The sequence below is a fragment of the Psittacula echo genome (genome assembly GCF_963264785.1).
Source record: "Psittacula echo genome assembly, chromosome: 4".
NCBI classification, from domain to species: Eukaryota; Metazoa; Chordata; class Aves; order Psittaciformes; family Psittacidae; genus Psittacula; species Psittacula echo.
Genome location: NC_137738.1, coordinates 53345539 through 53633896, shown reverse-complemented (window position 1 = coordinate 53633896; position 288358 = coordinate 53345539). Strand labels below are relative to the sequence as shown.

Below are 288358 nucleotides of genomic sequence, written 5' to 3'. Positions count from 1 at the left end.
TAGTGCTTAACAGAGGAGAAAAGAGGACAGAAAGGATCTTAGGAGAAGACAGGGTAGTTATGAAAGAATAGGGCAGAGTGTAGGGCAGAGTGGAGACCTAAAAGCTGCTCTTGAGGTTAGGTTTTGATGTGTTTGAAAGTAGATAATTCAATTTCCTATTTTATGGCTGTTTCCAATATCATTGATTAAAATGACATATCTAAGCCAAAATTTTAAAAGCTATACTGTCATACCATTACAAAATAAAGATTAGCATTTTTTAAGTCATAGCTGACACACACCTGCAATAATCAGCCTATATTATAATGCCAGATATTATCAGACCCCTCTAATTTTATTTGGGAAGCACACCACCATGGTGACTTTCACAGGTACCAAATGTGCCTTGGCACTGTGTTCCTCCTCAAATCTTTACTGCACTTTCCAAAAGAAATATGGGTTAGCTGCATAACTCTAGCAATATATTTTCATTGTGAGGGGATCCAGTTAAATAGTTATGATTGATGAGGGATTATGTGCCAGTAAGGAACTGGCTGAACCCCTTAACTACTTATTTTCCTGTCCTTTATCTTTCAGGGTTTTAGAGATGAAGAATTGCAAGCAAGGTTTGACGTATGTTTTGAGCATTAGCTGAGCTCCATAGGGTCATGCTTTTCAAGGCTTTTTGTTAGGAATATTGAGCAATTGATTTTCTCTGGAAAACCTGAAGGCATCTTCATACTATTGCTAGCAGTATGATCCAATTCTGTTCTCCAAGGAAATTCAGCAGGGGTGCAATTTAATGAGACCAGTGAAAGGAGTCTGACCACTATATTTATAGCACACTAATTGATCAGAGTAGCCACAATAGGAGGAAACTTCAGAGAAAATCAATGTAGTATCAAATGAAAGTAGCACTCAAGCTTTTAAAGAGAGCTGCATGGAAAGCCAATTAAGAATGAATCCGTTTGACAATCCATGGGAACAGCTTGGACCATGTGTGTTCTTGCTTTAAGTTGTAGGAATGAAATCAAACTATGCAGCATCTCACTTGCAAGGTGAGCCTTACAATATGTTTTCTTCTTCACCTTGTTGATATTCTGTCCCATTGAATCTTCTTGATGAATTGTTTTACTTTCATATGGTGACTGTAAATGTCTTTTTCTAAGAGCTCCCCTTTGACAACCTTATGCTTTTTTTGTGATGACCTCTGATGTCCCTCCCTGAGGATGGCAGCCACACTGCGTAGCTGTGTGTCCAGGACTCAGGCAGAATCCAAGGTCTCAGGGCTTTCATTTAAATGCACGGGGAAGGTGGTCTGTTTACCTCCATTCTCATTTCTGTCATCCAAATACTTGTAATCATAGTATATACACAAACCATAACTATTTGTACTCATTGCTAGTGTTTCTTAAAGCTGTGTAATGGATCTTTGCTTCCTCCTAATTTCATTTTTATCTCATGATATCTACTAAAGTCCTGAACAGCCCCTCCATGCTCCATCCCCAAGAATTTTGGTTTTCTAGCGGATATTCTACTTTACTGGGTGTATCTCCATGCCATGGGGCTGGGTGCCTTTTGGGTTGCTGTATGAAGATTCAGCAAGCAATAAATTACTGTAAAGGCATTTTAGCAGTAACTTGCATCAGAAAGAGCTGAAAGAGAAATACATGTACACTTTGGTGACTTTAAATGTGCTTTTTGTTCTTGTGTGTTTACATACACAAAATTTTTGCCTCTTCTAAAAAAGATGGCAAACGCAGTGAGGGGGAGAATCACTACTTGTGCCTTTTATACGAATCTGTCCAAGCTAGTAACGTGTGTTTCCTTTCTTTCAATGCTTAAATATGCTTGCAGATAAATAGATAAAAACCTTGCTGATTTTATGGCATGTGGGATACAATGCTTAAGTTAATTTTCTGAGGCAGAATGTGCATTTTTTTCTTTTTCAGTAGGATAATCAAAGGAATGGCATCATGAAGTCATTGCATGAATAATCCTGTTTTTCTGCAGCTGAATGGGAAAGGAGTAAATAATTTGTGCCTTCCCTGAACAGTTATTTTCTGTGGGCTAAATTTATATAACACCAATAGCTAAGCATATTCATAGTGCTACCTTTTCTTTCATTAAGTCTTAAGCTTATGTGGTGATGTGGAGTTGTGGCTTAATTAGCTAGATGAATAATATCAGAAATATTGTCAATTATCAATATGATCTTCATTTTTCTTTAAACCCCAACTGGGAATCCAGTTCCCAATGACATCAGCAGTTGCCGTGGTGAACTTTCATAAGCTAGTCTTTAATCTTTCATTAAATCACAGGCTAGGAAAGCAGACATGAGGACCAACATAAAAAGACCCCATGCATTTGCAGCACTGATGTCTTCTCTGGAAAAAAAATAAAAGCAGGCATGTCTCTGTTTTTGGAAAAAAGATAATTTGCTGAACCAGTGAGCACACTCTTTCAGCCATGTATATTGTTTAAGCTTCACCATGAAAGAAGAATCTGCAGGATGTAAACAGAGGTGAGACGTGTGGGACTTGAAAGAGGCCAAAATCAAATATGACGCTAGGGCCTGAATATGATGAATGGCTTGGCTCTGTTATGTTGCAGTGTTTGAGAATGGAAGCAAGGGTAGCAAGTTTAGTAAATCTTCTTCTAGCTACATTGGGCTTTAGCTGGACATTTTTCAGAGCAAAGGCTGAGATTTTAAAAATCTGGAAAAGAGAAGTCTCCATGTGAACTATCAGCACAGAGGCAATGTTTGAACTGCCACTGAGGATAACACATGGGGAGAAGGGAAAGGGACCAATGGCAGAATACTTTGGGGCTGATGTGAAGCAGTGTGGAATAGGAGGCTCTTTTGAGAAACACCACTGAGTTGAGAGGTCAAATGGAAACCTGGTTGTGACTGCTGAGCTCTCAGGCATTTGGTGCACTGAGCTGAGATTGCTGTCACTATTAAGGGACATACAGGTGCCATTTAAAGCTTTCGTTGTGGAACAACACCCCTGAATAGTAGTTTGGGTCCATATGTAACTCTCATTTGGTGCTATTTTATCTAATAAGAGAAAATTCTTCTTCCCTACAAAACATACTTATGTCATTACAGCACTGTGGTTCTAAGAATACTGTCACTGTAGCTGTTACTGGCACAGGTCTTCTCAGCGGTTCATTTCTGCTCAGGTCCACCGATGCAAAAGCCCTGTCCCTTGTTTTTGTCCTAAATTAATCCTGGCCCCGACTGGAACCAGATGTTGAGCCAGTGCTTCCCTGTGTTTGTTCACTCTGTGGTGTCGATACTTTCTGGGAAAAGGAGTACAATTGTAATTTCATATTTGCTTTCCTAGACTAGAAATGGGAGAGCCATAATTTTACACTTTGGAAATTGAAAAGCTATTAAAGAGGCAATAGGGAACAGAGCTACAGCTGCTTTGTTTTATTTTGCAAATATATTAATTGAAAAACTGAAAAACAGAAAAGCAGAATCTGGACGGTCTAGGGGTTTTTTTACAGATTTTATGTTGGAATTGATTTCTTCTAAAGTTATGAAGTCTTGCTCACAAAGCTTTTATGCTTTCCCTGAGGCTTCTCCTTCCTGGAAAGGTCTTTGACAATTTTAACTTAGTCAAAAATAGTGCACTAAGCTGTAATTTATGTTGCCCAGCTTTATTTCCCAAGGCTGTGCCTCCTCACATGTAAAAGCTGGTGAAACTGCAGAATAGAATTATCTTTGCCCAGTTTGCAGAAAGAGAAGCTGTCCCTTAGAGCACGCTGTCCTGTTTTCCTACCAGCCCTGAGTTTACACTTACGTCCTAGAAAAATGCCGTTTGCACGGATGACAGACTGTCACAGGGCTGCGACATAGGCCATTGCTGTGAGATGGGAGCCTTTTGGCATTCTTCTGAGTCACTGGCACCATCTGTCCCTCTTCCTGAGGTAAGGCCGGATGGACTGAGTGGAGCCCTGGCATGCCATTCGGCTTTTTATTTGGCATTCCTGAGCTTGCATCAGTCACGGGCTGATGGGGAGACTGGTTTATGATAACTTGTTTTGTTCCATGTTCTGTTCTGCAGTGAACTCCAGGCATAATCTGCTTTGATTCACATATTATATTGCAGGAGACATGTTTTGCCGCAAAGCAGACAGTTTCGAAGTTACTGGTTTTGCTATTAGTGCATCACATTGTGCTAAGTGGTGCTTGCTTCTCACGCCTTGTTCAGAAGCTTGAATTTCTTTTGAACATATGTTAAAAACTAAAAAGGGGATTCAGTCAGGATTCACATAGACCACAGTGCTGGTCACCCAAATAGTGTCAGCTCGGTTTCCTTCTCTGCTTTTACTGAGAAGGCAGAAGATGTGTTCCTGTCCTTTCTCTTTTGGGTTTGATCCTGTCAACATGGAGTGAAATTCAGAGCCCTGGATTCATTAAGCTCAAACTAATCAAAAAAGCCCAACCCTTAAGTTGAATCATTTTTAGGCAACAAAAAGCATGGCAGTAGACTAGTAAAGATAAAGGGGTGATGTTCCTCACAGCACTGTGTGTGGGATGACATGGTGAGTGTTGGTCTTGCAGTGGAGCCATGGTGTTAGAGAACAGGACTCTCCCAAGAATGAAAGTTTACTAGATGAGTGCTCTGCGAGGATCGCTGCAACACCATATAAAATAAAACCTGTGAGAATTTGAAGTTATTGCTGTTAGTGAGCTTTCAGCCAAGTAGTATAAGTGAAGCATGGCTGAGGAAGACAGAACAAATGGAGAAACATGCATTTCGGCATAGGCATAACAGTGAAATGCAGACAGGGAAAGGGAGATCTCCAGGGATGATGTTCAGTGAAAAGAGAGCAGAGAATAATGGCTGAAGTCTTTGGGATGGTCAGAGGTGACCTATAGCATTGAAACCTCGGGGGGACAGTTTTCACAGAATAGAAAGTGTGGAGGAGACAGAGGAAATGTGTAATGCAGCAACTGAGGGCATCCTGTTTCTTAAGCATTAACACTAAAATAAGAGATGGGGTGAACAGTGAGTTATATTACAGTGAAAGGTGCTGTAATGTGCTTGTATGCTGAAGAAAAGGAGAAGGAGGTTTGAAAATAGGAGCTGCCATAAAATGTCTTTGGGAGTACAATTAGGGAAGTTGGTGCTGAAAAGTCAAAACTCTGTGTTGTTTCCCAGGTAACAGGTGAGTGTGTTGGGGGCAGGTGAGATCCAGGCTGTGGAGTAGGACTCGGGGAAGAGGTTCATGTTTGTGTGCCATCTTTTTTGCCCTCGTTTTCAAAGTCCTGAAATAGGTTTCATTTACCTTAGGATTACATAACAGTGAGTCAAACTCAGCTTTTCAACATCTTTAATTAGTACTAACAATCACATTTCTAGTTAACACACGAGGTAATGGAAAAGGCATTGCAGAAAAAGCTCAAAGGTTACCTGCAGTGAGCATGCAGGTGCCTTTCACCAAAACTGATCCAAATCTCTTTTCCATCCTTATGGGCTAGATAAGATGCTGCAGTGCAGGAGGTCCAAACTTTCCCATCTGAAATGCTGGTGTCTTTCTATGTCTTTATGGTTTCACAGGCTTCCTTGAGCTCTGGCGCAGCCTGCTGCACTCCTGAAACTCTGCAGCTTTGGAGAGCTGGTGGGGGTTGCCTGTCCGCAGACATCAGGGTGTGTCAATTTGATGCAGATTTAAACAAAGCTAGGCCTGCCAAGTTGGACAGGGAGTTACTTGCTTCAATTTCAAAATTCTGGCTTCTGGTTTGATTCTTGCTTCAGGCATTATTTCAGATCCCACATCTGAAGAAAAAAATATCTTCTCTGCCTGGCTGGGAGCCATGTCCAGGGCAATGCAGTATGATCTTTGCTGGGAGTACATTTCATCTGCAGCAGTGAGAGATGATGGACTCACTTGTGCACATGCTCTGATAGTAAATAGCATTTGTAATTTTTACTGCTTTGTGTAGTACTGTAAAATACTTCAGTATCATTGATATGGATCAGGGAGGAATAATATTTATGTGGACTACATAAAACTATACATCCTGCTAATCATGCCACAATGTTTTTATTTTATAAACTTTGTGCTCTAGTGGAATTCATATTGCAAGCTTTTTGCATTGATGCTGGGTTATATTAATCTGTCATCACTTGTTTAACAATAGCACTTCAGAAAAGATAATTTAGGGGTTTTGTGAGCACATGTACATCTCTATTTAAAAAAAGCACAATGAGGGAGACAGTTGTTCCAAAAAATAAAATCCTTGTAAACTGATTTTTTATTTTTCTGTGAACTACAAAACCATGAAGAGGTCTTGATCATATTATTTATTTACTATGAATTCAGCTTCTCTGTTAGCCCAGCTCCTATTCCCATCAGGGCCATGCTGTTCACCTACTGATGATAGGGAATAAACAATTTTTATTATTATGCTTATGAAGCCTCTTTTATAGAAAAAGCATTCAGTACATACTCAGTAGTGGAGGACTGTTTCTAGACAGGTAAATTTTTTCCGAAAAGGAGAATCTCACAGCCCAGATAATTTATTCTTTAAGACTTATCACAAGTAGCTGTTGGTGACAATATTTACAGCCCTACATGGAGATTTATTAACTGTGTAATCAGACTGGGCCTGATTCTCATCAGATGCAGAGTCCAGCTCCTCAGAAGCAGTTAGTTATGTTGCTGTGGCTGAGGTTCTCCAAAACCCCTGAATGCTCTCACCAAGTCTGCTGGTCAGTAAGCAATAGTGTCCCTCACTTGCGGCTGATGTTCAAAGCTGGACTCTTTCTGCTCTCTCACTTTCCCCAAGTACCAATTTTGTTATTGATCCATCTTTTAAGGTTGAAACCCTGGAGTTACCTGCTGAGTTAATGGGAATAGAGGCAGAACTGACTTACTTAACACTTACCTTAAATATAAATTGCTCAGTCCTGTAGGAAAGGAACTGGAATGCTGAATGGGTAAGAATGGAACTGGAATGTTGGATACGAAGGTATTTTTCTTTGAGAATTGTTTATATCTTACAGCCATTTCTAGTCTCCATTTCAGACTATGCAGAATGTGAACAAGAAATTTCAACAACAGACAATATGAACAGAAGCATTTGTGTGATACTAATTTCCATTAAAAAGTGCTGTTCAGTAGAGGTCACTACAGTGGGTGGAAACAGCTCCCAGTACTCCTTAATATGTATTTGCACAATAGACCTCATAATGCTTGAGTAGCCAGTCTGTTTAATTAGTGGTATTTGAAAGGTTTAATCTGTATAATCAATATAATTTAAAAGGTTTATATCTTATATTTGAAAGTGAATATGTTTGCTTTGTATGAGGCATAGTAATTTAAAATTATTTCTTTTTTTTTGTGGGTTCTTGCTGTTTCATAATGGGCAGCTGTCAATGGAAAATGTCTCTAAAAGTGTGACTATGTCTCTACTTAAAAACTGACCATGACCAGGGCTGGTCCCTGCTGCTGGAGCGGCTATGTAATGTTTTTGTTAACCTAAAAATATAGCTACATCCAAAGAGCCTTCTGGAAATGGTGCCTTATTTCTGCTTACTTTCCAAATTGGTTGGGAGAGCACTAGGTGGCTCTGACTTTCTCTAACAGTTTCACAGTGTAGATAAATTAGTTTCTCCTCCACGAGTACTTCTGTGTGCTATTAAATGCACAGTATAGATGCTGCTTGGGTTTTTAAAATGTTGGTTTGTGTTTCTTGGTATTTGCTATGGTTCATTTTAGTAGGACAAGGACAATCTCTATAGTCTGAGATTGTGGAGTACACCTGATGCAGTCGAACTAGTGCAAGTCCACAGTGAGTTCAGGTGAGTGAGCTGTATGTGAAAAACATTGCTTTGGAGATTGTTGCACTCACCCTTGCAGGCTCATGGTGCAGGATTGGAATGTCACAGAGTTGAGTTCAGCAGATCTACTCACTATTAACTTTTATGGATCTTCTCAGTGTTAAATGTTTGTAGTGATGGCATGATCACATCTCGCATTGAATAAATTGTCATGTCTGGTGTTTTTCAATGCTTGGCGGCACTTTGAGGCAGCTGAATGCTGCAGTAAAAATGCTGGAGTCAGCTGAAAGTATGGAGGGAATTTAGATAGGCAAAATGAGATCACTCGAGTTGTTATTTGACCAAGACATTAGGGTTAATGCTTCCACTTCTTCAGTGGCACCATGGGACTCCATACAACCCAAAGTGGTTGAGACCTCAGCTGTTTCTTTTTCTGCTGAAAGCCGGCAGCTACAGCAAGCACACCAGTCCTATTTGATTGTGCTGGAGCTTTGGGTCAGAGTGGAGTCCAAAGGAGAGGAACCAGTTACTGAGATGCCAACAACGATTGTGCAGCACCATGGCTTCCACCTGGAGATTAACCTGCATGGCCTCACTTCACATCTGAGGTTTGTCACAGTCACAGATCTGGGAAAAGTTTCCAGCAGTGTAACAGCTCAAAATAACAAAGCAATCTGTTTGAATACTGAGGGTGATTGGGGACACACTGGTAGTGCTTGTCTGTGATTTATTTTATCACATAATTCTGCACATCAGATCTGCATGAAATTCCATTTCTGATCCTGGAATAAACTTGCATTTTGTATGATCACAGCCAGTAACTGTGGAATCTGTTAGTATAGCTCCAAGGTGCTGCATTCATATGCACAAAACCAAGGGCACTGTAGTTGTTTTAAAAATGTAAGAAGAAAAATTATAACCTTTTACAGTACAGCCTAAGAAGAGTTGCAAATTTTCCATCAAAACTAAATGAAAATGTTTATGTAAAGTGTCTCCCTTCAAGAGTTTTTTTCTTTCTGTATATAAGCATCAACTGAGTCAAAACTGAAATGTTTCAGTGTGGGCAAGCTGCCAGTATTGAGTGAAGCATTCAGACAGCTCACGTCCCCATTTACCTCTAGGCACTATCTGTTCCTGTCTCCAGGAGAGACAGGAGAGACTACTGTGCACTGCAGGAAAAATATTTCGACCAAATAATGTTGTCTTTGTAAGGAAATGAAAGCTTAGAGCACTCAAACTACAGCTCCCAGGGCAGTAGTAATAGCTAGCAAGCATTTTGAGATAATTTTCCCCCTTCTTCTACCTTCTTCCCTTCCATCCTGTATTTCAGTGAATTCAAATTCTAAGGTTGCCTTTGCCTTTTGTATACTTGCAGATTTAGCTGCTGCATTCTTATCACAAAACACTTAAATATTCATGCTGCTTTTAATTTTAGTGCTGAGAAGCTGTGGTGGATATGGCAATGCAGGAATTTGGGTTCAGAAAATGGAAGACTTCTTAATGCTTCAGCTATGTGTGAAGATTTATCAGACAGGCTCCAAAAGGAGCAAAGCTGACTGGAGTACTACTTTAAATGATCTATTTCAGTAAATATACAGTCAGGATCTTTAAAGGGCTAAGCATACATCTTATGTGTCTAATGTCTAGAATAGGGCTCGAAATACTGTTCATTCAGGATGAGAACAGGTATTACAGATCTGTAGTACTACAATGTACGCATATATACACATCAGCAGAGTTCTTTGCTTGAATTGCCAAAAAGAAGGGTAACAATGTAACATATTAAAAATGGTCTTGAGGTTATTCCAAGTGGGATTTATTGCATTTAAAGGAATTTAAGTGAATTATCTGTGCATTTTTTATTTCCCTGTGTGCTGGCAGTAGGCAGCCTGTCTTTCCATTACAAGCATTCGGTTGATTAATTGGCCCCTTGCTTGATCTGGTTTTTTTTTTTTTTCTGTATGGCTTATTCTAGTACTTTCCCTTTTTAATATTGTAACATCAAATTTGCTCAAGGTCTATGAACTAATGTGCGTTAAAACTCAAGCAGCAGCAGCCCTAATGCATAATTGATCTACCAGTAGGACACAAAGAACTGATTCTGGTTCCTAGATAGGAAATGCCTTCCTTTTTTTGTTCTGCGCTGATAGTCTGAGCTCTTAAATCTATTTTAAATTAAGGTGAACCGGCTACTGGAAACTGACAAATTATCCATGGTAATAAATTATTTAAGAGATTAATTTGATGTCTGAGGCATAATGATTTTTATACACAAACACACGCACACTATTCTATGCATTCTTTTTAGATTTTGATGCAGTTCTGTTCATTGGCATGTGAAAATACCTTATATCTAGCAAATGTTGCACGCTTCAGGTTTGCATTTGTCTCTTGCTGTGACCCCACACCTGTTAGTACATGACAGAAGACTTTGCTTACTTAATCTGTTTTTTGTAGAAGTGCAAGAGCTTTGTCACATGCTCTCCAGATACCCTCAACAACTGAATCCCTTTGCGAATGGACAGGTTGGGAAAGGCCATGTCTACTTACATTAACATTGCCTCTGATTTTGCTTCAGTTTGTCAACATTGCTTTTCTTGGTTGTTGAGGAATGACTCTTCACTGTTCAGTAAAGGAGGGTAGAAGCTTGGTTAAGGTTTAATGTTTAATGATATTCTCACTGAAGTGAGGAATTCTGTATTTTCAGGCTCCTTTTGAGGTACACATGGCAGTCACAACAGGGGTGCTTGCAGCTGTAGCATGAATGATAAGTGGATGATGGTTGCAGGGTTGTGTGACTAATAGCATGTATGTGCCGAATGGCATGGCATGATGCAGCGAAGGCTGCTGATGGATGGGAAGCAAGTGGAAGCCAACACGGTGTCTCTCCCTTCCATTAAGTCCATTCAGGCATACCATATGTCATCATCCCTGTACTGGGGTTTTAATTCTGTTAGTATCAACCACTAACAGTGGAGTGACAGTAATATAACAAAGCAGAAAATTTAAGCCATGCTGTAGATGAGGGCTGCAAATCAGAAGGTGGCCAAATAAGAAAAGTAGTAAGGAAGAACGCGGAAGTAGGATCTTTATGTTCCCATTCTTAAACTGTCTGTAAAATTATGCTACACTCTTTTAGTATACTGTATTGGACTTAAAAAGCTACAATTTGAATAATGTTTTAACAGTAGAGCAATAACCATTTTACAAACTACAGTTATAAACATTTGAAGATGTTATATATGCAACAGCAATATCTTTTGTTAAACAATGCTATATTTGGAAAAAGATATACTTTAAGATGCAACTGCCTGCTATTAGGTTGGTAGAGCTAAGAGTGTAGCAGTAAATGGTCAGTCTTAAAATGAAAATTGAACTTCTATCCTAGAGGTTTTGCTAATAAATGGAGTTAATCTGAGTGTTGCAGGCCTGCACCGGTCTGTGAGCTGCCTGTGTTGCCCTCTGACATTTCCGAAAAGCTGGGCTCACAGATGGATATTGAGCCAGGATGGGGAGCAGCTTGTTCCCAGCCTTTGGAAACTGAGCCTGGTCACTGTTGTGCAGACAGCTTGGCAATTGCTACATTTTGTAAATCCTGGTTCAGAGAGTATGGTGCATGAAGTTTCAGGGTTTTCAAGTAAAGTAAGTCTTTGTCTAGGTGGAGTAAGCCATGAATGTTTCCGGCAGTCACTTGTGTTGGGAAGATGAGTGATCTCAAGCAAGCAAAGCACTTTGAGTATGTTGCACAGGGTAAATATTAACATCTACCTGAAAATCGGGGGGGGGTTTATTTAGTTTGAGAAGTCTGTCATCACATTGGTCGCTTTGGCTGATGATGAACTTCAAAAATAGCACGGCTTTGGGAAGTGAAGTGTTTTTGGAAAATACCAGCTAAAAAGACCGTATGTAACCTCAGTGATTTTATATTTTTCATCCCTGCCTGACTGATTTGGAGCTGTGCATTCTTATGTGTTTTTCTTATATTTAGAAGGACCCTCCTGTGTTTTGATTTGCACCCATTGTCCCTGGTGCAGTCACTGGGCACCACCAGAAAGTGCCTGGCTCTGGCTTCTGTCCTCCCTTCAGGTATTTATATATATATATATTGATACGATCCCCCTGAGTTTTCTCTCCTCCGTGCTGGACATTCCCAGCTCTCTCAGCCTCTGTTTGTATGAAGGATGCTCCAATCCCTTAGTCATCTTCATGGCCCTTTGCTGGACTTACTCCAGTATGTCCCTGTCTGGTTTATACTGGGGAGCCCAGCACTGGACCCAAAGTTCTGGATGGTTTCAGAACTCAGTTCTTTTCTGTGTGGGTATCTATGTAACCTGGACTGAAGCTACTGTTATTTTCTTTTGCTAAGAAGGGATTTACATGGATTCCACTTTTATCTTAGCAAGAAGAGATTTGAATTTCTGTTTTTGATCTTCCAACTCCTTGGATATGATTTTTCAAGAGTTCTGAAAGTGTGATTTTAGGATAGACTATAGTATCACACTTCTTCATTACTGACACATCCTCTTAGCACAATAAACAAATTAGTTTTGTCCTAGATATGTATGATAAAGCAAATAATTATTTATTTGCCCAGTCACTGTGAATCTTTGTTTTTTATTGGCAAGGTTTCCTCAGTAGCAGCTAACACAGAGACAGCCATGCTCATATGGCTTTAAAAAGACAGGAGATTGATGTCTGAAGTTAGAATTCAACAACAGTGATTGATGATCCTCTAGAGTAATAATCAGAATGACAATTCTTCCTTAAACAATATTGAAATTTCCTGGGCTCCCAGGAGCATTTTATGTGTGTGTACCACCAGCAGGCATTCAGAAGCTGAACTTGAGTTACCTCATAAGAAACCGTATCTTTTCAAGACACCAAGGGCTGTTTGAGATAAAGCGTAGCTGAGCAGTTCAGGCTAAGACTTTCTTGAAGCTGAAATAAATCTCCATTCTGTACTATGACAAAGACATTTGAACACTTTTTGGAGCTGGAAATAGTTCTGTACTTTTGGGAACTGACTTCTTGAAAATTTGTATGCTGCATAGTTCATGATACCTCTACTTTTAATAAAACATAATACTTATTACTGGATCTCAAGGCAGTTATTCAATTTCCCCAGTAATTTAAAGCTTAATTATTCTACATTCTAGATCTCAGTGGCTATCCTCAGCTGATTTTTCTTAAATCAGTATCCCTCCAATTTTACAGTTCAGTTAAATTCTCAGGACACTCATTTGCATGGAGTGACAGATTAAAATTGGATAGCTAAAATGATTACTGCTCTTAGTGTCCAACTGTAGTGATGGAGATTGATTCTTCATGGTATAAGGAAACACATGGCTTGTGAAATAACTCTTGAATCACTGCAGTTTTCAGTCTATTGTATTATTGTAAACTGAAACTGATAAAGTGTTAATCCAATTTTAAGGCATTCTGTCTGAAACGGAGAGTCGTATTTTTCGAGGAGCTTTGGATGATCAGTTGTAGGAAATGGTTTACAAGTTCTCAATTTACAGGAAAAAAAAGTGAATATTCTGGTTGGGGAATTGGTTATCTTTTAACTCATTAATCTGTGGGCATTGTAAAGCTATGCAGTGTTGTTCGAAAGCTGCCACAACAAGGAAACTTGCATTTTTGCCTCTGTACAGAATCTCTGTTCACCCTATCCAGACCTGCACCCCATTGCCAGAACCGGTATACTGATGTGCCACTAAGGACAGTCAGTTCAAATGCAGCTTCTTGCAAATTCTGGCTGAAGCCAGCCCAGAACTAAAAATCCGTAGGTTGGCTCTGGTTCTTCAGGGAAATTGTTAGTTGGTATGATAGGCAAAAATTATATGGGAGGCATAAGATCTGGTATTTACTTACCCTGTTTAAGTTTAGGTCTGCAAAATCAGTCATGACGTATGACTATAAAACATGGGTCCTCCATGTAGGAATATTTTACATTTCTCTTTCTCTGCCTTTGTGTGCAAGTTTTGAAGAGGGGAAAGAAAAGGAACATGATGAATATGTTTTTCTCTTGTACACCATAGTAATATCTTGATATCCGTCACTGAATTACTTTCAATATAATCTCTCCTCTTCTGCTCCTCACTTTTGCCTTTTTCTATGGTTTCTGCCTTGTCATTGTTTCTTTAAGTCATTGTCTTAACATTATCCCCAGGTTTCCATTCCTTCCTTCTGCTGTGAAGGAAATGTGAGACAGCACAAGAAATCATATTTTGGTTGAATAAAATAGAACAAATAAGTGTAGCTCCTTTAAGGCAATTCTAGATATGGTGCTATATAGCCTACTTACATCATGGCAGTAATCCTGTGGTCAGTGGTCTTGGCAGACACCAAGGACTGTTTGGGCATCGGAGTAGTCTCACTGACTAAGAGAGGGTGACTTCAGGATGCGGGTGGTACAAGCTGAGATGCTGGTGTGACATTTCATCTCCTTCTGTACAGTCCCTGGCCAAACGCCTCTGCCTTTAGGAATTTGAATATGGAGTTTTTATGAACAGTGATTTTCTACATTATTTTTATTCCACCAGTATTATGAAGGCATTGTTAATATACTTATGCACAGGAGTTTGCACTACAGTGTTATTTCCATTTGTCTGTAATCTTAATCTAATAAGACATTCACAAGCTGTCTGGAAATGGATATTTTTTTCCCCCAATGAGAATTTCTGTAGAAGAAATTACCATCTGATAATTGCATATTGTAAAGAATTATTTTCATCACAGGAAAATAAAACAGGGTAGAAGAACCTGCTTCTACCATCTTTCTTACTGTTGTTCTGGCTTTGCTAATCTGGAAAACAGCATCACACTTTGAAAACGTTATGGTGTTTTTCACCCTTTTTAATATCTCAAGTTCCAAATGAAGTGTTACTTAGAATTAAAAAAGAGACAGTGTTGGTAGTTTAAAAAAGAATTGTCCTTGGAAATCAGCATTTTTCATTTCTTTTTTAAAATTAAAGCCTTTATTTTTCCAGGTTGAAATTAAATGAATGAGCCAAAGGAAAAAGAAAATACCCAAAAGCCCAAGCCCCTGTCAAAACAAGCAAAAATTGCTAAATGAATTTCACACAATTTCTAATTAAAACTCTAAAAAATATAAAGCCAAAACCTCTTGAGGTTAATTTGCAAAAATAAAGTAATTTCTAATGAAAATGAGAGGGTTTGTACAAAATATTTTCTTTATGAAGCCAATCTAATAAAAAAAAAAAAAAAGAAAAAATAGCATGATCTAAGCCTTTTCTCCAAATAATGGAAGTACAAAATCTATGTAGATTTTTTAATTATATTTATATATAAACATGCAGACATATGTGGTCAGATGGCTTTTACAGCCCTATCCACATAATTAATTTAACCAATACATATTTTTTTTTTTAATGAGTAGCATATTGAAATGAAAGATGGAAGATTATTTGAAATTAAAACAGATACTTCAATAAAAAGAGCAATATTCTGACTGGATGGATACCATCTCCTCATCTCATTCAATTTAGCATATTTCTGTATGAGCTGCAAGATAAAATGACTAATAGAAATGAAAAGGAAGATTGCCAAAAGTCAAATTGCTTCACTGGAAGCTTCTTAGCAAAATGACAACATCCAGTTCTAGATAATTAAATCTTATTTTGTAGGAATATCATTGAATGATGTTAATTTGCCTTTAGGTAGTGCTCTTTTGGTTGAACACAGTAACAAATTTATTTGGGCACACTCTGTTTGTCTTAGAAATGGTTCAACATTGTTTAACAAAAATGAAAAGCTCAAGCTAGGAGAGAACAACGTCATAGTCTTGCCAAGGGAAATCACTAACACAGTTATTCCAGGGATCAAGCAAAATTTCAGCAACATTGAAATCTGAAATTTTTCTTGGATCTGAACCTTAAAGAGCTTTAACACAGAGGGAGAAAGGTGAAGTCTCCTGTTGTTACAGATAATATGATGTTTAACTTCCTCATGATTTAGTAATCTTTGTCTCAAATGCGTTTAGGTTGTTTATTCCCACCACTAGAATTATTGGATGTTTGATGATTCAAAGCTGTCTACCACCTTCCAGTCTAGCTGTGTTCATGGTGAGCTTTTTCTCATTTGTTTAGATGTCAGTGTTTTCATTTGTTTTGAAAGGGTCTTTCCTCACCTGTTGTTTATTCTCCATAGTGTGTTTGTAGGTAGCGTCTGCCTTCCAGTATTTGTTTTCATAAACGAACCAATCCAAAGTTTTTTAGACTCCACAGGTTCACTTTTCAGTTTCTTTGTCATCTTAACATACCACTGGATAGTATCTCAGTCTAAAGTCTGCCTTGAGCACAGGTGATCAGTCTTGCCATGCAAGTTGTTTTATTTTGAGACATTGCAATTAGCTTTGTCAAGGATGGATGCCTGCAGGAAGTTTGGTATTAGGAATGCCTTGTTGTTTCATACCTGCAGAGAAAGTTATAGTTTAGGAGCAAGACTTGATGTGGATGGCAGTGGCTCTTGGTTCCTCTGGTAATTCAAATCCTGGAGTACTAAGGAAGTGGAATATTCCTTCTAATCAGAGCCTTTTCTTTCTGTGATTTTCCACAGTTTCCTGTTTAACATGCTAAAAATTAAGTTTAGTCATGCTGCATCTTGCATCAGATGGAATATTTCAGTGTCCTTCTAGTGGAACTTTCCATTATGAAGATACTATTTTGGTTAATCATAAATGATTTTTTTCCTTTTTTTTTTTTTCCCTGAAATATTTGACTTTTTGGAATAGCTGGAGGAGACCTGAATTTATTATCTTCAGGAATAACAAGTGACATTTAAGATATTAATAGTTTAATATGCTATCTTTGAACTTGTAATTTTTGTTATGAAGATACAGTTTGCACAGTTTTGACTCTGTAGCTTCTTCCTGCCTTCAGATGCTATGGCCTGAATTCATCACTGCACTCAAGTGCAGTCTTAAGTAAAGCATATGAGTGTGCCTAGACACTCTTTTGAAGGGTGCCTCTAGACTGTCTGCAAAAACAGTTTCACTGCTCATAGGGACAGCAAACCCTCAAACATGATCCCAGAGCATATGTGCCCAAGCACTCTTGAAGTGTTAGCATGCAGCAAGATGTTCATACACGGGCTGTTTGCGAGTGATGCGCATGCTTGTGAGGCCCTGATGTGGATGGGCTGCCAGTGCACCTCTGGGCACACAGCCATCCTAGCAGTTTCTAGGACTTCTAAGAGCTGTGCAAACAAGTTTGACTCCATTATTGACTTCAGCTGGCAGGGCTAATTCTTTAAAAACAAACTTCAGAGGTGAAAATGTAGACATGATACCCAAGGATTGGAGAACGCTGTGGCCTTTAAGAAGTTCTTTAGTTTTTTGCATTTGGTAATGATGAAAAAGTTGGGTCATTTTATTTTCTCTGTGATAACAGTTCTGACACCACTAAGAAGACTCACACTGATTTCAGTAGAAACTTGACACTTTCCTCTCTTAGGTACTGTTGACAATGTCATATACTGATTTTGCTGTCATTACATGTGCTGTTAGAGTTTCTGCTGGCCACAGCAGAGAGTGGGATCCTCTGTGAAACCCTGAGAGCTGGGTCAAGTGACAGCTAAGCCCAGCACAAGGTGGCATGTGGTTCCCAGAAAGCAGAAACCTGGCTTCTTAGCAAGGGTGATAGCAGACAACAGCAGCTGGGTCCTTGGAGAGGAATCCTGTAGAGACAGGTTGTATAAAATATGTCATGCTGCATAAATTATGTCATGTGGCAGGGACGTAAAACTGCTGTGCTGTGAGTAAGCAGAGCCATGTTATCAGAGATGGAAAGTTAGTGAGGCGGTTTGCTTGGGATCCTTCTCCAACACTGGCTTTAGACGTTTGAGGAGAGGTCAGTTACTGCCGTGTAGTGGTAGTCACCCAGTCCTGCAAACAGTAGTGTAGGGGTCTGCCTGTTCCTTGGCAGCCCAGTATTAATTGTCACTTGTAAGCCTTGTATCACAAAGACTGTGGTCCCTACAGTAACTACCTGCTTCTCTGTGTCCATGGCGTGGCAATGACCCAAACTGTGTTCATCAGAGGCAGGTTGTGCTCTGCTGCATAAACAGAGATTATTGTGAACACTAATAAACTCCGCACAGTGTATATATAATTTGTTCTTTATAGTGGTTTAGTAATACCCCACCAGATTTATTACTTTTCTAGTCAAGCGCATAGCTCACTTCATGGCTGATCTCCATTTCTTACTGTTTTTTTGGCATGGGATTCCTTTTACTTAGAATACATATGATTCATGGGTTACAGGCTTTTCTGTTGAAGTGCAATGTGTCTACAGTGGCAGTTGTGACTGCCACCACACTTGTGACTTAATCTACATAAAAACTCACAAGGATCAGTGATATACAAGAAATTCCTACCTGCTGTTTGTGTAGGATGGCCATCTGTCTGGCAAGTCCCCATGTGGAAGTCAGATATGACTGAGAAGACCCAAGCAGCCTTCTGATGCATTTCCCCAGCCACTGTAGTTGCTTATTCTACTTTTTCATTTTCTCACCAGGTGCTGTTGAGATTGGATTTATAGGTCTGCATTCAGCAGCTTTTGAGTTCTAGTCCCAACACTGTGTTCAATGCAGAATCATTCTTACCAAGTCACCCTTTTTCTTTCCAGGCTCAAATTTTGGGGGTTCCAAATTACACCTTAGGAAGTGATCCTGAATTTGGGCACCTCAGTTCAGTCACAGAAATTGATAAACCCTGATTAGTCAGTTCTGGAAAATGCCTTTAGTATTGCTGAAAAACATTGAGACAAATTGGCTTTTAACATCAAGCGGCATCTTCTATTTGAGGATCATTCTACATATGTTCATGATCCTCCATGTAAGTGGTTTCCAAGATTCAGGAAAAGATCGTGAAAGTGTCAAAGTGGTGCTTTCTAAAGATACTCCCTTTTATCTGCTAGAAGTTCAATATCTTTTAAAGATACTGAGTACTGACAAGTCATCCATTCTGAGCCCGTGGTAGAATACAAATACCTTTGGCTCTCTGCTCTGAGTCTGTGTGTGTGCATGGTTGTTGAGATCTTGCATTCACAGATTGTCCTCAGTTTCTGTGTGAGACATTTTTTGAGCAATAAAGAGCAAACATTTCATAACTTGGTATGTGTAACTTTTTGGGCACTTGTATTAATTTAAAAGGTTATAAAATCATGCAAGAAGGCATGCAGCCAGGAATTGCTGGTTTGCTTTGCTGTCATCCCTAATATCTACATTATAAAAGTGACCCCCATAAACCTTAACACAGTTACCATTCCAGAGTTAACTTCAAAGATACAGAATCATAGAATAGTTTGAGTTGGAAGGGGCTTTTAAATGTCACCTAGCCCAACCCCCCTGCAATGAGCAGAGACGTCTTCCACTAGAAAAGGTTGCTCAGAGCTCTGTGCAACCTGACCTTGAAAATTATCTTTATAGACATCTAGATAAAGCTAGCACAAGATGTCTTCTGCAGCTCTAGTGTATGGTATGCATGCTTTCCTGCATGGTACACAACATGCTGCACAGGACTTCTTTTCTGGAACAGCAGCCACAATAAACGAAATAAACACAACCTTCTGTAGATGAATGGTATTTCCTGCAGCTAAAGGTTAAGGTGTCATCCAGCGATTTATCCTTCCTAATGGATTTGCTAGATTGCTGTGAGAAGGGCGTAAGTTACTACCTTTTGTACATTAGAAGTTGTGTTCTCAAAATGGTGTTTGGAGATTTCCAGTATTGAACAAGGGTGAATTACATGTCAAATTATCAACCATTGTGTTTGACGTTTACTCAGCTCTGACAGGAACTTGGGTCAAGATGACACCTCTGTTTTATTTCAAACTCTTGTTAATAACATATTTTTGGAGAAAATCGGTAATATAGGCTGTTAATGGCATTGACTGTTGTGCTGTAGCCAGCTAGATGTTAGTGATGTGTGTTGTAGCTTTCAGCCTTCCTGTAGATTATTAAGGTACTGCCTCCTTGATTTCATCTGATAATCCACCAAGTAGTTGCAATTTGGAGACAGGTGATGCTCTGATGTAGAGACCTCTGGGTTAGGAATGCCTGCTGGCATTTGTGTGGTACTTTTGGGAGGAGGAAGTGAAGTCTTCAGGCTTCATTATTCCCACAGGTCTGTACGCATCCACAGAACTAAGGGGCTTTCTTGGAGCATGCGCTTTTTCAAAGTAGATTCCTATCTGGAAACATTTCATGAAAGATTTCCTTCCTACAGTTTTTGCTTTCCTTATCTGACAGTTCTTGATTAGTTGATACAGTTTATGCTTTTTTCCTGGTCATTTTTTTGCTGTGTGCTGTATGACCTTAAATCAGTATGCTTTGACTGAGATAACCTGAAAACAAATGGGGACATGTGTCAATTTACAAATGTGTTTACACCTCTTGCTTCATTGTTCAGTGCTGTAACTCTAGGCAACAAAGGAGGCGGCAGCAGCTTGTTGCATTGTTTGTGAATGCGATAAATGACACAAAGACAAAATGAGGACATGCAATGAATTTTGCAGTAGTATCCAGGACAGAGTGGTTGCCCTCTTCACACTACCAAACTCTCTGGTGTATTCTCTTGAGTTAGAAATTGAAAATGCAGATAAGAATCTTCTGTAGTGAGTTGTATGCGCCTTGTGTTTTTCAGCAAGGAGAGACCTGCTTGCTTCAATACATATATGCTATCCTTACATTTAAGCTACCAGAAGGCCCCTGACTGTGTGACAAGAATTACTGTAATGGATATTACATAGCAGTTTACGCGTAATGTGTAATGCATTCTCAGTTGTATGAAATATGGATGATATTAGAGACATTTTGAATAGTATTTTAGATTTACACTTTTTTTTTTTTTTGAGGTGGAAACAAGAGGGACATTTCTAGTGCTCTTCAATGGCAGTGGAAGAGTTGAGATGGTTACAGTTAAAAATTAATGAAGCCCATAGAAGAGGAAAAGAGAAAAATATATTTCATAGATGGATTATGGCCAAATCATGAACATTTATATCATTTCTGGAAGTTAGAAATGCCATGCTGTTATTTGAATATCATAGCTGCCTCAGCATGCTTCCTCACTGCTCTGTCCAGGGTGTGTTGCTGCTTGGCATGGAAGGTTGGAACTCAACAATTTTGAAGAACATTTCTTCTTTTTTAAAGTTTATTATTAAAACTAAAGCATTAAGGAAAAAAATAATTATTTGATGTGTGGGCAACTTCTCTTAAAAGCCAACTCACATTTTATGTGTTTGTTTTTTGACATACAGGACAGCTTTCCAGCTCGGTTTGGAGGAATACATTTCGTCAATCAGCCGTGGTATATCCATGCCCTCTACACAGTTATACGTCCCTTTCTAAAGGAGAAGACACGAAAAAGGGTATTCTATTTAATTGTCCATTACCTGGCAATTGTTCAAGCAGGTGTATCATACTCTATTAGAGTAGATATACACAATATACCAGCTTGCTATTGGTGGAAAGCATTTAAATATATTGGCACTGTAAAGAGTATCTTTAACTGTTTTGGAAACTTATAGAGCACATTCCTTTAAGGACACAGTCAAGCAGTGCATTTAAACATATTTTAATGTAAGCATATGCTTTCTCCTGGGGGTTATATAAAAAATATTGCCAACATTACCCTTTCTATTAAGATTATATTCAATTTCCATTACAATTATTTGTGTCTTTCTTTTTAAGAAAAGATGTAGTGAGTGTGAAGTCCTTTCCTCATGTGATTTCCTTGACATTAGCATGAACTAAAATACACAGCTGGTATATAGTAGTTTGCAGATACTGATTTGAATAAAGCCAGTGAAAAGGAATTTGGGTAGATGCATCTGTGCATAAGCACAAACAGTCTCAGATGTTGCTGAATTTGCAGCATTTGCATCAATGCAATTAAGTTAGAGCTTGGTGGTGATAGCACAGAGAATGATATTATTTCTGTAACAGGAAATTTGTCACCCAGGAAAACACAATCAGCGTCACGTACAAAGCCACTACAAAGAATGTGATGATCCTTTTTTTTTTTTTCAATGGGCTCAGCTCTCTAAGCGACTCTGCATTTTTACTCCTCAAACAGTCTACAAGGCCACAATGGTCCTTGGCACGTAGCTGATTTTTACTGACAGATTCTGCTTGAGAGGCCTCCGTTATTCACAGGTTGTGAACTATAGATCACAAAGCCTTTTATGTAATATCTGTTATAAATATGCAAATGGAAACCCATTTTGCAGGGTTCAGTTGCACTCGGTAGACTACAGCTTCAACAAAGAACATTATAGTGCCGGATATGTTTGAGCCCTTTTTAAGTCAAGTGCTGTATATGCATAACCAGGGAGTAAAGTACAGCTCGCTGGCACGTTATAGCATTAAAAATAAGTGACAAGGCAGTTGAACATGGATGCTTATCAGTTAACATCTAAATTTTTATTTAGACATCTGAATCAGTGGCATGTATTTTCAGAAACACTGACTTTTTCCAACTGTTTTTGTCTATACTGAATACCTATAAGAAGTATTTAGGTGGTTAAATATTGATTTAGAGTCCAAAACTTAATGTCAAAATGTGAAAGTTATGCCTGGCACATAAGATTTAAAATCGGCTTTAAAGCTACCATAAGAGGCAGAAAAAATCATTGTGAAAAAAGCCCCAAAACCAAACCAAACAGAATTTTCTTCAGAATTTTATCAGGCTCATTATTTATCTGTTTTGTTTATCCTGAATTATTGTGTATTTTTTAATATGTCTGGTGGCTATATTCCGATAAATGTTAGTGCTAGGCATGTATAAAAACAATTGCTAAGAACTGAAACATTCCGTTGGAAAGGCACCATAAAACAAATTACTTTCACCATTAATATTTGCTCTTTCACACAAGGATAAATTCCTTTCTGTCATGGAAGAACATTATTGGGTTTGCATGGTCATATTAAGCTTCTTGTCTCCCCAGCTGACTGGAAGATGGGCTGAAATAGTGCAAGACAAGCATGTATTTGGTCCTTTCATCTTTCATCCTTTTGAATTTAACTTTTTATAAATAGGGGTTATACCGCTGTCAAGGGGTCCCTCCAAGGTGAAGTGGAATGTAAACTGATAGTGCTCAATTGTCTGTGCTCATGCCTCTGCTGTCCTGTGAGGAACAAGAGGCAGTGTACAGCTCCTAGGAGGCAACATCCTACCTTGGCTGCTTCTGTGCTAGTCATTTAAAAAGGGTTGGGCACTGCCATTCCTACTGTTTATAATTCTATGGACACTTTCTGTCAGTGCACTGGGCAGAGCCAGATGGTACTTTCTTAGACATTGCCCAGGAGCAAATTGGGGATGGCATGGACCAGTGAGAAGTATGGATGAGGTGAGCTTGTTCTCAAGATGAAAGGAGTTTAACCATATGGATGTGAACTCTTAATCCCAAAGGGTGAATCCTGGGCCATATTACTTGCTAGTCTAAAACCAGCTGCTGTGAGCATTCTATGCATCCATACCCAAGAGTAGACATTTTCTCCCAGTGGAAAGCCTGCAGGTCTCTAGTACCTGTCAGAGAAGGCTGTCCAAATCCAGAGGTGCTCTGTTTCTAGTGCTTATTGATCACACATTCCAGATATCTGAGGAGAAACAATAAAGTTAAATACAAGTATTTATATACATATATGTCATATTCACAGAATCATAGTATCATAGAATAGTTAGGGTTGGAAAGGACCTTAAGATCATCTAGTTCCAGCCCCCCTGCCATGGGCAAGGACATCTCACACTAGACCAGGTCACTCAAGGCCCTGTCGAATCTGGCCTTGAACACTACCGGGGGTGTGTAAAGCATATGTGAAAATCAGTCTATGAGAACATTGATGGAAAATATCAAATAGTCCATTAACTATTCCCTCATTGTTGTCACAGGAATTATTTTATTGTTATTACTTATTTCATATATTGTCAAGTATGGATGGTAGTTCCTCATACCACTATATTAAGGAAGAAAATCTTTCCAGTGGAGTTTTCATTACCGTGTACTATTTATCTTACTTGTAGAGCTCATGGCTGAATGCTGAAAATGAATATATACTCCTTAATATATATGGTGAATATTAATTTTATTTATTATGTTCTTAATTTATTAACTTAATTCACAGAATTAGGGAGAGCAAATAACAGACAGGCAGTCTATCTAATCTTCCATCCGTCTAGTTCTCAGACATCAATTCTTAAGCCCCTTGCCCTGCAAACATTTTAAGTCATTTATGCTTTAATCACTTTGTATGTTTATGAACATAGTATGACCATGCTTATGACAGGGGTGATGTGTGCCTTGATGGCCATATCTGTTAGCCCAACACAGCAAGAATATTGTAACTGTACAATATCCTCTACTAATGATGATATAATTTGGGCTTTGATGATTAAACAGGCTGCCCAGGGGGGTTGTGGAGTCTCCTTCACTGGAGACATTCAAAACCCGCCTGGACACATTCCTGTGTAACCTTATCTAGGTGTTCCTGCTCTGGCAGGGGGATTGGACTAGATGATCTTTTGAGGTCCCTTCCAATCTCTAACATACTGTGATACTGTGATACTGTGATTTTTATGAGACTGCTTTGTTTTTACCTGCATGTGTACATACAGATATTCCTGCATGGTAATAACCTCAACAGCCTGCATCAGCTAATACACCCTGAGATCCTGCCTTCAGAGTTTGGAGGAATGTTGCCACCCTATGACATGGGGACATGGGCAAGAACACTGCTTGACCATGAATACGATGATGACAGTGAATGCAATGTGGACTCCTACAACACTCCTGCAAAGGATGTAGAAAAGGACCTCTCTCCCAAATCTATGAAAAGGTGAGTTAAAGGTACTGTGGTCTTCTAGGGTTGCTGTAAAGTTAACATTTGCTTTTCTTTTCTTTTATGAAGCTGCAGATAGTTCCCTCAGTTTATTGTTATACGAGGACTGCTTTTTTCCTTTTTTAAGAAAATCACTGTTGATTATAGGCCATAGAATTGATTATTATCCATGTGAGTTGTGAGCTCAGTGAAACTGATTTTTTCCTTGATGCCATATAGGTAGTGTATGAAATAGTGTGTTTGGAATAAGCTGATATCCCACCCCAACGTGCAGTACATGTAAGAGAGGCTAGCTGGAGTGAGCCTTGGCACAGAGGGTAAATTGCATCCAATTATCCAGCTGGGTGGTGATGATAACTCTTAACTTTCATCATAGCCCAGTGCCTGGTATCCACCAACTTGTAGGTGCCAGGGCATTTACAGCATGTGAACATGCTGTAAACATGTTAGTCACAGTGACTGCACACAACATGAAAAAATATAATGAGGAGAACCAGGACAAAAATCAGTAACTTTGTTATACTCAAGTCTGGTAAACATCCTGGCATTATTAGATTCTATTTGAGAAGATACAGTATAATCGCTGGCTGTATTTTACCATTCAAAATAAAAGAAAGCATAGGTAGAGGTTAGTTACCTCTCCAGTAACTATGGAAGCAGTGAGGTGATTCACTTAGGACAGGTAAACCTGGTCCAACCTTGCCAGGGCAGTAGAAGAGAAAGGGGAAAAATTACAGCAATGTGATAAAAAAGGTGGAGCAGAGCAGCAAAAGTCAGAGTGCAGCTCACAGAGAGTAGGCCTAGCAGTGAGTCAGAAGAGAACAAACAGGGCACAAACCAATATATAAAGTCATTAAAATAAGGTATGAATCCTGAGAATTCAGTTTTAGGAGATGGCATTTGATATAAAAGGGAGAGAGACTCTGGGAGCAGATAAAACAAGACAAAATATTTTCAGACTCCTCAGCCAGGAAGATGATTTTGGCTGGAAAATGTTGCACAGATTGGGGAGGACAGTGCAGTTTTAAAGGGAGATATTTTTGGGAAAATAGGGAAGAGACAACAGGAGATTGCCATAGGAATAAAAAAGGAAAGAAACAGTGAAGTTTAAGGATTTTGTGTTGCAAAAAACCCTACAGTGCATCAAAAGTGGGAAATAGCAAAACACTGGGTGGGTATGAACTAGAATAAGAAGTTAAAAATTGTCCTGAAACCATATGGCACAGATGTATTTAATACAAGTAATAGAGAAAATGGGACAGTGAAGAGCCAGAGGAAGGGGAAAAGTAAGCGATGCATTTATATATGATTTGCACGTACTAGATGAAATATGAGATAATAGAGAAGCTGTCTTGGAGAAAAGGGTGAAATTTCAGAGCTGAGATGCAGAAGTTTTACTGTTACAAAATGAAGTCATCAGAGTGAATAGCTCCATCCAAGGATGCAACAAAAAACATGAGAATGCCTGAGAAGACCCTTTAGAGCAGACTTTTTCAGATTATGAGCAGATAAAGTATATTTTATTAAAAATTAAACTGAAAAAAACCCAACCCCCACTTGAATTCAGCACCTGATGTGTTGTTTTTCTCAGTTTAAAACCAGTTAGTGTTAGATGTTAGTACAGAAGGTTGTTAACGTGTAAAAACCTATGACGCTGAAAACCTATGACGCTGAAAACCTATGACGTTGACTATGTCAATGAAAAGTGCTTAACTTGGAACAAATTTCACAAGCATCTAGCAGATCTTCAACAATTATTCAATTTTACTTGCCTTTTTAAAAATATTTATATGAAAGCATACCTTTCTTAAACCAAAATAGTTCTGAGAATTCATTTCTTTGTTACTCATTTTTGCTCCATATGCTATATATGCTGACATTCCTCCAGATCTTCTTGAGATTTTGGTGGATTGGATGACCTCTACTTGAGAGGCAGTTTGATAATGGGGAGGGTGGTGGAGATAAGAAATTAATCCCATCTGTAGCACAGACCTCTGGGGAGAAAACGTTTACATCAGGTGGCACCAGGTAGCTGTCTCAGCAGTCAAGTTTAGCCTGTGGCTGTGTCCACCAGTGGCTCTCATGGCTGAAGAATCCAGCTGGAGACCTGCCATCCTTTTCTCATCTAACCCTGTTGGACAGATGTCTGTGTTGATCAGCTTTGCAGAGTATCTGTGTGTGACTTTGATCCCTCACCTCTGCTATCGGACTTTGTAGTACAATCCTGTCCTACTTTGTTTTGTGAGAATTTATTCAGTAATGTCTGTGAAATTATTTGGGAGATGCAGACAAAAGGTTCTGTAGACTTACACAAATGTTTTTTCTTTTTACATACCTTCTTTCATAAATTGCTGCTGAATGGAATGAAACAGCAGTAAATGCTGATTTAAAACTGAATCAAAATTATTTCTCCTTCTTCTTCAAGGCACTAAGGCTCCTGAGCTTGCAAGCCATAGATCAGGATTTGTTCAGTTCCATTTTCACTTTTGCCTTGGCATCAGGGAGTTTGGAGGCCCTGGGAATTTATGGACAGAACTGCCTCATTCAGAATTTGAGGCCAGTTTTCCAGCCTTTCTGGCTCCCCTTCAGTTCCCCGGATGAGAACTGGAAACCTTTGCTGCTCAGACATTGGCAGCTGAGGAAGAAGCTCAGCCTTCTATTAGTACTTACATTCAGTTCAGAATCTTTGAAATTAGTATGCTTTCATAGCATTTTTGATCTTGATGAACTGGATTTTCCAGGAGTACAGCTTCCCACCAGCGAATTGTCAATCAGCTTTGCATTGTCATGGTACCATGTGAAGATTTAAAAGAAAGGCATTTTAAATTCAGTGATCTGAAGAGTGTTCTAGATGAGGGTTATGGTACAACTTTAATTAAAAATAAATTTTAACTATGTTTATCACAAGACAGACCATCAGATTTTAAAAGCTAATTTTCTTCATTTAGTATTAGTAAAAGAATTGTAGTATTATCAGAAAATGTCCTTGTGTTTAAAGTTTTCACCTAGGCTGTAATTCAGATGGGTCTTTGTGGTTTTGAAGTTGTCTTAAGATTTTTTTGTGAAAGATCAAATTGTCTCCTGCTATCAGCATCATTCATTGTTTTTTCGTAGATGATAATAGTTTAGAAGAGTGAGCGACTGACTCTTTATGGATATCTTAGGAGACGTCAGTTTTCTCATTGCTGTAGCCCTCCAAATGGACAAGTCTGTAGCAATAGTGCAATCGCAGTGTGCTTCCACTGATCAAAAATAGATGCTTATGTTGTAGAGACATACATGTACTCTAGCCATCCCAATCTTCTTTACAGAAGAGAAATAGGCATGAGATTCTAGCATGAGATTCATCTCACTGAAGGAAATGTCTAAAAGGGGTTGCTTTTACTGTACCCAAGAAGTGTCTGCTTTTTGACAAGCTGAGGCATAGGTGATGTAAGACCTCATATTAACACTATAGACTTTGTTTTGACTGGAGCATTTTAATTTTGCTAGAGGTTGGGCTTTCCTCTTTTTCCCTCACACGTTGTGCTGAATCAGAGAACCTGGGAAAATTTTACAGTCATCATTGAATTTGCCCTTACCAGCCTTTCTTGTTCTATTTAGTTGAGCTGGTAAGTGGGCTTGACAGATAGGTGCACTGCTCCATAAATCCTACTGGCCATGGCAGGATTCCCTAGGGCTGGCTTAGGATGTTGCACTGTTGCATTGAAGTGCTATTCAGAAAAGGAGCAACCTGTGCTTCCAGCTAACACATGCCACTAATTGCAGTGTGCCATTAGGCAGCTGAGTGGCTGAATTGTACCTTCTTTACCAGCCTGGTGCCATATAACCTTCTGGTAGAGAGGGTCAGTGCTTAAGTCAGTACAAAAGACAGCCTACTTTGTCCTCTGTTGTGTGCTGAAGAAAAGAGGATCCATTTTATTCTACCATTTGCTCCTATATCCACAAATGGAGCTTTTGAAGCCATGTAATCACTCCATGAGGGTATTTTCTAACCATTTGCAATGATTAGATGATTGGGTAATGCTGTACCATTATTTTTAAGCCCTGGCAGAAATTAAAATAGACAAAAGAAAGATGAAGTTTACCCTCATTTGTCTTGATCTAGAAATGTCAAATAAACTTGTTATCCCTCTGCAGATCTCAGTCAGTTGTGGATCCCGGAGTGCTGAAACGCATGGATAAGAATGAGGAAGAAAACATGCAGCCTTTGCTTTCACTTGACTAACAGTTTCTGAACATAGGACATGAACTGAGGTGGAAGGCACTGCCTCTCAGCAACAAGCAAACCACTGGGAAAGAGTACCAGCTGGAATCCTATTTATTTACGTTAATGTAGCATGATGGCAGCAGGCAGCAGGTTTTACTATTCTGCCTGAATTCTGGATGCCCTTGGGTGTAAAAGAAGAGGAGAAAAGAAGGAAAATTAAAAAAAAAAAATAAAGAGGAATCAATAATCTATTCTGTAAGTGCCAACTTGTTTGTAAATACAATATTATCCTCCAATTTGACTTTGTAAGTTATGGTAAACAAATGCTATGGAAATGAATGACTATTAAATATGCCAGTGAAGTGCACCATAAAAAAGAGAAGAAAATGTGTGTGCGCTCACACATGCACACACATACATGCAGAGAAACACATACCGGACAAAGAAAAATATCAAAGCCAGTTAAATGTCCTTCTTATAGGAAGCCATATTGCAGCTAGTGTATTGACTGCTGTTTTGTTCTCTTGCAATGCTCATATAGCATATAAGGATATAGAGGGAATATAAGAACTTAGAGATGCTGTAATCAGTCGAATATGTCCTAACTGTAGGAATTTATTTCCCAAGTAACGTTATGGTTTAGGATTGTGATTTAGCATCAACCATGTAGCATTGTGAAAAAGGTAACAGATGAGCTGGAAACAACTCTTTGACAGCTTTGGTTTTGGCTGTATGGATCTGTGAGGTTTCTTTCTTAACTTTTCATTTACAGTTTGCAAATAACCTGGCTTGTTACCCTAATCTGGGTGTTGTCATGTGGGACACATTGGAGTTGCTTCTCTTGCATTTTGGGTGCACGTCAAGAATTTTTCCAGAACTCTGTTCTCCGTTGGAATGAGAAAGTAGTCTTCTAAATACAGCGTAATAACTGGTATTTGAAGTAAAGCGTGACAGCAGAGGTTAAAAGTTAATAACTGAATCCTGTGCACTGGGAGAATGGATACATATATATATTTTTCCCAATCTCTGACAAGCATACAAGGTGACACCGTTAGACAAGTATATTTAATTGAAGGTTTATACAAGAAATCATACCTATTCAATGTACTTAGATATATTATAGATTGTATATTGAGACAATGTCATTATTAATAGAGTAAGACTTTCCATGGAACAACAGCATCCCAATCCGAGCAAGGATTAATATGAATAAGTTGTAGTCAAACATCTCAGCCTATGTGTTTAGAACACTTTTGTTTTGGTTGTATTGTAACTGTATATATTGAACATGTGCCATACTAGAGAAATACATTTTACCTCAAAAGAGCATCAGTTTTCGCTAGGGATTGGATAAATCACCTGAACCACAGGGACTATGTCCTGTGTGCTGGTACATGTGCAGCCTGTTGTATGCTGAGGCAAGAATGCCATTTTATATTAGGACTTAATTCTGCAGTCAGAGTGAGAAGACACAGGGTGCCCACCAAGACATCTGAATAGTCAGGTATTGTAAAACCATGTCTTACAATAATGCAAGGATTAGTTAAGAATGCACTAACCACAGTGGAGGAGACAGCTCAAAGCAACCCTGCCTCCCAAGCACCAGATTTTAAAGAATTTCTTCCATCACATCAGTGATCGCTGAAGTTTCAGTCACTGATTGTAAGTCACTTCTCCTCACCCAGGATGATTGCAGCTGTAAGATTTAGTAGGTTGGGATGAATTAAGAGAGAGAGGAGAGTGAAATCTTGGAAGTGTGTCGTCTCAAAGGTTTAGCTGTAACTTCTGTGGTGGCAGTTTGGCATTTCTCAGGGCTGAGAGAACCCTGTCTCTTACAGCATCACTCTAGTCTAGCCCAGGCAGCACACTGATAAAGCTTTCCTACTTCGCAATTCATTAGCAACACTGATAAATAGCGTATGCCTCAACACACCACTGCATTAAAGGAACTTTAATTAAGGAACTGAACAGGTCATCACCTTTCTGAACAGGTCATCACCTTTCTGCTCTTCTAATTTCATGATACATGTTATGAAATGCAAAGAGAAAGATAGGGAGCCTGAACACCTTTTCAGTCTGTCTTACAAATTTTCAGTAGTAGAAATAGTTTTAATACGATTTCTATGGTTTGAGAGACTTGAAAGATTGATGAATTATTATATACTATTTTATTCAGTCCTATTTTTCACATACCTTGTAACATCATGCTGGATATGTGGGATTTATCTCTAAGGTTTGCATAAGTGCTGTATTTGAATGTATGTTATATATGCCCACACTTATGGTTAGTAGAATAATATATTGTCATCGATCTGATTTTTAAATCCTTATCAGATAAAACTCTAACATTGGTAGAAATTTTCTCCTTGTAAGGGCTTCAGGATTTAGTCAGTATCCCATACTTATGCAAACTGTGACACAGTGGTGATCAAAATCTTCATGGATGCTTTTAGATACATGGGCCAAATCTTGGTGCAAACCAGCACAACGCTGACTTCAGAGTACATGAGCTGTCTGGTCAGAAAATGCAAATGCCTCTTACGTCCCCACAGAGCATCTTTGTAGGAAAGTGTATCTATCTGCTCAGCTGTATGAAGCTTAAAATTTGTTTTGAAGATTATAAATTTGTTTTGTTTGTGAATCCTTTATTTATGCACTTAGATGTAATTTATGTAATGTTTTCTGATGCCTGATTTCAACTTCAAGTTAATGAGTATTAATATATTCTTTCCAGAAAGTGAAAGTAGGGTACATTATAATTTTGTGTAACTGGGACCTCATCTTTCACCAAGAACAAAACCTACTCTTTCAACAAGATCCTCACTCCTGAAGAGTTGGGCTACAGATCTTCTTGGCTGCAGCTTTTTTATTTCACTGAAGCAAATTCTGTCAGTGGTAACTGCAGTTGTGAATTTGAATAAGAATATGAAAATTGGTAAGAAAAATAATTATCCTTTATATGATTTCAGTGTTCTTTGAAGGCATTTCTCTTTTCACATCAGGGTACATAAAGGATTTTCTTCACCTTTCCCTTGCTTCTTGTAGAAAATCTTTATAGATAGGTCAATTTTTAACAGATTAAATTTGGACTGATTTTTTTCTAGTCTTTATTGTCATAGGAATCAATGTCTAATTTTTATAGCAGAATTGAAATTCTAAAAATAGAATTCAAATGCTTGGGAAGGATTCTTCTTAATTTCTTACCTTTGTTGTGTACTGGGTAAATAAACCTTGTTGTAATTATGCATGCCAATATGCACAGAAAAAAAAATATCCTGCAATGTGAGTAACTTAGTGGAAAAACTGGATAGACCTCTCCAAGTAACAAAGTGAAAAAAAAAAAGAAGAGGGAGGAGAGTGAGGGGAAGAGGAAAAAGAAAGTGTAAAATCGATAGTTTCAGGCCTTTGGCAAGATGTAAAAATAACTCCTTACATGGTGTCTCTTCCATGAAGCAAATGTATAAAATACACTTAAGAATTATGGAAACTTCCATGTGCAAAGCTTTCCTCCTGTAATCAGTGATGTCAATAGTCTCTTGGCTCTATAAAGCCAGGTAATCAGTCCTACTATGCTCCAATATATACACAGGGTCCCAATAGTTATTAGTTGTAAAATAGTTTTAAGATGTCTTTACAGAAATGTAAATTTACTGTATAGCATATTTAAAAAATGTTTTGCACTCTATAAACATGCTATGCCTAAACACGAAAGATATTTGTAAAGACATACATAAACTAAATATGGAATTGAAGAAAATAGAAGGGACCTCAAGAGGTCATTCATATGTGGAGGAGCAGGTTTGCTTCAAAGTCTCTCTTAAAGAATTGTTTTAGCTCAGTACCTTGTTGGAATGCTCTTTGTATTATTTAATGTTTGTATTATTTAATTAGAAAAGCCTAAGCACATCTGACAAAATTGTAACCTGACAGTATTTTGTTCACGCCTTTTATTTACCTGTGTTTTTGGGAAATTCGAAAGTTCGCCAATTACCTGGGAAAAAACTTTGCAATCAGCTTTGGTCATGTCCTTGTTATAATATTGTTTCTGTTATTATCAGTCTATGTATTCATCAAGATTTTTGAAAAAGTCATGTTTGAAAGAGCGCAGAAGAGAGAAAAGTTCAAAATCAGGCTTCAGGATTTTCTGAACAATATTAAAATAGTTTTGGGAGGATGTGCTGAATTTGGTTTTAATAAGCTTTGCTTGCCTATGGGGAATGTCCTGCTGAGCTATCAACAGCATTGGGTGCCAGGACAAATTTGGAAGACAAATGTCAATGTGAAAGGCAAGAGAAATGTCTCAAAGGATTGTATTGAAAAATTAATCACGTGGCTAGCTGTATCACGTCCTTCTGAAGAAAGGAATTTTACAAGTAGCTTATGAAACTGTATTTGTGGTGCTGAGAGTAGTACTTTTGTTTCCTATTTCTCAGGTAGCAAACCAGAAATACAGCCAGTTAAAGACATTAAAATCTCGATGGAAGATATTTACATTGTGTTTATATATGCCAAAAAAAAAAAATGACAGACACCTTGATCACTCAGTCTGGTTTGAACTGCAGGACAAAATAATGTGTCCCTATTTTGTGTGAGAAGAATGTCTGGTTCTTCAGTGATGCCTAGTTTCTTTAGAAACCTACCTAAACATTTTACTATGAGAATTTTACAAACCAGGGGTGACCTGCTTTCCTGTGGAGTTAAATCTGAATGTATATTTTACCACTTCTGCTAAGGAAATAGTAAACAGAGCATTTTTCCTTTAAATGAAATACTTTCCTTCCTTATATAATTGAAGAAAAAAAGGTAGTTTACTCTGAAGACCCCCGAAAAGAAATCTCAGATGCGTTCTGAACTTGGTCAGGAAGGATCTCCTTTTGAGGGCCTTGAAAGATATTTATTGTGTATTAACCATACAAAGAACACCTTCATTTTACTTAGAGGCATGCTTAAGTGACCACAAACGAAAGTGCAAGCCAGGTAGATAGAACCCCACATCCTGTGTTGCCTTGTAACCTTAAATGATCATGTCTCACAGGTCAGTCTGCATTTCAGCTTTCAGTTGTGTGGGAATTTTTTTCCTATCAGCTTTTGAGATCTTAATTTTTCCCCACATGTGGGTCTGTTGTCACAAAATGGCATTGACCCCTGTAAGATTGCACAATTTCCAGTGATTTTGTTGTTTGAAAATAACAACCTGTGATATGCTGGGCAGTACTGAAGTTCAAAGGTAAGTCACAAACTCCCTATACTTTGTCATACATTCCCCAGAGGTTTTTGTGTGTAAACTGCTTTGATTTATAACAGATATGTCAGACTCACATGATAGGAGCTTAAAAAGAGAAAAAAGAGGTTTCTGCAGTGAGTTCAAAGTAAGAGTTGATGGTATCACTGTGGAATCCAAATGGATTTGTTAAAACATGGCCAAAGTATTTTATCTATGAGGGCTATGGTCAGCCAGCTCTATTGTTTCTGAATCAGTCACTTACAACATGTCCTCTCTAATAAAGGTGTGACAAGGCTTCCTTTTGCTGTTAGCAGAGAATTCACTTCCAGAGAATTGGCATATCTGTCAGTTTGCAGCAGTCAAATGGTGGGGGTTAATTAGGATTTGTATTTGAGATGGAAATGCTGCTGTGATCCCTTAAAGAAGCTGTTGCATCATCAGCAACATACAGCAGTGCCTAAAGGCAAGCATCTCAGATCAAGTTCCTTGGTTAATAAAAATTTCAGGGGAGAAAAAAGCAATGGAAAAGATAATAGAAGATGACAAAACACAATAATTAAAATAAAAAACAGAAGCCAGCCTGCAGTGGAAAGCCTTATGAATGGCAAAAAATATGTGAGTGAACTCATATGAACACTTCCAAGAAGTGAATCAGTAGCCTGTACTGTGCTCCCCATCTACATTATGAGCAGAGTTTCCATTTTTCACATGGTCTACCTTGTCTGGCCATGGTGGAATTTCCTAAATCTTTCCAAAAAGCTTGAGTTATCATGTGAAATTGTAGGTGCAGTAGCTGAGCTTGTGAACATGGTTTAATGGATCAGTTCATGCAAACAGAACCTCACCCCCAGCCTGACTGAGTCCTCATACCTGAAGGAACATGTGAAATGCCATGTCCTGCCTGACTGAAGTCATGCAGGGAGAGAAGAAAAAGGAGTCACACACCCATAAGGTGGGAGTTCTATGGAGAAAACAACAGGGAGTTGGAGTGAATTGATCAATCATTTTAATGTAATTGTGGGGAGGCTTTCACTTGCTCTGTGATATGAAAGAGGACTTATAAACCCCACCATACTTCTGTCATCAGAAAGGAGAGACACCATCTTTCTCTCTTTCCAACACAAGCTTGATTTCGATATACTTAAATCTGTTGTACATGCCAAGCTTGAACTGCCTCTGATGCTGCTGTTTCCATGGTGGATCTTGGGATGTTGGTATCATGTAGCATGCAGGAGCTGAAAGCTAACGTTCACCAACCTGTCCATAGGAAGAGAAGGGAGGGGTGTATTCTGCAAGTCCTTGCTGCAGAAATAATTTTGGGGCAGAATTCAGTGCTTGCTTGGAATAAAGCCTGTCTTGCCCTGACATCAGTATCGGTGCCCATTCTGTGTAGGAGGCAGTGAGTGTAAGCAGTGTGAGAACCTCCCCTGCACACCTCAGTATCTTTTGCTAATTATGCCGCCTTCAAGCTTTAACTGGTGATCTGTGTCCTGTGTCTTTAAACAGTTCTGCTGATGATGTTAATTGTAGCCATTAGTCACTCAGAGTAGAGATGATTTAAAGGAAACTGACAACTTTAAGCATTACACTTAATGTCTAAAAATATGAAATTGATGATTGTTACAAGTAACTCCTCAGATTATGCTAACTTAAAGTTTCAGGGTTTGGCTGCATTGCACCCTTGAAGGGACTTAGTGTACAGTTGCTTTCCCTTAAATATGGTTTTCTCTGAGGTCCATGTGCATTTTTCACACATCAGTGGCAGAAGGAATTAATTAATAGAAAATGTGATTCTAAAATTATGAATATATTCAGAAGGACACAAACAGAACACCTGACACTATTAAAAAAATAAATAAATGTTTTGCAGTTAATTAGAACTTGACAAGAATGTCACTTTAAAACCATTTGGTTTTCTAGCTCTTTTACTTTATGGAGTGCTGTGTGGAAAGTATCCTACAAATGTTTCTCAGCTCTGCATCCTTTCTTCTACCCCTTTGCATTTAACAACATCCTGCCTTCTGTACATACTTCATACTTTATTCTATGAATAACTTGAGAAAACTGTAAAAAAAACCCAACACCCTGAAAATCTGCAGACTAGAGCTTGACAACCAGTATTTTAAATATTTCCTTATCCAAATTTCTGGTAATAAACAGGGTGAAATGGAAAATCAGGGCAACAGCTGACATCATCATAGAGGAACACAAGAAAGACTCTGGCTAGGAATCCACACAGGTGTAGATAAACGATCATCTGAGACAGCTCTTGAGATTTAATATTGCCTTCCACTGACTATTAATTATCACTCTTCAGGTAGGGACTGCTGTCCCAGCATTTGAGCAACAGCAGATTATGGAAGTACTTCTGTCCCAGCGTAGGTTGTGCACAACTCATGCTAACTCTGTTGATTCTGCAGTCATGCTAATGTACAAGCACTCACATAATCTATTAAAACAACTTTGTTAAGAGAATAATGATAAACACCTAGTTGTGGTGGCATTTAAAATTGCTAGATTGGCTACCTGTGCCTTAAGGCTCATGTGATCTGTAGTACTTGCATAGCAGTAACCACTGAATACAGGTCATTTTGCATACAGCAATCTACTTTGGAGCCTTATGGAAAAAGCTATAGCATCATATAAAAAAAAAAATTAAATTACAGGAGTAATTTGAAAACAGTGCTTGTATCCTCAGGATAAAATTTGTTTGTTTGTTTCTCAATTTAGTATTGTTAGGACTCAGGGGGTCTGAGATTTGTAAAGCCTGGACAAGTCTATCAATGATGTTCTCTCTATGTATAGTTTCAATAACAATTTGATTTTCACAACTTGTTGTCAGTTTGAATTTTATTCTTGGACCTAATCAGATGCTTACTTTTGGTCTGTTGTGTTGCAACCTGCAATTTGAAGATTAAGCGACTTTGTGAAATATGTCACTCTTTATATTGTATATTTAAATATCACCATTTCTCTGTGATCAATGGGCTGCTTTGGAGAGTACTACTACTATAAATCATTGTTGGTAACTGAGGAAGAATGACATTCTGTTAAATAAAATATGACCAAATGAAAATTAAAATACATATATATTTTTGTGTTTGTACATGGAAGTGTTTGTCTGGCTTGCTTGTGCTAAAATATATATGGAGGACATTTTAACTGGATTAACTGGACTTCATTTTTATCAAGGTTTTGAAAGAAACATGAGAAATATCAGAATGTAAGTTATTTTCTGGTCACACTGAATGTCTCTTTCCGCACAACAGTAAGTTTTAGAAAGCCAACATATTCCACGTTTACAATACTGTTCTGAGTTGTCACTTCTTGGAAGTCTGCAGGTCTTGAATGTCCTCACAGATGAAGATAATGCAGAGATGTAGCACAAGAAAAGCTCATTTCCCCCTCAAAGATATTTCCTACTCTTCTGCCACTTAACTTCTTCTGTACTGTGTTCCGTAGGACCATCTCAAGTTCATTGACTCTTCTAATGCCACATCAGGGGGAAGGGATATTAGCCCCCACACAGAGATGTCATTTTCTTCCGGGAAAAAAGCAATAGCTTTCTATTTCACACATAAGCTCAGTGGTATATTCAGATGCATTCCTTGTGCCTGTTCTGCAGGGTATAACTTCCCAAGAACTACAGATTTCCCAATTACCATGTTGAAAAAATATTGATGTTTTCTCATCTACATGAGAATGTAGGCCTTCGGCTCCCAGGCACTGCATTCTGTTATACATTATATAAACCACTGCTGCACAAGGCTGCATTTCATCATTACAACTGTAACAAGATAGATGTCAGTACAGCTTTCTGCTCCCTTTGAAATCCCTCACTCACGTCCCTCTTATTGAGCAGAACTGAAGCTCCTGTGAGCCATTGTGGTTTGCTACGATACTTCACTACAGCGCCTTGAGTTACAACTACTATTCATTTGTATGTTGCTGGGCTGCTTTCCCCTGAAAACAGAGTGACCCCAGCGTGTAAGTATGTGTGTGTGGGTGTGAGTGTGTACATGTCTGCTTGTCTCACCTCATCTCCCATTTTGGAGCCCTTCTACCAATGTCACATCTTTGGGAAAAAGACTCCTCAAAGCTCGCATCTGTGTTGGCATGTGATGGCATGGTGTGACATGCCCAGGTTGACTTTGGCCTTTTAGATATGCACAGATGGTTGGCTGGTCAAAAGCCCTTCCAGTACTGGAACACTGACTGTGTCCCTTCCCCTCTGGATATATTACCAGGCAGTCATGCAATCTTCTCTTTATCCATCAACTGAACTGTTGAAAACTCTGGACTTTAGCAGCTGAGAAAGTGTACATGCAGCAAAAATATGTTGCATTGGTCAAAATGGAGATTTTGGGTTTTTTTAATGCTATCATTCTTTTCAGAGCAACAACTATTTAAGGTTTGTCTGTTGTGAAAAGTTTAACAATTTGCCTCTTCTCAAAGCTACAGAAAAAAATTCTTAATGAAGAAAATATTAATGGAATATCATTGTTTCAATTTTATTCCAGCAGTGGTAATGCTGGGGGAAATGGTTAATTGTATTATTTGATAGCAATATTTTTCATTTCAATCTCTGGAAAGAAATAATTTTTGGTGTTTTTTTTTTTTTTTTTTTATTAACAGACCTGTAAATTCTTCCTCATGAAGCAACAAACTGAGAATCAGATTGATCTTACCATATCCATTTCCTAGAATTACTGCATAAAGGATAACTCCAATAGAGAAGTTGTCAAAATGCTGATCTTAATGAAAAAAAAAAAAACCAGTTCTTTTACCTCAATGTATAAACTGGAAGTTTAGAAAATTTAAATATATTAAACTTTTAATTAGTTTATAAATTAACACAATGCTGGAAAATAGAATTATTTTAATATTTATAATTCTTTATCTTTTTTAATGCATATAAACTTTTACAGATCATATCAAGCTACCAAAAATCAACAAGAAAATACCCTGAAATCTTAAATTGCTCAGAATAAAATACGGGGTACAACTGTGCATCATACTATCAGCTGGATTTTTTTTTTGTTGTCAAAAAGTTACATTATTATTATTAGATCCTTTTAACGCTCATATAGCAAAAACCTCAAGGAGAAACAAATAATCTTGCTTGCAGAAAAAAACCAAAACCAAACCAGAAAAGAAACATGGAACTGGCATACCGCAGCTTATACTGGTCTTTCTTGATTGAATTCCTCATAAACTGACTTTTTCTTCTTAAAAAAACCCTGTAGCCATGCATTTCAGCCCACGTGTTTGGAAAAACCCTTGCAAGGATACCTGTCAGGTATATAGTCCCTTCGAGGTATAGTTTGCAGTTGCTTTTGGGTATGATGGTCTTCAAGTTCCAGAATTAAGGAAAGGGAAAAAGGAATATATTGCCTAGTAATTCATGTAAATCAGCTGATTTAATGAAAGAGCACGCTTTGGAAAAGTGGATTTAGCCTAGTGTTAATGTCTCACTATGAGAAAACTGCCTCATTATGAGGCTTAGTAAAAGTCAGAGGCAACTGCAGTGCAGTGTGGATTAGTTAAAATTCAAGCACTAACTGAGACTGACCTCAAGCCATAATTCCTGTGAGTTCCGCTTGCTGTTATTGTTGAGGATCTGACAGAGGTTTTCAGAGAAAGTGGGAATGTGACCTACTACCATTTCTTCTTCCCTTCTTTGAGTTCTTTCGAGATCATTGCCTTGAAGTTTCTCTGCTAACTAATGTCCCTGCATTGTGAAGGGAAGCAGATAGATCTACTATATAAGAATTTCTTTAGTCTTCATTTACTGGTAGTTCCCGTCTTCTAATTTTTTCAATGCTGAGGTGTTTTCTGTGTTAGAGGTTTTTTGTGGGTGGGAAAGAGGGTAGATGATTCCTTTTTTCCGTTTCAAGGCAATTCATCAAATAATGTTTCCATAACCCCACAGCTGCAGACATTTAGTTTTGACTGTTTAACACTCCCCCTCCCAATTTATTATTCAAAGATACACTGTTTGTAATGATTAAATATAAGCACCTCAGAAATGCGTAATGATGCCAATTTTCTGCCTAGTTTCCCTTTCCTAGAAGCACCTTATCAGTGCAATATAAAGCCCACGATGACAGCAATTTACACCTCTGCAGAGACAATAAAACGCAAATAGCTTGGTTTATGTGCAGTATTTTCGCCAGGAAATAATTAGTTTTACCTTCTCATTATTTTCCCTCATGCAAAAAAAATACACTAGTGACTGCTGATTTGTTTTGTTTATATTTATTTATCTATTTATAAAGCTTAGATAAGAATTTATCTATTACAAATGCCTATCAAGGAAAGTTGCGTATTTGTTGGATGCTACTGAAGAGGCACCTGCCTGCTGCTTTTTATCACTGCTTGTTTACAGAATGACATTGGTGGGTTTCAGATTGCAGAAATGAGTTTGTGTTGTGGGCTGGACTCACTAAACAATGCGGGGCCATAGAGGCCAGATACAGCACAGCCCCTTCATCTGGATTGGAGATACACAGACCTCTACTTTATAAATGGTACTTTATATGAGTTTTAGCTTCCATGGGATTTTTGTAACATAGCCTCACTGAACAAAACTACTGCACCATAAGGAAAAAAGTATTGGTGCCGTCAGAGAAGTAATATTAGAAAGGCAGAGAATAAAACTGTCAGCTTTTCCAAGCTGAAAGAGTTTCCCAAAGGGGCTTTTTATTTTGTGAGGAAAACTACCAGAGGCTTGTACCATTACTGGTATTGATTTTAATGTTCCAGTTTGCAGTGTTTTATTTGCCAGAGCATTTTGATTAAAATGATTTATCTTTGATCTTCCTTCTCAAAATGACTTTGATTTAAAATTGATTTTATGACAGTTTATAACATACAACTAAAATGGTTAAAGTATTTTTTTTAATCAATTATTAATATGAAAGTGATATTATGAGTCTGAATGATTAACAATATTGTTTTTAAGGAAATCTCAGATCATGTTTTGTTCTCAGGTCATGTTTGGCTCTATGTCAGAATAAACTCATACGGCAAACTGCCACACTTTCTCATGGAAGAGAAACTCTTAGATTGAAGCTGCTTTGTCCGAATAAGTTTTCTGTCAGAGTGAGTCATAGCAAATATATATTGGTTCCTTTCACTGATTCATTCAAATAAGATTAAAGAGAAGAGGATGCTATAAGTCACTTACTTGTTGATCTACTGAACTAGAAAAATAACCACATCATTAACTCCCATCTTAAAAGGTAGGAATAATCTTCTTTAAAGTTTAGTTTGTGCTTGCACCTGCTCTATAAATTTAAGCAACTCATCCCTCAGATTTATTACCTCCATGACATCCATGGAGGTCCATAATTCCAGAGCACAGATGATTAATGTCCTATTTGGATTCCTTACTGTAGCCCAGCGTTAAGAATCATCAGAAACTGCCTACATTTGCATGAGGAGGCAGGCACGATGGTAGGGGACTGTTTTAAGCCTTTGATTTTTTTCCATCATGAAGCTTTTCTTTCCCTGTTCTCAGTGAGACTGGTCAGAATTTGTCAAAGCAGTTCTTTCCTACTTATGCTTTTGGGATTGTGTTTACTGTTTACTGTAGTTTGTTTGGCTAGTATCAATAACATAGACCTCTGCTCTGAGCAATGACTTTGTGAGCTTGAGCACTGGCTGAACACTGGCACACGTGTGGACAGGGAACGGAGACAGCTCTGATTCTTGGCCCACCAGACTGCACAGGAGGACTTACGATTTGCTGCTTGCACTGGTCAGCAGACAATTATTTTGGTACTCACTAGTTCTGTAATTGAAAATGACATCTACCCTTGTATGCACAGACTTTAAAGGAGGCAAAAGAGCAAAATGAAAGTGAGAAAAAAGATGGCAGCAAAGCATTTAAAGAATTAGGATATCAAATTCGGTGTGTGAGTTGGAGCTTTAATGCTATGATTCTATGATGGCTAGCTGTGCAGTCAGTCACAGATATCTGGAGATAGACCAAGATGTGTATGGCTGTCCTTCAGAAGGGACAGGATGCATATCTAGAGCCAAAGCCTGCATATTGTTGATGTATCTGAATTTGCACTTTTTCAGAATGACCAAGAGTATCATCAGAAGATCTGGGAGCCTGAAAAACAAGTGTGGCCAGACAGTATCTATTTCAAAAGGAATCAGGACTTAGAGGTCTGAGTTTATTTCAGAATGGGAGTTTGCTTCTCTTACCAGTTTTAATAGACCTCCTTTCTGTCTTTTTATAACTGCCTGAGCTTACAACACATCAAATAGCTCTTACCCTTCTGCACATTGCTATGCTACCTTCCTCTGGCTCCAGCCATGCAATTGTCTATACTTCTGAGTGCATGTTGTGTCATCATCCTGTCACATTTCCACGGAGGGGTGGATGGTAACAATGATTACCCTGCAGATTTGACCAATATTTTCTTGGTTTGTTAGGAGGATTCTGTGGTAGGGCCACCTAAGGCTAATGAACGAAAAAGAAATGGTGTCAGTAGTGGATAAAAGGTAATTCTTTAGACTTAACACCAGGAAAAGAAAATGCTGTACACAAACTAGTTTATAAATTTCAAACCTTCTTAAACAGAAGCAGCTGGTAGCTTCCCTATTGTGAATACCAAGCATTTTTATTGAAAATCAATCATTCCTTCTGTGTGAATCCATTAGAAAGTGTTAATTGTAGCAATCTATTGCACCTCACTGATATTTTTTGCAGCAGTATGATCTCCTGGACTTGTATTTATCAATGATTTAGGATGGCTGACATCTTTAAAAGACATTAATTATCTGTACTCCTACTGTGTTTAAATTCTTGCATAAAGACATTGTATATTAATCATAGTTTTCCTCTGGGATTACAGTAAACAAACTTGGTATGTTTAGGAGCTGGCTTTGTTTCATGCTAGATGCCTGAGCATATTATCCATAAATAAATAAAAAATGCAATGGTAAATAAAAGGGGAGGAAGAATTTACAATAACAGCGCAGCTCCAGATGATTTTGTGGCTCCTTTGACAGGGTCTTCATGATGTTCCCTATCCCCGTGACATAAGCCCATGGCCTCTCATTTTGTCTCTCCAAAAAAGATTCAGCAGAAGAGCAGGCTATAGCTTCAGTTTCAAGCTTGGATTGGCATGGAGCTCCTTGAAGAACTGGAAGGCTATAGAGGAGAACTCAAAACATTTGTTTTGACGAACAATAGACATTTCATGTCCTGACATATCTTTAGCTTTTACTGTGATCATAACCTCCAGGTACTTCTCTTTCTCCTTGAATGTGAAGGCAGGGCCCCCTTCCAGCTGGGCAGAGAAGGTCATTCTCATCTCCTGCCTGCTCTAGGAGAACAAGAGTGTGTGCTTAGCACAAAGGCATGTCTGCCTGCTCTCACACATGGGCTGGTTAGGGTTAGGGTTTTAGGTCAGATTTTTTCTGATATGGGGACAACCTGTAGTAGCCTTCCTCTCAGATCCGAGCATGTAAGGGGGGATATTAGTACTGACCATTTTATTATATTTGTCAGAATTGATATTTTAGTATTTGTGAAGATATTTAATATGGCTCTTTTAAATACCATATATGCAATCAGAAAGCAGGTGTACTTTTGGGTGAATACCTAAAAGTTTTCAAGACAGTATTTGGACCTTGGGCATTAGTACGTATTTTAATTTCGTGGGAGAAAGAGTTCCTGTTAGTAAAGTAACAAGATTAATTTATCTTGTGGTGTATTTATGCATGAGTCTGAAATGTTTGTCTGAGCAGTCTAAACTAGTTAACTGAGAAGCTTTAACATTAAAAAAACATATTAGACATCTCTGTGTTTTCTAAGAAGCTTGAAAGTTTAATGTTCATCAGTGCTCTGGCTCCAAGGATATTAAATAGTAGACGTATATTTAATAACTTGTTATATTCTTAATAATAGTTTATGTATGCGATTTCAGCTATGTAATCTGAAGAAAATAGCTTGTTGAGGAAGGGGACTCTTCACAGCACAAATCGGTAATGTGTCATTTATCTTGTTTTATCTTGATAAATGTGTCATTTATCTTTGTTATCTTGTTTGTAGTAATCAAAGAGATACCTTGTGGGTCTTTCTCACTGTTAGAAAGCTTATTTGAAGACTTATAATGAACCTGTAACTTATTACTTTACTACGCAGACATAAATATTTCTTTAAGAATGTCAATAGTCAGGTGTGTTTGGAAAGATATCTCTTCCTGAAAAACTGGACATTTAACTGATTTATGTCTGTCCAAAAGTCCAGAAACACACAGCTGTACATCAGGCTCTGTTGGTGAGGCAAGTGCTTGCACGTATTTTGATTAGAATAAAGAATGCTTTTCCAGTTGTCATGTAATAGGCAAGTCAAGTTCTGTTGAATAAATGCAGTATATTTTTGGCCTCACTGTACAGTTGTGAAAGGGTTAGGAGACTAAGCGCATCCTCTAGGGCTATTAAATCATGTTTTTCACTCAGGATCCGCAGCCTGTCTGCTGATGGGAATGAATTTATTAATGCTCTGTTTCTTTCAAAAAAACAAGAAGTCTTACACCTTAAACCCACAGCTGGTTTCCCTGCCCACTCTTCATGTGACAGGGTATTTGCAATAAATGCTCCTAACAATGAGAAGACTAAGGTTTGCCTTGAGGAGGTAACACATTTCCCATCTCTGTTTTGTATGCTAGATCAGGCTGTGGAGTAGCTAAACCTGCTAATGCTGTGCTGCCCAGTGGTTATGGCACTCTCCTGCTCCTGAAACACTTCATATACTTTATGCAACGGATGTTACACAAAGGAACAATACAATATGACGTTAAACAGGCAGTGAGCAAGATTGCTGCTTGTGTATGAAGCTAGTGAAAATTCTTGGAGATTTCTTCACTAGTATTCAGGTGCTGGCCTCACCAGCATCACATACAGAAGTACACCCTCATCCCCAACCTGTGCTACACTATTTACACCCTCATAGTGAATTCATTAGCTCCCCCTTTCACCTCATCCTGTGTGGTTCTCACTGAATCCCTATGCATATTCCATATGCAGTATTTAATTTCATAGGCATGGTTCTGGTTCATGCTTTGGTCAAGAGAATCTTGGTATTTATAAAGATCATTTGAGTGGGTCTAGACTGACAAGTTGGATGTCTTCATTATTATCTTCTATTCTGGCAATCTATGTGTCATCCACATATTTTACCAGCAATAATATTGTGTATTATCTGAGCACATTAATAAAACATTATTAAATCAATCCGTGCAAAAGGATCATCCTGTTAGAATATTCCTCACTTCAATATGACTTTCCATTGACAGCTGCATTTGGGCATCTGCCAATTAGTGAGCTCTTAATACATTTATTGTGTTCTCTACTGGTTTATAAGACACTAATTTTGTAATAAGACTCAGACATGGTACTAAATCAAACACCTTATGAAAGGCAAAATTTACTAATTACTTTTGCCAAATAAGTTAGAAATCTCATCAAAGAAAACCATAGATACAGTCATCTTCACAGCTGAGTTACAGAATCTGAATCAAAACATTTGAACAAAAAGTACTTATATATTTCTTTAGGGTTAATTTCATTGAGGAAATTTAAAACTGGAAGCCAGAACTGTAACCCATGTGCAGCCTACTTCCAGGTAAATTTATGAAAAGTGAATTAGTATCAGGTGTAGCATCTTTAGTGGAAGGGAATGAAGGTACCTCTTCTTGCTGGCAGTTTCTTCCTTGAATACCTTACTCAAATTGTTTATGATAGGTTGTGAGAGAGGTCTTAGTGCACTGCTATTGGCCAAAAGGAATGGGGGAGCCTGGGTGGCAGTGCAAGCCTGCTGCTCCAGACACAGATTTTTTTAGAAGCACTGGTTCTTCCTTATCCTCTGAAAGAAAGATAACAGCTTCAGAAGACAAATAAATTTCCTAATGGAAATACGTGCAATAGAGTATAAAAAGTGTCCAAATTCTTCTCTTCTCTCCTTCCATCTCTGTTTTTGAATGGTTGGTTTAGATTTCTCCCATTCTGACCTTTATGCAAACCCATTTTTGGGTACTTGAAAGGGTACCTGGACAGACTGTTGCCTCCAGATATGCATGTGCTCTGCCTCAGTCTAAGCCTTGTAAATGTAGATCTCCATAGGTTAAGCTGCCATTTTAGCATGGCACTCTGCTAGAGTCAATACAGTTTTTCTCTTCAGAGGAAGCAACATTATACTGTACTTAGCAGTCATTTTCATTCCCAGCTCTACTGCCAGAAGTGAAAATAATAAACTCTGCGATCCTCAGCTGAAGCCATGCTTTCAGGACAGCAGTGCTTTTGTGGCTCTAAGTATCAGAATTTGGGAAGGAAATATCCGCCTTGAAATAGAAGGAAAATCCACCTTGAAAGTTGTCCTGGTTTCAGCTGGGACAGAGTTAATTTTCCCTCTCATAGCTGGTGCAGTGCTGTGTTTTGGCTTTAGTCTGAGAACAGTGACAAGACACTGATGTTTCAGTTGTTGCTCAGTTGCGCTTATCCTGATAAGGGAGTTTTCAGCCTCTCATGCTCTGCCAGTGAGGACAGGCAAAAGAAGCCAGTAGGGAGCAGAGACAGGACACCTGACCCAAACTAGCCAAATGGGTATTCCATACCACAGCATGTCATGCCCAGTATATAAACTGGGGGATGTCACCCGGAAGGGACCGATCACTGCTCAGCGATGGGCTGGGTATTGGTCAGTGGATGGTGAGCAATTGCATTGTGCATCACTGGGTTTATTGGTTTTTATATTTTTCCTTTCCCCTTTTAGTTTTATGTTCTCTCCCCTTGTTCTTTCCCTTAACATTATTATTGTTATTATTATGAGTAGTATTATATTATACTTTAGTTATTAAACTGTTCTTATCTCAACCCATGGGGTTCACATTCTTTCAGTTCTCCTCCCCCATTCCACAGGGAAGGGAAAAGGTGTGGGGGGTGAGCAAGCGGCTGCATGGTACTGAGTTACCGGCTGGGTTTAAATCAGGAGAAAAATGTAAGATGAGATCATTTAAACTAATATCACATTAAACATCTTTTTTTTCTTTTCTAATCTGTCTTACTTCAACAGGTGCCTACAAACTGAGAACAGTAGCTGCACCAATCTTATAAATATTAACAGGTCAAAAAAACCTCTAAGGATGTTCTATACCAATAGTGATATTATGCAAAATAACAGCATGCAAGGAAAATAATGTAAACTTTTGGGAATGATAACATTCTGTTGTTGCAGATCTACCCAGACATCTATATCACAATTTTAAAATACCATAATTCTCTTATATATGGCATCAGGCACTTTTATGAGCTTTAGGGTAATTTAATGGTGCAGGTGTTGAAAGATTTAGAGTTACTGTCATCAGCCATTCCTTCAAGTAATCATTTTTACTAGAGGAAATGGGAGAAAATGGATTTAAAAATCATGATCTTGACAAACTGGAGAAATGGTCTGAAAAAACTAGGTTGTAGTTCAATAAAAATAAGAACAAAAACTATACTTAGATGAAAATAAGATCAGCACACAAGACAGGAAAATGCAACTAGGTAGAAGTTCCAAAGGAAAGGATCAAGAGTTGTATTATAAATATATATAATAAACATAAACATAAATATATTTGTGCAAAGCGTTTAACATTGTCCCACATTAAATCCTTGTCTCTAAATTGGAGAGACATCAGTTTGATAGATGGACCACTTGGTGGATAAAGAACTGGCTGGATGGCCGCATGCAAAGAGTTGTGGTCAATGGCTCAATGTCCAGCTGGAGACCGGTAACGAGTGGTGTCCCTCAGGGATCGGTGTTGGGACCAGTCTTGTTCAACATCTTTGTCGGTGACATGGAGAGTGGGATTGAGTGCACCCTCAGCAATTTTGCCGATGACACCAAGCTATGTGGTTCAGCTGATATGCTGGAGGGAAGGAATGCCATCCAGAGAGACCTCAACACAGTTGTGTGTTCATTAGGGACTGTAGTGATAGAACAAGGGGTAATGGGTTTAAACTTAAACAGGGGAAGTTTAGATTAGATATAAGGAGGAAGTTCTTTACTGTGGGGGTGGTGAGGCACTGGAATGGGTTGCCCAGGGAAGTTGTGAAGGCTCCATCCCTGGCGGTGTTCAAGGCCAGGCTGGACAGAGCCTTTGGTGACATGGTTTAGTGTGAGGTGTCTCTGCCCATGGCAGGGGGTTTGGAACTAGATGATCTTAAGGTCCTTTCCAACCCTAACTATTCTGTGATTCTATAATTCTATGATTCTATAATTCTATAATTCTATAATTCAATACAAATATAAATATAAACATTGCCATATGGGGTAAGGTGAGAGGTCCACCTAGACTGGTATCTATTTCTGACAGTGAAAAACATTTCATGCTCAGGAAAGGACTACAAGCAACAGGAAAGGCAGAGTGCCACCTCTTCTGATGAACTCTTTGCCCTTATGGCAACTCTGATTAAGAGCTTACTGAAGCAGAGTCACAGATCCATATACCATTTCAGAATACCTTAGTCCATCTTCCACAATTAATTAAAAAAAATTCTGCACCTATTCACATTTGTACAATCCAAATTATCCTGTGGCAAGAAGTTCCACAATTTAATCCTGTATGGTGTAAACTTTGTTTCCTTTTGCTTGTGTTAAACCTGCTGTCTACAATTTCAATACTGTCCTGGGTTCAGCAGTAGCAGTCAGTTTTTCTCCTTCTTAGTAGCTGTTGCAGCACTGTGTTTTTGACTTTCAGCCTCGGAACAGAGCTGATAACACCGATGTTGAGACTGACCAAGGACTTTGTGAGTCTCATGCTCTGCCAGGGAGGAGGAGGGGCCGGGAGGAAGCAGGGACAGGACGCCTGACCCAAACTAGCCAAAGAGGTATTCCATACCACAGCACGTCATGCCCAGGAGGTAGAACTGAGAGTCCCCGGAAGGGCTGGATCATGGCAGGGTGGGGGTGAGGTACCGGTTGGTGAGCGGTTGTATTCTCTTCCCTTGTTATTTCCTTTATCATTATTATTATCGGTGGTAGCAGTAGTGGTTTGTGTTATACCTTAGTTATTAAACTGTTCTTATCTCAACCTGTGGGAGCTGCATTCTTTTGATTCTCCTCCCTGTCCCTCCAGGAGCGGGGGGAAGAAAGGTGGGGGGGAAGTGGACTGCATGGTTCTGATTTACGGCCTGGGCTTAAACCACGACAAATATATACCCGTTATATATTATGAAAAATAATATATGTTTCTTATTTATGTTTTCCATAACTTTTTTTAATTTAAAAATAATTTTATAAATGTTGGTTATATTTTTCTAAATTGTAAGAAGGCCTCTACTCTAGGAAATTTGTCCTCAGAGGCCATCACATACTTATAATAATCCTTGATAATCCTTGTCAAATTTCTCAGACCCTCTTCTGATTCTACTTTACCAGTTTCTGATATCTGCTCTATAATTTCTGATATGTGGTGACCAGAATTACACATAGCATTTGAGACATAAATGCAGAAGGATTTTATTCACTGATCTTTCCCTTTTGAGACAAGAAGGCACAAAATGAAATACAAACCTTTGTAAATAAGTAGAATCAGTTTTACATAATGTTAAGTTTGATGGCTTTGTAACAGTAGCAATGGAAAATTACTGAGTTGCATGATTCACAGAGAAAAAAAATACAGTGCGACTAGAGAACATACTGAGTATTCTTGTATAAGATAAACCGTTGTAGTTGACATAGTTTTAGGTCCTTATGACTTTAGTACAAAATAAGTGTGAGTCAAACAGGATAGAAAAACAGGACGTAGGGATAAGTGGTATCTGGGAATAGCAGGTGTCCAGGATGGGCTGCAGTTAAACTAAATAATAAGTAGAAGGACAGGATGATTGCTATGTCTGTAGTTTTAACGAACCAATTAAGCTGGTTCGTTATAATAAACATCTACTGCGTGCTTCAAAGGCTGCCAGAAGTGATGAAGATTGTTGGAAGAAGTAAAGGACCCCAAAAGACCACCACCACATTTTTGTACGCATGTGTGGAAACCTTCTAGAAGAATGATGTAATTCATAAGTAGCCTCATGAATATGAATGTATGTACGTAATGAATATGTATGCTTAGTGACTATATAAAGACGGCTTGTATAGCAATTCGGATATACACGTTAGGAGGAGCTATCCCCCGTGTCTCCCGACACCGCAACAAAGAATACCTGCTTGTCAACTTGAAAACTTTGTTGGCAAGTTCGTTCCTGGAGTTTTCTCCGAATCACTTTCTTAAAAAGTTCCATATATCCTAATTGGTTTTGTGACTTCGGTTGAGTATTGGGCTAACAGTTTCAAAGAATTGTTTGTAGTAGCTATGAAGTCCCATTTCTGAATAATAAAATCTTATTGAAATCCTGTTATTGTACATACAGAATTAAAATTACATATTAAAATTAATGTTCTCTTCATGGAATTTATTTTGCATTTATTGATTCAGACTTTCTCCTGAAATCTTTCCATGTTTTATCATTAGATCCTTCTTCAGCCATTTTCAGTCACTTTAGCTGTGACTAACCTGAATATGGCAGCTAATATTGCACTCCAAGTGTTAGCACATCTCTGACTTAGAAGTAGAACTGCATATTTACATCAGGCTGTCTATGTGCACAGCCACTCAGAATATAAGCATGTATGTGTAGGAATATCTGATTTGTGATTGATGGCTTGGCTTCGTGAACAAAGGTTTGGGAAGGGCGATACCCACACTCACTACAAGCACGATGACTAAGGGCAAGTGGAATAGGCAAATCTGTTGGAGAAAAGCTGCATAGGCAGTCAGGAAGATTCTGTGCAAGACTGTCATCTCCTGGATGAAGCTCGAGCGACCAAAGGCCTGAACTGCCCGTAGGCATGGTTGGACCTGCAGCTTCCAGTGCACCTTGTCACCTGCCGTTTCGACCCTCACCTGTCCCTACAGGGCTTTGCAAGTGTGAGAAAACCCTTCCAGCCTGCACAATGGACTTTTTAGGTGAGGCGCAGCATGCGCAGAACTGGCCTCACCCTTTACACCTGAGGTTTATCTGCCATGGCCTAGATAGCTAGGACAGTGACAGCAAAGTCCTCAGGTCTTAGGTTTTGTAAGAGTGTCCTTCTCTTAGATGGAAGACCTTACAAGGCTAGATGGGCTCCATCAGACCCGGTTTGAAGTTAGGAGTTTTCCTTCTCCTATGAGGAAGGCATGTCTTTGCTAACGAAGATTTGGAAAGGGTTTTACCCATGCATTCTGAACAAGACTGACAACTCCTGGGTCAATCCCGAGTGATCAATGATGCAACAGCACAACATCAAGCGTCTAGGCAGGATTCTGACTTAGAGGCGTTCAGTCATAAGCCCGCAGATGGTAGCCTCGCACCAGTGGCTCCTCAGCCAAGCGCACGCACCAGGGGTCTGAACCTGCTGTTCCTCTCTTACTGAGCAGGATTACTATTGCAACAACACATCATCAGTAGGGTAAAACTAACCTGTCTCACGATGGTCTAAACCCAGCTCACGTTCCCTATTAGTGAGTGAACAATACAATTCTTGGTGAATTCTGATTTGTGATTACCCAACTGATATTTATGCACATAAATCAGGCATTCATGAAGATCTGTGTTTGCCCATTGCTGAAAATTTGGTCCTCAGTGAATTAAATGCCATTCTAGTTGAAAACCATAGCTTCATGCTGCACAACCATCGTGTGTATATAATGCAATCTATTAGTCCCAGAGCTGAAAAAAAGCCAGTCCTAATGTCTGCATGTTGGTGCCACTGGTGCTGAATTCTTCTCAAAAGTTTAATAGATCGCCATGGACGGAGTCTACAAACTGATTAATGGCAACAACAGTATTTTGGACTTTGTAAAGCTTTCAGCGAAGGCTGAACTGATTAAAAAACCCAAAATGAACCAAAATCTTACAGGCAGTGTTGCTGGGCATATTCTTTGTGAACAACTGTGATTTTCCTTTTTTCGATTTTGTAACTATGAAAAATTTACTTTAGAGTGATTTTTTATTACCCCAAATGTTAAACGTAAGCAGAAAACTAGGAAAATAATTTTCAAAATGAGGTGTGCCCAATTAGGTGTGAATTAGCTGAATGCCTGATTGCACACCCAATTGGCACATTAAATTTGTCATGGTTTCTTACTCAGTTTGGGTAATTGTGCATGCAAATGAACAGGTAGTCACGTAACCTATAATTTCCATAAGTAATTGGTATATTTGCATTTGTAATTACTTTATTCGTAACTGAAACTCAAATTTTGACTACCTTAAGGTTCATCAAGAGCATGAACAAAGTGGAGTTCACCTCAAAAATAGGGAATTATCTGTCCAACCTAGATTATCCTAAAATGTTCTCTTGCTGACCTAGGAAGGTGGGATTCTAGCCTGGATCGGTACTGATAGGTGACAAGATAGCAGCTAAATGTAAGCAACAAGGATCTAGATATAAAAAGATTATTCTTAGTAGCCACTAAATTACTAGGATTTTTTTTAGAAATGGGAATAGCTGGCCAGCCCATCAAAGGTTTCTATACTACATACCATAAACTTTTGCATAGTCATCTATATATTCACAAGAAACTTAATCTCATCACTATCATGAAGTAACGGGCATAACAGAGATGAGATAAATCATATGACTGGAAAATGAACAGGGTATGCTCAAGAAGAACAAAGAAGACGAGAAAAAGTATTACATCGTATACGCAAAATAACACGCTTGGTGGTTGGAATCATGGTGTATGCCACAAGGTTAACAGTTAAAGAGATTAGGGAATAAAGTCTACAAGTCTGTTGACAGAGCTTGATAGTTTGGTCTGAAAAATGAATCTTAATGGCAACACAGATAGGAATAATTGGCAAAATAGAAATAAGATTAAATACCAGATCTTTGAGACAGAATGTGGGATTTATGGTGGACCACAAGCTGAACATAAGTTAATAAGGTTGTATAGCTGTGAAGATCATGTTTGGGATGTATACTCAGAAACACAGCCCACAGGATTTCTATTCCTCTCAGACCTGTATTGCTAAGCTAGGTTGCTCTGGTCATTACACTTTGAAAAAGATGTGAAGTGACCAGACAGAGTCCAGGAGAATCTCTACAAAAGCTGACCTTTGGGGAAATATTAAAAAAACTAGACCTGGGTAAGATACAGAATAGGAAATGGTTGGAATACCTGAAGTCTGTTACAAAGAATAAGCAGATAAACTATTTTCCAAATCTTTGGTAGATAAAGAAACAGTAATAGGCTTTGTTTTCAGCAAGAAAAGGTCAAGTTAGATATTGGGAAACACATTCTACTTGTAAGGGAATGTGACAGTGCTAGTCAAAAATATAGCTTTGTGCTGTATGAGAAGACATCTGCAGAGGTTGTAAAATCTTAATTGCTGGAGATATTAAAAACAGTTTAGCCATATGTGTTTCATGAACAACACAGCGATAATTGATCCTGCCACAGTTGAGCTAACTGATATTTTCAGAATTGCTCCCAGCTGTTTTTTATATAATCCTATTATTTTATGGTTGTAGTTAAAACGATGTATTTTTAGTAATTGTTTAGGCTTTTACAAAAACAGCATTGAAAAACATAGGATTGCTATATCAGATCAAACCACTGGCTCATCATATCTTATAGTTTGTGTCTTGCCCTAGTTAATATCTCAGGTTTTAAAAAACAAGTTAAAAATCCTGCCATGCACCTGGACTATTGGGCACAACTCTGTATCCTTTTTGGGTATCAACAAGATTTCTCTCTGACCTCTTTTAATGGATATGTTTCTATATCTAAGATTTTATTACCTGTACTTCAGATATATCATTGCTATAATAATATAATTCACTCTTTTCTTAAAATAAGTCCATAATATTTCATTTAAGGGGCTTAAAAAAAAAATCAGTCTACAAATCAATGTGAATCTGCAAGAGTTTTAATTAGGTACTAATGGGGCAGACCAGGAGTCATGATGCTTTTGCATACAAAGACAGAAATAGAAAATACTTTGATCGTTATATTGCTCCTTTCTTTCAAGAATAACCCACCATTTCTATCTTTGGTTCTTTGTTACTTGGTGACGGTCCTTTGTCTACAGCTAAAATCATAGCGGTTTGCTGAATCAAATCAATCTGCTGAATGGGATATAAATGCATCATAGTTATGCTGCTGACCTTTTTGTCAAGAACATAAATACGTACTCGAAGACATAGAAGAACTGGGTGTAACATCAGGGTTTCTTTTGTAAATTTTTCAATTTACTGAATATCTACATTTTAAAATGAATATTGGTCCATGTAAAAAAAAATTGATGCACAGATGGAAGGAATCACTTCAACAGGCCTATTTCTGTAGAAGCTGCATCTACCATACTGTGAATGGATAGCTGATTAATCGGTGAGCTGGCTGGAAACCTGTGTTTAGTTCAGTTTCCAGATCTCTCATAGACTTGCATGACCTTGGGTAAATCACGCTTGCTAGATCCTTGAAGATCCTTGAAAAACTGCCATTTTATGCACTCACAACCCCTGTGAAATGAGTAGAAAGCCATTTAGCCCAGCTTTGTATGACTTTGCTGATTTACTACAGTCAGAACTGACCCTGAATTACTTAAAGCTACCCAAAGCAGGACCAGAGCTTGCATTTAAGTTAGGGGAATCACAGGGCAGTTCTGGCTAGAAGGAAGCTCTGCAGGTGATCTGGTCCTACCTCCTGCACAGAACTGAACTGCTGTTACAGTGTTTGCTTAGGAAGTGACTGGGCAAGTGAAATTTTGAAAATCTCTGAGGATGGAGCTTGCACAGCCTCTCTGGGCACCTCTTCAGGTGCTTGACACTCTGATGGTGAATTTTTTTCTCTTGCTGGAACTTGTGACCATCGCACCCCCAGAAGAACCTGGTTTGGCCTTTTCTGTAACCACATTTTAGGTTGTTGAAAATTGCAGTAAGTCTTCAATCTTAACCTTCTCTTCTACAGGCTCAAAACCAACTGATCCCTCAGCCTTTCTCTATGTACTGTAAACCACTAATCATGCTACTGGCCCTCATCTGGCCTATCTGCAGGTCACGTCACTTGCACTGGAGTGGCAAAACTGGAGGCAGGGCACCACATAATTGTCACAAGTGCCAAGTAGAGGGGAATAATAATTTTCCCAACCTGCTTACTTTACTCCTGTTAATGCAGCACAACATGCTGTTAGCCTTCATTACTGGAAGGATGCACTGCTGATTCAAGTTTCATAGAATCACAGACTGCTTTGGGTTGGAAGGGACCTTAAAGATCACCTAGTTTCAACCTCCCTGCCAGGGGCAGAGGAACCCTCCACTACACCAGGTTGCTCAAAGCCCCATCCAACCCAGTCTTGAACACTTGCAGAGATGGAGCAAGGTTAACTAGTTTCCCACCATAATCCCCATGTTTTTTCTGCAGAAGCATTACCCAGCCAGCCAGTCACTAGCCTGTAGTGTTGTACGGTTTTTTTCTACCCTGAGGCACTAAAAATGCTATTTGTTGAAGTCTGAATCATTGAACACAACTTTGAGCTAGTTTCTCATCCAGAAAGTGGTTCACCTACCTCATAGTTTAGTCATCCAGTCCATCTCCCCAGATCTTACAGAGATTTTTTGTGTTAAAAAATTTGTTTTCTGTATTCCTAGTCCCATTGTTAAAACTTTTATCTCTGACCGAATGATAATAAAAACACACAGGGGAAACAAGCTTTCTCTTTTCATTCAGCAATAAAGAGGATTGATTTTAGTGTTTGAATATGCTATCAAGCAGAAGATGTTCTGGAAAATGTCTATAGCACAAATACTGCAATTTTATTGAAATGAGAGAGGAATACTGGGACAGGCTGACTGCGGAGTAGAAATGCCCACCTCAATTAGTGCCAGGAGGCACTACCAAGGATGGACTATGGCAGCAGTGGCTGAAAGGATGACAGAGGAGTGCTTAGCATCTGCACAGGAAGTCTAATTCTGGGGACTCTAGCTACAAACATTTTGCCATGTACTAAATGCAGCAGAATAATTATTCCACAAGCTACAAGTGGATGCCAAAGATTAACTGTCCCAGCCATCTCATCTATTTCTTGCTTGCTGCCCTCCCTTCTTGTAGATCAGTTATCATTTTGTGCAGCTTACTGGCTCTGCATTAAACTCCCAGAGACATGATGCTAGCAGGAGTTAGCACATTCAATTTCTTTAAAGAAGAAATGCTGAAAACATATACATGCAGCTCATTAAATTTTGCTCTTCTCATTAGAGTTTTATTAAGCATATTTATTTGACTCCTACTGCTATTTATCCTGTTTTCTCTGGATCATGTATTTACTGGAGTCAAGCATTAATGTTATTGATCAAATCAATTAATGTCATTGATCAAATTTTCAGTGCCATTGCTACTGTATATTTAATTCAGTAAGAGTTCTGACCTCAAGAATAAATCAAATTTAAGAGCAGTGGCCCATTCACTCTAAATAAAAATTAAATATTTGCTGTAAATGAGTAATTTCAACACAGCTTGTACAATTTTTTGAGCATATTTCTATCCCTCTATAATGGAGAAAGATTTTATTTAGAGAGCACAATGAGGCATTTTTCCTTTATGAAGGACAGAACTCTTAAGAATCATGTCAGGAGAGGGAAGCAGAACATGTAAAAGCACAGCTGCCTGAAGCAAAAGGCAAAAGGAGACAACCATTAAGTAATTGGATTAACCTCTATTTGGCCTTTTTCAGCTGAGACAGATTTATTTTGATAACATCCTGTTTGTTTTCTTCTAGGTTTGCACACAATGTAGAAGCCTTCTCAAAGACTGAAAAAGAAATTGAAGCCTGCATCTCAGTAGAAGTCCCTAACTGAGTAATACAATAACACATCTTTCAGTAACATGGAATCTGGAACAAGGTTGTCCCAGAAGCCATAACCTGAATAATAGACAAATGGAGATATTGTCTTATACACAACTTCTTTCTGAATTGCAGCTGCAAGAACAACCTGGGGAGGAAATAAGGAAGAAAGCTTCTCTCATTTTACTTGAAAATAGATTTACTGAAGAAAAAATATCTCTTTTAAAGTAGAATAAAACATCAAAATCAATGGCTTTCCAAAATAGAAAAAATAAAAAAAAAAAAATCTTTTATTAAAATATATATTCCATTTTTTAAAATTTTCACTGAGATCTAAAAAATTTGATCGTGCTTAAATTGACTATATTTAGCCTAATTTAAAAAAGCCCCAAAGTTATTTTAAAGCAGATTCTTCCCAGATATTTTGTTCTAATATGTTAGGCTATTGTGCAAATATGTAATTGAAAAATTCTCTGACAAACATATCCATTTGCTAGCAGTTGTATGAAGTTCTTTTTTCTAAGAGCCTCTATCTTAATTTATCTAGACTCTGCATTTTTTGCTTGAGGAGAACTTCAGCAAGGACATAGAGCATTTTCCATTTTTGTGGACAAGGTGTATCAGGGTTTCTTTAGTCTGCTCTGAACATGGGTCTAATGCAAGAATGATCCAGCCTTCAGCTGTATGCATGCAAAACACCCAACCCAGCCATAGCAACTGCATATATTGTTGAGATGAGGCTGAGGTTGGGGTCCAAGGGCTGGCTACCTGATGTTTGATTTGAAAGGGACCAAAGCGCTGGCTATGTGAAACAGCAGGAACAGATGGCAAAGATAATATTGTTATTTTGACTCAGAAGAGGCAAGTAGGAATTAAGCTGGTTCACTGCTAATATTAAAAAATACTTGTATTTCACTCTCATTTACTTACGTAGTTGGGCTTATTTCTTTACGTCATGCATTTAGCAGCTATTATTTTCAGCTCAGACTTTGCAATGAATTTTAGTAAGGGCTATATTTTACAACCATCTGGAGCTTGAAAGTGTAACAGAATGTGAGCCTCTGCTCATTTAGAGCATCTTTCTAGAGCACACACCCTAATGTTTTTGTATCTGTACTATCTACACAGTAGGAACTAAATAGAATTTTATTTAATTTGTTGGCTTGGGACCAGCTTTGCTAAAGCATCTTCTTTCTCCTCAGGCCAATCTCTTACTGCTGTGATCGGAAAGAGACATTTTCCACCCTTTGCCTCTGAACAGCCCAATTGCCCACAGAGGACTCTGCAGTCAGCAGCCTGCCTGGCAGGATCCTACCTTCTGGAGATGAGTGGGGTGATGGACATGGTAAATGAAGCACAACCTTTCTTCCATGCTGAATCGCTACCCAGTGCACTTTCACATATCTCTCCAAACTCCTGGTGGTTAGTTACAGCCTCAGCAGCTTTGAAACAGTGTCAGGAAAAACAGCTTGCTCAAATACCTTTCAAAGCATTGAGGGAGTCGGAATTTATATGAAAATAGGACAGAAAGTGTAATTACTGTCCCAATATCATGAGAATAACTGCAGACTAAAATCCTTTTCATAAACATATGAAACTCAATATTAGCTAGGAATTTTTCCCCCCTTTCATGGCATGACCCCTGGAAAGGCAGTTTCAGATCCTTATTCTAATGCTGTTTAAGGTTGCTGATAGTGCCTTCTTTCAATTTCAGTTACCTACGGACAGTTGCTAAGCAAATGTCCTCGAGATTTCAGTGCTGTCAGAAGTTTAAGTGTTTAACACTGAAAGAAATTTTGTATGTCTGCTTCTTTATCTCTTTCACAGTCCCATCCTCTTCATTGAGAAAATGATCATTTCAACACATAAAATAGTTTCATCAAACTAGTGTATTTTGCTTAGCTAAAATTCCTGCTTCATTTGGCTTGGATGGGATTTCTATGAGAAGTTATGATTTTGGATCCAAAAGATTATAAAATATCTAGATTGATAGAAAATATCAGAGATTTAGGTATAACACTGAGAAATTTGATGAAATCTGCTAGCATTTTTTCCACTCTGCATCATTTCTAATGACACTTGATCACCAGAAAATGTCTCACTCTGGTTTTGCACTGAAGATCCAGTGCTGGACTAACTGCAGAGTCATCAAAGAACACAGAATGTAAGTAGCTCCTAGAATAAAACCACCATTAGAAGCTAAGTTTAAGATTTACAATTCCTTTCCCTCAAATTTTGTGTGGAACTTCAGATCAGAAAAAACAATAGAGGAACAATGTAATTAAAATATCAGAAATATTACAAATAGCACAGCTTCAGACAATACAGTGTCCTATTGCCAAATCACTGATAAGCCTGAAGAAAATTGTATAGACTTGTATGACTCTTTCTTCTGGTAGAACATGAGGCAAAATTTGAGCTTAAATTATAAAAAATATTTCTTTAGCTTTGAGGTTAGTTATGAAATAAAATCAAATGTAACCACCAATGAATACAGCCACACTAAACAAGTGTCCTTATGCCCTGCCTGGAAGTGTTTTGATGTAGGGACAATAGAGAGATCTCTGTCTCTCTGGTGGTTTCTTACCTGATGCATTAGGGAGTGAAAATGTGGAGTTTTAGATAAATGTGGGCAAGCAGGATTTTCTGTAGTTTTGGGATTTTATTAGATCCTTTGCCCAAAAGTACCTTAGTAATACGACCTCCATATCATTTTCAACCAGGAGAACCAAGAACAGCAGGTTCTCATTTAGAGCCTTGTATCACATATAGTCCAGATGCCAGTGCTAACATTTCACTCTCCATCCTCTTTCATGTTTTGGGCTGCAGAAGGAATCACTGATGCATGAAGAGAGTGAATTGGTCACTTGGCAGGAATCAAACATAATTCTTTTTGCCTACCCTGTGCCTTCATTTTTCTTCCAGAATACCACTACTGACATAATTTTTGCTTCTCTAGAGCTGAAGATATCTCATTCCCCACCTAAATACTAAGCAACTAGAAGGTACAGAATAATCTGTTATCCTGAGCCTTGACACTAAAGGCAATGGGCCATTTCACCTGTTTTTGCTGTTGCTGTAAGTAGGGTTGTAAAAAAAGGCTCCACAGGAAGTTAAGGAGCTGGAGGTTAACAGTTGATGCCAGAAAGCAGCACTGAATTGCTTGACTGTTGAATGATTTATAGAGTTGCAAGCCTGAAGAGTTTTTTTTCAGGTAATGTCACATGTATAACATTTTGGGATAGAATAAACCAGAGGAAGATCCTTACTAAAATCCTGAGAGGGTCTCACTGGATTAAATTTGCTTGGGTTTTATATTTTTTTTTTCTTCTCTCATCAGAAAAGAAAAAAGACTCTGTTCCCAGCTGGTGACTCCCTATTTTTCCACTGTTTGAATGGATGTTTTTTACAATATACCCAGGACATTACTTGTTGAATTATTTATTTTTCAACAGAGGACATGAAGACACAGTGACCCGTTTTCACTCATGAAAGGCTCTTCACAAATAGCTAGTTTGAAAGCCAGGGCAGCACATAGGTGAGATTCACCAGGCACGTTTAATTAGTTAAGTTAACTTCCATCCTATTTTCCCAACAGACTTAGCAATTTTAATGGAGACTTTTTATGGGACACTATGGCAAATGTAGTGTCTCTTTTTTCTCTGAATAAGGTGCTGTTTTCTCTCATTTTGAAAATATTTTATCTAGTTTCATGAAATGAAAAAAGATAGGTTCATATTTTGAGAACTCATCTTGGATTTGGATTTTATTATAGCTAATAACTGAATATTACATGTTAGGAAAGATATCCTGAAAATCCACTAAGAGGAAATTGATCTGAATGATGTGACAAGGATGAAAGAAATGCTTTTCCAGCAAATTATTTCAATGATAAATTTCCCTGTCCCCAGGAGTTGAAATCTTAAGTGCACAAACAAATTTGGGTGACTTTCCAGCAAACAATAGCTAGGTTTTAATAGAGTAAGTAATGTATTCTGAGACAAGTGATATTTACTGCCATAAAGCTAAATCTGAAGCAAAGATGTTGATGTTAGGAGAAAGAACGGTGTCACAGAATCAGAATAGCTAGGGTTGGGAAGGACCTTAAGATCGTCTAGTTCCAACCCGCCTTGCCATGTGCGGGGACACAACACACTAAATCATGTCACCCACCCAAGAGTCCGTCCAACTTGGCCAGAAGCTGAACCTTTTGAGTCACACAAAAAAAAAAAAAAAAAAAAAAAAAAAGTATATTTGCATTATAACTTGCTCTTTCATCTATAGGAAGCTGCATCAGTACTTTTGTCTAGATGCATTTTTTTTGTGTATGTCCTCATAGCTGAATCATACAGATCATCAGTCCCTCAAATATTAATCTTTATTCTCATGCTTTTTCATTTCCAAATTATTAACTATCAGGTCGTAGTGCCTCTGTGAACAACTTTCTATTCTTTAGTCCTCAGTTTCATCCCTCCCTGCTATTCCAGTCTCAAAGATCATCTAGTTCTTTCCTATCCTCCCTGAACTGATAACGTTATTCTTTATTAGGTCTTATAAAAGTTTCATTATTACAGTCCTAGTTATTTTGTCCTTGATGATGTTCTTTGGCAAGTAAATCTATGTTGCTGAAGAACTTTCTCCCAAACCATCATTTCTCTAAATGTACTCCCCAACCTGGCACACTGATTTTTGTTGGGTTACGAAAGGAATCTTTTTCCTTCACAAAAGGCAACTACAGTTTCTTTCTAGGTTCCATCGGAGTTCTTTCTACTAGTGCAGGGAAATTTGTAAGAAAAAGATTCAAGTCTCCTTAACACTGAAGAGATCAGCCATAAAATCAAATTGGTGTCTTTTCCATTTGGATAAACTGACTACTGATTTAAATAAATACAAGATGTGTTGAAACAGGTGCATGATCCTAGGAAAAGGTTAGCATTCACTTACTCATATCTAGAACTTGAAACTGAAATTCACAGTGTGATTTACTTTAACATTTCATAAGCAGAGATATCAGTAAAGAAGTCAATCTGATACAGTTACAGGTACCACAGTATTTGAGAAAACTTAGAAAGTAGCATGTTGCATAAACATTTCTCTTACATATGAAATATTGTATACTATATAGGACCTTTCTAAAAAGTAGCAATGATATGGCACAGCTGGGAGTCATTTCACTACATAAACATGTAAGAAAGGTAACCTTTTGAGTGCCCAGATTTTGTGCTTTAGCCCTGCTTTTTGAGATTTATCCTGGGGGCAGATACACAATGTTATTGGATCCCTTTAAGACTGCAAAAAAAGTTTGTTTGGGTCCAGGAATTATAGATAGTGGGGACTACTATCATTCCAAATGAAATAGCCGAAACATTAATTAAAGAAGAAGTTGTGAATATTTGACTGGTAGGGACAAACCAACCAAGATACAAAAATGGAGAATTGCACTTTTCTAATATGTTAGAAGAATCTACCTATAACGATTATCTATTATTTTAATGTTAGTTACAATAGTTGTTTTTTAAATGAATAATTTGTTTTCCTATATTTCATGAGGGTTATTGAATTTGACACAGCTCTTGATGAGAAAAGTTTTTTTTTAATCCAAGGGAGGCTATCCTGTTATTTCCAGCGGGTGCAGAAAAAAGGAAGGCAGAAAGAGGCAGAGGAAGAAGCTGGAAAGAAGAGCAAGCAAAGAGAACTATTACCCTCACAAATGCTGACATTTTCGACTGGAGGAAAAATCATTGTGGGATAAATCTATTTTGTGAACATATTCAAACGTTTTCATTCTAAATGGAATTAAAATTATCTTTTAAACAACAGATGATGGCTGATAAGCCAGCTTTGCTGCTTTTCACCAATTATCTACCACAAAGTGTAATATCATATTAATTCTTCTGATATCAATTTATTTATGCTTAAGAAAAGAACAAGCTTCTCTTCTAGTGATATAAAACTGCACCTTGCAAATAATGCCATTTCGGTTGGAACTGTTTCTCTGATACTCCATAGACAGAAAATAATTCTTGTTAGGGCAAATACCATGCTTCTGATAATGATTACACAGTGCCAATACCTTTCAATATTTGTAGATGCTGGATCTCATTTCTTTAAATCGAGTGGTAATAGTAATAAGTAACCTGAGTAGGGTCAGTGGAGTTTTTCTAAAATTACTAAAAATGTTTTTAGTTTGAAAACTTTCAGTCCTTGAATTATAAGATATAGAAACTTTGTTTCTCCAGTTAATTCAGTGAGGTTATGCCACCTTTATGCTAGCAAAACTCCATAGATCTAGCTTGCTGGAGTCATATATAAAATTTCTTTTGTTAGAATAATAGATGATTTTGGTACAGATTTTGTGTTTGTACACAACAAAAGACTTACCTTCTTATCTATGGTATCTAAATCTACTAATCTAATAGTATTATTTTTATGTACTGTTTATTCATTGATCTTTAACATGATCATGACATCTGAGCTCAGAGTGATAACGTTAGATGTTTCTTTGGGCCCAGAGATTCCTGTGCTGTAATGTGACTTTTTGTTATTTCATAATAATTTTGTAAACTTGATAGTTCCTCAATTGATTTTTTTTTTTTTTTACAGACTCCATAAACCTTTTTTTAAACTGAATTCAGTTTTGACCTTGGAGTATTTTCAAAATCAAATTTTAGTGAAGAAAAAGTGAGTCTTCTACATAGAAGCAGTCATGCCAGCACTCAGAACATCAAGGTAAATCAAGAAAGATCATTCACAGTTGTTACTTAGTAAGCCTGGGACGTATCTGCCTTTAGTATTCTAACCAAGAAGGAACTGCTGTGTTTATCAGTGAAGCACATATTTTGGACTTCCATTGTCTCTATATCTACATTATGTTTTTCTCCATCACTGGTTTTGTCTGTTCTAGTCTCCGACTGGCAGACTTTTCAAAAATCTAACAGTTCATTAAAGAAAAATCCCTGCTAGGTTCCATGCTCTATTTGAGAGGACATTCTATATGGACACAAAGACTGTCTCATATACAAACAGGATGTGAGCTTGTTATTCAGCTCTTTCAGCATAATTCATGAAGCTTCTGAAAACGAATTAAGAATTTTCAGAAAGCTTGATCTACTTTTTCAGGTCAGATCAAGGGCTATAGCAATATACCTAATGGCTTTATGTCTCTACAAATGGTCAGTTTACCACTCTGTGATAAATAAGGTGCAGAATTGTGGGAGGAAAGAAGGGAAAGCTTCCTTTGACAAATAGCAGAGTTTGCTTTATTGTCCTAAATTAGAGGAGGGTTGTAGTTTATTTGGCATTAATTGACTAAAGGAAGAGAATGTAAAGGTGATATGAAATAATGCAATTGGGAATTGGAAACTTACCAAATGCCTCAAATAAATGTCAGCATGTCAAAGGATAAAGCATTTCTACTTCAACGATGTACAGGAAAGTAGAGCTCACTCTCCTTAAAGAATTAAAACTTTAAACCATTCTGATGGGAAACATGGGCCATATCATTGCTCAAGCCAAGTCATATCTGTACTTTACCTTGTCCTACATCACAGGTTTTTACAAAGTATTCTAATTGAAAGAGAGCTATGCACAGAAGAAAGACAGTGTGAAAGCAATGAGGTAACAGTAATACATATGTCAGCAAAAGTTTCCAGTTTGCTGCAGAATCATTACTGAACCACAGGTCTGCAATTTTGATAGATAGAACTTAGCTACTAGAAAGCCTTCCATGAGAGAGTTGTTTAAGCACTCTTTTGAGACCCATTTCTTAAAGTAATGAGCTGATCAGACATTTTGTCTGTCATGTCTGTTTTCTTTATGTAGTTGTGAATTGCTAGGCAAATTTCAACCAAGTCTGGCAGAGAAGTTATTTTTTAAACTGATTTTCTTCCAGCAAATGTCACATGAAGTGCTGCCTAGGTGTCACCCCTAGAGGAGAGGTGCCCATGTTGGTGCTTCTTTTGGTGGAAAAGCATATGGAAATGGTAACAGCAGTGAGACATCCAGGTTGTTAAAAATTTTAATAATGTGGAAATAAAGACTCACTACATCATAGATGTTGTGTTGGAAGGAGAATTTGTAGTGGTTGAAATGATACTGTTGGCTAGACAGGCCTTTTTTCTTCCATCACAGAAAAAGAATTATTGAAAATTTAATTTTCATTAAATTGCCTCCTCTTTCTCTGTTGTCCTTAGAGCAATTATGTATTTGGACCTGTCCTTTGAGTTACTGAATAGCTCTTTATTAAAACACATACAAGGAAAAGAAACAAGACAAAGAAAAATTTTAGAGACAGGATGATGAGAAATTTAAGCCTTAATCTTCACAAAGTGATAGAAGAACTTGTGTGTGAAGTCAGCCCTTTCAGAGATGCTATAATTAAGTGAACTAACCCTTCACATACATGCTTCTCTGAATATACTCCATAAGTAAAGCATGTATGGAAAGCCTTATCATGACTATATGTTATAAAAAAAATTACTAAGCATTATTCATGTCTACACATTAAAAATGTATATAATAAAAATATTTATCATATGCTAAATGAAGCACACAGGATTCAGAAATTATGTGTCACTTGCCTGCTTTTTACTAATCAGTTGGTGTTTCTTTGGAACTGTTCCTTATCTGCGGCACAAAAATGACAAATAATGTCTTTGGATATATTAAAGAAGTCTTAGTCATCGATTTCAATTATAATATCTTACTTAAGTGAACATTTCATTAATTTAATCAACAAGTTCAAGCACAAAAATAATTAGTAATAGATATCTTTTAACAGTAACTATCTTTATTATACCTTAATCACTTGGAAAGGGTACCTGCAAGGCAAACTTTAAAACTACAAATGCACTTATCATGAATAACTAAAATTACATAGTTTTTACTCTTCATGACTTTTTCCTATGACAGAAATTGCCAACACATGGGATCTTAGTACAAATTCAAGTTTATCTACAAAGTGTGAAGGAAAAAACTATTGAAAAGTAAGAGGAAAAAGCTGCGAATGAAGAGAAATAAAATTTTTCAATTTTATTTTCCTATTTTCTCTTTATCAATTGGCTTTCAATCTTACAGCTTTATCTTCTGAAAGGCTGTAATTCATATCAAAATAATATTTCTAATATCAAAATCTTTTAGAATCGAAAGATGATTTAATCTGATAAAGTAACATATTTAGACTTGTAAATACAAGATTCAGTAACATATTCAGTATCAGTGACATATTTAGTATTCTACAGGCAAAGTGTCTAGATAATGTCTCCATGAATTCACTCTAGCATGGTGCAATATTTAGGGGTGGGATGATTAGCAGACCCATTTAGAGTACCTCACATTTAAACCGGTTTCTTTGAGGAAGCCAATTCCTTCAGACCTCCTTCAAACATGCTTAGGAAACGTTGACAATAATGTCAATGATAGACAGCACTGAGGGTTGTAATAGCTTATTCAGTACAATAAAATTCAGGAGAGTTGTTTTTTTTTTTTTTGTTTGATTTATTAGATGTTAACCATGTTCTGAGTATGTATGCTGGGTTAGGTCCTGTCAGGACCGTCAGTATTACTCTGTCTTCTGGAGCTTGATTTGGCTGTGGTGACCATGAGACAACTCACACAGGTTCAGACAGTTTTACGCTTCTCAGAAATTGATTTGTAGGTTTGTGAAGATATCAGATCAGAGAAGAAGGTATCTATCTAATGAGTTTTTCATTTATGGACCTATACTTTTTTTAAACCCTTTTTCATGTATCCAGGTCCTTCTTTCAGGTTCAAGAGCTGGAATAATCATCTTTACCACATGTTGTATACAGAATTATATTATTTCTCCATTCTGTATGCATTCAGTATCAACTGGCTATTGTTACATCAGGATATTGAAGGACAGTCAAACAGCTGTCTCTCTTTATAACAAAAAAAGGATGTGGGATACTGGGGTCCAGGCTTCAGACTCCCTTTGTCTTACAACTTTCCATGCTCTTGATCCCTCTTTGCCTATCTATCTCAGACTGACATATCTACGAAAGCAGGTATACTTTTTTTTTTTTTTTTAAGTTAAGGAGAAGAATTGGGGCTCACTTCTCCAGTGGTCATGGTACAGGTGAAACATGAAATTAAGCAAAACATATTTAAAAATATAGTGTTGGCACTGATACCAATAAAGACCAGAGAAGATGATATTTTTAAATCACTCTAGATGTTATGATGTGCTAAGGTAGGAGTAAAATATGTTCACTGTCATTAAAGATGTAGGAAGCATGACAGAACCATGCAATCAGAGCTCTAAATTTATCATGTTTGGTACATAGTTGAAACAGAACAAACATCTTGCACTATGAACAACTGAGTAAGTATAGCTCAGCATAGGCTTCTTCTCCCCAGCACTGTCATTGAGGAGCTCACCATTGAAGGAGAAAAGATTGAGGGATGAATGCTCTGTATCCACATGGTGGGAGGCACATTGCCTTTCATATTGCACCTGACTGGCAGCTGTACTTTAAGGACTTGACCTTCCAGTTGTTTGAAGAATGGAAATGTTCCGCTTGACTTTTGCAGTGTAAATTCAAGCTTTCAAGCTGAGAGGAAAGCCTTTGCCAAAGTTTTAATCCTTAACAGGAATATTGTTCGCTGCCATAGTTTCATCGATGTCTCTTCAGAGAAATGAATCACTGATTAGGAAATGGGTGTTTAACACCTCTGTAAATTTGAAGCAATTGTAGTAAGTCAAAGGAAGAATAGGCCCTGGACAAGCAGTATCAATAGAAATTTCTTTTTAGGTTTTTATAATGTCCTGAACAATTCAAATAATCCTTACAGTCTACATAGTTTTGCAGTGGTGCGGACAGTCAACAGATACTGTAAGAATATTGTTCAGGGTTTGAGCTGATTTATGCTCATGTTTGAATCCCACCTGGCTGTTGGATATGCTTTTTCTTCTAGACTGTTTATACATTAATTTCTTTCATTCTGGAAGAGAAAAGAGGATGGAAATAGAAGGCATCCCATTGCTTATAAGATCAGGGACTTAGCAGCCAGCGTTGGTACTCAGGGATGGCTTTTCCTTGTTTGGGTCTGCATTAACTCTGTTATGAAAGTACATATGTTCAACATCAGTAAGCCCTTGTATTGTAATTCCCCCACCTCATATACCACAAAAAGATAAACTCCACAAATCCGAGTTATGCTTGTTCCATTTTCATTCACTAAATACAGTTATGTAGGTAGTGGTAGTCTCTGAGAAATGTTACCTATTTGTAAGAAAAAAAATCCAATTAGATAGCCTAGTGGAAACTTCTGTGACATGTAGGTGACATGGAATTAAAAGAGGACAGGGAGCGAGAAGAGAGAAATGACACTCATGCACCAAATCTAACATGAATATGTTTACTTTTGGCATCTAAGACCTAACATAAGTTCTTCATTGCACTTTTTCCATACATCAGAATTATGGTACTATACTGAAAACATTTCCATTTCCAAGCTTTGATATTAGGCACATAGTGTAATAGTATCATAGATGAACTTTATACAGCTTTTGCCTTAGCCTTATCAAAGCAATAGAGGTCTTCTCTTAGATAGTTCAGAATATAGCAAATGAAGAAAGATGTGTTCCTCTCATGGCTGATTCATCCTACCTCTTGGATACTTATTGCAGAATAGGTGAACTGTCATAAGGAGCTACCAGTCTCTCTTCATTAACTACAGACTTAACATCGACTTAGCAATTACATTACATTGGACACCTGACAAACCAGAGATAAAGTGAAACAAATCACATCAAAGTCTCCTTTGAGTGATACAGTTCTGTATTCACTCCGAGCTTTAGCTGTTATCCTTTTGTATAGCAGCTCCCCTTTACTGTGACCTGCTGGGAAATCAGAAATATAGCCTCAGAGTTTGTTCACAGTTCATTTTATAGATTTATACTCATAAAGTCTAAAGCAATAGAAATATATAATACAGATGGGTTTTTTTTTTTTCCTCATTCCTCTATGGCTCTACAAATTAGGGCAACTGCAGATGCAGAACTTAGTCCAGATGTAGGAATCTTAAATAAGAGGATTTAATTTCAAGATATTGCTGCTAGTCTATGTTCCTGGAAGTTATGTCACTGGGATTCACAGAGGTTTTACTACTGACGTGACATCTGAATTACCAGAAATAAGTTTAATGTAGCCCAAAATTTTCAAATATATTTGAAAATATGCCATAGTATTGAATTTCAGAATAAAACTGTTTTGACAAAAGCACCTAGGTGCTGTTTCGGAAGCTCTGGAAGAGCGTATACTTTCTTGGCATTTCAGAATTTATTGCTACATCAAGAAAAATGTTAAGGATATACACCAACTCAACCATAGCACATATAGCTAGAATGGACATTGTGAGGCGATCATTCTTGCCTATAGGCAGAATCAGCTATAATGGTGTGAGTCCTGATACGTGTTTATCTAGCCTTTCCTTCAAAAGTTCTGAAAATTCTGTGGAGTCTACCAATTTTACAGTAACTATCTTTACAACCAGATTTCTAATGTTTTAGTATTTAACCAAAATGTTTAATTATTTCTATTTTTTTCTGATATTTGGAGTGTGTGAGAGGAGTATGCACACTTTCTCCTTTTTATCCTCACACACTGGATTTTTAGTTCAGCAATCAGAATCATATTTGTCAAATATAGGCAAATATAATATAGATTAGAAGAGATGGTGTCTACTCAGCAGGAAAAAAGATTTATTATATATGAATATTTGTTTCATGTAGAGAATTTTTAGTATTGTTATATGGGGCTCTAATTTGGACAGCACAAAGGCAGAAACGCTAAGCCCAGGGCTGTGGTTTGCAAGAACATGTAATGGTTATAAAGACTGAACTGTTTTCTATTCTGTCATGAGTGACTGGTAGAAGCAGGCAGTGGAAAAAATGTTGTGTAGAATCTTGTGGAAGGCTAAGGCAGGAAAAAAATGGTGGGAAAAAAAAATGGTTTTACTGATGTGGTATCAGGTTTGGTATGTCTCTTTCTGGAGCTTAGATTTAAGCTACTTCATGGTCTCATGGGATATTACTGATTATTTTTTTTTAACAAAAAAGAACAGAAGCATATCTTACACTTGTTTCAATGGAAAAAAATGAAACACCTGAAGATGTCTTTGGACATATTAAAGAAAAGCGCAAAATTAATTAACTCTGGTATGAGCAATTGGTTTTCTGTCAGGCACAGTGATGAGATCTGGGGACTTCTGTTTTCCTTTCTTGTATCTGTGAGGGTATAATAGAAATTACTGCCCACTGAAATTGAACAAGGGGATAGAACTCATTACATTTTTACGGGTAATCCCAAATATTTTTCCATTTTTAAATTAGATGAGCTTAATAGTGACTGTTGCTTTTGTCAATTTTCAGGTTAAGGCAAGTATTAACATAGTAATATGCACTGGAGTCGTGATGGTTAAAAAGTGACTTTTTGGTTAAATTGTCATTATCTTAGTGTACAATTATTTATATATATTATTATGATGCTAGTGTTCATGTTGTATGCCAAGCCCTGTGCAAATATACAGGAAACCATGGTTACTAATAACGACAATAAACAGCGCATCCAGTCTAAAGGAGTTCAGGACCACTATGTCTGGATGGCTGGTTTGGTACCAGCTGGGGATAGCTACCCTGGTTCTGACAAACTCATGAAGCAAATAACTCTGTTCACACTGATGAGCCCCATCTCCATAAATGCTTTTAAGACCGTATCTGGTGGGTGAATTAATTCATTGCCTGTGAGGTGACAGTGGTTCAATCCCCAGGAAAAGTCTAGGTTTCCAACACATCACAGAAGCAAGTCTTTGTTGTCTAGTAATTATCCAGCACGTGATCATCAGTTTTCCAAATGGCAGTGGGATCATGCTGTAAAGAGGCAATTCTCATTTCCTCAGAGGAACTAACAGTCAAAGTGGTTTGGGGTGATATTTGTCCATCAGTAGAAGATGGTAGAGACAGCTTGGTATATTTGGGTGCTTGCCAGACAAAGGAAGGAAGAGAGAATGCTAATTTTTTAGAGGGCCAGCAGCTTCAGCTGCATAGCTGCAGATTTATGCTGGTTACACCAACTGATTTGCTCAGGGACTGAGATCCATCAAAGCTATTATAAAAAAAAATTATTAAACAAAAGCAGACACAGCCTGTCTGTGGTTTGCAAGGCAAATGGATGAATTCTCTGTTCATAAAGCTGAACATGAGCACTGTACAGCCAAAGACAGCTTCTCAGAAATACTTGCAAAATTGAATGCTACTGTGTGAGGGAAGAATAGAAAATGCATCAGGGTAATAAGATTTAACTTTGTAGCAGTGAGCTTATGGTGTCTTGAGTTCCATATCCACCAAATAGCCCATTGCCTCATGTCTCTGGAGCCTTCATTTTGCTTTCATCTGCTTTCACTGTCCTCTTGCTTCTCATGTCTTCCTGGGGTAGCTAACTCCTTGCATATCTGGTATATCCTCTCAGCTGGAGAGAGAAAGAATGGAAGAAAGTCTTCCTCAGTAAGGAAAGATCTCATTAGCTCATTTGCACTCATTTGCACTCATGTTTGTGCCCTCAGTTTTTCAGTCATCTCAAACATGTGATTTTTCACTAATTAGTTTGCTCCCAGGCCTCTTTCTCACAAGTCTAAAATTAATTTCATAGAACAGTCACTAGTTTGGATACTTTGGAAGGTTGCCATTAAAAGAAAGTACATTTTTAAATGGTAAAACAATTTAATTCAGTTAATTATAATACACAAACATTAAATGTTAATGTTCAGATGTGTGCACGTTTCATACAATCTAAGCTGTTGCCCTAGGTAGATATGTCAGTGCTCCAAAATGAAAAGCTTTACAGCTTTTCTACTTTTTCCTCTGGTGGAGAATACCAGTGATGAGATTTGCTCAAATCTGTGCCTCCTACATGTCTTCGCAGTAAGAAAAATCTGATTTTCGAGGTAAAACACAGTAATTGGAATAGCTTCATCAATGAACCACGGTGAAGTGATTTGTTCATATCTCTGCATCCTGTGGGTCTTCACAGTAGGCAAAATCCAATTTTGAGAGTCACATATAACAATAAATTGACATAGCTTCATCAATGTCAATGGCAGAACACTAACATAAACCATTACTAAAATGACAGTAGTTGTGTTTGTGAAAAGATGAGAAAGAACAGTATTGGAGACTAAGACCTCTTATAAATGCAGACAGCTTGAGGAAAAGAGAGTGCTTAATATACAACCTTTTGTTAGCTTATCCAAAATGGACTTCAAACATTTGTGCTTTAGTCTAGCTTGAGATATCGGACTTTATATAAAAGGCCACAGGACGAAATATAAGGGCTTATTTCAGGTTTAAACCCTGTGAATTTACAAATGTGTGCGGATGGAGAGTGCTCTCTTCATGCGCATGTCCTTAAAAGTAAAGGTGCCTTGCTGCATCCACACACACAGAGACACTTACTCTCATCCATCTTTGCATATTAGTTTTGCAGTAATTTGAAAGCTATTTCCTAAAATTGCTGATAGGGTTGGCATAGCCCACTAAATGTACTTTTCAAGTGGTTGGTATTTGAGCCATCAACAGGCAATAAGTCATCCACAGTGTGAAAAGCATTTCTTGCTGACGTATCAGAAGACATCTATGTAATGTGATTCTGGATTTAATTATCATTTTGTTATTTGTTTTACTTTCTTTTTTTAAACAATCTTTAAAGTTTATGAAAATACTGAAAATATTGGAGAAGGTCTTCCATACTATTACTCAGTGATCTCAACAAGTATCAAACAGCCTCTCAATTTAATTTCACAGAATCATAGAAAACTTAGGGTTGGTAAGAATCTTTAAGATCATCTAGTTTCAACTCCCTGCCATGGGCAGGGACACCACACACTAACCATGTCACCCAAGACTATGTCCAGCCTGGCCTTGAGCACCACCAGGGATTGAGCATTCACAACTTCCTTGGGCAACCCATTCCAGTGCCTCACCATCCATACAGTAAAAAACTTCTTCCTTATATCCAACCTAAACTTCCTCCGTAAGTTTTAACCTGTTACTCCTTGTCCTATCACTACAGTCCCTAAAGAAGAGTCCCTCCCCAGCATCCTTATAGTTCCCCTTCAGATACTGGAAGGCTGCTATGAAGTCTCCATGCAGCCTTCTCTTCTCCAGGCTGAACAGCCCCAACTTTTTCAGCCTATCTGCATACGGGAGGTGCTCCAGTCTCCTGAATATCCTCGTGGCCCTCCTCTGGACTTGTTCCAATGGTTCCATGTCCTTTTAATGCTGAAGACACAAGAACTGCACACAAGACTCCAAGTGAGGTCTCACAAGAGCAGAGTAGAGGGGAAGGATTACCACCTTTGACCTCCTGGTCACGCTCCTTTCGATGTAGCCCAGGATAAGGTTGGATTTCTGGGCTGCGAGTGCACACTAAAGCCGGCTCATGTTAAGTTTCTCATTGACCAACACCCCAAAATCCTTCTCCACAGGGCTACTCTGAATCTCTTCTCTGCCCAACCTGTAGCTGTGCCTGGGATTGCCCCGACCCAGGTGCAGGATGTTGCACTTGGCTTGGTTGAACTTCATGAGGTTGGCATTGGCCCACGTTACAAGTGTGTCAAGGTCCCTCTGGATGGCATCCCTTCCTTCTAGCATGTCAACTGAACCATGTAACTTAATGTCATCTGCAAACTTCCTGAGGGCACACACAATCCCACTGTCCATGTCGCCAACAAAGATGTTGAACAAGCTTGGTCCCAACACAGATTCCTGAGGGATATCACCCATTACTGGTCTCCAACTGGACACTGAGCCTTTGACCACAACTCTTTTTGTGTGGCTATCCAGCCAATTCTTTATTCACCAAGTAGCCCATCCATCAAGTTGATGTCTGTCCAGCTTAGAGACAAGGATGTTGTGTGGGACAGTGTCGAATGCTTTGCACAAGTCCAGGCAGATGAAATCAGCTGCTTTGCCCCTGTCCATCAGTTGTGTAGGTCCATCATAGAAGGCCACCAAATTGGTCAGGCAGGATTTCCCCTTAGTGAAGCCATGCTGGCTGTCATGAAGCACCTCATTGTTTTTCATGTGCTTTAGCATGCTTTCCAGGAGAATCTGCTCCAAGATTTTGCCAAGCACAGAGGTGAGACTGACTGGCCTGTAGTTCCCTGGGTCTTCTATTTTCCCTTCTTGAAAATGAGGGTTGTATTTCCCTTTTTCCAGTCATCGGGAACTTCATCTGACTGCCATGATTTTCCAAATACAATGGACAGTGGCTTAGTAACTTTGTTCGCCAGCTCCTTCAGGACCCGTGGATGGATTTCATCAGGTCCCATGGACCTGCGCATGTTTAGGTTTTTAAGATGGTCTCAAACCAGATCCTCTCCTACAGTGGGCCCAGGGTCTTCATTCTCACAGTCCCTGTGTCAACCTTCCAAGACTTGGGTGGTGCAGTCAGAGCCTTTGCCAGTGAAGACCGAGGCAAAGAAGTCATTAAGAACCTCAGCCTTCTCCAAATCCAGGGTAGCCAGTTCTCCCGATAGCTTCCGGAGAGGGCCCACATTATCCCTAGTCTGTCTTTTGTTTGCTACATACCTATAAAGCCCTTCCTGTTACCTTTCACATCCCTTGCCAGATTTAATTCTAACTGGGCCTTAGCTTTCCTCACCTGGTCCCTTAGCTTCCCAGACAACATCCCTGTATTCTTCCCAGGCTGCCTGTCCTTGCTTCCACCTTTTATAAGCCTCCTTTTTTCCCCTCTAAGTTTCCTCAGTAGCTCCTTATCCATCCAAGGAGGTCTCCTGGCCCTCCTGCTGCATTTCCTTCTAGTCGGGATGCAACACTCCTGAGCTTGGAGCAGGTGATCCTTGAACCAACAGCCTTGGTCCCCCCTGCTCTCTAGGGCTGTATCCCATGGAACCCTAGTAAGCAGGTTCCTGAAGAAGCCAAAGTCTGCTCTCTTGAAGTCCAGGGCAGTGAGCTTGCTGTATGCCCTTCTCATTTTCCTGAGGATCTTGAATTCAACCATCTCATGATCACTATAACCAAGGCTGCCCCAGAGCGTCACATTTCCCACCAGCTCCTCCCTGTTGGTGAGCACGAGGTCAAGCATGGCACCTCTCCCTGTTGGCTCCTCTATTACTTGCAAGGAAGTTGTTTTCCACACAATCAAGGAACCTCCTGGATTGCCTGTGCCGGGCCATACTGCCCCTCGTGCAGATATCAGGGTGGTTGAAGTCCCCCATGAGGACAAGGGCCTGCGAGCATGAGACTGCTCCTATCTGTCCATAGAGCACTTCATCCACAGAGTCCTCTTGATTGGGTGGCCTGTAAAAGATCCCCACAGTAATGTCCCCCATAGCTGTTCTCCCTTTGACACTCACTCACAAGCTCTCTGTTGACTCATCACATGTTCCCAGACGGAGTTCCATACTCTCCTGCTAGTGCAGGGCTGGGAAGATTTCCAGAATTTCCTCAGCAGGTACTGTTAGGGAAAGAAGGAAGTAGGGAGAAAAAAACTAGAAGTTGGAAGAGACCTACAAAGATCATCAAGTCCAACTGCTTAACCACTTTAGGGCTGGCCAAAAGTTAAAGCATGTTATTAAGGGTGTTGTCCAAATGCCTTTGAAACACTGATGGGCACAGGGCATTGGTCACCTCTCTAAGAAGCCTGTTCCAGATTTTGGCCACCCTCTACATAAAGAAATGCTTCCTCACGCCTACTCTAAACCACCCCTGACGCGGGTCTGAACCATTACCACATGTCCTATCAATGGATCCCAGTGAGATCAGCACCTCCCTCTCCATTTCACCTCCTTGGGAAGAGCCATAGAGAACAATGAGGGCACCCCTCAGCCTCGAGGTCACCCCTCAGCCTCCTTTTCTCCAAACCAGACAAACCCAGCCTCCTCAGCTGCTCCTCACAGGACATGCCTTCCAGCCCTGTCACCAGCTTTGCTGCCGTCCTCAGGACGCATTCAAGGACCTTCATGTTCTTCTTAAATTGTGGGGCCTAGAACTGCACCCAGTCCTCAAGGTGAGCCTGCACCAGCGCTGATTACAGCAGGACAATCACCTCTTCCTCCTTTTCCTGTTGCTTTGGTGCTTTTTTCTTTGTCACTAGCTCTCAGCTTCCCGGATTGATGCCCTCCTCCTTTTCTGTATGCGCTATGGTGGACGGTTGTGGCCCCTGCACGGTTTTGGCCTGGAGCAAGCAGCCCAGCTCCCTCTCAGCCTCCCTGACATCTTTCAGCTACTGACAGTGCCCCGCAGCTCAGCCCTGCTGCAGGAGGGCCTCCACCAGGGCGCACCGAGTGCAGCCCTGCCCACTGTGCACCCTCGCCTCACGGCACTAGTGCAGGCACTTTCTGCACCCCGAGCTCTGCGCTGCAGCCTCCCCTCTCATCTGCTCTGTCTGGTGCCGACGCTGCCACCGCCGGGGCAGCCAGAGCAGAGCTCCCAGACCGGGCCCTGGCCCTGAGAAGAGCGCTCCCCATCCCGCTCGCTCTGCGGGCTTCAACCGCCGCGCCACGCGCCGTTCCCGCGCTCCCTGGGGCGGGCTTTCCCCGCTCAGGCCGGGGCCGTCCCTCCTGGCACCGCCCCCTGTGAGTCCCTGCTCGCCTCCGCGGAGCTGCCGGCTGCTGGGCAAGGCCTGGCGGGGGCTCGAGGCTCCCTCGGTGGCTCTCGCCGCTCAGAACTGAGGCTCCTGCAAGCGGGGTTTCCCCTCTCTCCGAGGCTGGAGGCTCCTCACTGCAGCTGCTCACCTCGGGAAATATGGCTTCAATAACTTTAACTGAAAATTTTTGGTAAAGACGTTTATATGAGAAAAAGAGAAGAAGTGGCTGATTGAAAAATTAAGAACAGAACTGATAGTTCCATCACCAGCGTAAAATACTCAGCTCCATTCTAAAACTAAATCTTTGTGTCTTAACCAGTGATTTTATTTTTAAAGAGTATTAATATTAGAGAACAAATGTTAAAGTATGATTTAAACAGTAAAATACACATATATCTAAATGATAGCAGAGAGTAGTACATTCTGGGAAGCAGAAAGCTGACAATGGTTGCATGTGATAGAAGCCGTTCATAGTAGGGGTCTCAACAAGGATGAAAGCTGTCAAATGGGGTCATACTTAAATCTTGTTAATTGCTCTATTGCTGCATTTTTTAGAACGTTTATGATATTAAGTAAATTGCAGAAACCCTTTTTATTACAGTGTGCCAATCATTACCATCCATGCTACATCTGCCCAGAAACAGATGGATTTGTAATATATCCCTTTAAAAAATGTGAACTGCACTCCCATGCCTGGATTACTTTTACAATACTTCTGCCTTTGGTTACATGGATTTATTATTCTCACTAATTATAACCCACTGAAGCTATAGGCCATCAACAACACTGCTATAAACTGAAAATGTTAGACTATTTTTTCCTTAAATCATTAAGTTTCAGACAAATTAGAGGCATGCTGTTGATTTTATTTCCTGGAAGTCGGAACACCCAGAAGTTTAATTTTCATGACATTTAGCATTTAATAATGTCGCTGTCATCAGTACTAATTTTCCAAGTGCCTTTTCTGCTTTGGTTTTGAAAACAAATATGTGAAAAAAATGCTTTAGTACTTCAGTTTTCTACTTTTTGAGGAAGCTTCCAAATGATTAGCTAAACTATCAATCAGTTAAAAAAGTAGATTCAGGTTTGGATCCAAATGTCCTTAAAGTCTATAGAATTCTATTAACTTATGTTGTTTGTGCCCAGGCATGATAAATGAGTTGGCAAGGCATTCATGGGAAAAGCTCTCTTGACAATTAACTAAAAAGGAGGAACTTTTGCCTGATTTAAACATTTAAGGTCTTAAAATCGTCTTAGAAAAGCAGATATTTTAATTAGTTTTTGTCTTCTACAACTGTAATTTTTTTTCATTTTTTTCTGAATTTGAAAATAACAGTTAATTTGACTCCTCATTCCAGCTTTCTTGTTCTGACTTACTAATTTGATCTGTGAGAGAGTGTATCATCCAGTTGAAATGTCAGTGGTAGGTATGCAAGTATAGTATACCCACATATACAGTCAGATATATACGTATCTCAGCAGAACACTGTATTGACTTCCATACTTTATAAAATCACCAAGCAGTAGTGATTTATGCAAATTTTCACAAGCCAGATTTACACCCACTCACATCAAGGTCAAGGAGAGAACAAAGAGTTTCAGTTGTTTTGAAAAAGGGTGACCATATCGCTTTGACAGAAAAATAATGTATTTAGAGAGACATATGGAAGGTTCTTATCAAGTTGTCTTCATTGAAATGCTACAACTAATCTAAGATCTAATTTAACAGCATGGTACTCAAGATGACTCCTTTACATTGTTTATCTTCTGAAAGAAAAAAAATCACAGAAGGTGAATTGCACAACAAATGTGCATTTATATCTTTGCAATTCAGCTGGAAAGTGTGTAGGAGTGTTAATCTTAACAGCTTTATTTTCCTATTTCTTTGTCAGGTCCAAAACTGAGCAGACCTTCATATTGTAATAGGCCTCTACAGAATAAAAAAGCAGCTGATTAAAGTGTTCCTGTCTACTCTTTAACATATCCAAAATTTTTCAGTTCAGTGATTTGGTTTCAAAGAATGTTTGTTTTTTAATGCTATCTGGAGCTTATAATGGAGTGGATGGGAGAATAAATGTATTCCTGAGCAAAATTTAGCAGAGAAATAGAGAAAACTTTAGAATTATAAAAGCAAATATCAAACTTATCAGGAAGAAGCTGCTTATTAGCTCTGCTCCTAACAACATTTGGTGATTTGCTGGTTCAGACACCAGACAATATTACCTCATATAATTTCATGTTGGTGGCTAAGGCAAAACCCAAAAGTTTAGGATATGGGCATGCTTATTACCATTAGATATTCTGATGGAAAATGAACAGGAAGTTTAAGTTTAAAAATCTAGAAAGGAGTTTGTCTGTGGCCAGAGCATCCTTGCATCTGTAGAAAATGAGACCATTTAGATTTTTTCTTAACAGAGAACAAGAACCAAAACAAAGGGAAAACAGGGGTCACGCTGATCATGTGAGCAAGGACATATTTTTTGCTTTGAAAATAAGCAACTCATGTTAAAAAACATGCTCTAGTTTGTAACAAAGTTTACTAGTGAGTATTGGTAAAACAGAACTTGCACTTACATAATAAGTAATATCTGGAAAGAGAATATTTTGCAATAGCTTTCCAAAAGGAATTGAGTAAATTAAGTTGCTGGGCTTTTGGATCAGGCAAAATAAAATTGTGGTCTAAATTTTTTTTCTCATTTCTATCACAATAAAAGATATGACTGGAAATTGAAGAAAACTCCTGAGAAGTATTTATAGCAATAACTAACACAGTTCTTGAGATATGGGTATTGTAGAACAGATTGTTGAGTGGAGGATGTATCACAAGAAGTGAGCATATACAGAAATCCATAAACCAAGAGAAAAAAACCACAAAATGCCATATTACATTGTTTAATTGAAAGGCTAAGATTTCTGCATTGAGATGTACACTCTGTAGAAGGAGGCTTTGCCCACAGATGAGTGATATGACTCCTCAACTGTTTGGCTAATTGGGAATTTTTTGAGAACTTAGGATAAATGGAAGGTATGAAAGCTAGGTATCTAGTGACCTTTTCAGGTGTATAAATAATACATGCTTCATATTTTTATTTGTCTTTGAGCTTCTTCCATCTGGAGAAAAAAAGGTGGCAGAAATATCACATTCTCAAAGCTGAATCTTTAACAAATTCTTCTTCTTTTATGCATAGTTCCTGCCCAGGAACTCTCATAAGACATTTTATATTTCCTCTTATTTTGTCAGTTACCAGCCCCTCGCTCTTTCAGTTTCTTGTTGGTAATTTTCCTGATTGTCTGGACTACAGACTGGTCATTGGAGATTGTGGGTTTGTCTGTATTGGTTGTGCATGCAGTTGTAGTTTAAATAGCCATTTTGATGAACATATGTGATTTTGGTACAGATTAAGTTCTATCCTGAATGACTGCAGCAACCATTTAGCTTTTTATATGTCAGAGTGTAATCCACAAAGTATGTACAAATACTAGCTAAGATCAGTATTGCAAAAAGCTCATTAGGAATAAATACAATGCCAAATTATTGTGTTTTTTTTTGTTTGTTTGTTTGTTTGTTTGTTTGTTTGTTTGTTTTAGGCTAATTGTGAGAAATGTCATGTCTTTGTATTCAGATTTGTATATACTTAATATTGATAGGAAATGTACATATGTAAATGTTTGTCCTTCAGTTTTGGATCCTCAGGAAAACATACCACAGCCACTAGAACAAGGTTTATATTCTTTATTTTCCCAACTGGATATCAATCAGCATATTTTTGCACTATTTCAGGGTAATTTGAGTAAAACCATGCAATTCAAGTAATTTTTTGTAAAGTCTTCAGGTGAATTTAATGAGGAAAATGCTTGCCACTTTGAGTGGACCTACTTCTCCTGTTCTTCAAGGCAGGTACTGAGATTAGGAAACAATAAATGACTGATTTTATATCACTTATCCAATTATATTAATTGTTTATATTACCAAAGCTTTGAGATATCTAATTGAAACATTGTGGAAATGAGATCTGGAACATATTCTTGCTATTACCTAACTCAAATGGGAAGAAAGGATTAAGGATTAATAAAAAAATATATATTTTACTAAAAGAAGCTGAATAAAAGTAATGGCTTATAGTATATTATAGTATATTTGTTCTGGTTATTGGAATTAGGTAAAGTCTTGATTTAAATTAACTGATTTTGAGAGTGTTATAATCTCATTTTAGGATAGCTTTCAGAGTAAAAACCTATGGCAATAACATTCATAATAACATATACAAAATCACAAATTGGGAAGGAAAAAATGTCACTAGAAATATAAAAAGGCCCACTGAAAGAAAATTAAAGATTGACATTTTACCATTAAAGAATCATTGCTGTCAGCTCCATCTCCAGAGCAGATTTCACAGGTGACTATGGAGGCCTTCACAATGAAGTTATCAACAGTATTGTGCTGTGAGAAAGCCCTTTCCATCAACTACCTGGATATTTCATAGACTCCTGGGGTCCTCTCCCCTGATCTGAGATATATCAAATTGGCATGTTTACCTGTTGGAAAATTGGATTACTTTAGTTTTAGGAGTGTCATCTCGCATCATAGCTTTTCATCTGACATATGCTAATAGCAGATGATTGGCTAGTATTTTGTCCATTTACATGGTCTTCACTGCAAGTCAGTCTGATTTATCCACAGAAGAAAAGCAGAAGCATTAAAATGATTTAATTTGTTTCTTGGAACACTGTTTTTTCTCACTTTTGCCATGCTGTTTCACTTGTGTTGACTTTAGTTTTTAAAAAGTGAATAGTTTGTATTTCACAAACAGACCATTCTTTTGCTGCTTCAGGTTCTATAGAAATATTTGTCATTAGCATGACTTCTGGAGTCAACTTGCTGATAGTATATTAAGCTGCTCCAAGTAAGTGCGAGCTTCAGGCTACACTGGTCAATGAGACATAAAAATAGCACCAGCCACAAAGCAAATTTTCATGATTTAGTGAGGCTTTTTCCTGTCAGCAATTTGATTGAACGTTAAGAAAAAAATGATTTAGGATTGTAGGTAGTCTGGCAATCTTGCTGATATAAGAGCTACATTCAACCTTTCACTCCCTAGATAAGATTAAATGGAAAACAGACTCACTTCAATGCTGAGCAGGTAGATAAAGAAAAACAAGAAGAGCAAAAGAGGCAAGAAAACACACACACACATGATCACACACACAATCAGGTCAACACTTTGTTAACACTGCAGCTTTTCCACAAGAAATAGGGCAGTTTTACATTTCTGTCTTCGTCAAACACAGTTCATTACTGCTTTTTTTACTTCTGCCCCATGGAAACCTTACGGGTATATGTGTCCAAGTGTATCACATTCCTGCAATGACAAGTACCGCTGTAACTACTGTGGACCTCAGCAGAAAACATAAAGTGCAAAATGTGAGCAATCACAGAACTCAGACTCTCTACTGCCCTGGTTTCCTTGTTTTCCTCTTGGAAGTCTTTGAATGAGTTGTTTCTTCCTTGCTTGGAGAGAGATTAGTGGGAAATTGCAGTCCAAATCCATTAGGTCCATTTAGGAAGACACATTGAAAGTAGCGAACAGGAGCTAGGAAAGGCAGGAAGAGATGGTTAGTGTTTATGGCTTCCAAATTGGGGCTCTGAGTCTATTCCATGTTCTTTCTGAAAACATCTGTATAATTTCATTCTCATTAAGTGAGTTATAACATCACAAATCTCTAGTGTGATGACAAGCCATGTTCCACATATCAAAAAGATTTTAGCTAAAAGGCTCAATGGGATATCTTTGTAGCACAAGATGAAAAATTATTGACAATTTCACATTTAACTCTGTTATTTCTGTCAGTGTTATAGTCCTACCTTGCTAAGAATATTTGCATTTTGGGATAGCTGAACCAGTCACCCAGATTCTTACATATGTTTTCTGATTTTATATTTCACAGGCACTTTCAGATACATTGGGAGTTTCAGAAGGTCTCATTTCTAATAGTGTTAATGACATATTTTATTAGGCTTCACATGGATTATCTTTTATTATTAATAAGGGATCATAAATGACAGTACTTCTTTCCTAGACTTTTACAGTCAGGTAGGTTTTATCCCTTTTGATTTTTGAGCATTAGCCTGTGTAGTTACACTTCTTTCCATTGTATTTTAAAAGCTTTCAAGAACACATACTTTAGCACAGGTGGAATTGACCTAATTTGTTCCAAAAGCTGAGTTTTGCAATCTGATATTAACGTTGACAAGATGTTAAAAGATAACTATTAGTCAGTTATGTGTTTGGGAAAATGATTGGAGGAATGTTGGCATCTGAAACAAATTACTTTTCATCCAATTGATTTTCTGACGACTTTTTCTTTCCTCTGCTGTTCACTCCATATTAAAAAAAAAAAAATATTAGCTGTTTCCCATGACAGTTCTAAACCTAGATGGACTCCAGGGCTCCCTGTGCTATAAACTGAGGTTCAGGGTGTATCTATTGACTACCAGGTCACAGTAAATGGTGGAGCACAGAGCAATGTGTCAGAAATGCTGGTACATTCAATCCAGTTCTATTATCTTCTGTGGTATTCTTGCCTGACTTGCTCAAAGCTTAAGTCTTTGTTAGCTAAAAGCACACTTGAAAATTGAGATGGAAATCAGATCCTTTTGCAACAGAATTAGTTTTTCCACTAAATCTAAGAATGGAAACAATTCTTTTCCCCAAAATTTTCAGTACTTCTGTTGTTCTTCTGTGAGATGGATCTGAGATTTCTTCTGAAAAGAGAGACAAAACAACTCCCTTGACTAGAACTCACAGGCCAAATCATAGAATCAGCTAGGTTGAAAAAGACCTTTAATGTCAAGTCCAACCGTTACAACCACCTTCCAAGGACTACCAAGACGACCACTAAACCGTATAACTGAGGGGCTCATCATCTACACATTTTTTGAACATTTCCAGGGACAGTGATTCTACCACTTTCCTGGAATGTGACAGACCAAGGTTTCCCTGTGAGGCCTGACAAGCCATGGAGTAGGTGCATGGAGTGGATGTGCTATGTCCTCTACCACTGGCCATTTTATGGAGGTACTTGGGCAAGATATGTTATAGTTTCAACAAATAGATTTACTCCAGCTTTGAACTAAGGTAATTTTTGTGACTAAACCTGACTAAAAGCAGTATATTGCCACTAAACCTTCTATAATTAAAATCAGTGTCTCTCTGTCAGAGATTCCTCAATCAGATCTTCTTAAAAAACACACAGACAAAAAAACCCCAACAAACCAAAAACACCAAAAAAACCCAAACTACCACCAACAAAACAAAACAAAACAAAACAATAAAACAGAAAACAAACAAGCAAACAAAAAAACCAGCAAACACACATACCCCTAAAACTTAATCACAGTGGGTGCCAGTTTGATAAAGAGAAATACCTTATGGGAGGAAAGCTGCCAATTAAAAACTCATCTTTCACTGTTTAATTATTTCTACATATTCCTCTTATGGATATAAAAAAAGAAAATAAAAAGTAAATAAACCTTTCTGCTTTCTGACGAAGGCAAATAGGTCATCATGCACTTTCTAGCCCAAATAAATACCAGTAAACAGTTTACTTCAATGTAAAAATATACTTACTTGTATTTTACATGCAAAAATTTAGCTCTTTTTCACAAATTCCTGATACATACTAACTTACATACATAAAAGCACTTTTAAAATGGTTATATATAGCATGCCTGACTCCATAGTGTTTTCCAGAGGTGTTATCAGATCATCATCATTCTAAAATCACTTAGTAGTACTAGCTACTCCAACTGTTTCATGTGAAAACCTGACTCACAGTCTATTGTTAAAAGCCACTATATTCATGGAGGGGAAGGGCAGACTTTCAGATTTTTGCAGCTTTGCCAACAGCCACAAAATATATGGGCCATAATACTTAGTTGAAAAATAGGCACAGAAAATAATTATTTGGAAAAATCTAAAATTTATATGAATTTGGAGTGTCTATTGCTAAACATATTGCCACAATTGTGTTATTTCTGAGATGCCTGTAGTTTTTGTAAAGTGAGACCTGTTGTTTGGCTAATATGTACTTCTGTTGGGAAGTAACAGAGTTACTTTATGGACAAACTAGAGCAGAAAAGTCTGAAGAGTGGAATTTGCAGGATAAACACTGCGAATGGGATGTGAATAAGTACAAGGGGGCTAGAAATTCGGGATGTGTACAAGTATTTTTAAGATAAGGAGGAAAAACAGTCACAATTCTTCCAGGAGAAAGGTTTAAGAGGTATAAGGCTCAAACACTTATGAATATCGTAGCATGCTGTCTCCCAAAACCAGTGTTTTGGACAACCACTCTGCTGTCAGCCAGCAGACAAAACTGCTGGCAAAAGATTAAACTGTTTTGAAACATTGTATGATGTGTGAGATCTAGTAGTTACTGTTATCAGAATACAGGATTTAGTAAGGAAGGTGTTATGCTTCCAAATGTAGGTACAGAAAGGAGCATGTTCTGGTTTTGGATGATAGTCAAGCTGTTAAAGAAGGAGTATTTTGGGTTTTGGTTGAGGTTTTTTTTTTTTTTTTTTTAATACTCTCTTTATAGATTGCTTCTTATTAATTCTCCCAGTACAAAACTACATATTTATAAGGGAAAATTTCATCAGCATGCAAATTTCACCAGTGTGCATTGCTGGGATATATCTTTTATATTTTACCTAATCAAGGAACCAGAACTTTGACATAGACATATTGCAAATGCCTGGTGGTTTGATTGTTTTGGGCTTCTTTTGTTTTGTTCCTCTCTCCCCACCCCTCACCCCTCCTTCTGATAAGTCTCTCATTTTTTGTATTTCTTCTTTATGGCTGATGAGATTCACACTTTCTGTAAACTGAAAGGTCAGTCTTTAGCGTATTTGAACTTGTTTATCAAAATAAGTCAGCTGCCCATACAATAAGTCTATGCAGCAGGAAATGGTTTCAGATTTATGCTTTTTGCTATCTACTTTTTCACTGTTTCCCTTTCATGCTGCCTTTCTTAGTTTGCTTTATCTAGCAAACCTCATCTGCAAAACATGCAGATAAGAACTTCATTCAAAAAATGCCAACATCTTTGGAACTATATATCAGAGTCTGCAGCAGTGTTATGATACAAGCTGTAGTCAGGAGAAAAATTTGAATTTTGGGCTGCAAATAAGACTGCAAATGCCTCCCATTCTTACTTTCTAATTCTTACATTCAATGAGAATAACCAATGTGACTTTTAAACTGAAGAGGGTTCTCAGTTTGAATGTGTTGTTGAATACCTTCAGGGCAAATGTTACACCTCCTCCCCCAGCCAGTAGGAGCAAAATGTGGTTTGACACTAGACATCTTTTGGCAGCTCAGCTGAGACAAAAAAAAAGACCTATATCTGGCCTTCTGCTTTTGTTTAGGATGTAGTTTGTGAGACTTCATGTAATTACTTTAATTTCTCTTATGAGAAAAAAAAAAGTCGATGCTGAAAGAGTATAATTTTTTTTTTTTTTTTTTTTAACAAACTGAAACTAATGCTGTTATATAAGGATATCTGATACGTAAAATGAATTAGCTTCTGAAGGGCTGGAGAAGAGGTATTTGCTTCCTTGTTTTTCACTTTTTGAAAAGAATACGCACTTTTTTTCTCTCATAAAAAAAGAGAAATCTTTTAAATTATTTTTGATATTTTAAAATTATTTTTGTCTGGGTGGAATCAGTTTGCAGGGAGAACAGCCAAGATGAGTTTCAGAAAGCAGAGAAACAAACAAACCCCCCTGGACTCAAGGTTTGTGTGAAGCTGTTTAGGCCTGGTGAAGAGGAAATTCTAAGTACATTTCATAAATAGCCAATAAATTATTCAAATATGCCCTGGAATATTTGTATAATTTGTGCTCTTGATCTTTAAGTGACATGCATCTCATACAGAGGGCTGTTTTCAAGAAATGTGAGTAATGTTGCAAGAACACTTTCTAAGTGCTTTCAATTCTTCAGCAGACAGGAGAAAACCAGCCTATTGATGTCCTTCTGGATGGCAACATGGTCTTCTGTATATCCCCCCAGTATTGTGTCATCTGCAAACTTTAATGATCTGTTGCATCATCCAGATCATTAATGAAGATGATAAATGGAACCAATACTGACCTCTGAGTTACTCTGCTAGTAACTGGCCTCTAGCTAGACTTCCTGCCACTGATCACCATCCTCTGGGCTTGGCAGTTTAGGCATTTTTCAGTCCACCTCACTGCTTATCTAGCCCATCCTTCATCAGCTTGTCTAGGAGGATCTTATGGGAGACAGTGCCAAAAGACTTACTGATGTCAAGGCAGACAATATCCACTGCTCTCCCCTTGTCTACCAAGCCAGTCATTTCATCATAGAAGGTTATTAGGTTGGTCAAACATGACTGTCCCTGTGTGAATACTTGATGAATATTCTTGATCAAATTCTTGTCCTTCGTACACCTGACAGTGGTTTCCAGGATTAGCTGCTCCATCACCTTCCCAGAGCCTTAAGTGAGGCTGACCAACCTGTATTTCCTTGGGTCTTCCTTCCTGCCCTTTTTGAAGACAGGAGCAACATTTGCTTTATTCCAGTCCTCAGGCACCTCTCCCAATTGCCATGATTTTTCAAAGATTGTTGATTTTGCTTTGAAGCTCTATTTTAACATTTAAAGAGCTAAAATACAAATTATATACTATTCATTGTTGATTGTTCTTATTAAGCCTATTAAATGGTAAAGGTAACAGGTAACAGGTAAAAGGCAGCTAGCTGACACAAGTTCCAGTAAAGGATGAGACACTTGAAAACAAATAAAATCCAAAGCCATCACATTGTTGGAATAGTTAAGTGGTGTTATTAGATACTCTTCCATTTCCACATATTCACATAAGGCAAATATACTAGCAGAATTGACTTGGCTGAGAACCAGCAGACAGGCTCACAGAATCAGATCTAACTTTCAAAGCATGAACATCTATGATATCCCCTACAAATGCTTTTATGGTGTCATCCACAAGTCCTTTACAATCCCAAATAGATTACTCTGAGTCTCATCCCAGGCAAAAGTAGTGAAGAGTTAAATCCACATGTATATGACAAACCCCATCAATTTATATGAATCTGTATAAGGTATTAGAGTCAATATATGAGAAAGCTTAACACTCAGGTTTGAATATTGCTTAACAGGTGGTTACAGTTTTTTGCCTTATGGTTGCTTACATTAGTTAACAGTCTTTATTTACTGCCTGGGCAGAAAGATTCACACTCAGCCATTTACATTTCCAAAGCATGAGAAAACAGACACTGATGAAATGACAATAAGATCCCAAATCTTTTGCTGCTGAGAAGTATTATGGAATTACTGGGGAAGAGAGAAGCTTTAAATCTCAGTAGATCACCAGAAGAACCTTCCATGCAAAGGGAATAAATGGGTCCTCAATCAGGGATCCCCTTCTGTAAGAAATCACAATGGGGAAAGATTTTAATGAGAAGTCCAGTCTTTAGGACACAAGACTGTTAAGTGTCTGTCCGCTAATTGAAAGAACCCTGTAGTGGAAGAGACACTGTAAAAGTTCAGTGCTAGGTAAGCACTGACTTTTTCATTTTCATCCTCTGTATTTCTGAATTTGTAGACCCTTATATCTTAAGCAGTCTCTTTTGGAATTGTTTCTGTGCTGATTTAGCTGAAATAGTTATTTAAGAAAACTGATGAATATGAGGGCACTCTATCCTTAGAGACGTGATGAATCTTAAAAGTTAAGGTGCTGGCACACTGAAAGAGTTTGGCTTCCAATGCACTGATTCACAGTTTCTAAAGGATGATAGGTTGTACCTCCACTTAAGCAGCATATCTGGTTTGGGAATTGATAATTAAGGGCTAAAGAGGGAAAACCAATTTTCATTTCCTTCTTTAGCTGTATTCAGTCTAGTTGGGAACATATTTAAACTCCAAGGATGTCCAGGGATCTTGTGATAATTTTCATGAAAGCTTCTCCTCAGGTAATATAATTTGGTATCATTTTTAGGTTAATAGATAGACTCAATGATCTAAAAAGTCTTTCCCAACTTAGATGACTCCATGATTCTATGAATCTCAAGAACACTACTTATGTGTAGCTTTCTACAATTCAAAGTGCCAAACTACCATACAAGTGTCTACTCAAGCAATTAATGGGAGTTTTGGTGATTCAAACAAAAAAAAAAAAAAAAAAAAAAGGAATGTATTCTTTCACAATCACAATAGTCTTTTTAAAAACTAATCTTATAAAGAAAGGAGGCAGAAAATTCAGAAAGGAATTAAATTTTCTAATCCTAAAGGATATAAAGGTGTTCCTGCTTATGTCTTACAATGGTTAAAGCCCATTTATGTAAGGTTGAGACAGCTGGTTTTAATGCAAGTCACCAAATAAAATATTCATTAAAAAGCAATAGCTTTCAGCAATAACAGTTTGGTTATTAGGGAAAAGTTCGAGAGAATGTGTGAAGAACAAAATTTATTTCTAGCATTTTCTAGTTTGAATCATATTTCTTCATTTAGAGGCTTTCCTAATAGAATTAAACAATTCAACAAAGCACAAAAATTCAGGCAATCATAGTGTTATAAACAACTAATTAGTAAGCAATTATAAGTAAGAGGAAAGTAGTAACAATTGAACTTACTTCTTTCTGATTGCTTCTCAGGAATGCACAGACCATGTTTTGGTTCAGCAATCAAAACTGAACCACACAAGCATAAAAAAATATTTTTCCATGGACTGGAGAGCTGAATGTTTGGGTTTTTTTCTCACTTACTAAAGGACAAGGAAGAGAAGTAGGTATTTTCCCATTTGCTCTGTTTGCCTGTCAAACACTTTGGGCTCTTTCCCTCAATATTTCAGTAAAATTACAGTGTGTCAAACTGACCAGAGGAAGCAGAGATACAGATGGGGAAGGGAAGCCTTGTGGAATCCTGAATAAATATCACAAATTTTTGCTTTCATACTTTCTAATACAAGCATATAAGTCTTTGAGCTTAGTGGTGCTGTGTAACTCACATTTAATTAAATCCCATTTCTCTGAATAGCAAAGCTGAATGCTGAGGGCTCATGCAGGCAAACAAATGCTGTTCTCTTAATTGTCCATGTTTAGATACTGGCTATCCAAAACAACATGGTTTGTTTCAAAAATTAGATTTATCTTTTTATGATAAATGCTTTTCAAATCCTTTCTTAATATTGATCATGCTGTACAGAGACACCACTGCCATTCTTAAGAAGTACAATGCTTAATGGGAAGATGGAGGGGTAAAAGAGTGGAGAAAACTTTTATATGTCCATCACACTTAAGAAAGAAATATCACTACCACTGTAAATCAATTCTATATATGCAAAAACATCCCATTAAAATGACATTTTTCTATTTGTACAGACAATGTGTGGACAGTCAAAAAAAAGAAATTGTCCTATGAGGGTACTTCTTTTGCATCTTATTTTGTGACTTAAATAAGGAAGGAAAATGAAGAATGGTCAGAAATTAGCTCTTAAAGCTACTTTCAAAGTGTCTGTGATATAATGCAACTAATTGCTTATCCTTGCAAAGAAAGATCATCAGTGTTTTCCATATACATTTTAGCAGGAGGTCTGTCAGCATCAGTACAAATAGTACATGTCTCTAATAACACTTTCTTGATATAAGTTTTAAATGTATCGAATCAATAGTTCTAGAAGGTTATTCTGGTCATATTTGTTGTCATTAGAGGGGAAAAATATCACCATAGTAAAAGTATATACAAGATCTAAAGACAGAACTGGTGAAAAGCATGATTTGTTACTTATCCAAGTCAATGTTTTTTTAGAAACATAACAAGAAAACCCAATGAATGAGATTTTTGTTCTAAGAAAATTGATTTCTGCAATTTTATCTTCAATGGGATATACAACACCTAACAGTCATTTAAGGAAGCAAAACACTGTGTATTTTGCTAACTGGCAAGTTAGCAAACAAGCATTGTCTGATGAGAAGACTTAATGGGTAAATTAGCTGTATCTTTAGAAAAAATGGCTTATGTTACACAGTAAAACAATGCAAGATGTAGCAGTGCAACATATATGTGGTAATACAGACACGTCTGACAAAGCATAAAAGTGATTCAAGTACAGAGTCTTTAAAATTTTGCTAGTATTGAGCTTTCAAAGGAGTCTAGTACTGGCATTATGTGTTTTACTAGTGAAACATAGGAGCAAACTTGAGAAACTATATTCTAGAGGGACCAAAAATTAATACAGGTCTGATCTAAGGTCTATTAAGATCTGTTGGATTTTTTCAAAGTTTGCAGTCGTAATTACATGAGACTACAGTGGTGTTTGGTGGGCAACAATACAGAATTGGACTTCATGGCTATTGCTCAGTAAACAATGACAGCATCTTGATAGGAAGCTGATCATATACCTTATGCATGTTGATGTTACATGGTCTCTGTCAACTCATTCCTATTGCCAGCATGTTTAAATAATGTTATTACAACTCATTGCATTCAAATAATTTAAGTGTTTATGACTAGGAGGATGGGATCTGTGCCTTGTGCTGCTTACATTCATAGAATTATAGAATCATAGAATCATAGAATCATAGAATCATAGAATCATAGAATGGTTAGGGTTGTAAAAGACCTTAAGATCACCTAGCTCCAACCCCGCTGCCAACGGCAGGGATGCCTCACACTAGATCGTGTTGCCCAAGGCTCTGTCCAGCCTGGCCTTGAACACTGCCAGGGATGGAGCATTTATCACTTCTTTGGGCAAGCTGTTCCAGCGCCTCACCACCCTCACAGTAAAGAGCTTCTTCCTCATATCTAACCTGAACTTCCCATTTAAGTTTAAACTCATTCTCCCTTGTCCTATTGCTGCAGTCCCTAGTGAAGAATCCCTCTCTGGCATCCTTGTAGGCCCCCTTCAGATACTGGAAGGCTGCTATGAGGTCTCCACGCAGCCTTCTCTTCTCCAGGCTGAACAGCCCCGACTTTCTCAGCCTGTCTTCATATGGGAGGTGTTCCAGCCCCCTTATCCTCATGGCCCGCCTCGGAACATACTCCGTCAGCTCCATGTCCTTCTTATGTTGGGGACACCAGAACTGTATGCAATACTCCAAGTGAGGTCTCACAAGAGCAGAGTAGAGGGGCAGGATCACTTCCGTTGGCCTGCCGGTCACACTACTTTTGATGTGACCCAGGATAAGGGTGGCTTTCTGGGCTGCGAGCACACACTGAAGCCGGCTCATGTTCAGTTTCTCACTGATCAACACCCCCAAATTCTTCTCCACAGGGCTGCTCTGTATCTCTTCTCTTCCCAACCTGTAACTGTGCCTGGAATTGCCCTGACCAAGGTGTAGGACCTTACACTTGGCATGGTTAAACTTCATAAGGTTGGCATTGGCCCACGTTACAAGTGTGTCAAGGTCCCTCTGGATGACATCCCTTCCTTCCAGCGTATCAACTAAACCACATAACTTAGTGTCGTCAGCAAACTTGCTGGAGACGCATGCAATCCCACTGTCCATGTCGCTGACAAAGATGTTGAACAAGATCAGTCCCAACACTGACCCCTGAGGAACACCACTCCTTACTGGTCTCCATTTGGACATTGAGCCATTGACTGCAACTCTCTTCGTGTGGCCATCCAGCCAGTTCTTTATCCACTGAGTGGTCCATCCATCAAATTGATGTTTCTCCAGTTTAGAAACAAGGATGTCGTGCGGGACAGTGTTGAACGCTTTGCATGAGTCCAGGTAGATGATGTCAACAGCTTTGCCCCTATCCATCAGTTCTGTAGCCCCATCATTGAAAGCCACCAAATTTGTCAGGCATGATTTGCCCTTAGTGAAGCCATGCTGGCTGTCACCAACCACCTCCTTGTTTTTCATGTGCCTTAGCATGCTTTCCAAAAGAATCTGCTCCATGATCCTGCCAGGCACAGAAGTGAGACTGACTGGTCTGTAGTTCCCCGGTCTGTAGGTCCCCTGGACTGACTGGTCTGTAGTTCAATGAAAGATGAAGCTAAATTAGAACATCTTCCTCACCTTGAATTTGCACAGAAAACCATAAAGAAACAGAAAGAAACTGTTTCAATAGAAAGAATAGTTTCTATTTCTGTTTGAAACTGTTTCAAACAGAAAGAAACTGGAATTCAATGGGCTGGCTTCTTTAAAATATTTCACCGCATCTGCTGTCAGTTCTTGTCTCACTAATAAAGAATTGCATCACATTATTATGATTTGTCTGCTGGATTTGGTTATATTGATGAGACCTGGAAACATGAACTCACTACAACATCAGGATGCCGGGTTTTCAGCTTATAAATGTTTAAAAACAAAATCTATGTTGGTGAAAAAGCAAGAGAGTTGCTCTGTCCTCTAAGCAATGTCCCCATTAGATGAGAAGAAATATGACATTGAACGGACTTAAAGGAATGGCCATTTACAAAGATAAACAATCTGAAACAAAGATAAACAATCTTAGACTAAGAAAACTGTTGAAGAATTAAATTTTGTATTGAAATTTGGTTCCATGAGATATGGAAATACACAATATGTACTTTTTTCCTCTTTTATTGCAATGTTATTTACTAAGATATACAAGTCAAACTAAAGGGTAAAACCATTTTAAGAAGGAGAAACATTAAGATACTAGATAATGATATTTCATTTGTGGCAAAATCATTCAGAGACTTATACTGAGATATATTTTTTATTATTATTATTTGACTTGGCACAAATTTAGTGTGTATTTATATATGCTTGGAGCCACCTAGTTTAATTTTAGCAAAATGTTTTGACCCAGTTAAAAGGAAAGGAATGAAATCATTATCCAACAGGCATAAATAATGTTACTAGTTGGATTTATTTTGCAAAGTTAGGTAAATCAGATTCTCATTGCTGAATCTAAACCAACATGCTAAATAACATATTTTGTCATATTATTTTTCCTATAGGCTGTGACCATTATATGTTGTTTAGTTACACCAATTTATTCCTACAACAATAGAAATTGTAGGTGTTTCTCTAATTATTTGTTAGGCAAATAATTTTTAGACTTAACATAAGAAGTAAGCAATTAATCAATTAATTGTAGAAACCTCAACTTTTTATTATCGATCGTGTCTGTTGTCAACTTTTGCTCATCTTCTATCTCCTTTTTTTGACAAAGATCCTTCTTTATTTCTGGGATCTCTCTCTGGACTCTGAATTTTCCCTTAGTGTATTCCCTGGTATAATTTTGATCATTCCCTTTTGATGTAAACAATCATTCCAAGCTCAGAGGGCATATTGCCAAGTGTAACTGAGTTTAATACTGTTTGTGAACTAAGATTTAGAATGGTCTTCAAATACCTTGATAATATTTAGGTTGAATGACCTTAGGTTGAATGAATTTAGGTTGAAAGCTCCCCAGTGATAAGAGTAAATATCCTGCCATTATGGACTGCAAAGCTTTCCAGATATTAAACAAAGTGCTGTACATGTGCATGATAGACAAAAACTAGCTACATGCATTACAAGATGTGCCTGATAGTATAAGAATTAGTCCAGAATTATTTCTAAATTTTATCCAGTGACCATTTTGAAGTGTTTTATGTAAAAAAGTTTCTGAAGCATAAACAGTAATTTATATCAAATAGATAAATCTTGTTTATTAACCTGCAGTACCAATGAATCTAGAAGCAATGGACCTGCAATTGCGCAAATTCAGGAACAGGCAGCTGGTGTTTACCCATGTTACTCTGGTGTTCCACCCATATTATTTTGTAACTAAGTAGCTCTAGTGACCTCCTGGGAAGTAGAAGCTGTAAAGTTGAGTCTCTCTATGTGAAGAGGACTCTGGAAGAGCACACAAGGACTACATAGCATACAGAAAATATCACCATTACCACCATTTTAAAAGCAAATTTATTACAGCTGCATTTTGTCAAGAGCATGATGTTGATGGGTTAGTTGTGCTCAAAGCATGTCTGGTAGACAGGAATTGTTAATCAAGTTTCTGGACCCTAATGAATTTTTGTAGGAACTGGGAACTAGGCCAGCAGTTTTCCCTGTTTCAAAAACAGGGATGTAGGGGTCAAAAATTTCTATGCTTGCATAGGAAGGTGCCATATGGATGTAGAAACCTTAAGCTTTATGGAACCTCTTTGACAGACTGTTTGGGACATTAAAATCTTCTAAAATAATGTTTTGTTCTGACCTTATATTTTTAACAGTGGTTTTCACTGTAGATTGGCAAGGACTCTCTCTGCTCATTAATCTTCATGATTTATCTCTTATGGATTTTAACTGGGAGTCTGTCAATGGGGTCTGTAAAACATGTTCATGGTTGTAGCACACCTAAGGTTTACATAAGAAAAAGTTCTCAGCAATTGGAAGACTGAGCTATTAAAGTTCAAGTGCTATTAACATGTAGCTAATATTTAGATAGTACATAGAAATTGAACCTAATCAACCCTTCTTTTGTCACTGTGTTGGTAACTGTGAAAACTTACAATTGTTTACTGGGGAGGTGGATTTTGAACTGAGTTCAAGTAACTTAAAATTCTTTTTAAATTGAGCATCCTAAAATTGAAGATATATACAGCTTTCTAAATTGCTTGTTTTTCTTTATATGATTCCTTTTAGTATCAGGGATAGGTTGTAAGAAATCTAAAGCCACATGAATCTATTCTATGCAGCTTTTGAAAGCTGAAAGAAGATTTACTATTTTAATTTTTAGATTAGCTCAGAATGTGTAAAAACTTTTCTACTTATTTTTATCTGCAAAAAAAGTATTAGTATTCAGCACAGCCAGGAAAATTCACTGGGTTCATCAGTGACCAGAACATGCAAAAGCCATCAAGTTCCAAGTCAAGTGTACATGACCTACGATTTGGTCTCAACTTTTAAATTCTTGGGTTGAGCAAACACCAAAGAAAGAACAACATTCATAAGGAGAAACCACTTTGATGTTTTTCTGGAAGCCTTTCATCCATTGTCTGAAAACTAACTTATTCTTTTCAGTGGACAAAGAATAGTTTGAAAGTACTTACATAGGTCTGTAAGTTATGAAAAAGCCAGTTATGAAGAACTGTTTGAACAAAGCTGCTTAAGATCTGGGAAACATGCAGTGAAGAATAATTGATAATGCACAATTAAATTAACAAATTATAACAATTACTGTAAATGAAAGCCACAGTGACACAGTTTTTGAGTGATGTAAACTTTGCAGGAGTGCAATGTGCAGGAGAAAGTCCACTGGCAAACAAATTTTAGTACATCCCTGGTTTATACTGAATTTGGAATGTTGCACCAGAAAAAAAAATCTTTTCTCTTCTGGAAAACTCTTTGATTTATCTTACTGGTTATTTCTCATGATTAGTACTACTTTATCAATATGAATTCTGTATCAATAAAATAGTAATTTTTTTTTGCTAGCATAGATTCTACATTCTGTATCTATCAGCTAAAAAAAGAATCATTAAGAGGAATTAAAGTCTATATGTGACTCTATGAATCTGTATTACTAATTAAATAAAAAAGATGAAAAAGCTAAGCAATTTGGTTATTTATGTTTATGTCATATGTTTATGACTATGCAACAAAGTCTTGTGAGCCATGTGTGCAAATATACATGCTAACATTTGGATGCTTAATCTTAGCATTTCATTTGCATTTTCTCTTCCATCATGTCAGGTTGTTCTTTACTTGTTCTATACTTATCTACTTCTTAATTATTATTCAAATATTTTAAGTTTATGCATATAGATAAATAGATATTTCTAAATACAGATACGTATAACTATACATATTACACATTTTTCATCATGTACATAGGACACTAAAGCATTCTACTTCAAGTAAAAAAGGTAAAAAATGTAAAAAACTCATATACAGTAAAGTAGTCTGCATGATTAGAGGTTAAATTCTTTCTTCAGTAGTTTAAGACAACAAAGTTGTACTAGGGCGATCCATACTAATATTTAATTCATATTTTCTGTGTAAACCAGAACCTCATGAGTGAAATTAAATACCTCTATTCTTGTCTGTCATGAATCAGTACAGTTCACTGAAGTTGTAGGGTTTAATTTATACTAGTCAAGAATCTGGAACATGTTTTTATTTTTACCATAAACTAGGAAAAAAACATGGATATAGCTATAACACTATGCAGGAAGATTTCCTCCCGAGCAGTTTGAGCTTTGCTCATCTTTTTTGTGGGGGGATTGAGGGCACACTATGATGGGAGACAATATTTGTAAATGTGAGAGAAAATAAGCTGAACACACTTCTCCTTATGTGGTTTTGTTATGGAACAAATTTTCTATGAGGAGCATGAGCTTGTTTTAAATAACGTACTGCCAAATGAATTACAGGCCACTTGGTTTATAAAGTAATTATCTGAATAGATGTTTAAAAGTTTAGGAAGGTGGTAAGCCAATACCATTTGAGCAATTAATTCACCACAGGAAAAATATTTGTGGATTTTATCTACCTGGCTTGCCTACATCATATCCCCTAGACTTGAATGAGAGATGTGAAAAGACTATGTTATCTCCTTTTGCAAAAAAACCCCAAAACCCCACAACCAACTCCCCCGCCTCCTCCTCCAAAATAAAAAAAAAAAAAAAAAAAAAAAAAAGGAAAATTTTGGAAAGGAAAAGGAATTTCCCTTACAATAAAGGGGAATCATATACCTGATGTCAGGTTGTAATGTCGTGAAGCTTCTTTTACTGGTGAGACTTCTGAAAAGCAAAGCATAGGTGATAAATAAATCTTCATTTTCACACCAAAATATTTAAACAAATTTCGATAAGAAACATGCTAGTTTCTTGGAATCAGCTTACAGATAGGAATCTCTATAAACCAGATTCTTTTGTAAGCATGGCTTTCCTAGTAAATTATTTAAACATAGAAATTTTATGTCTAGCAAAGCCATAAAAGCAAACTGCTTCTAGATAGTTTAGCAAATTTGCACCAATACAACTAATTAGTATCCTTTTTTATATGCAAGTCACTGTCTCTAACCTATGTAGAGAAGACATTTTTGTCTTAGACCACTAACTTAATACATTTGTGTAACTTATTGCTATTAATTATCTTCAGAGGTATAGCAGAAACCGTTTATCTGTCTGCATATTACTGCAGGGAAACAATCAAAACAGTGCTGCGTCCAACAGGTTGGTCAGAATATAGGTGACCATGAAGTCTATCTTGTGTAAAAAGCGCTACTTGTTATCAATGTAGTTATTCTACAGTATGAAGCTACTGGTCTAAAGCATCACCCAAGATATGGAGATGAACTTTGCACTGTCTCACTAAGGAGCATAACAGCAGACTAAGTAGGGACTACTAATCCTACTAGTCTGTCAATACAGTGCTGGAGGATCCCGCAGGCAGGCTAATGCTAGTCAGGGAGGGTCACAGGCAGGGCACCGCTGCAGCCAGATTGGATGTGCTGATGTAATCAGCTGAAAAGCCATCTGACACTCAGTTACTGGGGATTTATGCACAATTTCATCGTTTTTGTTTACTTGCATGTATTTAGAAAGACCAACAAAGCTCTTCTTTTCAATCTCATGGAAAAAACTGTTTGCATTTTTATTGTTATCTGCTGAGATTTTCATCCCTTTATTACCTTTGTTTTTTTGGTATTTCAGATGTTTCTTCTCAATTGTTTTTTCTAGCAAGAAAAAAAGTAGCACAGTTCAAGGTTAGTAAATTGACTGTGAAACAGATTATTGCCTAGAGTTTTCAAGTAAAATTCTTTGAAAATTAACACAGATCTTGTAGGGTTTGTTTCAAATAACAATCCATGTAAAGTTTTAATCTCATACTGTTTTAGTTGTGATCTTCTACATATGTATCACCCACAGAGTAAATTCATACCTTCTTTTTCCTTAGCTGCCTTTGTTTTTCTCGTAGCTAGAAAGATTTGCAAAGAAAGAACATTAAGTGACAATCATCAGAAATATGGGACTCTTACAATAAGTACATTGCACAGAGCTGATCTCCTTAGTAATTTCTCTGGAATAATAACTGTGGTAAATGTGTCTCGTGGCATGTATACAATGTACCTAATATTACTACAGTGGCTGCTACCCTTAGTGGCAGTAGCAGTTATAGGCTTTCTGAACAATCACTGGAAATTGTTTGAATATTGCTGGTTGCAGACTAGTTTGGAAACTCTTGATAAAGGCTTTAGGCACTAGAATTCTGTAATTCCCTAAGTACTGCCAGAATTCCCCAATTATTGGTGGCCAAAATATGTTAGGTAAGGATCCTTCTGCTTGGTTCCTGCTTTTTTACATTCTTTCCTGGAGAAATCTCAATCATCTGAAACAAAAAAAACAGATCCCCACCTACACACCCCAGAATATGGAGCTAGATGGATGTTTAGAACCTTCAAATGTGACCATTCTGAAGTACTGCAGCAGTAGGTTCTGATTTATTTTATTTAGTTTATTTTTCTCTGATTGTACAGTCACTTAGAACATGGGCTTTTTTTCTTTTTGGCATCCTTTTCCCCAGCCTGCAAACACAGACATTTGGTCTGTGACTCCATTCAACAAGGCAGATTGAAATTAAGTAAGGTGTATTGCTTCAGGCATCTGAGCCCATTTCAGTATTCCCTGTTGACTGCAGCAGAAAACTGGCAGGCTGCCTTTGTATTGTTCATTTGCACTTCATATCTTCCCACCAGCTGTAATAATGCTTTGTTCAGTGTCTTCTGATGCATGTGTTATCTGATTAACACTAGCTTACTCAGTGTTGACCACCTGTGTCTAGCCCACCGAAACATGCTGCAGATGATGAACAGTAAAATAATGTAATAACCAATCACAACAGTCTTTGGTAGAGAACCGTGCAGCTGCAATTCTGTCAGTTTAACAGTGCTGGTTTATGTTAGCATTGTTCATTGTTGATGAACAATATGTATTAATCAGTACTGGTATGTTCATTAATTCTTTTCATAAGAATACCAGAGAAATGTAGTATTTACCTGCTGTTGGGATTTCACCTGTTGGTTCTCCAGGAAAATAAGCAGAAATGAAGAAGAAGGGGGAAAGGAAAAGAATATGAGGTTCAGTACCATGTTTTTTCAAGGCAAGTAACCATTTAAATAGATCTTCTCTTTAATCTGCAACTTTTCTACAGTATATTAATTTTCAAAGACGTCTGCCTCAACAATGGGCGTGTACACAGAATTTCACACTGAAAGCTGATTCTCACTCTTTGAAGTACTATAATCCAGCATGCAATGGTTCCTGCAAATGCAAACACTGTGCCAAGCAAAGCTTTCCTGCAAGCAAATATTTAGAGTTATTTTTAAATGCACATTTAAGGTTTTAGCTGATTGTGTTACTTTCCACAAAATGTATTCAGTTTAATTGTTACCTCTCTTTTCTTATAACCCACATGTCCCAACCAAAGACTGGCACTGACCTTGAATACCTGGCAATCACCCTTCTATACTGTTTTTCCTGCATTACCAGTTTGCCTTGCCTTTTAAAATAAAAGCTCTTGAGATCTAGAAAAATTTTGTCTACATCTTTGCACAGCACCTAGCAAAAAAGTATAATATATTCCTCTGCTATTATAATACTCATAATAATTAATGAAAATCAATTAATTGATTAATTCAATGGGATAGAAATTCTCTGGTGTAAACCACCATTACTCTTTTTAAATCAAAGGAATACTTAAATTGTGATTTAGAATCCAAGATTTAATTTACGTATCACTAATTCACTAATCACAGTTATATTTTAGAATAAAATTGAAAAGGAAGAGAATAACCTCACTAGCCAGGCAAAGCCTTTATTCCTTGAACCTAGAGCTGGATAAAAAAAAAAAACCTTAGGGTGTCTTTTGATTGAATTATCTGTATTTTCTTCATGCTGAGTTTTGGCTTCAGATGAATGTGAACTTCTGCAGCTCACACCAAGGTGAAAATGATTAAATGTTTTTTTTCGACAGGAAGGCTGAACAATAGAGCATGTTTTTCACTAACACATCCCAGGAAACTTTCAGTCAGGTCTTCATTCATAAGGAAACTCATAAATGCCAGTGCTCAATACTTAGGCATCACAGGCATTAAGCAAAGACCAGTTTTGCTTCTGTTGAAAGCCCATATGCTTAAGTTCTTTAATATTTACATTTCTGCTTATGATCATGCTTACAGTTGCTGAAAGCTGATACATTACTGCGTTGTGACCCATTGTGACCTATTCTCATTTTTCAGAAGAAAAAAGAAAGAGATTTATCTGAGGCACTAAAACCTGGGAAAGGCGTTCATGTTATCATTCCTTAACTGAGGGCTTATCTGGCTGAGGGATCTGGACTGGCCCAGTTATATGCATGTTTTAATATCCTAATTAAGGATAAATGGTTGATTTCCTTAGACAGTGAGGTTCTGGAAGACCGTGGGCTTGAAGGGTAGTTAGTCTGACCCTCTGACCTGTATAAGGGTCATTTCTTCTCTCAGTGCCTTGACAAACTTCCATTTATCCTGAGGGCTTTGGGAAACATTTTACCTCTATCATTGGACATTCATTATAGATGGAAATAGAGTTTAGCCAATGTTTAGTTTTTTCTAAAAATAGCAGACTACATGTTCTTCCTCTTGATTGTAAAATATGGTTTGGTAATACTTTTGCATGAGTAAGATATTGCACCATTTTTGTCCTCTGTTCAAGGTAACCTCTCACAATTTGTGAGTCTTTAGTCAGTATGCAGGGAGTAAATATAGAGTTTCATTAGACGTTCAAATTTGATATGGGACCAATTGCTCTCAAAGACCCTCCTGCATGCTGAAACAGAAATAGTAAAAAATAAGATAGTTTACTAGTTGCTTTTATAATTGAGCAAGCAGCCGTGTGGTGTTTAGCTGCCTGCCAGGTTAAACCATGAGAGCAGGTTACTATAAAAATGTATTGGTTGTTAATTTGGGGACTTTTCAAACTCAACATTTTATTTCTGTTTTTAACACGTCATTCACTTATTGAGACAATATCTCTACTGATTTAAACCCCATTTACTTTTACTGTACAAATCCACAGGGTACAATGTGTGAATGAATTTGGTCATGAATTAATGTATGGATTTATTTTACCTTCTACTAGACCTGAACTGCAAAATCAGTGAACATTTTGTCCATGGCTACATCTCATACTGGATTACATGATATCTATGTTCATGTTATGCCAAGTATAATGTACACCTAGCTAGGAAATGTATGGAGCAAAGCTACATAGAGCTCTAGAAATAAATAAGGCAGTGATTCAACTAAGTGTTATTATTTGAGTGGAAAAAAGTAATTTAAAATAGATGGCTCTGGTGCTTAAAATCGTGGACTAGATTTATTCAAAGATGGTTAGCTCAAAATAGGCATTGTAAACAGAATTACTTTTGTATATGATCATAGGTCTGCATGTTACTGTTTTTTCTTTTTTCATTTTTTTCCTTTTATTTTTCTAAGGGCACTGTTAACCTTTATAATCATCTCAAGCAGCAGGATATAAACTCAAGAATGTTGTACAAACATCCCTCTGCAAAGGTCAAAGGAAAGTATCTTGGTTGTTCCTTATATTCACAATATGCCAGAGTAATACTGTTCTTGACAAAAAAGTATCGTAGACAGTGATTTTGGCTTAAAATGTTACTTATTGTAGAAAGCAGGAGGAATTAGTCACTTAAATCTCTGATGATTCTCTAATAGTAAAGAGTGCCATCAGTGGGTTTCTCAGACAAATCAGTGTAGAAGACAAAAAGTCAGTGAACAGATCCAGTGAATACAAGACTGAACAAATCTGAATAATGGAATCAAATAGAAGAAAATTTACTTAAAATACTGGCAAAACTGGAAATAAAACCACCAATTACTTCAGAGGAAATAATAATTTTGCAATAATAATTTGAAAACTGAAAACTGCAATTCAAGATTGAGGGATATCCATCAGTACTGGCATATTTCGGATCCTTTGTGTTCCTTCTTTCCCTTTGAAGCTGCGGTTCAGAATGGCACTGTGTCTTCTGACAGGTGTTTAAGGGTGGATATTCATCTTGTATAACTTCAAGTACCTGACATAGGAGACCAATTTAGGAATCTTAATGGGATCATTTTGCCTGGCCTTGTTGTCAGCTTCTGATCTGGAGCAGGAACAGGTGTGTGTCTCATGGGGTCTGGCCTTGGTTTTGCATGGTTTTCGTAGGTTACTTTGCATCAGAATAACACATGGTTTCATCTTGATGTGCCAGGCATAGTACATAAAAGAAAACAGAGCTCTTGTGCTGACAAAGCTACAACTAATTCATTTATGAAGGTCCCTACTTCAACATTTTCACAATCCAAAGCATGCAATGTAAACACTGTTCTTTCGATTGTTGTTTGATTATGATTTGCAGTATGTAATGTGTAATGACTTGCCATAATAAGCATAGACCTGTCTTCATCTGTTCAGATAACCTTAAAAAGGTCATTATCCAACGACTTCAATGAAAGTTTTTGCTATGAAAGAAATTCCCATTGAATTCTCCTTAAAACTCATCTAAACCAGAAATATTACTTTCTCTAATTTAATTTAGTTTTTTATAAAAGTAGGGATAAAAAAAGCATATTGAAACAAGGCCAAGAACGTGCTTAGTGAATTAATAAAATAACTAATTTTCAAATGGTAAAATAAATAATGAAAAAGTTGTCTAATTCAGTTACGCTATGTGCCATTTTGTTATTTCTAACAAACAATATGTTTGCATAAAGATAAGTCATATGTCTACATTTTTAGTGTATTTTTATAAAAAGTGAATATAGCAAATGGAGTTTGAATGTTGCAGTCACAATATTAAATCATAAATTTACTTTGGGTGTGTTCAGTGTTACTAAGCAGGTGGAGTACAGAAGTATCTGTAGTGCAAGCAAGAAAGTATCATTTTCCAACATGACAAAATTACAAAAATGCAAATTGAGACAACATGCATCTGAAAAAAAGGTTTATATTCCATAGGAAACAAGACATGGCACGTACTTGCAGTGTTTTTCAGTTTGACTGGGAATTAAAAAGAAAAAAAATCAGAACAGATTCAGGTGCAGAATAGTCAGGTACAGTATAATACTGTTACAGTGAATAACGGCTTTATTTGTTCTATCTTATTTACTGCATATCAAAACATAATATTTAGTAACCTCTTAGTAATTAATAACAATCTAATGATGGATAATAACAGTGGAGATGTTCTCATCTGCACATTACAATTGCTGTGCTAGAGTTAAGGATGGATAACAATAACAAGAATTTTAATTCTTCACTTATTTCCTTTTATGGAGAAGCATGGAGAAAACATTTTTTAAATCTATGGTGATTGTCTCATAGTGAAACTGAACAGTGCTGCTTCCTATATTTGCAGTTATTTTGCTATCTTATACAAGTGAGGCTGCGTAGGAGCTGTGGTATACAGAGACATTTATCATAGATGATGAACATTGCCACGTCATGATCTGAATAGTACGTTGTGTGATACGTGCTACGGACAAAAATTAAGCTATTGCTGGTCTTTTGAAGTTGACTTATGCAGAAGACTGAGAAGTCCAAACAAATGGCAGACACCACAAATAATTAGCAAAATGAAGCCATTTGAAGCACTTTCAGAAAATCGTTCACATTCTTTGATGACGTAACTTCTTTGGCACTGGTGGAATTACAGATGCAAAAATTTGACCTTTGAGATATATATATGAGACAATCAGCATTGAAGTATGTAATGTGCTATCTTTGCTATGGTATGACATATCAAGGCCAATCTATACAGCAACATAGACCACAGGGCCATGATTTTGGCATTTGTCATTTATAATTGTACTTTGCAATTTCTTTAAAGAATAGTTTCAAAAAGTAATGAATGAATAAAATGCAGGAGTGCTCACCTGGTTTTGTGGGTAGAACATCTCTTTCATGTCTGACTGCTTCATGCTCTAGATAAAAGAAATAACATAATAAAATTCTCATAATGTTTCTGTTATTATTTGTATGCCCCCCCCCCCTTTTTTTTTTTCAACTAAGAAGGATTGCATGTCTATTTTTCAGGAATAAACATTCATTTTCTGTTGGTTCATGCTGTTATTTTGTGAAAACGACACGTGACTAGTTACTAATAGATTATCAGCTGAGTGATCTGCCACAAAATAATAAAGTTCAGTAGTGCTGCACATAGCTCCACACATACAGCAACTACTAATATTAGTAACAGTTATGCATGTATCTTAAGGCAGAAGACAGTTAAGATGGGCTCCCCTTAAATTCTGAAATGTAATTTATAGCTACTCTCTTTTTTTGTTATTTGAAAGAAGAGTACAGAGTAAACTGAACTACCATTCACTTGACCTTTATGTTGTTGATTCAGACATACTTGAGCTGAATTCCCAAAGTCTCGAACACATCCTATTCCATATAAATAAATTATATCTCACTGTGGAAAATTAGAGAACTAACACTGCTTGGTAGGCAGTTCCCCTCTCTCCCTCACCCCCTTTCTATTTCATAATTATTACTGGAAAAATAGGAATTTATGTTAGGTTGCTGGAAATGGAACAGATGAAGAAGCTTTGTTTCAAAAACAAAGTCTAACACTACATAATTTATAAGAAAGTCATACCTGCTTGAAAGGAATTGAAAAAAACTTCACCACAGATTTTGTATTATAGTAGCAGTTATGCCAAATGAAGGCAAATAAGGGCCACTGGTGCATTTTAGAGCTGAGAAACCAATGGACAGCTATAATGGCCTTGTTTCCGGGTGATGTTTCCCACAGCTAAAAATACTGTTCATCAGTTCCTTTTTGAGCAACAAAGACTTAAAGGTGGGCTGTAAAGTGGAAGATATTGAAAATATGTGTTGCATCTGAAAAAAGGGCAGTATACCTCAGCCCTTCTGCTACTCGGATGAGTAATTGAAGTCCTAGCAACTGTGATTTCAGGTGAATATATATGCCAGAAAATGCTGAGATGAAGACATGATAGGGAATTTCAAATGAGAAACAGTTTTGTGAGGTGTGAATGAAAATTTCTGTCAGTGAACAGCTATATTTTTCCCATATTTGGGCTTTTTTTGAGCATGGCAGCATTTGGGTACTTAACTGAATACCCTTTTTTGCTTTTGCAGTTTACCTTGCATGCTGAAGATATGAAAGATATAGGAAGTTAACAAGTAAGCTGCATGGTAAGTTGATGTATGGACTCTTTTTTCAGTTCTTTTTGACTGAGAAAAGCTCTAGACAGCTATACTAAAATAATATATGATTAGGAAGAAAATGTAATGATTTTTTCTTCTCTTTTTAATTCAGCAAGAGTATTTATTAACCCAAGTAGTTATTAATGGTGAATTTTACAAAGCTTGTCTTTCCTGATTTAGTATTTTTTGTTGATACTTGTGGTATGGGAAGCAAAGAATGAGTTTACTCCTATACTGAAGCAATTGGTTATGTCAAATGAACTTTGGCAAGACGGTATGTTAAATGACAAGACAGTATGTTAAATGGAAGTAATGAAAAGCATGGTGATAAAGACACTATAATTTTAAGCAAAACTAGAAATTGCTAAGATCAAGATTCCATATGCTAACGCCAAAAAAGCCATACATATCCAGCTATTTTACAGGAATTTTTCTGATCAAGGTAGGTACCACGTACTTGCTGGTTTTGCCTGGACTACAGAAGACAAAAGGTAAAATGCAATATTTAGATATAAAAAGAAAAGAGATTTTATTTTTACTTTTCTTTTTAACATTCAAATATTTTTATGACAGTCAGTTCTCACTTGTTCTTATCTTCCCCCACTCATATAAAGATGCACAGCATTTGGTCCCCTCAAATGTAGGTAGACTCTAACATGTTTAGACCTTTGCAACTCCCACTGGCTAGCTATCAGCTTCTGCTGAAATGATGCAGTATTTGGTCATTTAACACAGCAGCACATTTACATATTCCAGGATCGTTTCTCCCTGTGCAACAATGTAAATCAGAAGTAGCTCCAGACCAGTCAACAGATTATTGGAAATTTTGGATGGGATTCAACTCATTTGCAACATCAAGAATACATTTGTATACAGTTTGAGTCAGGAGAACACTAGTCATCTCCAGAGGCTAATTTGTGTACTTATAAATGTTTGTTGAAGAAAGATGGGATGACTTACCCACTGTTGGAAGTTGCCTGTTTCAAGCTCAACAGCTATTGATCTGAAAACTTACAAGTTATTTCTGTAGTAGCTTATGTTAAATTTGCCAACCTGAAACACTGCATTTTCAATTTGGTTTCAACAAACAGGAAAAAGACTTATCAAGCACATGACTCTAACAAATCTTACAAAAAGTAATCAAGCCATAATACTTTAGGCAAGTTTTTTTCCAACCACTGCTAAACCACTGTTTGAGACTTCTGATTTTGCTCACAAATTTAAAGTGGAAGTTAGCTGACCCTAAAAGCAAAATTGTATATTTAGGTGTGAAAATCGTGTAAATTCAAAGACATTGAATGCTAACTCATTAATTGTCTGGGTTAGAAATATATTGAAATATTTTGCAGTAATTTCTCCACTACTATTAACAGAAACATAATTTATATGCTTTTGAACAAGCTACAGCACCTTATGATCCAATAAAAACTATGAAAACAGATTTTTTTGTTGGATAAACAGTGCTGTAAAATATCACTTCATAGTGAAATGATAGATTATCATGAGAGGTCTTATAGAAAGCAGTATAAACAGACAAATTATCTGAATGTTCACAATTAGAGACAGAACCATAATATTCTGTACAACATCTATTGTGTTACTGCAGAGAAGAAAAGATATACAAAATAAGAAAAAAAGTCTGTAGTAACTGGCACCTTTCAGCTTTAAACAAAACAGCGTTTTATTTTAGTGAAAATATTCATCATCATCACCATCATCATCATATCAAATGAAAATCTGCTGGCATCATTGCCCAACATTGGGCAGTCTTTCATTTTGTTTGGATCAGGGTTACCTCCAGTAATAATCAAGAGATAGATATCTAGAAAGATACTTCAAAACAGCTTTGTATTGACTGTCAGTGATGATGAGAATGTTCTAATCCCTTGGATGATCCTTCAGGTCTTCTGTAACAGTCATTATTATTTGAATTTTTTCTGTCAGCATTATTATTACAAAACCTAGAAGGTCTAAGTCATAGAAAAGACTCAGAGACTTAGGGATTAGTTCCAAAAACATTTTCAAGATCATAAAGCCAATTTAAGACCCATCCAAGTTCTTAATCTAACTGGTGACTCATCCTCCTGCATTACCCCTTACTTGGGCATTGGTCTTTGTGCTGTAAATTCAGTCTCTTGAAAGATCTGACCTTACAAGGATATATGGGATCATTTCAGAGATCTGATTTACAGCTACACCCCACTTCATTAGCCAACTCTGGTAGAGGGGCTGGAACAAACAGCCCAAGAGCTGAAATGTCTTGACTTCCTTGGTCAATGGAAAGACTGGTTCTTAGAATGTTCTCTACAATTGCCACTTTGCTGAATTAACTCTAAGAAAGTGTTATCAGTCAGATATTTCAAAATACTGCAAAAAATGCTTGCAATGTAAATGTACTACATTAGATGAGTGCTAAATAGTGTTTAACATCCCTCCCTTTCCCCCTTCCCCTCCATAAATCAGCAGATAATCACTTGTTCTTACCTGACTTCTCACTGGCAGTTGTCTTTTGTTTAATTTTCTCCTCTATATTGTGAAAGCAGCATTACAATTAGAAATTCACACTGTGTTAGCATATAACTGGAAAAATATTTCTATACATATATGTATATATTATACAAATGGATTGCAATGACAAAATAAATGGATGTATTTAGCATCATTAACCCACTGTAGCACTGTAAAACCGCATGTGTGACTTCTGAGTTCTAACTGCATGATGATACCATACTCCATGGAAAAAATAAACTACTGGGCCTAATGTGTCAGCCTCCGGAAAAGAGCCACATACCTGGTAATGTGTTTCAGGCAGGCACTCAGGTAGAAACCACATGCTAATAATACGACTTTGTGAACGTCACCTTCCTAGGTGTCTAAGTTCAATAGTTTGGTATTATAAAATGCTGAGAACTTCTGCTTAGATACTAACCACAAGTATGAATGGACATATCTACGTATGTCTATGCTCTGAAGAGAAGAAAGGTATGGAGACCTCCAAGCACATGCTAGTTCACAGAGGCACATTCACATGGGAGAGTGCCAGTCTGAATGTGAGTTCATACCACCTGCCAATGGACAAGCTTACCTAGACCCAACTGGATATCTGTCATAAAATCTTACAGCAGCCCTGAGCTGCTAATAATCTCATGAGAAAAGCTGCCTAAGTTCATGTACTCTTGAGCTGTGTGTGGCTTTACTCAGCACAGTTCTCCGATGACATGGACCCATGTCGACATCAGCCACAGGACCTGAGCTGCCTCTCCTCCAAGTAAGCTGGTGGATGAAGCTTTGGGCAGAGGCATAGGTGGGCCTACACTTTATGATCATTTGGGGTTTGTCTTAATTGCCCAATGGCCCAGTGAGGTGGGAATTAGGATGTTTTTTTTTTTTAGATCTCTACCCAGTTGAGCTGACTTGAACTTCACCCTTCTTAATCTTTTCATAGCTCTACTCACATTTTCTCTTTTCCCATACCTGACTTCAAAGTTCTCTCCTAAATCCTGCCTTTCACCATTCACATACATCAATACTTTTCTTTTAATTATGTTTAAGACACATTCAGAATGGTATTTCCCCTTCCTTTAGCTGATGTAATCAATTTACAGCCATATGCCTCTGGCCCCTTCATTTTCCCCAAGACCTCTGTGATGCATCAGATTGAATCTGACAATGCTGGGTGGAGGTTGGATCAGGCAAGGATGTCTTGTGCCCCAAAGCCATTCAATTCAGCTGAGTACTAGCTGGCTAGAAACCCTCTGGGGTTTGTGCATGCACAAAGCTGCTTGGCTCTTGAATATGAGCAATGTCTCCAGCCTGGCAGTCAAACTTGTTCTTAAATGAGATGATGGAGGTAAGTAATGCAAAGGTGATGGGTGGCTAAAATAACTTGTGAATTACCAGATCTCTGGTTTACCTATCACTGTACCTATGTACCCTCAAAAAGTCAACCTTAAGAACTGCTTCTTTTTTGTGGGGGTTATTTCTCTGGAACCCGAATGCCCACATTTGGATGCTAAATCCTAATATGCACTCTGACTAAACACTTGGATAGCACAGTGTTTAGAACAGCAGACTGTTGTGTGATCTCAAGATACTTGATGTTTTCTTTGAATTTAGCATGTAAGTTTCAGAGGATTATTTTTCTGAGGGCAGAGAGAGCAGGTTTCTTACTTCTCTCTGCTGATTTCTTTTTAAGTTGGCTCTCAGATTATCAGAGGTGTGCACTTGCCAAAGAGGACCAAAAAGGCATTTATCATATGTCAGTAGAGGGAGAAACAGTCTCATTGTTGCACAGGCCATTTTTCTCATCCTTAACACAGCAGCATCCAGCAAAACTACGATGCAATTATGGACATGAAAGATGCGGCAGTTGTGTTTTGGGGTTTGTTTATTTGGTCTGGGGTTCTTTTGTTTGTTTATGGAAGAAAATCAGCAGTGATGGGGGAACATACGGGGAGGGATAAAGCTGCATGGTTACTGATCTTTTCTATTCTTTGGAAATAAAATATAACCTTGCATTACCATGCTTTTCAGTTGTCATCTAGTAAGTGGCAATTTAATTTCTCTTTGCTTGTATTAAGTTTAGGGATTTCTTCCCAGCCCCCCCCCTCCCCCCCAGCTATACTTATTGTCATCTTCTTATGAAAGCAGTGAATTAAAAAATCTTAAGTCCATTTCATGGCTGTCTGTGAAGGTAGAGGTGTTTTTTTATAGAACAACCAACATCTAGAAGACTCAACTTGTCGAGATGAAGTATCTTCTTTCTGCATCTAGATGAGCTTTAGCATGTAACAATGCATTTCACTAATTTAGATTTGGGCATTAAGTTTTCTACATGCCAATCCACAAAACCCTTAAGCATGCTGACTTTAAAAATAGCCCCCATACCATCATAGAATCATAGAATGGTTTGGGTTGAAAGGGACCTTAAAGATCATCCAGTTCCAACCCGCCTGCCATGGCAGGGACACCTTCCACTAAACCAGGTTGCTTAATGCCCTGTCCAACCTGGCCTTGAACACTTCCAGGGATGGGGCAGCCACAGCTTCTCTGGGCAACCTGTTCCAGTGCATCACCACCCTCACAGTAAAGGATTTCTTCCTTTAATCTAAATCTACCCTCTTCAGTTTAAAGCCATTCCCCCTTCTCCTATCACTACATGCCCTTGTAAGAAGTCCCTCTGCAGATTTCTTGTAGGCCCCCTTTAGGTATTGGAAGACTGTTATGAGGTCTCCCTGGAACATTCTATTCTCCAGACTGAGCAATCCCAGCTCCCTCAGCCTGTCTCCATAGGAGAGGTGCTTCAGCCCTCTGATCATCTTCATGGAACTCCTCCGGACTGGCTCCAACAGGTGTACATTCTACTCGTGTTAGGGGCCCCAGAGCTGAATGCAGTATTGTACATTTGCTGAAATCTGCTGTGTTAACCCTTTGGATTAATGATAAGTAAAGCTCAAAATGTTTGGAGCTTCTCTTTCTTTGGATATTCTCTCTGCTCTTTTCAACACTAAATAAGATATTTCTGCTTTTTTTCTAATTCTGGTGAGAATCCACAGCAATGTTTGCTCTGTAACTCTAGGAGTCAGTCAAATTAAGTCTGTGAGTGGATGGCATATCTGATCCATTTAAAAGTACAGGAGGGATTTCTTTTCAAAATTAATTCACACATGAAAACAGGATGTCTTGGACAGGCCAATGAATTTGCATTCATCTGAGAATAAATACAGTAATTCTCTGGTATTTATCACCTACCTATTCTGAAACCTATCCACACAGCAAGTATTGATCTTCTGATTTTATGGGAGAACACCCTGATGCATTTCCTGTGGCTTTTTCTCTAAGTTTCTAGGATAATATATAGTACTTTGGCAAAAATATAAGTAATATTTCCCATTTCTCATGTACTTCTAATTTACTATACCATGAGAAGTCTGGCAAAAAGAAAAACTAAACAAGACCAAACACCTCCCCCACCCCAACTGACGACCTCAAATAGTACAAAAAGTCCAAAATATTTTTTTTGTGAATATTTCAGAAAAATTCAAGTTTTGTTCTTATTTTGAATAAGCTTAAAGTTGAAAGTTCTGAATTTTTTCGTTGGAGGGAATTCTGTCCTCTGCAGAGCTCTAGTTTTGCAGCACTACAAGCATTAATATTAATTTTTTCTCTGATGTATGTAATTTAAATGGAAAAATACAAAGCTGTAAATATTTCTCTGTATATTGCAGGCAGTTTCAGAAAAATTACATAAGCAATAAATTCTCTTGCTTTTCTTGCTCTCACACACATACACAAAACACACTTTAAACATTTCCGTGCAGGATCGATATATTTTCTGAAGTTCTTTAGTTTCTCAGCCATGTGATACACCCAAGTCTTCTGATAGGAGGCATAGGAATAATAATTTGAAGCTGATCTGAATCAAGGTGAAAAAGGAGGCCACTGCTTTGTACAGAAGGAGACTTTTATAATTCAGTTTGGTAACTCAAGGGCACTCATTGATACAGAGCAGGCAGAAACACTGATACCACCGGGGCTTGCAGGTTAATGCTTCCAGTCATCAACTAAAACTCAGAACAGCCACTGCTCTCCAAAGCAACCATTAATCACCTGGGAATAGGTCTTTTATGCTAAAGGAAATTTAGGAAGATTTTTTCTTTTTCTTTTTTTTTTTTTTTTTTTAGGGCTCTAGTCTAGAATATACTGTGCTAAAGTAAGTTCCTAATCAGTCCAGTGTAGTGGTTTGTGACATCATGCTCTGACATTTTCAAATGCCTTTCCAAAGAATTTTTTTTTTTTTTATGCTGCTATCTGGATGAGATCAGGTTGATTGTGCTGGAGCACTGATTTCATTTTGAAGGAAAGGTGAGTAATCATGCCACCTGCCCAGGCAACCCATAATTTGACCACCACTCATCCCTCCCAGGTTTCACAGAGCTGGAAAGGGGGGGCTTCCTTGCCAGGACTGCCTTGGCTGAGCCCACCTGCACATAACTGCTGGCTGACGATCTCTGCTAGATGTTAATACGTAAAAGGTGATCAATGAGGAAAAAAGAAACCACCCCAAAAGCTTGGCCTATGTGTCCTTGAAGGCTAGAGTGAGAAACACTGCTTTTTTCCCCTGTTGTCTCAAACTCAGCAGTACAACTTTATTAATCAGCTACTCAAGGCTTGCAGGAATCTTCAAAATGTCTATGGAAATATCTAACTTACAAGTAGAATATTGTATTATAATAACAAAGAAGAAAAATATTAAATACATAGGAGAAATTGTTTTCTTAAAAACAAAATCGGAAAAAAAAAATAAAAAAAAGTAAAGCCCGCCTGCTTCTCATTGAACACATAAGGTTTTAAGTGGTTTTATCCAATCACTTATTCATGAGCTGTTCATTTTTATGTGAAGTTCAAAGAGCAGCACTTCCAACAGAGGTTGAAGGAAGGCTGGTACTTGCTTTTCAATGCTCACTGCATCTGGTAAGACCATTGAGGAGCAATGTAAGTGGAGCACCGAAAACCATGCTTGCTACGAAGTTATTCTCTTAGTTTTGTTACTTCAAGCCAGACCCAGCTGTGGATCTCTGAGTGCCTTCCTCCTCAAAAAGCATGATGAGGCACAAAGCCCTGGCTTGAAAGGCAGACCCTGTTCTGCTCACTGCAGCCAGTTGTTTCTTGTTATTACTTACAGTTTACAAAAGTGAGGAGCCAGCCCAGGATTAGCTTTGTGTGGGGTTTTTGTTTATTTGTTTGTTTTCATTATCCAGCTTCTGCTCCTAGAGTCAGAAACTGGAGGTTGACTCTGTTCAGTCTATCATGAACCTAGTGAGACTGTAGCTCCTCCCTTTTGGGGAGGCACACTTCATGTAACAACTGGTTATTCGTCTTATCGTAGAGAACTCCTTCCCCAAACTCTGGAAATCAGGTTTTGCTAATGCTTTATAAGCCATACTACAACACTAAGAGAGAGTCACAGGAACTGTGAAAAACTGAAAGCTTAATCCTTCTTGTTAAAATTCACCCGTATTTTTGTTCTTCTCCCAAACTCTGAGAAAATCAATGACACAAAGCAAAACCAAGTGTTTAGCTCAGGGAAGTCTCCAAGCTTTGCAAACACCACATATCCTTATTGAGTGGAGCCTGGAGTAACTTGAAATTAAATTACCAGACCCACCTGGCTTAGTCTGAGATGAGTCAGCTTTTTCAGGTTTAACACGATCATGCTCTGCAAACAAGAAAAACTCGTACATTAGAAAGCTTTTAAGTGTTCAGATTTTAGAAGTAAAAGATTCCTATTATGATTTTAAAATATGACTTTGCATTACATACGCACATCAGACTTCAGAAGAATTTTTTATAAATATCTTTTTTGAGAAAACAGATTTAATTATTTTTCCACTGAGAAAATGAAAAATAATGCCAAAGAATTCTTTTTATTTTTTAATGTGGTTTAAGGGATCACAAAATTACATTCTGTGTTTTTTTTCGATCATCATAGGATTTCTAAAATAGTGAAATGCTTTTACTAATTTTAATTGCTATCACATATCTTCTATATACAAAATTTCTCCTGGGGATTAATACAGACATCATAGAAGCATTTTACTACAACAGAAGTGGTGTTGTTTCATACAGACAAATAAAGGTTCAATATACTGTATACATGAAAAATGTTCAGTATACAGTATACATAAAAAAAAGAATTTTCCATATTTCTCTGTTAGCCTGGATCCCACAGACATATTGTGAGGCAGTAACAATAATAAATATTATATTGTACTAAATATAAGCTGTATGCAACTTTCTGCTGTTAAAAAACAATGTAATATCCAAGCCTCAACATTATGAGACAGAATAAAACAAAGCTATGACATTTCAGAGGAACGTTAAAAATATGTTTAATTCTCATTTATTGCAGCTATGTCTAAATTGTGTAGCAGGTTACAGCTGCAGCATACCAAGAGATAAATCTCTCTGTTTCTTAGATCAGAGTCCTAGCCAGGGAATTGCACAGGTCCTTCCTTTTCTTTATCCCCCTTGATTTTTTTCCACTGCAAAGCTGCCATGGAGTCAGAGGGCACAGGTAGGTCCTATCTTAGCTCAAATGGGAAAATAGTTTCCATGCAAACCGAGTCCTGTGAAACACACCTGGTCCTGCGTTATAGAGAGGTTACTGCAAACCAAGTCAACATTTCCTGTGAGCTTGTGTTGATGAATCCCATCTTAAGCTGCTAAAATTTTAACAATATAAATACCTCCTAAAAGCTGAAATAACAATATTCTTTATCAACTTGATACTTACTGTGTTCGTGAGGTTTCTCTGAGGTTGCTAGAATTAAACAAAAGAAGTTTATTTTAATATTTATTTGTATGCCTGTAATGCAGGACTTAATGCCTTTTTTAATTACATTTATAGCCACGTAAATGATCAGTGAAAAATGTTCCCAGAAAAAAACACATGAGATAAAAATGAAAAATGAGCTAATGCTTCCCATGGACCTTAAGAACACATTTTTCAGGTGAAACGGGAGCTCAGGGAGCTGTACCCTATGCCATTTTTGAATCTACAGGAGGTAGTGAAATGCCAAGACCTAGCCCACCAGCTGGATTTTTCTTCTTGGCTTTTGCAAGGCAGCTGTTGTTTTTAAGAAAATAAAGGCTCTACCAGCTGCATGTAGCAGTCTGCTGTGTGTGAAAGAGCATCGTCCCACAGGGAGATGCAGCAGCGCAGTGGATGAGCTGCCTTTGCAGGCCCAGCAACACAAGCAATAGTTTTGCTGCTTTGAGCTCCTGGGCTCTGAATCACTGAGCTCGTGAGCTTCCACTCAGGGCAAAAAGTAACTGCTGTGCAAGAGGGTTTTTGTTTTGCTTGTTTCCCCTGCACTATGAAACCACTTCAACTTTCATCCAGTGTCTGTTTAATCCAAGTTGTTACTGAGCGCTTAAGGAGACAGCAACTGGAGATGGAGTGCAGAGCAAAGCAAAAACAACAGAACTTTTTTTGGGGGTAATAGAGACTATAAACACGAATTAAGTGTATCTTCTTGTTCCTAAGTAAAAAATCAGAAATAAGAAACAGCAGAAAAATAGGGATTCTATGACAAAGTTATATTTGTTATCTTTATATGTGTAAGAAAACCTTTTTGTAAATTTAGGCTCAGTTGTTTTGTCTAAACAACCTGAAACCTACAAAAAATATTTCCCTAAACATCTTAAACTTAGGTAAATTCTGTTGTAATTGAGCATCCATGAAATATCTCTGAAATTTGTAAAGGAAAATAGTTTTGTATTGTGTTAAAACGCATAACAATATATGCTCATCTAGCTATGAATTTCACTTAGCAAAAGGAAATTCTTGGCAAATATATGTAAAAAAAAAACCAAACTGAAAGTCAGGGGCTGATATAGTGACTTACATATCTACCACAGAATATGAGTCACATAAAACTTTTGGTGACCACCAAAAATGATCAGAGCTTGGCCACATGTGAACAATATTAAAGAATTTTTACTGTCACTGCTTGACAAATTTTACAAACAAACTTTTGTTACACCATCCTTATGTCATATATGCAATTTGTTTTAAAACACTAAAATCAAATCACAGCCATTACGCTTGAACTTTCTAGTGAACCCAGTGCAGATATTCTCCTTTTTCTGCTGGTGAATATGAGTCACAGAAGAATGTTTAAAACCATAGAAACTCAGCCCATGTCTGGCCTCGCAAGTTCAGGAAGCTATTTGTGTTGCCCTTTTCTATATTTTCTGTGGAGGTATTAATTAATTATTGTATTAATTATACAATAAACTTGTATAGTGTCAGTATCCGGGCAGGGCCTGAACACTGAGATCATTGCCATCAGCACTTTCCTAAAAGCTCAACCTTCTTTTTTTCTTGTGTAACACTCAAAGATATTGCTGCTGCATATCTTGATGAAATAATGAAAACATTCTAAAATTAAAAGTTTTTGCAGGATAAGTTGGCTATTTTACAACATATCTAAATTTTATTGAAAAAAAAACCCCAAAAAACATAACAAAGTGAAAGTCTGAGATGGTCTTTAGGCTGTAAAGATAGACATCTGTGTTTTGCCGAATCTGCTAATTATGATTTCAGTCCATACACTATTAATCATATCCTTCTTATGTGTCATATTATCTCATCAAACATGTTATTCAAATGATGAATACAGTAAGAAGAAAGGCAAAACCTGAAATTCCAAGACCCTTACTTTCAGTTTTACAGTATCACATACGTCTGTAACACAGTTGTTCTGATTTTTAGTCTACTTAGTGAAAATGGGAAGAAGATAGAAGCTAAATATCAATGACATAGTCAGACTTTCTAGTATGTTGAACCATATATTCAATATTGGTTTTTAACCTAGAGGATGAGAAATCAGAGGCTGCATTCTGCTGCTCTCAGTCATTTCATGTAGTATCCTGCACTGAAAGTAAAGCACATCTACTCAAATTTTGAATTTAAATAACATTTCTTTATACAGTGCCTAGATAATCCATGAAACATGCTGCAAAATGTGTGGATGTTGAAAATCTTAATGATTTTTAAAAGTGATTTGGCAAATTAGAGAAAAATTTACCAAGTGCTCTTAAACATGAAGATAATGTTTCTGGCTTAGGAAGTTCCTGACCTGAGATCCTGAGAGGTTACAATATGATCTCTGTGTGGTGTATTCCTGTACTCTTCCCTAGGCATTTGCTGGTTTGGCCATTGGTGGAGAGGGTGTTGGGTTAGATATCTCTTGGTCTCACTTCAAATAACTGCTCTGATGTTACTAATTAACAGGACTAGCTGTTGGGTAAATAACTGTTTGGTCTTAGCAATGTTAGAAAATTCATTCTTAAGTACTTTATATTCATTTGCTTAACACTTAAACTATATTAGAGGAAGAAAAGGATCAGGTTGGGATCTAATGAAACCATATGGATGTTTGATGAAATACTTGAAACTACGTAAGATCTGAGCTGGATCAATGAAATTATCTGGTTCTACCCTCAGCAAAATGTTTTCAGATTTCTTTTGTGTCAATCTAAATCAAACTTGGTATCAGGGCTTGGTAGTTATCTTACTGTTTTTCACATTCACGTCAAATTTTCTTTGACTCTTTCTTTGTGCTTGCTATAGAATCACAGAATCATAGAACAGTTAGGGTTGGAAAGGACCTTAAGATCATCTAGTTCCAACCCCCTTGCCATGGGCAGGGACATCTCTCACTAAACCATGCCACCATGTCACCAAACTATTATCAAAGATAAACAGCAACACCACAGTCACTGAAGTGAAACACCTGGGTAACTGGTGAGGTTTATCACACCTGTTTGTGTGGAGCATGGTATCAAGTATTGGTGCACTAACCCATACAGCTGTTTTCTCTATAAACTCTTTGACCTATTGACTAGACTAGTCTGAATGCCAGAAGGGTATTAATTATATACGGTGTAGTTTTCTAAATTAGTATCTGATATGGATTCAGAAACAAAATCCTCTCTTTTATTGGACCATAAATTGGTGAGGCTAAAAGCAGAGCATGCTTTTTGATTATAACATGGCTATTTTCCATCTGGATAACAGTCATTTGCTGTTCAGACAGCAAATACATTTGTGAGTGTGCACACTCTGTAAGAAAAGAATATGTTGCGCGTGAAATTAAAGCAATGCCAGAACTATTTTTTATTTTCTATTTTATAGTGAAGAATAACAAAACAATAATACATGCTGTAGTTGAGAAAATTATTTCTAATTTGATAGTTACATGTATAAGTAAGAAAGTTACTTTCCATCAGGCTAAGTAAGAGCCTGGATCATCTCTCATTAAAGAGAGCACAAACTCTTTAACAGGATTTGGACTCGGCATCAGAAGAGCACACTCATGATGCGTATCTGTAACAACATTGCAGGCCGAAAGAGGAATCAAGATCAATAGCAGTCTTTTAATGTAATTCCCAAGGTTTGTGCTTTAACCTTCCAGTTTATATATCATGATGAAGGATAAATCTTTGCTTTCCTTATTCAAGCTAAGCTAGTCCATTCTCCCTGAAAATAAGCTGTAGGCAAACAAAAAATTTGGCCCTTACACGAACTAATGGGCATTTCTCCTTAAAAATTCATTTTGTAGTCTGCAAGAACTTAAGATGCCACATCACTCTGCCTAATCATCAGTGTGTTTTTAATTTAATTTAAGGTTGAATAAAACTGTCAGTACAAGGTTTTACAGACTGCAGAACAACAATATTATCAACAAGTCAACCATAATGAAACATATTCTTTACACTGGGGTGGTTCAGAATGTCTTAGATTATATCAGCTTCAGGAAAAAGGGGGATTATTAGGATTCATCACTGTTCAAAAGCAGCCCCCTGCCTTTGTGAAGTTATTGTCTGTACCCTTTGTCATTCAAAGGAGAAGTCAAATGTTCCCACAAGGTTTCTAGATCACCAGACCTGGTCTCTCATATCTGCCTGTGTCCTACTCAAGTCCTGCTGGCTGACTGAGCAGCTGGCAGACTGTGCAAAACAAACCAGTCTAATGAGCATATGTCAAAAAAATGGCTCCTCACAAAACAGATCAGCTGCAGCAAGCTTCCAATAAAGAGAATGGCCTGTGCTCACCCTGACCCTTGCTCTATGTTATAAAATTGCCTTGACAGTGTATGGCCAATAGATGGATGGGTCATAGAAAGCAAGCAAGAAGAATGTGATGGTGGGGTTAATAGAGGAACTTGTATAATTATATTAAAGTGCATGCTGTGCAAGCCATGTCCTTAAAGGTTCTCTTAATTCCCTACAGCATTCACTTTACATTTCTGGTTTACTTTAAACCTACTGCTTTCCAGGATATCTGTAGAGGTTTCCATACGTTCATGGAGTATTATCCCACATTAACATGGCAGGTATGAAATACTAAGTGATTTAACTAAGGCTATCTGAAAGGTTTGCAGGGAAGCAGAGAACTTGAGGTTCCAGGTGGTGCTGTCACTCTTATTCATTAGCAGGGAGTGCTCGTCTAGGTCTGTGCATCACCACAGACTTTCTTGGACCACTGTTTCAGTTGGAGTCTTGTGACTGATGATGATAATAGGGTAAATGGTTAAGGCAAACCTTCCTAAATGCCATGGTTCTCCATTATGTTAATAAATAACCACTGATATTAGAGCCTGTAGGGTATTCACTTGCAACAGGCTGATCTTTCTATCTTCACTTTCCACTGAAAAAGCTGTCAGGCTGCTCTCACAGTTTCTTCTGCTTTATTTCCATTACCAGAGTAACCTGGTTCAAGACATATGCCTTCATACAGTTAGCATGTTTATGTCTTTGCTGTTTGACTTGCCTTATACCTCAGGGCTCTGTAGTGAAGAATGACCTGACTCTTGGTTTTGGGGGATTTTGCTGTTGCTGTCTAGAGCAACTTGTTTTTAAAGACTTATTTTTAAGTGGTAATTCAAGAGTATTTTATACAAACTGGGGAAAAAAAAAAGAAATATTTCAGAGAGACAAGGGAAGGAGAAACTTTAGTATGGCATAAATGTGGTAAAAGTAGGAAAGAAGTACAGACATTTCTGATATTTTTGAACGATTTTTAATGAGAGGAATTGGTTTGAGTTGAATCTGAGATGCATGCCTGTAGGGAGCATCAGTAATGATTCCAATCTTTCTCTGATTCCCAGTTTGTCTGTTAAACAATAGAAATGCACCGGGAAACGTAAGTCTTGTTGAAATAGCAATCTTGTACGATTACACTGAAACCTAATGTCTTTAAAGTACTACAAGTTTTAAAATCCTAGGAGGACAAATCTTCCATCGATGGAGCTGGAGAGAATGAAATTTCAGTCAAATGTAGATGAGGTACATGTGCTGCATTAATGTATTCATCTTTAGGCATGTGTGGCGAAAGATCTGAAGAGCTTCCTCTCAATATCATTCTCAGCTTCTGGCGTTTTCATGTGCTCTTCCCTGAAATTGTGGGATGGGAACATAGAGATGAGGGACAATATGCTTAAAAAGCTTTCACTTTTAGAAATATCAGTTTTACATTTGCATATAGCTAAGGCAAAACATAGCCAAGCTCAGGCCATGCTTTATTGCAACACAGATTATTGACTCATGAAGGGTAACTGAGCAAAATCGGGCAGACTGAAGTATGTTGGATGTTAAAGTGATGACTTTTTTTTCTGAACATTGACTTTTTTTGAGCAGAAATAGTGTGTTCACCATTCTATAGAAACAATTGAAGCCAAAATAAACACCTCTTACAGATATTAATATTCATTAATATTTGAATCTTTAGTCTATTTCACAATGCCTGTTATTTGCAAAAGGTGTCAGACTCCATGCAAATACCTCAAATATAAACTCCTTTGTTGAGCTTTTTTTTAACTATGACTGGATTTGTAAAAGCATAATCATGGCTGAGTAGATATTTACATATATTACTAAATCAATGTAAAATAATTGCCAGTGAGACAAGAATCCCCTGGAATACCTGGAATTCCACCCCCATCTCTTCAAATATGTAAGGCCAGATTGGATGGGGCTTTGAGCAATCTGGTCTAGTGACGGGTGTTCCCTGGCTATGGCAGGGGGGGTGGAACTAGATGATCTTTAGTGTCCCTTCCAACACTAACTATTCTATGATTCTATAAAGAATAAGATGACCTCATGAAAATCTAGAAAATAAGAGTTTTGGAGGAGAGATTAGTTGATATTAGAGGTGAATAACAGTAAAAAATGATTAGCTTTTGAAAAGATGGACTTTTAACAGTGTGCTACTGAAATTAACATGGTGATTAAAGGAGAGGTTTAAAGACTAGGTTCTACAGAACATCCTAAGCCATCATCATTCTCCATGAAATGCTGCCGATCACTGGTTTTGCTTTAATTGCAACGTTATAAGAGCACATTTCTGAAAGTGATGTCTGCACAGATAAAAAAGGAAATGTAGATTATCACCAGAAAAACTGTTCATTCTGGAATTTCTTTTGAATAGAACACCTTTGAGCATTCATTTGCAGACATCTTTACTCAGAGCAATAAAGTAATAGTTTATCCCATGGGGAAATTTTTAGTCAATTAACCATGTGTTATATGGATATCCAGGTGTTTAAGTGTATTATGGTGATTGACAGGTGAGAGTGTTGCTGACATTATGCCAATATACATGTATTATACCTAACTTACCGTAGCAACAGAGGCTACCAATTACAGAGATTACTTTTTCTACAGAAATCACAGCTGTTTCATAATCATTAAAATACTAGTTTAACTGTCTCCATTTATTGGTAACAGGGGCTGAATAAATTACTGTTGTACTTTAAGGCAAGTAAGAATGATTAACACAAGTTGTAATCATAACTGAATTGAAATGCTATGCCAGGTCTATCAGTATGAATTTTTTTCAGGTTTATTGTTGCATAAGATACAAAAAAAGTATAATCTCAATTTTACCCTGAATGGATTACAATGGTGTAACCAGTGACAAGGTTTGGATAAAATATTTTGAGAAGAAAATGCATTGAGAATGAATTTGTGGGTATTTAAAGGAAAAAACAACATTGATGCAAGTTAGCATCATTACTTTTATGTGCCTTAACCAAACTTAAACTGTGTTCCTTGTTATAGTCAAGTCAGAAATATAGTTATATCCATGGGGCAATTCTTTGTATTCTGACAGATATGTGAAACAGTTGAAACACTCTCTGCAGATGCTTATTTCTCTCCATTAACTCTAAAGTGAAATTAGGGTGAATAGCTTTCATGTAGCTGATACATCTATGTTCGCTTGAGTTAAAGTTTCCTAATGATTAAATTTATCTGAGGATCTAAGAAAGTTCTTTAAATTTATGAATGCAGTGAAGTCTTGAGGCCACTACACTCATCATTCCTCTGCCTGCTTTCTATTTATATTGAGTGGGTACTTTGAAGGGTGTGTTCTGGTCATGTCTTATCCTAACTGAAATATCTGCAACATGGAAAGTACATGAGCCTGGTCCCTCAAGACCTGGTCATCACTTAGTAGAGGTTGTACAGACCAATAAGTCTCTCATAACCCTGCAAAATGAACATAAATTATTTATAACCCCCAAGATAGCTGAGACAAAGTGAACAGAGGTCAAGCAAATTTCAGCTAAGTGACACAGACTTTTCAGAGCATCTTCCACATTTCATGCAAATGCTCCAGATATCATTATTCCTTGAAAATGCCAGGGTTTTGTTGCTTCACCTTGGGAAGTCAAATACTAATGTATGGCCAGTCATCTATTAAATGAAAAAAATCTTTAGGTAGGACCGGATTAACACTGAGAAACACCTTGTCTGTAGTTGAAGGCTTCTGTGAAGCGTTCTTCAGTAAACCAACATTATCTAGTTCTTAATCTGATTCAGGAAGGCAATGTTAACTACTGGCTCGAAGATCTTTTGGGCTCCATCTTGTGGCTAATCCTGCCATGACCATTTCCTCTATGAATAAGAAGGCTGTCTTCCAGTTTTCTGGTCAAATCCAAAGCTAAGCAGTTCTGAAATGCACTACTGCCCAATTCTTTTTTACTTTGGAAAGCATCTTGATTTTTATATACATTGACAAAGGACACTGCTATGCCTTGGCCAGTTTATACCACACTCTGTATGCATAGCAGCAATTGCCAAGCAATGAATAGGTTATTATTACCAGGAGTAATTGAAAGAAATTGTCCTTTACTGGATTGGCAAAAATATGTAGTTTGGAACTGGAATGTACATGCCTTGCCCATTTTCTGCATTTTTTGACATTAGCTACACTCAGACTATATGCAGTTTTTTACACCATGATGTGTTTATTAGGAAAAGGTTAAAATGTGATCCTGCATACGTTCCTGTCAAATTATTATCGATGAAACTTGTCAGATGAATGTGTTTTTTCTAAAATCTATTAAACAAATTGAAGGGTAACCTGCCAGAGTGATAATGCTGAAAATCAGAACAGGAGACATGTTAGCGACAAGCACTCGCTTCTGCATCCAACTAGCTTACAAGTACTCATAACATCTAACTCTATGTAGTTTATATAGGAGATGGGACTCCCAGAAGACAACTATCCTGAATTAGAGATGGATTCAGACTTGCCCTCAGAAGGAAGACAAGACCTCTCTCTCACTGCAGGAGCCTGGAGAAACCAACTTCCTGGCAATTGAGGTTCATAATTCACTTTAAACAATGAGACTGTTCTTACACATATGCAAGTAAATGCACAACCCACAAGGATTCTGCAATGGTTAAATGGGCTCATTAGAATCACAGAAGCAAAGAATCTTAAGGCAAGCTGACTTGGAGAGAGAACTTACTAAGGTTGCTTGCTTGACATCCCCATCTTAGTCCATGCCTTCTTTGTTCAGATATCAATAAGATTATAAAAGCTGTGAATTGAAATGAGAAATTCCATGCAGAACCAAGAAATCTTGAAATTGGCTTTAATCTGGCTACATTTCACACAAAAAGTTTTCTAAGGTCTCTGTAATTATGAAACATTACTGAAATACAAAAATACTGATTTGATTTTAAAAATATTAACATTCCTTTTGTTTCAAAAGGGCACTGGGAACTGAAAAAGTGCTGAATTTTTTTTGTGTTACAGCTCTATTTCTTGTTTTTTGGAGATGCTCTGAGGCTGATGGGCTTTGTCACAAATCACCAGTACAGGTGAGTATTGTAATTCACTTGAATCCCTGCTTGCAGCACTTTGAATTATGAGCAAGAGTTAAAAATTTTCATGTACTGGTAGCCAGATTTGTTCTTGGGGATTTTAGGAACTGCCTTCCTCAAGCAAAAAGTTGCTACCTCTTGCCCTTTAGGAACTGTCAACTTTTTACACATTTCTGTGACATGGCCTCTCTCCCACACACATTGAAAGAAGTCATTACAGATGCTGGAAGCTGAAGCTTTGGTCACAAAGTCTTAGGACTTCAGTCACAAAGTCTTAGAGAGCTAACCTTTTAAATAGAAAGGATTAATATGTAAATTTCATGTATAAATTGTGCCTTAATGTTCGTATTAGTATCAGTGATATTTGGTGAATCACTGAAGTACATAAGATTTCTCCACCTTAATTTTGTTCTTTCTTTGTCTTTCAAACTCCTCTATCTCTGATTTGGGCTATGTACAGAATGTACCATTGATAGAAAATGACATTCCACCTTCTCTTTCTGCGCTGGCTTGTCACTGTATTGCTCATTATTGTTTTTCTAGAGGAGGGGTGTGTATTGGAAAAAGAATAATTGGAGAAAGCTTTGCATACAGTACAGTGCCTATATGCTATATTTATGGTGATTCGCATGAGAAATGGTAAAGTGGTATTTGAACTATGCATACTACTACTGCAATATATTTTGGATGATGAGCCAGTCAATTTGGAGCTCTGGCTGGCTACTTCTATTACTTCTGCAACTGGGCAAAAATACTGTATCCCTAAGCAAAACCAGCAAACATCATTGCCTCTTTTTATTGCCAGTCAGAGGACTAGACATGCAGCCTGGAGCAATTTTTATCGTAACAGAATAAGCAAAAATAAATAAAACCTGAGCATAATAGAAATTAGGTAATAACAAGCAATACTTTCCATGTTGGGCCTGCAGAGAGTGTGAAACTAGCTAAAACATGGCATGTTCATGTTTTTGGAGGAGGCTTTTTTACTTCTCTCCATTTGTCCAGTTTAGTATATATCTACTGAAGACAGGAACATCCCTGAATTAGTTTTCCTTAGTGGAAAATTTCATTTGACTAACATGATTTTCACTAGAATCACTACCTCCCCTGCTGACAATGTAGTTTACAATATCAGAAAACCAGAGGCAGGTTTACTTCCAAAATAAATAAAATTATGATGTCTTAAGAATGACCAAAGCTGACTTTCAGGCTGCACCTTTATGTTTCTGTGGAGTAGTTGGTGGTGATCTCAGGATGAGGTACACCCTGCCCTGAGCCAGGTGTTTGAAAGTATCCTACATATACTTATTGGTAAAATCCTTCCAACAAAATCAGAAATCAGAGGAAATTATTATTTTAGTTTTTGCAGAAAATATATAAATAAGAAAATGTAATGGAAAAATTGATCCAACTTCAAAGCATGCACATTAAAAATTAATTTTTTAAGCAATTTTGTTAGGGAAGGTTATTGTTAAGTAGAAAAAAAAATCCTAATCCATGAAAAAAAATGAACCAAGGAGTAGGTATTTCAAACAAATTCTCTTGATGTTCTTCTGTAAATGAATGCACCCATAACCTGTATCAAGCCTGACTAAAGTAGCACCTTTAACAATAACCTCACTTACATCCTTTCTTTCCATTAAGGATGTAACAGTCCATGTGATAAATTGAAGGTTGCGAACACAGAAGGCATTTTGATGTCTGAAAACACTGGCTCTAAGTGCAGTTGCCAGTTTTCTGATTCTCCCTGCTTTGTGTGCTACCTTTCATGGCTCAGTTGTTGTAAATTAATCTTTGGACAAAATATCCTGCCTAATCCTTATTAAGCATGGTTGGTTTTGATAATAAAAATGAACTTTATTATTCGGTTGAACACATGAAATGAAATTTTAGCTCCAGTGGGGTGAATGGGAATTTTGCCACTAACATCAGCACAGCCAAGATTTCACTCACAAACTGTAAAAACAGTTAAGATTATAATTTTTTTCCAGTTCAGTTATCAACTCTAGAGTAGGGATAATGGAAAAAATAATAAATTATCAGAATAGAAAGCATCTTCATGTATAGACAGACAGTAAAAGTTGGCTCCATTGTTCAACTATGTGAATCACAGAATTTCCAAATCTTTTTGAAATAACAAGAGACACTTACCCCTCCTTAGCCCCCATCAATAAACTTCAGAAATAGAGAGACATTTTTTTTCCTCACTTACTCAATGGTGAATATGAAATAATCCTCTGAAACCTATGGAAAATTTCTGGAAACATTCCCAGTTTGGTGAGCAAGGTATGGCTTATTAAAAAAAATCAATAAAATTGAATAGGTTAAAGAAAAATGCCTTAATGCCAATGTTTCATTATTTTTGTTTTTGAAATAAAATTGACAAATTACAAAAAAGTTTCAACTCAGCAGATCTTATTTTTTATATATATATATTTAGGGCCTGATAAATACAGTATATTTCTCTTCAAGCATTTTTAGTGTTTTATATTCTGATTCTGGGCATTTTTTTTCTACTAATCAGTTAAAATACCAAAGAAAGACTTCAGCAAAGATTACATGCATGCTCCATACATATCTGAAAAGAGGAAATTAAATGTGCCTAGAAAAGGTTCTTCTGCAAAGAACTAACAGCCAGGTCAGCATGCACGGTGCATTGCCAGTTTTGCTCTCTTTGACAAATCCCAACATGGTAACAAAGAGCTTTCATTTCCTTCCCAGTCAGAAAGATGAAGTGTCCGATACTGGGCTGTGTTGGCCTGTGGTAAAAAGGAGCTAACAATACTGGAAATGACAACTGTGTTATCACAGTAGGAGTAGATAAAGCTGGCTGATGGTAGCACATGAGGTGGTGTATGTCATCACAATTGTATCACTGAATAAAAGAAACATTTCTCACAGCAGTCACAGCCTGAAAGACACTTCAGTCAAGGGAAAATAATTGTTTTACCTTTCTTCTCCCCATCCTTTTTCACAGCAGCTGAAACGGAAACAAAAATACTGTATTTTCACAATTGAAATTAATAACATGTAATATCAGTGAAAATAATTCAAACACACACACATATATAGCGTGCATGTCACAAACCAGACATAATTATGCAATATAGGAATAGATTTCTTTGCCAGATGAAGAAACTGATAATCAGAAAGATGAAGTGTTTTCCCACAGACACCTAGCTCTGCTATTGATGAGAAAATATTCCAGCTTTCTATATTCTCATACTTCTTTAGTCACTAAGTCATTTTTCATCCCAGACACTAATACTGGGAAATAGAGGCACAGAGTGAATATTTCAAAATCAATAATTTGAATGGGAAGGCATGAAGGTGTAAGAAGAGTTCAGAAGAAGGCTGTGAAGATCCTTTGTTTAAGGGAAATATGTGCTTTTTTGCTATTAAAGCTTGTGGTGGTAAACAGATAAGGAGTAAAAAAAACCACCTGACATCATGATCAGGTTTCTAAGCCTTTACCTAACATGAGGATTTACAACACCTGATTATACTGCAATGCCACCTGCAAATCCTACAGCATAAGTTTTGTGGAAAGGAAGATTAAAAAGAGACTGGAAGGAAACTGCTGCTTTAAATTTTAACCCCAGTTTAAACAACAGGGAATTGTTTCCCCAGAGGAAGCTGTGCTGTGTGAGCAGTACTCAAACTCTGGAGACAAAATATAAGTCCCCCAAAAGTCATCTTGGGATTCCAATCAAATAGTGCATGTATCTACAGTGGGTACTGAGGTGTCTAAAGCGGGAGAATTATCTGCGAGAATGAAAATAAAGTTTTAGTATCTCAGGAATGCGCCCAGCAGTAGAAAAAAATTTTTTTGCCTAGACTTAGTGAAAACCAGACAAGGTTTCCAGGATCTGGTCCTCCGCTTTCCTAGGTGATATTGCATATCAAAGCTGTGAAGCATGCCATTCACAAAACTGTCATTACTACAGATTTAGTACTTTTTCCCCCAAGAAGCTGCTATAGAACCCTTAATGGTTTTAGAAAGGCATACTTACATTGTCACTTTAAATGCATTAGAGGGACCCCCAAATAAGCAGAAACCCGAAATGTCAAGACTGGGTAGGGTTTATAAGCAAACATACAAGTGCACCTCTGTGCTTCCCCTGATTTCTGTCCTGCCAGCTTATGGGATGTGGCTCACCATGGTTCTGGGCCTGAGGGAAGCACAGGCAGAGCAAGGTCCTTTTGGGCTTGCTACTCCTCTTATGTCTATCCAATATCTATGATTATGCTATTATATCCTCTTGTGACATCTGTTTCACGTTGGCCACATTTTTTCTGAGGGACTGCATTGTAAATACTCAACAAATCTTAAAAGATAGAGAGACCTTCTTCTGACTACTGTTGCCAATAGCATTGTTCTGATCAAATCCTGTTAGCCAAACTTAAGATGACAGGGAATAAATGAAAAAGAGCCATCCATTTTTCTACTGCTGGGCACATTCTTGAGATACTAAAATGCCATCCTTTACATTGCTCTTTCAGAAGCAGAGCAATATATCTAAAGTGCAGCAAAAAGATGGATAGATTACCCAAAGAATTTGGTCTACAACTGATAAAGAGCCAGATTACCTGCTGAGAACAAATGTGATTAATATATTGTAGCTGGAAAGGAAAGGACATGAAATAAAGTAGAATAATGAACTAGAAAATGTGATGCTCTGATATGAGAGATGCTCTTGGCTGTGTTTTTTTACCTTGATTATTTGAAGAAAGAGCAAATTCTTAAGTCAACTATTTATTTTATTTTTTTGCACTGTACTCATGAGGGGTATCATTTTATCCTTGAATTAGAATTCTGCATCTACAAACATGTTCAAAGAGGACTATATTAATGCCCTTAAATCACAGTCTTCCTTTCCTAGTACTATCCAAATCCAGTTGTACACTTCCATTTAATATAGATACAGTACAAAGCAAAATACGCACATCAAGGGTACATATCACATTTTCAAGGATCGTGAATCCAGATTGACAACTGCTCCAGAAACTGGAAGCGAGCACCATCATCCTTTATGTTTTGGGAATGGTAGAAAAAATGGTTATGAACCATGATAGACCTTGTTCAAAGTAGTAAGTATTTTTATGGGGGGGGGGGGGGGGAATCAGTTTCAGGATGGTTCTATTGTTTTTAACTTTTATCAGAAACTTGAAACTAGATCACCAGAAGTTCTTTAATCCCATAGACAGTGATGATTCTGAGGGACCTTTTTTTTTTAGCTATTCAGCAAACAGGAACATCTCTGAAATATTGAAAATAATTAGAAAAGACCAAAAATCTTAAAAACACTGTTTCCTACTCAACAATAGTCCGTTCCATGTAGCTTTGTGATGTAGCAGGAGCCAGGAACAGATACTTAGTCTGCAGACTGCGAAATAAGTGAGTTCTTCCAGAAATTCTCCTGTTATTTTCTTATAACAAGCAATTAGTTCCATCTTGACAAATGAAATGTAACTCCCTTTCTAAACTTACAATAATTAATTAAGAAAATTTGAACTTTGAAAACTGCAATTTTATATAGATACCCAGTTCCTCTGTGGTGTTTTTGAAGATCCCTTGACTTAGATTTGTGATCTTCAATCTTATCATGATCATACTAATTAATCTGAAAGGTAATCTGTATTTTTCCTATTTGCCTTTCTATGAGACATTTGTTGCACTTTCCTAGCCCACTCTAGCACTTAGATGATAAGTAACCTTTTTCAACAACACTCCAGGCAAGGTGCATCTTTGATTTGTGCAATGGTGTTTTTCCTAATATATCTAGATATGGAAGAAACCATATTCTGGGCTGCATCAAAAAGAGCGTGACCAGCAGGTCGAAGGAGGTGATCCTGCCTCTCTACTCTGCTCTGGTGAGACCTCACTTGGAGTATTGTGTGCAGTTCTGGTGTCCTCAACATAAAAAGGACATGGAACTGTTGGAACAAGTCCAGAGGAGGGCCACAAGGATGATCAGGGGACTGGAGCACCTCCCGTATGAAGACAGGCTGAGAAAGTTGGGGCTGTTCAGCCTGGAGAAGAGAAGGCTGCGTGGAGACCTGATAGCAGCCTTCCAGTATCTGAAGGGGGCCTACAAGGATGCTGGGGAGGGACTCTTCATCAGGGACTGTAGTGACAGGACAAGGGGTAACGGGTTAAAACTTAAACAGGGGAAGTTTAGGTTGGATATAAGGAAGAAATTCTTTACTGTGAGGGTGGTGAGGCACTGGAATGGGTTGCCCAGGGAGGTTGTGAATGCTCCATCTCTGGCGGTGTGCAAGGCCAGGTTGGATGAGGCCATGGGTGACATGGTTTAGTGTGGGGTGTTCCTGCCCATGGCAGGGGAGTTGGAACTAGATGATCTTAAGGTCCTTTCCAACCCTAACTATTCTATGATTCTATGATTCTAAGAAAGTTCTTCACTGGCTTGTCTGAATTAGTATTGAGGTCTTTTCCTGAATTTACATGCTTAATTTAGAGATAAATTCTTCTTTAATGTTTTCTGTCCAGTATATATTACATTTCATCTATAGACATTAAATTTTCTTTGCCATCACGCTGTCCATTCACCTTGTAAATTCAGTGTACCACAGCCCCTTCTGATCCTGAATTCTTTAATACTATGTCATCTGAAAATTTCACTACATTACTATTTCTATCTTTGCCTGTTAATTAAGGAATATAACATGAGTCCAGACATGGAATCATAAGCAATTCTGTGGACTGGTTGCAAGATTTAAATGAATCAATTGCTTTCTGCTTCCTAATCAGATATTTATTTCCTTCAATACTGTTCCTCTTAGGCAGCAGCTATTTAGTTTCTGCAGTAATTCCTATACTGCAACTTTCCAAAGACCTATTTAAACCATCCCATAAATGCTGTGCTTATTACTCTATTAAAATATTTAAAACACTTATTAGTAAGATAATTTCCTTTTACAGGTACCATGCAGGCTATATCTCTGTGATGTGATTTTCCGGATATTTGTTTTTGTTCTGATTTTAATTATGATTTCACCACTTTTCTGACTCAATTTTAAATCTCTGAATAACCCTGATGTAATTTAACATATAGTATTTGCCCTGACACACTTTGAGAATAGCTGATTTGGCTGAAGTTGGTAGAAGTTTTGCTTACGTTATTTCGGTTAGAGACATGTAAGTTACAGTCAAACAAGGTCAAACGCAGGCTCATTCCCTGCTTCAGGTACTCTGTGATAACCGTTCATATATATGCATATTTTTAAGCAGAAGTGAAAACCACCTCATGTAGACAGCTAGAGCAAAGCAGCTGGCATTCACTAAGTTGATACTATTTTTGCCCATCTCACCATGAATTGTCCATCTGTTCATAGCCTGAGAAGTAGGTAGTGGTTTAAAATATTTAAGAACCGTTTAAAGTTCTGTGTCTTTCTCAGGTCTTCCTAACAAATATTTTATATCTCTCTTCCAGTCTTTCTGAGTTTAGAATTTCTCTTATCCATGTCAAGAGAAATTTTAATCGTGTTAAGAAGCCACAGTTAAAAGAACCAGTATACTTAACAACAGAGAGAAATTAGCCTTTAAATTTGTTGGAGCATCTGTGTTTAGAATTATTCTCATTCATTGGCAGGAAACACCTTTCTTGCCCTTTTCATCCTTTGGGCCAGGTTTTAATGAGCAGGCTTGAAGAAATAAATTCTTATTCAATTATCTTTATGCATTTTATTATTAGTGGGAAAGGAAGATGTTGCGGTCAGATTAGCCTGCGCAACCTAGCTATGCTTTCTATCCTAATTTGTAAGACATAGCTGCCAGACCTAGTAATTCACTAGATAACCCCTGAAAAAAGTTTACAGCGTTTTCATTACCAGCAATGCCTTAATGAGAATACACAAGCACATTATCTAGAATTAAAGCAATACAAGTGTGCAAGATCTGCTTCAGATTATCAGGATTCACACTGTCTGGATTGTCAGGACTTCTGTGAAGTCACTGGCTAGAGGTGGTGAACGGGTAAATACTGAGCAAGTCACTTCTGCGTGTTGAGTCAGGTCCAGCCTCTCAACAGCTAAGTCATACTGACTACTGGCAGAAACCTGACTTCTCCCATCCCTGTCTGAGTTGAGTGAAACTTGATACCTAAAATGTATGAGGATTAATCCAAGCACAATCCCAAGGACAGGCACAAATCTCTGAAAATATCACAAAAGGCTAAGGAGTGGCATAGAGCTACGCAGGGATCTGGTCTCTCTGCTGCATCAGGGGGTGAAAATCTCTCTCTGACAATCTCACTTTTCAGAGGGAATGCCCAAAGTACAAAATGTTTTTTGAGAGGGACAGTTTTTACCTTGATCTGTGGGAAGAAAAGTGCATTTGGCAGTTAACCAGAGGGAGCCTGACTATGTTGGCTGTGGAGAAGCACATTGTCTCAGTCAGAGAGAATCCTGGTTTCTGATCTAAAATATTATGTAAAACAATTCTATGCAACAAGAATTTAGGTTTATTGTGCAAGCATGTATAAATAAAAAGTTATAGATATGCACTTAGAGGACTTTTCAGACTGCTGTTATAGAGATCTGGGAGTCCCAGCAGGTAACAGTCCCTACCTCCAGGAAATACCTTAAGTATCAGTAGACATTTATTCACAAACCTGTTTTGACTATTGAATGTGTATTTCTACATATATATGCAGATGCTACTTATTCAGCTTGAATATTTTCCTTTAAAAAAAGCCAAAACATCAAACAATAAGGACAGAGTTACACTTCATAGTTTTCTGTAAAACATGCCTCATCTTTAACTTATATAAACTGTTTTCTGGAATGAAAACCTTATCTTTTATAGAATGGTATTCATTCATATTACATGTATTATGTTTGTTCTTTTTATCTTATTTTCTACTGTTTATTGAAGATTTTTCACAAAGGAGTGCTGACTCACAATAGGATTTTATAACTCCCACTATGACTCAGTCTTGGTATTTATGTATCTGTCATTATCTTAGTGTCTGACTTTTAGAGCTCTGATGTTTTCTTGAAGTATTTCTTATTGACAGTGTTCAGCAATGATATTCTGTAATGGACAGACTGAACAGACTGATACTGTAATTTTTATACACCTATTATATCTACCTTACATTTAGGTTCTCTATTATTTAAGATTTTCTATTGCAATTCTATATCCAGCTTGTATGGATTTGACTTTCACATTTCAAAAATATTGTCTTAAAAAAGGGGTTACACCGTGGCCACTTCTTGAAATGCAATTTACAGTGGATTTGACGGATCTCTGTAAAATGCCATGTCCTAATCAAATCACTGCTGTTTCTTAAGGTGTGTTTGGGTTGGATAGTTCATACTGAGTTGCCCACTAAAGAAGCTTCCTGTGTACTCTTGGTCAAAAAAAAGTAGAACCAGTGCTTATAAACGTGACCTCCTGCTTGTACTTCTTTGCAGGGCAACAGCCACAAAATTTCCGGAGCACTTTTCCCTACAGAGGCTTTTCTCAAACTGTCTGCCTGATCTATGTAACATGCCAGTTAACATTGTTAAAAAAGAGGAGTTTAGTGAAGCACAGCATCCCACATGGATGCTTAAAGCCACTTTACGCATTGGGACTACACTCTTCTGACAAAATGTCAATGTGTTGTCATACATATTCAGTGTCACTGAGTTAGTTGTATTTTTTTTTGGATGTGCTGCATTTGTATGAATCCCATCAGCTAAGAAATGGCGTATGAACATCTGTCACATGGAACAGAAAAGACAAAACCAACTTTTAAAAACCTGCAGCCACTAAGCTGAACTGCCTTCAAAGTGAGCTTGTGTAACACTTGCTGTGTCATGGACATCTGTGACTAGAAAATGACTGAATCCTATTGCAGACACTAAGGTGGCGTCACTATACACAGGTATGCAAACTGGGACCTTCCCTCTGAATTTGTACTTTTCTGTTGCAGTCTTGCTCAAGGGGCCTTGAAAGATCTGCAGTCCTGCTCAGAACAGTTATTTACAGATCTAAGATATACAAGACTAAAAAAGAAGGCAGTTGGCCTGATTGTGTGTCTGACAACATCTAATCCAGACATTCTAAGTTCTTATAGAGCCAGCTAGAGTCAAAAAGAAATGCTTGCACTGTTGCGGGATATGAGTTGCTCTCAGTGAGCTGTGCAAGGCATCTAGTACATCCACAGGAGACATGCAAAGCTGTACGCCAGCCACTAGGAAAAAATGAAGAGGGTAGTGAGCATCTCATGTGGGAAGCTGGTAAAGGCTGTGCAGACTCAGCATAGTCACCACTAAATTATGGCATTGCTTATCCAAATATCCTGCTGCTACTATAAAACTCCATCAGTTCTAGTTCAGACTTCATCCAAGCCATTGCTCTTTATCAGAATAATCACAGGTGTCTCTAATGTGATCTTGTACTGCAGTGGAGTTAAATTCAGTATACTCTGCACTAAACATTCAGATCTTGGGTTTTGTGTCTTGAAAAGCAGAAACTGTAAGATTGTAAAAAGACACAACAACACAGTACTCCCTGTTGACTAAAGTAAATTGAAAGAAATGGTGCAATAATAGGTTCCTAGTTTTCTAATATCCTTGACCTTGGGCTGACAACCCAGGTTCACCTACTTTGACCACATCAAAGAGTTTCAGACTGTTTAAACCTTATTTACTTTTGTAATGCTTAAGAAGCATTCTCTTTGCTTCAGAATGGTACAACTGTGCAAAGTAATAGCGGATTTCTCCTATTCTGCTATATACTACCTACACACACTATTGAAATAGCTGCACTTAAAAACTTGCAAATGTTACCTTTCAGAACTTTGTCAGAGAAAATATTGCCTCATTATTTCCAGTGATCCTTAGTGCAAATCTAAAGATAGGGAGTAATATTATTCAATTATCTGAAGTATTTTCTGAACCGACTTGAAGTTTTTAACATTGACTACTATATTCCCATGACTCAACTGACTGTTATTAGATAGCAAGTTATTATGTATTCTTACCCATGTTAAATTATTTACACACTCAACCTGAGAGACTGCTTTTTGTTGAGCAAGTGTTGTTTAATCAATATGCAAATAGTGTCAAAGTAAAACTAAGTTTTGTTTGAATTTAGTCGACAGGAATAAATAAACATGAAAGCAGTTAGTTAATTATAATTGCAGTTTTATCATTTCCTAAAAAATGCCTAGTATTTGACAGGTATTACAAATTGTAACTGATTTTTATTTGATGGCTACTGCTGATGTTTCTTCTTATGAAGAAACACCAGAGCACAATCAATGTGTTATAGAAGAACATTAAAATTCAATCTGAAATACCAACTTTAAATAGAATGAATGAGTCAAAAATTAAGATTAAAAAAATAAGTCCTCATAACTTTGGGGTCTATAAAGTTCTATTGCTACAACTTGCTTGTTTAGCCCCATATGTATCTCTCAATTATCAGCCAGGTAAAAAGAATGTCTAGCAGAAAAGGATGCCATTCAATGATATTTATGTATGGCTAAGTGAAGAAACTAGGATTTCATTGGGAATACTTGCACAATGGACTTATTTTCTCAACCGTATCTTATGATAAGGCTCAACACAGCTTAGAATTGTTACCTTTTTCCTTAGCCATAGTTGAAACCTTCATTTCTTTTCCTTTTGAAGAGTCTGGAAAACATATCCAACACAAAAATTGAAGGAGAAAGTAGAGTAGCATAAGTATACACTGTGCCCATCAGGCCTATAGGAATGCTGGGTAGGGACTCTTCATTAGGGACTGTAGTGACACAGGACAAGGGGTAACAGGTTAAAACTTAAATAGGGGAAGTTTACATTGGATATAAGGAAGAAGTTCTTTACTGTAAGGGTGGAATGGGTTGCCCAGTGAAGTTGTGAATGCTCCATCCCTGGTGGTGTTCAAGGCCAGGTTGGACAAAGCCTTGATTGGCATGGTTTAGTGTGAGGTGTCCCTGCCCATGGCAGGGGAGTTGGAACTTGATGATCTTAAGATCCTTTCCAGCCCTAACTATTCTACGATTCTATAACAAACATGCATAACACCAGATCAACCAAATATGCAAAAGAGGAAAGTGTTAAGGATTAGAATTTCTGTTTAATAAGAAACTCAACTAAAGATCTGAATGCAAACCAAACATAATTCCTACTAAGTTACCTGGCAAAGTTTCTGCAATTCAAATCATGCATTCATTCCTGTGCAGCCTATCACTTCAGCTTGTCGTGTATTCAGCAATGGCTCTGTTACTAATTCACTCAGAATAGACCAGCATTCCCACTGCAGGATTGGCTGTGCAGGTCAGAGTGGTTAAAGAACACCATGGAAGGCTTATGATTTTAGTATTTCTGATTCATGTCAGACACTGCTCCTTTCAGTATTTCAGATTTATTGAGTAGAAGCTAGGTTTAGTTCCTTTTCACCAAAAGCCTGTAATTCAAAATATATCAAAACTGCACTGAGATACCAGCAGGTCCTTTCAAGAGGACAACTGGTTATTTCCCAACCACATAATGATAAGACATTACCCTTTTCCTTTAATGCTGCTGGAGGCTTCACATCTTTTCTTTTACCAGTCTCTGGAAAGAAACATTTAACATTTATCACAAGTCAGGTTAGAGAAATAAGATGACACTTGAAAAGAAAACAAGTCAAACAATTTGATACGTAGAGAGCAAAAAGGATGTGATAATTAAATGGATTTAACAGCACAGAAATAAAGAACAGGGCAAAACAACAAGGTCATTCATTCATCTTTTTAGACTTGGATATGCAAAACAATAAATCTTCAATATGTCGTTAATTTCTTCACATTTTGAGGAAATTGTTAATCTGTCTTTTAAGTGGGCAATGAAGAATAATAACTTACAAAGAGGAAAGCAATTCTATAGAGCAGTTGGCATCAATGGATTTTTCTTTTGCTGAACCCAAAGAAAAAAATAATCCACACTGATATAATTAAAATATTAAGAATGCTATTTTTGAAAGCCAGAGGCTGCTGATAAAGTGAAGTGGGAGTTTTTTTTATTCAGGAGTGACAAAAGGACCAGTAACTCATTCAGGACTCCATTATTCTTTCAATGTCAAAGACACCATATGGGTATTGCCTGTGAACAGGATTTCACTTCCTGCATATATATAGCCTTTTAAAATCACAGGCAAGCTGGCTGTAAAATAAGAGGAGTGTTCATCGTTTGAATGTACATTCATATGTTTTATGTCACAATGAATAGTCCAAGAACATCATTGTATCTTTCATTTTTCTGCACTGTACGACAAAGTATTAACGGAGATGAGAAAAAACACTGATGTTCTAGTTCTTTCTTTCTTGTATTTGACAAGGCAGAATCCAAGGACCAAAGACAATCCAGAAGTTGGCTAAGCACAAATAAAGGTAAATATAATATTGTTATGGATCCCAGGTGAGATGCATAGATTGACAACAGTGACAAACAAGAGAATCCTGAGCCTCAAGTGACACCCTGGTTTCATTCCCCAGAGTCTTCACAAGAAGTAATATATTCCTCCCAGAAGTGCATCAAATTCTGCTTCATGTCTATTCAGTACTCTGCACTATACCAGCCATAATCTGGACTTTATGGAATATCTCCAGCTTCCAAAAAAATGGAAGATGTGCCTTTATAGTTCAGGAACTGTGCGCAGTTCTGTTAGCCTTTGCTGTTTCCCTTAAATTTTTGAGCTGTTCCAGTACTCTCCAGAAAGACTGTTCAACACATGTCACATTGCAACGAATAAGGTTTCCTCCAAATACACACTACCAAATAATCCGTGACCTCTGCATGCACAGCTTGTAGGCCAGCCTTCTGCAACTGAAATGATTTGAGACATATATGTCCATGTTGCCACCAAATTGGGAAAAAACCCTGACATATCAGTCATGCTCAAGCGCCTGGATCTGTCAGTAACCTCAGTCTGTCTCATTCTCAGTCAACTGTATTCTTGAGACATAGCCACATGACTAGATTTAGCCTACTCCATAGTATCAGAATCAGAATCAGAATTACCAGGTTGGAAGGGACCTTCAAGATCATCGAGTCCAACCCATGCCCTACACCTCGACTAAACCATGTCACCAATGCCACATCCAATCTCTTTTTAAACATATCCAGGGATGGTGACTCCACCACCACCCTGGGCAGACCATTCCAATATTTTATTATTCTTTCTGTGAAAAATTTCTTCCTAATATCCAACCTGTACCTTCCTTGGCGCAGTTTGAGACTGTGTCCTCTTGTTCTGTCAGTTGTTGCCTGGTGAAAGAGACCAACCCCCACCTGTCTACAACCGCCTTTCAGGAAGTTGTAGAGAGTGATAAGGTCACCTCTGAGTCTCCTTTTCTCCAGGCTAAACAACTCCAACTCTCTCAATCGCTCCTCGTAGGGCTTGTGGTCCAAGCCCCTCACCAGCCTCGTTGCCCTCCTTTGGACACGCTTAATCATTTCCACGTCCTTCTTAAAATGAGGAGCCCAGAACTGGACACAGTACTCAAGGTGCGGCCTCACCAGTACTGAGTACAGGGGAAGAATAACCTCCCTGTTTCTGCTGGCCGCGCCATTCCTAATGCAGGCTAGGATGCCATTGACCTTCTTGGCCACCAGGGCACACTGCCGGCTCATATTCAGCTGGCCATCCACCAATACCCCCAGATCCCTTTCTGCCTGGACACTATCCAGCCACACTGTCCCCAACTTGTAACATTGCGAAGGTTTTTTATGGCCAAAATGTAGGACTCGGCACTTAGACTTACTAAATTTCATCTTACTGGATTCTGCCCATCTATCCAATCTATCCAGATCTCTCTGCAGAGCCCTCCTTCCTTCCAAAAGATCGACACAAACTCCCAGCTTAGTGTCATCTGCAAACTTACTGATGAAGTACAGTGTGAGGACATAGTCCATATGAAGGACATAGTGTCCCCACTATGAGTTTTTTAGACAATTCACTTTTGACAGGTTAACATTCAAAGATGGTATAAAACCGGATTTTAATATTTCCTCCAGGATGCAAATTCAAATCTCTGCATGTAAAAGAAGCCCAGGTAGTTACTAGGAATCCTAATGTGAATCTGTAGAGCACAAATGTTGTTAAAAACAATATAACGGATAAAATAATCTAAACATGAACCAGGATGGGGTTGATTCTCTATCCTTGTATATTCCTACTCAAGACCTCCTTCTAGCACTGAATAGCTGTTCTGATACTCTTAACTTCTGAATTTCTTAACTTTTTCACTTACCTTTTTCCTTTGACCCCTCTGGATTCTTGGGATTTTTTCCTTTCAAATAGTCTGTAGGGAGATAGTTAAGTTTTTGAGACTTAGAAGACAGGACTGCCCTTTCACACTTAAAAAAAAAAAGACAAATATTTAAAAATTAAAACTAAAACTGTGAACATAGGTGAACACCTTATACATTTTAAGGTGCAATAACGTTAGTAGAAAATGCAACAGTAGAAGTTACTGTAGATCACTGTCTGTAGAGTTTTCACAGGAAGGAGAAATTGGAAAGGAGAAGGGGAAAATGGAAGTAATGACACAGGATTACGAATTCTTAGGGTTTTATCTAAAACTTCATGAAGACAGAAGGGATTATCATGTTTTCTGTGGTGGTCTGAAGCCTAATTTACCTTAGTCTTTCAGGGACCGTGTAGTCAGGGTCAGCAAGCACAGGAAAAACATATATTATATTGCATAAACAACTAATTTTTTTAATTATTATTCTTCTTATTATTATTATTATGCAATAGCCTCCTGACCTCTTAAGTGTATGCATCAGGGAATATTAGGAAGAAATACATTTTTCCAAAGTGAAAAAGTAATTTCATAGGCTTATGAATATATGTGGTTTGAGTGAGAGGATATCACAGCTTGCAGGATGCTGTGTAGATGCTGAGTAGACCAAATTGCACTGCATCTGACAGGATATAGCACCTTAAGCATCTAGAAAAAACATGCCATTTATTCGAAATGAAAGTTAACCAAATCTTCAGTAAAACAGATAAAGCTCAAAGAAGATCCTTTCCAAAATAAATTTAACTCTAATCATCCTCCTGGCTGCCATGGTAGCAGGAAGTGATCCCACATACCCATCTGGCTTTAAGTGTGAGTTGGAACAGAAAAAGTTCACTTCCAAGGTGGATGAAGTTGTTGGAAAAATTGGATGTTCAGGGATAGGTACTAAAATTAGGAGTCTGGTCTTCACAGGAGCAGGTAGACTTCTTCATGGGATTGAAAATTCACTTCCTGTATGAAGACTGAAACCCTTTGAAAGAGCTTCTCTGATATTTCCTACAATCTGTAGCACCTGAACCAGGTTCAGCACTTTTGGCTGTTACAACTGGTGGAGGTAGCTATCACTGCAGGACTTCCCCACCCTCTGAGCCAAGGCTACTGAGATCACCGGTCCTGCTCTCCAGGGAGCACGTTTTCATCTTCAGGAGTCTGAACAGGGACTCACTGAAGACTTTAAACTTTTGCTCTCTGCTGGTCCGGGAAGGGGAAAAACAAACAGCTGGCTTAAAGCCAACCTTCAACTTGCTGTTTTCCTCCTGCATCCTACTCCAGGGATGAAGCTGCGTCAGGTTAAGAAGATGGTATAGAAAGATACAGCAGCAATAGTATGTGAACTTTTCAGGGTAAAAATCTAGTTCTTATGCAAATGATAAGAAATAAGTAGATGGAAATTGGAGGAAATATTAATTGAAGAGTCAATGCTTTTCTGCAGTTGAGTCTCACAATGTAACTCTACTATTAAAGAAACAAAGTGTGTTATAAGTTAAGATAAAAAATGCTATAGGCAAGATGTTATTTCATTTTACTTTAAAGGAAGGACAAGCATGGCATAGCAAGTGCAAATCAGCACATTTGTTTCTTTAATGACAATGTGCTATTATGTACGTGGCAAGAAAGAAATACACACTACTGGGCTTATTTCCCCTACCAATCTGTGCACAAAAATAAATAGGCTTATTATCCACACATAACTGACATGAGAAAAGATGTAAAGATATTCCAAAACATGGCAAAAGCAAATAAGAGGGGAAAAAAGACCATTTGTTTGGAAAACAAATAATGGAACACAATGTAAGAGTGAATTTACATTATCTATACAGCACAAATGCTGTCACTTTAATAACTCAACATAGTGCAATTCCAGCAAATTTCTTAGAAAAACTCAGTGAGGAGTTATATATAAAATATCATGAGCTTTTAATGCTACTGTTAGAGACTCTGGATAAATGAGCTGCTACTCAGTTTGCTAATCAGCACCTGCATTTTTAGACACAGACACTGAACTGTGCAAGTTTGACCCCTATTAGAGGAAACAATTTGGCAAATGCTCACAAGATCTGAGTGGCTGGACATCAATGGTGCTGCAGGGGTTCAGAAGCCTGTGGTTTGTTTACAACGGTATTCGGCATCAAACAGTAAATTGAGACGTTGCTGTTAGCGGCAGTAATGCATGGGGCATACGTGACTGTATTCACCAGGTAAGGAAAGTGGTCTGAAGCTCCGTTTGGTAAAACTTTGAATAGTACATTGGGATTTTTTACAGATATTATTGCCCTGTTTCCGTAAAATGTAAGAAATCTGATATAGCATGGTCTGTGCTTGATATTTAGAATAAATTCTTGCCTGCCCCTTTCTGGAGTCTAGGTGGAAATGATCTAACCTCCTTTGCCATATTAGAAGGACCTGTTAATAATTTAGTGATTGAAGTCACTGACTTATTGAGCATGAGCCCAGGAAATGAAAAGCAGTGCTTTTGGAGGCACTCTACAGAAGCTTTGTTCAGGGCTGGTAAACCGCTTTCCATCAGTTCTACAGAAACTCTTGCCAAAGATGAAAAGTGTTTGAGCTTCCTCTCTCCCTCTTTTTCTCTCCCTTCCTCCCTGCAATCCTCTGAAAGGAGCAGCAGGCTTAGTGTACCTACTCCATGCAGAGGAGAAGGGGGCAGAGCTGTCACTCAAGTGCCTCTTTCAATTTTTCGGCACAGCCCCATCAGGTAACAACAGATTATTCAAGCAGTCCATGGAGAGGGTCATTCAACCCCAGGAGAATTTGGATATACAGTTCTGGTCCAGATAACTAAGTTCATGTAAATGGAGCATCTGTACATTAGGAGTAGATATGCACAGAAGAACAATACATAAACCACAGGATTAGCAGATTATTATAATTTAATATTAATTTTTTAATGAAGAAGTGATTAATTAGCGATTGCCCAACTAAACAAGAGTGAATGAACACAGCTTCTGGGATTTTTGAAATATGTCTAGCAATAAAATTATTCCTTCTTTTGTTTTAGGGGTTTGGTTGGGTTTTGTTTTTCTTTTCATTTTTCCATAGTACTTGAACTAAACTCTTCATTCAGTTCTTTATTTGAAACAGGTTATAATGACTATCATTTAGAGTAAATATTAATATGTCTGTCTATAACTTTGATTTTTTTTTATCCTGAAGAACCTAAAGAACACGTCAAATAAGGTTTATCCATAAATCATTTCTCCTTTAAAATATAGCTATCTCTGGAAATAAAGGAAGCAATAAAATAGTTAAAAAACACTCAGCAAAATAATGGATGAAAGGAAATTCAGCTGAGTTAACCATTTATCCTGATCAAATTTAAGAAGGTGTTGGAACAGTTAAAAAATATGGAATAAAAGAAAGATTCAGACCAACTCTCATGTGCCAGGTGGGGGTCTGGATGAAGGTGGGGGGTTAACTGTACAGTTAACTGTAGCTTTTGCAGAGTCCAGAAAGCACATTATCCACTCATATCCTCATAAACTTTACTTTATTGTTACTAAGTCTACAGATTTATGCAAGCATTCAGTTCTAACTTTGTTTACTGGCTCCTATCAAACACTTTGATTCTTTAGGGAAGCAAGTTCTTAGGAAAGTTCTTAACTATTACTCAGAGTGGTTTTGTGATATTTAATTAATTTTGAGACTTCCGAATGTGTATCAGCTCACAATATTCTATTTATGTCCCTTCCCCCCTCCTTTTTTCCATGACATAAATCCTGCAGAATGTTTTAACCAATTAAATATTGCTTGGTTAAGATTTATAATGGGAAAGATTTATAATGTTTATTTTAAAATTACTATTTTAATTCTACTTTGTGTGGTTTTCCAGTAAATTTTATATTCTATTATTTATTCTTACCTTTATCTTTTAAAGCTGTAGGATTCTTTCCTTCCTTTTCTTTAGCATGTTCTGTAAAATAATTTTATTATTCAAGCTAGAGTGATAAAAAGTTAACAGCTAATACCTCTGGGATAATGATTGAATAATTGTTGGTGTATAACAGAGCCATGATACCAATTAAATGTAGCACAAAACTGTTTCATCAGTTTTAGCATGTACACAAAAAGAAACTACAAAATATTCTTAAGTGTGATGAAAGAACAAAGATTACTCAAAACTTATTTCACTTTGCAGCTTTTAATACCAAACATTAACAAAGCGTTCCTAAGTTCTGAGTTTAGAGTTCTAAGTTTTCATACAGATGTTTCATATTACCAAGGCTCCATTTCACTTCTGATCCTGGTAATGCAAATTAGGTTTTATCATAAACTTAATTAAATAGTATTATGTAGATAAACTCCTGACTAACCTATACCATAAAAACAAAATGTCCAATGCATTGCAAGATTTTTTTCTTGATGCACATAGATCTTAGGGTTTTATATAATTTTTTCCTGACATGTTACCTTTATTTTTTGTAGCAGCTGGAGATTTGGATTCTTTCTCTTTTCCAGGATCTGTAAAAGACGTATTTACACTGATAAAGTGACAATCAGAAGCCATCACTGAGTGAAACTATGAGATTTAATCATATGACAGAACGAAGCATCTAGATCATATGGGTGACTATAATTACATCAGAAGAAATAATGAAAAAAAGTAGTGACTAGAATAATTGTACGAAATTCATCTGTTTCCATTCAGAGGATTCAGTCCACAAAATGTTTTTTATTGATTTGATTATGAAACCTTTAAAATTTGCAAGCTTCAACTTAATATGGTATCAGGATAGTTTTTTGTCTTTCTTAACGAGAAAGGACAAAATGACCTTTGGCCAATTTTGACTCATAAATGTTGTCTGTGATCTACTGTCCTCATCTGGGATTGTCCATTCTTGCTGAGCAAGTCCAAGGGTCTCTTATTGCAAGTATTCTTTTCTAATGGTCAGATGCGTATCAACTTTAGAGAGCAACACAATAGTGACAAATATGAGGGCAAACAGCTCTTTTTATTCTGCCTGCAGAAAAGTAGTGAAGATGGCTAGGACACACCATCCTTGATGGGTACTGTTTGAGGAAGGGTAGTCTCCTGTAAAATGCATAAGAAATAATTTGAACCAGACAGAAAAACAAGAATTATGTTTGAGAAAAAATGTGAGATCACCTTTCTGGGTTGATGAATCCAAGGTCTTCAAAGCTTTTGCAACCCAAATGAAAAAGTCAGTTGAGACTGTCCCCAAACAGGCTATTCAGAAAGACTAGAGACATGAATTTTGAATTTTTTGCATGTTAAGTGAGTGTTTTAACCATCTGACTACTGGTTACATATATATATATATGTTATATATATAACCAACTATATATAGTTGGTTATATGTATAGATATATGTAAAACCAACTGACACTGGTATATACATGTCATTCTGAGAAATACTAATTAACAGGTATTTTCTGAAAAAAAAAAAAAAAATGTAATGTTCTCCATCAGATATGAAGAAAAAAACTTTCTATTGAGAAATCCAGCAGGAATTCCGTGCCAGATCTTAGAGAACTCTGTTAGAAGACTCTTGATTTCTACACATAGGATGAAAGATCAAGACTAAATGAGGAGGAGGCTGTGTTTAGCAGACAGATATGAAACTTGCAGTAGCTACGGTGAGTAGCTGCAGTGATAATTGTTTACTGTCTTAAGCACACACAATTCACAAGTTGTTTTTGTTACAAAAGCATGGAAAATGTCCAGTAGTTTATCATGGTATCGATAAAGCTTATTGTTCACGTTTTACTATTTGGCTGTATGTAAGACAAACTGAGTTAATAAGGAATCCAAATTGAAGGAATCCAGAAATAATAAAATTTTATTTATGGTAGAAGTAACCAGCAAGTAGAAAAAAATTAATGTACTGTTGACACTGAACTTGACACTGAAACTCCTGTTCTGTTGGAGCTCACATTAAAGGATAAATGTTTCACTATTTTTCTCCTTTTACTTTGTGCTTCTAAAAAGGCAATACTTCCAGGCAATTAAATTTTTAAAGGAGAAGACTTGGAAAAGGTATTTGTTGAACAAGGTCAAAAGTGTAATTTTATTGTAATAAAAGTGTCTCTTTCCAGCCTCACTACATCCCAGACATCTGTCATTCAGAAGCTACTCCTTCTCTCCTTCTTCGGCTTTCAGGTTTTGTACTCACTGTATTAAGATTCAGTCACTAATTTTCGAAGTCAGAAAACAAATGTGGATGTTTATGAAGCACATGTAGTGGAACTAATACTAGAGCTCATCTCTAATAGTCCTAATAAAAAGTCAACACCAATTTTTAAATATTAAGTTAATGACAGAAATCTATGCTAACAGAAATAAAACTCAGTGTGCAGACTGAAAAACTTGTCCTTCTGTGCTCATGTGTTATAAAAAATTGCCAAGAGAAATTCCATGCTTGGTGCAATGGTCTTTATAAAAACTGGTAGGGAGTGGAAGACACGACATTTCTTTTTTAATTTTTTGTCTTATTTTTGTTTTCTTCTTTTTTTTTTTTTTTTTTTTTTTTGGTGATTCATGATTCAGGTAATGGTTTTGTGATTAATACAAAATACAAGTAACACCACTAAAACCTACACCATTATGCCTTTACCAAAATAGCGAATTTAATGCACAATATAAATTCTTTACTTTCAAGAGCCTGCCTGTAAGAACTGTAAGTTGTTTTGCACCTCCATTATTAAGAACATTGTTACCCAAACTGTTGCAGAAGATGTTACTGCCGTAATGCATTTTAAACAAAAGAGCATTAAACAGTTCTGACTGAAACAAATCGTTACTGATGAAGCTTGAAGTTCCATGTGATCCCCAAACAAAGAAACCTTAGGAAAGGTGTTTCAGAGGTATTTGTTATCTCCAGGAGAAAAAAAGTCTTTTGGGATGACATGGCATGTAATATACATACTGCTGAAGAATTTTAAAAAATATTCATGACTGATGTGAAAATGGGAAATTGAATTGTAAATAAACACCAGCAATATTCTGTAGGACTGAACTTACTGAGGTCTCTTAGACAGTCTGCCATAACCTGGCAAAATGACAACATGTAGCACAAATCCCATGACAAGAGCCTTGTGTTACTTGCTCATACTTGATTTGCAGTGTTAAGCTTATATTGACATCAGAATACATAACTGAGATCTGCAGTGAACCTAGCAGGTGTGGAGAGAATAATTTTGTGTGCAAAATAATAAAGATAAACTTTATAAATGGTTGGAGTTCATTTGTTGTTTCTTTTTTTTTTTTTGGTTGATTGGTGGGTTGTTCTGGGGTTTTTTTTTTTGGTGCGTTTTTTTGTGTGCTGGCATTATGCACCTCTTCCTTCTGTCAAGGAAGAATATACAGTATTGGCATGAAACTTCTTCGGCATAAACAGACTAGAATTTCTTAACATATCCATTATTATTTATCATTATAATTATCAGACTTCTTGTATCAGTTTTACTCTGTCTAATAAACCATAATTTACAATTCTGACTAGCAGCAGGAGCTCCTATACTTTTTTCTTTTCATTTATAGATTTGATATTTCTTTATCAACTACAGGGAGAAGCATTATATAAAATGATAACTTACTTCCTTGTTTCGTCTTTTGTTTATCTGAGGAAAGAGAAAAGAGGGGAAGGAGAAATGAAAAGAGAAAAGAAAAAGGAAATATTAGAATACATATTCACATAGAAAATTATTTTTAATACAGTCAGCTAATGAAAATGTATTTAAATATATGTTGTCCAAAAATGCTTAAACATATCCTGAAAGTGATTTCCATTCTATTGTTGCTTGACAGTGTATGTGAAAAAAGTTCATTGTTCCCACCTAGTACCTTGCAAACATGCAACAAAAGCATAAAAAAAGCCCCAGTCTCATGTGACCTACTTTAACTGATGGCAGTTAATTCGTTTCTCAGTAATCTTGGATATCTTATAAAAAATCTTTGCCTTTTCCTCATTTCTTTTAAATATGAGTTCTCTGTTGCCTTAATAACAGGCAGTATCTCCCTGGCAACCGTCTGACAGTTGCTCGTGTCATTTTTCAAATAGGACAAAGAATTAAAGCACCATGTTTTCCTAGACACTTCTGGCAGTTCTCCGCCTTCTTGCTCTCCTTTTTACTGTTAAAAATGTTACATGTAACTTTGATTTACTACTAATAAAAGATCAGTGAACTGCAATGGTGTAGCAACATTTTTTTAGTCCATGTCAAGACCACAGGGATTTGAGGTCAAACCTGCAATAGCATGTTTGATCACTAAAACCTTCCAGTCTGAAACAATGAAGCTACACCTCAGTTGTTAGAGTCATGAAAATCCTACGTTTTCCTGCAAGTATCCATGCATTTAGTGTTTTTCTTTAATTGCAAATCCTAGTTCTAACCAGCTCTGAATCCCTCTAATTTTGACATGTGTCCTGATGGACTGTAGGTATCAGAACAAATTATTTAATTTCACAACCTAAAAGGCTCAAAAATACCTATAAGTTCAAAAACTATTTTCTGATGAATTCCTACATCTCTGATTAACAGAGTCCTCACTTTTCTTCAGATCTTTCTGATACCTGGAATCAGTGAATTAGGTACAGTTTTCACTCAAAACATAACTCAGCTGCATCCATCACCTTATATTTTACTCTTCTGTGAGAAATACAAGTACATGCTAGTATTAAAAAAAATACAACTTCCTGAAAGTTTTTTTGGTTCATTTGTCTTTGTGTGATCAATGTGTTGGCAGTAGCTACGTATATATAGGGTGCAGATATGAAAAGCAGAGGCAATTGCTATCTGAAAGTATTTATGTTTGCTTCTGTGCAGCAGAGGAACTGAGTTACTGTCAGCACTTGGAAGTAGCTGCAGAAGTAGTTGTAATAGATTGCTTTTACTCCTTTGACTTGAAGAAACTAGATGGCTGGTATTATGGGTAGATAGTGCTGCTGCTGCTGCTGCTGACTGCTGTTCTCTTTTTGAGCCCTGTGGGTATCGCAACCAAGAGCTTAGAAATCCCTGCTCAATGCCAACCATGTGAAACTACTGTTTGTACAGCTCTCTTTTTTAAGAGAGCCTGCATACTTTATGGCACAGTTGAAATATATTACAAATAAAGTCCCATCTAATTTTGGCACATTGTAGAAAGAACAAATCTTACAGCAAACACAACCTCACTGTTGCATGAGATAGCCAAACAGAAGGGAAGCAGTGCAGGTGGCTGCGGAAGGACTTGTATGGCAATGGAAAAGAGTGTGGAGAAACCTAGACAAACAATAACTGAAATCTGGACTATGATCCACCTAATTATAACCTTTTCCATCACAACTAACAAGCAGCTGACAGCTTCTGAAGGGTGCCTGTGCTGGCTTAAGTAATGCTGAGTAAAGCTGAAGCTGGGAAACTGAAGAAAGAGATAATAGCTCAGCTGACCAAAACTATATTAGTAAGTATGTGTTATACTTTATTTTGAAGGTTACTGGCAAGTTTGGAAAAACTCCAGTATGTTAAGACTGAAATGCCAAATTCATCATCAGGGTTTTAATTGCAAATTCGAGCATGAGTAAATATGAAAATCACTTTGGTAGACAGTAACAAGCACAGTAGATTACAATGTGTATTGTTATAAAGGAAGTCAAAGCTGATAAGCTTTGGGTATTTCTGCCAATATTTTCTACTTTGCTCCTTACCATACTAACCTAAAAAAAAGTATGGATTGATTTTAAGAAGCGTACGAGAAGCAAGAATGCAGGAAAAGCTGAAAGTAACAACAATAATAATAGATATAATCGTATATCACTGGAAAATGCACATCTAAATGCTATCTAGATGCTTTAAGGCTCCTTTTCTATTCACGATCATCATACAGTGGTTCAAGATTTGTTTTAGCCTGGGTGTAGACCAACCCTTGGTGCTCCTGCTCTGGTTGGCTTCGGAAACTAAGTAGACTTTGTGACCTTCTGAACTATGTGTCGCCAACACATATGGTTCTTGTATGCTTTCTTCTGCTGATCTGACTCCCAAACATTCCCATTCACGCCTCATTCATACCAATCCTACGCTTTTTGCTAAAAACATCTACAAGTTCTGCTTTTGAAAGCTTTTGAGTTTTTCTGCAGTGGATCTTCATGGCTCTTCATGGGGCTAATATTTCGTTTGGGTTAAGCTGAGCTGGTTTTAGGGGTCCTCTGCCCTTTTACTCATTGCAAGTCACTCTCAAGACTGAATATTAAAGGCTGATCCGTGCCCAAGCTACAGGAGCAGAAAGCCTCTTGCAAGATCTGTGGGTCACAAAGTCCCAGCACAGGATTTTTAAGTGGAAATGGGCAGCCTATTCACCCTTTTTGAGGGAGTTACATTTTTGTGGAAGTGGGACAAAGCCAGTTTCCCAGTGGAAATACCCCGTTTGATAAATACAGCAGAGCCCTGACTAATACTTAGCAGAACAATGGACTTAAAGGCTGTTGTCACACAGCTGTCTGAATCTGAGGCTTTTGTTTCTGGGCCATTGGTTTTTAAGAGAGATAATGGCAAAACAATTTGTTTTCTTTTTACCTTGCTCTGCTGCCTTTGTTGCTTTTTCTTCCTTCTTTTCAGGTACTCCTGCAAAACAAAGATAAGGTTTAAGTAAGATTTCTAGACTGAAGTGTTGCTCCAACAGACAGAGCTTTTCTTAATGCTTACAGATTACTTTAAGGCAAATGATTTCAAAGATTTGGAACCATGAGATACCTTCTCCCTTCCCCCACACCCCATACATGCCTATATAAGCATTTGACTACAAGTATTTTTTACCTATCTATCTTAAAAAGAGGAAAAGCAAAAAGGGATTTTTTATTTTTTTTTTTTACTTTCAGAAAACAAATATCAGCATTGACTTCTAGATCTCTGGTGAAACAGAGGCTAAACTGCAATACACATCACATAAGAGAGAGTAAGGCAAGCAGGTCTACTTTGCCCAGCCATGTGAGAGTTTCTCATGCAAGCATGATTTTCTGCTAGTACTACAGAAATCTGTATTCTGCATCCTTGACACAGCAAAATACTTCCCATAATCTTAATTTTAACCCTGTAGCTAGTCTCAGGGAGGACAGTGAGTCACAGCCAGATTATATGCTACAAGTACATAACTGTATCACAGTTGATACTGCAATTTCTGCCTGAAAGGGAGAACTTAAGGTTCATTCCTCTGAAGGGCTGATAGACCTTTACTGATGCCAGGGGAAGCAGTTGTAACATCACAGGTCAGGCCAACTGGACATATCCAACTGATAATTCGCAAGCTTCAGCTTGCCCAGTTCCTACATTGATTTACGCAGCTTGAAAGGCAAGGGACAGAGATTATTTGTTCATGGCTCCACACTAAGGATTAAATTATCTGAGAAGAGGAGGTACAGGAAGGAATCCCTTCAAACTTTGCTGTCTTAGGAAACTTACATAAATATGTAAATCTTTTGTAGTTTCTGACAATTTACATGGCAGGTTTGGCAATGTACAAGATTTCCTGTAGATTGCTGAATATATTTAGGGCAACATATACATTTTTTCATCTAATTGAATTATTCAGGGTTAAGTCTTGCAAATATGTAAAGTTATTCTTTTAGCTGTAATTGGCACTACTGACACATAGCTTCTATAAAGCCAAGGTTTTGCAGCCAGAATTTATTATAATTATTATGATGAATAAGAATCATTGCTTTAGTTTTAAAAGGTATCTTCTCACAGTGTTTGAGAGAAAAAATGTAGCATTAAGAAAATAAGCTTCACTGTCATTGCCTTGCTTAAAAGTAGTACAAAGAATAAACAATCAGCATAAATGGCAGGATGTAAGATGGACAGTGGAAATCAATTTACATTTGATAATATAGAAATGGCTTTGCAGCTACAAAGTATCAGCCCATAACAAGACCCATAAGCCCATAAGCCCCCTCAGCTTGTTTTTTCCACCTGCCAAGTACAGAAATATTTTCATCATTTATTATTTTATTGCAGAAAATCGCAGTTGTAAATTAAGAGCTTGGCTTTTAGAGCAAAGGTGAATATTGAGGATCATGTTCTGTTATCATTATTTATGCTGAGAAATTCAGGGAACTTGAAGGATCTATAAAGTGCCTCCAGGCATGCTCGCTGCTCTTGGAGGGATGTCCTGCTGGTTCCTCTGGGGTCAGGCTTGCTGACCAGGCAGCAGTTGAGCCTTCTGAAATTGTTGGGCATGGTGACCCAATCAGACCAGCTCAGTTAGTAAGCTATGGCCTGTCTGCAATGTCTGCAAGTGGGCTGGAGCTAAAAGAAGGATCTTCTGTTCACAACAATAAACCTTTCCAGAGATTCAGTGAAATGTCAGGTATGGACATATGAACTACTTCATGTTGCGTGAGATGAACCAGCTCACGTACATCAATCACTCTCTTGCCACTTGCTTTTGCTTATCCCAGGGCACTGTGGGGTGAGCGGGTGTTTGTGAGCAAGCTCCATGAAGAAAGTGAAATATTGCACCTCTGCACTTCAGTTACCTCAGGTAACTTATTTTATTGAAAATTATAATCTTCAGTTTGCCTGAAAACCAAGTCTAGGCCAAAAAAATGGCTGACTGGATCCCCAGGAAAAAAACCCAAAAGTTAGTACTCCATTTCTATCCAAATACCTAACTTTATATTGGTGTTACTGGACATAGAGAAAGTAAAAGAGGAGCAAAGTCCCTTAATATTTATTGTAGTTCTCTGCTATTAACATCCATGTTATTTAGGCCCACATCAGTAGGGCTACTTAAATCAGCAAGAAACTAGACACCTACATGCCTAGATGAATCTGGGCAGCCCTGCCACTGAACAAACCAATATCACAGTGCTTACTGAAGTGGTTAACATCTTGAATAATAAGCTTATATTAATATGGAAAAAAAAGGATATAAAAAAGAGCACCAGGAACCAATCCCAAATGCATTCCAAAATATACTTTTACTGTCTAAGCTGCAAAAGTAGCTAAGAGTAAAATGAATTCTTGAGAACTGTTGTTTTCTCCAAAGCATGTTTATCCTTTTTAGCTAATACTAAAGCAGCTTTTTTTTTGTTCAATTTCTGAAAACCAGAATGCTGATGGAATAAAAGTTAAAAGAATTTTCTGGATACTGAACTGCAGGGTAGAAAAGCAATACAACATTCTGAGAAGATCAGGTACTTAGAGTCATCAAAATCATGTGGCGGTGGTAGACCATGAGTGCAGTTATGATAAAGGAACCAGTCATCCTTGAGAAAAGCTGAGGCTGCTATTTAAAAAAACAACTAGTACTATTAATAGTATTCTAGCTATTGGTGCATTCAGTAATGGTAGAACACTTCTGTATGTGAGTCTCTGTAAAGAAGAACTTGCTGAGACAGATCAGGGCTTTAGTAACTTTTGGGAACTGCAAACTAGCATTAACTGGTTATGACAAAGAAGTATCTGGAAGGACAAATAGGACATTGCATTATTCTCTTTGCTTTCTGAGAAGGAAGGTGTGAGCTACTTTGGTAATGCTGAGAGGTCTTTTATCATCAAAGTAATAGCTGTCACTTTAACAGTCTGTATAAATAGATAGCCTGTGCACATAGGGTTGATGTTTTGAATAAGACTCCAAAAAAGGTTTTGAGTATCTCTAGAGAAGAAGACTCCACTTCCTGCCTGGCAGCTTGTTCCAGTGCTCTGTCACCTTCAAAGTAAAGGAGTTATTCCTCATATTCATACAGATCGTGTGTTTCAGTTTGTGCCCACTGGCCATTATCCTGTCATTTTGCACTATGTAAGAGTCTGGCCCCAGCCATAATGACACCCACCCTTAAGACATATGTATGCATTGTTAAGATCTCTTTCGAGTCATCTCTTCTCCAAGCTAAAGAGGCCCAGCCCCCTGAGCCTTTCCTCTTAAAAGAGATGCTCTGGTCCCCTAATCATCTTCATAGCCCTCTGTTGGACCATCTCCAGTAGTTCCTCATCTTTCTTGAACTGGAGAGCCCAGAACTGGACACAACACTTCAGTGTGCCTAGCTGTGTTGTCCTTCCAGCAGATAGCATAGTCGAGGTCCCCCATGAGAACCAGGGCCTGTGAATGTGAGGCTACTTCCAACTGTTTGTAGAAGGCCCGACTTCTTCCTGATCAGGCAGCCTGAAGTGAAAATGCACAACAGTGCCACCTATCTTAGTCTGCCCCTTAATGCTTACCCATAAGCTCTCAAAGCATCCTTCACCCAAGGTAGAGCTCAATTCATTCCATTTTCATCCCTTGCCTCTTGAAAGATGATCTCTTTGTAACAAATGATCTCATTGCAGGTGTTATCAGTTTGAAAAACTGGTCCTTTAGTCATATGACTTAAGTAAAATAGACATTTTATAATTTATTCCTCAGCAGAAGAACATCAGATGTTAAAAAAAACCCTCCAGAAAAACAAACCAAAACCACTTGCTCCCTCCTGCCTGAAATAATAAAAAAATAAATGAACGCACATAAAGGGAAAGGTAGAAATTTGTTAGGGATCCATATTTTCAGTGAATTATAGTTTTAAAAAATAGATGAAGTAAATGGAGTCTGGACTCCTATTTATATTTTGTCATTACTCAGTAAAATTTCTTGACAACTTGGCATAATGTAGATCAAACAGATGATTTCGATGAGGATTGTTTCTCTGATTCCATAATCTCTTGAGAATCAAATGAGAGATAGCTTAGCAGATATTGTTTTGTGCTCAAAGTAGCCAGGAGAACAATTCATCAGTCAAATATTTCTGCACTCTCAATAGTTGTAGGCTACAATCAAACTGTCAGAATGTTTTTATCCTAAAAGAGTCAGGTTGCATAACTAGCATCCACATCAAAAATATGCATTCCAAAATGTCACTGATTTTAAAGCTATTTTGAGATGTTTACTCAGTGTGAAGGAAAGCTGAAAGAAAACACTCTGATTGGAGACAACAAACACTTCACAAACTGAACCCTGAGGTCAGAGACAGGATCTCTTCATCACGACATCGCTAATATCAAGAGATCATGAACCTAAGGAGTGTCTTATGGTTTAGGAACTGTTCTATTGCATGAAGAAATGAAAAAATTCCCTGCCATAGTGGCATTACAGAAACTTTTATGAGAAAATGCAACAAAACTTAATATGAGCTTGACAGTTCATCAGAAGTACAAGTTAGTGAGAATGGCCCAGACCTACTCCATGCCAGCAGATTAATTTTTTTAATTACCAAAGAAGAGAATTTCATCAAAAGCCTTGCTTGGTTTGCAGAACAGAATATGCTTAAAAGTTTCAAAATTTGCCAACAGTTACTGAATATTGGAAACCAAGTTGCACCTAAAGTGTTGCTACTCTAAATGGACTAATAACAGAAAAAAAGGTAAACAAGCAAATAAAGAGCAGCATTAAAGAACGAATAGAGATTCAAAAGCAATGATTTTGTTCAGTCTTAGCTATTAAACACTACTGGAATTTGTCATCATAAATATATATTTAGAAGAAAATAATAGCATTGCTTTGTGATTCTTACTAAGAGGTAAAAAGAACAGATGTAATATTTTAATATAAATACTATTTTTTCCCTGGAGTACAGGCAATGTTTGAGTTTCAAAATTATCAACTTAATGAAAAAATTAAATCACTTGTTAAAAAGTAATTTTTTTAGAAATTAACAATTACTTCAGAGCTAACATCAGCTATTTCTCTTTAATGGTGACTGATTAAAACAAAGTTGTTATTTACTTAAATACTGGAGAATATTTTCAGGTTCAACATTCAGCTGATCCTACGGATGGCCGAGACCAAAATTTTCAGTTGTGAGACTGCTCTGTTGACAGCAGAAATAACAGAATGATTCTTGGTTTATATAATAGATAAATTTCTATTTATTCTTAATGAACTGTGAACTTGCTACAAGTTTTGTTCAAGTGCTCCTTAATTCAATAGCTCATAAGGAAGAGTTCACTTCCACCTTGCAAAATGCTGAAGACATGATGAAGACTTATTACCTACACAAATGTTTGCTTCTTATCTAATAAAATATAAAATAGGGTTTTCACCAGAAAAATTTGAAGCTACTCAGAGCAATAAAGCATAGAAGTAAAAGCTCTGCAGTTTCAACCCCCCTGCTAATTCTGTTTCTAAACTTTACAAGTGACCTAAACAAAGTAACTCTTAATAAAACGATAGCTATAATCCATGAGAATAACAATTTCAAAAGATATATGGCAATATTTCCCAATAGTGGCCAAAGAAAATCTAAAGTTTGCAAAAAGGGACTTAATTCTGTGAGAAACAAGTGCTTCATTAGTTCATTTTTTTTCAGGCCCTGAAGGACATAGGCTTGGCAGAAACAGGTTCACAGATGTCGAGAAGTTGACTTTATATGCATACTACAACATTACAAAAGAAATAATAATGTCTCAAAAGATTTACTCAGAAGCTTCAAACAATAAGGGAAAGCTTTATTCAATTACCCATAGCAGCAAGGCTACCTTTATTTTCAGCTTTGGCTGTCTAGAATTTGCTAAAAATATAAAAGCTTAACTCCACATACTTTTTGTTTCCCCCCCTTTAGTTTCTGTGTTTTGTCTGGTGGGAGTACAAAGAGAAGAAATGCCTAAATTATTCTGCTTTCTATTTTGCTCAATACAATTAGCTGCAGAGCAATGACAGCATTATGAATTTAGCCCGTGAAGCAGGGAACTTAAAAACATCCAATAAAGGGAACAATATATCAGCTTTGATTTCCTTACATTAATCTCCACAGCTGTGATTCTGCATCTCTTCCTCATGCTCCAGAAGAGCACTACACTGACTCACAATTCAGCCTGATTACTTGTGTCAGTATTTACTGGTTAATGTGAATGAAGCTTCAGAGACAAACTCTGAAGTAGAAGGTACTTGAAAAATAGCAGGGTATTAAAAACTGATAATTCTCATTTCCCTGCATTTGAGTTGTGAGAGACAGCTTGGAGACCACAGTCCACAAGTCTAAGCAGTTGATATGTGCAGTCCCATTTGTTTGAAAGGGAATGTTTATAAAGCAAGGTGGTTGTTGATATGAATAAACATGGACTGAGAGTGAAGCGCAGTTTGTAACTTGCCATTCCATTTTCCATTTGTGTCTAAGATACAACTGACATCTGTAATGTTCTTGAAGGCAATTCAGAGCTAGTATCTTGCATTGCATATATGGTAGAAGTTAGACACTGACATGAACAGTTAAACATTTGCTCAGCTCAGACTTAAGCCCTGATATTCCTCGCTAGTCCCAGTTTCCTGTGCCTTCTGGAAAGGAGCAAGCAACCCTTGGAGCAAGCACTGATGCTCCCACACCTCCCACCCTCTACCATCAGCAGTTATTATATGAAAGGAACACAAAAACTCTTTCACTGAACCTCACTGTAAAGATTCCTGGACTCAGTAAAGAAAACAACTATTCAGTCACTGGGTTTGTGCTGCAGCTGAACCGGCAAGAAGTGCCAGTCTCTATAGAATGTTGGTTACTTCTTCTTTCTGCCTTTAACAAAAGCCTTTTAGCTTGAGTTAGGGTTAGAAACTGAGTTTGATACAGCTAGAGAATTACAGTTTTTTTAGTCCATGGACAACTCAGAGAAAAGACACCTTTTTTCTAGAGGTGCTTTGAAGTCCTGCAAGGAAGGAGCTGATATAATTTAAAAGGTCCACTTTCCTCTTAGATAACTCACACTTGCCAGCAGTTTTGTCACAAGAAGCTTCTTCATTAGCAATAGAATTAACAACAGCATTCTTCCCTTTCCATTAAAAAAAAAACTAAAGTAACCCACCTTTTGACTTCAGAGTTTCCACAGATGCTGTAAAATAAAAGAAAACATTCCAGGAAACAAATTTTGCAAATGCATAAAGAAATTATGATTGATCCTAACATCTCTTGCTTTGGTCAATATGCTACCTCTCTATGCAGAGCAGGCATTCATTTTTTTTAATGCAGAGAAAAACTGACACACATATATGTTGCTTTTTTGGGTAGTTTCATGGCAAATGACTGATTAATCTGCAGACTAAAAGCAGTGGAAAACAAGGTCAATAGGTAAGTTATACATGGAACTTCAATACCTTCACGATTTTCAAGCAGTGAGGCTGAGAGGAGTAAAAGCAGGTTCCAGAGTAGGCACATATCAAACATGGGCATGCAATAGAAATCTCCTTTTAACAATTTCAGTAATTTTTGGAAGTTAAGGATTTTGTTTTTCTTTTTTTTAGTTTATTGAAAACTCAAACCACAGAGCTCTTCTAGCATTGATAAAAGGGAATATCCAGTTTTAATAGTCTTCCTTGATAATTTTTTTCAGTTTTATTTTTTTATTATTCTTCATAATTGCATTAACTAAATCGAAATCACTTGAACTACCACATTTTTCTTTCTTCCTTATTCACACCTTCATTCTGAAGCACTGTAACAGATTTTTATGCTATGGAAAAGGACAGAGTCATTTTTCTATAAATTGACAGTCTACAGTAGGGGTTTTTTTTTGCTCAGAATTTATGTCTGAGAAAATAGAGTCATCTGATGAATGAGTCATCAAGCTTGGCTGTAAAGGGAGTTGAGAATCTTTATGCTCTCACAAATTTGGATAAACTGAAGCAGATTCCATTTAGGAATAAGAAGAGCACCTAGCTACAACAATTAAATGCTTGGTACTTGGAATAAATACAAACTAAACAATCTAAATTTTTCCTCTCCTCCACACTCTGAAGCTCTTATCTTGTGTTTTCTTCTTCATCCTGGAAAACATCTCCTGTAACCTCAAAGCAGTTCCCCTTCCTTAGAAAGCTGAATCTTTTAAAAGCTGAAATAAAAAATTCTCACCCTTGTTGTTCTCAGCACCATTTGATCAGATCTTAGTTCTGGAAGACCAAATGGCTGTATGTCTGTTCCACAGCCATACACTTGCTCAAGTAACTATGATCAAATATTTATCTCTGGCTTCAGTTTTTTGTCATTTTACCTAATCCTGTCTCAAGTTAAAATATAATATAGATAATAATAATACAATATAAATAAGACTCTAAAACTTACTGACTTTCAGGACTTACCATGTACTTTTACTTCTTTCTTTGCTGTTTTGAGTGTAAAAACAAACAAAAATAAAATATTTACTTCTGGCATGTATGAATTTAAAACATAATCATAATTGAAAAGCAAGATAACACAGGGAAAATATTCACCAATTTCTATTATTTTTTCTTTCTTGTGTGGTTCTGAAAAAGAAAAAAAAATCAGGTATACTTTTCTCATAATGTTTTATTTAGTTGCCCTGGACAACCATTTCTGTGTTCCTAGCAGAAGTTTGTTGTGGCACATTCCTTTCAACTCTCAGTTCAGGTGAGCCCTTCCCTACTTTTCTGCATGCCAAAGTAAATCCTTTATAGTTGCCATCAGTCTCTTCAGTGGTTTTCACACTACCCAAACAAGGTCAGGCTACCTGTTTGTAATGGACACCAAAGGATTTAACCTTATAAAAAGATGTTAAAAGAAAACTCTAGAAACAATGCAGGCTAAAATATCTACACTTTTACTTCAAGGGGGTCTAAATGGAGTCCTGTGAACCAGCTGAATATGCCTCAAGATACCTGTGATATGGTCCTTGCCTTTCTTTACAAGAGAGGCTGAAGAATAAGCAGAGGCCCTAGTCCAGCCACTGCCACTCTACAGCCATGGGATAAAGATAGGTGGCCCTGGCCTTTTTTACAAAAATATACAGTGTGGTGGGAGCCATGGCTCGCAGGAACTGATCAGCAAAACAGGGTTGGGAGCCTGAAGCCAAAAAAACTTTGTTCATTTAAACTCTGCACACTCTGGCAAACTGTGACTGGGATTTAAAATTTTTTAATGGTAATTTCTGTAACAGCTCTTTCCATCTTGCCAAGACAAGCTTCAAAACCCCCTCAGAGAAGGAGTAGGTGACCTATCAGGGAGAAGAGGGATAGACTGAGCATGTTTCAGAAACTGAGCGTGGTCTACCTGCCAGGGCTGATGTTCACGGTAACAAAAAAATAGATAAGCTTTTGCTGTCTACAGATGATGTCTGCAGATGCTTTTAAACAGCATATGGAAAGGCTCCGCTGTGCAGGTTTGGATCCACACAGGAACATTATCTGTATTTAAGAGTATCTGAGCTGACTAATTACAAGATAAAGAGAGTTTCTATTAAATACATGCATTTACCAGTATCTGATGACAAACAGGGGAGATGATCAAACTTAAACTGGGAAGTTTTAGGTTAGATATAAAGAAGAAATTATTTACTCTGAGGGTGGTGAGGCACTGGAACAGGTTGCCCGAAGAAGTGATAAGTGCTCCATCACTGGCAGTGTTCAAGGCCAGGCTGGAGAGGCTCTTGAGCAACCTGGTCTACTGGAAGGTGTCCCTGCCCATGGCAGGGGGGTTGGAACTAGATAATCTTTAAGGTCCCTTCCAACTCAAACCATTCTGTAATCGTGTGATTCTAGGAAAATATTTTCTCCATGCTTATTTTAGGATATATTTGTATTAATGCTGTAGTATACAGTTGAGAAATACTAGCATTGAAACTGTTTCCATTCTATAATCAAGACATAAAGTTCAATTTTCAAAGTAATTCTGAAAATAATGCCCTTATTAAAAGCAAACCTATCCTTAAATTTGAGCTATCCTTGAAATGAATACACAAAAATGAAGAATAACCAGTAAAAAATTAAATTAAAATTAAATTAAAATTAAATTAAAATATGTTGATCAATAATATTAATATGAGTAATATTCACATTAAATATTAATTCATAATCAATATTAATACTGAATGTACAGTGGGCATCAGAAACAGGTATACTCCACACAGAGCTATGAAAATAATTTGCATTAGAAATGGCAGGCTGATGTGAAATATAAAAAAACCCCAAAACTGCTAGGTTTTAAACAAATTATGACATTGCTCCATACTAACATTCCTAGCAAGTTTGTAGCAAGCAATAGGTGTACTTCTATCTGAAACAAAATATTCATTTTTGTCTGAGTTTTTAAATCTAGATGAGGAGTTAGCTTAGATATATTTTAAAGAAAAATGTAGTTTCTAAAACAAAGTTTTGCTCTGAGGGTTTGGGGTTTTTCAATTAAAAAAAAACCCAGATTTTTTATTTTTCTGTTTTTTCTGAAAATATTGATGGAATTTCATCAGAATTTCATAAGAAGTCTCTTTCAGCCAAAATGTAAACTCTAAGCATCAAGACTAGTTGACTGAAACCAGAGACCTGGTTTTTTGATTGGTTTTGTGGGGTTTTCTATTTTGCTATTGCTCAGGACAGCTTCCTGGAAATTGAAGGAAATGTAGTTATGACTTTAGTGGTTCTGAGGCAATTATTTTTCCCTCTTGTTCTAAGATCTGTCAGCTCCCGTGAGATCAGGGAACAGTATGACACTAAAAACACTCAGCAAGTGTTTTCGCAAAGTATAAAATTTTCCATTTACTTAGCTTTATTTCCTATTTTTCAAAACTGCAACCATTAAATAACTTCTATAGAGCTTCATTTGCAACAATTTTGCTTCCAGAAGCATGTGAAATAAGACCCTTTCTCTTGAGAAAAAAAAATTAAAAATACTAACACAGAGCTTGACATCAAGTATTTTTGGGAAAATCATAGAATCATAGAAGAGTTAGGGTTGGAAAGGACCTTAAGATCATCTAGTTCCAACCCCCTTGCCATGGGCAGGGACACCTCACATTAACCATGCTGCCCAAGGCTTCATCCAACCTGGCCTTGAACACCGCCAGAGATGGAGCCTTCACAACTTCCCTGGGCAACCCATTCCAGTGCCTCATGATCCTCACAGTAAAGAATTTCTTCCTTCTATCCAATCTAAACTTCCCCTGTTTAAGTTTTAACCTGTTAGCCCTTGTCCTGTCACTATAGTCCCTGATGAATAGTCCATCTCCAGCATCCTTGTAAGCCCCCTTCAATTACTGGAAGGCTGCTATGAGTATCTGCCATGATACGAAATTTCAAGTGATTCCTGGTCTGATATTTTAATGGAAGGAAATGAAACCTTTTATTACATGCGACAGAAATGTCAGAAGCCTAGATCTTTCCTTTCTGCTACAAGTTAGCATTGCTTAATCTCAATGTCTTGTCTTTCTTTTTCTACTTTTACTAACAATAGTTAGTATCACACAAGAAGGGGTATTGCCAACTGTGAACATATTAGGAGTTTGCAATGACATTTGTCATTCTTTTTATATTTAACCATTTTTATACGTATATGTATATTTATACTTATATTTATGTATACCTATATGTATATGTTTTGACTGTACAGCATGTTTTTATCCAGGAAAATTTTGCTGGTAATATCTATTTTTCTACCAGACATGGAATTGAGATTTGATTTAGTTTGACATTTCACCATCTTTATAAGCTCTGATGCTTTGAACAAATGGCTTTTTTTTTTTTTAATGCAAATTGGTAAATTTATGTATAACATGTATCTTTTATTTTATTGCTAGTGACATACTCCTAGATACCTCCGGAGCCTGTGGGAGATGGAAGAAAACCTGAACCTGCCTCTGCAGCTTTTCCCAAAACCATAAAGCTCTTCCTTAATGCACAAATACTACTAAAAAGCTTCTAGGCTGGCCCATTTGCTGTGGTGCACTTTGCTACCAGGACGGATAGTCCCAAACTGTGACCTTCTGCCATTTATCAGGAAAGAACAACTGATACCCCATCCTAATTTGCATAGCTATCTGTGTACATATGTGTTATTTCCTAATTCAGATACAGAATTCATGTCCAAGAACTATTCAGAAAAAAAAAAGAAAAAAAAAAAAGGAAAAGTGAATGGAATCATGCGTATTGGGAGAAGTTTAAATAAATGCAGTTCAAGTGAATGTGCTTTTCTGTGGTATGCAGCACATTAAGTAGCCAACATCATTCAGTAACTGAATGAAAATGGTGTTTTCTGTACTGGTTAATTTTTACCACAAGTATTTCAGAAAAAATATTGTGCAAAGAAAAGGAAGAGGCCTGGATGAAACGCAAATCCTTTCAGTCCAGCCTATTGGATCTGTAGCTTTACTTCACATGCAGAAAGCAAACAGCATCAAAACTGACAATGGAAGTCTTCACTATGGAGAAATGAATAAGATAGAAGACACCAAAACAACTTAAAGACTTTTCTTTAGAGGGTCAGGATTATGCTTTTTTAGTTTGGTGATTTTGTTCAGCAAAACAAATAATATATACGCAATTAAGAGGCAGGAAATGGAGTTGCTGCCTCATATCCAAATGTTTGCTTTAACTAGTTACCTTAGCTTCATTTTAATACAGCTAATTTATTGTTTAATACAGGTCCTGCATAATTTTGGATGCACGGCTGATGCTCAGAGAGGAAGCTAGCATTGGCATAGACACCATCAAACTAGCCAACGTCCTTAATTTTGGGTGGATGTGGTCAAGTCCTCATCTAATGCAAGCTAGACACTTGTGTTTTCAAAATCCTCCCGTATGACCATATATCAATTTTTGTACCAAAGTCATTATGAGGAAGAGGTTAAACTGGTCATACCTTGGTAAACCCCTCTTTATCTCTGAGTCAACAGGCTTTGCTTTTTCCTCAGAAGGTTTACGCAACCAAAACAACCATCTTGATGTTAAAATGTAACAGTATGTGATCTTCTGTGTTATGTGGACATACTTGAATAAAAATTGCTAGAAACCTTCTTTAAGTCTAGTACACATTTTCTTACTCATCAGCAAGATAGAGGAAGAAAAAAAAAAAGGAAAAAATGCGAAGAGGTGATTAAAATATATTGAGCACTGCCCCTAGGATGTGGATCTCAGAAAGTAGGGTCATTCTTAGATTCCAGATCCTTCTCTGAAGCTGATGGGATCTGTCCTCCCATACTTGAGTAGGCAGAAAGCCTATTAGCTCTTTTTAGAATATCAGGTTCTATTAACTCAGAGGTAGGGAAAGCACATTCTTTCCATAAAACTCCATTATAATTATAGTGAAGCCTAAAGACAAAGCTGTCTTTCAGGAAAACAGATAAGTACATTTTCCTCTCCAGAGCCTGAAATGCTCTATTATTTTCTGCAAAAATTGGGATAATCAAGAGAAAAATAACCAGTATAAGGAGGAAATGGAAAGAATGCAGATTTCTGATGTCTGTCCTGCCTTTCAAAACTCTCAGTTGGAGAAAAAGCACTCCCTAAGAACTGAAATCACATGCAAATAAATCAGTTGCTCGGGTCAACACTCTTGAAGCACATGCTTATGTAAATGTAGAGTATATTTGATCACTCCTAGGAAAAAAAAAACAACACTTTCATCACTTTTGTCATATGAGAAGGGGAAGGTGTGGGTCTTCTGCTTTCCCATCAGTAGGAGCAGAACTAATACACAGTGTGGGTGTATTCATAGAACACAGATGCCAAATTCCCCATTGGAATAAAAATCTTTCTGATCTAAAATCCTTAGAAAGGAAATTAGGTTAATCCTACAATTCTGACTAGGGCACTTTCTGGGTTTAAAACAGATGTACCACTCTTGAAAAGGACTCTCTCTGAAATCCTTACACATTATGAACAAAGTCCTGGTGAAAAGATCTATTCTTAATGTCTATCATCAGAACTATTTTTTTTAAGAACAAATTAACTTCACTAGCCTTAGGATATACGGCATGGGTATTCAGGTTAAGGGTCAGGTGGCAAAAAAACTTATTTATAAACAAGGTGTGATTTTCTTAATGCAGAGAGCTAATATCTGCTAATAGATCTTTGCATGTGAAAAAGCTTAACCTATATTTCCTTTAAATTATGTATCTGAGGAGCACTTCCACCCTTTTCAGAACTAAGATGACTAAGCTGATGATGTGCAAGTATTTCCAGTGAATCCTTAATAGAAGGACACTCTATTGCATTTAAAAGAATCCTGTGTTGAACCACAACAGTTTGAACCAAGAGTACCTCAAAGGAGGTATTTCTACATCACTCCAGGTGGAACTTCTCAAAAGAAGAACGTAAGAAATTACTGAGTATGAGAGCAGTGTAGTACACATACTCATAGTAGTACACATACTCATAGACCACAGCAAGGTGAAAGTAATTCAGTTTTCTTAATGGCCTCTCACTGTGAGGCAGACTGAGTCATATTACTTTGTAATTGATTTAGAGCAAGAGCATATCCGCTGAGAGTGGTCATAGCTTGGATGGTGCTCAGCCATTAGTACTTGCTCATGCTTTAACCTAGTCATACTCCACCTGTTTTTTGAGAAAGGAAGGATTTCTGCTTCAAGCTCTGTAATCCATTGAGAGTATGAGTCTGAAGAGACATTTCAAGCAACTTATGCAGAAGGCATTTAAAGAGGCAACATCATTGAAGAAGGACAATGACAGAAGGTGCTAGGAGAAGTGTGCAGCTAGAGAGTCAATAAAATACTAAGAGGAGTTTATCATAAGCATTAAATAAACCCAGCCACAGCTATTTCTGAAATATATAAAACTACTAATTCGGGCACTCCAAGCAGTTGTTTTAGAAGACAAAAATACTCATCAGATTATTTGTGGTGCTCTGCAGACTGAAGTGGTACTGTGCATTGGTAATCACTTGTTTTTTACTTATGATACTGGGATGCAACTTCTTCATACAGAAACTTCCAAATTTATAGTTGATGTAGACCTGTATGATGATGTAAGAAAATTCATATTTAAGAAACATTATAGTGAAGCATACTGTGTTTCCACTTGCTCTCACTCTAAAATATAGCTCTGCCATATTCAAGAACATCATAAAGTGTAGATGTAATAGAACCACTTATGCTATAGAAAACACTACTCCACATCACTGGTCCCCTGAAAATCAAGTGCATTTTTATAATTGTCTCAGTGATCAAGATGAGGCCCATTTTTTACCTCTCTAGCAAAGTGAAGGTGGTACGTCTTCCAAAAGTCTAATGTCTAGGAAAGTAATCATATACATAGTGCATGTGTTAGTCTAGATCCAACAAAGTTTAAGCATACACTTAAATGCTTTGCTGACTCAAGACAGAGTTAAAGATATGTTAAGTGCTTTGCTGACATTGGGCCCAATTCTTGCCAAAAGTGCACTTAAATCATGAAACAACTTCAGGGCAATGAAAGATTGCTAGCCTCAGAAGAAAACCTCTTAAAATGCTTTTTCCATAAACAATCCTTTTAGCTCTGGCTTTTATTTAAAGAGCGTTTAATTTTGACCCTCTTTTATTGTTACTTTGATATAATTTCTTTTTCGTAGTTAACTTGCACCCCCTGGCTTGCTCTTGAAGAAATGCCGGTTTTCTGTGTTAGTAATACAACAGCACTTTGCTGCTTTGCATAAATCGGACTGTGGCATTTAATAGTAACTGGTAATAAAAACAAAACAAATCACAAAATAAAATTGCATTTTTAGTCCAAGTGTCTTCACAGTTCACTAAGATGTAAAAGGAAGTATAGGAAATTATTTTAACTTGATATAATCCTGAAACAGAAGATACTGTAAGGAATGTATAAATGCAACAGTAGTATGTCAGGCTATGAGACTGGGCATTTTAACATCCTAGCAAATGAAGCAAAAAAACTGAATTCTAGGCCATTTACTCACAAAGATTTTAAAATCTGGTGAATAAATACTGGATTTCAGATGACAAAGCTTAGTGTAAAATAAGCTGTTTCATGCTCCATTTAAGTAAATCCTGTATATAAAGAATTCAGGGTTGTAAAGTAAAATCTTCTAACACTGCAAAATTCTTCCCCTTTGAGGTCATTTACTGTGATAAAAGAACTCATTTTTCCTTTCCCATTCAGAGTTAGGTAATGATCCTGTTTACATAATCCTGCAGACAATTTAAGACCTCTTAGTCTGCAATATTTTTGCAGACTTGAGCTGGGATGAAAATGTCAGTGAGTTGGAATGATTTGTGGAATTTGTCTCCATCCACATAATAGATTCCTGCAGATATTAGGAAGCATCTGAGTGAGGGACTACTGCAGTAGCAGCAAGGTTTTAGCTGCTGAGAGTACAGTGCATTCCTGGTAGACCAGGAGCAGAGGCAGCAGTGAGGTTTCACTAAGGCAAGTGAAAGCTCTCTAGGATAAACTGGTGAAGACCAGGGCCCAGTTTCTCCTGTCCTTCTGTTGGTTGTTGGGGACTGAGATCAGATAATTTCCACCTACTTTGCAAAAACAGACAAGTCTGCAACTTTACATTTAAAACCAGAAAGAAACTGAGTAACTCAGAGAAGGTACGATGTTTAACTTCCCAGAGAGGAAGAATGATGCTAACCAGGACTGAAAAGAAAGCCTCTTTGATTCAAAAGGACAACAGAATGATCCTGGATCTAAACCTAAGGACCCTGAGCAGCAGGATTAATACAGGTAGGGTTTCATTATTTTGTTTACCACTATATAAATAACTGCTACCTGAATAAAGATTCATTTTGTCCAGAAATAAACTGCAAAACCTGTCCTTATACACATAATAACCTAACTCTATCATTTGGCCCTGAAAAGTTAAACTGTAAACTCAGAAAATAAACCCTGAGAATGGGTTAACTTCAGGGATTAGAAAACTGAATGGACTTTTCCAGCTACCAGAAAAAATTTTCTTGGTGACACCTGTACCAGAGAAATACATGCAGAAAGAAATACATGCAGAGATGTTAACCAAGTGCATTGGCTGTTTGTAAAGAGAAATTTGAGGGTACATAGAGGTACTAGCATATAACATCCTGAAGAGTTTGCAGGACGGTAATCTCTACTACTGTCATGTCCACATACAGTGAGAGAGAAAGAAACACTGTTCATCTCCTGTTCATCTTTCCAAAAGTACTTCCATGGGGAATGTGTAACATGCAATTTACACTAGGTTTTGATGTCTCTTCTCTTAGGCGATGTATTTGCACAAGAACGCATAACGTATACATGAATTTAGCATTCTTTGTATGTACTTGTGTCCTATAGGTGATCAAAAGAAAAAAAAGGAAGATAACCACCAAGCCCCGCTCCTTAATAAACCTTTCTCTATTCAAAGCATATCTGCTGTCTCATAAGCTTTGCATTATTTTTGACTTCTTAAATAGAATAGCACTGGTTATACCATATGGCAAATACAAAGATTCTTCCTTATTGCCATTTTAGTTGCTGTTGTTCTCTTTGAACCAAGATTTAAAATAGTTTGTCTGTTAAGTCAGTACTGCCAATTGCCAGTAGAACCAGCAGTTCTTCCTGCATTAGGCAGAGTGTTCTGAACCTCTTCAAACCGATCCTCTGACCACGATTTTTGGTATAGCCTGCGCTCTAATATTCTGTACTTACCTCATGAACTCATTTCCTATGTAATTTCCTAAAATGTGCTTTTTTTTTTTTTCTTTCATCTTCTTACCAACAGTGGGAAAATCAAAGGCATAATAAAATAATTCCAGCACAACTGACAGAGACAGTTTGAGAATTGGATACAGCTGACATCTAAGCCCTAGAAATTGGCTATTTGTCTGTCATACTTATTTTATTCTTCCTTGGCCTGAACGAAATTTCATTGATTGAAAATGAAAAGATTGAAAAAAGGAGGAATTGTGTTCAAAAAAAGTTTCTGTTATGAACCAACAGGGAGCAATGAATAATTTTTTTTTTTTTTTTTTTTTTTTTGCATATGCATCGAGAGGAAGACGGGAAAAATTAGGCATTAAAAATCTGTAATTAGGCAGTTAAGCATCAGTCCAAAATCTATTAAACATACTGTAAAATTAAATTAAAATTGCAAGACCATTTCAGGGAAATTCTAAGGTGCAAGTTTTACAGTGTCAAAACCAGTTAAATTTGATTTTTAAATCAGGCAAATCATCAGGGGAAAGCACTATCACTGGTACTTAAACAAGGTATAGAATTGTTGCCTATACTGTGAGATTATCCCATAAGAAAGACTCACAGGAAGGACTGTTCTCACCCCTGATCATAGCAAGGGGAGTGTGTGGAGTTTAGTGTAACTGAGGCTCTCTGCTGCCTGCTGGGGATCCCAGTCACCTTTTTGCTAATTCAGCTGCAGACAGTCCCTGTGTGGTTTGAGCCTATGCTTCCTGCCCTGTCTTGCACTGCCATGCACTTGTTTTCCTCACAGTGCTGAAACAGGACAGAACACCCACCAAGCTGAGGTGTGTGTGATGTGTCTGTGCCCACTGAGTTAGTGGAAACTGGAGGGTGTGATATGTAACACGGTGTGGGACCTCTTCCCAGGTGGGCTCCATGGGGATGGGGGTACAGGGAAGAATGCCAGAAGATGGCAGATAATGCAAGTGTTCAGCACGTACATTCCTAGCTCTGAGAAAGCCTCCAGAGAGCACACTGGGCACAGCTCACACAGAGTACTTGAGGAAAGAAACCTGTTTCCTTCCTCAGAGAAAAGCAATAGAAAGAGATTTTGTAAGGCTAGGTGACTCAGACCTGTCCTGACAGCGCAACTAGGGAGGCAATGCACTGTAGTGAAAGAAGAGGAAATGGCAGTGGGGTTTAGGATGGGGACATCATAAGACAGTGTAAGTGAAGAATAGTCTTATGAATTATCTTCAATTCCATTTTCTCCCTTCACAATAACATCAATTCCATATATCTATGAAACTATTCTGCTTTAAAGCCAAATACTATGCTCTCCAGCACAGTTTCAGATGTTTGCCAAAGAAGGACTTTTTTTCCAGTTAGAGAAAACACTATGTTTGAAAATATCCACTTTGAAAATCAAGTAACAGACATTTGTTGAGGCTGGTTTCCTAGAGCAGGCATCAGTTTCCAGACACAAAAGCTGTCTTAGAACTCCAAATTCCACATTCACTTTCTTTTCGTTCTCTGTCTAAATATATGGAGATAAAATAGTGCACAGTGTATTAGGCAGAATTTGCTTCACCAGTGACATTAAGACCAGGAACATATGCGATGTAGAAGCACTGGAAGATGACCAGCTGTGCTCTCAGTCTGTTCAGTTTGTTGATAGGACTAAACCTTCAGCTCTAGGCATTCTGGGATACAGGTTATAATATAATAAGATATGTGGAAGAAAATTAAATATGAAATTGGATAATGTATTTAATTTACTGTACTAATAGGCAACAGTCTAGTTATGATGTTGCCAAACAAGCATATTTAGTATTTTGCTATGGTGAGTTATTCTGGGGGTAAATTAATTTTCAGATAACAGTGGCATTTGGGGAGGAGAAATAAAAACGTAGAAGCCAAAGTCTGCTGCTTTTTATCACTTTTAAGGCAAACTAGATATTTAGAAATGTGTCAGAACAATCAAACTCATGTTATTTTTCCGTAAGAAGCCATGCCAGTTTTGCTCCTTTCTTTTATCTTAAGCAGATTACTGTCATCACCATTCTTGCCAACAAGCAGACTCATTGCAATATTTTTCAAAAATGGACACAAATATTGGGTGCAAGCAGGTGAAATGAATTGATTTCAAGCATATGGTTCTAACATGATGATTTCTGCAGTGCGCTGTTGAGACATTTAGGGGTCTAACTACCACGCATTTTGGCAACAAAGCTGCTTTAAGAAATTATCAGTTACACAGCTACAGATGTGAAGCCAGACTTACTGATGTGATCCAGACTGAACACCCTGCCACACACACACATACACACACACATTTGTAGGGCAGTTTTTAGCTCTAAGACATGGCAATGATGTGGTTTACACTGTTCTCCCAGTTGTGTTCGCACAACTGAACACAGTGTCAAACAAACGCAGCAGACAGGGATTGGGAGCATCTACAGGGAAATGGTGCTTCTTAGGCCAGCTTCACACAGTACATTGTACAGCTGTACTGTGCACCCTAAAATAGCCTATAGTGACTGCAGTTCCAGGCTGTAAGTCCTTTTTTGGTAGAGGCAAAGAGGTTCCTGGCTTACAGTCATCCTAGGCTAATTTTCAATAATCTCTCTTACTATTGGAAGTTATTATTCCTTTATTTGGTGGAGGCAATCTCTAAAAATAGACCACCAAAAAGGTCTGAATTAGAGAAAGACAGCTGGAAAACAATCTTAGATAAATAAATAGGTCTCAGAAAAAATATTATGTTTTTATATTGATACATTTTCACATGAGAACACCCATTTTTTTCCTCAGTTATTTTAAAATGTAGTAAAACTACAAATATCTTTATATTCAGGTTGTTATTCATTATATTAAGTTTTACTAAATTAACTAGAAATCCAACATTTTTGAAGATGCCTTTGTAGTAGATGGGATCAGAAATCAATTGAAAATAGCAGATTTACACAATCCAATCTAAATTCAGATATGATTTTGTGCCATTATTTTGTTTAAAAAGTGTTTGCTTGTTTTTTCAGTGCACTTTTATGATTACCTAAGAGCTCCATTTTTGAAAGCCTACCATGAGGCCAGCACTTTGTAAAAACAGACTCCCTTCTTGAAGGGCTCAAATACAGCCTCACATGGGAACTCATTTCTGTAAATATTGCTTTTTTAATCAGTCCTTACATTCATATTCTTTTTTGTATCTCAAGCCCTGCAGAATGGCCAAATATGGCACCTCATAGCTGCCATGGACGGAAAAGAAGCAATCATAACATTAGAGATCAATGCAAAATACTTTTGTTCTTAGCAGAGATTTCATACACAAATTATCACAATAATTTAGAGCAGACAAAACACCCCAGACTAGTGGCTTTTGTATAATCCAGCAGATGGTGCTACAATGCAATAAACTGATTCAAGAACACAAGAAATATACTGAATATGAACATTTTACTCCTTTACCTGGTGCTGCTGCTTTTTTGGTGGCTGGTTTGGCTGCAGGAGCTTTTGCTGGCTCTTAAAAAAAGAGAACAAATTAAACCAATTACTGTGGAGTGTGATATTTAAAAACAAATAAACAAAAATTCAAACAGAAATCTGAGGAAAGGTTTCCAATGAGGTACAGTCTGTAGCATTTTTTATACTGAAGAGTTAGACAAAGATATTTCCCAAAGAGAAAAGAGCTAAGTTTCTTTCAATAAGCTCAAAGGCATCAACAGAACAGCTATCTGAAGGGATAACAAACTCTTGCCATTGGGCATTGAATAATTTCTTTTAGCCTTTTCTGTGTAGTAATTCAGTATCTACTGGCAAAGCAGAGCAAAGCAGGTATCTAGGGGTTTGGGCATGGCCATGCTGCTCAAGCAGCAGCTGTGGTCTGAGAGCATTTGCATTTGATCTTAAGCTATGAGAGCAGAAGGTCCTGAACCACCCTATGGCAACAACTTCATGTGTGATCCTGCACTTGAAAGAGCAACTGCTGAGTTCTCCTAGCAGAGAAGCAGGACTTTTCAGGATCCTAAACTGTAGTTCATCTGTTCTTGGTCTTTTCATTTGTACTACCTTCCCTTTGCTGAGGCAGGACATTTCTTTGCAGAATGAAGCTCCAAATGATAAAGGGTATGTGCATCCCCAAAGGGACTTGAAGAATCTAGGTCCTTAGAACCTAACCAGCCTACTGGATTTCTTTACTCTTTACTAGTGTTTAATTAACTGCTTTGATCTTCAGCAACTACCAAAATAGACTGTACTTAAATCACAATAATTTAACAAATACTCATAAGCTAAACTCCATTGACTTTCATAATTGATTTCTTATATCAACTAGAAGATCCTCTAACTCACAATTCACCTTTTCATATTTGAGAGGAAATAATTAATCATTTTAATCACAACCTGAATTCCAGAATACCACAAATACGTTAGCAAATCCTTCACATCTGTCACTGTGTTATTGCAAAGAAAAATGATATGGCTAAATCTGGAATGTAATTTTGAGTTCTTCGCCTCCAGTCTTTTGAGAAGTTCATAAAAGTTGCATCAGATTGTCTTGTGGAACAAAATGAAAACAAAATATATTTTGCATGTGTGGGATTGTTTTGTTTCCATCCATTTGAAAGCTTACAGCAGACAATTATATCCTAACTTATTATCACAGCACTGTAATTACTTGGGGTGCTCACCTCGCCTTCAGGGAGATATGTGGAAGATCTTGAAGAATTTACTTAATATTAATTTTCCTGAGCGCCTGCTCTTGCAGAAGAAGCAGGACATCCAACACACATGCTCTACAAGTGACAAGATGGACTTACTACAAAACTGCAGGACTCCTGCATTTATTTCCTTCTGAGCTGTTGGCTAGAGCTTGGTGTCCACTGAGACTTTTTTAATTTTTCTTTTGTAGCATCTGTGAAAACATTAAACTGGGATTCTTTTTTTCTACCAGGATTTTTATTTTAATTTGAAATATTTCATTTCTGAGCAACTAAAATGATTTTAATTGAAGTAAAAATTTAAAATGAAGGACATGTTTAACAAAAGTCTTTTAATTTATTTTTTTAATTTAACTTTTCAGTAGCATTGAAACAAAAGTTCAAAATGTTTTAGAATTTCTTTTGCAAGCATAAGCTTTTTAGTTTGTAATTCACACATTGTTTGAGTGCTAATGACTATGCATCAGTAAGTGTCAGCTGAAAATTTCACCTTGTGAAAGCTGGGAAGTTTTGCTGTGACAGCTGCTGGGGAGTTTTCCCATGAGTAGAATCATGTGCCCAAATCAATAGATCCTTTAAGATCAGTGTTCAGTGTTTCTGCAAAATTTGAGTAGGAAATAAATGTATAAGCTTTTCTTGATTATCAAAGGAAATCTTTCTTTAAATTCCTGAAAAAGTGAGGATGGTGGGGGATTATTCTGCCATACAGGTCAGGAAAGGTCGTATATGGAAATGGGAGTCTGCATTCTTTAATTGTGAATTTGAATGAGATTTCAAATTCACATAATTTTCCTAATTTTTCTTATATACTGCACTTTCAGAATGGAGATCTGAGAAGATGAAATTCTACCAGTGAAACTGTCCTACTATTCCTGTGTTGAGGCATTGATGCTTGGAAATTTGTGGGAAAATAATGTGTAAGAGTTCCACTGTTAACAATATCATGTTCTCACAGCATTTTTTTTTTTTTGTTATTTATACAGAACAGCCTAGCCCCTACCTCTTTTCTGCCTCAGAAGTCTCTCTGGCTGAATCTAAAGTAACTGGATAGGCAGGACTCTCGTTTTGCATTTGTGAATATAAATTTGGTGATCCTCATGTTGGACTCTCAGTCTTCTTAACCCGTTTACCAAAACTGCTGCCACTGAGAGCACAGTTAGCTGAGACCTAATTTGACATTTCCTTCCCATGAAACCTTGGTTTTTGAAGGCAATGATAGAAAAGAGGGGAAGGCAGAACCATCAGTCACAAAGAAGTGTGGAATTAGAAGAAGCATAAAAATGGATTTAGAAAGTAGGAGGCATCAGAAGTCTAAACATGTCATTTTTCAATTATAAATGGTGTAGCTACTTCTTTGTATTTTCAACAATTCAACTATTATTTTGTACTATTGAAACATGATGTTTGAAACTACAGGACATATAAGAGAGATCATAACCTGTGACACAGTAGTATCTTACTTTTGAGTTCTTTGGACACAGCAGCTTCCATTTTATCTGTAAGATAAAAAAACACATGCATAAAAACAGCTAGGAAGGCTATAGGTAGATAGAAAACCGCAATGTGTGCTTTAGAGGTGAAACAGCTTATTTCCCATGAAGTGAATTTGAATGATGCAGTAAATCGGTTCACTTCTGTTTGTTTTGTGGTACAGTTTTATTTAACCTTAAGTGTAAATCCAACAACACCTGTGTGAATGTGAACATTTTTGTTTAATTTCAGTATAGTAATCTGTGAGTTTCAGCATGTAATTGAGTTATCATGGCTGACATGTACTGGCTGAGCCATGGCTGCTCATCACGTGCACATTATCAGGTTGCAGAAATGCAAGGGAAAAGGCGCTAGAAGCTGAAGTATAAAGACATGTAATGAAAGGAATTATCTTCCTACAATTGTTTACAACCCTACCATTGAGGCTTAGTTTGGAAGGCCTCACACAACACCTAGCCAAAACTCCAACTGCCGCATACTTCCCACAAACCAAAACAAATGGAAGATTTATAGCAAAAGGAGAGAGACAATCCAAGCCATTCTTACAGACCAGCCAGGAGGAAAGATCCCTGCTTCTGCAAACTTTTCCCAATGTTTAGCTAAAGTTCAATTTAATGCATTACTTTCAGGCTTGTGAAAAGGAACTCATATCCGTCCTCGGTTGATCTAAACAAGGTTAAAATAAATTGGCTATTTCAAATCACAGCATGGTCAGGCAGCTTATCAGAGACACTTAACTGGGCTGTTCAGTCTCATCTTCAGTTAAGGTGACATTTTTGCGCCATTTTTTGTAGGACTTTATCTGGTTGCTGAGAGAAGATTTAGAATCTTTATTAAACAGATGTAAGTGGGTAGAAATACTCAGTGATAACTTCTCTCTCCATTAAAATTCTTGGTGCTATTCTACCTCAGGGCTTTTAGCTGGGTACAAAAATTGTCCATTTTTACAACCATACTTCAGGCCTCGCATGCCTTTTTCAGTAGCCTCATCTGTACTACTAAGAAAGATTCATGGAGGTCATGTGAGATAGGAAACAGAGAGATAACATAGACCAGTAGCAGAAGTTACTCCCATAGGTGCCCATGAGGAAATGAACATCCTCTCTAATAATCTATAGTGTGCCTAGAATATAGACAGGATAATGCTTTTGTCTACAACATATGTGAATGATAAATTAATTGTGCTCTTAAACACTAATACAAGAAATACTTCAGGGCAGATGCCGCCAAAATAAGTAGTTTGAAAAACCAATACCATTCCATTACTGGTAATAATATAAAGTTCCTTCAGTTTCTGTTGCTCTCAAAATTGCTGTGAAGAATTTGATATGAGGTGAGGTAAGGTAATGCAAATAACTGCCAAGTAGTCTAGTAAAAAGTCTTGAAAAATTCAGAAGAAAATACATTTCTATTTGGATGATATGCTGCTTTGAACTGAAATGTTTCTAGGTTAATCCTCTGCTTCCACTAACTCTCTGTGAAAGCATGTTTTGCAGGCATTACTTCAAAGTATGATAATTACCACATTTAGATGAAATTAATCATGAGGCAGCTTTCAGCCACATTATCTAGCTAAGGAGCCTACTGAAGCCTTCAAGAAGTGCCTATTAGGTTCCAGATATGGAAATTTTTAAGGGTGTATATTGCAGAGATATGATCATTTATCACAATAATCTTCTATTGCTGAAGGTTATAAAAAAATAAATAAATTGACAGCATCATTTGCCATAACAGACTGAATCTAAATAAAGCCCTCAAGTTCTTTCATTCTTTTTTTCATAGAAGTCATCATTTATTAGGACAACATACTTTAATATATTTTAGAGCCATAATTTATGTTAAAAAAATCAATGTAATTTTCCATCATATGAAATACACAACATACAGTAAATTCTGACTAAATATCTGGACAATTTTTGCACTAAGAAAATCTTATAATTTAGAAGGGTTTGGTGTATTTTTATTTTGTTTTGGTTTTAAAGAGCAAAAAATTACCAACAGTTGGTTCCAATAGGTCCTACACCTGAGTCGGAGCACTCCCAGGCACAGCTACAGGTTGGGCAAAGAAGAAATTCAGAGCAGCCCTGCAGAGAAGGACTTGGGGGTGTTGGTCGATGAAAAAATGAACATGAGCCGGCAGCGTGCCCTCGCAGCCCAGAAAGCCAACCGTATCCTGGGCTGCATCAAAAGGAGCGTGACCAGCGGGTTGAAGGAGGTGATCCTGCCTCTCTACTCTGCTCTGGTGAGACCTCACTTGGAGTATTGTGTGCAGTTCTGGTGTCCTCAACATAAAAAGGACATGGAACTGTTGGAACAAGTCCAGAGGAGGGCCACGAGGATGATCAGGGGACTGGAGCACCTCCCGTATGGAGACAGGCTGAAAAAGCTGGGGCTGTTCAGCCTGGAGAAGAGAAGGCTGCATGGAGACCTCATAGCAGCCTTCCAGTATCTGAAGGGGGTCTACAAGGATGCTGGGGAGGGACTATTCATCAGGGACTGTAGTGACAGGACAAGGGGTAATGGGTTCAAACTTAAACAGGGGAAGTTTAGATTGGATATAAGGAAGAAATCCTTTACTGAGAGGGTGGTGAGGCACTGGAATGGGTTGCCCTGGGAGGTTGTGAATGCTCTGTCCTTGGCGGTGTTCAAGGCCAGGTTGGATGAGGCCTTGTGTGGCATGGTTTAGTGTGGGGTGTCCCTGCCCATGGCAAGGGGTTTGGAACTAGATGATCTCAAGGTCCTTTCCAACCCTAACTATTCTATGATTCCATGATTCTATAATAGCACATGTTGATATGAAAATATAAATATTTTTATTCTTACACTATTCCTTTCAAGCCAAGGTGCCTAAAGTTTGATTTCTAAAGCCATACTGAGGCTGTAATTATTGCAGAAAGGTGCCCAAAGGAGTTTTTGCAGGAGTTTGAACTATGGAGTTTCCTTTGAAGCTATATACCATTTGCATCTAGGCACCTCATACTTGAATGCAACGGATGACAATTGCAAAGAACTGAACAGAAGGATGGAAACTCACAGAAGGAGGGAAAACTGATCTGGATTTCTGAAGTCCCAAAATGTACTTACCTGCTGTACACCACAAATAGCACATAACTAAACAACTCACAGGAAAATAATGCCAAAACTGAATCGTAAAATGAATTATATTAGTGTAATTTAAGTCACTGAGTATTTTGCCTCATTCATTTTTGCTTTGTACAGGCCTAGGGTTTAACTTTTAAACTATGAGAGTGGTTGGGAATGCAGTTTATATTACATGGGGTTTTTATAGTCATTACATCTTTCTTAAAACCACCACCACCAAGCTCTCTGACATCTTGATGGGTCTGTTTTTTTCAGGTTAATTAAGAATTGGAATTCACAGAAATAATTAACTTTTCAAACACTAATATTAGGCAACATATGAACATCCTAATCACATCTTTGCCAATCAGTTTGGGAAATAGAATCTCCAGACCTTTAGGCTATTTTTCTCTTTAAAGCTTTACATCTGAAGTCTGGCAACAGGGAAGGCAAGTGTATGACACAAGAATGATGACTACACTTTTTGGAAGCCATGTAACTTCATTAGGACCCATGTAACACTTGAACATCAGGCTGGGCACTCTAGGAGCCTTAGAGAGTAGTACAGTCAAAAGCACTGTGACTGTCCTTGATCTTGGTGATAAAACTATTTGATATTCAACAACAAGGAATGCATTTTCTTTTCAAGAAAAGTCGCACTTCTACAACAATGTAAAGCAATAAAATACCCCAAAAACTTTAGCAGACTTACTGCAGGAGATAAGGCTTCAAAATACAATTTGTTTGGTAATTTGGTGCTCAGTCTGAAGCAGTCAATTTTTCAGAAGTTGTTGAGGACAGGTTTGATAGTCAGGTCTTCTTAAAGGGCTTAAGCCACCCAAATACTGAGCAATCAAAAGTTTTTGGCTATGTATGACAATCTTAGCCATGCTGTTGGTTTTGCTTTTGGTTTTGTTCTTGTTTTGTGGTGTTTTGGGTTTTTTCGTTTGGTTGGGTGATTTTTTTATTATTTTGAAAGCATCTGCAACAGACTTTAAAAGGCGAAGCACCATAGCTTAGAAAATCATTTTTCAGCTGTGGAGGACTGTGAAGCACCCTTTTCTTTTTACAGTTAGTCTCAGGAGATGTTTGAAAACAGTTGTATTCTGGTCTGTACTCTCAAAAAGCAAAGATGGTTGGACAAGCTCCCCTCTTCCCAGGTGAATGAACAGATTTTTCTTTTTCTGACTATTGAAAAAGATGGAAGTAAAGCCTTTTTTAATTATTTTATTAAAACCACCAAATATTTAAACAAGCATGATCTAACGTTCTTATTTCTACAGGCTGAAAGGATCAATTTTGAATTCAAACTAGGAATGTGTATTTGGCAACCAGCACAGATGTATCTCAGTAGAACAGCAAAGTACTTTATTCTCTCACCTCTTTTCAGCACATAGCTCGATCTTTTCCTCAGGCCTCGATCAGCATTCTTTTGAAGTAAACTAGCAATACACAGTAACCGCAAATGACATCTAAACTGCGCATGGGGCAAGAAAAAAAAAACAACCTCTAAGCTTATATAGTGCCTTTCATGTCAGTGAGTCCCTAGGAGGTTGGTAATAAGCCATTAGATAAGGATGCCCCAGTGCTCTAGTATAGAGTGTGGCTGTTCGTGTTTAAACAAACTTCCAAAATGTAGTATATCAAACATTGCTCTGAAATGAATTCTAGATCTGAGGTTCACAAAATTTTTATAATTTTTTTAGCAATGGATTTAGAATACAGTGTACATTGTACATCTGAGAACAGCAGATCTTCAGCAGCTCCATACAACCTATTTTTTTATATTAAAAGAAGTTCATATTGTATTCTCTTGAAAGTCTTCCTGTACTTTTTCTTCCTAGAAATCACTCATTCAAATATATATAAGCATATAAAAAAATCTTAAATTAGAAGTGTTATTCAGATAAATGAATATTTCAGAGACAATATACTGATGGCTCTGCTAATGATGAACTGTTCAAAATAGCTGCCTAAACCCACTCTTACTGTTGGAAGCATTATTTTTATATGTTGTATCTAAAGCAACCTTTCTCTTTGGAAGCTTACCAAAGAGCATGATGGTAATACCAAAATTACAAACAAAAACTAATTTCAGTTTCAGTTGGCAACCACAGTGTCTGAGCTGAATGGTAGCTAATATCCTAATAAAAAGTTGCGTAAGCTAATAGCTAAGTTTGAGGGTGCTAATGATGCGAGGATTCCTCTGTACTGGCTGATCTGGACTAAGCAACAAGACCCTAAGAAATTACTAGATGCCTCTGAAAGACATGATTCATGGAATCCTAAACCAAAGAGAAATTTAAAATGTTAAGCAGTTACTAAATGAGGAATTCACATCCTAAACCTCAGCTAGCGCTGACCATCTATCTTCTCTACCTGCAGCTGATGATCACATACTAGAATGGACTTAATCAAACCCTACCAATTGTCTGATGATCTACACAGACCCATAGAAAAGAAGTTGCATGATGAAGATGCCTCACACAATCTGATCATAGCTCTACCAGCTGACTAAAAGAAGAATGTTTCTAAGAAGACTTACACAAATCTTGTGTCATAGTTCGGCTCTTACTGTGTATTTTGACTTAGGTTTTCAGTTCTTCTTTTAAATAAAAGTGAGAGAAGGAGAAGAGGGCAGAAAAATGAGCAGAAACCAAGAACAAGAAAGAATTATGTTGAAAGTTGAAATTATATTTTTCCGGTGTCTTGAAGTCAAAATTGTGCTGGCTGTCCAGAAAAGAAAGAGGCTTCTGGTTGTTATTACTGACCAAAGCACAACAGAAAGCATGTTTCAGTTCTGGCTCTGTAAATGAAATACAACTACAGAGCTTTTAAGACAATGTACCTTACAAGTATGACTGCTAATGTTCCCTTTGGTTCCCCAAAAAAAGTTCACAAGAGTGGAAATAAAAATGATAGCAGGTGGCATCTGATGGCTGAGAACTTCCATCATGTGGATGAAAAACATAGTTAAAGTCGCCTAGAGACCAGTTTCAGCACAGTCTGCTCCCAAGCTAGCAGATGTACCAGAATTTAAAAACAATTTATTAAGTAGCAAGATTTGCAGCTAATGTGATTTACAGCGGTAAAAAAGCAAGACACCCCAGACAGCTAAGCATTATGAAAAACGAACTGCTGTTGAACATACAATAATTAAACAAGCATTTTCAAACTCTATTGAAATATACTGTGCAATAGCATTTTTTTATTATTATTATTGTTATTTACCTGGAGTTCTTAAAACTTATTTCCACAAAACTGTATTTATTTCAGCTAATATTCCACCATTCTGAGAAGTGTTCAGTTCAAAACTGTCTTTAAGAATGTGTTAACGACTTCCTTGTCCATTTATACTATTTTTGATAATTTCACACTAATTGTGTGGCATTCCTGAAATAACCATCATCTTACCACATCTCAAGACGTTTGGGAGGATTTTATATTTTTATTTCAGACTCTTCTGGAACAGCAGATGCCCACATATAGGGGCATTTTATCAGAATGCCCACACTTTCTATTGTAATGTTTCCATTTAGCAATAAAAAATTAAAAAAAGTCATATTACAGGGAGTTAAAACAATATTGTTCTTTTCAGTGAGCTTAGAATCTAGGAAGGCTCTATCAAAACTGCTCATACTAATGTAAGATTTACTTTTTTAACATATTTTCCCCAAACCCTAAAATTTGACATTGGCATTAAAGAGCTGTTCAGAAATAACAACATTTCTCCCACATGGAAAATTCTGTGTTTGGAATAACACTTGATTTTATTCCTTGTCTTAATCATTGAGCATGATATTGCCATATGTTCTGTGACAACTACTGACAAAACTTCTTTTGCCTTTCCAAAATATCACTTCTTAGTGAGCCTTAAAAAGGCTTCTCACTATACTAGTGAGGCCGAAGATGTGCATGAGGAAAAGCAAGATACTGTGTCACTGCTGCTTCAGAGCTGTTCCCTTGACCCATTTGGTGACAGCAATAAATCCCTTGACCAGGGTTTATCTAGATCATTTGAGAGTCATTTGGGCATAACAGGAAAATTTATTGGCAGAGGCCAGTAAGCCTTGAATCCCAGATTGCAGGTTTTGTGTTGAAACCTCTCCAGGCTATAGGACATGAAGTGAAGGGAAACCGCAGATGGCATTACTGTTGCTGGGTGAAAGTGGAAGAAAGTGGAGCTTCTGGGAGGTAAAATCAAGTTTCCTCAAGCAACACGAGACTGGATTATAACAAACAAGTCTCAAAAGATGCTGATAACCAGTGTGGGATACAAAGGGGTTATAAGAATTTAGGACTATGAAAAACTAGCTAACTAACATTCTTCTGTTATTATTACAATAGTCAATTGGTGATAGTACTCTAAAATTTTGACAGATTATTTTCCATTGAAGCAGGAAAAATATTCAAGCATTTCCTTTCACTCTCTGTGAAGGGTGTCATTTCTCCTCACATTGTCTCTATTTTCTTCCTACTCACAAGCTTTTTGATAATTTTTTAATTTCTTTGGCATCTCCAAGTCCCTTATCATCATCAGCCCTTGCATGTGTTGCTTCCCCACCGTGCTGCCTCTACTATGTCCATCATGTTTACAAAGAAGCATTATATTATGTGCAGCCATCGAGGGCCTCTAAGCCCTGAGCAGCAGAGCAGCAGAGGCAGGTAGTAACCTAAAGCCAACAAAGGTTTCCAGAAAGTTGAGTGGCAATGTGTGTGGCTGAAATACTAAATATTACCTTAAACAGATTTCCCAAGATCATTAAAAAAAGTTCAATAGAGAAAAAAAAAAAAAAGTGAGTAGAGAGGGATGTAAGCAAACAAGTGATTCAGCTACACTTGTAAGAAACAGCCTGCACTTTGGGAATGGCTAATTTCAACTGTATCAGTGATTCATAGTTCCACTAATTAGTGATTTCTCCTTTCTACTTTGTAATTGCTGAAATGGATTCAGTCTCCCCCACTGCAGAGCAGGTGGAAACATGTTCCATTGCCTTCTGCATTCATCAGGAGTGGTTTAAGAAAGCAAAACTTTCAAGCATGATGAGAGATCACAGTCACCTACATAGAGGAAGCTCTAAGTGCAGTTAATTACACAAGCTGCAGTTGTTCAGGGAAAAGGAAATATTTTTCTGTGTTGTAAGTGCAGGTAATAACATAAATTCCTAAAATTTAAGAATTAAATCTTTTTCTGAAATAAACTGTCCGTTGTATTAGCATAAATATAATAGCTGAAAGGCTGCTTCATAATTTTTTATATTTCTTGAAAAATTATGGGGGATATAGTGTCTACATCATTCTTAAGAAAGCTCAGCACCAATACTTGTTGAATGAAGCATAAGAAGATTTTTTTTTTTGTAGCCAGAATAGGCTTTGTTAAGTGTATGCATGCCAAGCATCCCTTGATATCTCTTTCTGTATTTCTCGACACATATCAATTTCTTTTTGTAAGACAGCAGGATGTACAGATGGCATCTGTAGACATTATCACTAGGATGAAGACACTTCCTGTTCTTCTGAACTCAGATACAGTCAGATTTCTCACTCTGTTAAAAGGGAGATCTTGAATAATGTGACGTCCATCCGTTCATCTTTATAGGTGAGACACACTCTCATAAGTGAAGCAAAATCTATGAGCAAGCAACCTCATGCAGTACCTACTGCAATCAAGCTAAAAATCAATGCAGTTATAACCACAGCTATGCATAGGTCTTCTGCTTAAGAAAAGCTGCCCATTCTATTATGCCAATCATTCAATAATACTTCATCTGACAGTATCTCTGAGTTACCTATAGCAAAGCCACAAAGTTGGCTCTGCTTGAAAAAGAGAACAAGTATGGCTATTGGGTAATATTTACTGAAAGGTTAAACAATTGTAACTAAGAGTGAAGCGTAAAGGATGCCGTATTGTAAGTCAGGAATGCCTCTGGTCTATGAAGCTTTCTAGGGGAAAGGCATCCAAAAGACTGAAGTATACTTTCAAATAAGTGACATGGCAGTCTTTATCAAATATGTATTCATTAAAACTTAGTAAAAGCTTTTAAAACTTCAGTTCAAAGTTAAGGGAAAATTTGCCTTTTCTTTTTAAGTGCAAAGGAAATACAGGAAAGAACATCAGTCTGATCCCAAACTCCTAAGATTGCTATTAACTTTATTTAGCTGTGGGTCAAGCCTTGAACTTGTTTACTAAGTGACAGCAGAAAATACATACTACTGCCTAGATATGTCATCACATCCTGGCTGGTGTGCCTGTGGATGGATGTTTCACATAGAATAATTATCCCAAATATCAGGCCTACTGACTCAGATATACATCTTATTTTGAGGGCACAGAACTGTTTTCCTTCCTTAAACAGATTAACTTTGTGTTGTTTGAGGCATAAGCATATTCTAATCCTGTTATTTCTGGATGTGACTGGAAAAATAAACATTACATTAATCCCCAGACCAACATAAACAGGATTGATGCAATAAATTAGATTCTTTAATTAAAGCTATGCCACCCAGCTGGTTGCACAGCACAGCTAGTTCATTCTATATATCTGAAAGTCCAAATGCAAACTGATTATTTGGTTACCTTGTGGACTTTAGATAGAATATATACCACCTTCAAACCTGATTATTTCTAGTATCACACTTCTCTAAAAAGTTCTTTACAAGAGTGGCAATGCAGTGTCAGAAAAGATTGCCTGTCAGACACTGACTTCTGTGCTTTGTTCAAAGAAGATTCTCTTGCCACCTCATCAAAAAGGGACTTTGTAGTACAAACCCAAGCCTTTTCCCTTTTCTCTGTATTTATTAAAGAGTTGACATTTCTAGTTCTTTGCCAGTCAGATTTTACCACTGTCATTCACCATTTGCCTTTCACACATCACTCCCTGTTTTGTGCAAAAATGGAAAAGAGCGAACACAAAGAAGCAGGCCTGGCTTGAGTAATACTCAGCATAGCCTTGAAAGCACTCAACTCACAATAGTTAGCAAAGAGGCCATTAGAATTTGCTTAAAGCTTATTCATCTGCTGCTAACATTTCATGTACAGAGCAGGCACCTCAGGGAATATTCACCACCTTCTCTTCTAGAGTTTTCTTAGAATCATAGAATAGTTAGGGTTGGAAAGGACCTTAAGATCATCAAGTTCCAACCCCACTACCATGGGCAGGGACACCTCACACTAAACCATGCCACACAAGGCTCTGTCCAACCTGGCCTTGAACACCACCAAGGATGAAGCCTTCACAACCTTCCCAGGGCAACCCATTCCAGTGCCTCACCACCCTCTCAGTAAAGAATTCCTTCTTTATATCCAATCTAAACTTCCCCTGTTTAAGTTTGAACCCGTTACCCCTTGTCCTGTGTCACTACAGTCCCTTATGAAGAGTCCCTCTCCAGCATCCTTGTAGACCCCCTTCAGATACTGGAAGGCTGCTATGAGGTCTCCACGCAGCCTGCTTCTTCTATGGTCTGAACAGCCCCAGCTTTTTCAGCCTATCTCCATATGGTGCTCCAGTCCCCTGATCATCCTCGTGGCCCTCCTCTGAACTTTTTCCAACAGTTCCATGTCCTTTTTATGTTGAGGACACGAGAACTGCACACAATACTCCAAGTGAGGTCTCACAACAGCAGAGAGGCAGGATCACCTCCTTTGACCTGCTGGTCACGCTCCTTTTGATGCAGCCCAGGATACGGTTGGCTTTCTGGGCTGTGAGCGCACACTGCTGGCTCATGTTCATTTTCTCATACACCAACACCTCCAAGTCCTTCTCCTCAGGGCTGCTCTGAATCTCTTCTCTGCCCAGCCTGTACCTGTTCCTGGGATTGCTCTGACCCAGGTGTAGGACCTTGCACTTGGCATGGTTAAACTTCATAAGGTTGTCATCAGCCCAACTCACAACTGTGTTGAGGTCCCTCAGGATGGCATCCCTTCCCTGCAGCATATCAACCGAACCACACAGCTTGGTATCATCGGCAAACTTGCTGAGGGTGCACTCAATCCCACTGTCCATGTCACCAACATAGATGTTGACAAGACCAGTCCCAACACTGATCCCTGAGGGACACCACTCGTTACTGGTCTCCAGCCGGACAATGAGCCGTTGACCACAACTCTTTGTGTGCGGCCATCCAGCCAGTTCTTAATCCACTGAACGGTCCATCCATCAAATTGATGTCTCTCCAATTTAGAGACAAGGATGTTGTGTGGAACAGTGTCGAGTGCTTTGCACAAGTCCAGGTAGATGACATCAACTGCTCTGCCCCTGTCCATCAGTTCCGTAGCCCCATCATAGAAGGCCACCAAATTGGTCAGGCAGGATTTCCCCTTAGTGAAGCCATGCTGGCTGTCACCAACCACCTCCTTGTTTTTCACGTGCCTTAGCATGCCTTCCAGGAGAATCTGCTCCAAGATTTTGCCAGGCACAGAGGTGAGACTGACTGGTCTGTAATTCCCTGGGTCATCCATTTTCCCCTTCTTGAAAATGGGGGTTATATTTCCTTTTTTCCAGTTGTCAGGAACTTCACCTGACTGCCATGATTTTTCAAATATGATGGCTCGTGGCTTAGCAACTTCATTCGCCAGCTCCTTCAGGACCCGTGGATGGATTTCTTCACGTCCCATGGGCTTGTGCACGTTTAGGTTTTTAAGATGGTCTCAAACCAGATCCTCTCCTACAGTGGGCCTAAGGTCTTCATTCTCACAGTCCCTGTGTCAACCTTCCAAGACTTGGGTGGTGCAGTCAGAGCCTTTGCCAGTGAAGGCTGAGGCAAAGAAGTCATTAAGAACCTCAGCCTTCTCCAAATCCAGGGTAGCCATTTCTCCTGATATCTTCCGGAGGGGGCCTATATTGTCCCTAGTCTGTCTTTTATTCGCTACGTACCTATAGAATCCCTTTTTGTTATCCTTAACATCCCTAGCCAGATTTAATTCTAACTGGGCCTTAGCTTTCCTCACCTGGTCCCTAGCTTCCCAGACAACATCCCTGTATTCTTCCCAGCCCTCCTGTCCTTGCTTCCACCTTTTATAAGCCTCTTTTTTGCTTCGAATTTTCCCGAGCAGCTCCTTATCCATCCAAGGAGGTCTCCTGTCCCTCCTGCTGCACTTCCTTCTAGTTGGGATGCAACACTCCTGAGCTTGGAGCAGGTGATCCTTGAATATCAACCAACAGTCTTGGGCCCCCCTGCCCTCTAGGGCTTTATCCAATGGAACCTTACTAAGCAGGTTCCTGAAGAGGCCAAAGTCTGCTCTCTTGAAGTCCAGGGCAGTGAGCTTGCTGCAGGATCTTCTCACTGTCCTGAGGATCTTGAATTTGACCATCTCATGATTGCTGCATCCAAGGCTGCCCTGGAGTGCCACTTTTCCAATGAGCCCTTCCCTGTTGATGAGCACAAGGTCAAGCATGGCACTTCTCCTTGTCGGCTCCTCTATTACTTGCAGAAGGAATTTGTCTGCCACAAAATCAAGAAACCTCCTGGATTGCTTGTGCTGGGCCGTACCTTCACTCCAACAGATGTCAGGGAGGTTGAAGTCCCCCATGAGAACAATACATGGAACTGAACAAGGACAGGAAGGGAGAAAGAGTTTCCTCTAAAGCAGATTCATGCTAAATGAAAGAGGAGGTCAGTCTTTCACCTCAGAGTTGCAACATCAAGCGCAATGAAGAGTTTGTCTTACACTGAGTCAGCTGTTGAGGTAAAGTGAGAGACAAAGGGAAGGCAGGAAAAACTTGTTTCTAATTCTTTACCTCTTTGCATTTTACCTGATTTCTAGTTCTTGAATACTGAACCCTAACCGTGTCCTAAAAGGGCATAAGTGTTTGATTTGGTCTTGGTATAAATGATGTTACCATTCCCAGCTGAAGAACTCTTTCTACAGGCAATAACAGATAATATTTTCAGAAACAGCACAGTGACCTTGCAGCCCCTGTCCATTTTCAAAAGTGGTAGAGCTGTTTAGGAGCTCAGTTCTGTCAGAAAATCAATGGCAGTTATGCGCCTGGCCTACTTTGACATGCTTATAGATCCCACCAGGTGCCATGCTACATCTTTAGACATCTAAATATCTTTGAAATCGTGTTGTCAATCACTGCTGATGATGGAACATGGAATTCAAATTCCACTGAGTGCTTTGAAACTTTCAGTATAGGACATATTTGAGCTGCCTTTTGTCTTGTTTCAGGAGCAGAGTCCCTTAACAGTCAGTCACATGGAGACCATGGGAATTGCTTTTCTGCTGTGTTTGCATCTCTAGTTTTCTGAATTTTTCCCTTGTTCCTTGCTGTGACCCTGTTTTTATTCTGGTTTTACCTGTTTTATCTGTTTCAGGAGGTACAATTTGATTTTTACTAAGTAGCCATATCTGCCTCTTAATTATTTCTAGAAATATTTGTTAGAAAAACAAGCTTTCTATTTTCCATGGAAGACAGAACACTTAGAGGATGATTACCAGTCACATGTTCAGCCTACAAAGGCTTATAAAAATAACACAGAAAGGAATTTCTGTTTTTCCAACGAACCTGCAAGACAGTTGTCTTCAGCTGCATTTCTTCACTGACTCTCCACAGCATTCTGTTTTAGCTTATCTTGTGTATCTCTGAGGATATACCTCCATAATGTCCAAGGCTAGAACACACCATTGGGTTATCTAGTTCAATACTGGTGTCAAAGACTCCTATATTTCAACTAGGCACCTTTTCAACAGATGTGTATCTTCCATTAGGTAAACAATCATCTTCTGCAGACATCAGGGAAAGAAATATACACCCTGTGCTGTGGTAGTTTATCACTCTTAGTGTTAAGAAAATGTATCTCATTTTCAGTCTGGACTCAATTCAGCTCCCAGACATTCATTCATGTTATTTTCCTATGAGGTTAAAGGGAGCTATAGTAGAGAGAAACATTTTTTTTTTTTTTGGGTTTTGGTTTTTGTGGGGTTTGTCTGTTTCCCCTGTGAAGGTACTTAGTATCCACAATAACAAAGTCACCTCTTTCTGATGAGATTAATAGAATACTCTATTTTTCTCTGTGAAGAAAATCCTTAATTTGTAAAGAATTCTAATTACTTTTTTTCTGTTCTTTCTCTTATTTGGACACTGTATTGATATGCATGTCCTAGTCACTCCAGTGCCTTGTACACAGGCGAAACGTGGTCATGGTCTGTGTTCCCTGTTGCTAGATTTATGATGTTATGGCTGTATGAAAAAATATGAATTTGCCATTCACCTTGTCAATTTTAAAGCTACTTTCCAGATGTAAATGTAAGTGGCAATATAACACATGAGGCAGTAGGGAATTGGGCCCTGAGGTTAGAAAGACTGTATTTGAGTGTCAGAAGAGAATATAACTCTGAGTAATGGGATAAAATTAAGCAAACGAAAATTTAGGCGTAATGGAATGAAATGCTTCTTAACTGGGAGATCTATTAAGTTGTAGAATAATCTTCTGTGGGAATTGATGGAGGCCTAGTTACATCAGACATTTAAAACTCAACTGGATAAAACACTTGAAGACATTCTGTAAGGAATTATCCTGCATTGCCAGAAGGAAGGATTAGATGACCTAGTAGGTCATTTCCATCTCCACTTTCTGTGATTTTGTTATACAAAGACCAGCAAACAGGAAATTTTTCTCAAAGTCAAGTCTAAACCCTGTCTATGTCAGAGAAAGAAGAGTGAGTAATATCACCTGCTAGTAACTGCGTAGGAATTCTAATCCAGCATTTCTCCTGGTTAGTAAATGCAACCTGTACTGAAGGCTGACTGCATAGCTTTTGTTTGAAAGCAGAAGCATCTACTAATGCAAAAATATGAGGAAACAGCAGCTGAGTTATGAATAGGATCCAGGAGAGGAGGAATACGAAATAAAAAATCAGGTTGGATCTGACACGCATAATAGTGTCATGAGCAAGATTAGTCAGGAATGAGTCAGCCTGTAGTACAAGAGAAAAAATCTGAAGCTCTATTCAGCCAGCTGGGAAAACTAAATGTGTTTTCTAGGCTTTGGTGTATGGGCATTGGTTCATAGAATCATATTACTAATTGAAATCAAGGTTAGGATGAGACCAGAGCCAGGGTCTTTGCTAACGGTTGTACAAACTGCAAGCCAAATGTACAAGTGGATTAACAGTCTAGCAGAGAAAGATGTAAAAAGAATATTGATAAGTAAAACCCTAGATCATAGAGTTCTAAGGTCTATAACTTGATTTTCCTTTTTTTTTGTGTGAGTGTTTTAATATGATTTGTTCCTGAATTTGCTCTCAACTTGTAACACACTACGCTTCCTTAATTATTGCCCTTATACATTTGTCTTTATGAGGAATCTCTAGGCAACTCATTGCTTATTATTTCTGTTACTAAATTTCTAACCTTTCTAAACCTAGATGCAAATAAACATGAATTATAGGTTCCTGTACTGTCTGGAATTGAGTTAGCTTTCTACATAGCAACCTATATGGTGCTGTGCTTTGGATGCATGGCTCTAAAATTGTTCACATATCCATTTTGGTTATTGCTGAGCAGTGCTTATGCACCACCAAGGCTTTTTCTTTTTCCTACTCTACCTGCCCCTACCAAGCTAGGAAGAGGTTAAGAGGGGACACAGCTGGGACAGCTGACCCAAGTTTGCTGAAGGGATATTCAGTACCATATAATGTCAAGCTCAGAAATAAAAACTGAGGGTAGAGAGGAAGAGTGGATGTTGCTCATACTGACTGGGAATTGGTCTGCTTGTGAGAGGTGATGAGCCATTGCAACTGCATAACTTTATTTTTTCCTCTTTCGTTCACTTATTAAGCTTTGTGTCAACCCACAAGTTTTCTCACTTTTGATATCCCTTTTCTCTCCCCCGTTCCACTGGTGGGTGGGGAACGAATGAGTGTCTGTGTGGGTTTTCAGCTGCTGGCCAGGGTCAACCCAATACAGAGTCTTTTTTGCACTAAACAAAGAAACAGTGACAAAGGGTTCTACCCCTCAAAACTCCTACCTTATACATTTTGAGGCAGCCACCCCAAAACAGGCTTCCAGTTTTTCTCTTTTCTTATTATTTTGTCTAATAAGCCACAAGAAAATTAAGGAATAAACATATTTTGTTTTCTGTATGTGACCAGTCACTTCCAAAATACCATTGGCTCTCTTGTTCTGGCTTCACAAGTTCAATTTGCTGTTGTAAGTGGCCTAAATTGAAACGTCCTCTACACCTACTTGGCCCTTTCAGGTCTGCCAATGGATTCTTCTAAAAGTACCCATCACACTCCCATCTGCTGACATCTATTGTGTGACATATCTCACATTAAGGGAACATGAGACACATGGCAGTGCCCAAGCTGGGCTGCTGAAAGCTGTCAGCACTTCAGTTATTTCCTAGTTGGAAATACATTCCTGGGAGTGGGCAGGGCAGGGTGAAGAGTTTCAAACCCTGCTCTTGAGAGACAAGAGAGATGCCTTCCTACAAATGTGTGCAAGCACAACCCATTTGCTCCTCAGAAAAAGATCTGGGATTAACATTTGGATCCAAGATGAAGCATTCAATCTATTACAGACAGATCAACCCAAAACATTTCAGGCAACATGGTGTGCATCTAGTCTAGATCAGTGGATATGCCAAGTTTTTTTTTATTATAAATTTATGTCATAAGGTATATTTTAATTAATTTTGACTTTTCTGACAGTGCTGAAAGTACTGTTATTCCAAAATGTTTCTTCTGAGAATAGTGTTACATTTGGATGACATTCTATCTTATTAGTCATGACAGCAATAGGAGTGTGAGGAAATAAGTAGCAGGATCATCATTTCATCATCAAACTCTTTAAATTGCCACATTTAAAAGCAAGCAACAAAATACCCTGCGTGTATAGAAAAAAAGAAAAAGGTAATTGGCCACCAGGTGTCAGTAGTTGTTCTTTTATTGTAATGGAAGAATTAATATAAAGACTACGTTGGGAATGGTTGAGCCAAGTAAGTCACAAAATCAAATGGATTTTTTTGTTGTTGTAGTTCAGATCAGGAATTAAAAAATGATCAGCAGAATTTGTCTTCCTGTCTGTTTAGAGCACAATAACAAAGAATACAAGTTGGTGCATAAAATGGTCTTTTTTCTCAATTTCCTATTAAATCATTGCATCTGTGACCAACCCATGGGAAAAATGACTGGAACCTGGTAGGTCTTATTTGCCGTTGCTTGATCACCTCCACTCTGTTCTGCCTACGTAGTACTATAAAGTACCTTCTCTAAAATGGGATTGAACGTAAAGTTTCCTTCTAGCTACATGATCTCACTGGGTGACAGTATAGCAAGAATAACCTGGTTAACTTAGTTCTGTGGTAGTCATAAAGTACTGTTTTCAGTTTTTATATCTAAGATTAATGTTTATAATTATTTTTTCGTTATTGTTACAGTGACAACTTTACAGTGTACATCAGTGTTTATAACTTTAACCCCCCGAGACTTTTCTTGTTCAGGAGGCAAAGATTTTCTTTGATAGCTAAAGAGGCATCACCACTCCCATTCTCTGCTAACACTGTGTGTTATAAAACATGTGACATGCTATTATGCATCCTAGATATATCTTTATCATATTCCTATCTTCATCAAAGATTTGGATGAGGGGATCAATTACACTCTCAGTAAGTTTGTAAGCAACACCAAGTTGGAGCATTGGTCTCTGTGAGGGTAGAAACGCTCTGCAGAGAGATCTGGACAGACTAGACAGATAGGCCAAGGCCAGTGGCATGAGGTTCAACAAGGCAAAGTGCCAGGTCCTGCATCTGGGCCACAGCAACCCCATGCAATGCTCAGGGCTTGGGGAAGAGTGTCTGGAAAGCTGCTTGGTGGAAAAGAACCTGGGGGTGTTGGTCAGCAGCCGACTGAACATGACCAGCTTGTGCCCAGGCAGCCAAGAAGGCCAACAGGCATCCTGGCCTGTATCAGCAATAGTGTGGCCAGCAGGGCCAGGGCAGTGATCATCCCCTTGTACTCAGCACTGGTGAGGCCACACCTCGAATACTGTGTTCAGTTCTGGGCCTCTCACTGCAAGAAAGACATTGAGGTGCTGGAGTGCATAGCAATGAAGTGCAATGAAGCTGGCTAAGGGTCTGGGGAATAAGTCTTACGAGCAACAGTTGAGGGAACTGGGGTTGTTTAGCTGGAGAAAAGAAAGCTGAGGGAAGACCTTATCACTCGCTTCGACTGTCTGAAGGGAGGTTGTAGCGAGGTGCAGGTTGGTCTCTTTTCTCAAGCAACAAGTGATAGCACAAGAGGAAATGGCCTCAAGTTGTGCCAGGGGAGGCTTAAATTGGATATTAAGAAAAATCTCTTCACCAAAAAGTTGTCAAGCACTGGAGCAGGCTCCCAGGGAAGTGATGGATTCACTATCCTTGAAGGTATTTAAAAGACTTGTACATGTTGCGCTTAGGGACATGGTTTAGTGGTGATTTCAGCAGTGTTACATTCATGGTTGGACTCCATCTTCAAGTTCTTTTCCAACCTAAATGATACTATGATTCTATGATTCTATGAAAGATGCATCCACAACAAAGTGGATGTGCAACCACTACAACCCAGCTCCCTGATTTAGGTAGGGATTTCAATGGTCCTTAGAAAGGCTTGGATGTTTTGTTGGGAGCATGCCTGTACCAACACAACAAAACACAAGTCAGATCATTCTCCCTGATCTGTGGTCAGTGGATCTGCACACCAGGGCCTTGACATATTTTATGTCTCCTAGCAGAACTGCTTGGGGAGGTATCTGGTTTTGTCAACATCAAAACGTTTGTTGCAGAGGGTCAGCACTTAGGGATTCTTGAACATTTGTCCAGCAGATCAGGCTGTATGTTTTTAATCAAAACCATTTTCTTCCTAAACATCATTTGCACTGGTTGGTGTCCTGGGTTTGCATTAGGGAAATAATGAAAGTATATAGAAGTTTGGGATCCTTAACCCAGCTAGCCTTACAAACAGATGGCCTGGTAGACATGCCTGTACCTAAACTGCCTTGTGTAGAAAGTGGAGGAGAAGGCACTGACTATCTTCCTAAAGTCATTCTAAGTCATATCATAAAAAATGGTGCACAAGACCTAGGTATTTTTATTACCATTATTATTTGAAATTATGCAGCAATAACAGGAAGGCAAAACCATCAACGACAGCTGAGCAGAGCTTTAGTTAGGAAATGGTGTGATGATCCAGGGTGACATTTTCATTGCTTTATAAGCTCATTTATTACCTATGTTATTTGTTGTGAGAACCAAAACAAAGTGCGAAAGGAATTTGCAGCCATCAAACTTAAACACACAGGATGTGTGTGAACTTCATGAATTTTTAGGAAAGCTGTTACAAGAAGCAGCAGAGAACCTGAAAACTATTGAGACTCTGAGAAAGGGACCACCAGGAAACAGTCTGCAAGCAACCTATGAGTACGTGAGAATACCAGTCTCTGCATATTCATTTTCATGTAAGGCTGGGCACTGAAGCTTTGACAGAGAGGGTCTCTTTTCTCAGATTGCAGGCTGGACCCCTCCAAGATGATGTGTCCCAACCACTGGGAGCTTTGTCCTAGCAAGAGGTTGTCTCCGCTGAGGCTCAGCATTTCCCTTCATGGAGATTTGGAAATATAGCTCCTTCTTTATCCAGAGTACTAGACAGATTTTTGTAAAATGTTTTGAAGTGTGACTGTGCCAGCCCTTGTGTCTGACAATAATGTTTGTTTAAGCAAGATATCTGAGTTTGTAACAATGGAATTATCTATTTTTCAGGACAATTAAACAATGTTTCTGTACTAGCTGAAGGTCAGAAGATTAATGCGGTTTTATCTACAATGCATTTTTAAAAACTAATTAAGAATCATAGAGTTCACTCTGTACTAAAGACTGAGAACATTTCACATTAGATGGCTCTTGCTCCTCTGCAGCAGCCAAAAGAGGGAGAGAGAGAGAGAGAGGAATGGAGGAACAGAGGAACAGAGGAAAGTGAGCTAGCGTGCAAATAAACAAATACATCACAGGGATGCAGTTAATAGAGAGCTATAAAAAGCTCCATTCTTGTAACATCAGAGATAAAATTTTCTCTTGGGCAATAGGGGTAATCTAAAATATTAATCAGCAAAAATAGTCTGTATTTGCAATCATAAGCATTTGTTGTTAAAGGAATAGAGATGGAGAGGAATAGAGGAAAGTGTTGCTCTCAGAGCATTATTTTGAAGATGTTTTTATCACCTCATGCTTTTGGAGCATCTCCTTCTCTCTCTCTTTTGTGTTTGACAGTCTGTATACACCACCATTCTTCCATGGGGAAAACCTGGTTAATAGACCTTCTGTCAGAGGTGAGTCATCTGGGAGGAGGTATGTGAGGGTGAGGAGCAGAAGTGGGACTGGGGTGCCAGGCAGCCAGCTTGTGGCAGAAGGAGCTGCCTGCTGGTATGGTGATGGGTGCTGGTGGCAGTGAGAAGGCAGCATGGCGCATGCGCACCTCGGCTTCAGGGATGCCGAAGTTTAGGGGAAGAAAATGAGACACAAATCAGAGGCAGCCAGAGGTAATGGGAGGATTAAAAAAACCAGGGTGAGAATTTTAATACAGCAGCCTAGACTTTTAATGGAAAAAGGTAGGAAAATTGGAAGCTGTTCCTAAAGTCTTGCTTTTTGGATGCTTATCTACGCTGCTGATTTAAGCTCTCTGAGGTTCATTTGCTGTGTTTGGCCAAGGCATATAAATACTATCAGACATTAAGGAGCATCATTTCAAAACTGGGCTATGCACTGCTATTCTGTTGATCAAATGTGGCAATTATTTCAGGCTTAAAACCTTTTAGGGATAACAATAGGTGCTGCCAATCAAAGCTAGAAAGTATACATGCATTCAAAGCTGAATGCATTCAAGCTGAATGAGGAATAACAGCAACAGGTGTAGCTAGAATATATTATGGATTACCATCCTCTTACACAAAGGCTAGTAAACTCTTCAAAATGCAGCAACCTACAGAGCTAATAAAAGGGACAGAAATGTGCGGATGTCTCGGTTTGTCCAATTTGTGTTTTTCTAGCATTGGTAGGTTGACTCACTGGATTTAGCAACAGCTTGTGGAGATGAACATATTAATAACTTTATGTTGCAGCTCTGCCATAAAATGTAATCTTTTACAGTTCTATATTCTCAAGTGAAATACAAGCTTAGTACCAGAACAAAATTAGGAAAGATATTTGAGTGGTCAGTATATTTTCCTTTTGTATCTGTGTTTGTACATTTAAGTATGCAACTTAACTTGGAAAAGAGTATTCCCTTTCATCCCCATGCCTTTCCCAGTGTGCCACTTCCTGCTATAAAAGACTGAAGCACACTTAAATATGGTGCTGTCAGGAGAGTACTCCAAGGTATTCTGTGTCATTCTCTGTATTTTTATATTGCACCAAACATAAATTAACATTTTCTTACCAGCCATAAATGCTTGAATAGGAAAGTTCATGTAGACCACGTACAGTTTGATGGCAAAGAAGCCAGTTGCATATTGAAATTTGCGTATCTAATCCATGGTGTTAGTAAATAATGGGACATACATCCATTCAGCTTTTGACAAAATTCAGCAGATTTTAATAAATAGATAGCAGAGCACAAGGCTTGCCTTGAGGACATAGAAACTATAGTTCTGAATCTTTCAATCCTATTTTAAACCTCTCCCCATGGTTTTAGGCATTACTCTAGTCTACTGAAAGGTTCATCTGAGTAATTGACAGCTTGCAGACAAGGTAGCAAGTAGGACCAGTGCTTCTAGGCATTAAGATCATGACCAAACCAGTAGACTGACCATTTTGTTTCTCCTTGATTTTGATGAGACTTCATTTTAATGAAACAGTTTCACAGGCTGTGTTACTTACTGGAGATATGTTTGGGTTTTTTGCATTAAACATACTTGCAAATGTACTGAAATAACAGGACAGAAAAGTTGCAACAATTTTAGTGCAAACAAGACCCAAAAGTTAATTTCTAATATATTTGAAAAAAATATCTTTTTATGCTAAATAGCATGAAACACAACTGATTAGCGTCAGGACATTTAATAACTTTATTTTAAAATTAAAAAAAAACCCCAGCTTTCTGGGCATGGGCAAAGGCTCAGACAGATGACTGTTTTATATCACATTAAGTGGTTTGATATGTTGATATTACCATTTACTACTTAAAATGAGCTGAATTTGTGAAATAATTAATCAAAAAAATCTGTGCGCTGCCTTCAGGCCTCCCATGCCATACACCCTCTGAAACTACTTATGTTCCTGATTGATTTAAGATATAAGATAAAGCAGTGTTTCTTATGTATTTGCAAAAATCGCAAGATCACAGAATTGAAAACTGCATGTATTACATATACACAAATGCATATATTCATATAATATGCATAAAACACTAAAAGCATTTTACATGTGTGTACACACACACGTATATATAAATATACTTTGATATTTATCTCCAGCTTAGATTCTTAAATAATAATAAATTACAGATGCCGCTATCTCAAATACTTAAAACCTGAAAGTGCTCACACTAAATAGTCAGATAGCTATTGCAGAGAAAGACCGATTTCAATTTCTTACCTGCTTTTTTACTTTCAGGGACATCTGTCTTCTCATGAGCTTTCTCTTTTTTTCCTTCTTTTTCTAAGATTTAATTAAAGAAAGTAATTTGATATGTTAGAATTCTGAATGATGCACTCAAATATGCAGTCAGCCAAATCCTGGTGGGCATATGCTGAAAAAAAATAGTGACTTATTTGGGAGTTTAGTTCAGATTATTCTCTTATAGCATTTGCACCCAACTAGCCACAGAGCAATAACTGAAAATGAAAATTAATCATTATGCATCAACTACGCATGATTTGAACCCTTAATAATTCATCAAAAGCTCAGTGAAAATCATCAGTGTGTGAATGTGATATCTTTAAGCTTAAGCTTGAGTAGCAATGAGGTCATTAAAAATGAATGACATAAATATTTTCCCATGAAAGCAAGACCTTAGTGGATTTTAGGTGCTTCCTGGGAAGGAATGATCCAGATTCTTTTTCAGATGGATATCAAAGCTTTGCAGTTTGGTCACTACAAGTTTTGGTTGTAGTTCTATAAAATAAATAAATAAATACTGCTACCTCACATTCAGAAAGTAATGTGCCACGGACAGAGTGTGTCTCTCGTAAGTTTTGTGTATGACAGTATCACTATGTCCTACTATATCTAGGGGCTTCATTATTTTTTTAAAAAAGCCCATAGATGGGGAACAAATAGAACTTTTTATTTGTCAGGAAAAGAATTTAGAAAATATTGGACTCAGAACACATCAGACATCAGATTAGGCTTAACCTAAAAAAAAAAAGGTATTTGAGCCAAGAGTGGAAACAAAAACTGAATGAAGCCAGAAAGAAACATTTCCAAACCATACCTTTCTTCTTAGTTTCAATCGTAGCCCTCTTTACGTCAGTCTTTTTCTTTTCATCTTTTCTCTCTAAAAGAGGAAAGAGAAGTTCAGATGACTAATTTTACATAAATATAAATATGTGCACACAAACACACATAAAATACACAAAATGCACAAATAACAGCTTGAAAGTCAGAGGGTGAATGCGGTGCTAAGGATAAAACAGAAACCAGTATATACACCAGATAATTACTTAAGTAATTACTAATTCAAGCAATTATGCCCATTAACCTGATGTAACTAAAAGTTAGTGTGGTGATTCAGTAACCATTCACCTGTTCTGCTTTTTTTATAAAATCTGACTGATTGCCAGCAAAACTACCACAAAAGTGGTACCTGCGATTAAGTGCACAATGCCATGAAAAGCCTGCATATATATATGTTTTAAACAATTTTAATGAATTGAAACTTTGAAACTGTAATTACAGCATTTCTGTTATTCTTGGAAAACCGCAGTTAAAGCATCATCTGTAAAAGAACATGACTTGTTCTTTTAAAAGCATCTGCCTCTATTTTGTCAATTAATTGGATAAAAGTAGAAATAAGGATGATGTTTTTGCTTTTTTTACTAAAAGCTACAATTTAATTACTTATTCTATGAATGTTATTAGTTAGAACATTGAGAGTTCAGTAGAGGAAATGAAAAAGCTTTAATTCTTATTTTTCCTTTGGGAAATGAGTCCCCATTTTGATGGGAAAGAATACACAAGTACAAGAAAAGCTACTCTAATTGTTTTTTTAACTGCTCATCCACAAAAAGCCACATTTGTTACCTTCTGTTTGTGCTACATGGCTTTGGGTGTTGATGTAGTTAGTGGCAATATAGTTTTCTCTTTGTGCTATATTGCTGTTATGAATGCGGATAAGAAACCAGGTTTTATTACCATGCAAAATGGCACAAACATAGGGCCATAAGCCTTTAAGCAGAGTCTTTTCTTTCCTTTAAAAATGAAGGTATAGGAATATTTTCTGAAACCAGCAGATACAAGAACCAAATACGATATTATTCTGTGCATAAATTAACATGAAGATAAAAAAAAAAATGAAGACACTTACTTTTTACTCCTCTAGCTACCGCAATAGACTTTTCTTCTGCATGAAAACATATATATAAACAGGTAATGAAAACAAAGATTAATTGAAATACTGCATAGCATGCTTGCTAAACCAAACCCAAATATATGTATGTTTGATAGAAAAATTGATATTTTCATACAGTACATGAATTCTGCAGTCTGGTCATGGTGGTTTCATAAGTAATTATTTTGCCTAAGGTGAGGCAATGTATTTATTTACCAATATTCAGGGTGTCCTCAAACCATGTTTCTGCTGATCTTCTGACAATAGTGTTCAATGTTAAGCTTCATCTTGACATTTTCTAGTTCTTGTTTTAAACAGATTTGTTTAATGTGTTTCCCTTGATATTGTCTTGACAAAATGAACCAGAAAATCCTTGCATATATTTTACAGAATGTTTCTCCCAGTGTTCTGTGTGCTTAATTCTCCCTGCTGAAATCCTGAAAGTACTGGCCTTGAAACCACAAATTGCTTTGTGTCATGAGAGTGTTTTCTGATATTCTGGTTTCTTAAGCATGTATAGAGCACCAGAGTAATGCTCATACTCCACAAGCTTATTTGGAGCTTAATTTTCCTGTAAATGTTAATATTCTTGTTATTGTCTGCCTCTAGGGTTCCTAGGAGTCTCTCTGACATGTTGTTCCAGAGGCTCATTCTAGGGACTGTGGCTGTCTTCTCAAAAGGGGAGACTTCAGCCTCAGATCACACACCAGTTGTTACACAGCTTTACTTTTCTGTGCCACCTATGAATTTTCAGTGTTTAGTTTCCACATGCAATGTACAACTCTCCTAATTTTTAAAATGTGGTTTAACTTTCTTGCTTACTCTGCCTGATTTGACCGAAACTGTTAAACATACTAAGTCTTATCAGTTACTGTCAGGAAGAAGCTTCCTTCTAACTGTCTTCCTTCCACTAGCCTTCCCTCCTAGTAACTAGAGACTGAAGTGCTGCTAGTACTTTTGTGATTTCTACTGTTTTTTCTCAGTGCCTCAGTTTTGGTGGAGCAGTTACAGCTCCATGCTTCCAGATTTTTCTTCCTTATACTTTTGGTGCTAGGTGATGCACAGGCATTATTCTTAAGACAAGATCCTTACAAACCAGATTCCCTTTAACCAGAGAACATTTTTGCCTTTGAATCTATAGCATTTTTGTATGCTTCTGTGGCCCAGCTAAGATACATGGCATCTACTCCAAGTTTCATAGCAAGTTTCAGAGCCATATATGTCTTGAGAGCCATGAGCTGAGAATGACATGATATGAACATGACATGGAGCTTTGAGAAATGGAGCTTTGTATTGATGCTGTACAGGAAGTAGCAGAATTTTTTACAGCAAATAACCTAAAGCACAAGGAGACTACATCCCTGGCTGCAGAGCTTTTATTGCCAAGTCATTACACCAATTAATTCTTCTTCCATCAAGCTCTCAAGCTGCAATATTTGGAGTGTCCAGGGAGACTAGAGACATGCATATTCATTATGAATTTTCTTGAGGATGATTACATGGATTACATACAGGTATTAAAGGTATGCCATGAGCACCGCCCAATGCAAGATATGCACTCTTGGTCAAGTCAGAGAAAAACAGTCACAGGTTTTCCAATCACATCTTGGCTGCATCTAACCCCATTAATGTTCCTCACAGCTACTACTGACAAAAGTATAAGTAAATCAGAATGATGAACTTGGTAAATAGATACAATGAAAGTGCTATTTCTGATTTCAGGAAGCAATCCCATTTCTTGAATAAATTTATTTCCTTTCAATCTGAGTAGCTCATGTTTAGATTGTTGAATATGAAGCACATATTTAACACCAGCAAAACTGTAATTTCCAAAGCAGTAAATTCAGTGGGTATTCTACAGATTTGTACACAGCTAAATTAAGAGGCAGAGCAAATAATTACATAGGAACTTATGCAGGTCTTTTGCATTGTAAAATATGAACCCCACTATTTGATTGAAAGTACTTGGGTTTTTTTAGTTAGGAACACTAAAAGGACTACAAATATTCGTGGATCAGCTGCTTAAAGAGGGATCAGTGGCTTGCACAAGGAAACACAAGGTGTTCTTTTATGATTCAGGGTTGACTGCATTAAGCAATTCAAGTGCTATTGACTATTAATAAAATACCATTATTTTTACTGGGTATTGATAATATAGTTAACTAAGCTTTTTTCACCAGGAGCGCTAATCCTGAACCACATTTTATGTGCAAGGTGTAGGATGTATGTGTAAAAAAAGACCTCACCTTCAGAAGTCTGCAATGGCCTTATAAGAATGAAATAGGCATATATTCAGGTGGCAGAGTATGAGATGACTGTCAGCATGACAGCAAGACAAGCAACAGACTTTGCATTTAGTAACTTTTTCTGTAGGCTCTATGCAGAAGTGGAACTTTAGATAGTACAAAGAGCAATCCAGTAAGCATGAGAAGTGTGTGAATTACAGTGATGTACTACTGAATGGGAAATTCAGCTAATTTTTTTTTTTTTTTTCTGGGAGTGAAAAAGAGCATAGAATAGTTTTATTGGAAAGTGGCTGGAGCAAAGAGAACAGCCCTAAAGAAAGAAACTCCTGAGATGGAATTATTTATTTCTGAATAAGGGGTGAGAGACCAGTAACACCAGTGGAAAACCAAGTAAGACTCAACAGAGACCAAGAAAGAAGTGTTTCAATCTGAATTGTCTTTATCATCCTTGACAATGTCTTTATGTTATGTTCATGGGACATCAACTAATTCTTGGACAAGAGGGGGAGGGGAGATAACAGAAACATGCTAGTAACGCAGCACTTGAAAACAGGCCTAGTAAAACCAGTGTGCTACTGTGCCAGCGCTGAGTGGAATCTAAATTTAGGGATGCACATGATTTACTGGGCATAGTGTCATAGGAATGCCGCCTGAGAACTGGAGGAGGAAGGTGCTCTAAGAGTTTCTTTTCCATGTTGTTCCAGATGCTCCATGTGCTTATGGAAACACTGACTCTGGAAGGAACTGTCAGCTCATACCATCCCCTCTGAGAAACCGAGGTAAGGAGGGCAGCAAAATAAAGCTACCTGTACCTTCTTATGGAGAGGTATGCATATAACAAACACTAGCTAGTAGGACTGAATGACAGAAGTTAGGAGATGTTTTGTTTCAGATAAGTTTTCTAAAGTTCAGACACTTAAGAAGGCTTATCTGCATTTATCTAAAACCCTTTGAAACGAAATCTCAGTAGAATAGTTCTTGTGAGAGACTTTGGATATTGTCTGGCTTTGTGAAATACAACAGCTTTTCTTGCCTACTGATTCTGGTACTGGCAGAAATGAGGAGTGATAGAGATACACATATACTCACTCACGTACAAAACAGAACAAAACAAACATTTTCTTGAGAAAGTATAATTCAGACTGAACAGAATAACTTCATTTCAGGTAAAACTTAATTTCATTTTTCTGCAAGCATCTCTGTACACCTTAAGCTGTCACTGGAATAATTTTAAAAGACCATAAAAAAAAAAAGTTGCATTTTTAGAATTGTATTTTCTTGTTAATTTTGAAGAGATTATGGTTGTTCTTCTTTGTTTTCATTGATGATTGAAATAATGACTTTGCATGTTGCTTAGGGTGGAAACTGACAATGACTGGACAGTTGCACTTCTGATTCTAAATAATTTCACACACATTCAAACAGTAAGGCCGCTTTAGGTTTACAAAAATTTTTAAGGAAATAACCAAACCAAACCAACCAACCGAACAAACAAAAAACCTGCAAAAAAAACCAAAGAAATATTTCTGCTTAGTTTGGAATCCTATGAAAACTCATACTTTTAAAATTAAATCTAAATTTCAAGTAAAAATTTACCTCAGCTGTCTCTTTGAAAAAGAACATAAACCCTTTCTGGGTAAGAATGTCCTTGTTGGTCTAGTTATATTCTCTGTGAGAAAAAAATCTTGTCTCAGCCAAACTACTGAAAAATCAAGAATGATCAAAGTAACCTAAATGGTATACGTCTAAAGTTCTTAGATTTGCTTCTTTTCACAGACAAACACATATAGGCGCGCATGCACACACACATTCTCACATACTCCCTGTAGCTCACCCGTGAATGCTTAGGCCAAAATTAAGTGCATTGTCTAAAAACTCTGTTTAAACCACACCATTTCATTTCAGCAGAGTAATGCAATACAATTTGTTCTCATACTGAGAAAGTGAAAGACTAATGTGGCACACAGGTCATTGGAGGTATAGGCCACCCTGAAGTCCCAGGCAATCTCTCCAGTCTGATTTTATCTTTGAAACAGCTTCAAATCCCGCTCTGAAACATTATTTGGTAGCTTTGAAGATTGCTTACGGCGGTATTTTTGAGGTCTGCAGAAAGTATATATTAGCAATTTTGTGCTTGAAATTCCTAATGCTTACATGTGACCCACATAAGTGTTCCATATGTCTTCCCGTAGTGATTATAGGCTCCCTCTTCATGGCTGTTGAGTTAAGCACCAAAACTATTTGTTAATAGCATAGGGCCATATGTTGCCCTCACTAAACAACACAGTGGGGATCAAAGGAGTACAAATACGAGTATAATGAAGCTGGAGTATGCATGCCAAGGGAAAAAAGAGATTGCATACCAACTTCCATGACAAGAAAAGCAATAGAAAATCCACTGGACAATAGACAATGGCAAATATAATTATGATGAAGAATTAAATTCCCAGAAGAACCCTGACTTCTCATGGTACACCCTTCACTAACAAGAGCCAAACCAACACATCTTACAGAGCAGGGTTAGCCTTCTTTCCTCTGTCACTGACATTCCTACTAAGCAACACAAATCAACGGTAGCACCAATTGTGTTACCAGTGCTGGGAAGGATTTGGAGGGCGATTTGATGGGCATGCTTTTGAGCAAGAATGTCTGAGTTTTAGAAAAACGGGATGAGTAGGCTATGCAGGACACCTTCTGCAAGGACATATTTTTGCTTTCCAAAGAAACATGGAATGTCTACTTTTGAAAGTCCAGAGAATCTTAATCTAAGTCACTATTTCCCATTTGCAGGTGCAACATATGCAAAAGATTATTGCTTTTCTGTAACAGTTAAAACCATTTTAAAAAGTTAAAGTAATCTTTAGAGTTATTTGGTTTTGTTTTATTGAGTAGATATCGGTGAATATTTTTTTTAATGCATAATATACAGTTGTAAAATAGATTATTATTAATAATAATGAGAAGACATAGTAATATGTCTAATCAAAATATTAATATCTTAATACATAATTTTTTTCCCAATGTCTGTTTAATTTTTTTCTGTCTTATGCTAGAATAGAAGTAGTACAGAAGAGCCTTGTGTCGTTAAGTAAAATGTCAAGGGCTTTCTGAAACAGTGAAGATTTAGGCTTTTTTCATCATAGCTAAATCATTAGAGTTTACTGCCTAAATGACTAATCTAAATAATGAAATAACTCACTTTGAAACCTTTTGCAGTTCATTTCAAGGGTTTTGCTGTATTCAGTACAGACTCATGGAAAGGTAGGGCCCATATTTCTCAAAACCCCCTTGTTTTTATGTTGTAGATACAGTACCCTGTTAAAGCTACCTAAACTGTTTCTTCAAATAAACTAGATTAAATCTTAGCCCATAATACTGTGATATTTCTGACAAAAATATTTTTCTTTTTATTTTTATTCTCCCCTGAATTTAAATTTTTCAGAAAATGGATTTTCATTTGCAAATCATGTCAGTGTTATTAAAAATGTTCTAAATTTGGATAAAACATCAAAATTCTGCACTTTTAAAAGGTTTCTGCTGTATCTTGAATCGCTGTCTCTAGAAGTTTTTTCTTTACGGGTCACTGATTTTATAATACAAAAGAAAAAGATTTTTTCTAGAAAGTCGGTGTATGGAAGAGAAGAAGGTCACTGACAGACTGTACAGAGTCAGAATGATCTGTACAAGATTTTTACACATCTTTACGTCAAGGGAGCTTTTTCAAAATTTGTATTGGCTTTAGTAATTTTTGATACTCTTGGTAATATCCCCTAATGCTATATTCATGAACAGAGGAATAGACTAGAAATTCTTAAGATTGTCATATAGTGTACCTTCCATACAACAACAAAGATGCAGATTTCTATTTCAATGCCAATTTAGCCTCCACAGGAGTTTTGAGGAAGTTGAACATATTTCACAACAACTCATCTTGCTGCATTCTGCAAAATCTCTAATTAGAGAATCCAAACAGTGATCTAGAAAGAATACTCTTTTTTTTCTTCAGAACTTCTGAAAGCATTATAGAAATTTAAAATTTTTCTTTTTGACCTCATTTAACACCACAAATACCAGCAAGATGGCAAAGAACAGCCAGTATATGTCAGGCAAAGGAAGGAAAAATTTCAGAGCTCTTCAGCATTTATCAACAGATCAGAATGGTTATGTTGATGACTATTCCGTGGTAAGTGCTCTCCCACTCAAACTTACCAGCACAGATTTCTAGGACAATACAACCTGGAAAATCATACTCAGATCAGATGCTGTTCCAAGGTGGGTTTTTTTGGTGTTTTTTGTTTGTGTTTTGTTGTTTGTTTTGGGGGTTTTTTTTGTGATGTAATGCTCTTCAAAGTGGGACAAAGCATATTGTCTGTTTGAGATCATACGTGATATGCATTAAGATGCCTACCACTAAGAGAACAATTTTGATAGAGGCTTTCCGCAAAGGTATTATGATCTTGCGAGAAACAAAGACATGTTATTCTAGAACAATTAACATGAATCCTTGCCAATAACTAATAAGCCCCTGAGCTTAGTTTCAGCATTTTTTGTGTCACTGCAGTCTTCTTGAGAGATTACACTGCCGTGTCAGAGAGCATAACATGGGAGGACTATCAGAAAGGAGAGTCCTTCTCAGGTGAATGGGGAAATGGAGGAAGATAAAAAGTATGTGAGCTGAGCAAAAAAAGTCAAGACCTGAGAGAGATATTCACAGACAATGAGTGTACACAGCAGAGCAGTTTAAGGTTGCCAGTGATAACAAAACACAAGAAAGTTAGAGCTAGAAGAGGTGATGAAGACTATGATCAAGGAAAGAAGCATATTAAAGACAAAGTTCAGATAGCCATGGACAGCAGATCTGTTCAAATCACAGTCAGCCCCAGTGTCCTCCCTAAATGGCTGCATCAGAGTGTCAGCCAAGCTGAGTGCCGCTTCCAAGTTCTCGTGAAGGTTCCAGAAAAAGATAAGATAAAGAATTTAAAATTAGTTGTTTTACTTCATGGTTTGCCAAACAAGGTTTCCAAATTGGAGCACAAGTAAAAGCTATGCATCAATGTCTTTCTCTTCACAAATTCCATTTCCCTCTTTCTTTTATTTGTTGTTACAGGATCTTTTGCTTTGTTTTGTTATTTTCTTCTGTTGGTGGCTCAAACTTCAAACTCTTAATTGAATTTTGAGTGGAAGATCACAAGACAGCAGTGCTTTTTGGAAAGAGCAAAATCACCATGAAAAAAGGGAGCAATGATCTGTTCTTTTCCCTTCTTACAGATGAGTACAAAGCATTTTGTTTTCAAAAATATACTAAAGATCAATTTACATGCACACACTTCAATGTAATTTATTGCATACTACTAGAATATAGTGCACAAATTGGCATTGTTTTACACAATCACCCGTTTTCCAAAAGATTTACTGTGGAACTAAAGGAAGACAAAATTGTAAAGACAAGAAGAGAAAAGCTGAGATTTAATAAATCAATATGCTGTTTTCCTAACACCTCATGAATGCAGCAGATCATAGTTTCTACTGGGCATTGTATACTATCCAGGAAAAGCTTTCTACTTGAAAGCATGAACTAATTTAGAAACATATATTATATAATATAATATAATTAGCACATATATTGCCAGTATTTTCACCTTATCAGAAATCAAGGATGGTCCAAGATTACTTAAGAAAGCAGTGGCAAAATAGGTCATTAGGGAAAACATCTCAATCCAGAAGAAGAGTAGAACCTTTTCAGTCTTTACCAGCTACATGCTTTCATATCTAGTGTCTGAATATCAGTGAGTTGGAAAACCTAGTGTCTAAATACATTGGTTTAATAAATTTTCTGTGTGACAACCATTCTGGTTTTTCCTATGGTTTTACCTTTTTCAGAGCTGGTTGCTTCTGTCAAGGACTGGGTTAGTCCTTTCATGTTCTATAAAGTACATTTCTCAATTGACAAATGCTTGTAATTTTTCCCTATTCTGAGAAGTTATACTACCTTCAACTAGATTTATGATAAGAAGAATCTTTTGTTTCAATCTGTCTTTTCACCTGATAAGTGATATTTAGTCATGTATCAGTGATATAGTTATGTAAGCATTAGAAAGTCACAGACAGATGTTTCTTCAGCTATTTCAGAGATTTAAATTTCCCTGCCTAGTCCTCTTTTTCTGTTCTGACATTGTGCCAAGTATTGCCATAAATTACTTAATTATTTTTCCCAAGGGTGAGATAAAGCTTCACAGTTTAGGGTTCCTTTAGGGTATTTTCTCATATGTGGAAACCACAGAATAGCACAAGATAACAGCTTTTCACAGAAGCATTTTTGCAAGTAATTCTTCATCAGTTTCTCCAAAACTCTTGCATGAACAGTATTGATATTATTGTATCCCGGTGATTGGCCTTGAGCCTTAAAGTGAATTAAGTTGTATGATTCTGAGCAGATAATCTGGCCCCCAATTTGTTTGCCAAATGGGTGTCTAATTTACATTCACAATTACCTCAATTGCATGCATAACTGAGCTAATGAAACACACAAATGTGTAACTGGTCATAAATAGTAATTTCCATGTGCAATTGCAGTAATTGCATGCTGCTCATAATTTTGAAAATCAAGAACTTAATGTTAATTTGATGCTAGTTCATGTTGTATAGCAGTTAAATTTAAAGATTAAGTTTATCACTCAGCAAATGCAGCAGTCTTCTTCTATTATGTCTCTTTTCCACTATGGTTAATTGGTGGATAACAGTATTTAACACTGCAGGGACTCCTTCTTCCTGATAAGCAGGGATCAAATATTTCCCTAAACCAAGCAGGACCACGAAACTATTTATATACTATATTGTGTTGCAATACCCACAGTTTTATACTCGTCCAAACAGTATGTTTAGAAACGAATATTCATTTGAGGTAAAAGAGATTTTGGGGAAAGAGATCATAAGCCGCATTATGGAAATATCCAATTTAACTCTTTGTTTTAGTGAGAGGTTCTGCCAAAATCTAACTCGTTTTCTGTTTCCAAATGCAGGCAAATCTTGAAGCTCTTGTTACTTATTTTGCTGCCATCCCATCTGTTTTTCTTTCAGACTGCAATTGCTTTCTGGATAACACAGAACTAGGACTTCTATGAGAGATTAGCAAGTGCCATGGTGTGACTGAATGTCTCTAAAGTATTAGAGAAAAACTACTATATAATTACATGAAAAGACTCACATATTTTGTACTATTAAATTGTATAGTGTAGAGACCAAGAATGTATAGTACAGTAGTAGTGCTAAGTCATTGGACATAGTCCATTTTAAAATTAAAATGCATGTTTCAAACTTTTTACTCATATTAGTAGAGTGCAAACAATATAATTCTATTGTAAGGGTTATGTTTTATTCTGAAGGTAAGATCTGACTGTATTTTTCTTTCTGTGCTTTTAGCAATAAGAATAAGGTCGATAAATGCAGAGCCAGAAATATTATGCTCATTATTGCAGAAAATACAAAGAAATATTACTGGATAACAATAGCTGAAAGAGTAATCCAAAGTATATTAAGAGGATAATGTTGATTATGTATACAATTAGACAGCATCTTATGGCTGAAAACCATCCACAGCATCTTACAGATTAAGCCTTTATCTTGAAATCTGTTTCACTCGGGAAATCCCATGAGCCATTTATGGGACTACTATAAGCAATATAAGGTCTTGTAATGCAAATATGATTGTGCCATTCATGTCCCAGGCCTAACAACTTGATCAGTTTTGTAATATAGATTATATTTATAAACAAAATCCGTTAAACAGAGAGTCAAGTTAATGACCAAAAGCCAATAAATGAGAAAAAAACTCAAACTTACCTTCAACAGTTGCTGGTTTCTTTCTTGGACTATGTTCTAGAAGAAGAGGAGGTGGTACCATTTCCTTATGTCCTGCACATGAGTACACAGGTAAAGAAGCATAGAAAATGTATTCACTAAGAGGCTGAACAGATTTATTGGGAGGCTGAGCTCCCTTCAGAATTGTTCATGTTTAAAGTATTACTCTGGGCATAAAAGGTACTACTTTCCAGACAACACTGTGAGGAAAAGTATTTTTCAACAAATAAAGGAATTTATTTTGAAGATACATTTTAAATTAGTGAAGCCCAAGTGAATCAAACTTATGCTGAAACGCTTACAGTTCTATTTTTCTTCATTAGGCTAAAGAACAGTGAAGAATAATTCTGTGATAATAAGGTTACATATTCATGATGCCTCTTCTACAGTAAAAGCTTATTTTCTTCTGTCAAACAAATGATCTTCAGTTGTTCCCTCAAGTCCACTTATTATGAACTTCTTGAAACACCAGTAAAAATTATTATGTTTTTCATCCTTAAGGATTATTCTTAATTAGCCAGTACCAACCAGGTCATGCACTGTAAACACTGATGAGGTTCTCATTCCAGCTGCTGACTGAAATAGCTCTTCGCTCTTAGAACATTGAACTGTACTCTCTCTCATTGTATTGAACTAGGACTTGCTGTACTGTCTTCGCCTATGTGTAGATACCATGCTTTATCCAAAATACATTTCACTTCATTTCATCAAAGATTCACAAACAGATCCATCACACTCGTATTATGTATGCTTCTTTTCTGGTTTATAATACCTGTTTTCAGTCTCATTCCCTTTTAATTTCTTTCTTTGACATTTATGTTCAGTAGCTATTATATCATTGTCATTTGGAAAACACAATTTGTTGTGACTTGTGAAATAAAATTATGTAGTTAAATATAATATTGATTCATATGCACCAGCATTCGTTCACTGCACCAGAGTCCACATGAAACGAGGCTGTTAAATCTCAGCTCCACCTCAACATCACAAACTCAAAGCCATTCCTCATGCCTGGTGATAGACTCCAAAAAGAAATTAAGATCTTAATGAGCCTTGGAAACTGAAGTATCATACTTACCCCTCTCATTTTACAATGGTATGTGTACTCATGTGGAATGCATGAAAAAAAACAGCATCTTGAAGACAACAGTGGGATTTGAGCACCATGGTCTTAATGTTATTGCATCTCATTAGCATGTGTATGATTGCAGGCAAATAATTTGCAAGCTTGTAGTTTAGTTCATCCAGTAATTTATATGAAATATCACACACAGAGCCACTCAAGCTTGACTCATGTGCCTGAGTCACTAATGAAATGTTGACACATTGGCAAAATCAATACATTGAAGGTTCTGTGCAACAAATGGTAAAAATCTAGTTTCACACATATTTCCTGCCTTAGCAATAAACACAAATGGATATTTACCAATCTCATCACAGGATGACTCTAGCCTTAAAATGAACAGTAGGCAAAATTCAAGAATCCAGATGTCTAGACACATTTTTCCTAGCATTTTATGTCTTAAAAAAGTAATCTTAAAATTGCAAACTGAGCTAATGAGACGCTGAATATCATTTGCTGCCAACCAGAATAGATAAGCTATATGCATAACTTCTATCAACATACAGAAACTTCATTAACTGAATTCCTAGTTCAGAATTAAAAACATCATAAAAATAACGAAAAATGGATAAATGAACATTTTCCTTTCTGCTAGTTTTGATAAAAGTCCTGAACTAAAGTTTTTTTGTTTTTTTTTCTTTTGTTTTTGCTTAAACAATACTACTTGTCCCTGGATAGAAAAAGTGATAGATTTTATAACTTACTGTTTTATGTGAAAGATGGCAAAGGGCAGTGGCTCAGGAGGTTGAGTAGATCAGTAATGAAGAAGGATAGTCAATAATCTGGACTGCAGTGTGGCACCTACTGTGTGAGGCAATGATCTAACACCCCTAGGTCAAAGCATAGGCTGGCCCCATTATCTTCCTGTTCTTTGCTGTAGCAGCAATTTTCTAATGATTGCACCAGTGTTAGTTAGTATAATGCCAGTGCATTACCACTTACTGCTAATGACTTGTCAAGTTCTATTTTATAGTTTTACAAGTTTTAAGCAAATAATTTATTTCATGCAAATTAACCACATGATCCAATATGAGAGTGTTTTAAGCACCAAAAGCTTAAGCTTCACAGATCAAAAACTTTCCCTCAGGCTAGAATGTTTGTTCTGAGCAGGTTCCCATCTACTGTGATAAAAGGCTTCTTTAATGTTTCCATGTGTTATTAAATGTCTTTCTATTCACTTTGAAGGAAATGCAAAGGACAGTAGCTGAATAAATATTTTATCCATTCTTTTGATGAAATATGTTAAAGGGGATATCCTAAGTCAAATTTCTTTTCTTCCTTTTTTTCTTCCCTGTAAGTTATAAAGCAGAAGTGGTTTTCTGAAGTACGGAGAGTTCATAAATAGAAATGAGGAACTGGCTTCAGCAGATCAGACCATTAGGATTAGTGGTGACTACTATTTTGACTCCAGCAGTGGCCAGTTGGACACATATCCATGATGTAAATGAGAGGAAGGCAGGATATTTTCAATGATCCCAGTGGAGAACCAGATTAGTCCACAAATCATGAGAAGTCATTATCCAGATTACCACTATTATTACTGGACATACAGTTATCCTGCTGCTTTAAAAATCCAGCTACAGAAGTGCACTGAAATTTAGTGTCTGCTTGTTTATTTGCTTCTCATTTCAAATGCAGAATTTAGTTTTCTACTAGAAGTTTAAAAGGTTCATTTGATTTGATTTTTTTTTTAATTAGGGTTTGATTTCTCCAAAAGACATAATTGCAAACATGAATGTATGCATGTATTTCTGTGCCCAATCTGTCCATGTAGTTGTGCTACAATATTTTTATGCCTAATCTGTCTATGCAGTTGTTTTACAGATACCTCCTTCATAGATGATATTGTGAACAGCTATGTGACAACAAATTACAACCAATGGAAACCAAAATAATGAAATGTTTTGACTTTAAGCTCATGGGAATGTGCTCACCAGGACAGAAAGTGTCATGTTAAGACATGAGTAGCTTCCTCTACTGCCTGAAAGGAAAGAAATATGTTGCACAGATGAATAGAAGGCTTAAGACACTAGATGGTAACACGAATATTTCATTGAAAATAAGCTACAGTCCTCAAGCTCTGTGAAACTTCAGACATCAGTGTTTATTAAATCACTTGAAATATCATGAAGAAATTAATTCTGACTTTTTAATGAATATTTTAGATTTTATATTACATGATAAGGAATACCAGACAAACTTTAATTACCTTACTTTTATCAATCTAGGAAGTGTCTTTTTTCATGTGTCAAAAATGTCATGTCTGAGCACTGAGGATAAACTGATTTCTTATGATAACAGCAAATCATGTGGATTTTCTTTCTTCTCTAATCTGCTCAGTTCAATTTTTCTGCAGCGACCTTCATTGTCATAGATAAAGTGTCCAAATTTATCTTTCTAAATCAAAAGGTCATGGGATACAAGAAAACACTTCCAAAGTTACTCTAAAGCATTGTTATTATTGTACAACTAAAGGTATTGTAGACGGCTGAACATTCCAATTTGATATGGGGAGAAATAATGCCACCAGAGAAAGCAATATGTGGAAGCACATATGATTCCTATGATTGTGTACTTTCTTATATCCATATACCAGTTATCTGAACAGCAGGAATCCTATAATCCAAAAGTACTAACACTTTGTTCTAGTGTCTCTCAAACAGTGCAGTAAAATGTCTTCAGATAAATCTCATTCTGTCCAGATGTGACATCTTTCCCTAATGATAGTAGAAATAGTTGAAATAAAGTAAGTGTGCTCTTTGTAGAGTCATTTGTTATGAAAAGTAAATTAAAATCAGATGTTTCATGAGCCTTGGAACAAGACATGGATCAGCAGAATGAGGTAAGACTGCCGAATACACTTTTAGAGGATTGAAATCTTAATGGAGTCTCACCATTCTGTTCAGGCTTCCAGTTCTGACATGTAAGTTGCTTGAAGTTAAAGGTGACCCTCTCTCTTGTTGTCAGTCTCTGCTCTTCAGACATTAGACTGCCACTATTCTGAGGAATGATTCCTCTGTTTAATGCTTCTGCATAAAAACTATGAACACACTGTTTTTTTTGTTAAGAAAGAACAGGTGAGGATCAAGAGGTAAGATTGTGTAACTGTTTTAAACAATGAAATGCTCATTTTGGGGAAGGAATGAATTAGGCAGGCAAGAGAATTATGGGTAAAACTATGAGTGCGTTTTTGATTATTTTTTTCTATTTTAACCTGCAGCTAATGCTATTGGTCTCAAACAGAAATTTATGTAATGTATCTTAGCTACTTAGCAGAGCTGAGCAGTTAAACCCATTTAAAACAATATATCTGTTGAGAATTCTTTCCCAGAAACTTTTACCATAAAAACCTTCTTTGGCTCAACCCATATCTTGTGAAAGGTGTTCTAATTTTTGTGTTCAGAAGATTGAAGCCATTAAAGAGTTAAAAGGTAGGTTTTAACAGTTTTATCATTACATTCTTAAAAAGTCACACAGCCTTTCTTGACATTAAAAGAAAATTGAATTGAAAATAGAATTGAATTGCCTCCACTTCCTCCTATTATTTATCACATGCATTTAGAAGGTAAAAGTAATCCTACGTGTTATGTTTAGAAATATTGAAGGACAAATCTCAAAGAACTAAATCCTAGGACAGTGAAAATGAGGGATTATTGTGTGGAAATGATGGGTTATTATATTTATTCATACTAGAGTGCAAAAGGACTGTAAAAGCAGCTTATAAAATGAAAAGACATACTCATCCTTCCTCTGTCTCCCCAAATAACCTTAATAAATTGGTATCATATACAGTGATACCTAACATAATTAATATGAATAGCAGGAGTTGGTATAGATACATATTTTTCACAATATGAAGTATCCACAAGAAAATAATTGAAACAGAGAAGAGGAAACACTGCAATTAAATACTTGCTGCTAATAATTAAACAGAATGGAGGGGACTGATAAGCTGTTATGATGAAAGGTAGTAGACACTGCATATGCCATGGGATCACTGCTCAGTAATTGATGATTTATTTGTATCTGGTTTATCTGTAAATAGTATCGTTTCAACTGCCATTAGTCCAAGGTGTATCTCAGAAACATTCAGTGTTAAAGTCAGAAAAGCTATCTAGACATTACTTCCAGAGCACTAAAACTTTACGTTGTCTTCAAGAAAGAGGGCATATGGCAGGCCTCACTAAACAAAAACAGCCTATCATTGATAAAATCAAATTACAGATACTATAATCTCTTTATTTGTAGATAACGATTATGTTTAACATAGAAATCACTGGAAGTCCAGTAGAATCTAAATAGCTGTGACTACAAGCCAAGAAGTTTTTCACCTCTCTGAATCTTTTTGCTAGAATAAGAGAAACAAGAAGTTAAAGATTATGTTACCTGTCTTGTCTGCACTTGACAATCGCTAAAGAGAGTGAGTCTATCACAATTTTCTTGAAGTAAGAATTTCAATAATGCAGCTTGAAGTTAAAGGGAAGAGAACTAAGAGATTTTATTAGATCAAACATCAGGAGTAGGGTCCAAAAATACAGAAGTGTTGGCTACTAAATCGTGTTTCTCACACCCACTGAAATCAATGACAACTAAGTATTAGGTTAGTGTTAAGTATCTAATACTTCTGAAAGTTAGGTTCTATGTAATTAAGAAACTCACAGAGCTTTCTCTTTCTTCAAAAAAAGTGCTTCCACTGGAATATTTTTGGGAATTACATGATTGTGACATAGGGACAATAAAAAAAATAAATACTGAAATTAGAGGCTAAAATTTACACCTTTTAGAAACTATGGTGATGTTAGGTTTGATGCAGTACCCCTCAGCAGCTGTCATTTCTAGAGCAGGACAGAATACATGGCCTGAACTGTTTCAGCCTGAAACAATTTCAATTAAAGCAGCTGGTTTTGTGTAAAGGGTAGGAAGAATTAAGAGAAATACTGGAACAAAAAATGGTAATAGTTGAGATAATTATTACTTTAACCACATTTTGGTAACTTCCGATTCTTTCTTCCTTATCTTTCTCTCAGGAAAGATCTTATTTCTTATAAAGAGGTTATTTTTAGGCTAGAGTCACAGGATTCATTGCCATGAGTTCCAGCCTTTGTGATCAAGGCCTCCTCTATAATTTTTGGAAAACTGCCTTAACTTACCATGCCTTTCTATTCTACCTAGAAATAAATCCTATACCAATGCTATTATTGTTGTTCGTACTTTTCAGGGTGACACTGCCCGTTTCTTGGCTGAGCCAACAGCTGTTCCTGATAATACCATTTGAATTCTTAGAGAAAACTGGTCATTTCAAGTCTTCATTTAAGCAAAATCCTTGCTTACATATTTGTAGCATACTTCTTGAACGTATGTAGGCTCTTTCTCAACCAAACATGCAAAAGTTAACTTTGAGATAGTTAAATCTAGGTAAGTTACCCGAGGGATCCATTTATAGTCAATGGAGAGAAATTGGTACCTTCAAAGGCTGATTCATCTTTTCTAACTTACGCATCTCTTTTAGGATGAAATTGTCCTCTGCTGACCACCATTTCATACCATTGGCTATAAAGACAACTGAAAGTTAAAGTTTAGCAATTAACTTCTGGGTATCTAAGTGAGGTGCAATTTATTGCAAACATCTCATTTTACAGTTCTATATAAAGACAACACTACATATGCCACCAAAATATTCCAGGACTAAAATTAGGAGCTGTGCTTGATTTTTCACACTGTAACTACTGCCTAGTAACACAGCGTTCCCCAACACCACAGCAATTATGTGAATGAGTATCACAAAGAGAGAAAGGAATCTGTTATCAAGCTTAACTAAAAAAAAAAAAAAAAGATTAACAGCATTGTTTACGTTTAACGTGTGTTGGCATTGAGCACCTTTTGAACTCTATGTGTTGTTTACTCTGTCAGATAAATACTGAGCTCATTGAAGGACAAAGTGAAACTAGCGGAAAGAAAGCAAAGTACCTGAGGGAAGAAAAATGTTTCCTGATAAAGAAAAGACAAATTAGTCTTGACTTATTTTAGTTATATGTCAGTAAGTTGCCTGTCTTTTTTAACAAAGCAGATACATGCTGAAAGTGGATGGCAAAAGAAAGAAGTGCTCAAACAGAGAATGGCAAAAGGTATGGACCTGCCACAGCTAACTGTCACAGTGGCTGTGGACCAGATGCAGAAGGAAGTGGACATCAGCAAGGCAGAGAGAGCACATACTCCTTAGGCCACAAATGACCACTTTTTTGTCCTCTGCATTGCATGCTCTCACAACAGAAGAGGTGAGGAGTTATTGCTAAGTTGGAAATGCTTCATGATAGAATTTCTTTTGTCAAAGCATTTGTAGATCCTGTTTATGTTCTTCGTATCTGTGTGGTATGGTGACCAGGTACCATTTCTGTTGTTAAGACTGGTCTTCAATTTGCAGCAGAGACAAGAGCAAATCTATATTTGGGTAAGGAGAGTAACTTCTCTCAGTCCCACCATAGAGCTATAAATTTTGTCTTGTTAATGAAAAATTCAACAGAAAACTGGAAGCCTTTCTGTATATATTTTTCCTTCTTCATGATGTTTCTGTGTATTCATCAATAGGAGGCATTTAAAGGCACATTTGCATAGATGTCAGCTATATTCCTATCTATTAAGGTTGAGAGAAACTCATTGTAAACTCATTTTTAACTTCCCTAAGACAGTTTTAGGAGTATATTCTCAAGGTAAGGATTTACTCGATTATTTATAATTTTGAAAAAAAAAAAAAATTGTGGAGATATATAACCTGGGCTTATACAATTAGCTGAAGGAGAAGATAGCACATTGTCATGTCTAGTCAAAGAGATGTTTGCTTGCAACCCATGAAAGTTTCCTTGTTTCCTGAAGTGGTTGGCATTTAAGATGTAATTGGCCAGCTTGGTTAGCTTAGGCAACTCCATGATGGTCTTTATGGTTTCTCAGGGATTGTGTAAGGAGATTAAGCAACTAGCTAAGGTCTTCAGAGAATACTAGGTTGATGAAGTGTTAAAATATAGATTATGTAGTGCTCAGTGTTACAATATTAAAATCTTTCTACAGGTCAAGCTTGCTCTCTAATATTAGAAAATGACAGAAACAAGAGGAACATATATGTGTATCCATGTAGTTAATCCTAAACTCTTTTTAACTGTATTATTTGCTAACAGGATGTTGCTGAGCAAATGTTCCAACCTGTAAAACAAATAAGTCAAGCTCTTTAGCAAGTCCCAGTCCCATTTTAGCTAGGATAGGAACACTTGGAAACTTGGACATTTGAATGAGAAAGACTGAAGGAAACAAAATATCTTTGCAAGTGCTGGAAATGGCTGAAATGTTTCGCCTCAACTAATAGTCTTTACTGGAAGAATAAACTTTTTTGAACCCTACCAGCTGAAGTTTGGCAGAGCTAGATGTAGCTGACTTCAGTGATAGTCTTTTAATTGCTTATAATGTGATCTCAGGTCTATCAACAATTGCACCCCATCCCTTTAAATGACTAATCTTATGTATGCTCCAAATAGAAATAGTCGGCAAAATCTGCAATATCATTACTGTCGGAGTTCTTCTGCAATATACTGATTTTTAAAACCTAATAAATCTAGGCTTGAAAAGGAGAGCCTTTCTTTTGGGAATTGTATTTTTCTCCTTACTTGAAGCTATCTAAGCTCTGAGAAAGAAACATATGCTTTTATAGGCTGACATTTGGAATTTGCGGTTTTTAGGTTTCTGAGTTGTTTTCTTGCCAACTATACCTCAAAAATATGGATAAAACTACTTCTGGCTTAAATAATTTTCTACAAATATTTTTCATATTGAATTTACTTCTGACAATGATATTGAATACTGAAGAAGGGTTTTGTAGCTCTCTAATGCTTCCCATTTTTTAACCTCCTTGAAATACCATCAGTATTCATTGTAATAATACCAACTGGGAATCAATTATGAAAATGAGTCATTAAATGTAATAACTATTTTACAAGGTCACTGGTTAAACTTATTTTACCTTTTTAATATTAAACTGAATTTGTTTATTATTAGCCCTTTTCCCCATCTAATTTTTGCCTTTACTTTCTAAACAACTTACTTTTCAAACCTGAGGTGGTTGAAAGTTTTGATGGTCCTCCACAACACCGCTAGCTGTTTTTTCAGACATTGTTAATGAATTTTTTGAGATTACCCTTGATTTTTAAACTTGAATATTGAAATATATGAAACAGTTATAATATGAAATAGTAGTAATAACTATCATACAAGTGACACTTTTTTAGTCTAATCTCCCTGTTTTCACAGATTAGTTTGGTTTATTTCCATTAAAATCAAGGATTTAGACTCATTTACATCAGCAAAATTTTTGGCTTTTCTTCGTATCACATCCTTAGAATGGCTTGCAGCCAACTATCAAAGAAAGAGATCCATTCCTCTCTACATAAGCAGAATACCACTCATTCCCTGGGTAGATGCTTCTGAGAGAGTGAAAGTCTTTTGAAATTTTTTTGGCGAACTTACAATAAAGTGCCATAAGAGTGTTGACAGATGCAGCTTTTTGTGCCAGCATCTGGCTCTGATTTGTGGTGGGATGATATAAACAAGGAATAATGGATAGCGGTTTTGACTCTGTGAGATGGTGTCAGGATTTTGTGCTGATAACATCCCCATTAAGAGATCATCATAATTTCGGAGTTTGACCAAATAGACACAACTTTTTGGGTGTAGACGGGAATCATAGACAAGAACCTCAATAAATGTCATCAGCGAATGTCTTCTTACAGTGTCATATAACTGAAATGTAAAGATGCAATTATTTAGACTCCAAATCACAGCTGAAACTATTGCAAGAATTAGACATTAGTAAATTATTTAGAAAATTTTCAATAATTAAAACTTAATTTTCAGTTTTTCATACATATATTTAAAATTACTCTTCATTAATTCTTTCCTTTTAAACTGTTTGAAAAGTATTCATAACTCTTCCAGGAGATTACTAGAGGAATAAACGCTTTTGTCATTCAATCATCTCCATTTATGTCGTTACCAGAAACAAATTTGTTGACAAGTGTTTCATCATATGAACAAGTTTTTATAAACTGGTGGACAATTAACTATCAACTCTGTAGATGTATCCAGATAAGTGTCTGCAAATTTTGGGGTACAGTACTGCCCTCAGAGGGAGGGGACATGTTAGTTCTCAGGTGTCATATTTCCTATTTAAAATGTAAAACTAGAAGTATCACAGTTGTCAAACTCTTCCCTTAGCATTTCATCAAGACAAATATCTGGTTTGCTTGTTTCCTATTGTAGGGGAGGGGGTCATGGAGTAGGTAGAATCAGAAAGCATCTCTCCATAGGAAAAAAAAAAAAAAAATCTCTAAAGCACTCTCTCAAATGTGAAAGCCTATAACTTAGTCCAGTTTCTCATGCTGAATTTCTCCAAACAAGAAGTAGATAACATGTTACTTTCTTATTTATTATGGCTGATTTTTCTGTTGCACCGCATTAAATATATCCCCAGAGAAACTACACTGGTATTAAAGCTGTCTCCATGTAAATGTAATGTAACAAGGTGAAAAGTTGCACCCTGTCATTGAGATAGCCACAACACATCCTAGCCTTTAATCAAGTAGGAGTAACACTTAAAAATAGTTCAAGAGCCTAAAGGGCTTTGCTATCTGAACAGCAGAGGGCAAGAATTTAACTCCAGTGCTACAGCCCACCCACAGCAAATTCAGGCATTTTTACTGTCAAATTTAGGCACTTAATGCTCTTTGGGTTTCTTTCAGTAATATACTCCATGATCCTGCAAAATTGATGTATTTTCATAGCAGTATCTCCATAACAATTTTTGGATATTAAAAGGCAAGTAACATACTGACAATGTCTTGGAATTCTCCTGCCACATTGTGTTACAACAGTAACTCCTGCACCTTTTACTAGGTACTTCTTGACGGTGTAAAAGGAGTGACAAATCTTGGAAGAACATTGTAGACATGAAAGATATTCAATCTGCCACTTCTTTCAGGATCAAGTAGACTGTCGGGTTCCCTATGGTCTCTTGCCACATTTTGCCTGAATTTGTTGATCATGTTTGTCATTTCTTTATTATTATTAATTTTTATGAGTATATGTGCAAATGGTGGCTTTGATGATTTATAACTGGCAAGGTGAGATGACTGTTTTACCTTATAGGATACACTCTTGCCATTTAAACATTCTAGAAATCCTGATGAAATTATCCGAGGCAAATATTTTTTTAACAGTGTAAGATTAGCAAAATGGTCTACGTCTCTTTATCTTTCGGACCCTGGCATGGAAATACGCAGCAAACATATGATGGTAAATTGATGGAAGGAAATGGTATAGCCACATTCTTTGCAGTCTAGGTATTGCTGGAAACACCTCTGTGGTGGGATAAGCTCCATAGGGTAATTGGGTACTTCATTGCAAAGATTTTAGATACACTAAATAGACAATAATATCACATCTGTGCTCCCACAGTCTTTGTTGTCATTTAGGTAACTGTAAAGATACTATCCAGTAGTGAGTCCGATGTACTGTAAATTGCAAGCTGTTTAACCAAAACTTACATGGTAAAACTATGCACGTAAAATAAACTTTCAAGCGATTGCAATGAAAACAAAATCTGACCACAAGTACACAGTATCTCCATGAGAAACAAGTACGTCATGTGACAACCAAATGCCCATGAGATACTTATCTCTCTTAATTCAGCATTACACAGCATGCAAAACCACATGCTGAGGAAGGCATGCAAAAAGACAGACACACAAGAATGCACTTCAGGTAGCTGTAAAATAAAAAAGGCATTTCATTGGAATAGCTCCTTGATCTGCCAGAAGAGCTCAGGAAATGTAAATGTAAAGCAAGCTGGAAAATATTGCGAGGAAAGAGGGGAGAAATGGTAAAACAGGAGTATGGCGCAGCAGGAATAAAATAGAGGTGATCCAGTTAATTTAGAAAAGCATGTGCTAAGTGCTTAAAGAGTGACTAATTTGTGTCCCCGAAAACCATCCACATGGGTGAGGATTTTAAACTCTCTAAGGGCAAAAAAAAATATTTATGAAAAACAAGTTAAAGATTTCTGCTAAACTAGAACTTTATCTCCTATCAATAAAATAATAATTAAAAAAAAAGAATTTTAGAAATATTTGTCAGAATAAAATTCAGAAATATAAAATAAATTATCAAATACATGGTACTGATTATAGCCATGAAACTAGACAAAGAAAATTAGTGACCTTCTGTATCAAAAAGGCTATCTTGAACCTCAGATATACCAGTACCAGCAGAACAGAGATGCCAGTCAGAACAAATGCATCCAGCATCTCTTGAAAAACAAGCTCTCCTCTTCAGATTCTAAAGTTTTTGAAGTAAAACTTGGAAAATTAACCCTGGAAGAAATTCATATTAATTTTTTATTTACAGGCAGCCAAAAGTAGTACAAAGCAATTTGGAACAAAGTGATTTGTTAGACAGTGCTGCCCATTCTTGGATGAGAAGCTTTAGTCTAGGGATAAATAAGGTCAGAAAATCTATGCTTTGAAGGAAGGGTGGTTCAGCAGCGCCTCTGAGAAATTGTCGCTTATCACAAGCATGTTAGACTGAAAGTAAAAAATATTCTCAAGCTGCATACTTCATCAGATAAAATCAGAAAGCAATTTTTTTATACTGTATACAGTAGAACTCAAGAGGGCTATCTATAAATGTTTCGGTAGAATCCAGGGTAGGTCACTGTTGCAGTCATGATATTCATGAGATAGAATTCTGGTTTAGGAAAATCTATCTAAGTTTATAGGTAAAACTCCACTGATATCTATTGTAAATGGCTGAGAACCACAGATGATTTTCTTTTATAAAAAGTAAAATAGAAGTCTTGGAACTTAATTGATATTAATATAATCATTGCAATTTACAGGAGGTCTGCATGAAACTAGTCAGAATGAGGGGCAAATGCTGGCCAAAGAAACAAAAACATCATCTATTTCTTCATGAAGCAGCTTAGCAAGAATTCTCTCTTCTATGGCTTCCTATTAATTCACTGCATAGAGTTTACATATATTTCATTCATTTTTTAAAGCTAAGACTACAGTAACATGACAAAACTTTGAGTAAGTGAACCGCATTTCAGCCTCATCTGTTAAAATCAATGCAAGAACATTAATACTACTTTTATAAATTCAAGAAGACAGAAATTCATGTTTGGTGTAAACAACCTTACAAAAAGCCAATATACTTATGTGAAGGAATTTTCTGTGAGAAAAATGTTGTATTGTTTTTTTTTTCTCTCATTCACAAGTGCAATATTAGGATTGACAGAAATGGTTCCTGGTTTCAAAGTATTCTAGTGTCAGGATGACTGTAATTAAGTTCCTTAGCTGGATTGCATTCAGATCCCTTTGTTTGGACGATGTAATTTACTATAAAAGATATAAACTGATAAAAGGATAAAATATAGCAGATTTTAAAGCTAATTGAATATTATGGTTAATAAAGAGACTTAGTATGCTGGTGTTTCCCCCACATTTATCTATTCAAGAAAAGTAATTACAGTAATATTTCAGTCCATGAAGGCCAGTGTGAAATGAGCACATTGCCTGAGAAAGGCAGTAAAAAAACACTAACTGTGCAGCGTTTGGTGACAGTCTTCTCAATGATTTCTATAAAGACCACAGAGCTGGGTGTACCTTGTTTCTCAGAGACATGGTGTGGAGTTTTCAGCATTGCCTTTTATGGCTTGTGGGTTGACTAAAGCTTGTTTTGAAGGCAATGCATTATTTTACCTCCCACACAAATGTATGAGGCTCCATCGCCAACAGCCATTCACATAATTCAACTTCAAATGCTGGCAAATGGCTTAGGAGTTCAAAAAGCAGTTTCTTTACGGGTGGAGCCACAGGTGGACTTTAGGAGACTCTGAGTTATGGGGCTGTCCTTTTCATTTTGTCCTACAAATCAGATTATTTAAGCTGCTTTATTACTTATTTCTGCTTTCTGCAGTCTCATGCTGTCACCCTAGCTGTTCACCTGTAAGACCAGCTGACCACCCAATGACCATTAAGCAATTTTCATCTGTTTAAGCTGGGGTTTCCTTTGTCATAGTACACTGAAAGGACACAAGGCAAACATTGGGAAGTAAGAGCAGACAGGTATGTCTTTTATCTCCTGAAATTCAAGTCACTGCAGATTTCCCTCTCTAGCTCCCTGCTTCCCTTCATGGTCTTCCCAGTTTCCTCATAACTGGAAAAGTCAAAACTGAAAAGCAATATTCTCCAAAACTCCCTTTCCACAGCATGTCTGCTCTGTCTTTGGAGATGTCAAAGAATCCAGGGAGCTGGCTGAAAAAAGGCTCTGATACGTGTCAAAGCTACTTGCAAATGTCAGGAGAACTGTGAGAGATCTTGAAGATCTCCATGCAAGTCTCTGTGTTGTCATATATTAATGGTACAGCTGTGTAAAGACAGACACTGGGTGAATCACATCTGGTGACAGGGAAATATTTTTAAAATCAAGGTTTAACTGAAGATCACGAGGATTTTGCTAACCTTTCTCTCAGTCTGAGCCTAGACCAGTCCCTCTATTTACAGCTATCTGTCTTTAAAAGTCCTCGAGGCAATATAATAGTTTGTACTCTTTTAATAGAGCCCCTAATCTCTCCATGTCACTATTTGAGAGCAGGCCATGAAATGTTCTCCCTCTAAAATCCCAAGCTTCATTTTCTCTCCAAAAAAATCTGTGTCCTTCCTCTTCCTGGTTTGAGTCTCTGTTTCTCAGGTACAACATTTCAGGACTTCCCAACTCTGACTGGACCTGGGCATGTGTCCTGGTTTCAGCTGGGACAGAGTTAATTTTCTCCCTACAGCTGGTGCAGTGCTGTGTTTTGGCTTTAATCTAAAAACAATGCTGATAACACCAATGTTTTAGTTGTTGCTCAGTAGCTCTTACTCTGATCAAGGACTTTTCAGTCTCTCATGATCTACCAGTGAAGAGGGGCCCAAGAAGCTAGGAGGGAGCAGAGAGAGGACATCTGACCCAAACTAGCTAAAGGGATATTCTATACCACAGCACATCATGTCCATTATATAAACTGGGGGGAGTTATCTGAAAGGAAACAATTCCTGCTCAGGGATGGGCTGGGTATTTGTCAGTGGGTGGTGAGATCTGTACTGTGCAGCACTGCAGTTTATTGTTGGTTTTCTCTCCTTTCCCCATTTAGTTTCACATCTTCCTCCTTGTTATTTCCCTTATTAGCAGTAGTCATCATAGTAGTGTTAGTATTATATTTTACTTAATTGTAATTATTAAACTGTTCTTGTCTTAACCGGCAGGTTTTATATTCTTTCAATTCTCTCCCCATCCCACCCAGGGAGGGGGAAAGAGAAAGCTGAGTGAGCAGCTGTGTGGTTAACTTAGTTACTAGCTGGGTTTGAATGACGACAGCATGTCAAGAGAGGACCTAAGCCACAGGTAGAGATAAGAAAACAGGTAAACTCAGAAAAGCACCGGTGGAGAGCTTCTTGAGAAAATAATTGACTAAACAAAGCCTGCAAAGCTTAGTCGGTCCTTAAATATTCTACCATTGTCTCTTTTCATAACATCTTTGCTTATCATTCCTATGGTTAAATCCTCTCTATAGTATATGCCCTCTTGCACTGGATTTCAGAAGAAAGAGTATCCATTAATTAAGGTAAGGGTAGATGGACTTTATATGGTAGATGGACTATATATGATGATGCTTGGTCATCATCAGTAGCTCTAACTTCTTTTTTTGGCTAAGTATTAAGTGCCTGTGTTAGAACAGATGAACTTGGAAATGTGGGAAGATAGAAGATAAAGCACAGAAGTGGTAGATCAGCAAAGATATTTTATATACTAAGAACAACAATGGCAGTTTTATTTCTGAAGCATTCTGGGGTTAAATTTTGCTGGTTGTAGCAAAAAAAAAAAAAAAAACCAAAAAAAAAATAAGCTATAAACAATGAGCTTTTTCCTCTTGCATTTCAGCCAACAAAAGCATAGAAAACTAGCAATTTTTATAGCCTTCCATTGACTTTCTTTAACATAGCCTTAATTTTAATTCATGCATTGTAAACAGAAAACTAAAAGCTTTAATAATACAGCCATTAGCTCTTATGCTTTATTAAAACTATTTGCACACTCTTTGTTGCACTTGTGAGACCTTTCAACAATACAAAACACACTTTAAATATGTAAAGGAGCAGAAACTCTCAGAGAAACAAGAATATTAGAGCAGAGTTCAATGATGTAGGAAAGTACCTGGATAAAAATCCCCTTGCGCAAACATGTCAATCACATAGCGACAGAACGCATATTGATCTAACAGAGCAAAAGGAAAAAGAAGAGTAATGAAGAAAGCACATTTAAAATGTTGGTTCTATTTAACAGTGAGATAAAGCTTGGCAGTGCAAAGACATATTTCAGGGATAATTTTACTTAGATGTTTGGGTTTTTTTTCCTGGCCTTCAATAATTCACATATTCAGGAAGAGACAATTTATTGTCCAGATCTAATTCAAGCCTCCTAGTAAAAAAATTCAGAGCTACCAACTCTTTTTTGAGGCTGGCAGGATGCAGTGCATACCCCAGCAGTGTGAAGAATCAGCTTTGGCATATATCCTGATCCCATGCACAAGTACTGTGCAAACTGCTGCCTGGCCTCAGGTCCCAAAGACTTTTTTGTATTCTTAAAGATTCATTTCAAATAGTCACAGCCAGGTTATGGAAAAATTCATTAAAGTTTTATATCACAGTGTTTCGTTAATAGTGTTTTAACAGTATAATCACTGCATCCATTTAGTGAATGGGGATATAAAGAGAAATCTTCATAATTACGCTCCTGTAGCAATGAGATTTTCCAGAGAATTTTATCATTTCACTGCAGAATTTTTTTCAAAACACTAATCTTTACAAACATATATGTATATATTGAATCTGCATATATGTATACTTAAATTACGTTATTGAGAAATTAAGGCTTTTGAATCTAAATGAAACTCTGATTTCAGATATGCCTATTGTCTATTGATTTCTCCTACATATGCAGAGTTGAAGACCTTAAAAAAATTTCTAACATTAAGTATAGTGAAGAAAAGTTACCAGTTGTAACTGAATGAAGAAGAATTGCAATATTATTGCCGGATTCCTCATTTGGCCAGAAAAAAGTCATGTTGCCTGACTGGACTCTAAGGGACATTAACTTTGAAAGTTAATGTTGATGACTAAATGCCAATTCTGTTTAGCTAATTAGTTCCCAACAGTCTTTGAGCTAGACATATTAATCTGTCTGTCCTAGACTGTTCTAGCACAGCCCTTAAACTACAGAAGTTACATCTCTTCCTCTTTTCACCTCCTGTTTCATCTCTCTCCTGTTCACCTACAAAGCCTCTTACCTTCTCTTTGCAAACTTTAAAATAAAATTATGCAAACTTTAAAATTTAAAGATTGGCAGCCACAATTAATTTTAAATGCAAAATGATATTCAGAAGTATATAACATTCACCATATTATTTTCTTTCTCACATAGTTCACGGGACCATCAGTATTAGTTGATGAGGCATTTATATGATTGCTGCTTTATAATGTTGACTGCCATAGAAGTCCTTGGATGTAAAACTTCAGCTTTCAAAGTAGGATTTTCAATACAGCTGTAGAAATCAGGTTTACAAGCTCAGCAAATATGCAATTGTTTCTACTAGTCGATAGGAGCCCATGCAGTGATTTCCTGTTACTGAGATGGCATGAATGATACTAATCAGTGTTGCAGAATCCGGGGCAAACCTTTCAAGAGATACGGAAGGTTGTGGCTTTAAACACTGCTTTAAAAACATTTCATGACTATTCATAAGAGTCTTTACTTTTGTATTTAGGAATTCAAATTTATCATTTTGGCTGCTTCAAGCTTTGGATTCCATCCTTAAGGAATGGAATTCTAAAGAATTTGGCTGCACTATCTGTACTAGGTCCATGTGCTAATTTTCTGAAAAAAAGTAGTAGCATATGTGTAAGAAAACAAGTATGCACAAATCTACACTCTCAGTAAGCCCGTCTAAAGCCACTACAGTGTTTGCGATGACTTCAGTGAGCTCACAAATAGGGCCTCAGCAAGTGTCAATAAATAAAATGGACCAATTCATATACTTTAGCCGAGCAAGCAAATGGCAGGACACAATTCTTGCCCACAAAGCTGACTTTTCCTTACACTTCCTTTGTCAAAACCATCTGCCTTCATCTACGCTGTCCATTGGGAAGAGACCTTGGATTGTTTTGGGGGATTGTATAAAAGACTGCTATATGGCATGGGGCAAAACCATGTCAGGGGACATAAAATGTATAGGCAATCACAGGACAGAGCACAAGCCTGTGGTGACTCTATTTAGGTTGTGACATAGACATAAGGTCTAGCGGCTCACACCATTTCAGTAATATCCATAGAATCACAGAATGATTAGGGTTGGAGAGGACCTTAAAATCATATATTTCCAACTTCCTTGCTGTGGGCAGGGACACCTCACACTAGACTGTGTTTCTCAAGTCTATGTCCAGCCTGGCCTTGAACACTGCCAGGGATGGAACATTTACCACTTCTTTGGGCAGCCTGTTCCAGTTCCTCATCACCCCCACAGTAAAGAACTTCCTTCTTATATCTAATCTAAACTTTCCCTGTTTAAGTTTAAACCTATTGCCCCATGTCCTATCACTACAGTCGCTAATGAAGAGTCCCTCTTCGACACCTCTGCAGCTCCCCTTCAGATACTGGAAAGCTGCTATGAGGTTTCCATGCAGCCTTCTCTTCCCCAGGCTGAACAGCCCCACTTTTCTCAGCCTGTCTTTGTATGGGAGATGCTCCAGCCCCCTTATCGTCCTCAGGGCCCTCCTCTGGGCTTGTTCCAACAGCTCTAAGTTATTTTTATGTTGAGGACACCAAAACTGTATACAATACCCCAACTGGGGTCTCACAAGAGAAGAGTAGAGGGACGCGATCACCCCCTTCAACCTGCTGGTCATGTCTGAACTTCCTCTGTTTAAGTTTAAACCCATTACACCTTGTCCTATCACTACAGTCACTGATGAAGAGTTCCCCTCCAGATTCTTTGTAGGCCTCCTTCAGATACTCTAAGGTTGCTACGAGGTCTCCACACAGCCCTGAAATATTGAAATAGTCCATTCCTTAAATATACTAATGCAGACCAGGGTTAAAATAGAGTGTGGTGTCTGAGTTTGGTTGAGTTTGAGGGTATTTTTTGGTTGGTTGTTTAGCATTTTGGTGGTCTCGTTTGTTTGTTTGGGTTGGAGGTTTTTTTGTTTGTTTGTTGTTTTTTTTTTAATAAAAAAAAGGACAGGATGTTAAACCCTGAACAACAAAAACAGCATTTCTACAGTATATGATATAATAAGGTGCACTATAACATCCCATTGAAGTTCATAGGAATTCTGCCAATCAGCAAAGACTGAAACCTAAGGAATTTTAAATGAATATGATTTTCCAAATGCCTCTTCATGGCTAAAAATTCATTTTAATTTAAACTGCCTTGTTTAAAAGAAAATTTAAAACTATAGCTGTCACCTTATAACTCTGTAATAGTGGCACAAATATTCATCTGAGTACTAATAAATCACATCAAAGTTTGTGACTAGAATCTGACTGATAAATACAGTTATAGATATTTCTGTCAGCAGACCCCATTTGATTTACCCTGGGGGATGACCTATATTTTTTAATTTTAATTTGAGTAGGGAATCATGATACAGGAGGGAAATCATATCAGCTCTTCTGTGACTACTATTATATTTTTTTACCTTGCTGCAGAAAAGCTGGCAGAACTAGTCCCCTGAGCAAGGAAAAGTAAGGATTGCAGGTTCACAAAATCTTGGCAAAACTGTATTGACTTCAAAATTATGTTCACATTGGGTCACAGTGGTACTGAAATATAGAACTGAGAGTATCCAGCTGGGCAACAGTGCCTTATGGTGGGAAAAGGAGGGACGAAAGTAGAAAAAGCGGCTTTCATTGGAAGTGTGTAGCCCTATCTCTAGTGATAAGGACAGTTGAAGAGGCTCCTTCCTTCCTCCACTCCACCTGCCAAGGCTCATTGCACAGTCACTGGGGTCACACTCTAAAGCAGACATACAAAGTTAATGTTTGATGTTAAGATGGATAATTTTGCTAATATTCATCAGCTAAAGGGGGAATCCCACAAAAAAACCAAACCAAACCAAAACATAACAAAACCAATAAGCAAAATAACACCACCCATTCTCTGTTGCTGTCTGTAACCTTGGACCCCAACTTGCTTAAAATATTTTGCTGTCAGGGAGTAAAGTGCCTCATCTAAACACCATTGCTTTTTGAGAGCCTTATCCTAAACAGTATGGAGTGGATCCCACTGAGCACTGAAACCCTGTCAGAGCAAACAAAAACTGAAAGAGATTTGTACTTCCCAAACGGGCTTGAAAATTTTCTGAATTTTCAACTTGGTCACAGGAATCAGCATGAAAAATATTGCTTTGATTCTATGCCTCAAAGGCTCCAATATTTGAAGTAAACATCCAAATTCACTAGAACACAAAAAAATTACTAGTTCAGCACTCTACGCATGTCAGAAAGGGGGCATTTCTCAGATTTCTAGAAACGTATAATTTAGGCAACTCCCAAGGTGTCCAGAACTGATGTTTATGAAATTCTGAGAGATTGGCCTTGGCAGATTCAGATATCCAGGCAGGGATGGCTGCTTTGCTGTTCAGGCATAACGATTTATTCATGGTTATCACCTGAAAGGATCAAACAGGTGCCTCATGAAATGCTGAGCTCCCTCTATTAATGTCAGAATAATCCTGTGCTTGCAGTGTAGCAGTTCATACAGACAGCCAGGTCCTGATGCCTTCATTCATACAAAATTGTACCTAAAGCCATGGAAGTGCCACAGGGAAATCAGGAACTAGTCAGTGTAACTTGGGAATGGAAGAACCCAGCCTCGCTCTGACAAAGAGGAGCATATAGTCAACATCTCTGACCTTGATGCATATTGATTCTTTGTTTTATCACTTAATTTCTACCTTTCACCAGGGTAATGGCATGTCTTTCCTTTTTAGGAGAAATTTGGAAGCCATTCACATCAAGTTACATCAGGCAGGTGTATCACTTTGTCATACATTACCTGACAGTGTGACAATGCCTAACAGAATGTGTTGTAAAACAAATTATTACATTTGCTTTCCTCTGTTGCTACTTTCTTTATTGTTATGGTAAACATACGCAGATGTAGAAACAAAACAAAATTCTCAGCAGGTCATTGGGCAGTCTATTTTCCAAAATAACTCTGCTAGAAATACACTACCTAAATGTTACTGACAAATCCATGAAGACTATCTGAGGAGAAATTGGTCCTTGGTAAAGAAGGATTTAAACTGAAATGAATTTTTAGCCATGATAAACAGTTAGAACATTCTGGGTATAGATTAAACTTATTTTATTCTGGATAGTCTCCTCCTAGCAGTGTGAGATTCATCTGGAATTTATTTATACTGCACTTTTGTTTTTCATGGGTGGACTTTGGTCCTTGACAGCTTTAGCTCCATTCTCTCTGCTTCTTCCCTACTACCTTTCTAAGATCTTCATCTGTTTCCTCCTGGGTTTTTTTACCTTTCTTTTCAGATTTAGTTACAGTCTGAAGAGCTTTCTCCTCCTTAACCTTCGGTTTGGCCTTTATTAGCCCAACTTCTGTTGTTTTAGTCTCTGCCTGCTTGACTTTCTCAGCCATCTTTGCTTCTCCTTTTCCATTCTTCAAGTCCTTTTTAACTTTTGATTCCACTTTAGTGCTTTTTACTTTCTTCTCCTCTGCAGATGAAAAAGAAAAAGCTTTCAGTGTCATTCTTTCCTCCCCTTTCCAGACTTCCTCCCCCCCCACACCAGTAATATCCAATACCACTTATTTTATCTTGTGCTTTCACTACTAAGTACTTCTTCATTATTAACAGATCTGATGAAAAGTATAATCCCCCCAAACCAGACAGACTTAGACAGAAATATGAGATGCAAATATTTTATTGTCTTTGGTCTTATAGCAAGTATTTGACTGATACTAAATACAGTAGGCTATGGTAAAATATATAAAATGTTTCTAATGACTTTCTGATAACTTTCATAGTATAAACTAGGTAGGCAAATGAAGTTCATTGAAGAAAAAAAGATATGTAAGGTACTTCCAGGCTAAATCTGAGTAACTTCAGACTTCAGAGATCAGAGCTAAATAACTGTAAGCTGTAAAAGTAGTTGATTTAAAGTGTGGCTATTTACAAGAGTCACTTTTATGCACTGATTCTACTTCTCTGCTGAGGAAATCTTGAATTCTTGAGTTTCTACACCAGTTCCCCAGACTGAAAGACTAGTCTGAGGCAATACAATTCATATTACACCTTGCAGCAGAGTGGAAAGTTTCCAAGAATTACTAAATTGTAAATACCAGTGTCTGAAGCTACACAGAATGAATAGTTCTACCTATTCTAAACCAGAACACAGATATTTATATGAGGGCATTCTTACTTCCAAACAAAGCAGTACCATGACTAAGAATTGATGGCTAATGAAGAAAGAATTTGCTTAACTAGTTACAGTGAAAATGTGCATATCAGATCACTTACAGGCAGGCCTACTTCTTTTTCCAGGAAGTGGTTCACACCTTTAATTCTCATCTTTGAAATTTAAAGAGATTTTAGAAGGATCTTGCATAGAACTAACTCCAGAATGTTCTAGAGACATTTTATTTCAAATTATATTTAAATTTCATTATAGTATTATGTAGCTGATTTTTCACACATATTATTTTCTCTGCTACAGTAAAAGAAAGTTTATTGTTTTTAATGTAAATTCTGGTTAAAAATGTGGTATAAATAAATAAATACCTTTGGGAGGAGGCTTCTTTTCAGCTTTTTCATGTCTCTCAGGTTTGTCTTTTTGAATTACTAGAAATGAATACAATTGTTCATTAAGGAAAAAATCACAAAGAATAAGAAAATATTGCAAAACATAACAAAATCATGGGAATTTTCACATTTCTTCATGATTCCTCTTTTTTGCTTTGCAGAATCCTTGCTTCTTTTTCTCAGGTTCACACACTGGGGTAAAAACCTTCAAAATATCTGTTGAGACTCACTAACCAGAGGACAAGTCGGTCACACAGATCTGAAGCTTTGTAGGGAATGTTTACACTGCACATTCTAGATGACACAGATTTGCTCAGCTCAAGCTCTGAGCAGCCATGGGCTTGATCTTCTTGTGCTCCAGCCAACAGGAAGCTGTGTGGCTACATTTGTCTTGCTGGAAGGTGCTCTTCTTAGCTTGAGCGCACCATCATACAAACACCACCACAATCCTGGTGCTCACTTCAGAGCCCAGCTTGAGTGAGTTCATGTCTGCACAGGATATACTGTGTAAACATACACTGCTATGTCCCAGAAAGTCTGTCAAAATTTTGTGCAGAGACTCCTATCTTTCCTCTCTTGGTTGCTATCCAGACACATAGCTGGAACAAAACAGCTTTGAGACTTAATTACACTTCTTTCAAGAGATAACTACATAGCAGCAACATCCTCTCTAACTGAATTCCAGCCTGGAATAGCTGCCTGTATAAGCCATGATTGATATTTAAACTTGGTTGGGTTTTTTTCTTTCTTTTTTTTTTTTTTTTTTTAAATGTTGTCCTGGGTTCAGCAGTAGCAGTCATGTTTCTGCTTCTTAGTAGCTGGTGCAGTGCTGTGCTTTTGACTTTCAGCCTGGGAACAGCACTGATAACACCAATGTTTTTAGTTACTGCTCAGTAACGTTTACTCTGACCAAGGATATTCTGAGTCTCATGCTCTGCCAGGGAGGAGGGGAAGCTGCGAGGAAGCAGAGACAGGACACCTGACCCAAACTAACCGAAGAGGTATTCCATACCACAGCACGTCATGCCCACTATATAAACTGGGGGCAGTTACCCAGAAGGGCTAGATCACTGCTGGGGTCAGGCTGGGTATCAGTCGGCTAGTGGTGAGCAGTTGTATTCTCTTCCCTTGTTATTTCCCTTATCATTATTATTATTGGTGGTAGCAGTAGTGATTTGTGTTATACCTTAGTTACTGGACTGTTTTTATCTCAACCCGTGGGGGTTACATTCTTTCGACTCTCCTCCCCATCCCTCCGGGAGAGGGGGGGAGGAAGGGGGAGTGAGTGAGTGAGTGGCTGCATGGCTGAGTTGCTGACCAGGCTTTAACCACAACAGAGAGCTGTTGCTTAGAAGGTGTGTTTAAATAGCATTCATATCACAGACACTTTCTGCAGCCTTTAACAGGGGCTAGAGAAGTACCCTCTCTTTTCACTGAACACAGAGTGACTGTGGGGGGAGTAACTACCAGATTTTCAGTACTCTTGTTCCCTGAAGTTGGCCTGGACTTCAGCATCCTCATCTTTTATGGACTGAAAAGTGATTGAAATAGGCCCTCAGCACCCATGGTATCCGATCCAGTTTAGAGCAGACCCCAGACAAAAGGAAGTGAGCTTGGGAATAGATATAGCTCAGCAGCACACTGCCAGCAGAAATGTGCCTTTGGAAGCACTGGGGCAACGAGTGCCCTAGTGCACTGAGTCTACCTATAGGGACTTGCATGGCATGGAAACACCCAAGAGAGTGTAGCAGGTCTGTATGTCACACCACAGCAGCAAATCTACTAGCTACAAAACGGCCAAATTCTTCATAAAATTTTCCAGCCAGTGACTAGAGTCATGGCTGTTATTAAACACATTAAAGCTCTAAGTGATTATTTGGTTATCTAGCAGAAGATAAATGGGTAAGTAGGCTGGCTGCTCATTAGGAATATCTCAGTGATTCTTGGAAGTTATTTGCTTTTCAAATCTACAAAGACACTATGGGCATTCATTTTCTCTGGATAACTACAATGTGATTTCACTTTATTAAAAAAATCGTACACTTTCAAGTTAGACACTGAAAGTAGAAAAATGACCAAATATCCTCTTAAAAGAGACTGTACAATGGCTACCTTTCAAAGTTTTTTGAGGCTTTAAGTCTTCATTCTATTTTTCTGTAATTTTCTGTAATCTCTTTCTTCACTCCTATCTTCTGTTTTACATTTGTCTTCAGGAGTAAGGTCAGCTCCAATAAAGACTGATTTGTACATTCGAATCCATATTGTCTGAGCAGATCCAAATTAAAGCCAATAAATTCATGCATCCCATCATCATGAGATTAATCTAAATGACATAGCAGATTGATACTAAGATGTATTGCATGATATTTTTTTTCAAGACTTAGCTGAGTAATGACTGAATTTGTAATGAAAATGACTGAAACCTAAATTCATTACAGAAATACCTGGCTTCTGAAAAGCCGTGCCCATTAAAAAAAAAAAGGAAAAGGAAAAGGAAAAGGAAAAGGAAAAGGAAAAGGAAAAGGAAAAGGAAAAGGAAAAGGAAAAGGAAAAGGAAAAGAAAAGAAAAGAAAAGAAAAGAAAAGAAAAGAAAAGAAAAGAAAAGAAAAGAAAAGAAAAGAAAAAATCTCGGAGCAAATGCATTCAAATGCCAACCAATAAAAAAGTTAGTCTTTAAAAAATGGCAAAACAGGTCAAGCTGATTGGATTTTTAAATCCCCCTGTCCAATTCATGGTTAAATATGGCATTATCAGTCAAAAGAATGCTGAAAATCACATCTCACACGTGATATTGCTTTAGAATATATATGATAATTAGTAGATATGTAAATCTTAACCAAAGCCGTGGAGGACAGTACAAATCATGTACTGAAATGAAAATGTTATTGCAAAAAAATAAATGCAAGAAAATGAAAATCTATTTTTGGATGTGATAGAAGATCCAGACTGAGACAGTAAACACTCCTGCATTAGGTCTGCACCAGATTGAAAACTGATACACAAGAGAAAGCCTTCTTTGCAAGTAAATTACTGAATCCCATTGTGGAGGAAAAAACATCAAGGAATGCAAATATTATAGGCTTATTTCTTTAGCTGCACAAGAATGATTCATAATTATCTCTCTGCATCAAAACAAGAGAACTAAGCAAGAAGTATATGCCGAGCAAAAGCTTACTCAGGGGTTGATCAAGACCTAGTCAAGCAAAAGTCAGAGCACCCAAAAAATGTACAACTTGAAGAGCTTTATACTTTAAATACTCATCTCCATGCTCTCCCATACTATATAAGCACTGAAAATCTAAAATGTTGCAAAATCTAATAAAAATCACCATTACCTTTAGAAGGTGCTTTCTTTTCATGTTTTTCTGGCTTTTCAGGTTTCTCTTTCTGAATAGCTAGAAATACATAACAACAATATTAATGGTTATTAAAAGACAGAAATGTTGCTTTTCAACCGAGAAAAGTGAGAAGATCAAGAAACACAACTGGGCACCACAGCTAACCATACAAAGAACCAGAAATATTGACTCAGTTGCTGCTGCCTGCTATTGATGCCAAGACATGTGATTTGAACTTTCAAAAACTTGTCTACGATCCCTGAGGTTTCTACCATCAGCTGGGAGAGGCTTTTCTGGCACAATTGTAATCCCATGACAGAAGTTAGTCAAGAAGAGTCAAGCTTACTGATTTTGCTTAAGGGTTCTTTTGTTGTTGTTGTTGTTTTATTTACACTGTCACTTATTGTTTATTTTGATTTATTGTTATTTTTGAGCTTTCTTGTTTATGACTTTGGTTCATTTCTGAAGGATTTTCTAAACTCCACATAACAACTAACAGTTTTCATAGCTATGAATGATTAAACACTATAATTAATTACAGATCTAACTGCAATGGCATTATAACTAATGCTCTTTGGGGCTTTTTGTTTGCTTTTAATTTCCACTTTACAAATTGAAATAAAATACACTGTAGTTACTAGATTTCTGGCTCAGGTTTCAGAATGCACCCGAGTTGTGCAGTAGTCACTGAGCTGTGGTAGTCTAGAATATTCTCCTATATGGGCCCTGATTTGCCAATTTTTTGCGACTGATGTTTACAAAATAACTTGTCCATGTCTGTGCAGAACTGATATTTGTATGTGATCATATCTCCTGAGATACCCTACAGGGACCAGGCATGTAAAAGCACTCAGCTGCCTATTTCACTCCGGCGTATGAGTTTATACTAAGAACAAATAAAATGTATGCATGAGCATTGCTATGTTCTCTTCAGCCTTGTGTTGGTGCTTCAAAAGAAAGTAAAAGTTGTGGAAGATAAAGCAGTGCTAGATACCTATTTATTTCAAGTAACTGCTTAGAGACTTAGTTCTGCCCTGTTCAATACCTATGCAACTGCCCTACTCAGTATCATATTTAAAATGTTATTTTTTCACGTGGCCTACCTCGTTACCTTTGTTTACAGGTTGTCAGGTATTTTCACATGATGACCATACTCTTTTAGCAACCATTATTACTGTGAGTGTTGGAAATACTCAGAGATTACTGTGAGATTGTCTCCCTTCCTCAGACAAAAAACCAACAAACATACAGATGGAATAGAAAGTGCTACTCAGCCTATACGTCTGCAGACCTTTACATGATGTAATGAATTTAATTAATAAAGTTCTTTAACATTTTTTCCAGTCAAGGAGATACATAAGTGGAAATTGAGTAGACAATTAGTTCTGGTGTACCTCAAAATGTAAAATAAATTCTGACATTAAATCATTACCTGCATGCTTTTCCTTTTTTTCAGGTTTGTCTTGTTTTTCCAGTTTGTCTTTATGTGTTACTAGGAAGAAAGAAATGTGTTCATATATGTTAAAAAGTCCTGTGGAAAAACTTAAAAATAATTCTACCAAGATAAGCCTTAGGAGACAAAATGGCGGACTACTTTACTGTTGAGCTGTCAAGTGCATAACTACACATCATACCACACTGGCGTGATCAGACAACTCTGGACAGCAAGTTACCGCTTACCATCCAAGCCACCGTAACATGCCTTAGCTGTTTACTACAGTAATATCATCGCTTGCAATTGTCTGTCCAATCCTGGAGAGAGATTTTCAGAAAACTGTCAAGGACTAAAGCAGAGCTCACACTAAATGCTGCTGCCTGCACCAGGATGAGGACACCACCTGGACCTCCCCATTCTGTCAGGCAGAGGCATGTAAAAACCCTGGAATCAATGCTGGAGCGAAAGAGCATCACATGCACACATGACGCATCTGTCACTTGCCAGCTGGCTTGAAATGGATAACCAGTAATGGATATGGATAGCTAGTAATGGACACTATCTGAGATCAGGCCCTGACAATGGTGATGTCAGAGCCATAATTAGATGCCCAGTATGTGCAAAGCAAAAACTAGCATTACAACAGTGGAAAACATATTATGCTACCCAGTTATTCAAATAATATTTTCCACTCACTTTTCTTAGAATTTTACACAATAATTTTCCAGACAATAGGAAATAAGCATGCGGATTTTAGATCAATTCAGAAAAATGAGCTGTGAAACTGCAAGCTAGCTTTAACTTTTACTCCTGCAGAGATTGCATCGAAGTTTGGTAAAACTCCCTTTGCAAAAAAGAGAAAATAAGGAAGTTCTTTTACACTACAGTGAATTCCATATCTAACTGAAGCCGAAGAAGAAGCGTAGGAAATGTCCAGGCTTTCATATTTATTTAGAAATATAGTGATGTATAAGAATGAGTTCCTGACATAGCTGGCTGAGTCATTGTGACTGAGACACTTTTAATTGTTCTCTGTGTCATTAGACAACTTTCCTAAACTTCATCATAGAAGCTGATTAGAAATTAGAATAGTATGTTATTTACTCTCTGTTACCTGAATCTTGAAAAACAAATGTATATAAAGTGGAAAATAAAAAGTTAAGATACAGGGATGCAGTGAAACTTTGGAGTCTCCCAGTCACACTACAATGAAACAGGCCTTAAAAAACATGTATCTATAGACATAATTTTAAAATACAAAGTACAGTATGAAAGCAATGTTTCTTAGTACTGTAAATACAGAGAATCTCTATATACAGTACTGGTTTAGTAGCAATTGTAGTGATAGTTCACTAAACAAAACTAATACATTCACTTAAAGATGAAACACAGAAAATTAGTAGGAATTATGACAACTTAAGAAAGTATAATAATACTTATTCTTCTTCATTGGCTATCTGAGATTGACTTTCATTTGTTATTAGCTTTTAAAACCATTAAATTCTCCTACCAAATCAAATTGAAGAGTTTCTCAAATTTTCCACAAAATAACAGAGAAGTCTTAATGACACATTCATGTTTTAATATAGGACATTATTGTCTTTGCTGTCATTTTTCCAAATTTCAGAAAAAATTTCTCATGTTACCACCATTCTATTTTCTAGTAATAAATATTCATTCTAACACAAACCTGAACTTATGCGCCTGCCATTAACCTCTAGAGTCCATATTGATAGCTCAATGTATTTTGAATTATTTATATAAAATGGGAATCTCCAGTCAAAGGCCATTAAGAAAGCCTAGTCAAGTGCAAATTTCGGGAAGGTGTATGTTCACTTGGGTTGTGAGACGTGTGTTCTTGGTCTGAAATAAATCAGCCGCTGCTGGATATTGGGTCTTCCCTTTTTTGGGTGATTTATTACGACCATTGGCCTATTCGTTCTTCCAGAATGGGTTTCTTCCTCCAGCCTGAGACTTCATTAATCACATTTTTATGTAAATGACATGTTCTCAGAAGGCTTAAAGTGTTTTGACAAGTAGGCATATTTCAACAAATGCCATTTTGCCAAAACATCCCTCACAAGAGGCAAACTAGATGGTGGCCTTTGGAGCCCAGAGCTAACTTATGAATTGTGGGTGGACAGGAAGCAGTATCTGATTCTGACTCCTATAACAGGTGGATCTGTAATTTGTTGCTGGCGTACATTAACAGCAAATTAGTAAATCATCTCTGAAATGAGTCTGGGGAAATTTTTTTTCAAAGGCAGGTCTCTGGAGCAGAATACCTCCAGGGACCATGCCCTGTATCTTACAATTTGCTCATTACATTTTGCTTAGCAGTATTCCCAAAGATGAGTATTATGCTTGGATTTATTCAAGAAGAATAAAAAAGATACTTATTTATGCTCTGGGTGTCTTTTACATAAGTTAATAATGCAGTAAAAGCTTATTCATAAATCTCTGAATATAATTTTAGCCTTTTGCTCAGCAATGAATTCAAAGTGATTTTAAAATACTAATTCTCCTTCCATCTGGCTTTCACACCTCCTCCATCCTTAAATGTAATTGGGTTTATAAGAAGGGTCTAAAAGTCAATAAATTACATCATTTTGAACCACTGGCAAAAAGACAAGGAACATACTGAATACATACCCTTCAGGGGTTCCTTCCTCTCCGTTTTTTCTGGTTTCTCAGGTCTGTCTCCCTGAATTACTAGAGATATATATATAAAAAAAACCTCATATCATAAATCTGTAATCTGGAGGAATTATGTACACTTATTTCACTGAGGTGATTGAGGAAAAATATTTGTAAATTCAAATAATGGATTTTAGCTCTGAGTCGCAGGTACTAGATAATGTATAGACCTCCTTGATGTCAATATTTAATTCCAGGTCCAAGAGAAATATTTTTCATTGAGTAAGACTTCAGATGTTAGACCATATTTCTGTAAAGTAAGTGATTATTCAGCGAGCTTAATCTAATCTGTGAGATCTCTTTTGATCTCACTATACAAGCACCCTGACTCTAAGATTTCTGACAAAGGGAATTATTTTCAGTCTTTGAGAGCACAGATTTCTATTCTTAAAAAAAAAAAAACCAAACCTTGCATATTGCTTTCCATGCTCTTTTTCTTTCATTTTAGCTGGTACTTAAAATGGATTAAAACAACCACATCTCTTTTAATCAGAGCATAACCTCAGGAAGAGCAGCTGTTCAAACCATGACAAACTACATATCTGACTAGAAACAGGCAAACATGAATCCTTAGGGACTATTGCCCACCCAACTTTCAGTCCATTTTTGAACAAGACTATGCTTCACATCCTAATGATTTAGATTCCAAAAAATTCTCATGTCAACCTCTACTACTAAAAGGCTAGCATATTGTAATTTCAGGGGCAAAATATTTTCTTTGTAATGCTAAAGTTTCTGTCAACAAGTAAATCACAGAAAATACAACTCCAATTAGAAGACAACTGTGAGCTTTATACACTAACACAGTAATGGTTTTGCATACATTCATCTCACCAGCTTTGAAGCAAATGTCATTTCACAGAGGAGGAAGCATTTTTTTTGTTGCTTAAATATTTCCTTGTTAGAAAATAGGTCCATGGCTTTAAGAAATAACATTACAAACATTCAGTAATTTCATTATGTCTTGCATGTGTTTGCATTATCCAAATACATTTCCAGTCATAAGAGGTAAATTATTGTTGATAACAATTAGCAGTACAGTGGAAAGAGATCGAAGCGAGTTTTTTCAAGGCCTTTAAGGAATATGGACAGCCAATTTACAGTAAAAAAACGGGCTGTGAAGAATGCAGTAGCACCAGCAATGTATTACTGAATGAATTAGAGGCAGCAATTCATTCAATTGCTTTGGGATATCTAGTAACTTACCAAGGGAAAGGCATCTCCCCTCTGCCTATCTCATGAAGAACCTAGACTGAACATTTCTGCGGAAACTGTAGCATGCTTTTACATCTTACATTTGTATTAGCAGGTGCTAGCTTCGTACAAAACACTTCGAGCTAGCATGTTGTCAGTTTTGGATAGAAAATAGCACAGTTTTGCAAACAATAGCTCTGTGATGGTCAATGGCAGTGAAACTTGGGCTTCTGTACATTAGACAAAAGCCCTTGTAGTTTCTATGCCAAAAACCATAGCTGAACTATGCAGAATGGACTGGCAATCAGAAAGCTTGCTTTCAGCCACAGAACATCTTACTTGTAGAAGACAGACTGTTGTGGGGGTTTCTGTTTTGTTTTGCTTTGGTTTAAAATTTGTTCTAGTTTCTCTGTGACATTTCTCTATTTCATGCTTTAGGAAAAAACAAAACAAAACAAAAAAACACCAACAAACAAAAATGAGCCTTGAACGACATTAACTGAATTGAGCGTCAGCAGACCTTAAAGTGAACAGAAACATCTAATTAAAGTTCCTTCACGTTATCAAAATGGTATAAAGGGATAAAAAGAAGGGAATTTGTGTGAACTCCAAGCTAGAAACATGGAGAAGGGACTACTTGACTCTGTCTTGAGAAATAAAAGTAACTTGATGTATCTGGGCATGGATCCTGGAGTGTGGATAAGCAAAGACCAGGCTGGCGTAAGCATAAGCTATTTTTCTTTTCCCTATGATAGGCTGAAGGCAATCTCTGGTTAGTTTAAGAACCCTATTCTGTATGTTGATATCCCATAGTCTCAGAGTTTACTAGTCTCAGATTGTAATGTTTGCCATTACCTCTTATAGAAGCTGTCAAAGCTATGGCATTTGGGTAGAAACTTATATGGGAAGGGCAGATGCTGCCAAAAATTAGAAGGCTCATTTTTCAGGGCTATGATGACTGCACATTTTTGACTCTACAATCACAGTACAGAAGGGCTACCAAAATCCTGAATCTTTTGATCTGACAAACTTAAATAGGATTTTTCTTTTATATTTTAACTCTGCTTTCCCCACCCCCCAAAATGTTTTCATGTTCAGCTTCATATGTAGTCCTCAAATCTCTGTCATAGATAATACTTCACTGTCTACAGATCTTTACCAGATTTAGACATGTGGATATCTATTTCTTTCTAAAGGATTTAATACATGTCCTTTTTCAAGCCTGCAGCACTTACGTGCGAGCATTAGGTTTTATAAAAAAATCAGGCTGGCCATATTCCCATGTTTCTGTGAAACAAATCAGAGTTAACAAGATTTTCTTTTGCATATAAAGAAACAAAGAGAAAGCATATAAAAATGTTTTTAAGGCTGCTAAGTCAAGCACTCTTCAGCTGAAAAATGCTGGTGTTGAAACTGCTCATTTAACTTCAACCATTTGATTTGCTTTATGATACACTTTGTAATTAAAAGATCACTTCTTTTCTTTTTATAATAGGATGCTGGATTTATAAAAAAAAAATATGTGAGTAACTAAACCTAGTTTTATGACACTTGTGTAAGCTTAATCTTTCCCACAACTTAAAGAATTTTTCTTGGACTCCCTTGCAAATACTGAAAAATTATAAGATTTGGCTGAACTGTTATTAGCTTTGAAAAAAATAAAACACCTCAAAATGATTTTCAAACCATAGGTTTTGAAATTCGCTGAAATATTTTTATATTACTTTGAATGAAAATTCAACTTGAAGCAAAAATATGAGTATGAAAAATTTCATTCTCAGTGACCAGGGTGTGGTATATTTTTAGATAATCTAAAATAGGAGTTTATAACAGAAAATTTAAAAGTAATTTATCAATGTATTCCAAACTTAATTGTATAGGAATATTGTTATCTACTTCACATAAAATTAAAAGCAAGAAGCAGCATATACGTGACACGTTTTTCTGAATTTCTGTCATCTAATAGTATATTTGATTTGCAACGAGTGGAAGGCAGTGAAGGAGGATATAATTTAGTTTTTCTTCATTAAAGTGTTTGAGATAAAGATGTTCACCACCACAAAAACAAACAAGAGCAAAAAGAAGAGATGTAATGAAGAGGCACTAATTTTTTACCTAAGGGAAGTAAAAAGAGTTTCCAGCTGAGAAAGTCTGAAGTCTGATGCTTAGTATAAAAGTAGGTGATGAGCACAATATGCACAAAGCAGGGATTGCTTGCTCCAGCTAACTTAATAAGTGCTTGTCTACACAGCAACACTCAGAAAAGTTAAGATAAATGAACTAATACAATGAAGATTGAGTGCATTAGTCAGAGACCATTAAATCTCTATGTAGATGCTTTTATTGAGAAGTAAAGTAACCTTAGAAGTAACCTTAGATGCTATAAGTTAATTCTTCTCGAATACTAAAAAAAAAAAAAAAAGAAAAAAAAAAGAAAAAAAAGGAAAGGGGCGCGCAGACTCCCTGGTCCAAAACAATAATCTAAGAAAATCACAGCAATTAATGGACTATGAAAGCACCTGCACTCATTCTAAATCACCTCAATTACCTGAGGAGGTGGAAGAAGCTTTGCCTCTGACTTTGCCCACGTCCTCAACAGCTGGCACTAGGCATGCACACTCTGCTTACTGCAGTGCCTAACCCTGTGCTGGATTTAGCCCTGCAACACTGAATGTAAATGCCTATATAACAGTGAGACAAGGTCTCATGAGTCACATGTTTATATAATTTAAAATCAGATTTCATTGTAGCAGTCAAAAAGTGTTACATCCATCTGAAATGAGATGTAGGTTTAACAACTATTGGTGGTAAACTTCCCACAGCACTGGCTTCATCCTAGGCTGCTGTAAACCCATACAGCTAAATAAATACTTGACAGCTGATACCTTAACCACTACAGCTACATTGCTATCTGTACCATGTTAACTAGTTTGAAGTTAACCCATGTATCTTTGCAGCCATACCTCCAGAAATTATGCAGCCTTGTGTCAAACATGAATATGCCATTTAATTTGTTAATTTTGTCAATTTACATGTCTTTCTAGTGTACTGTGGATTTGTATGGTCCAGGTCTATTTATCTATTTAGCTGTCTCAAATACCTTGTCTTCCAGTTATAGCAAATTAAATTATGGGGTCATATTATACTTGTCTTTATAAACTTGTAATTTATCCATGTGCCAAAATACAGACAGCTTTATTCTGTGATCTTTAAAATCTGCCCAAAGAAGTGGTAAATGCTCCAATCCCTGGCAGGGTTCAAGGCCAGGTTGGAGAGAGCCTTGGGCAACATGGTGTAGTGTGAGGTGTCCCTGTCCATGTCGTGGGGTTGGAAATACATAATCTTAAGGTCTTTCCAACCCAACCATTCCATTATTCTATGATTCCATGATTATCAGTACCACCCTATTGACCACTTAATAGAGGGAGAAGGGACAAATATGTGCTATGCATAGTAAATGAAATAGTTCTGGCGGGTCTGGAATCTGTTTGTCAAATCAGGCTAAATTCAGAGATACCTTCTGCAGCAAAAGAAAGAGATTAGTGTTAATTCATAGGAAAACAAGTATCTGTCCTATAGTCACTGGGATTTAACTTATGGTTGCCACGGGTAACATTTAATCATCACATTGTCTTTTTCCCTCCCTCACTCCAACAGCAATGTATTAGTGAAGTGTATTTGGGAAAAGCCGCACTGTAGACCAGCCTTTTCCAGTTTCTTCTTAATGTCTGTTGTAATAAGATATATTTCCCAGAAATGCAGGACAATTCATTTCACTGTTGAAATCAGTTTCCCATAAAAATCAGAAATGATCAGTCCATCTGGATTATCATTGAACCTTCCATTAGAGAAGGTACTTACATGTACTTTCATATTGATATATTTTATTATCGTAAACAGGGAAGACCCTGTTTACAATGTATTGCATAGTTACGTCTTATTCATTGATTGTAATAGTAATAACAGCCTTCAGCAACAGCTTAGAGTTTTATGTCACAAAATAGCAAACTCACAGGACAGCTGTCCCAGGCTGAGAAAGTCGTATCCCTCAGCCTTTTTTCTTGGGGCAACTGCTCCAGCCCTGACCATCACAGTGCCCTCAGGCTGAACTCAGTACAGTTTACTGATGGCTTTCCTGAACTGGGAAGCACAGAACTGGACACAGCATCTAGATGTGGTCTTGTGAGAAATGAGTACAGGGAGATAGTTAATACCTTACTGCTACTGATGGGCCGAGCTCATACAGTCCAGGGTGCCATTTGCCCTTATGAAAGTACTAATAAATCAAATACCAAATTGGAGAGACCCTATTTTATGGTGACTTTGCGCTTATGTGTGTACATAATTGTGAAATAATTTCAGTGCTCTTAAGCATGAGAAAATGCTTTGGTGAATCATTTCTCATAGTATTTCTTCCTTTCAGGATCAAATTGACTAAGTACAATAATTGAAAAGTACAATAATTAAAATATTGCTAGCACTTTATCAAAGCATTTAATTCAAAGCAAATTATAGGACACAGGTTTGCCTGGCTCTTAATGCCATAAGAATCTTTCTTATAATTTCAGGCACTTCCATCTAGGATTTTCAGTAATTATATCTATTCCTCTTATTTCAGTAAACTCTTTTCAAAATTAGGCCTGTGGGTGGAAATCCCTTGTAAATCTTGGAACTCAGATTCAGGGAGGTTGACTATTCAAAAAATATACTTAAAATTATTTTTAGAACTCTAGTGTCATAATTTGTGGTGTTTGCATTTATTAAAATCATCCATTTTATCTCTGGATTTTTCCTATTAAAAACAATAAAATATTATAGTTACACATACTTTCTGGAGGTACTTTAAAAATTAACAGTAAAACTCCTTTAGGATTCATGCCTTTATCATACCCTAGCTTGAGGCCAGATGGAATGTTTTCCTATAATTTTTCCTCCTATGTACAAGATGCATTTTTGGAACTAAATATGAAAACAAAAAACAGAAAAAATCTGTCCTGTGCTTCAGTAAGTGACTGCATAATTAAAGACAGCATTATCAGGCATATGCATAAAGTGACTTAGCTCTATGACACGTGAATGCTTTTTTTCCAGCATTTTATGAAATCTTAGTAATCATTTCTGCAAAGTTCATGTCCTTCTATGTAAAGCGATGAACTTCTGTGTAGATAAAATGGTACACAAGAGGCTGTTTTGGTCAAGGCTGCAACTTCATTTGTGTTTTTAGAATACTGTGTGTGAAAAGACCTTAACTGGGACCCCTTGCATTATTGCCTGGCTAGACCACTGATAACCTAAAAAACCTCATTTTCATACAACATGATTTATTAAGTAGTTGGGAAGCAGATCTAGACACTTCAGATGACCCTGATTAGCACAGACTGGAAAGCTAGGAATAGGGGTGTAAAATACTATAAAAACATAGAAGAATACATACAGAAATGAATATAATTGTGTGAAGGAGCATGTGTGTATATGTATACTATTTTTAATAAGCTCCCTTCTTGCTTCCTCCTGTCATAACTAAGCATAGCACTGGTGCATCAGAGAGATGTTCATCAAAGTTTATGCAACCTAACCTTTATAGAGGAGGTTTTCTTGGGCAAAAAATCTGCACATATCCCAGAAAATTTCTTTGTTTACCTGACCTTTGAAAACCAGTCCAAACCAGTTCCTTTGGATTTTTAGAAAGTGCCAGTTAGAAAAGACTGAGCAATCTGAAAAAGAGTAGGTTCTTAAAATGGAGGCTTTTCTTATCTCTGATACACACCTGTCTCACTGTCAACTATGACTGCATAACTTGGTTGGCACCCACTGGCCTATAAATTTGCTTTTTTCCTTGCCCAACACACTTCATGCTTTTTGCACCAGAGGAAGTTTATCTGCACTCTACTTTCTTGCACCTTTGCTACAAAAAAGATTTCTGGATAAGTTTGGATGGGAAAATATTTTTATGACTCTCCATTGACAATATAGCCAAACAAACAAAATTACACTATTTGCTAATGTTAAGGTATAGACAATTCTGTGATAATTTACAGCTTGAATGCTTCTATAATATTAAAGTGATAATTTATGTAGTTAACAAATACACTGTATATTGCATATATATATATATAGGTAGATAATCAGACAGAAATATAAAGTTACCCTTTGGTGGTGTTTGCTTTTCATGTCTCTCCAGTTTCTGTTTGGGAATTTCTGAAAACAATGCAATGTAAATTTAGCAATATCATAATAAGCTTCACATGCAAAATATCAGATTTTCATAATAAAAAACACCTAAGTTCTTTAAATATTATAGGACAGCCATGTCTTTATCATCTGCATATTCAGAATTATATACAATATAGTTCAATTTTATACACATATGCATATACGGACAAAAATTAATAACGTTAAGGGACTTAATAATTACTTTGGATTTAACTGAGCAATTTTAAAGTCAAAAATATGTTTTGCTGGTCTGCAACATCTATACAGTAACGTGTTGGTCATGAATCAGAAAAAAAACATGCTTTTACTAAACATTTTTTTAATGTGTCTTGAGTTACCAGTATTTTATATTTTCCAAATTACTTTCAAAAGGAAATAAAATGTTCTTTTTACTTCATTTACTAAATTTTTTAAAGCTCACATGCTGAACTGGTAACTCCTGCACACAAGAAAAGATTCAATGCTGTATACAGATCACAGAAATAAAAGTTCCCAGGGTAGGGATCATTGTCTTGGAGAATGATTCATTTGCTATATACCAAAGCATTGAGTACTGTATTGTTAGAAGAGGAATTGGTACAGTATTTACCTGCTTTTGCTACACTATCTCTTTTAAACAAAATTCCTCACTTATGACATTGATATTAGATTACTGCTATATACCTCTGCAACTGATTTTTTCCTACTGTGCCAAACAAAAGGATAACATTAAAAATGCAATGTGTTGAATTTGAGAAAAAGCAAACCAGAGTTAAATCAAGTTTACATAGCACTGTTTGCATACATCGGTTGAAATTTAAAGGCTATTTATTACAGGTGCTCAATAAAGTTATTGAGACTATACACAGTACCAGGTTTACGTTATTATGCATATATTTCCTTAAGTAGGAAATTGGTATAAAATACCAGATCAAATTTGGCTTTGACAAAAGCACATGACAAACTCACAGACTCTGTGGGAGATGCTTCTGTAGTTCAGGGTTAGATTTGGCTTGTAGAGTCTAATTAACAAGGAACACTGACCCCAAAATTAATCCAACAAAGAAAATATTATGCATATTACATCTCAACTCTAAAGAGCTATTTTAAGGCCTTTTGAAGAAAACCGCAATCTTCCACTTAGACCCTTAGCTATTTCTTCAGGTTGTAACAGCATGCACATTGGCAAAGAGATCCAGGCAATGGTAATTTCGCTTCCCACAATTCTGATCTTAGTATAGGTTCTTGAAAATAAATACAGAATGTTTTTATTGGATAGTATTTGCCATCTGAAATACTGATTGTGTCTTGTTTGCAGGAAACTTACCTATTCTATGGTGTCAGCCTATGTTGTCTTCGGATAAAGAGAACATTATTTCACTGATCTAAAGTGCAATATAGTCCAAAACACATAGCACTGTTAGCTGCTAATGTATGGCAGCATAACTAAGCTAATTATATGATGACATTAAGCTAAAGGACTTTTTATTCAGTTTTCATCTTGTTCCTTGCAGCCTGGGTGTGTAGCTTATTTATTGTTATATAAACCTCAATGGTTATGATTAGGAAGAAATCATGCCATATTGATTAACTGTATTTCAGCTTAGTCTGGATTATTTTTCTTTCTGCAGCTGTGTGAGGATTCTTTTTCTATCAACCGAGAGAATCCAGATGATAGAAAATCCTTTTCTGGATTTACAGAGTTTCCCTGCCTCTTCTTGTCACTTTCTCTGATTGCAACATGCAGTAGAGACATACCTTACCCAGCTCAAGAGGTCATCCTACACACAGAGGTGAATATGGCCCACTAAGTGATAAATCACATTCTTCAGGCAGTCGTCTACACAGACACATATTCCTTAATTGCCTTAAGATGCCTCAACTTTTCTGAGTTCCCACACATCCCATGTGTCTCACTACAGAAAATAGGCCTCTCTTTATTGAAAAAAATAAGTATAAACTTTTGTTCTTTTGAAATAAAAAAAAAAGGTCTTTAAATTTGCTAAGGGTTTAGCAAAATTCTCGCTGCTAATTTGACTGCAAAATAGTATGGAGCAACGACTGTAGAGCTGGCCATTTAAATCAGTCTCACATTCTGCCAGCAGTGAAGCTTACTTGACAAATACTTCAGTAAGGTACACAGAAATGTCACTTTCTAGACAGTTGCACTGAGAATCTCATCTAACTTGCTGCTACAATTAGGATGCTACACATCACAAAAAATCCTGCACAAGTTCCTTAAAGTGAAACACAGTGTGTGTATATATGTTTTTATATATCACAAAGTAGGGCATCAATAAGATCTCTTCATAAGCTTCCTATTATAGTTAGAGCCATCATAAAAAATTGCAGCCTAGAACACATTAATTCTGATACATTACAAGCTAAATTTTCCCAGCACAAATAAATCTAGTCTCAATATATGCTGATCTTGATCAATTTACAAGATAGAAAATAGTGACTCTTTGATAACTCTAAAATATTTAAAATAAGGAAACACATTAGATTATTGGAGGGGTTTTCTTCTGTTCTAAGAATTTTGATACTCTTTGCTTCATCTTTAATGACAAATAGCTTTAATTTTATAGTAATCACATCATATCTTATTGCTGAGTTGACAAAGCAGCTATAATATCATAGAATACTTACAGGACTAGTTTAAAGCATGTAATTTATCTCTATCAATGTGACACATTGTTAATAAATCCTAAATATTAGGAATTCACGTTTAGAAAAATGACAGAATCAAGCAGCAGCAAGGATAATCTTTGTCACCACGGCAACCATTCCTATCCTTTATGAGATGACAGCATGGTTTATTAAATTATTGCAAGGGAGTATGTATTTTAAAAGCTGTATTTCACTGTTTGTTTTCTTCAGTTATCAAGCAGACATGAAAAATAAGCTTTCCCCTTACATTCCTTGGATTCTGAATGGGTAAGTACTTTATTTCCTTAATTATGGATACTGCTTGGCACTGACTTCTCTAGACTGCAGATCTTGTGCAGACACACAGAACATGCAGATTGGTTAAATAATGCCAAGAAAGGAAGCTAGCAGTCTCCTCAGTGACCATTTCAAGATGCTGAAAGGAGATATATTTGACTATATTGTTATCAGGCCCATATATCTAGGTACTGTTGACCCGAAGCAGGCCCTCACAACCAGCTGATGATCAGTATCACAGGCAGCTTTACTGAAATAGCTGTTGAACATGCAGTTAGTGTACTAGGTTCCCCCACCCCTTACCCAGATAATCTTCATTAACAGCAGTTCACAGTGTCTAATGACAGCCTGGCACTGGCTGCACATTACAAAGCCCCAGCTGTAGGAAGGTAAGAAAGAGAAAAAAATTATAGTTCCCTGAATCTGTGTTAGCGACGCAGCACTGTGCAGATTTACATCAGCTTAAAAGAAGAGCACAGCCCCTCATGATATGGTACAAGGTTCCTGGTTCCTGGAACAGTTCCCTTCTTTGTCTGTTCTTGTGTTTCTGATTTGGATTTTTTTGTTATTTCCTTTTTTGGTATAATAAAATATATAGAATCATAGAATAGTTAGGGTTGGAAAGGACCTTAAGATCATTGAGTTCCAACCCCCCTGCCATGGGCAGGGACACCCCACACTAAACCATGCCACACAAGGCCTCATCCAACCTGGCCTTGAACACCGCCAAGGACAGAGCATTCACAACCTCCCTGGGCAACCCATTCCAGTGCCTCACCACCCTCTCAGTAAAGAATTTCTTCCTTAGATCCAATCTAAACTTCCCCTGTTTAAGTTTGAACCCATTACACCTTGTCCTGTCACTACAGTCCCTGATGAATAGTCCCTCCCCAGCATCCCTGTAGGCCCCCTTCAGATACTGGAAGACTGCTATTAGGTCTCCACGCAGCCTTCTCTTCTCCAGGCTGAACAGCCCCAACTTTCTCAGCCTATCTTCATACAGGAGGTGCTCCAGTCCCCTGATCATCCTCGTGGCCCTCCTCTGAACTTTTTCCAACAGTTCCATGTCCTTTTTATGTTGAGGACACGAGAACTGCACACAATACTCCAAGTGAGGTCTCACGAGAGCAGAGAGGCAGGATCACCTCCTTTGACCTGCTGGTCACGCTTCTCTTGATGCAGCCCAGGATACGGTTGGCTTTCTGGGCTGCGAGCGCACACTGCTGGCTCATGTTCATTTTCTCATACACCAACACCTCCAAGTCCTTCTCCTCAGGGCTGCTCTGAATCTCTTCTCTGCCCAGCCTGTACCTGTTCCTGGGATTGCTCTGACCCAGGTGTAGGACCTTGCACTTGGCATGGTTAAACTTCATAAGGTTGTCATCAGCCCAACTCACAACTGTGTTGAGGTCCCTCTGGATGGCATTCCTCCAGGTTGATACTCCAGCGTATCAACCGAACCACACAGCTTGGTGTCATCGGCAAACTTGCTGAGGGCACACTCAATCCCACTGTCCATGTCACCAACAAAGATGTTGAACAAGACCAGTTGCAACACTGATCTCTGAAGGGCACCACTCATTACTGGTCTCCAGCCGGACATCGAGCCATTGACCACAACTCTTTGTGTGCGGCCATCCAGCCAGTTCTTTATCCACCGAGTGATCCACCCATCAAATTGATGTCTCTCCAATTTAGAGACAAGGATGTCATGTGGGACAGTGTCAAATGCTTTGCACAAGTCCAGGTAGATGACATCAACTGCTCTGCCCCTGTCCATCAGTTCCGTAGCCCCATCATAGAAGGCCACCAAATTGGTCAGGCAGGATTTCCCCTTAGTGAAGCCATGCTGGCTGTCACCAACCACCTCCTTGTTTTTCATGTGCCTTAGCATGCCTTCCAGGGGAATCTGCTCCAAGATTTTGCCAGGCACAGAGGTGAGACTGACGGCTCTGTAATTCCCTGGGTCATCCATTTTCCCCTTCTTGAAAATGGGGGTTATATTTCCTTTTTTCCAGTTGTTGGGAACTTCACCTGACTGCCATGATTTTTCAAATATGATGGCCCGTGGCTTAGCAACTTCATTCGCCAGCTCCTTCAGGACCCGCGGATGGATTTCTTCAGGTCCCATGGGCTTGTGCACATTTAGGTTTTTAAGATGGTCTCAAACCAGGTCCTCTCCTACAGTGGGCCTAGGGTCTTCATTTTCACAGTCCCTGTGTCAACCTTCCAAGACTTGGGTGGTGCAGTCAGAGCCTTTGCCAGTGAAGACTGAGGCAAAGAAGTCATTAAGAACCTCAGCCTTCTCCAAATCCAAGGTAGCCAGTACTCCCAATATCTTCCGGAGGGGGCCTACATTGTCCCTAGTCTGTCTTTTATTCGCTACGTACCTATAGAATCCCTTCCTGTTATCCTTAACATCCCTAGCCAGATTTAATTCTAACTGGGCCTTAGCTTTCCTCACCTGGTCCCTAGCTTCCCAGACAACATCCCTGTATTCTTCCCAGCCCTCCTGTCCTTGCTTCCACCTTTTATAAGCCTCTTTTTTGCTTCGAATTTTCCCGAGCAGCTCCTTATCCATCCAAGGAGGTCTCCTGTCCCTCCTGCTGCACTTCCTTCTAGTTGGGATGCAACACTCCTGAGCTTGGAGCAGGTGATCCTTGAATATCAACCAACAGTCTTGGGCCCCCCTGCCCTCTAGGGCTGTATCCCATGGAGCCTTACTAAGCAGGTTCTTGAAGAGGCCAAAGTCTGCTCTCTTGAAGTCCAGGGCAGTGAGCTTGCTGCACGCTCTTCTCACTGTCCTGAGGATCTTGAATTTGACCATCTCGTGGTCACTGCATCCAAGGCTGCCCTGGAGCGTCACATTTCCAACCAGCCCTTCCCTGTTGGTGAGCACAAGGTGAGGTCAAGCATGGCACCTCTCCTTGTCGGCTCCTCTATTACTTGCAGAAGGAAGTTGTCTTGCACACAATCGAGAAACCTCCTGGATTGCTTGTGCTGGGCCGTACCATCGCTCCAACAGATGTCAGAGTGGTTGAAGTCCCTCATGAGAGCAAGGGCCTGTGAGCATGAGGCTTTTCCTATCTGTCTGTAGAGCGCTTCATCCACAGATTCCTCTTGATCATGCGGTCTGTAACAGATCCCCACAGTAATGTCTCCCATAGCCTTATTCTTAGCCATTTTAATTGTATAGTGTTATGACAGCACCTATAGGACTCAACCTACATAAATTGCTTTAGGTACCACATGGACTTATAACATGATATAATATCCTATCTCTTTAACACAGGAGTTGAGAGTTTAAGAGGGGTACATTTCTTCTCTTACTGGGAAAGCACAGCCCTGCATCTTGCTTCATTAGAGGATGAAGTGGTGTGTAGCAATCTGGCATTGCTAAAACAGCTCCTAGACCTCACCCTCTGCTGAGTTTCCATCTTAATGGTGAAATATACCTTAAAAAGAAAAAAAACCCACAACAACAAAACAAAACAAAAGAAGCAAACAAAAAAAGACCACAACAGCCAAACAACAAACCAAATAAAAAGTGTCAATGGTATGAAAGGCAAAGTGAGAAAAGAAAAGAATTATTGTCCCCATCTGAAACTCAAAAATGCTTTACTCAAGATAACACAAAAAGTCATCAAAGGAACTGGGAACTGAACTCTGATTCTTGACATTCAATATTATCCCCTTATTCTTAAAGCCATTCTCTTTCTACTTAAGTACTGTAGTGAGGATGGAATATAGGTTTAATGTATCTTTTAAAGGTATAATTGAACAGATAGAATTTCACTTGAAATTCTAATACATTGTTCTAAGAAAATATTACCAGTTGGTTATCTTTTTTTCATAGCCTTTTACAGGTAACACAGCAATATACACCATCAGTGTTCTGACATTCTCTCATAAACATCTAAGTGTGAAAAGGAAAATGAGTCGTATTCAGAGTCCTGGTGAACCAGAGGTTAATAATTTGCTCCTGAGCAGTTAAAACCCTTACAGCTATTGCCAGCAATTTAATGGGGCTATATCCTTGCTAGTTTATCAAGACTGATTGGTAGCAGGCAGCTGATTATCCTGAAAAGTTGGTGGAAATAGATACTGAGGGCAAGGTGTGAGTGGTGTTAAGAGCTTTAGAAAATGAGAAGGATGTAATTTCTAATGTGTTTCTAGATGCTGTCTGTATGAAGAATTGTAGTCAACTCTCCTGCTGCTGGTATCCTCTGGAGAAATTTGCAATTGTGCAGCTGATGTGTATGTTGAATCTAGATAACACCAACTGATGAAGGTGACAGTTATCCTTGTGGGGCTAGGAGGAGAATAAAGGAAGTTGTACATTAGAGCAACTTCCAGGTATCTACTAATATATTGTGTAGCTGTACTCTAGGGGGAAAAAAAAACAAACAAGTTTTGCAACAGGAAAAAAAGCATGGCAGAAAAAAAAAAAAAAAGTACAAAACCAAAAAACAAACCAAAAAGAACAGGCTATATTTAACTGGGGAATTAAATTGCTATATTATGCCTATATCCAGGAACAAAAGACAGTGTAACAGAAGGATTTAGGTACCAGCAGTCAGTGTTGGAAACTGAGTGACCCATATGCCTAATTTAGGTGACTTCTCTAGTAGCTTGCTGGCAGTACAGTCTTATCCCCAGTATTTTCTTAGATCTTGCCCTGTTCTGAGGATTCATAGCAACTTCACACTGGGGTGCAGAACAACTTTTCCTGAAGTCATGTGTCATAAGATCTTTCTTGAAAATGTTAAGGGAAAAGAATTGCCTCTTACTGATGAAAATGCTGAACAGTTTGTGTGCTCATGCACTGTGTGAGATAATGGGCCACAGTGCCTTTTAAATATGGTTTCAAAATTATTTACCTGTCTCTTGGAAATCACAACTAGAATTTAAAGTGAGAATGTAGGTTTCTTTTTTCTTTTCTTTTTTTTTTTCTTTCAAATTTTGCCAAATTATACAATATTTCTTTCATTTGCTCTATAAGACTTCTTTTGACAGAGATCACAGAATGCCCTTTCTCATTCTTCCTGGTGCAAAGCCCTCCACTTTGGTGCATATTTACCTCAAACAACACATTCCAAACTGTAAAGGTTGCTGTGAAGTGATGTTGGTTTTCCTAAACTTGTTCAACAAAATCGCAGCTGCTCCACCTTAGTTGTCTTTAGTCCCTCCACTTGATACTTTCTTTGACATCCTAAACAGCTATCAGAGATAATAGAGAACATGACCTTCAAATTTTTCTGGACAATTTACTTATAGTGAGCAGCATACAGCAAACAAGTAGGTTTTATGTTCCCGCAAGAATGCAGGAATTTAACATGGCCTTCCAGATACGTGTTAAGTTTTCTTTGTAAAGCCAGAAGAGGACAAAAATAAATAGATTAGATTCCAGTTCAACAGATATTCAATTGTTCCCATACTATTGTATTTTCGTTAGTCTATAATAAAAATTTACTGTAGGTGACCTGCTGTCATCATCATCAATGCTGAGATGTGCTTTTATTCCAGTGTGGTGTTACCTTATTTTTACTTTTACAAGACACACATCAAAGGAGATGCATTACAAGGAAGACATTTTCAGAACAGTCTGCATGCTATTTTCATAACAGCCCCTGTAAAGATTTTATTACAAGTCAGTCTTTCATAATCTCCAACTTTCTAAACTGAACTTCTTCCACACTTTTTCTCATTATGTTAAAGACAATGAAATATATACATACTTTTCCTTATTTCTATGTTTGAAATAACATTCCTCTTATTATAGCATAAAATAGCTCTAGCAATTAATGGTGAATAGGCTTATATCATAATCTAACTCTATACCTATTATTTTATCACAAAATTGTTGTGATTTAACTTTGTTGTTGTGTCATTGACCTTCTGCCTTTGTTTTTATATGTTTGGGAATTTTGTGTATCTACTAAGTCTGCTTAAAAACTTAATCCCACAAGATCTTTCAATAAAAAATTGTCTTTTAACAAAATAAAAAAAATATTTATTTTTCCTGAAAAGCTGAGAGGAGAAGGAAAGTATGAAGGAATTAAAAGTGGAAGATATTAAACAGTTTTCAACTCTAAACAATTTTTACATGGCAGTAATTTTTGTTCCAAGTATATAAATATGTTAAAAATGTTTTTCTCATTCCCAGACCGCAGTTCTGTACCTTGGTTCTGAAATGTAAAAGGAATGCTAATTGCACTTTGATTAAAAGAAAGCAAACCAAAAAATAACCACAAACCCCCTAACCCAAACAAATCAGAGATAAGACCCGTGTGATCAAAACCAGACTTTTCTTTTCCTTCTGTGGAAAGTCAAATTGTCTTGAAATGTTTCTTTTTATGGATCCCAGCCTGCAAAGATGTTATTGGACCAGTTTTAAATGATGTTTTTCATAACCAATTTTATCAGAGTCTGCATTTAACTGAATGTTATTTTGTGCCAAAAAAATGCAGACAAAACTTGTAGACTCTAAGTAGAGTAAAATGATATATACAATAATACGTAAAATCTCTAATCTTGATTAGCATCAAAGAAGTTTTTCCCTGTATAAGTCTATTCAGTAGGGGTGATTTTGTGGACGGAGGGAAAAAAGAAAAAAGAAATCACAAGACTAACCACAGTTCCTTTGCTCAGTTTAAAAATTTTTAACTCTGCAGATCCCACCTTAATGAATTAGTCTTCCAATACATATTCCTATATAAATTCAATCACTTCTAATCACTTTTAGAGCCAACTGGGTTCATTTGGGTGATTTGTTTGGTTTTTTTTTTTTTTTTTTTTTTAGGGATCTGGCATGCAGAGATACTGTTTCTGTGGGTCATGAGCATGGGGCTCCACTTTTCATACCCTCTCCTTGGCACAGCAGTTGCTGTGAGGGGATCTGATTTCACTCAGAAACATTGAGGACCTCCAGTTTTGGTCCTGCGGATTTAACTAGTTTTGGAAGACCTCCTCACTTCCCAATTCAGGTATTTACCCTGTCTCAGGCACACCAGGCTCCCAGCTAGGGAGGCATCTTCTCTGAGAGTCATAAACTCCTCAGTGCTCCATTGCTGGGGCACAAATGTTTTTCACAAAGGTAATATGGATAGTTTTTCTTAGTGTTTTCCCTGACTTAAGAGGATAGCTTAAACAGCTGCAAGTCTTTGTGCTGCTGCACTTCCCAGGATTTCTACTAGCCTTATGGCTCAAAATTCTCTCTGTATCTTTTGAAAGGTAGCTGGCAAGTCTGGATTAAAATGTTTTGACTCAAACTGAAACCTACTCACTCTTCTTCAGTAGGCAAAAGAACTATAATTGAACAACTCTGTTTCCTAGTGGCATATAGTTTTGTTTCATCTGGATAATATGGATGATAATTTCTTCCCATTATAAAATGCTGATTTTTCATGTGTATGCTATTATTGTATTGATCAGAGTAAGTAAAACAAGATGAGATTGTTAAAAAAACATTAATAACAGAAATGGATGCCACAAAAATGCAAAAAAATACGTATCTGGAAAGCAGTTTAACATCTGAGAATTGAACCAATCAATGATTTTCATCTTTTAACACAGGGTGTACTCTACACAAAGATATGCAAAATGCTTTGTAGTAAAGTGTAGCCTAGGGAGACAGTGAAAGCCTTTTAGAGAGACCTATTATAGCAACTTATATACAGAGAAGTGAGCATTACCATATGGCAACATAAAAGAAACTGAATTCAGAAGGCATTGCCAGTGCAAATAGATATATACTTTAGGGGTGAATGGAACTGCATAATTAATTTCTAAGACACATATAACAACCATATTGGCAACTCAGTTTTTAGGTTGCATTTTTGGTATTCTGAACTTCTTTTCTCTAGTGAATTTTTTGTTTGAAAACTGTTTTATGACCATGAATATTACCTCCAGAAAACCCACTTGTTTTATTTTTCCAGATTTGTTACTGTATAGCAAAAAGACTTCTAAATTATAAAAGATAATGCTCTAATTTCAGTATTCTGCCCAGAAATATCATTACAATTTTAGCTAGCAATGTGATTTTTTCCAGGTATTCTTCTGAGATCAGCTATAAGAAATATTTATTTATAGCTTATAGTTATTTTAAACTTTAGAAAACCCTTGCAGCAAAGAATTTTATATGTAAGAATCTGGGCTTCTGTCCCAACCGCTGGGTGAGTTTGACTTTTGGTCTGATCCTACATAACTGTTCTTATATACTTAAAAGATAGAAACAATCTGACACACATTATAAATTGCAAGACCTCAAATATTTGTATGTTTTTAACTACCCTATCCAAATACCCAAGCCAGTTCTTTTCAGGCATTTACAGGCTAAAAAACACTTTCAAACCCAGTTGTCCTGGGTTCAGCAGTAGCAGTCAGTTTTTCTCCTTCTTAGTAGCTGTTGCAGCACTGTGTTTTTGACTTTTGGCCTGGGAAGAGCTGATAACAACTGATGTTTAGACTGACCAAGGACTTTGTGAGTCTCATGCTCTGCCAGGGAGGAGGAGGGGCCGGGAGGAAGCAGGGACAGGACACCTGACCCAAACTAGCCAAAGAGGTATTCCATACCACAGCACGTCATGCCCGGGGATGTAACTGGGAGCTACCCGGAAGGGCACGTCCTCTTTTCGGTCGGGCTCTTTTCCGGCGAGCGGTATCATATTTTCTTCCCTTGTTATTTCCCTTATCATTATTATTATTGGTGGCAGCAGTAGTGATTTGTGTTATACCTGAGTTACTGGACTGTTCTTATCTCAACCCGTGGGAGTTACATTCTTTCGATTCTCCTCCCCATCCCTCTGGGGAGTGGGGGGGGGGGGAGGTAGACTGCGTGGTTCTAATTTACAGCCGGGGCTTAAACCACGACAGTTCTTTTTGGCGCCCAACGTGGGGCACGAAGGGTTGAGATAACGACAGGTGGCCTCATGGTTCTATAATTTGGGTGATAGAACCGGAGTAGATCACATGCAAGATTATCTAATCCATAAACTGATCCGTAGTCTGGAGAGTCAGGGAGTGATCAGCAGGACCCGCTCACCCTTTAATAGCCCCATATGGCCAGTGCGAAAGTCTAACGGAGAGTGGAGACTAACAGTAGACTATCGTGGCCTGAATGAAGTCACACCACCATTGAGTGCTGCTGTACCGGACATGCTAGACCTTCAGTATGAACTGGAGTCAAAGGCAGCCAAGTGGTATGCCACGACTGATATTGCCAATGCATTCTTCTCAATTCCTTTGGCAGCAGAGTGCAGGCCACAGTTTGCTTTTACTTGGAGGGGCGTCCAGTACACTTGGAACCGACTGCCCCAGGGGTGGAAACACAGCCCTACCATTTGCCATGGTCTGATCCAGAATGCACTGGAACAGGGGCAAGCTCCAGAACACCTGCAGTACATTGATGACATTATTGTGTGGGGTGATACAGCGGAAGAAGTCTTTGAGAAAGGGAGGGAAATAATCCAAATCCTGCTGAAAGCTGGTTTTGCCATAAAACGGAGTAAGGTCAAGGGACCTGCACAGGAGATTCAGTTTTTGGGAATAAAATGGCAAGATGGACGTCGCCAGATCCCTACAGATGTGATCAACAAAATAACAGCAATGTCTCCACCAACTAATAGGAAAGAAACACAAGCTTTCTTGGGTGCTGTGGGGTTCTGGAGAATGCACATCCCAAATTACAGTTCGATTGTAAGCCCTCTCTATCATGTGACCCGGAAGAAGAACGATTTTAAATGGGGCCCTGAGCAACAACAAGCCTTTGAGCAAATTAAACGTGAGATAGTTCATGCAGTAGCCCTTGGACCAGTCCGAACTGGGCCAGATGTGAAAAATGTACTGTACACCGCAGCTGGGGAGAATGGTCCTACCTGGAGCCTCTGGCAGAAAGCTCCAGGGGAGACTCGAGGTCGACCCCTCGGCTTTTGGAGTCGGGGATACAAAGGATCTGAGGCCAGCTATACCCCAACTGAGAAAGAGATACTGGCAGCCTATGAAGGGGTTCGAGCTGCTTCGGAGGTGATTGGCACTGAAGCACAGCTCCTCCTGGCACCCCGGTTGCCTGTTCTGGGCTGGATGTTCAAAGGCAGGGTCTCCTCTACACATCATGCAACCGATGCGACATGGAGTAAATGGGCTGCACTAATTACACAACGAGCTCGAATAGGAAATCCCAGTCGTCCAGGCATTCTAGAAGTCATCATGGACTGGTCAGAGGGCAAAGATTTTGGAATGTCACCAGAGGAGGAGGTGATGCGTGCTGAAGAGGCCCCACCATATAATAAACTATCAGAAAGTGAAAAGCAGTATGCCTTGTTTACTGATGGATCCTGCCGTATTGTGGGAAAGCATCAGCAGACAACGATCCAACACTGCACACAGCTTCTCCTGCTCTGAAAGACTGTTACAAGAGATGGAGCCCAACATCATGAACCGAACGGACTCAGTAGCTTTATAGGAATTGGTCCGTGCACTAAGATAACAGTGCACTGAAATGAGAGTGAGGGTATATGGAAAATGTGGGATCTGAGCATGACGTGAATGGTATGGAATAAGGGGTGGATACTGTCCTGGGTTCAGCAGTAGCAGTCAGTTTTTCTCCTTCTTAGTAGCTGTTGCAGCACTGTGTTTTTGACTTTTGGCCTGGGAAGAGCTGATAACAACTGATGTTTAGACTGACCAAGGACTTTGTGAGTCTCATGCTCTGCCAGGGAGGAGGAGGGGCCGGGAGGAAGCAGGGACAGGACACCTGACCCAAACTAGCCAAAGAGGTATTCCATACCACAGCACGTCATGCCCGGGGATGTAACTGGGAGCTACCCGGAAGGGCACGTCCTCTTTTCGGTCGGGCTCTTTTCCGGCGAGCGGTATCATATTTTCTTCCCTTGTTATTTCCCTTATCATTATTATTATTGGTGGCAGCAGTAGTGATTTGTGTTATACCTGAGTTACTGGACTGTTCTTATCTCAACCCGTGGGAGTTACATTCTTTCGATTCTCCTCCCCATCCCTCTGGGGAGTGGGGGGGGGGGGAGGTAGACTGCGTGGTTCTAATTTACAGCCGGGGCTTAAACCACGACACCAGTTTAACATGTAGGCTATCTAAGCAGATGGTTCCTACCTCTCCCCTTTCCAAGGCAAAGCTGTCATAGAAGTCTGTTTGATTACTCTTAAAAGGAGATGTGAGAAATGGTCTGGTCTCAGAATCTTTCCTTTTGGGAGCATTTTGGTGGTTGTTGTTAGTGAAGATTAATATTCAGATCTGAACAAATAAATAGTTTGTGCTGTTGTGTTGAATAAACAGAAGACTGAAAACAGAAAAATAGGGTGCTTCGCTGAACAGCTCGTTCATAATTAACAAAATTTCTTGCAAGCTTTAACAGAAATTTCTGGGGTTTTGTGGTTTCTTGTTTTAATCTATGATTTTTTAAACTGCATTTTTCTAAAAAAAAACCCAAAAAATTTATAGCCAAATAAAAAAAATAAGATCATTTCATATAACTATTTCATACATCTTTCTACCTCATACATAACCTAACTCATAGAAATTTAGCAATCCATCTCTACTTCAAGGAAATTCTTTCTTTTTATTTTTGATATAGAATAATTTCATGCCGATAAAATACTATTCAGTAAGACAGACGTGGTTAACAGTATCATGAAGGTGGTTAATTTCTTACTGTGCTTTCTAAGTTAATTGTATTTATTGAAATGAAAATTACTTACATAGTGACCTACTCGTGTGTTTGTGTGTGTGAAAGGGAGGAGTGCTAGAGAGAGAAAGACAGAGAGAGGATTTAATCTAAGCAAAAATATAAAATCAAGGAAGGATGTCTTACAAGAGCAATGTCTTAATCTTTGAATAATAGAGTAAAAAAAAAACAATTCTGACCTTAGAATATTTCCCAAAGGTTTCCAGCAACCTACTCATAAGACCACATATCAGATTCACGTTTCTCAGCCAGAATGCGTTGACTTTAACATACAAAAAACCCTCACTGTTATGTGTGTAGTGTTTTCCAGGTGTATCCTGGCTACCTAAATGCGGAATCCATGTTCAGATTTTAAATTCTCAGGTACCCATATGTAAACTGGCGTGAAGTTCCAGAATAGTTTAATAATTACATTATTAGCCATAGATGACAATGCTGAAGTGTCTGCACTTGCTTATATTTTACGGATCATTATTTTGTGCACCAAGTTTCTCAACTCTTCTGCAAACTTGCAACTGATATCAGGAATGTCCATCAAAAATGATATTTATCTTTTTTTGTATACAAATAATTTCTGGTGAAAGGGACCAAAATATAAGGAAACATATAGCTGTCAAATAATTGAATTTGTCTCTAAATATAAAACTAACCCTGAAAAAATGAACTAGACTATCAGTCATAAAAATTGTTATAGAAATAAATAAAGCCAACAGCTTATTAAGCCTGCAAGAAACGGTTATTAAGCTTCTCAATATCTTTTGTAAAAATGCTTTGCAGTTTTAGCATGTTAAGAATGCCCATTGTTAAAGACTGCAAAGTCCTCTACAGGATATTCTTTTACTACCTCCACCAAAGAATACTTTTTTTTTTCCCCAGACAATATCAAATGTTCAGTCTTTTCCAACAATTAAAGATAAATATCTTTGTAATTATCATTACACTTTTCTTCCTTCATCCCTACAGTGTCCTTACTACTCCCCTTGAAATTTTTCCAATATGTAGTTGTATTGTGACTTCTTAATTTTTCAGTTACTATATTCCATTTTAAAATAAATTTTGTGCTAACATTGTAGCATTCATAATATCTCCTAGTCAGCAAAGCAAAAGAGTGAAGTCTTGGCCGTACACAAAAACTGGCTATGGAGATTTTTCAAAAACTTTCATCCTATTCATGGGTACCACAATAACTGTGGATTGGATCCGATACAAATACTTAAAAATCAGGCACAGCAACTATAATGTACATTTCCAGAGTGAAATTTGAGAGATGATTTCTGTAAATAAGCGCAAACCATTAAACCGTTCATCTTCTGGAGAAAGCACTAGTGTTCTGCACAGTCTGGGTAATCTTTTTGTTTAGGATATTCAAATGCCACAAGCATGTCCTACTTGCACGAGCTTGTGTGAGCCTTCACCTCCCAGGACTGCCTTCTGCACCCCATGAGCTTTAGCCCTGGGAGTTAACTTCACTGTGCCTAAGCAGAAAAGCTGTTGACTAGACTTCATCACAGAGTTCTCAGAAGACTTCTGTATAGCCTTAGACCCAGGAAATTCAGCTCCTTGTTGTTTATACAATTTCAAGAGAAGCCTGCAAAGAGAGACAGTAACAGCTCTGAGGAGCTCAGAGCTGTCTGTCACTCAGCAGATATGCACAACATCTGCACTGGCATGTCTAAGGGACTGGTGGCTTCAGGCCACATACGTTGTATTTCTGTAGCCCAGAAAAAAAGAAGTGACAAAATCACATATTATCAAGGACAAGTCTTAGCTGCTAGCATGAAATGGACACCTCCAGTTGTCTGGAGATTATGACAGGTTATTTGAGGATGTTGGCACGTAAAAGCTTATGGCTATACCCAGAAAGGGTCTTAGACCCCTTTATTCATCAGCCCTAGTCAAGAAACAGCTTTTTGCAGAGAGGTAAGGATGGGACTCCTTGTCCCCTGAAAGCTAAAGAGAAAAACCTTGAGTGCAAGTCCAGGAAGTAGAGAAACCCACTCAAAATCTATTTTACTGCCCATGAAATATATTTGAATTTGAGCCTTTTCACATCCATGTGGCTGAGTTACCCTGTAAGATAGTAACTCCAAAGGAATTACCAGCTCCCTGTCCATTTTATTCACACCAAAGATAGAAGACTTTCTCATGCATATGCATATCTCCAGAGCAGGTCTGAGAAATTTGAATACTCGGGAAAACATTTCAAGCTGCCAATTAAGTACTCAGCTTCTCAGATGGAGGACTTTTAGGCCTGAACATTCACCTTATCTCTTCCAACTGACTAATTGAAGCAGTTTCCAGCTGGATTCTATTCTATTGCCTAGTGTGCCAACGCAAAGTGTAAGGTAAGTCACTGGTTTCCAAAGAAGCAGGCATTGCAATGCTGAACATGGTATTGTCCAGAATATTTGTATGGATTAAGCCTTCCAAGCAGTGAAGTATCCCACAGTACTCACGGCCTGGTCAGCTACAGTGGCACGAGGTGAATAGACACCTTCTGCCCATGTACCCAGCATCCCTGCTAACAATGCGCTACATCTTTAGACTCTTTACACCCACTGCAAAATTAACGTGTTTCTCTGTTTTGGAGAAGAGACAGAGCAATGCTGAACCTTTTGTGATTCTTGCTGGTGAAATAAAGAGATGGAATGTTCTCCTGCACTGATTATAAATTGTCTTGAGGCCTAACATGAAGGATCATCCATAGAAACATGCATGGCCCTGGTCTTCAAACCCATTAATTCTTTGGATTCTCTGTTGAGACTGACAAAATGTTTCATTAAACAGAAGCCTGATCCAGTTCCAATTAACTTCAGAGAAAACTAGATTGTAATCTCATCACCAGTTGGGGTGATAGATTCTTCAATACAGGCATTTACCTACTGAGAATTTGATGGATACCGATTTCAGGTCCCATACGGCTGGTTACACATCTTGCTATTCTCAAGCTTTGCTCAATTTGGAGAAATAAAAATACCTTGGTTTTGAAAAGCTTTGCATCCTATCACCAATATCTCAAGCTTTTTAATACATTTTCATTTTACTTAATAAAAGTTGAGCTTAAGTTTTATGTTTCAACATAACAATTTTAATGTCTGAAAAGACGCATATTGTAAATTCTACTCGCTCTATTTGTCTGCTTTAAAAAATTCAATGATAACTAAGTAAATTTTTCAACGGATTCTGCAGTTCTTGTTTTAGTTCTTATTTTAGGTTTCTGTGTTGGCACAAGGTAAAATGCTTTTATGACATCTCGCCTTTATTTCCCACCAAATATCCTTTCTATATTATTATTTCTAAACATTATTTTAATCCAGACATACATGTAACTCATATCGGCATTAATAAGAATCCCACATGTAGGGCAGGGCTACAGACAATATTCTGCAATTCTACTTTTTTAATGAACATTTTTCAGATTTTCTGGATAATAATGAAACAATCAAGAATTCTCACACAGCAGAAAACAGTACAGCTAGTATTATTACTAGAGTTTCTCATTTAACAAGTTTTTAAAAACTTAGAAGGTTAGTAGACTGACATGTAACTAATGACAGGATCTATATCACAAATATATTAGTTAATTCTTATAACGGTTGCAAAATATTCACCCTCTAGAGTAAAACTAGTGACCAACCTTTTGTCAGGGAAGGTTCCACTTCACCTAAGGCAAGAGAAAAGAACAAATGTCAGAGAACAGACATCATCATCATTAAAAAAAAAAAAAATCACATTTTTTTCTCATGTTGGCTCATTTTAGTAAAAAAAAAAAAAAAAGAACAACGAACTATTCTTTATATGATAAATGACAAGCACTCTATTCTGAGATTTTGGATTATTCATAATGTATCTCACCATAGAGGTTTTCCTGGGTTTAGGGTAGATAAATTCAATGTGCAGTAGTAACCAAGGAAACGTCAAAATCTGTGTGCTTCTGAATGTTAACTTGTGACTACAATTTACAATTTGCTTGATTTTATGCATGTTTCCCTGTTTTAAGGAAAAGTCCAGTCAGTGTTTCCATTTTAGATCCAAATGATAAAATGTAGATGCATGTTAGCAAGGTTGTAAATCTAGCATCTCTTCCAGTGAAATCCAAGGCAAAAAATTAATTTCAGTGGAAATATGAGCTGCAGTGTGTTATTCCACCTCCATGCAGAACATGAAATTTAAAGGAGTTAGCCTGAATGACTGTGGCAAGTGTGCAGCCTCAGCTTCACTGACTCCAGTGAACAGCGGGCAGAGAGTTCACATGAACTTGCTTTTTATAATATAATGCAGTAAGTTGCCTGCTGTCTTTTCACGCTCCTTGCAGATACTGACGAAATTCCACTTGGGCCAAAGGCTGGTAGGACTGAGGTTTTCAAACACTCTGAGCATTCATATCTCGAATTTTGGTATGTTAGGTATTTTATGACCTTTCCTACTTGCATTAGCACTTATCCACTGGAGTATTTGAAAGTTTGCTGGTTCTTTGAGAGCTATTAAATGATAAAAATGAACACTGTTCAAATTTTAGCAAGTTCTCCATATTTCACCTTTTCTGCTTCTCAGCAGTATGAGAGACTGGCTTTCTGCTAGCTACAAATCATATCTCAGAATAGGATGCCCAGTTCATAGGCTTACATGTAGCAGCCTATCTATTAGTATTCATTTATGGTGCTAATATAAAAAGCTCATGCACACATTTAAAAGGTAGAAATTTGATAATATCTGAAGTTTATGAACAAACTGGCAAAAGTCATGTTCAGTACATGTGCTTTTAAGCTATGTTCTGGTATAGCCAAATAGAATATAAAATAAACTACCATGAAATGAAGATGTGTCTCCTACACTCATTGCTCGTCAAAATGACCAATACGACATGACTTGACGATCCACTACTGCTCTGCTTATACCAGGGAGCTACTTTGTTTATGACAGAAGGCTAGTTATTTCCAAATTTGAAAGGTTGGCAATTTACATTCATTTATCAGATGATATCAGATGAAGAATGTTACTATAATGCAGAAACATATCTTCTAGTAAACCGAATTATTTGCAATATGCCATTCAAAATCTGGTCACTTCAGTCAAAATGCTATTTTTTCTTTCTTTTTTTTATTCAGTATATCCTTGGGTTATAAATATATCAAAGTAAAAAGTTGTAAGTTTCTTGGTCTATCTTGTATGTTTATCTGGGTTCTTTAAATTCTTGCCAATTAAAAGAAAGTAGCTATTGCCATTCTCTGAAGCAATATCCTGATGCATATTTTGGTTGTGGCTTTGAAGTATGTATAAATTAGTGCTCTTTACTTCAAGATGTACTAATGGTAATATTTAATTCTGACAGCTTTCCTGTAATGGTACATTAAACATGAAATGAAAGCCAACAAAGAGACCAATTTACTGATTGGAATAGCCAGTAGATGCTTTATTAGCAACAATGTTCACTTTTCTTTTTGTTTGACCTTCTTGTCTGTGAGGTTAAAAGCTGAGTAAGCCAATATAATGCATGTAAAACAGCAGTTAGAGCAGTTACAGAAGTCTTTACATTACAAATACCTTCATCACTGTCATCATCATCACTCCATACGATGTCAGACAGTAAAGAAAAAAAGCCATAAAGCCAATCACTGGATTCTTCCAATGTCTCATGAATGATTCTCAGTGGTTCTGTGCTGAGCTTGTGAACAGATCTTCCTGAGTGCAGAGTTTAAAACAAAAGCCATTTGAAAAAAAAAAAAAAAAATACTCCTTCAGTGATTAAAGTTCACCTTCATTTTATACAGGACTACTTATACTATCTCCTTTAACAGAAACAAAGATCATGAATGTTAATTATTATTATTTGAGGATGGCTCTTCTTCTTGTCCAGGACTGGTATAAACTGCATCCTACTGTATTTGCTTTTTTCAGAATGATTAGGGACCCAGTGGAAAATTTGAGCTGACACTGCACTCCAAGTTCTGGCTCTTCTTATGGGGCTTGGTTGGGCAAATTATAAATATAGATTTGATTCTACCTCTTATTCATCCATTTAGATAATCTCTTCCTTTCAGCCCGGTTTTTTCCTCTGGCTCAGGCCATCTGCCTCTTGAGGACTGTTTAGGATTCGCTGCAGTCTGTGTCCCACTCCTCATTTCTCATGTCCCCTTGAGCCTCCTCCTTTACACAAGTCCTGTCTGATGAAATTGCTAACCACAATGACCTGGCTAATCACACAGATGGGTCGTATCATTGCCATGAAGTACATGTGAAGGATGGGAAGAAGAAAGCTGTGTATAATCAAGCTAAGATAAACCTCAGTCCGGAATAAAGTGGAATACAAATCCAATGTGACACAGAGTCAGCTACTTTCAAACACGTACTACTGCATATGTGGTTCTTCTCTTTCTTACAACTCTTCTAAGGTTTCTTTCATGCATATTTTGCACATCTGCATATTTAACCAAGGTCTGGTCCTACTGCTGCTGCAGGTAAGTAAGATGGCAAACAAGGAAGCTGTGAGGTTTTAGGTGCTCCACCTTTGTGGGTGTATGGAAGTAAGGGTAACGGAAGTAAGGCCCCTGCTCCCTACTGTATCCACACCCAAGGAGAGCAACCATCAGTGGGTAGTACCAACATTCCCTTGAAGGCTTTTCCAGTTGTGATTTCACCAAATTTCTCCCTACCATGTTCCAGAGGGACTTTCCAGCCTCTGACAGAGTATATCTTCTGACCTTTCTGTTCAGCAAACTTTTATTTTCTTGAAATCTGTACCAAACACTGCTTAGGAAAAAGGACAACTCTCACTCAGTTCATGTTACTGTTCACTGTGCTTTAAAAGGCAGACTGAATGATTGCCCTATCTGTGTGAAGGTTTCCCACAAATGTAGGCAATCACAAAAATCACAAATGTGATCTGAATCATTCATCTCATCTTGTTTCTAGGCATTTCAATAGAAGTGCATGCTCAGTAGTAAGATGGCAGCTGTATCTCTGTTTACCACTATCTTTCTGTATGCAAATGTTTTAGTAGGAAGTTAAACACAAGTCTCTCCAGAACTACTTCTGGTTGCAGTGTTCTGACTCACAAGCCAAATCTTAGCAGTAATCAGAAGTATTCTTACATGGACTTGCAGGTTACAAGGACAGGCAAAGTGCAGGCTTGAAGCAATTTCTTTAATGGCAGCAGTATGAACAGTTATTTTCTAAAAGTGCTACAATGAAATATACAAGTAACTTTATTTGAAATACGAATGTATCACTAAATAATTCCATTTACCTCTAATTAGTTAATCTGAAGCACAAAAGATCAGTCTGACTTTCTATTGTTTTGCATCTGTTTAGTAATGGTGTATACCAAAGAAATATTTTTATTAATGTTTTCTTGAAGGTTGTATTATATAGATATAGTCTACTAAACAATTAGGCACATCAAAAAAAATCAATCAAGTGTCATGATGAAATGACATAATTACAAAGAAATATGTGTGATCTCTTAATTTAATCTACTATTGTTTGCACTATTGTATTCAGAATGGTTGAGTAGTATAACAGGGCATGTGCACTTTGCTTTTCATAAGGCATTTTATTTTCATTGGCCTCATGCATTGAGATGTAGAAATTTTATTTTTTTAAACTGATTTGCCAGAAATACTTTTCTGAACTGTTTACAGGGAGAATTAATACTTATATTTAGGTTATTAAAAGTAAATCTGAAACCTGACCCCTGATGTCGTTTGCATTTTATTCTAATCTAGAGGTGCTAAGGAAGCCAAGGGGACTAATAGAATGGACATTACCAGAGAGATCTTAGCATAACCAAGGGTTTGATTCACAAGCACGAATGGTTTAATTTCGGACAGCTGCCTTGATTTCCACTCTGTCTATCTACCTACCCTTTACCCACTGGCTGCTTAGGGATGGCTCAGTTGCTTTTACAGCCACAGGCTTTTAGAGCTGCAGGGACTACAGCTGTAAACTAGTCAAGAATTGGTGTCAATTTATTTTAATATACTGGTCTATCAACTAGCAGTTCAAGAACCTCTTCACAGGTAGCAGAGCTGTCCCCCCTGGGCAGGCAAAGGAAATGCTCAGAAAAGAGCAAGATCAAGAGCAGAGGAAATTATTCCAACTACCCCAAGGCAAGACATCTTTGCTGGTGAATCAGAGCCCTCAACATCATATCCTGGTCTTTAATTCATGACATCTTCATAGCAAACTATGAAAAGGGATTAGAAATTATAAGTGTCCAGAGGAAAAATTCTCCAGCTACGCTTACACTAACAGGCCCAAGTTGCAAATCCTGCTTAACATAGAAAGTTTTGGAAACTGGGGGCTGGGTAGAGGACACTGGAGTGGTATTTGCAAAATTAAATTTTGCATGCAAACAGATACTGTAAGATCCACTTGCAATTTAACGCACGGGCCTGGAAAGTTGTCTCCTTGTGCATAGATCTTCTGACTTCAGTTGTATTTCCTAAATTTTTAAAAAGTAGTGGCAACAGTAACAATGTGTCCTAAAATGCTTAAGAACATCACACCAGGTAATGCTGAAGTGAAAATTATTACTGGTCAAATCCATGCTTTTAGCTCTCCCCAAAACTTTGACAATAGCAGATTCTTTTCCTAGTAGAACAAAACACACAAGAAACAAAGGAAATAAAGCAATTCAGGATGCAACAAGTAGAGAGAAAGATGTTACTTCACACACATGCAAAGAAAGATAACTATTTTCAGAGGATTTGCATACTCTTGCTTCAAGAGTGAACAAAGTTTAAGCTTGCTGTTTGGATGTAATTTAGATTTTTTTTAATTTACAGATGTCCAGAAAGGGTACAGTATGGTAAATTTCTTTAGAATATCCTTGGATTCCACACAGTCAGACTGGATTAACTGCCTTCTCTCTGACTTTTCATTTCTTGGCAGATCTCAGAACACCATTTATTGTAAAACTAAGTTAACAATATACTTCTCTTGTGAGAATGTGTTACATAGTATGTAACATAACATTTGTTTCTAACATATAATTATAAACTCCAATTAATATTTTGTACATGGTATACAATGTGCGATATATATATTATATATTTAATCTCATATATCATCTTTTGTGCTGGGAGTAGAAAGGGCAGGATCTTGAATTTAAACTGTAAACAGCATTTATGAATGTAGACTATTTCTCAGATAGATAGATACAGGCTGTAAAGTTCTACCTTTTGCTGAACTTGGAAATAAGGGCTGAGCCAGTTCCTCTTAGATAATGCAATAGAAAAATACTAAATGTCTGTTGAAGGAGGAAGGAAGGAAAGGAAGTAGATGATTGCACAGCAGGTTAAACTCAGGGATGAAACATGCAATTAATATTGAAGAATTTTTTTTGTCAGTATGTAATTTGATTTAATCGCACTTAAATTCAGATTATCTTATCTATCTGCCAGAGGTACCTTAAAGCCAGATGTTTCCCTAGTGGTTTCTAGACTCCCTTAAAAACCAATGCAGAAAGACATACTGTGACCTTCAGAAGTCCAGTCTCGCTTTCCTCTGACATATTTTTTAGGGTTATATGAATTAATTTCCAAAGATGTCTGTTCCTTTCCATTGACTAGGAAGGAAAGGAGACCTGAAAAATTAGCACAGATATGACAGTTCATTTTCCTGTGACTGAGGTATGTGACATAGATCCTATTAGTGGTGCTGTTTCATATTTGAATCCTTTTCACTGTACACTTTTTGGCTAAGCAATTAGATTTGTATCTTTGCTATCATAATTGATATGACTATACACCTTGATAAACCATTTGCATTTCAAACCAACACTGGTACCACCAACAATGAATTACTATGACATTTTGTTTTGTTATGTTTTTTATTACTTGGTACAGTATAAGATGTTTTTCAGTAAAAAGAGCAGTAAAAATTCAGCATTACTTTGCTGGCACTTTCACTGCTATGAGAGTAATTAAGTTTTGCTCTTCCCCCCCCCCCCCAATTCTTTTCTCAAAGGCTTTTTGTTAAATGCTGAAATTTGGTAAAGTTAAAGCTACAGAGAAAGAATCCGCACCAAACTGAGTGACTTACTTTGTATACTACCTTTTGAAAAACTTTGCTGTAGGAAAACTCAATTGAATTTTGTTAGGAATGTTACCTGTTATAGACATCTGTAAGAAAATTTTGAAGCTTGTTTGAATTTTCTTTATGAAACATATGCAAATTTGGTTAAAACTTCTTCAAGAAAGGCTTTCAGATGTTTTGTAGGTATTAAATATTTATGAAAACTCCCTATGTATTTTGAAACTGGCTTTCATGATCATTACATCAAAATTAAACTGCTACAATTCTTTTTAGTTCTCCAGCATTATTGGTTCAGAAACAATAATTTTTATTTAAAATGTGACAACAAGAATTCTAACCAAGTAATTTCTTCAGTTCTGAACTCTGCTTGGATCACAATTTTAACTTCAATTGATTTGAAAACAGAATTAACTCCTTTTATAGTAATTAACAACTCACACTTAACACAGCTTTATGAAATCAAACAATGGCAGATTTCAAAAGTCCTTCAATCAGCAGTAGGTACATTCTTGAGACATAAGACAATTTTTGTAAACTGACAAAGTCCCTTCAACTTCAGTAAAATTGAGGTATTTTGTGAACAGAAGAAACCTTTTTTTCATCAGGACTGATAATGGGTCCTTTATCAGTGGCTTTTGGAAATAGGAATTGATTAATTACATGGTAGTACCTCAAGCAAATTTGGTTGTGTTTCATGGTTTGTGTCATTTATTCCTGTGAAGTGCACAACAAAAGGTGACTAATTGATTTACCTGTGTAAATCACTTTAGTCCTTATTCCTGTCTTAATAACTCTGCCAAGATTGTAGTCTCCTATCAATCTGTTTTGCTTGTCAAATAGTTAAATACATACTCAGAGTTCAACCTCTTTTAAAAGTTTGGGGGAGGGGGGTATAATGAATTACACTGAATTACTTAATAATTGTTAGATTTTCATCAATTACCTATTTTGTCTCCAGTGAATTGAATGCAATTAAATTATAAATTATGGTAATTATCTGGTGTAAAGACTGATCTATGAGATATAATCCAATACATTGATATTGACAAGGTACAGCTGATGAAGACAGAGAATTTCTGTCATGTTTGATAAAATACAAAAGCCCAACACTAGTTTGTGATAATAAAACATCCGATTTTAGTAAAATATTCTGTTATAGAGAGACCTGTATTTTAATTTGAAAGTTTATGTATTTTTAATATTTGTTATTAGTAGTAGCATCTTGTTTCTACTCTGTGATCCTCTGAAGAGTAATAACATACAAAACTCAATAGATACATAAAGTCTTCCATTATTAATATTGCAGTTTACCAACATAGTTGTCCTTAACTATTATCTGCCTATTTCATATACTAACATCTGGCATGCTTATGACACTAATGTGCAGGACAAACTCTAGTGAATATCATTGAATTGTAAGTATAAATATAGCAAATTAATCGTATTGAATTGTAAGTATAAAAACTATACCAAATCCCCCTCAGACTCAATATTACCCAGTAATTTCCATTATATAGGTACTTAAATCATAAATATGAAGACTGCAGTTTGTAGTGTAAATCTTCTCTGTCTCTTTCTAATATCAGCCAAATGAGAACAAAGTAGCTATAATTAGAATCTAGTTGCCAAACTTAGAAATTCACAAAGTGTCAGAATCTATCAGGTAATACCAGGTATTTTTGATATAGTCACACATTTTTGTATATGGCTTGATTTGAAATCAGCTCAAAGACTGTGGTTTGATGAATCAGACCCTAATTAGGTTGTGTTTTCTGAAACAGGGAGACATTTTATCTAAAATAATTTGAAGATTTATTTTTCATCATTGTAAGCATTCAGTTCTCTAAGAACACAGGTCTTAACTTTAGATTAAAAAAGCATTGCTGTTAAAAAATTGTACAATGGCATTTTTTAAACAGCAGTTAGGAGGGTAAATTGAATATCTCTCAGCTTGTCACTGTTTCCTGGGAGTCTCCTGATTGAGGGCGTCTCTTAGCTGACAGATCTATTTCAAGCATGTATGAAAATGGGAAGGAGGCTATCGCAAAGAACTTTGCAGCCCCAGCGTTGGGGTTAGTGGAGAAACAGTGCTACCACATCCTGGCACTCTGCTAGTGCCCATGCTTTGTTATTGCTGTCTATCAGACTGCACGCACACACACATATTGAGAGCACTGCAGGCAGAAAGTCTTTACCAGGTGGTAAACAGGGATCATCACAATGTTGTGAATAGGTGGCTATAGCAGATGGCAACAGGATGAAACCCAGAAAGGCCAATGAAAAAAAGGAAGAAACACTGTTAGTGATAATGAACATCCTCAGCTGTCACTTGACTAAAGGAAGCAGTTAAGAAGTGAAGTGAGGAATTATTTCATTTCTGTGAGTCTGCTGTTATGAAGCAGAAATTGGAGTTCATTACAAAGAAAACAATGCACTGTAGATGTGAAATAATATAGTAAGAGAGCAATGTAAAACATGGCTAAATAAGGCACAGGTACTTTCACAAACTACAAACATATTCTACTGCTGAAAAAGAATACATTACATACAGTGGATTTTAGTTGAATTATTTAGGTTTCTTCAACAGCAAGTAACCAAAGAATTACACTATTGCAATTGTTACTGAAATGAATTACTGGTTTTGTTTGTTTAAATTAGAAATTTCACAGATACCATTATGGACCATAAATTTGGGTTGTGTTTTGTATCCCATGATGTGCATTTAAACATACAAGACCTTTCTCTTCTCAGATCCTTCCCTATTTATTAAGACAGTTTGTGAAATTTCATATTTTCAACTTCGTGACCTCATGAAGTTTGATCTATCACAGTTTATCATCTTATATATGCTAGACCATTTGGGATGAACACAGTACTTGCAGCACTGCAGTACTTCATAGACTGTCATTCTTTCCACCATAATTTAATTTTCTAGGGGTTTAACACAGTTGTGAGATTTACTGTAGCGTGAAACACGGGAAATAAGATGTCATCTGGGCAGCCCTTCTTTAAACTAGAATAGGGTTTAAATCCCTTTAATTGGTTTTATCATTATGGAAGACAGTGAAAACCAAATTGTTTTGTAGGTTTGAGTGCATTATTTGAAGTACCATATAATTCAATTAAAAATCTCATTAAGAACTTTGCAACAGATAAGCTGTTTATTCATGCTATGGATTGACTACTTTAAATACAGTAAAAATTGTATTTCAAAAGATTATAGCACTGTTTTGTTAAATTCCAAGGTAAGCACAGTAAGGGTCAACGCCTTTTTTACCAATTATTTCAAATTGGTGAGACTTTGAAACACTTCTTTAACCAAGAGACAAGATTACTTGTTCCATTAAGTTTGCTGGTGCTTTAAACTAAGCTGGAAGTTTATTCTTTCTCCTGTATAAGTGCAAAGGTAATATCAGGTTTTGGATATACAATTACAAATACGATAGTATAAGTACCATCTTATTTTTGCAGTTGTTAAAAGTTTCCAGTGACTATGAGTTCAAGAGAAAGACCACATAGTGATGACACTCTGGAAGAAAAATGGATGCATACATTCCTAATAATTATCTCACAAAAAAATAAAAATAAAAATCAGTAAAATAGCTATATTTTTCTGACTTCCACTTCTCTTCTGTCACTGACAGTCATTGTCTCCATAGAGATCTGCCTTCATTACAGGTCTCTAAGAAGCCTCTTTACAGCTAAACAAAAGGAATTATCCACCACAAAGAATCTGCTCCTTTTTCTTTTAAGAAAGCAGTTACCACAAAATGGCAAGTTCACCATGCTGTGTCTGCTAATTTCACTTAGGTTATTTTGTGGATAGGCTTGGGTTTTATATATTTAGTGAGTTTTATTAGATTTGATTTAGTTTGGCCTTCAGGTGACTGGCTAAATCACTATCAATTTACTCTGAATATTGAAAGCTCTGGATCTGAAATTAGGGCTGTGTTAATTATCTGTAATTGGTCACAGAGATGGCAGAGAATTCTGAACACTTTATTAGCCCATTAGCAAACGTGGATTCCTGGGCAATCAATCTTCAGGATTGAAATAAATTATTTAGTTACATTTACCAATTAAAATATATAATCCAGTTATGTGTACAAGAAATGCATGAAATATATTCCTGAATTACGAAACCAATTAAGGTGCATTTTCTAAACACAAAGGATGGTAGTAATAACAAACTGTTGCAAAGCTCACTTCAAACCAAAATGAATCATTTTCTGCATTTCTGAAAGCACTGAGAATGTATAAGAGATCTTCCAATGCTACTTATTCATACACACTACATGCTTCATGAGATTCCTAGTTTCTTATCTCAGACTTCTGTAATGCATGTCACCTTCCTACCACATTAGAAATATTTCAGTCATGTTTATAGTTGCACAATACAACATGGTAGGAATGCAAGCTTTCATTTCTTTCCTCAAAAGAATGAACATAATGAAGTGAAACACTGTAAAATTTAATTTCTTTCTGGGTAGATAGAACAAAGGCAAATCTTTCAGCACTGATCTAACTCTTGTCTCATGATTTCCTCGAAATCCACTGCCAAAGCTGACTTGCACGTCCCATCTCTGTTCTAACCTCTGAGCAAACTGACACATAAACACCAAGGAGGCCTCACTTTACACATACAACCCATAACACAGGGTCCTCCTGCAATATTTTACACCATGATCAACACCTCCTAAATACTGCAGAGTACTACGGAATTTACAGTCAGCATGTTCTGGATGTGTAAAATTACACAAAATATACCTTAAATCTTTCTATGAGTGGAGCTTGAATTCATGTAATCTAACTTCAGCCACCTAATACCTTATCTTACTTCAGTTCTAACAGCTTCTTTTCAAATACCAAATAGAGAGCAGGCCCCCCCCCCAAAGTAATTTAGCACATCTATTTTACAATGAAAACAAATACCTCATTTTCATATAGTTACTTCTGGTACAAATTTCACCTTATATAAACTGTCAAAATTTCCAAGCTTTATAGTTTACTTCTGAAAGAATGTAAAACCATAGTAATCAAGAAGAAAAATCTATGGTTTGGCACTCTAATCATAGAAGCAGCTTGAAGTTTATACTGATAAATTAAAAGAATACATAAGACCTAAAATATATGTACTTATGCTTTATGTCTATTTTGAATTAACTCCCTTTAAGGTAATGAGAGCAATATTGTTGATTGTTGAAATAAGAAAACAATGCTTGAGTTCAATGACTAATTGAACTATTAAGCTAATAAATACTTAGCTCCATGAATATCTGTGTTTCTACTTAGCTCCATGAATATCTGTGTATCTGAGTAATTCATAATTTAGGGCATTTACTTCCTTTATTGGCCAGATGCTAACAGCTCTGTAGTGTTATCAGGAGGAACAAAACTGTGTATATTCCTCAGACACAAGGTTCCTAGCCTGGTTTGCTGTGTCAAGCCCCTCCTGTTTTCTGGTGAAGTCAGTCTTGTGTAGTACAGTCACTACTAGCAGCTCTGCTATGGAGACAGCCATTTCTTGCACAGAAATATAGTGAAAGTCTCTGGTGACAGCCTGTAGGTTGAAGTCCCCTGTCATCTCTGTAACTGCTCTTTAAAAAGTTGCAGGCTGCTCCTAGGTTACCCCTCAGTTTTCTCTTCTCTAGACTGAGCAAGTTTGTCTCTCTCAGTTTGCTTCATTCATATGCTATGCATACTTTCTAAACTTGAACTTCAGTTAAAGAAATGGGAAAGAAATTGAATGCACTGACTTATGAAAGTGTTTTTAAGGAAAAATACACTGAATGTTCTGTGTTTAATACATTAAAAATGTAGAGTTGAATATAATTTCTTTGGTATCCTTCATTTACATTTGAAAACTAGGAGATTAATGTTAATCATGCTTGCAAAACTAAACTTACAGTCCTGAAAATAATCATTCACCTTTTTTAATGCAGGTCTGGTTGCTCAAAGGATAGTATCAAACCCAAGAGAAAATTTCACTGGTTTTAGAATTAATGAGTCCTTAAAAAATACACTTCAGATTTTGCTTTCTATATGAAAAGATGGCATTACCTTCAATGGACACAAAAGGCCAAACTCTCAGAGGGTGAAAATCATTTTAGTGTCCGTAACACCTGACAGGTGCTCCTATGTGAAATCTTCAGCTATGTCCATGGACTTTTTATAAATTAGTGGGTTTAAACTGGAAAAAACAGACTGAGTAAGAACTCAGGAGTAGAAAAGCAAGGGTCATGATAAGAACTGTGTAGCCATTGTTGTCTGTATGTAAATACAAATGACAGTCTAATGAATTCTGGTCTAGAGAAGCACAGCAGTTTCTCCTCTTAACATTTCACCATTAAGACCCAATTTAAAAGGTAGCTTAATTTATCACTTAGGAACAGAAATATCTTTGGGAAGGAAAAGAAAAAAACTCATGAACTCAAAATACTAAAATATCGTCTTACAGAAGTCTCCACAAAGTACAAACTCACCCTGCAGATTAAATTTTACATTATTTTATGTCTACAGCTTGGTCTGAAAATATCAGTTTCCATCAACACCTGTGGGTTTTAAACTCATTTAACCAATACAACATGAACATCAGATTTCCACCTGCTTAGAAAATTTCCACAGTCTCCAGTACAAATTCAGATTCTCATTGCTTAGCAGTACCCTGACTAGTGTATTGAGCATGTATGAGCTGACAGCCAGTTCAGGAATTGCTTACTCTAAGAGTTTGTGACCTGGTTCTTGACTACTCAGTGAAAAAATGTTAAGAGTTTGATTGATTGATTGATTGATTGATAGTTCATATGGAAAATTAAAAGCAGAATATGGTGGTATCTCTCTTGCTTTTTATCGGTGTTGTAGCATTAAGCATGTGGTGCCGTAATTAAAATCTGATGCCTGTTTTGGGAGGATTGTTCAAAAATAACTTTATATTTTGCTGAGACTCAAGTGACTTCATTCTGAAAATGAAGACAGATGAGAAGCAAAAAATTTTGAGAGGTTTATGATATGTTTTCTCCATATTTCAAGCTTCTGTGTCACTCATTGATCCAGGATTGGTTGGTTTGTTTCAAGATCTATGTCTCAAAACCATTTTAAGTAAATCTTGAGATCAATATTGATATATAGCAGGACAAAATTCTATGGATTTATCAGTAAACTAATAAAGTCCAGGAAATTAACTTTGATACATCAACTCAATTTGTTTTGAATTAAAAGGCTGAAGTTTGAATTTCAATTCCTAGTAAATTATTGTTACAGATGTGATAACTTTAGAGCTGGAGTTCTTATTAAAAAAAAAAAACAAACAAACAAACAAACAAACAAACAAACAAAAAAAAACCATAACCATTTGTTTTCTGTTTTACATACATGTTTCCTAGTCATTACAGTCTGTTTACCTCACGGAAGTTTGGCTTGCCAAAGACTATGCACCCTTTAAAAACATAGGTAGTCAATTTTTTTTACTTTTCACTATATATCATTGCCAGATACAACGCATAAAAATCAAGTAGCAGTGAGGTAATTTCTCTTCCCCACTCCTTTCCTCTCTTTTGTCAACCATGATCATATTCCTTGAGCCACTCACTCCATTTTCATCTTTGCCTTCAGTAACCAATATGTACCCCAAAGCTTGATCTTCAGTCAATTTGCCAAGTCATAAACTAGGCTAGAATTATGGCCTTATTGAAAACAAGGGTGTGACTTAGCTAATATTAAGAATCTGGTACGCTGTGCTTATGGTTTTTTAAGATGCATTTAGGTTTACCATGTTTAGAAATTATCTTTTGCACTTTTTTTGCCACTGAGCTATACAAGCATGTCAGAATACTCAAGGCAGCTATGAAGTTTTAAAAATATATTTCAGAAAATGTGAATTATTTTATTCTTTTTGAAATGTTTTTATATAGAAATTGCAAAACAGAAATCTGACCATACGTGCTCATATACATATTATATTTCTGTCAATATACACATTTGCCAAGATGACATTGAGCTGCAATGAAGATATTTAAATCATAAAAATGCATGAAGTGTAAACTAGTATGTTCTGACTTTTCTCATAGTGTCTCTTCTCTCAGTAAACTCAGCAGAGACACTGTGCTGTCTCCAAGAATGTAAAGGATGTGCATATTTACATAATATATACTCCTTAATATTTTTTTTTAATTTCAATATACACGATGTCAAACAGAATATGCTGAATTTTACCTGCAAAGGCTTTGTAATCCACCAAGTCAAACATTACAATAGCTACTGCTGACCAGGTAACAATCAGAGCAACAACAAGAAGCCATACTGCTGGTGAGCTGAATGTTGTCACGAGGTCCTCCGTAACAGATTTCTTGCCCACTTTCATGGATGATGAAGGAACAGATTCGTTCTTACCATCTATTATTGTCGTGGTTGTAGACATATGTCCTAGGTAAAAAGACAAACCAGAGGAAGATAAAATGTAACACTTGGAGCCTAAAAATCAAGAATATCATTGTTGTTCTGAAATCAATCTGTAATCAGAATATTTAGCATTGATGTTAATATTGTATTATTAAAGGCAGACAATTGTGCTTTCTGGAAGGAGTTTTTGCTGAACTGGGGCCACTTTTAGTAAAGTTAATTTTGGAAATAGTGAAATTATAATGAAACAGCCATGACCAGCCTTTTTTATTATAATATGATATTTTTTAGTCTGCCATGAATAGTTACAGACCTGGGAGAGTGATTGATGAAAGCATAAAATATTATTACTCTCCAAAGGGCTGTCTTGTTATGGGCTGTAGGCCAGATTCTCAGGTGATGTGATCAAGTGTACTTCCATTGGCTGTAATGGAGCTAACGTGTCTATGCCACTGGAGGTTTGGCCTGGAATTCTGCTGTCAAGGACACGTATCAATAGCAATAGGAACGTATATACTCCATTTTATCTAATAGGAACACAAATGATTTACATGTCCAGTATCTTTACAAGTTGCCAAACAGCTTGTAGTTGATTTTTAAATATATTTGTGTTATTTCTTACTTAATGATAAAGTCTCCTAAGAAACAAGAATAACAGTGCCAAAGCAGACTGAATTCCAGAAAGCACAGGTTTATGCTAGAAAGCTGGTAGGAAGGTGAGTATTTACATACATTAGCTAAGAAAAGAGGTGACATGCATTAACTCTTTAATGAACAGTTAACAATAGTGACTTAATCTGCTTCTTCGTGGAGTATTAAGAAAAGTTAATTTGAGACACAAGACAAAATTACGGTTATGGAAACCTGACCACATTTGAAAGTTCGCAAATTAATCTTCTTCACAAAAGAAAGTGATGACTTAAAGAATCATGGTTGGTATTTGTTTTCCAGTCTATACAATAACAGTAGTAAAAACATCTGTAACTCCACAGCCAAAAACTAGAAGAGCCCAACATCTATACTTAATTAGGTTTACAATATATGCGTGTGTGCTGATGTTAAAGTATTCAAAGATATAATAAATATATTCCTGGTCTGGTTGATGATACCAACTGTCCTAAATTAACACCAGTGATTTCAGGTACCCTTGCCAAAACAGAGGTGTGAAATTTCAAGGAATCAGATGCTGCCTGTTGTGCTCATACCTTTGCTTCTTGCACTGAGATCACCTATCTTCTGTCACAGCTGATAAAACTTATAAAGCTGATAATTTTCTAGGATTATGACAATTTTCTAGGATTATGAGGTAAGGAAGGCAACAGACCTGCTTTATATACAGATAAACAGATTTTGTTTCAATTTTCACATAGAAATGGCAAATATTCATTTGGAAACCATTACTAGAGCTAAGGTACAAGGCTGTTGAAGACTTTCAGATATTTGCCATCACAACATCTATGTAGCCTCTATTTGAGAATCACTATATTGATATTCTTAAATAAAGGAATGAAGGAAGGATTAGTTCTTTGATATTACCTTGACATTACCAGTAGGTATGTATATCAATTCCTAAAAAGAAAAAACAGACAAACAAAAGGCATAACAAGTCTTCCAATCTTTATGCTAACGAATATTGTTTTTCTGTAGAAAGTGAGAACAGTAATCTAATGTGCTACTCAAATGACTTTAATGTATCTCACATTTATCTGTAGAACTGTGAAAGACAATTCTGGTATCAGAGCTTCCCTAACTCTAAATCTGTCATATCCATAGAGTGTTCAAATTCATAACCCTAACTATTCTACAATTCTTTTGTTTGTTATATAGTGCATTGAATTTGTGTGTATTTCCCTTAGCTCTACCTTTTAAGCTTCTTTCTGAACAAGCATCTAGACATTGATCAGTGCCTTGCTTCAAGCCCTGTAAAGCTGTTCTGCTACACAGCAGTGTTGTATAAGCAGAACAAGATTGGCATATTACATGTTTTTGTTACTTATTTGAAATCTAGTCTTATTTATAGAATGTTTATTCTGTTTATGAATAATGTCTATCTACTAGGATAGAATTTATATACTCTTTTTTTTTAGAAAAAATATTATAAAACCATCACTATTTCCATTTCTTCAAACATAAATTTTAGATCAAATATTTCACAGCAGAAGGAAAAATCTGCCAAGTGACAACTAGCAATAAAGATCTGATTCCAAAAGTCAAATTCAAAATCAACTGCATTTTGCTATTCTACTGCATACAAAATGCTAGTAATTTGTGCATGCAACAGGTCATAAAAGACACATTATGCATTTTTTTTTCTCTTGGGGATATCAGAGTTTATGATATGTAAGAGAGAATAGAAAGGTATTGTCTCATCTTGACTATCTGATTACTACCACACCACATCTCCAAGGACATACTAATGACAGATATTTGCACAGTTATAATATAGAAGCAATTAAAACTCTACATGTGTATATAGATATAGACTTAAAATTACCATTAAAAGGACAATTCCTCCAGATTTGTTGCTATGTAAAAATTGTTCTTTCCTATTTAGTATACCTAACTTTTCAAATTCAGACTGATATATACCTTCTTTGATAAAGAAAACAGCTTCCCATAATTTATCAGTCTGAGCAATGCTATAGAGACAAAGCTCAAGTATCTTGGAAGATTGTCTTTTGAATGCTTTTGGCTGCTGATGTAGCTGTGACAGATTTCTCCTTAAAAACTCAGGATGTTATACAACAAAATCACCACCATCACATTCATTGAAGTGAGAGTGAACAACTATTAACTAGAAGTCAAGCTAAGACAAATGCTGTTATACTGCCAGAGCTTCCTGATGCAAGTGCTTGCAGTATGATTCAGGAGACCTAAGAAAGTTCTCTAGTGCTGTTAGAGATGCTTCGTGATATCAGAGACATATAGGACTGACAGGCACCATCTATAGCACACTAACTTCTGAATCTCCTGTAAGAACCCAGACAGAATATCCTAAACCACTGAAAATAAAAATTAGATTTTTAAGTCCCTAGATACTAATATGAACAATATTGGCTGGAGGAGTTTATCTGAGAACTCCCAAGGGAGATATTGATATTGCTACTACACAATCTCATGTGGGGGTTGATTCCAAAAAGTCCAAGATGACTGCCCTCCCCTCTAAAACTATTCTGTTATTGCATGGTACTATCCTGATGCCTTTCTCTGCCTGTTCCTTGCTTTGAAGTGCCCAGGTGTTGTGTGTATTTTTGTCTATTTTCCTCCAGTGCTAATCTCCCCAAACCTGCAGCAGCACTATTTATGCAGCAAGACCAGTAGAGAAACAGGGGACCTACACACACGCAATGTTTCCAACAGTTCAGCCAGCACTTCCATAGTTAAGCAGAGCTCCTGCCCAAAAGGACAGTGGGTCTTCAGGTGCTCCGTGGGGGAATGAGAGACAGGCACTTTTGTTGCTTTGAAATCATCTTACGGAGCCTAGAGAGTTACTTCTGCAACTGAGAAGGGTCACTCAGCAACAGGTTAAAATCAGATTACTGAACTTTTCCAGACATCCTTGCTGCCCATATAATACACATTTTCTCTCCAAAACAATTTTCACTCTGTATTACATCCAACCAGAATCCAAGTCAGCTAACTTTAAATGAACACTGCAGTGGATCAAGAAATTCATGAGCATATCAGTTGTCCCTGCTTTGGGGGAGGCAACATCTGTCACAGGAGTGGAGGGTGCAGCTGAAGGCTGCTACAATTTCAGCCATCCAATTCTAGTCCACCACCATGTCTGCTAGAGCCTCCTGGAACTTTGGGTTGTGATTGCTATTGATTTCCAATGAGGATGGGAACTTAAAAAATTATGTATACATTTCTATAAAATTATTATTATGGATAATAATATCCATATTATTATTTATATGCATAAATAATAATTTACCTCATGCACACAGAACTATCCCATCAGGTCACAAATGTCAAATTTACATCAATGGACTGATTTGCTAAATTCCAAACAGCTAAAACTCCGAGATTCTTACTATTCCTGTGGCTTCAGAGTTCACTTAGGATATAATCTGAAGACCCATAAGGTCTCGTAAGTATAAATAAACTTTGACAATTGGTGACAACTTTGAGATGAACACCATGTGACTTTCAGAGTGAGCTTGTAGACCTAGGAGCTTAGATAAAATACTCTTTGCATTTGTGAGTTGAGCTCCCTTAACGCATAAGGAGTCCATGGTTAAGAATGGGCACTTGATTTTACAGTACAACAGCTATACCTTCCAATACCTCAGAAGAAAAAAACAAACAGGAAACAAAAGTACCGCTACTCCATTCAGACTCATTCAAACATAAAGCAGTAATTTTCTGTATTTATGTTATAGGTTTTATTTTGTTTTGTTTTGTTTGGTTGGTTTTTGTATAACAGCCCTAGTTCTGCCAAAAGCAACAATAAATAAATAAATAAATAAAGTAAAATATTCAATATACAATGCATTTTTAAGGCTGAGCATATTAAAAACAAAGGGCTAGTGACAGAATCATAGAATAGTTAGGTTTGGAAAGGACCTTAAGATCACCTAGTTCCAACCCCCCTGTCATGGGCAGGCACATCTCACACTAAACTGTGTCACCCAAGGCTCTGTGCAAACTGGACTTGAACATCTCCAGGGATGGAGCTTTCATGACTTCCCTGGGCAACCCATTCCAGTGCCTCACCACTCATACAGTAAAGAATTTCTTCCTTATATCCAATCTAAACTTCCCCTGTTTAAGTCTGAACCTGTTACCCCTTGTCCTATCACTACACTCCCTAATGAGTCCCTCCCCAGCATCCTTATAGGCCCTTTTAAATACTGGAGGGCTGCAATGAGGTCTCCACGCAGTCTTCTCTTCTCCAGGCTGAAGAGCCCCAATTTTCTCAGCCTATCTTCATACAGGAGGTGCTCCAGTCATGCTATTAAAAAAAAAGGTAGCTGCCTTTTAAATAATAATACTGTTGCTAGGGCAATTCAGCTCAGTGTAGTCTGCTCTAAATGAGAGAAGTGGTAGATTTTCATTTGTCTGTTCCACTCCCCAGATGAACACTCCAATAAATACAGAGTATTCTGTATTCAGGTCATTAATTGCTCCTGTTTGACCTATTCCACTTCATTTGGAATATTTAAATACTAATTAAGGGAGCAGAAAAGAGAAAGCGTGACTGTATAAATTGACACTGTATGTTAAGCAACAGCTTGAGCCTTGGCCTTTAACCTGGTGACCTTACCAATCCACCACTGTTGTGATCAGGGAGGCAGGAGTCTCAGTTTACGAGAAGGAGGGTACCACAGGGAAAAGAGGACAAAGGATTAGAACCCTTCAATGAAGGACTGGGCAAGATATATGATAATCTGCTGCATTTTTTCATGTCCAGCACATCACTCTTAGTGAGTCCACAGACCTCTGCAACTCTCATATTAATCACTCTTTTCCCATGTGGGGAAAATGCTTTCTATCACAGGAAAAGGCAATACCTACACCTGTTGTTCAAGTGATACTTATGCTTCACTGTGGCATCCTCCAGTTTTCATCTCTTTTCTATGGTTTCTGCACTCTTGTCTTACACAAATGGAAAGGAAAATGCAGAATTTCTTCTGTGGCTTGCAATATAATATCAGTAACAACATTCTTTCCTGAAGTGGTCTATTACTGACTTGTCCAAAAAGCTTCTGATGCATCACGAGCATGTAGCCAATTTCCAAGCACTTCCATAGGCACAGGTTGTTGAGAACACTTCACTGGACTCATGCTTTTTGCCTTCTTTATACATTCATGTGGGAAAAATATACTGAGAGAGTAGAGACCCTCAGAGAGTCTCCACCATCTTACCTGGCCAGCACCAGAGGCCAGGAGATGCAGATAGGGATGGTGAGTAAGAGAGTACAAAACAGCAAACCAAACCATTTAGTCTCCTCCAAATGCTGCTAAAGCATATGATTACAGTGGATTTAAAACCACTTACTATGGAGGATCTGCAGTCCTGGTAAACTTCAATGGGTTAGGAACCTAGTTAGATCCAAAAATTTGGATCATAAAATGACAGATTGGCTACAGTTGGAAAGGATCTTAAGATCATCTAGTTCCAACCCCCCTACCATGGGCAGGGATGCCTCACACTAGATAGTGTTGCCAAGGCTCTGTTCAACCTGTCCTTGAACACTGCCAGGGACAGAGCATTCACCACTTCTTTGGGCAGCCTGTTCCAGTGCCTCACCACCCTCACAGTAAAGAACTTCTTCCTTATGCTTAACCTGAACTACACCTGTTTAAGTTTAAACCCATTACCCTTTGTTCTATCACTACAGTCCTTAATGAAAAGTCCCTCTCCGGCATCCTCATAAGCCCCCTTCAGATACTGGAAGGCTGCTATGAGGTCTCCATGCAGCCTTCTCTTCTCCAGGCTGAACAGCCCCAACTGTCTCAGCCTATCTTCATACAGGAGGTGCTCCAGTCCCCTGATCACCACCATGGCCCTCCTCTGGACTTGTTCCAACAGTTCCATGTCCTTTTTATGTTGAGGACACCAGAACTGCACACAATACTCCAAGTGAGGTCTCATGAGAGCAGAGTAGAGGGGCAGGATCACCTCCTTCGACCTGCTGGTCACGCTCCTCTTGATGCAGCCCAGGATACGGTTGGCTTTCTCATTTTCTCATCAATCAACACCCCCAAGTCCCCCTCCACAGGGCTGCTCTGAACCCCTTCTGGGCCCAGCCTATGGGTGTGCCTGGGATTGCCCCAACCCAGGTGTAGGCCCTTTGCATTGCTGAATATCTTGTTTTCTACTGGACATACATGGTAATATAAAGGCTCTTCCTAACACTGATAGAGAGGCAGATGGAAACAGGGAAAGACAACTTTAACAGGCAAATTCAGCTTGTATTTGAAAACTCCTTTTTACCATTATCTGCAACAGACTCTGAGTAGGGCAGTGATATACAGTTCAGCCCAGAAATGGGTGGCAGGCACCTAGAGTAGGTCTTTTGATTTTGAAGGAACTTCTGCAAGCTATTGAGCAGAAATGTGACCTCTTTAAGAAAAGCCAATTTATTTATAGCTGCAGCATAAATCTTCAGATGGCTGACATTCAGCCATTTCTTTCCTTTTGTATCATTTTACATCCCTTTACGTATGAATGAAGACAACTGGAATAACTAAAAGGGAATAATAAATAAAGATTTGCACAAGTCATACCAGAATTTACAGACTTCTAAATTCATCACAGTAGTGAAGTGTTGCTGTACAGTTTATGTAATTAAAGTGCAAAGAGAAAGACCTCTACACATATCATGTATATATCGGCAGACTTCTCAAAATCAAAAGGTAGTATTTCTGCAGACTAAAGGCTTAGAAAACTGTGACTGAGACTGTCTGCGATGAAACATTTGCAGATTTATTGGTGGCTGATAGTTGTAAAAATGTAATATTCTTTATGAAATGTGGAAAATAGGGTTGGAGATTATGCAGAAACCAATTCTACATGACAAAAGAAATAGAGACTGTGGAATATGGAGAGTATGGTGCATGAAAATTAACTGAATGATTGAATTCAGAAAAGGCACTTCTAATTACATATGGTGGCCGTGTAATTTTTTAATTTCCTTTTCTGTTATTATATCTGTATTGGTTCTATTTTGATCAATAGACAGTATCTGATAATTTAAAGAAGTGAATTGTATTAATCTTTTCCATTCATTCTCTAAGAAATTATGTACACCAATCTTTTGATCTCATTGATTTCAATAAGAAGTTTTGAGAATAAAAGATACATCTTGTCAAGACATTTCATTATCTACTTCAAAGAAAAAGTGTACTTCATACAGTATTGATAAATAATACTAACAAACAGTAGTACTACTAATAATAAACACTATAAAGTGAAAACTAAAAGTTATTAATGCTGTATTCTAAGGTATAATATATATTTTTTTATTGTAATAATGACTTATCTTAGGGTACTGTGGTGGGCTAATCCTGACTGGACACCAGGTGCCCACCAAAACTGCTGTCACTCCCCTCATCAGCTGGACAGTGGAGAGAAAATACAGCTAAAGACTCATGGGTCAAGATAAGAACAGGGAGAGATCACTCACCAGTTACTGACACAGGCAAACAGATTGAACTTTGGGAAATTAGATTAATTAATTACCAATCAAATCAAAGTCAGATAATGAGAAATAAAACCAAATATTAAAACACCCTCCCCCAGGCCCTCTCTTCTTCCTGGAGTGGGATGAACTGACCTCAGCTCCCACCCTCTATCCCCC

At 37.3% G+C, this 288358-nt stretch overlaps 2 protein-coding genes across 2 annotated transcripts in view; one reads left to right on the top strand and one right to left on the bottom strand.

Annotated features, from left to right (window-relative positions):
• Nucleotides 1-29308, top strand: part of CLVS2 (clavesin 2) — a gene marked incomplete at its 5' end in the record, with an annotated part of 51606 nt that extends 22298 nt beyond the window's left edge. Inside the window, 3 exons of the mRNA XM_080616210.1 lie at nt 21065-21175; nt 24421-24641; nt 28785-29308. Of these exons, the coding sequence (XP_080472336.1) occupies nt 21065-21175; nt 24421-24641; nt 28785-28872 (420 nt within the window). The 3' untranslated portion in view covers nt 28873-29308. The remainder of the gene's footprint in view (nt 1-21064; nt 21176-24420; nt 24642-28784) is intronic.
• Nucleotides 29309-82032: 52724 nt separating this feature from the next.
• On the bottom strand, nt 82033-280068 carry TRDN (triadin; the record flags this gene model as incomplete). The annotated part of the gene is made up of 33 exons (XM_080615893.1): nt 82033-82175; nt 97283-97330; nt 103613-103633; nt 104509-104556; nt 113979-114029; nt 127146-127254; nt 127453-127475; nt 136094-136144; nt 137018-137068; nt 139747-139797; nt 143678-143728; nt 144226-144276; nt 144811-144847; nt 150335-150375; nt 157573-157599; nt 158843-158869; nt 171569-171622; nt 174279-174314; nt 196960-197022; nt 197798-197860; nt 198890-198925; nt 208999-209070; nt 225431-225490; nt 230813-231007; nt 232072-232131; nt 235428-235487; nt 236863-236922; nt 239518-239577; nt 246904-246954; nt 265252-265278; nt 267159-267296; nt 273848-273889; nt 279864-280068. 33 exons carry the CDS (start codon nt 280066-280068, stop codon nt 82033-82035), a joined length of 2112 nt encoding a protein of 703 aa, XP_080472019.1.
• Nucleotides 280069-288358: the final 8290 nt, after the last annotated feature.